The sequence below is a fragment of the Rana temporaria genome, chromosome 5 (genome assembly GCF_905171775.1).
Source record: "Rana temporaria chromosome 5, aRanTem1.1, whole genome shotgun sequence".
Lineage (NCBI taxonomy): Eukaryota > Metazoa > Chordata > Amphibia > Anura > Ranidae > Rana > Rana temporaria.
Genome location: NC_053493.1, coordinates 43,349,742 through 43,638,099, shown reverse-complemented (window position 1 = coordinate 43,638,099; position 288,358 = coordinate 43,349,742). Strand labels below are relative to the sequence as shown.

Genomic DNA, 288,358 nt, shown 5'->3' with positions numbered 1-288,358 from the left:
TACAATCCATCAGCCACTCAGCTATCAGGACCGTTCCTGATGACGTCTGGAGAGACAAAACATGTTGGGCTGTGCAAAGTACTGTGACTAATTTCACTTCACCAACTTAGACTATTGTGTTCTGTTCCATCACATATAATTCAGATTAAAAAAACATTGAAACAAAGGCTGTAATGTAACAAAATAGGTAACAAGCCAAGGGGGGTGAATACTATTGCAAGGCACTGTATACTCAACTGTAATAACAGGTGCAAACGTTTGCCTTGCAGCACTGGGGCTCTGCGTGCGATTAGGGCGAGTGACCATTTCTGCACAATCTCCTTGTGTTTTTGTTTCTTACTGGTGCCCATGTTCCTCGTAATAAAAAAGAGGTAGCATCTGCTTAAAGCTACCTTGTCGGTAAGTTAAGCTCCGGTTATACTCACCTGCCTGTCCTCGCTCAGAACAGGTGAGTATGACATTGTCTTTTGCAGGTCCTGGCTTTTATCTAGTGCAGGGTGGGCTGAATAAATCATTCCCTTGTTCACATCAGAAGTCCCCCCTTTCACATGAGAAGCCCTCCCACATCAAAAGTCCCCCCTTCACATCAGAGTCGCTGTTGCATATCATAAGTTTCCCCATCACATTAGACCCTCGCATTAGAGCCCCTTTCAGATCAGAATACCCCCTATCATACCAGAGTCAGAAATCTGTTATTTTACACCAAAAGCCCCCCATCACACCCCCCACCCGTTACATCAGAGTTCCTCCCTTTTACAAGAGAACCCCCCTCCCATCACATCAGGGTCGCTCTTTGACATCAGAAGCGCCTCATCACATTGGAGCCCCTCTTCTTCCATCAGAGCCCCCCTTTCAAATCAGAATCCACCTAATCATATCAGAGTCCTTCCCTTCACATTAGAAGCTCCCCCATCACAAATAGAGCCACTCCTCTTCCATCCGAGACCCCCTTTTAAATCAGGAGCTCCTCATCACATTAGAGACCCTCCTTTTCCATTAGAGCCCCCCTTTCACATCAGAGCTCCCTTTCAAATCAGAACCCCCCCCCCCCCCAGAGCATATCAGGGTCCCTCCTTTCACATCATAAGTCTGTTCTTTTACATCAAAAGCCCCATGACATCAGAAGCCCCACATCACAACGGAGTCCACCTTTCACTTCAGAGTTTCACCTATCACATCAGTGGTCCCGCCATCCCATCAGAGTTCTCCCTGTTACATCAGAAGCCCCACATCACAACGGAGTCCACCTTTCACTTCAGAGTTTCACCTATCACATCAGTGGTCCCGCCATCCCATCAGAGTTCTCCCTGTTACATCAGAAGCCCCACATCACAACAGAGTCCACCTTTCACTTCAGAGTTTCACCTATCACATCAGAGGTCCCACCATTTCATCAGAGTTCTCCCTGTTACATCAGAAGCCCCACATCACAACGGAGTCCACCTTTCACTTCAGAGTTTCACCTATCACATCAGAGGTCCCACCATCCCATCAGAGTTCTCCCTGTTACATCAGAAGCCCCACATCACAACGGAGTCCACCTTTCACTTCAGAGTTTCACCTATCACATCTGAGGTCCCACCATCCCATCGGAGTTCTCCCTGTTACATCAGAAGCCCCACATCACAACAGAGTCCACCTTTCACTTCAGAGTTTCACCTATCACATCAGAGGTCCCACCATCCCATCGGAGTTCTCCCTGTTACATCAGAAGCCCCACATCACAACAGAGTCCACCTTTTACGTCAGAGTTTCACCTATCACATCAGAGGTCCCGCCATCCCATCAGAGTTCTCCCCGTTACATCAGAAGCCCCACATCACAACGGAGTCCACCTTTCACTTCAGAGTTTCACCTATCACATCAGAGGTCCCACCATCCCATCAGAGTTCTCCCTGTTACATCAGAAGCCCCACATCACAACAGAGTCCACCTTTTACGTCAGAGTTTCACCTATCACATCAGAGGTCCCGCCATCCCATCAGAGTTCTCCCTGTCACATCAGAAGCCCCACATCACAACAGAGTCCACCTTTTACGTCAGAGTTTCACCTATCACATCAGAGGTCCCGCCATCCCATCAGAGTTCTCCCCGTTACATCAGAAGCCCCACATCACAACAAAGTCCACCTTTCACTTCAAAGTTTCACCTATCACATCAGAGGTCCCGCCATCCCATCAGAGTTCTCCCTGTTACATCAGAAGCCCCACATCACAACAGAGTCCACCTTTCACTTCAGAGTTTCACCTATCACATCAGAGGTCCCGCCATCCCATCAGAGTTCTCCCTGTTACATCAGAAGCCCCACATCACAACGGAGTCCACCTTTCACTTCAAAGTTTCACCTATCACATCAGAGGTCCCGCCATCCCATCAGAGTTCTCCCTGTTACATCAGAAGCCCCACATCACAACAGAGTCCACCTTTCACTTCAGAGTTTCACCTATCACATCAAAAGTCCCACCATTCCATCAGAGTTCTCCCTGTTACATCAGAAGCCCCACATCACAACGGAGTCTACCTTTCACTTCAGAGTTTCATCTATCACATCAAAGGTCCCACCATCCCATCGGAGTTCTCCCTGTCACATCAGAAGTCCCCATTACATCAAGCCCCACATCACACCAGAACCCCCCCCCCCTTCTTTCACATCATAGTCCCCCTTAAACATTAGAAGACATTATCACACAAGAGCCTCCCCCTTTCACAGCAGAGCCCCCCTTCCATCAGTGTCCCCCTTTCACATTTGACCCCCCCTTCACTTCAGAGTCCCCCTTTTATATTAGAGACCCTTCATCACATCAGAGTTGTTGTGGACCAGGAAAAACTTTTTAGCTGACCTTGGGTCATAATTTGGAGACCTCTGATCTAGTGTAATAAATTCTGGCATATAACTACTATTTTTTATGCCTAAACATTTATTTGATATTTTAATAAGATCCTTCCTTAACTGTTACCGTATTTATCTGCCTATAGCGCGCACCCCTAATCTAGACGTGAAATTCCTGGATTTTTTTTTTTTTTTATTACTTACAGTTTTTTTTTTTTTTTTTAAGGCCATATGACTCAAACTAACCATTTTGTGGCACTTTTGAAGCGCTTTTCTGGCGCTTCCCATTCATTTCAATGGAGAGGGGCATTTTGAGGCACTTTTTACATGCTTCAAAGGTGTTGCTTGCAAGACTTTTTTCACCGCACCACCAGCGCATCGCACCACCAGCGCATCGCCCCAGTGTGAAAGCATTCATTGATATTAATGGGAAGCCGTTTTCAGGAGCTTTTCAGGCACTTTTTTTTAGCGATAAAGCGCCTGAAAAGCACCTCAGTGTGAAAGGGGTCTTAGAAATTGAGTTGCAGTTCAGTGAGTAAAGTAACATTTGTATTTGGATTTTTGGTTGATTTTCTGTCTCTATCATTTAAATTACACCTATGATAAATATTATAGACCCTTCATTTCTTTGTAAATGTGCAAACTTACAAAATCTGCAGGGGATCAAATAATTATTTTCCCCACTGTATTCTCCAATCAGAATTATGTAACTTGTGACTTTCTGGCTGGTCGGGAACTAAAAGTCCCAGCTTATCTTTCAATTTACTAAGTCAGGGGGGGGGGGGGGGGCTCCGATGTTTTCAGTATGAAGGTCACATTGTATGTTTTACAAATATTCATGGGCTGAAAAAAATCAGCAGCCCCCCCCCCCTTCACACCAGAAGTCCTCCGACCCACATCAGAGTCTCTTCCCTTTTCACATCAGGGTCCCCCTTCCCTTCAATCAGAGTACCCCATCCACATTAGATCTCCCTTTCAAATCAGAATCCCCCCTTCACATCAGAGTCCTCCTTTTACATCACAGCCCCCTTCACATCAGAGTCCCCCGCCCCTTCACATCAGAGCCGCCTTTCACATAAGAGTAACCCTTTCACATTAGAGCCCCCTCCCCCTTCACATCAGAGTTCCTTTTTTTCCCTCAGAGTCCTCCTCCCTTCACATCAGAGTCCCCCTTTGACATCATAGCCTACCTTCACATCAGTATCGCCCTTTCACTTCAGAGCTCCACTTTCACATTAGAGCCCCCCTTTCACATTAGAGCCCCCCTCCCCCAGGAAGGCCGTTCCCTTTGATCAGAGTACCCCTTCCACAATAGATCTCCCTTTCAAATCAAAAGCCCCCCCTTCACGTCAGAGTCCTCCTTTGACATCACAGCTGCCCTTCACATCAGAGCCCCCGTCCCTTTCACATCAGAGCCCCTCTTTCACATCAGAGCCCACTTTTCACAACAGAGTCCCCCTTTACATCAGAGTCCATCTTTCACATCAGTGTCACCCTTTTACATCACAACCCCCTCCTTCGCATCAGAGTCCTCCTTTGACATCACAGCCGCCCTTCACATCAGAGCCCCCCGTCCCTTTCACATCAGAGCCCACCTTGCACATCAGAGTTCCCCTTTCACATTAGGGCCCCCTCCCCCTTTACATCAGAGTCCATCTTTCACATTAGTGTCTCCCTTTTACATCACAACCCCCTCCTTCGCATCAGAGTCCTCCTTTCACATCAGAGTTCCTTTTTCACCTCAGAGCCCTCCTCCCTTCACATCATAGCCCCCCTTAACATCACAGCCTCCCTTCACATCAAATTCCCCCTTTCACATTACAGCCTCCCTTCACATCAGTATTGCCCTTTCACATCAAAGCTCCCTTCACATCAGAGTCCTCCTTTTACATCAGAGTTCCTCTTTCACATTAAAGCCCCCCTCCACATCAGAGCCCCCCCTCCACATCAGAGCCCCCCCTCCACATCAGAGCCCCCCCTTTACATCAGAGCCCCCCCCCCTTCACATCAGAGCCCCCAGTACTAAGCTATAACAGAACACCTACAAATGAAGAACGTCAAATGGGAAAGCCAACCTATGGCTGAAGAACTACAAGTTCTATACATCCGTGGTCTGGTTGCCAGGGGCAACAACTGTAATACTGGAAGCTCAAAGCATTTTTGTGTCACATAGTTAGAAAACGATGAAATAGGATAAATATGCGGCGCAAATGACAAACCACAGTAACCCAATTCAGCCAATCAATATTCACCTTTCAATGTTCTCAGACTGCGCTGTACTGTCCTGGGTAACGATGAGGACAAGCTAAACAGACCAGCCGCAGTGCCAGTGCATGGCTGCCAGCATTATAATATGTCGGAACGCCGGTGCTCAGCTGTTGTGTCTCAGCTCATCACGCTCAGTGCCGTGTGGCAGGTCCCAGAGTTGCTATATATATTATAATATATATATATTTTTTTTTATAGTGCCAACAAATTCTACTGTGCTTTATAGACGACACCGACCATCTGCATCGCTCCCTGCCCCAAAGGAGCTTACAATCTAACAGTCCGCCAAAGTCACACACACACACGTGCCAATTGGGGGGTGGAAGTCAATTAACCCACCAGTGCGTTTTTGGAGCGTGGGATAAAACTCACTGCCAATAGAGGGAGAGCATAAAACTCCGATGATGTCAGTGCTGGGAAGTGAACCCAGGACCCCGGCGCTGCAAGACAAGAGTGCTGACTGCGCAGCCCAGGATACTTACCGACGCCGGAGAATTAAAATATAAAATCGATGGCAAGATTTTAGCCCAAACCTGGTTATGGATCCGTTTTTTAACTAGGGACCGTCCCAGAAAACGGGGGCAACCTGCCAACGACCTGACCAGTTCATAATCCTTAGTCTTCACGCCATCCTAATAAATAATCGATGCGCCGTAAAAAACGCAGCAACCTAAAAAAACAAAAACATAACAAATGCAAGCGATGAAAATGTGCGGCGGTCGGGGCGTACCTACCTGCACTACGATGGGGTTCTCCAGAACATCCATGTGGATCTCCTGTGAGGTTGAAGGAGTCTTGGACATGTTGTTTTGGACCATTGGTGATGGAAAGTGTCCCTCAGCTTTGGAGGCGAGTGGTTGGAAATAGAGGCAGCGGTGGGGGAACGGCAAGCTTTGCGGAGAGCCCGGGGTCTGGTCAGATTGCCTGATATGGTATCATGGTCCTAGGATGGCTGCTGGCTTTCCTCTGCGATCTCCACTCATCCACTTCACTCTGCTGTGACTTGCGCTGAGAGCAGCTGCAGCTGAGCCACCTCCCTCCACAGAGAAGGCTGAGGAGAAAGAGGAGGAGGAGAGGCCAGCCTCACATACACATAATACACATTATACACTGAGCTGAGGGGAGAGGGGGGGCGCTGAGCCCAGGTGTCACACAGCCCCTGGCACCTGCCGCTAGCGCCCCCCCCAAATCTACCCTCTCCTCTCCGTCACTCCTTTCTCTATGACTGTCCTCCTATTTAGCTCTTTACAAATGTACCGTGCTCCAGCAATGCTGCTTTTAGAGCCACTTCACACCACATGCAGTCCAGTGCGTTCTTGTTCTACATCTAAAAAGCAAGGAAAGTAGGTTATATGGTTTCCAATGGCATCGTTCACACCGGTGCCATCAGTTCCAGGGAAAAAAATGAGAATATGCTGCATTTTTCCTGCACTGGAACGCAGTAAAACACACAAGAAATGCACTGGAACGCATCAAAAAGCACTGGACCCTAGTATAGTAAGGGCAGGTTCACACCACAAAAACACACTTCAGATCCGTTCCAGATGCATCTCTGCATGCGTGTTTTTAATGTGTTTTTGATGCGTTTCTGGATGCATTCCAGGTGGATTTTAAAAAATATACTGGAAAGGCATCAGAACGCACTCTCCATGCGTGTTTTTAATGCGTTTTTTAGATGTGTTCCGATGTGTTTTTGATGCGTTTCCGAATGCATTCCAGGTGGATTTTTTCTTCTTTTTTTTTACTATATTAGGGTCCAGTGCATTTTTGATGCGTTCCAGTGCATTTCTTATACTGGAACGCAGTAAAATGCATAAACATACACTGGAACGCATCAGAAACGCATCAAAAACACACTGGACCCTAGTATAGTAAGGACCAGTTCACACCACAAAAACACACTCCAGATCCGTTCCAAATGCATGTGTGTTTTTAATGCGTTTTTAATGTGTTCTGTTGTGTTTTTGATGCGTTTCCGGATGCATTCCAGGTGGATTTTTTCTTCAGATTTTTACTATACTAGGGTCCAGTGCATTTCTTTTACCGGAACGCAGTAAAACGCATAAAAAATACACTGGAACGCATCAGAACGCACTCTCCATGCGTGTTTTTAATGTGTTTTTTTTTATGTGTTGCTATGTGTTTTTGATGTGTTTCCGGATGCATTCCAGGTGAATTTTTTCTTCTTTTTTTTTTACTATACTAGGGTCCAGTGCATTTTTGATGCGTTCCAGTGCATTTCTTATACTGGAACGCAGTAAAACGCTTAAAAAATACACTGGAACGCATCAAAACGCACTGGACCCTAGTATAGTAAGGGCAGGTTCACACCACAAAAACACACTCCAGATCTGTTCCAAATGCATTTCTGCCTGTGTGTTTTTAATGCGTTTTTGATTTGTTCTGTTGTGTTTTTGATGCGTTTCCGGATGCATTTCAGATGGGGTTTTTTCTTCTTTTTACTACACTAGGGTCCAGTGCACTTTTGATGCATTTCTGATGCGTTCCAGTGCATTTCTTATACTGGAACGGAGTAAAACGCATAAAAAATACACAAACGCATCAGAAACACATCAAAAACGCACTGGACCCTAGTATAGTACGGACCAGTTCACACCACAAAAACTCACTCCAGATCCGTTACAGATGCATTTCTGCATGCATGTTTTTAATGCGTTTTTGATGTGTTCTGGTGTGTTTTTGATGCGTTTCCGGATGCATTCCAGGTGGATTTTTTCTTCTTTTTTTTACTACACTAGGGTCCAGTGCATTTCTGATGCTATTCCGGGTGCATTCCAGGTGGATTTTTCTTCAGATTTTTACTATACTAGGGTCCAGTGCATTTCTTATACCGGAACGCAGTAAAACGCATAAAAAATACACTGGAACGCATCAGAACGCACTCTCCATGCATGTTTTTAATGCGGTTTTTAGATGTGTTCCGATGTGTTTTTGATGCGTTTCCGGATGCATTCCAGGTGGATTTTTTCTTCAGATTTTTACTATACTAGGGTCCAGTGCATTTCTTATACTGGAACGCAGTAAAACGCATAAAAAATACACTGGAACGCATCAGAAACGCATCAAAAACACACTGGACCCTAGTATAGTAAGGACCAGTTCACACCACAAAAACACACTCCAGATCCGTTCCAGATGCATTTCTGTATGTGTGTTTTTAATGCGTTTTTGATGTGTTCTGTTGTGTTTTTGATGCGTTTCCGGATGCATTCCAGGTGGATTTTTTTCTTCAGATTTTTACTATACTAGGGTCCAGTGCATTTCTTATACCGGAACGCACTAAAACGCATAAAAAATACACTGGAACGCATCAGAACGCACTCTCCATGAGTGTTTTTAATGCGTTTTTTAGATGTGTCTTTGATGCGTTTCCAGATGCATTCCAGGTGGATTTTTTCTTCAGATTTTTACTATACTAGGGTCCAGTGCATTTTTGATGCATTCCAGTGCATTTCTTATACTGGAACGCAGTAAAACGCATAAAAAATACACTGGAACGCATCAGAAACGCATCAAAAATGCACTGGACCCTAGAAAAGTAAGGACCAGTTCACACCACAAAAACACACTCCAGATCTGTTCCAGATGCATTTCTGCATGCGTGTTTTTAATGCGTTTTTGATGTGTTCTGGTGTGTTTTTGATGCGTTTCCGGATGCATTTCAGATGGGGTGTTTTCTTCTTTTTACATTTTTTTTTTACTACACTAGGGTCCAGTGCGTTTTTGATGCATTTCTGATGCGTTCCAGTGCATTTATTATACTGGAACGCAGTAAAACGCATAAAAAATACACTGAAATGCATCAGAAACACATCAAAAACGCACTGGACCCTAGTATAGTACGGACCAGTTCACACCACAAAAACACACTCCAGATCCGTTCCAGATGCATTTCTGCATGCATGTTTTTAATGCGTTTTTGATGCGTTGCTATGTGTTTTTGATGCGTTTCCGGATGCATTCCAAGTGTTTTTTTTTTTTACTATACTAGGGTCCAGTGCATTTTTGATGCGTTCCAGTGCACTTCTTATAATGGAACGCAGTAAAACGCATAAAAAATCCACTGGAATGCATCAGAAATGCATCAAAAACGCACTGGACCCTAGTATAGTAAGGACCAGTTCACACCACAAAAACACACTCCAGATCCGTTCCAGATGCATCTCTGTATGCGTGTTTTTAATGTGTATTTTAGATGTGTTCCGATGTGTTTTTGATGCGTTTCTGGATGCATTCCAGGTGGATTTTTTCTTCAGATTTTTACTATACTAGGGTCCAGTGCATTTTTGATGCGTTCCAGTGCATTTCTTATACTGGAACGCAGTAAAACGCATAAAAAATACACTGGAGCGCATCAGAAACGCACTCCCCAATGCGTGTTTTTAATGTGTTTTTTAGATGTGTTCCGATGTGTTTTTGATGCGTTTCCGGATGCATTCCAGGTGGATTTTTTCTTCAGATTTTTACTATACTAGGGTCCAGTGCATTTTTGATGCATTCCAGTGCATTTCTTATACTGGAACGCAGTAAAACGCATAAAAAATACATTGGAACGCATCAGAAACACATCAAAAACGCACTGGACCCTAGTATAGTAAGGACCAGTTCACACCACAAAAACACACTTTAGATCCATTCCAGATGCATCTCTGCATGCGTGTTTTTAATGCATTTTTTAGATGTGTTTTTGATGCGTTTCCAAATGCATTTCAGATGGGTTTTTTTCTTCTTTTTTATTTTTTTTTACTACACTAGAGTCCAGTGCATTTTTGATGCGTTCCAGTGCATTTCTTATATTGGAACACACTGGACCCTAGTCAAGTAAGGACCAGTTCACACCACAAAACACACTCCAGATCCGTTCCAGATGCATTTCTGCATGCGTGTTTTTAATGCGTTTTTGATGTGTTCTGGTGTGTTTTTGATGCGTTTCCGGATGCATTTCAGATGGGGTTTTTTCTTCTTTTTATTTTGTTTGACCACACTAGGGTCCAGTGCATTTTTTATGCATTTCTTATACTAGAACGCAGTAAAACGCATAAAAAATACACTGGAAAGCATCAGAAACACACATGCAGAAAAATGAAAAAAAAAAAACCCCTGGAATGCATCCAGAAACGCATCAAAAAACACACCGGAATGCATCAAAATACATTAGAAACACGCATGCAGAAACGCATCCGGCACAGATCTGGAGTGTGTTTTTGTGGTGTGAACTGGTCCTTAAAGTGTATCTCTAGACAAAATCTATATTTTTTTTAGCTTTGAACGCATAAGAAGGGAGGGGTTAGATTCTCTGTCGTGTTTTCCCCCTATAAATACATAGAGAAGCGCTCAATCTCCTATTATGGGTCATACACGCTTTGATAAATGATCGATTTATGTTCCGATAGGAATAATCAATCTATAGTCGATCCATATGCCACACACAGGGAATTGGATTTTGATTGATAAGTAACCACTTTAATACCGGGCAAATTTAACCCCCTCCTGCCCAGGCCGATTTTTAGCTTTCAGCGCTGTCACACTTTGAATGACAATTGCTCGGTCATGCTACACTGTACCCAAATGACATTTTTAGCTTTTTTTTCCCCTCACAAATAGAGCTTTCTTTTGGTGGTAAACACCTCTGGGTTTTTTATTTTTTGCTAAAGAAATGAAAAACGACTGAAACTTTTAAAGAATACATTTTTTTTCATTGTTTGTTATAAAATTTTGCAAATAATTAAGTAATTGTTCTTCACTGATGTGCACTGATGAGAACTGGTGAGGCTGCACTGATGGGTACTTATAGGGCTGCACTGATGAGAACTGATGAGGCTGCACTGATGGGCACTTATAGGGTTGCACTGATGAAAACTGATGAGGCTGCACTGATGGGTGCTTATAGGGCTGCACTGATGGGCACTTATAGGGCTGCAGTGATGAGAACTGATGAGGCTGCACTGATGGGCACTTATAGGGCTGCAGTGATGAGAACTGATGAGGCTGCACTGATTGGCACTTATAGGGCTGCACTGATGAGAACTGATGAGGCTGCACTGGTGGGCACTTATAGGGCTGCACTGATGAGAACTGATGAGGCTGCACTGATGGGCACTTATAAGGCTGCACTGATGAGTCGGCACTGATAAGCTACAATGATGGGCACTGATGAAGAAGCACTGATGAGGTTGCACTGATATGCTGCACTAATGGGCACTGATATGCTGCACTGATTGGCACTGATGGACACTGACTGGCACTGATGGGGCTGCACTGATGATCAGTGTAAATGTCCCCTGTCACAGGAAAGCCAGTTAGCGGCTTTTCTTTCCTCAGACGCTGACAGCGTTGAGGAAAGAAATTGCCGATAACCGGCATTTGTTTACATGTGATGAGCTGTGATTGGACACAGCTGATCACATGGTAAAGAGCCCCTGCCATTGACTCGTTACCCTGATCGATGATGCGCTGTGTCCGAGGCAAGAATGGGAGGAGGTCGTATGACGTCCTCCCAAAGCGAGAGCGCTCCCAGCTGGTCATCATTTTACTATATGGCGGGTGGGAATGGGTTAAAGGGTAACTCCACATTCATGGAGAAAAAATAATAACAATCTAGCATATAAGACACAAGTCATATTGTAATAGAATCTTATTAAACATTTCCTTTGCTTTTCAATCTGCAGCTCTGCGATTTTCTGTAAAATACAACATGGCGACCTGGAGGTGTTTACAGCACGTCCCCAGGTAATGTGAGTTTCTGCTTGTGTGATTGGCTCACCGATTTTCCCAGAAGTCTACACTAAGAGCAATTCCTACAACAATAATGTCATTTTTGGTGAGATACTCCCACAGGGAAATGACATCTAAAGGGATGCAGACCCTGCCACTTTCCTCATCATAACCCTTTAGAGAGGAACTGCAGTCTGCTCACATCATTTGTATTAAAAACATCTTTGCCATTCTGGAGCTTCCCTCTAACCACTTTGCATATTATATTATATATACTGTAATTCTGTACTTGCCAAATATGCTGCAGAAATCTCCCTCCACTGAGTCTGGCTGCAGATTTGCGTTTTTTTTCTGCTTTTAACATTGGTGACCCTATAGACCTGTCCAAAATCGCGGTAAAAAAACGCCGCAAAAATCGTGGCAAACCGCGAAAAAAAACGCCGCAAAAATCGCGCCAAAACGTGGTAAAAACCGACGCAAAAATCGCGGCAAAACGCAGAAAAAAACGCCGCAAAAATTACGGCAAAACGTGGTAAAAACGGCCATCGGGGGCCTGGAGAGACGATCCGCCGGCGTTAGATGGAAAGCATAGAGATGACTGGGGACCAGATGGTCCCCAGTCATCTGTATGGCCGTCGGAGGCCCAGGCGCGATGTTATGATGTCACGCCCGGGTACCCGGAAGTAAACAAAGCCGCAATCGCGGCTGTCGGCATGAGATCGGTGAATTTTTTTCCACAATCTCATGCTTTCCAGCCTGAATGAGAGATGTGGGGTCTTATTGACCTCGCATCTCTCCATAAAGAGTAACTTCACGATATATATTCCTATTACAAGGGATGTTTACATTCCTTGTAATAGGAAAAAAGTGATCATAAAAATATAAAAAAAAAGTGCAAAAAAAAAAAAAAATAAGTAAAATAAAAATAAAAAAAGTATTTAAAACGCCCCTGTCCCCAGAAGCGAACACACACGTAAGTCCCGCCCACATATGTAAACACCGTTCAAAACATACATGTGACATGTGTACCTTATGCACACGATCGCAAAACCTTGTTTTTTTTTCGAATTTTGGCTCAACCTTGTGTTGCATACACACGATTACACAAAATTCAGACCGCGGAGAACGGGGTGACGTACAACACTACAATGAGCCGAGAAAAATGAAGTTCAATGATTCCGAGCATGCATCAAATTGATTCCGAACATGCGTGTTTTTTTTTGCGCGTCGGAATTGCATACAGAAGATCGGAATTTCTGACAAGAACTTTTCCCGCCGGATAATTTGAGAACCAATTCCGACAGAAAAAGTCCGATGGAGCCTACACACGGTCCAAATTTTCGACCAAAAGCTCACATCGAACGTTTCTTGCCGGAAATTCCGACCGTGTGTGCGCGGCATTAGGCATGGAGGCATTTCCACACGTTTTTCATGCATTCATTCATTAAAGTGGTTGTTAACCCTTTATAACCACTTTTACCTACAGGTAAGCTTATAATAAGGGCTTACCTGTAGGCAGGGTGGATAAAAAGCAATGATTTTTTTTTTTAACTCCTATTTTTTCATTTCAATCCTTTTTTTTTTTTTTTTTTAATCAAATTTTTTTTTTATTAAATACTTTTCGAAAATAATTTTGTTTATTCAGCATGAAATGGAGCTTAGTTATGTAGTTATATAGCAGATATAGCAGCGGGTTTCTTCACAGATGTCAATAGAAACTACTTTTTGAAATCAGTGCAGCGCTGCAGATGCGGCTTCGCACCGATTAGGATGGTGCCATTGCCGGCAAATGCCGACGATTTGACATGCGATTTGACATGTCAAATCGCATGTCAGAACACACCAGTGTGAATCGGTGCTGAATCATGATTGGAATCAAATCCACCCTGCCTGTAGGTACTGTGAATATCTCCTACTGTGTATAATGATGCAGCTATGTATGATCATGTAACATGTATGATGATGTAGCTATGTATGACCATGTAACATGTATGATGATATAGCTATGTATGATCATGTAACATGTATGATGATGTAGCTATGTATGATCATGTAACATGTATGATGATGTAGCTATGTATGATGATGTATCTATGTATGATCATGTAACATGTATGATGATGTAGCTATGTATGATCATGTAACATGTATGATGATGTAGCTATGTATGATGATGTATCTATGTATGATCATGTAACATGTCTGATGATGTATCTATGTATGATCATGTAACATGTCTGATGATGTAGCTATGTATGATCATGTAACATGTATGATGATGTATCTATGTATGATCATGTAACATGTCTGATGATGTATCTATGTATGATCATGTAACATGTCTGATGATGTAGCTATGTATGATCATGTAACATGTATGATGATGTATCTATGTATGATCATGTAACATGTATGATGATGTAGCTATGTATGATCATGTAACATGTCTGATGATGTAGCTATGTATGATCATGTAACGTGTATGATGATGTATATCTTTGTATGATCATATATGATTATGTATTTATTGTCACAGCATACACTTTTATCTTATAACATCAGAATTGTAGTAACAATACAAACAATAGATATTATTCACAATTCGATATAAGCTTACTTGAAAAATCTCCTCTCATGCTGTGAGTCTTGTCTGCCTGCTGGTTATTTCTTTCTACAACTTCCTGGATTCCCAGCATGCTTTGCAGATTCTCCTCTGCTGTTTACTTTTCGATTTCCAAGAACTACATATCCCATGGTACCTTGCTGCCTGCAAGCAGTGATTTATGTACTGACTCCGCCCCTTGAAACTCCTCCTCTTAGCACCTCTGTAGTCCAGAAGGCAGTCTCTGTGAAATGTGTGACACAGCAGTGCCTACTCACAGAGCATAGTAACTATGTGTCACAAGATTCAAGGAAGTAGATGTGTGGGGATGTGAACATAAAAAAATAAAAAAATTGTCCAAGGGACCCTGACCTATCACAGAGGGGACGGATATCAGACCCCCTCACTCAGTGTCATCATCTGTCGGATTTTTTCACAATACAACAAAACAAAGAGCCAAGTGTTTAAAGTGCGGCTCGCGCTGAGCCAAAGGTCATGTTCGCAGCATAAATCACTTGGAGTGGAACCACTGAGAGATGTTGCAACATCCGTGTGTTATTAAATAAACAGAAAGGCGCAGGCCACTTGCAGGATGGGGACATGATTGATGGCGCTCAGAGAAGTTTTCAAAACGAAAGGAGCTGCATTTATCCAGTTTCAGCAGAAACTTCCAGAAACAAACTTTTCATACAATCACAAGGAACCGCAGAACCGGCCTAAGCCAATGGCCACTGCAAGCGGTGAGAGATAACAGGCCCCCCAGGAAACACACAGACATAGGGGGAGAGTTCAATAAACAGACGCTGGCGGCAACTGAACTCAGGACTCAAGTGCTGCAATGCAGGAGCACTAGCTGCTATAAAGCCTCGGGATGGGAATTGTGTGATGACAGGCTGTTGTCGGAAAATCCGACTGTTTGTATGCTCCATCGGACAATTGTCAGATTTTCCGCCAACAACTATTGGATAGCATGCTTTAACCACTTCCGGACCGCTGCATGTACATTTACGTCGGCAGAATGGCACGGACAGGCACATTGGCGTACCTGTACGTCCCTGCCTAGACGTGGGTCGGGGGTTCGATCGGGACCCCCCTCGTACATGCGGCGGTTCCAGGAGCGATCCAGGACGAGGGCACGGCTATTCGTTTCTAGCCGCCCGCTCGCGATCGCTCCCCGGAGCTGAAGAACGGGGAGAGCTGTATGTAAACACACTGTGGCGCTGCATCGATCGAGTGATCCCTTTTATAGGGAGACTCGATCGATGACGTCAGACCTACAGCCACACCCCCCTACAGTTGTAAACACACACTAGGCGAACCCTAACTCCTTCAGCGCCCCCTGTGGTTAACTCCCAAACTGCAACTGTCATTTTCACAATAAACAATGCAATTTAAATGCATTTTTTGCTGTGAAAATGACAATGGTCCCAAAAATGTGTCAAAATTGTCCGAAGTGTCCGCCATAATGTCGCAGTCACGAAAAAAATCGCTGATCGCCGCCATTAGTAGTAAAAAAAAAAAAATAATAAAACTATCCCCTATTTAGTAAACGCTATAAATTTTGCGCAAACCAATCGATAAACGCTTATTGCGATATTTTTTTACCAAAAATCGGTAGAAGAATGCGTATCGGCCTAAACTGAGGAAAAACATTTTTTTTATATATATTTTTGGGGATATTTATTATAGCAAAAAGTAAAAAATATTGCATTTTTTTCAAAATTGTCGCTCTATTTTTGTTTATAGCGCAAAAAATAAAAACAGCAGAGGTGATCAAATACCACCAAAAGAAAGCTGTATTTGTGGGGAAAAAAGGACACCAATTTTGTTTGGGAGCCACGTCGCACGACCACGCAATTGTCTGTTAAAGCGACGCAGTGCCAAATTGTAAAAACCCCTTGGGTCATTTAGCAGCATATTGGTCCGGTCCTTAAGTGGTTAAAATTTTCCGAAAACAAATGTATGATGTCGAATTATCCAATCGTGTGTACAGAAGACCGTCGGACAAAAATCCAAAGTATGATCAAAACCTTTTTATTGTTTCGATAATTAGCATAGATAGGGGGTGTACCATCGTCCTAGTTCAATAGAGAAATAGAGGGGTCTCAAGGATTCCCCAACAAACCCCGAGACTCCAGTGAAGCAATGTGGGCAGGGAGGACTATACCGGTACTTAATAATTAGGTTTAGAAACCTGGATAATTCATATTTATGAAAGTATTTATTAACAAATAAACATTCAAGACAAGAATAAAATTACACAAAATATACAGACATTACAAAAAATACAAACTTGACCACAATCAGGTCACCGGTTGTGCAATCCCCATTTAGCAGACGGGGTAAGTATCGGTGAAGCAATTGAAATCATGAGACCATAAGTCTCGAGTCTCGACTAGTTTCGCTTTCGCTTCGTCAGGAGACGGTCTAAAAACACAACATAAAACAAACATCAGGTATATTAAAAACAACACAATTTGTTATTAGTAGCGGGGTTCTTTTGTGTAAAAAGACTACCCGGTACATACTGTAATATCCAAGGGGATTTTTATATCCAAATATGTCTCATACCTAGAGGCACAAAGTCTCTTGTTCCCAGAGAGCGGGTCCCAGTTGAACGATAAGTGCATAAGAATTATGACCAGGTCTAATAGAACAGACCTGGATAAAAATCCAAAGTACAAATACGCATGCTCAGAAGCAATGCTAACCATAACACAACATTTGCAGAAGTTGCCCAAAGGGCGGCGCTAAAGAGCTGAAAAAACACAAGTTCACACCCATCGCCCTTCAGACAAAAATCCTACGCTTTGTTCGCGGAAAATCCGATCGTGTGTACCAGGCTTAAGTCCTCATGCACACAGAGCTGTAAAGCCACTACCGTTTGTAAAAACGCGCTTTTAGTAGCTTTTTGCATTGGCATTAATGTGCATCTAGCCAACCGCGTTAATGTTTCGCAGTGTTAGCGTTTAGCAGCGATTCTCTTCTCTTTATTCAGCCCATTGATTTGAATTAAAGTCGCATCCAAGTCGGATCATCATGATCTGACTTGTAGCATGCGACTCGTGCTCTGAGGGTTTTGAAGGGGAACCCCACGCCAATTTTTTTTTTAAAAGACGATGTGGGGTGCCCTTCCTCCCCAGATCCATACCAGGCCATTTGAGTAAGGCATAGATCTGAAAAGGGAACCCCACGCCAAAATGAAAAAAAATATGTCATGGGGTCCCCCCTCCCCTTTAACCACTTGTCAACTGCCCGCCGTCAAAAGACGGCGGGAGGAAGACTCTGTTATTCTGGGCGGACGTCATATGACGTTGCGCCTTTAACCACTTCAGCCCCGGACCATTTTGCTGGTCAATGACCAGGCCACTTTTTGCGATTCAGCACTGCGTCGCTTTAACTGACAATTGTGCGGACGTGCGACGTGGCTCCCAAACAAAATTAATGTCCTTTTTTTTCCCACCAATATAACTTTCTTTGGTGGTATTTGATCACCTCTGCGGTTTTTATTTTTTGCGCCAAAAAAAAAAACACCAGCCGCCACTTTTACAAAACCTTTATTTGTTAAATGCTCTGTTTTTCATTCTCTTCTCAATGTGGGATTCCATAACTAGCATTTTTATGTAAATGAGCACAAGACTCAGCGTCACTTATTACAGCCGTACACGTCCCCGTAGCATTGTGCCTGCTGAAGTTTATGATCAGTATCTATGCTCTTGAAGCTTGCTTGTGATATATCGCTGCAGCCTAAGGAAAGGAGAGAAGAGCCTAATAATGAGAGCTGAAGAATCCCAGCACATCATACCGATCAGCAATGGTCTGAGAAGAAGTAATATTTTATTTTTGTTTTGTAGCATTTATTTTATGAAATTGATTTTTTATATCTCTGTTTTATATGTATACAACCTTTGCTTTGCAAATACTGTATATAACATGCTAAGGGCTAAAGCAGAGTTACACCCATTTAAAAGTCAGCGGGCTAGATTCAGATACCTGAGCGCATCTTTGTTCCGGCGTAACGCATCTCCGATACGTTACGCCGCTCTAACTTTGGGCGCAAGTTCTGTATTCAGAAAGAACTTGCGCCCTTAGTTACGGCAGCGTAACGTATGTGTTGTGGCGTAAGGCCGCCTAATTCAAATGGGGATGTTGTATTAAAATTTTACTTGACCCCGCGTTTTTTATGTTTTTTTGAACGGCGCATGCGCCGTCTGTAAAATATCCCAGTGTGCATTGCGCCAAAGTACGCCGCAAGGACGTATTGGATTCCACGTGAACGTAAATGACGTCCAGCCCTATTCGCGAAATTTTCAAAAATCGACGCGGGAACAACGGCCATACTTAACATTGGATACGCCGCACATATCCCTCATATAGCAGGGGTAACTTTACGCCGGAAAAAGCCTAACGCAAACGACGTAAAAAAAAAATGCGCCGGGCGGTCGTTCGTTTCTGAATCGGCCTAAATACTAATTCGCATATTCCTTGCGTAACTATACGGAAGCGCCACCTAGCGGCCAGCGAGAATATGCAGCCTAAGATACGACGGTGTAAGACACTTACACCAGTCGGATCTTAGGGATATCTATGCATAACTGAGTCTCTGAATCAGGCGCATAGATACGACCGGCCGGACTCAGAGATACGACGGCGTATCAGGAGATACGCCGTTGTATCTTGTTTCTGAATCCGGCCCACTATCTACAAAAAGTGTAGCTGCTGACTTTTAAAAATCGGACCCTCACTTGTCCCACGGTCCAGCGTTTCGGGTCGCCGGCATTGTAACTGCATGCGTGGCGTGAACGGCTGGCAATCTTCTGGGACCTGTGACGTTTCCCAGAAGATTGTAGGGAGGGAGGGGGGAGAGGTGAACTTCCTTCTGGCAACGCGAACCCCCTGAAGGAAGTGGGAGCTGGATGACTCTAAAAAGAAGGTATCCCCTCCCCCCCCCCCAAAAAAAATTCCATGCCAAATGTGACATGTCAGGGGGTCACCGTCACTTAAAGCGGAAGTTACATTTTTGGGTGGAACTCTGCTTTAAAGAGGAGTTCCAGTTTGTAAAATCAAAAATTAAGTCAGCAGCTACAAATACTGTAGCTGCTGACTTTTACCATAAGGACACTTACCTGTCCAGGGATCCCGCGATGTCAGCACCCCCTAGCTGATTCGTCATTCGGGTGCTTCGGGTGCAGGCGTCGGCATCTGTAGCAGGGGAAACAGGAAGTCTTACAGCTTCACAGCCTGTTTCCTGCTGCGCATGCGTGAGTCACGCTGCGCTTTCTGAATCGACCTCTATGTGTCCCAGAAGGAGGAGGGGCCGTAAATGTCGTTAATCAATGCACGGCGATCTTACCAGGAAGTGGGAGCGGATACCTGTCAAAACCAGGTACTCGCCCCCCCCCCCCAAAAAGTGCCAAATGTGGCAACAGATAGGGGGAGAAGGGGAACAATCAGAGCTTCCCCTTCCCCATGCCTTTCCTCCTTTGTATGCCCTCTTAGCTGCTTTGGTGGGTTATATAAAAAATCCACACTTACCTGCCCAGCATTGTTCAGCAGCGATCCACCGTTTGGGTGTCAGAGCCCCCATCCTGCACTGTCATTTTGGTCCTGTTCAGTCGGCTGCCGCTTTTGGCTTCGGGCTGCCTGGCCCCTGATGAAGCAGCAACTCCACCCCCCGAACTACTCTATAAATGGGCTTCTGCAGAATGACATGTCATTGTGGCTTAGGCCAGAATGGGGCGACAGGGCTACTAGGAAAAAACAAGTGACCCCCCCCCCCTCCCCCAACCTAAACAAAAAAGTTATTATTACTGCTGGAATATAGAGCCAGATTCACAAATGAGATACGACGGCGTTTCTCCTGATACGCCGTCGTATCTCTGTTTCTATCTATGCGACCGATTCATAGAATCAGTTACGCATAGATATCCCTAAGATCCGACAGGTGTAATTGTTTTACACTGTCGGATCTTAGGATGCAGTACCGTGGCCGCCGCTGGGGGGAGTTTGCGTCGTAAACCAGCGTCGGGTATTCAAATTAGGAGTTACGGCGGATCCACAACGGTTTTTCGCGTTCGCTACGTCACCGCTAGTCTAGTTTCCCGTCGCAAAGTTACACTTTTTTTTTGGTGCCTTAACTTTAGTCAGCAAGTGTATTGCTGTCTAAAGTATGGCCGTTGTTCCCGCGTCGAAATTTAAAAATCAACGTCGTTTGTGTAAGCCGTCCGTGAATACGGAAGTACGCTACGCGCGTCGCCGTTCAAAAAAATGACGTCACGGCGCGCAAAGCACGGCGGGAGTTAGGAAATGGAGCATGCGCAGTAGGTTAGGCGCGGGAGCACGCCTAATTTAAATGGCACACGCCCTTTTGAATTGGCCCGCCTTGCGCCGGAGGCCGCGGGCGTAGTTTTCATCGCAAGTGCTTGGTAAATCAGGCACTTGCGATGAAAAATTGCGGCGGTGTAACGTATCTACGATACGTTACGCCGCCGCGATTCTACGTGAATCTGGCCCTTAGAGCAGAGTCAGAGGGCCAGATTCAGGTAGGAGATACGACGGCGTATGTCCAGATACGCCATTGTATCTCTGAGTGTGAGGCGTCGTATCTTGGCGCCTGATTCAAAGAATCAGATACGCCAGAATTTGTCTAAGATACGACCAGCGTAAGTCTCCTACGCTGTCAAATTTTAACTGCATATTTACACTGGCCGCTAGGGGCGTGTACGCTGATTTACGCCTAGAATATGTAAATCAGCTAGATACGCCTATTCACGAACATATGCCCGGCCGTCGCAGTACAGATACGCCATTTACGTAAGGCTTTTTCTGGCGTAAAGTTACCCCTGCTATATGAGGCGCAGCCAATGTTAAGTCTGGATGTTGGGCCAGAGTCGAATTTTCCGTCGATTACGTCGTTTGCGTAATTCGTTCGCGAATAGGGCTGGGCGTAATTTACATTGACGTCAAAAGCATTGGCTTTTTGCGGGTTAGTTTGGAGCATGCACACTGGGATACTTTCACGGACGGCGCATGCGCCGTTCGTAAAAAGCGTAATTTACGTGGGGGTCACAATAAATTTACATAAAACACGCCCACATCTTCCACATTTGAATTAGGCGGGCTTACGCCGGCCTATTTACGCTACGCCGCCGCAACTTTGCTTTGTGAATACTGCACTTGCCTGTCAAAGTTGCAGAGGCGTAGCGTAAATAGGATACGTTACGCCCGCACCCAAATACGCGCTCCCTACCTGAATCTACCCCAGAGACTCCAAGTCATTTCACAGAGTAATGTTTCACTACTGAACAACCTGAACCTAGAAGTTGATTGGTTACTATGAACAGCTTCTCCAGATTCTGGGGTAGATTCAGTAAGATTTGCGCAGTTTTTACGTAGGCGCAGGGCACCGTTTTTGCCCTGCGCCCCCGCAAATTATCTGCACTACCCTCGATTCACGGAGCAGTAGCTCCGTAAATTGCGTGGACGCTCCGGCAAAATGCCCGGCGTAAGTGCGCGCAATTTAAATGATCCCGTAGGGGGCGTGGATCATTTAAATTAGGCACGTTCCCGCGCCGAGCGTAGTGCGTATGCTCCGTCGGGAAACTTTACCGACTTGTAATGCGGTAAATGACGTCGCAAGGACGTCATTTGCTTCAAAGTGAACGTGAATGGCGTCCAGCGCCATTCACGATTCACTTACGCAAACGACATAAAATTTAAACTTCGCGACGCGGGAACGACGGGTATACGTAACATTGGCTGCCCCTGCTATTAGCAGGAGCAGCCTTACGCGAAACCCGACGTACGCAAACTACGTAAACTGCGTAAGCAGGGCTCGCGTAGGGTTGTGAATCGGCGTTAGTATGCAATTTGCATACTATACGCTGACCACAACGGAAACGCCACCTAGCGGCCAATGTAAGAATGCAGCCTACGATATGACTGCATAAGGAGCCTTATGCCAGTCATTTCTTAGGCTGCAATCGGCGTAACGAGGTTCCTGAATCAGGAGCATTCGTAACGCCGGCGCAGGTAAGCAATTGCGCTGTGTAACTATGGTTACGCAGGCGCAATTGCTCTTTGAATCTACCCCAATGTCTGCTCCAGTTTGTAGTAAATTACCCCCAGGTTTTTCATTGGGGGAAGGCATATATACGGCATGTAAAAAAGCTCCACCTGCTGGCTTAAAGGGAAAATACAAAATAGAACCATGGAATATTTAATATTTTTTTGTTTAATATGTTTTTATTGAAAGAGAAAGAAAGGTACATTCAAATACCACAACAAAGTAAAATACAAGAGAAATAAAGCATACAAAAAGTATACTGATAAATGCAATCAACATAATATTACAAAGAACCATAGCGGCTCATATCTATATAAAATCAGTTTTTATCAGGAAAATAAAAATAAAATAAAAATAAAAATAAATAATTAAAATTAAATTCAGAGTAAGAGAGGGAAAGAAGGAGAGAGATAAAGGAGAGAGGTATCAGGGGGAGTGGGAGTGGGAGGGGGGGGGGGGGGTGAAGCCGGCACACATGGCAATAGTAATGGACAACTGGCAGAATCATTATATTCAGTAAAACCTCAGTGAAAGGGCAGGGCCATTACATTTAGTACAAGCAGGGACCCAAGTCAGTGGTATGAGGTTTTATGAAGTTTGAGAATCATGAGGGGGTAGGGAAATTATATCTTTATAGCGTTGAGTAGAAATAAATAAGGACCAGGGGATCCAGGTTTTGGAGTATTGCTCACTAGTGTCTCTGGCAATATGGGTGAGTTCTTCCATGAGTCTAATCTCGGAGATTCTTTGTAACCATGATTTGATGGTGGGGATTGTGGGTTGGCCCCAGAGACGGGGGATGACAGCTTTAGCTGCATTAAGGAGGTGTGGGACAAGTGAACGTTTATATTTACCTATGGGTCTTGAAGTGGCATGAAAAAGAACTATCCACGGATCAAGGGGCAATTTCACTTCGGTGATCTGGTGTATCATATCTAATATTTCCACCCAGTAAGGCCGAATGGAAGGGCAGAGCCACCAGATGTGGGCATGGGTAGCATTCTGACCGCAGTTCCTCCAACAAAGTGGAGAGTTATTAGGGAACATGTGATGGAGTTTAACAGGCGTGTAGTGCCATCTAGTTAGGAGCTTGAAGTTAGATTCAGCCATGGAAGAAGCCAAAGAGGAGACATGTGTAAGTTTAAGCACTTTGTCTTTTGCTCTATCCGAGATACTAGCTCCCAAGTCTCCCTCCCATTTGGACAAGTATCCCGGGTATACAGGGTATTGCAAATCAATAAGGGCCCTGTAAAATTGGGAAATACAATGTATAGGGGGGTCTTTGTGGAGAAAGACCTGTTCTATACCATTGAGATCCTGAATACCCCGTAGTGGATGTGGAAGGGATCGGATGAAACAACTCAATTGATTGTATCTCCATCTGTCCAAGAATGAGGGTAAACCATGACCTAAAATCTCGGACAGAGGTCTAAGGCAATTGGCAGAGACAACATGATGTAGAAGGAGAGGTCCACCTGGTGACCATGCTTGAAAACCTGGGTCAATGGAACCTGGTGCAAAGTATTTATGGAATACTAATGGGGTTAATGGAGAATCGTATGACCATGTGAATTTCTTATGAAGACCGTCCCATACTTCTAAGGAGATTAGAGTAAGAGGCGAGGTATTAGGGGAAAAAGTTCTAAAAGAGCGTGGAATCCAAGGGGTCGCAGAGAGATCAGAATCGCTCAGGGAGTGCTCCAGTTGAACCCATAGTTTGGAGGAAGAAGCATACTTCCAGTCTGCCAAACGTGAAAGTATGACTGCTTGATAGTACATTTTAAAATTGGGTAGAGATAGTCCCCCGGAGCATTTGGCCCTAAAAAGAGTCTCTCTGGACACCCTAGGACGCCCATCTCTCCAAATGAAGCGGGTGATCATGGTCTGTAAAAGAGTAAAGAAATCCATAGGAACTTTTATGGGGATCATTTGCAATATAAAGAGAACGCGGGGAAGTATGTTCATCTTGATTATGTTAACTTTACCTAACCATGAATGTGAAAGAGAGGACCATTTTCGGAGATCGTCTTTAATGGCGTTAAGGAGAGGGATATAGTTATGTCTAAAGAGGGAGTGAAGGTGAGGGGTCAGGTAGATGCCAAGGTATTTCATGCGTGCTGGTTCCCAACGAAAAGGAAATAGGGGTTTCAGCTGATCAGCTATAGGTTGGGGAACTGTTATATTTAGAATCTCAGATTTAGAAAGATTAATCTTGAAATTAGAAAGAGTCTGGAAGAAGGAGAATTCTGACATCAAACTTGGCAAAGAGATACGAGGCTGTTGAATAAAGAATAGAATGTCATCAGCGTAAGCTGCATATTTATGAACTCTAGTGCCAACCTTAATGCCATTAATGCTCCTATTATTTCTAATTGTGGCTAAGAAGGGTTCGAGCGAGATAGCAAATAAAAGAGGGGATAAAGGGCAGCCTTGTCTAGTTCCGTTATGTAATGTAAAGGAGTCGCTTAGGGAGCCATTGATACGTACTTGTGCAGTGGGGTTAGAATAAAGAGAAAAAATGCGATAAAACATCTTAGGGCCAAGACCAAAATGACGGAGAGTAGTTTTAAGGTAGTCCCAGTCCACCCTGTCAAATGCTTTTTCAGCATCAGTGGAAAGAAGGAGGGTGGGCTGGGAGCACCTCCGAACATAATGGATCAAGGACAGAGTGCGAAGAGAATTATCTCTGGCCTCTCTGTTAGGGATAAAACCAGTCTGATCAGCCGAAACCCATTTGGGTAAAAGGGGAAGTAACCTATTCGCTATAACCTTGGCAAAGAGTTTGGTATCGGTATTTAAAAGGGAAATGGGCCTATAACTACTGCATAGGGTAGGGTCTTTGTCTGGTTTAGGAATGACTGTGATGTGGGCAGATAAGGATTCAGGGCGAAGGGCAGACTTATGGGAAACGGAATTCGCGTAGGCCACAAGATGAGGAAGTAAAATATCACCAAACGTTTTATAATATAGGAGTGTGAAACCATCAGGTCCAGGGGCTTTACCTGAAGAAGAGGATTTCAGTGCACATTGAAATTCTTCTATGGAGAAGTTGGCTTCAAGGTCATTAAGGGCTGACCTAGACAGTTTAGGAAGGTTGGCCTCTCTAAGATAAGTAAGGATCCGTTTACGTTTTTCCGAGAGTGGTAAAGAGGCCAAACCACCTTCAACATTATATAAGGTTGCGTAAAATTCCTTGAAAGCCTTCGAGATTTGGGGAGTGGTGTGTACTAAATCTCCCGATGGTAGTTTTATTTTGGGTATGAAAGAAAGGGTCTTTCTGGCCGTGAGGGATCTAGCTAACATTTTACCTGGTTTATTACCCCATTCATATATCTTCTGGGATACGTAGTGAAATTTTCGCTTAGTTTCGAGGGCAAGGAGGTTTTTAAGTTCTTCTCTCTTAAGAGTGAGAGCTTCCAAATGAGAAGTGTGTAAGGAAAGTTTATGTTGTTTATCTAACTCAGAAATCTGATGCAAGACCTGTTTAAGCTGCTGACCATGCTCCCTTTTTTTCCTCGCACCCAATTCTATAAGATTACCTCTTATTAGCGCCTTATGCGCTTCCCACAATAGAGAAGGGGAGGTGTCTGAACCAGAGTTTTCTTCAAAGTATTGAGAGAGAGATTTAGTTAGAATGGAGACCTCTGTCGGATTTGTAATGAGTGAATCATTGAGTTTCCAATTATTAGGGCGATGAGGCAAATCGGGTATTGTCAAGCAGATAGAAACAGGAGCGTGATCAGAGAGAGTGGCAGTCCCTATGCAGGCTGAACGTAAAAGGGGGAGGTGGAAGTGATCCAGAAAAATATTATCTATTCTGGAGTAAGAGTTGTGGGATTTAGAGAAATGGGAATAGTCTCTGCCTTTAGGGTGCAGTAGACGCCAAGCGTCCATGAGTTGGAGATCTAAAAGTTTTTTCTTTACTTGTGTTAGTCTTTTGAATGGGATATTCGAACGGCCTAGTGAGGTGTCTATCGTAGGATCTAAGGGCATATTTATATCTCCCGCAAGGACAACCATTCCCTCAGCAAAACGAGAAAGCTTTGTAAGGGTTTGGGTAAAAAAAGCAGGTTGATTATGATTGGGACAGTAAATATTGGCCAGAGTACAGCTAGTGTTGCCTATAAAGCCTTTGACAAAAAGAAAACGACCATGATCATCCGCTAACATATCAATAAATCGAAATGATGTACTTCTGTTGAATCCTATGGCCACTCCCTTGGCCTTGTTAGTATCTGACAAACTATAGTACCATTGCGGGAATTGTGGCGAGTATAGTTTAACAGATGTAGTGTGGGTCAAGTAAGTTTCCTGAAGGAAAGCAATAGAGCAGGCAGAATTCTTTAGTTCCCGCAACAATTGATGCCTCTTAGCAGCCACACTAAGTCCCCTTACATTATATGAGGAGATGTTCAGGGTAGCCATGACCTCAGTAGGAAGCAACTCAACGAACCAAATAGCCATGCGTGCCGGCAAATTGGGGTAGGGAGGGAAATAGGAAGGAAGGGGAGGGGGTGAAGAAAGAGAAGATAAGAAGGGGAAATGAAGAGAAGAAAAGAAAAACACAAAAACATAGGAGCAATATCACAACAGTTCGTGGAACGATTGGGATTGAGGTGACAAACACGCAGAAATCTGCGGAAGTCCCAGTGGGGATGAGGGGAACCGGCAGTCAAAGCGAAATTTACGAAAAAAATAACAAAAAGAAAAACTAGACCGCTAATTCCCAGCAACCCCAAAAGGAGAGGGGCGGGGAACAATGTCCCCATCAAAGATATCAAAGTGGAGCTAAAAGCTCCGTCAGCTATCGACCTGTAAAAAAACAGAGAATTATCATATAAAGAAACCAGCAATGTATAAAACATAAAAGTAGCATTCTCCAAATACTAGGTCAACCTGTTAATTAAGGTGACATGCATTAAACATGGCGCAAAAATAAAAATAAAAAATAAAATAAAAAAAGGGGGAGGAGGCGCCAGAGAGCAAAAAACAGGAAACGGTTCAGTTTAAGTGCAAGATATCAACATCAGAAACATGCCAAGAAATGTTCAATGTGGCAAACAAAACTTCTAATAGTAAAAATGGAGATATTAAACTGAATCAAATGCTTTTTTTTTTTTTTTCCTGTGAGGAGAAATGCTAGAAGGGTAAGTGATTGGGTTCACTGGAGTGCCTCACCCATTTTTCTGAGACGAGCTTGGAGCAGAGATCCGCCCCTGTTTGGCAGGGGTCTTCTTCCACTGGGAGGAGCGAAGCGTGGTGAAAGTGGGAATAGGGTTCTGCCAACCCGGGAGCTCCATGCGCGGCAGGTGAAGATCCTGTAGAAAGGTAGGAAGGTCCTCAGGGAACCGCAGCGTAGAAGAGCGGCCATTCTTGGTCGCAATTAAGCATGCTGGAAACCCCCATCTGTAGGTAGTCCCATCACTTCTAAGTTGCTCCAAAAGTGGTTTTAGAGCCCTGCGGCGGTCGAGGGTTTCCTTTGATATATCCGGAAATATGTTAAGAGAGGCTCCATCAAAGTCAATGTTAGGGGTGTTCCGAGTTTTGACCATGATAGCATTTTTATCTTCGAAATAATGAAGGCGGCATATCACATCTCTAGGTAATTCAGAAGAAAGATTACGAGGTCGAAGAGCGCGGTGGACTCTATCAAACCGTAGAGGGTCCATGACTGGCCTGCCTAAAATGGTGTTGAAGATGCCACGGAGTGAGGGTTCCAAATCGCTATCACCAGTCGCCTCCGGTAGGCCGCGGATGCGCAGATTATTTCTGCGGTTACGGTTTTCAAGGTCTTCAAGTTTGTATAGCGAGGCCCTGTGAGCGTATGCTAATTGAGTGACAGTGTCCTGCAATTCTTTAATGGCAACTTCATGTGAGTCCTGGCGTTGCTCTGTTTCCTCAACTCTTCCGAGAAGGTGGGCCATGTCTGAGCGAACCGCAGAGATGTCTTTTTTGATCGATTTCTCCATATCATGGAACATGCCTGCCATTTCCTTTTTAAGTTCATTCAACAAAGAGGACATATCGGAACCGGTAGGGGAACCGGGGTCATCCATTACGTCCGAGCCACAGGATGAAGCCGGCGAACTTTCACGGATAGAAGCAGCGTGGGAGGCTGGAGAGATAAGAGATCTTGAAGCTCTGGTTTTATTGATCATAGAGCTGGGACTTTCCCTCTCCGCTGCCAGAAACCGTTTAATGGAACCTACAGCGGCCTGATGTAAAGTTGAAGCCTTGGCGGAGCGTTTGTTTATTGTTGAGCGGGAGGCAGAGCCTTTAGAAGGCATTGCTAGTTATATTCAGGTCGGTAGCTAGACGGAGTGCCGTTTAAGCGCTATCTCTTAGCGACATGTGAAGAGTAACCGTGCACCAGGTTTTAGTGCATGCAAAGTAACTTTAAATAGAGGAAGCTGTTCAGTACGGTAAAGGAACGGCAGGATAGTATAAAAAAGGGGGAAAAATTCCAATATAATATAAGAATACAGGCTGTGGGTATGTTTCAGGGAATGTCCAGAGTAATGTTTCGTTTAGTTACTTGCAGGGATCATCAGAGATGTGAAAGTCTCAGTGAAAAACAGGATGGGGTGCACCAAGATGGCCGCTGTGCCACTGCTGGGCCTGCTTAAATACAATTGGATAGTACTCAAATATACCCCCAGATAAATATAGAGCGCTGCTTACATCTTGTGGGGTGACAGGTGGGTGATGAGGAGTAGCTAAGTGTGCGAGAAGGAGAGGGCCTGTGATTTGGGTGAACCAAGATGGCCGCCGGACCTCCAAGATTAGGCCGGAGCCACGGGGCTCGAGTATCCAGGAAGGGGAGCACCGCGAACCGTCATCCGGCGGTATTATTAAAAGAAAAAATAATGGGGGACCAAGCTGCCGCTGGGCAAGGCTGATGGCAGATGGATACTGGTGCCGCGGGTCGCGGGCGGGCGGGGAGCCGTACCTGAGGCCGGAGGCTGCCGCAAGGTGGAAGGCCGCGGAGGGACGGGCGTCGATGGCAGGCTCTCCAGGCGTCGCAGCTCGGATGGATCCGTGGGTCACCTCCACAGGAGATGGATAGCTGTCCGAGCTACATCCGGGTGCAGACAGCAGTGGAGGATCGGAAGGCCCCAAGATGGCGGAGGGCTCCGACAGAGCAAGGCCCAACTTCGTCCAGGAGCAGGATCCGGGGCCAAAATCAACAGCGAGACCCCAGGTTGGTGGCTGATGCTGTTCAGGGGTGTCTATTGAGGGGTTGGAGCCTTGTTAGGGCAGCAGGGAGCGGCGGATGGGAACGGATGAGCGATTGGTGAGAGGAGCTCTGCAATACACGTCCGTCCTGGTGCACGGTCAGACACGCCCCCATCCATGGAATATTTAATATAAACTTGACAAGAAAACTCTTACAAAAATCATATTTTTTTTATTTTTCCTTCCAGCAGTCTGCTTTATTATTGTTTATTGTTATGTTTTGTGCCTTGGTACCTTACGCTGTTTCCGCCTCCTGTTGTGCACTCGTTAGACCAGCCCTTAGTGGACATTCCTTTCCTCCCCGTGCTCTCTAATTGCTTTTATTTTCTACTTTTTATTTTTATTTTAAAGCAGTAAAGAGCTCCCTGCAATAGGGGATTAATGATTGGTAAGCTGCAATATACCGTATTTATCGGCATATACCGCGCACTTTTTTGCCCTGAAATCAGGGCAAAATTGTGGGTGCGCAGTATACGCCGATACCCGCTTTCCCGCGCCGAGTTTGAATACTGCGCCGACATATACCGAGTGCAGTACACTCGTGTATTGTCGGGCAGTCTCCGGTCCTCTCGCGCTGACGTCCTGGACGTACAGGACGTCAGCGCGAGAGTAGCCGAGCCTGCCCGACAATACACGAGTGTACTGCGCTCTGTATATGTCCGCGCAGTATTCAAACTCGGCATGGGAAACGAGCAGGGAGGACGCGAGGACGCCGCAGAAGGACGCCGGACCCGACGAAGAGGACACCCGAAGCCGCAGACGAACGCCGGACCCGACGAGGCCGCCGATGGACGCCGCACACGACACCAAAACTGTAAGTACAAAAAAACTTTTTTTTCCACAGGAATTCGGGGCAACTTTAGGGGTGCGCGGTATACGGAGGAGCGCGCTATACCCCAATAAATACGGTATTACAACTTTTTAAAGTGGATTTTTTTTTTTGCTGTCACAATGTAGATTATAATATTTCCTATCATCTGTGCCCAGTCTTGCCACACAGAGTCAATCCAGCTCTGAGCAATCCTCTTTTATTGTTCAGTGAAATAAAACAAATTTACAGAGAAAAACCTTAGTCCGTTCTTCCCCCTTGCTGTGAGTGACAGGTTATTTACATATCTCATGCACTAGCCTGGAGACAGGCATTATTTTTTAATTCCCACCCCCACTCCTTTTCTCAAGTCATGTGGTTACTTTTCTGGATTTTGACTGGATGTTAGTGATCATAGCAGAATTTAGGGGAGTGTAAAGGTGGGCAGGGAGTCTACTGACATCATGACTCCACCCACAGAGCTCGAGACAATAGATCCACCCACAGAATCTATGGTAAACACACCTTCCCCGTTCTTCACAGTGGCAGTGTCATTGATCGTCTGTTCCCTGATATAGGGAAAGGCGATCAATGATGTCACACGTCCAGCCACGCCCCCTACAGTTAGAAACACATATGAGGTCACACTTAACCCTTTGAGCGCCCCCTAGTGGTTAACTCCCAAACTGCAATTGTCATTTTCACAGTAAACAATGCATTTTTATAGCACTTTTTTCTGTGAAAAAGATAATGGTCCCAAAAATGTGTCAAAATTGTCCGATGTGTCCGCCATAATGTCGCAGTCACGAAAAAAATCGCTGATCGCCGCCATTAGTAGTAAAAAAAAAAATATTAATAAAAATGCAATAAAACTATCCCCTATTTTGTAAATGCATTGGGCCAGATTCAGGTAGGACTTACGCCGACGTATCTTCTTTTACGCCGCGTAAGTCCACGGATGCGCCGTCGTATCTATGCGCCGTATTCTTGAAACCAGATACGCCTGAATTCTGGCTCCATCCGACCGACGTAAGTCTCCTACGCCGTCGTATCTTGGGTGCATATTTATGCTGGCCGCTAGGGGCGCTTCCATTGATTTACGTGTCGAATATGTAAATGACCTAGATACGCCGTACTTGCGCCCGTCGAAGTAAGTTACGCCGTTTACGTAAGGCGTACGTCCGGCGTACGTCCGGCGTAAAGCAGGGGTAAGTCATGTTAGGGTATGGACGTCGTGAATGGGGCTGGGCGTAGGTTACGTTCACGTCGTACGCATTGAGCCGTCGTATCTTAGGGAGTATATGCAACGGGATTCTGAGCATGTGAGCGCATGCGCCGTTCGTTCGGCCATTCATTTACATGGGGTCACGGTTAATTTTAATACAACACGCCCACTACCTTCCTAATTTGAATTAGGCGGGCTTAGGCCAGCCCATTTACGGTACGCCGCCGTAACTTAGGGAGCAAGTGCTTTGTGAATACTGGTCTTGCCTCTCTATGTTACTTTGGCGTAGCGCATATGAGATGCGCTACGCCCACTCAAACATACGCCGCTGTCTGTGAATCTGGCCCTATAAATTTTGTGCAAACCAATCGATAAACGCAATCTTTTTTACAAAAAATAGGTAGAAGAATACGTATCGGCCTAAACTGAGGGAAAAAAAAATGTTTTTTTTTTATACAGTATATTTTTGGGGGATACTTATTATAGCAAAAAGTAAAAAATATTGCATTTTTTTCCAAATTGTCGCTCTATTTTTGTTTATAGCGCAAAAAAAAAAAAACGCAGAGGTGATCAAATGCCACCAAAAGAAAGCTCTATTTGTGGGAAAAAAAGGACGCCAATTTTGTTTGGGAGCCACGTCGCACGACCGCGCAATTGTCTGTTAAAGCGACGCAGTCCCGAATCGCAAAAAGGGGCCTGGTCCTTTACCTGCATATTGGTCCGGGTCTTAAGTGGTTAATGCCACTTTAAAGATTATATGATATTTTAGTGTGTCTACTTTAATTCAACTTTTTCTGTATCCGGTTTTCGATGTGCACATTTGTCTGGTTTGGAAACAGGGAGAGGACTAGGGCAGATTTTCATGTATTGTTCATGACTGTCCCTTGGATCTTCTGAGAATGTCCCAGAAAGGATTTCCCCCGAGTGCAGCTGAACTATTGCCACATGAACTATTCATATTTTAATAGCCGCCTGAGAATATCACTCTTGTTTTCTTTTTCTTTTTTTTTGTTATTTTTTGCTATTATTTATTTTTCATTGTTTATATTACTATATTTCCAGCATTGTTCACTTTTAAGCCCCCGTTCACACCGGTGCGACTTGTGATTTGGCAGTTCCAAATCGCATGACATGTCGCAACCCATTGTCGGCAATGGAACCGTTCATATTGCTGCGACTTGTGTCACAGTTAGGAAAACTGTTAGGAAAAAGACAGTGGCCCAGATTCAGTAAGAATCTGTGCCTTTCTTACGCAGGCACAGGGCAGCGTTTTTGCCCTGCGCCCGCGCAAATTTTCTGCGCTGCCCGCGATTCACGGAGCAGAAGCTCCGTAAATTGCGGGGGCGCTGTGTTAACTTGCCCGGCGTACGGGCGCCTAATGTAAATGATCCCGCCGGGGGCGGGAATCATTTAAATTAGGTGCGCTCCCGCGCCGAGCGTAGAGCACATGCTCCGTCGGGAAACTTTCCCGACGTGCATTGCGGCAAATGACGTCGCAAGGACGTCATTTGCTTCAAAGTGAACGTGAATGGCGTCCAGCGGCATTCACGATCCACTTACGCAAACGACGTAAAATTTGAACGTCGCGACGCGGGGACGTGGCCATCCTATAGCATTGGCTGCGCCTGCTATTAGGATGTGTAACGTTGCGCGAAACCCGACGTACGCAAATTACGTAATTTGCGTACGCAGGGCCAGCGTAAGTTTGTGAATCGGTGTTAGTATGCAATTTGCATACTATACACAGATCACAATGGGAGCGCCCCCTAGCGGTTTTCGCTAGAATGTAGCCTAAAATCTGCGTGGCATAAGAGCCTTATGCCGCGCAGATTTTAGGCTGCAGTCGGCGTAGCGATGTTCCTGAATCAGGAGCATTCGCTACGCCGGAGCAAGTAAGCAATTGCGCCGTGTTACCTATGGTTACACGGGCGCAATTGCTTCTTGAATCTGGCCCACTGTTTTTTACCTATTTCATTGCGACTTGCATAGACTTCTGTTGTATGGAGTTGCAAGCCGCAATGAATTAACGAGATAAAGTGGCACGATTTCAAAGCTGCGCCGGTGTGAATGGTGGCAAAATTGTGTTAAAATCTTCTCCTGGATCTGCATTTGCGAAATTTGGTACAGTGAAAATCACATCTAGGATGCTGTGTGATGATGTCATCACACGGGTTGTATGGGTCATCCAAAGTTTTAGTAAGCAGAGCAGCACTAATGCCCGGAACACACAATCAGAAGATCGTACGAAAAATACAGTTTTCGAAGCGATCGTACGATAATTGGACCGTTAGTACAGAGCTTTCGAGAGCCGACCAGGACAGTTCATCTGATATTATTTGATCGGACATGCACGAAAATATTTTTCGTACAATGCCAGATCCTACGATTTTCATTTAACCACTTCCCTACCCGCCCATAGCCATATGACGTCCACAGATGGGATCTACGGTGCGCGTGCCCGGCGGCCGCGCTGTCCGCCAGAGCACACGCGATTGCCCACAATCACAGCAGGACCATGGATCTGTGTGTGTAAACACACAGATCCACATCCTGTCAGAGGTGAGGAGACTGATGTGTGTTCCCAGTACAGAGGAACACGGATCGGTCTCCTCCCCTTGTGAGTCCCCTCCCCCTACAGTTAGAATCACTGACTAGGGAACATATTTAACCCCTTCAGTGCCCCCTACTGTTAACCCCTTCCCTGCCAGTCACACTTACACAGTAATCAGTGCAGTTTTATAGCACTAATCGCTGTATAAATGTGAATGGTCCCAAAAATGTGTCAAAAGTGTCCGATGCGTCCATTGCAATGTCACGGTCCCAATAAAAATCGCAGATCGTCGCCATTACTAGTAAAAAAAAAAAAATGCAATAAATCTATCCCCTTATTTGTAGACACTATGGGCCAGATTCAGGTACAAATACGTTACGCTGCGGCGGCTTAACGTATCCCATTTACGTTACACCGCCACACGCCACAGGTTTACAGCGTAAGTGCCTGATTCACAAAGCTCTTACCTGTAAACTTGCGGCGGTGTAACGTAAATCCGCTCGGCGCAAGCCCGCCTAATTCAAATGGGGCAGGCACTGTAGCAAGGACGTCATTGGTTTCGACATTAACGTAAATGGCGTCCAGCGCCATTCACGGGCAACTTACGCAAACAACGTGAATTTAAAAATTTCGACGCGGGAACGACGGCCATACTTAAAGCGGTGGTTCACCCTAATTGGCAACTTTTTCTGTTTCAAACCAGCTTCCACAGTACGCTCTGCATCCGTTTTTTTTTTTTTAATCGGCCTCCTTACCTTTGAACGAGGGCCTTTAGTGAGCTGTCACTCACTTTTCCCCGCGGGAGTGGGCGTGGCTTTCAATCCCCCACCAGCGCTATGTCTCCTGGGAGTTAGTCCTGAGAATCCCAGGAGACGCGCCGTGTTAGAAAATCCCGCGATATCTCGCGGGTCACGTGACTAGTAACTTGTCTGCTAGTCACAGCGGGGAGTGTCCTTTTCAGGACGCTGCCGGCCGTTGTCCTAGCAACGGCGCAGTGTTGACGGCGCTGCTCGCCGTCACACTGTGCGTGCGCCTGATACAATCACTGCATCCCGGAAGGGCTTCAGGAGGGCTTCAGAGTGCCCGCAGTCAAGATGGCAATGTCCATCATCGATTTTTATAAAATATTCTTTTGGGGGAAATCGTCTTGGTAGCGGCTGCAAGTAGGAGACTGGTGAGTACAATTTTCGTTGCACCATCAGTGTTACAAAAACTTCTTTAAAAAAAAAACGTTTTCCAGCAGAACTCCCGCTTTAACATGGGTTACACCACCTAGAGGGCAGCCTTAGTTTTATGCGGCGTATCACAAAGGAAACAACGTAAATTTAGAGCGACGGGTAAAGCGTACGTTCGTGAATCGCCGTAACTAGTCATTTGCATATTCTACGCCGACCGCAATGGAATTGCCACCTAGCGGCCGGCCTAGAATTGCATTCTAAGATCCGACAGTGTAAGTCAATTACACATGTCGGATCTTAGGGCTAGCAATGCGTAACTGATTCTATGAATCAGCCGCATAGTTACGACGGGCGGATCACAGAGATACGACGGCGTATCAGGAGATACGCCGTCGTATCTCTTTTGTGAATCTGGCCCTATAAATTTTGCGCAAACCAATCAATATACGCTTATTGCGATTTTTTTACCAAAAATATGTAGAAAAATGCGTATCGGCCTAAACTGGGGATATTTATTATAGCAAAAAATCTAAATTGTCGCTCTATTTTTGTTTATAGTGCAAAAAATAAAAACCGCAGAGATGATCAAATACCACCAAAAGAAAGCTCTATTTGTGGGAAACAAGGATGTCAATTTTGTTTGGGAGCCACGTCACACGACCGCGCAATTGTCAGTTAAAGCGACGCAGTGCCGAAACGCAAAAAGTGCTCTGGTAAGGAAGGGGGTAAAATATTCCGGGGCTGAAGTGGTTAATCAGTACAGCTGTCATTCCAAAATGCAATACAAATGCATTACAACACCTGACATCACTTCCGAATTTTTATTCTGTCGTACGAGAATTTTCGTGACTTCAGTAAACTCATTAAATTCGATCTGAGATTTGCATGCAAAAAAAACGGACGATCATTCGTCTGATAATTTCATTGTGTGTACCGGGCATAACCCCCATGCATAGACATCTGTGCGTTAACTGATACATTTGTAGCAGAGAGTGTTCTTTTGAAAAACAATAAACTTACTGGCCAGATCACCAAGTAAAAAAAAAAAAAAAACGAATGCAGCCATTACATCTAAGAATTAGTAAGCTGCAATATAATAAATATGTGCTTTGGGTTTAAGATTTTAAAGCATGAGGCTATAATTTATATTTGCAAAGCTGTTTAGTGCCCCTGGAAGGAAAGAGATAATATTCTTTAAAGTGACTGTGAATTAAAAAATAAAAAGACCGAGGCCCAGATTCACAGGGGAGATACGACAGCGTATCTCCAGATACGCCGTCGTATCTCTGAGTTGTGCCGTCGTATCTATGCGCCTGATTCATAGAATCAGTTACGCATAGATTTCTATTAGATCCGACCGGCGTAAGTCTCTTACGCCGTCGGATCGTAACTGCATATTTACGCTGGCCGCTAGGGGCGTGTACGCTGATTTACGCCTAGAAATATGTAAATCAGCTAGATACGCGAATTCACGAACGTACGCCCGGCCGACGCAGTACAGATACGCTGTTTACGTTAGGCTTTTTCCGGCGTAAAGTTACCCCTGCTTTATGGTGGCGTACATGCGGCGTACCAATGTTAAGTATGGACGTCGTTCCCCCGTCGAATTTTGAATATTTTACGTCGTTTGCGTAAGTCGCCCGTGAATGGGGCTGGACGTAATTTACGTTCACGTCAAAACCAATACGTCCTTGCGGCGTATTTGGAGCAATGCACACTGGGAAAAACGTCAATAACGTCGGGTCATGGATATTTTACATAAAACACGCCCCCCTGTTCCAAATTTGAATTAGGCAAGCTTACGCCGGCCGATTTACGCTACGCCGCCGCAACTTACGGAGCAAGTGCTTTGAGAATACAGCACTTGCCCGTCTTAGTTGCGGAGGCGTAACGTAAATCGGATACGTTACGCCCGCGCAAAGATACGCGGATGTACGAGAATCTGGCCCTGAAGGTTTTTTACCTTCACAGATTCTCCAGGCATTGCTGGAATGGCTGCTGGGCCAGGTGACTCTCTGGACGTGCAGGCAGGTCTGAGCAGCTGGGCTAGGCAGGAGATGTAGTCAGGAAAATGAGAGCCAAGGTCGGTCACGGTAAGCAGGCAGAAACAAGAGCAAGAAAGTAGTTTGGAGCAGGCTGGGGTCATAGACAGGAAGCAAGCCGAGGTCAGATCCAGGAGAGAAGCTGAAGACAGATCCGAAGCAAGCTGGATTGGCAACGGGGTGATCCAAGAGTAACGAAGCACACAGGAACACTGAAGCTGACAATCAACCAGCAACTTCTGAGCATATCATGAAGGCCACTGGGTGCCAGTAGCTATCGCTCACAACATGCACAGATGGACGGGGCTATGTTGGAAATTGGCAAATATGTCATCTTTGAGTATTCCTCTTCTGGTTAGGCCCCTGACAGATGGTTTCTATGTGTGGACTGTCACCTTGAGAAAGGAGGCCATAGTGTCTCTGAAACATTGGTGGCTTTGATGGTTTCTATGTGTGGTCTGTCACCTTGAGAAAGGAGGCCATAGTGTCTCTGAAACATTGGTGGCTTTGATGGTTTCTATGTGTGGTCTGTCACCTTGAGAAAGGAGGCCATAGTGTCTCTGAAACATTGGTGGTTTTGATGGTTTCTATGTGTGGTCTGTCACCTTGAGAAAGGTGGCCATATTTTCTTCGAAATGTCAGTGGTTTCTATGTGTGGTCTCTCAGCATGAGAAAGAATGTTATATTGTCTCTGAAACTTCAGTAGTTTAAATCATTTTTATGTCTGCCCTGTCACTTTGAGAAAGTAGACCACAGTGTCTCCAAAATGTACAGTGGAACCTTGGATTATGAGCATAATCCGTTCCAGGAGAGTTCTCGTAATCCAAAGCACTCGCATATCAAAGCGAGTTTCCCCATAAAAGTCAATGGAAGCGAAAATAATTTGTTCAGCATTGACTTAATGGCATGCAATATCGCATGTGGCCAGAGGTGGGTGGGCACCAGAGAGCTTCAGAAACACTCGGAAAGGCCCGAGGACAGCTTTTTCTTGGATTTATTTGGGAGAACTTTAGAAGAAAAGAAGGATGAGGGGTGGAAGGGTAGGTAGGTTCAGGTGCATAATCAAAGTAAGGAAACACTCCTGTTTCCAGCATACAGCTCTCATCGCCACTCTAGCCAGAGTGGGCATTGCTCACCCGGATAGGTCCCTCTCACTGGCCTAGCAGCCGGGATGGCACATAAAGTACAGTCTCTGCCACAGACCTTTCTTTCTTGATGAGACACTTTGGTCCGGAATCCCCTGCCACAGGATTCAGCCCCCGGATCTCTTTAGCTTTGATTCTTTAGAACTTTAGATCCGATAGGCGACAATTTCAAACCTCTCGGTACACGGTGCATCCTTCGATGAAGTTTCCAGGCCTTCTCCCAAGGTACCAGCCTCTTGCATGGCCCTCTCCAGGATAGGTCCTCCCCTGGCTTCCTTCACCAGATGGCTTCCTCCCGCAGGACGGACAGCACAGGATCACCTTTGCAGTACAGGCCCCAGGCAGACTACTCGGCCCACAGGTAAAGTCACAGCCCTGGGCCAATGTGGTCCCAGAACTAGGATTCAGAACCCGCACCAATGGCGTCTGCCCCTCCCCTCCCCAGCATTCACAGCGGGCAACCACTTCCACTGATTCGCTGCCAAGGTGGACACTCAATTCACCTTGACCTTGCTGCTGCCACCCTTGGCCTGGGGTGGTAATGACACCCCCCTGCGAGCAATGGTGGACACTCTTAGCACAGCCATGGCTGGAACAGAGGCTAAATTGCCCTTAATCATTCTGGTCTAAACCAATAACAGCTCAGACTCCCACTAAATTTAAAGCAGCGCCTGTTCAACAGGAGCAGGGCGCTACATTAGGGACAGAGGCAATAGTGTCTCTGAAACGTCAGTGTTTATGATGGTTCCTATGTGTCTGTCACCTTGAAAAAGGAGGCCATAGGCTGCGTACACACGATCGTTCCATCCAATGAGAATGGTCTGATGGACCGTTTTCATCGGTCCAAACCGATCGTGTGTAGGCCCCATCGGTTAGTTAACCTTCGGTCAAAAAAATAGGAACTTGCTTTAAAATTGAACCGATGGACGCCTAACCGATAGGTCAAAACCGATCGTTAGTATGCAAAAGCATTGGTTAAAAACCTGTGCATGCTCAGAATCAAGTCGACGCAGCTTTGGAAGCATTGAACTTCGTTTTTTACAGCACGTCATTGTGTTTTACGTCACCTTGTTCTGACATGATCGGTTAATTAACCGATGGTGTGCAGGCGCGACGGACCATCAGTCAGCTTCATCGGATGGACTGATCGTGTGTACGCGGCCTTAGTGTTTCTTAAACGGTAGGTTTGATGTTTTCGATGTGTGGTCTGTCACATTTAAAAAGGAGGCCATAGTCTCTCCGTAATGTCAGTGGATGTGATGACTTCCATGTGAGGTCTGTCACCTTGAGAAAGGAGGCCATAGTGTCTCCGAAAAGTTGGTGGTTTGGATGTTAAATGGGTGCTAAATATTCTGTTATTGCAACTATGACCTCAGTAAAGACATTTCAAAGTATGGTGCAGGATACATTTTTGTTTAGCCTAATCAAGTAAAGATCCAGTGCATTCTAGTGTTAGCAGCACATGGCCTCCCACGAATTCCTTTTGGCCAGTGAGACAGTCCGTTTTAGGAATAGGCCTATAGAAATGTGTCAGGTTAGGAGAGAGTGGGCACTACCCATCAACATTATTTAGAACAGCCCTACATTCAGGAATGGAGAGGTACTGCACTATATACCTGCTTTCAGTTTTATTTTTAAGTATTGTACATTTATCTTTTAACATGAACCCAATTAGGGGGACAAATTCTACTCCCTCTCCCATCTCCTTCAAAAGTAAAATGGTACGTGTCTCTAACAGCTTTTTAGACTAGTTGCAGTAATGCATAAAAAATGTTCCTTGTTCTGTGTGTTGACAGGACTGCATTGACCACAACAATTAACAGATAGGAGAGGGCAACAGTTGACAGTGATAACAGCTCGATATTTTCCCAGACCTTAAGTAGCTCATGTCTGTCATAAGCTCTAGAGAATTTATTTTATGTCAGATGCAGGCTATTTTAATCTGACATAATGAAGATGCTGTAGTCTGACCTCCACTGACCTCTGTGTAAGTGCTTGTTTCAGAAGTCATATATAGGGAGTACGTTAAACCTAATGCGGTCTACAGTGAAGAGCACTATTCTAGGGGTCTACATTGAACAGCACTATCCTAGGGGTCTACATTGAAGAGAACTATTCTAGGGGTCTACATTGAAGAGAACTATTCTAGGGGTCTACATTGAAGAGCACTATTCTAGGGGTCTACATTGAAGAGCACTATTCTAGGGGTCTACATTGAAGAGCACTATTCTAGGGGTCTACATTGAAGAGCACTATTCTAGGGGTCTATAGTGAAGAACACTATTCTAGGGGTCTTCATTGAAGAGCACTATTCTAGGGGGTCTACATTGGAGAGCACTATTCTAGAGGTCTACATTGAAGAGCAGTATTCTAGAGGTCTACATTGAAGAGCAGTATTCTAGAGGTCTACATTGAAGAGCAATATTCTAGGGGTCTACATTGAAGAGCACTATTCTAGAGGTCTACATTGAAGAGCACTATTCTAGGGGTCTACATTGAAGAGCACTATTCTAGGAGTCTTCATTGAAGAGCACTTTTTTAAGGGTCTACATTGAAGAGCAATATTCTAGGGGTCTACATTGAAGAGCATTATTCTAGGGGTCTACATTGAAGAGCATTATTCTAGGGGTCTTCATTGAAGAGCACTATTTTAAGGGTCTACATTGAAGAGCAATATTCTAGGGGTCTACATTGAAGAGCACTATTCTAGGGATCTACAGTGAAGAACACTCACCTAGGAGTAGAAGAAGATATACTGTGTAGTCATTCTATCTTTAGGAACAAGGGTCATTTCAGAGTAGTACAGGGAATATTACGTGGGTGGTCAAAACGAAAAAAAAGACTTGGTAGAGGGAATATATCTGAATAAGATGCTCATGTGGCCTGTTTATAAAAACTGAAGACATGAAAAATGAAAAAAAAAAATGGAATTGTTGCCCTGACCAATTAGATTTCATTGTTTTCCCATCTTGGAACATTAAAGAAGGAATCGGATTCGATCCTTTGGGCAATTACACTAATGTTCCTATTTTCAAGTACTTGTACATCCTGTGATAAGGCAAGCATCTTAGCTATTGTTTATTCCTTGCTTTTCTCTTAAAATGCCCAAGGGTACACTTGGCATTCAAATTGTGGCTTTCCAGGTCTAGAAGGGTCTCCTGTTAGGAGATAATGAAGGCCTCTTGAACCCTTTAGGGAAAAAGAGCCTTGAATGATGGGGGCATGGCCAGGTGCTGGAGAAGTTAGGTGTATGGTCCGGATGGGTCAAAATATGGGGGATGAGCTGGGCCAGAGCTCAGTAAAGTTTTGCCCCAGGGAATTAGGGGCCTTTTGGAAGAAGAAAGTGTCTGGAAGAGCTGCCCACCCTCCTGCCCCTTTTTTCTTTTTGGTATATATCACTAGTGATGTCGCGAACCTAAAATTTTGCGTTCGCGAACGCCTATTGCGAACTTGCGCATATGTTCACGCATGCGCGAACCGCGCGAACCGCCATAGACTTCAATGGGCAGGCGAATTTTAAAACGCACAGGGACTCTTTCCGGCCACAATAATGATGGAAAAGTTGTTTCAAGGGGACTAACACCTGGACTGTGGCATGCCGGAGGGGGATCCATGGCAAAACTCCAATGGAAAATTACGTAGTTGTCGCAGAGTCCGTTTTTAATCCATAAGGGGTATAAATCACCTAACATTCATAAATTGTTTGGAATAACGTGCTCTAAAACATCAAGTATGATGTTATATCGATCAGGTAGTGTAAGGGTTAGGGTTAAGGTTAGGGTTAGGATAACAGATAGCGTTAGGGTTACAGATAGGGTTAGGATTAGGGTAACAGATAGGGTTACAGTTAGGGTTAGAGATAGGGTTAGGGTTAGGGTAACAGATAGCGTTAGGGTTAGGGTTAGGGTAGGGTTAGAGTTACAGATAGGGTTAGGGTTACAGTCTGTAACCCTAACCCTATCTGTAACCCTAACCCTATCTGTAACCCTAACCCTAACCCTTTCTTTAACCATAACCCTTTCTTTAACCCTAACCCTATCTGTAACCCTAACCCTATCTGTAACCCTAACCCTAATCCTATCTGTAACCCTAACCCTAACCCTATCTGTAACCCTAACCCTAACCCTATCTGTAACCCTAACCCTATCTGTAACCCTAACCCTATCTGTAACCCTAACCCAAACCCTATCTGTAACCCTAACCCTATCTGTAACCCTAACCCTGTCTGTAATAGGGTTAGGGTTCACAGTGACAGACCAAACTCTGACAGATCAAACTCCCCGTTTAACGCACCGCAAACACCTGCAAACAGTCCATTTGCACAACCGCAAACTCCCCATTTACACAAGGTTGGATACCAAGCTAGCCATGTCCCGTTCCTTGTCCTCACTGACGTCAATGAACGTTTTTGAGATTGCAGGCGATGGGGGTTTTTCAAAGCCTATGGTCGTGCTGAGGTAGTTCAGTGACAGTTAAGTGACCCAGAAAACAATGATTCTGCAGTGTGGGCCCATTGTTGGCCTAGTAGGCTTTAATGATCACCTTAGATGATCACAAAGAAATTTAATGGTTTTTCTATGCAAAATTATCCAGCTGATCGCTTTTGGTCTGATCACAATGAAGCAACGACCTTATCATCTGGGGTGTGCCAGCATTGTCATTGCCAACACACTCATAGAGGTGGTCGCTTCATCGTGATACGCAAGCCCCTTCACCACAACAAGGTAGCGATCACGAAGGGGAATTGACACATGTTTGTGCCTTTTTTTTTGTTTTGTTTTTGCAGCCACAGTGCAGCACCAGAGACCAGAAAAATTAGGCATGTACACATGTCTAAAAAATTAAGTATTGTTGCAGCTGCTGCTGTAGCAGCGGCCAGAAAAATTTACGTTTTCCAGGCAGAAAGTGCACTAAAAGATTGAGGCATGAACCCTAGTTGGTGGCGGATAAGCCACGCAAGTCATCCGGCAGAGATAAAATACAGCAGTGTGTGGACCATTTGTAGCCCAAGGAAGCTCATCTCATCAGGCCTTTAGTCAAATGTATCGCCCACTGTCAGTCCCTTCGGATCCATGCCTCATTCATCTTAATAAAGGTGAGGTAATCTAGACTTTTTTGACCTAGGCGACTTCTCTTCTCAGTGACAATACCTCCTGCTGCACTGAAGGTCCTTTCTGAAAGGACACTTGAAGCGGGGCAGGACAGAAGTTCTATCGCAAATTGGGATAGCTCAGGCCACAGGTCAAGCCTGCACACCCAGTAGTCAAGGGGTTCATCGCTCCTCAGAGTGTCGATATCTGCAGTTAAGGCGAGGTAGTCTGCTACCTGTCGGTCGATTCGTTCTCTGAGGGTGGACCCCGAAGGGCTGTGGCGACGCGTAGGGCAGAAAAAGCTCCGCATGTCCTCCATCAACAACACGTCTGTAAAGCGTCCTGTCCTTGCCGGCGTGGTCATGGTAGGAGGAGGATTACTTTCACCTCTTCCCCTGTTAGATTCCCGTTGTGCTGCGACATCACCCTTGTATGCTTTGTAAAGCATACTTTTTAATTTATTTTGGAACTGCTGCATCCTTTCCGACTTCCGGTAATTCGGTAACATTTCAGGCACTTTCTGCTTATACCGGGGGTCTAGTAGTGTGGCCACCCAGTACAGGTCGTTCTCCTTCAGCCTTTTTATACGAGGGTCCCTCAACAGGCACGACAGCATGAAAGACCCCATTTGCACAAGGTTGCATGCCGAGCTACTCATGTCCCGTTCCTCGTCCTCACTGATCTCACTGAAGGTCTGTTCTTCCTCCCAGCCACGTACAACACCACGGGTACCAGATAGGTGACAACGAGCACCCTGGGATGCCTGCTGTGGTTGGTCTTCCTCCTCCTCAAAGCCACATTCCTCCTCTGACTCCTCTTCCTCACACTCCTCTTCCAGCGTTTCTGCAGGTCCAGCAAGCGATGCTGATAAGGCTGTTTCTGGTGGTGGTGATGGTGACCACAACTCTTCCTCTTCCTCTCGCTCATCTACGGCCTGATCCAGCACTCTTCGCAGCGCACGTTCCAGGAAGAAAACAAATGGGATGATGTCGCTGATGCTGCCTTCAGTGCGACTGACTAGGTTTGTCACCTCCTCAAAAGGACGCATGAGCCTACAGGCATTGCGCATGAGCGTCCAGTAACGTGGCAAAAAAATTCCCAGCTGCGCAGAGGCTGTCCTAGCACCCCGGTCATACAAATACTCATTGACGGCTTTTTCTTGTTGGAGCAGGCGGTCGAACATTAGGAGTGTTGAATTCCAACGTGTCGGGCTGTCGCAAATCAGTCGCCTCACTGGTATGTTGTTTCGCCGCTGGATATCTGAAAAGTGCGCCATGGCCGTGTAGGAACGCCTGAAATGGCCACACACCTTCCTGGCCTGCTTGAGCACATCCTGTAAGTCTGGGTACTTATGCACAAAGCGTTGTACAATCAGATTCATCACATGTGCCATGCACGGAACATGTGTCAACTTGCCCAAATTCAATGCTGCCAACAAATTGCTTCCGTTGTCACACACCACTTTGCCGATCTCCAGTTGGTGCGGAGTCAGCCACTGATCCACCTGTGTGTTCAGGGCGGACAGGAGTGCTGGTCCGGTGTGACTCTCTGCTTTCAGGCAAGTCAACCCCAAGACGGCGTGACACTGTCGTATGCGTGATGTGGAATAGCCCCTGGGGAGCTGGGGGGGTGAAGTTGATGTGGAGCAAGACGCAGCAGCAGAAGACGACTCAGCCGAGGAGGTTATCAAAGAGGATGGAGTAGGAGGAGTAGAGGAGGTGGCAGCAGACCTGCCTGCAAGTCGTGGCGGTGTCACCAACTCCTCTGCAGAGCCACGCATTACATGCTTGTCAGCCGTCAGCAGGTTTACCCAATGCGCAGTGTAGGTGATATACCTGCCCTGACCGTGCTTTGCAGACCAGGTGTCAGTGGTCAGATGGACCCTTGCCCCAACACTGTGTGCCAAGGATGCCATGACTTCCTTTTGCACAATAGAGTACAGGTTGGGGATTGCCTTTTGTGAAAAGAAATTTCGGCCGGGTACCTTCCACTGCGGTGTCCCAATGGCTACAAATTTTTTGAAGGCCTCAGACTCCACCAGCTTGTATGGTAAAAGCTGGCGGGCTAAGAGTTCCGACAAGCCAGCTGTCAGACGCCGGGCAAGGGGGTGACTCTGTGACATTGGCTTCTTACGCTCAAACATGTCCTTGACAGACACCAAACTGTGGGCAGATGAGCAGGAACTGCTCAAGGTGAGAGATGGAGTGGCGGATGGTTGAGAGGGGGCAAGGAAGACAGCAGTGGTTGATGTGACTGAAGATGCTGCAGCAGGAGGAGGATGGTGGCTTTGAGCTTGTGTGCTGCTTGTGCTCTTCTTCAGCATGTGTTGATCCCATAGGCGTTTGTGATGTGTGATCATGTGCCTTCGCAAAGCAGTTGTACCTAGGTGGGTGTTGGATTTCCCACGACTCAGTTTCTTTTGGCACAGGTTGCAAATGGCATCACTGTTATCAGAGGCAGACACACAAAAAAAATGCCACACTGCTGAGCTTTGCAATGCCGGCATTCTGGTGGTGGCAACAGCATGTGTTGATTGGCATGCTGTCTGGCTGACCCTGGGTGCCGATACATGCTGTCTGACTGTGCCACTTGCTCCCTGCGACGACCTCCCCCTGCTTCCAACTCGTCTCCTCCTCCTCTCTGTCTCCCCATCTGAGCTTTCCCCCTCTTCTTCCTCTCTTCGAGCGGGCACCCACGTGACATCCCCGGACACATCGTCATCATCAACCGCTTCACTTGTATCTGACAACTCAGCAAATGAAGCAGCAGCGGGTACATCATCATCACACCATACGTCCATGTGTGTAATGCTGCCTGACTGAGTCATATCCCTTTTATCTACAACCTCGGGCAATAATGGTTGCGCATCACTCATTTCTTCCAACTGATGTGTAAATAACTCCTCTGACGGATCAAGTGAAGCAGCTGTGATGCTAGTGTTGGTGGTGGCGGCATGCGGACGAGTGGTAACTTGAGAGGTGCCCGAAGCTGAGCTGGAGGAGGATGGTGTGTCAAGGTTATGAGCAGAAGCTGTAGAACATTGGGTGTCCTGTGTTAGCCAGTCAACTATGTCCTCAGAACTTTTCGAGTTCAGGGTACGTGGCCTCTGAACACTCGGCATTATTCTAGGGCCAAAGGGAATCACAGCACCACGACCACGATAGCCCCTGCGGGGTGGCCTGCCTCTGCCAGTCATTTTTTATTATTTGTTTAGTTGTACTATGCGTGCAAGCTACTGTGACACCAGATATGAGTGGCACTGTGCACTGGCGGAAGTAGGCAGAGTAGACGCTGTAGGCCTGACACACGCCGGCAGACAATTAACTGCTATTCTATTGCAGTCAAAATTGTGTTTTTTCTTTTTAAATTTAATATACTATGCCACCAGATATATGAGTGGTGGCACTGGGCAAGTGAGCACAGTTTACACTATGAGCCTGACACACGCTGGCAACTGACTACAATTCTATTGCAGTAAATTTTTAGGGGTTTTTAAATGTTATGTACTGTGCCACCAAGACAGATGGGTGGTGGGTGGCACTGGGCACAGTGTACGCTTTACCCTGACACACGCTGGCAGACAGGCAACTGACTACAATTATATTGCAGTAATAAAAATATATTTTTTAAATGTTATCGACTGTGCCACCAAGACAGATGGGTGGTGGGTGGCACTGGGCACAGTGTATGCTGTACCCTGACACACGCTGGCAGACAGGCAACTGACTGCAATTAAATTGCAGTAATAATTTTTTATTTTTTTTAAATGTTATCTACTGTGCCACCAAGACAGATGGGTGGTGGGTGGCACTGGGCACAGTGTACGCTGTACCCTGACACACGCTGGCAGACAGGCAACTGACTGCAATTATATTGCAATAATAATTTTTTTTTTTTTAAATGTTATCTACTGTGCCAAGAAAGATAGATGAGTGGTGTATGGCACTGGGCACAGTTTACGCTGTGATCCTGACACACACAGGCTGCCTTCCTAGCAGGCAACTGCAATGAGATTACAGAGAAAAAAAAGCCACCAAGATAGATGAGTGGTGGATGGCACTGGGCAGTGTACGCTGTGATCCTGACACACACACAGGCTGCCTTCCTAGCAGGCAACTGCAATGAGATTACAGAGAAAAAAAGCCACCAAGATAGATGAGTGGTGGATGGCACTGGGCAGTGTACGCTGTGATCCTGACACACACACAGGCTGCCTTCCTAGCAGGCAACTGCAATGAGATAAGATTACAGAGAAAAAAAAGCAGACTGATATACCAGCCCTAAAAAGGGCTTTTTGGGGTGCTGTCCTTACAGCAGAGATCAGATGAGTCGTTCAGGACACTGAAAACACTACTCTAGCTATTCTTTCCCTATCAATTCAGCAGCAGCAGCACTATCCCTCCTCTCACTAAGAATGCAGGTTCGGAATGAATCTAAAATGGATGCTGCCCTAGAGGTGGGAGGGTCAGGGAGGGAGGGTATGCTGCTGATTGGCTGGAATGTGTCTGCTGACTGTGACATTGAGGGTCAAAGTTTGCTCAATGAAAAATAATAGGAGGCGGATCGAACATCGCATATGTTCGCGCGCATCGGCGAACGCGAACGCGCAAAAATCGCCGCGATTTATTCGCCGGCGAACAGTTCTGTACATCTCTATATATCACAGCTTGCTGTGGTGTCTTGACCTTGCCAGCAGTAAAGTTGCTGTAATGGGCTAAGCCCTTGATGGGAAAATTGGAGGTAGGCTGTCTGTCCAGCACATATGATAAGGACAGACCTCCCCTTTTGGAATTGCGTGCTCACAGGGCAACTGTGACTGGCACTGGTTTAAAGTGTTAATATGGTTACGTGTTGGAATTTTAAATAAAACTGTGGCCTTGCCCTTTCCAACCTAATGGTTGTAAGTGTGTTTTATTAAATGGGGTGAGGGGGGAAGGATGTGGGGGGATTTTATCCCATTATGTACAGTTGATTCGTACCTAGGCTAATTGCGCCTCAGCAGTCAAGCTTTCAAGGCTACAGGACATAGTTTGGGTACAGCAGGGAAAGACCATTGCTTTCTTCCTGCACCTCCCTACTCCTTCTCCCCATCTGCAAAATTCCGATTGCCCAAAAAATGTCTATTGCATGTAGCAGTCACCTCCCAGATAAATCTGCCAATCACCAAGTAGAGGGCTCCAGAATCTGTGGCTTGTGAGAGTGTAATTGCCTTCTTAGTGAGTTGTCTTTTAGAATAGAGAATGCACTTCAAAGTTCAGAACTACCTGGGGCACTCCTGTCTGGGGCACCGGTTCTAGCAAGTCCTCTAACAAAGTAGCACCGGGCAGTGTGATATCCAGCATGATACTGCCAGCATAGGTCAGGTGTGATGTCAGAGCAGAAACTATTTATCTATGTTCCATGTGCCGAAAAGCATGTGTGGGGTGGGGTAAGGGTTTCATTAAAAAACTGAGTTCTGAGGTTTATGTGTGTCTGGTAGACTGTCTCACTCAGCACAGTAAGAAGTATTCTGTGGGTACAAGGACTGCAACATATGTACACAGTATATACAGCAGGTAGGTTTGGTTTATGTTTAAGGTAGCCCATGGATGATTTAATTTGCTTTGCTTCCACCCTCCCCCAGCGCTATTGTGCGTTCTCATTTTGTTCGTTTTTTAGTTTTTCGTGTAATTCGTTATGATCGCGATTCATAAATCCGTAAATTCAAAAATTCGAAAAATGCAAAAATTCAAACAAATTTAAAAAAATTGCAAATAAAAAAAAACGTAAATTCCAAAACATTCATAAATTCCCCCAAAAAATCGTAAATTAAAAAAAAAATCGTAAATTCTGAGGGCCAGATTCACAGAAAACTCCGGCGGCGTAACGCATCGTGTTTACGTTACACCACCGCAAGTTTTCAGCGCAAGTGCCTGATTCACCAAGCACTTGCGTGTAAACTTACGGCGGTGTATCGTAAAGACGTCCGGCGCAAGCCCGCCTAATTCAAATGGGGCGCGTACCATTTAAATTAGGCGCGCTCCCACGCCGGACGTACTGCGCATGCTCCGTTTTGAAATTCCCGCCGTGCTTTGCGCGAAGTGACGTCATTTTTTTGAACGGCGACGTGCGTAACGTACTTTCGTATTCCCGGACGTCTTACGCCCAAAAAAAAAAAAATTGAAATTCGACCCGGGAACGACGGCCATACTTTAACATGGCTCATCTAAAGTTAAGCCATGTTAAAGCAGGCTTAACTTTGCGATGGGAAAAAATTACTAGCGACAACGTAACGAACGTGAAAACCACCGTGGATCGCCGTAAAAGCTCATTTGCATACCCGACGCAGGAAAACGACGCGAACTCCACCCAGCGGCGGCCGAAGTATTGCAGCCTAAGATCCGAAGGCGTACGAAGCCGTACGCCTGTCGGATCTTAGGGCTATCTATGCGTAACTGAATCTATGAATCAGTCGCATAGATACACTCAGAGATGCGACGGCGTATCAGGAGATACACCGTCGTATCTCTTCTGTGAATCTGGCCCTGAAATTCTAAATCTCAAAAAAATCTGAAAACCCCAAAAATGTGTTAATTCGTATATTAGAATATTTGAAAATCCTTAAATTCTAAAATAAAACATAAATTGGTAAATTCAAAAAAATTGGTCAATAATTCGGAAATTCCGAAAGTCGAAAATCCGAACATTCGAAAATCTGAAATAATAAATAACTAATAATAACAACTTAACTGTTACTAACTATTTAATTATCGGTATTAGAATTTCCTTTCAAATTTAGCTGTTAGTGAAGGTAACGAATAGAAATGTATCCACAAATTATCTGAAATAACAAATGCTGCATCTAAACAAATGGAATGGAACAAATTAATAATAATAAATAACAATAATAATAATAATAATAATAATAATAATAATAAAAATGCTTTATTATTTTTATTATTTATTATTCATTTGTTCTGTTCCAATTGTTTAGATGCAGCATTTGTTATTTCGGACAATTTGTAACTTTGGTTAAATTTGTATTTGTTACTTTTACTAACCGCCAAATTTGAAAGCAAATTCCAATACTTAAAATGTAATATTTAGTAATAGCTACGTTATTATTAGTTAGTTGTTTTTTCAGATTTTCGAATTACGAATTTCCGAATTATTTCCTAATATTTTTGAATTTCCGAATTTTTTTGAATTGACGTTTTTTGTATTTTCAGAAAAGTTTGTTTTCGTTAATTTGGATATTTTTAAGTAAACAAATTTGTCGAAATTCGTAAAAAAAAATATTTGTAACGAAACTAATTGCACACGTCTAGCCTGCCAGGCTGATACGTGGTGACATCACAGTATGCGGCTCCACCCGAGGCATCAACTGGGAGCGGAGATCCTGTCCATTAACAATACCCCTGGATCAAATCCGTACCTGTTCTATCCTAAGCTAACATTTTTTTTTTTGCTGGAGTTCTACTTTAGATTCTAGTTTGCATTTGACTGTGGACTTCAGGAAATGCTGTAAGCTACATTAAAGAAGTCAGCTTGAAGTCTGCTAAATGTAGCTCTTTAAAAACCCAATACAACCAGTCCATTTAACTAACCTTGGACAGAAATGGATACATGGATACCCTAATTTATCTGGCTATCTCCAACTCTGTCCACCTACAGAGAGACGATCCCTAAAATCTCACCTGGTAAGGGAAGCTTACCTGGACTCCACCTTACTGAAATGTTAATTCTCAAACAATTATATCCATTACCTTTGGATCACTTACCTTTCCCTTTTAGATTTTATGCTTCCACAAGTGGGAGCCTCCTATCCCTCTTGTCTTGAATTGCATTGTAATAAAGAAGAGCTGCGCAAATAAATGATTGACTATACAAGTGATGGTAAATCAATAAGTGAAAAAATCAAGATCGACCATATATAAATCAAAAAAGAAATTTGAATCAGTCAGTCTATACAGTATGTGACAATAAAGTGAACCAAAAAGAAAAGGGTAGTAAAAAGAGTCCAACAAAATCAATATGATGGATCAATCCAATGATGGAGTGCAGCATATATGTGAATGGAGCCCATTCACGGCTCCATTCACATATATGCTGCACTCCATCATTGAATTGATCCATCATATTGATTTTGTTGGACTCTTTTTACTACCCTTTTCTTTTTGGTTCACTTTATTGTCACATACTGTATAGACTGACTGATTCAAATTTCTTTTTTGATTTATATATGGTCGATCTTGATTTTTTCACTTATTGATTTACCATCACTTGTATAGTCAATCATTTATTTGCGCAGCTCTTCTTTATTATTTTGGTTTATTATATGTGTGGTCTCACATTTATAGCCGCTGCACTATTGTTGTTGTGTTAGCGTGGTGTATTTCTCCTTTTTTTGAATTGCATTGTAACTGTACTGTCTCTGCAAACTGTTGGTGCTATATAAACCTTATAAAATAATAATAATAATCCTGCATTTTAGATTTAGCATGTATAGCCACTTCTGGACCGCCGCACGCTGATATATGTCGGCTGTTTGAAGATGGATATCTCTGTTATGGCAGCAGCTAGCTTCCATAACCCAGGTATCCTCGTCTTCAGCCAGCGGTCCGGTTTCCGATAATGGTGGTCTCTGCGGCAGATTCACCATGAAATCACCGTTATCGGCGGCGGGAGAGGAGAGGGAAAGGGCCCCCCTCTCGCCATTCTCCCGCGGCTTACCGGAGTCGTCAGCAAGGGAGGAGGTGATCGGGTCCTTCCTGTGGCTGGGTATGGAGACAAGTGAAGGGAAGATGACCCCCACCCGTCTCCATGCCATAGCAGGGCGTAAGCAACGTCAAAATGTCACTACCGCCCATAGCTCTTAAAGACCCATTTGTTTTGTGCATTTTAGTGTAAATATGAGATCTGAGGTCTTTTTGACCCCAGATCTCATTTTTAAGAGGTCCTGTCATGCTTCTTTCTATTACAAGGGATGTTTACATTCCTTGTAATAGGAATAAAAGTGACACCATTTTTTAACCACTTCCAGACCTGCGCACGACGATGTACGTCCATTTTTTAAAGATTGATATCTCGGTAACGGCAGCAGCTGCTGCCACAACCGGGGTATCAATCTTTAGTGTGCGCGGTCTGGTAAACGATAGCGGCGGATTCGCCGCGAGATCGCCGTTATCGGTGGCGGGAGAGGGCCCCCCCCCCCTCCCGCCGCTCTCCCGCGCCCTCCGCCGCTTACCGGGGCCGTCGGTAGCGGCGGAGGCGATCGGGACCGTTCGGCAGCTGAGCGGGGACGAGACTGAAGGAAAAATCTCCTTCGCCCGTCCCCATAGCTCTGCTGGGAGGAAGTGACGTCAAAACGTCAGTCCCGCCCAGCCTCTTAAAGAGACAATTTTTTTTTTGTCATTTGAAAAAATGACATTTCCAAATTTTTTTTTTTTTTTTTTTTTGCATTTAAGCCCAAATATGAGATCTGAGATCTTTTTGACCCCAGATCTCATATTTAAGAGGACCTGTCATGCTTTTTTCTATTACAAGGGATGTTTACATTCCTTGTAATAGGAATAAAAGTGATCAATTTTTTTTTTTCAGTGTAAAACGTAATAAAATAAATAAAAATAAATAAGAAAACAAAAAAAAAAAATTTTTAAGTAGCGCCCGCATATGAAAACGGTGTTCAAATCACACAAGTGAGGTATCGCCGCGATCGTTAGAGCGAGAGCAATAATTCTAGCCCTAGAGCTACTCTGTAGCTCAAAAAATGCAACCTCTAGAATTTTTTAAACATCGCCTATCAAGATTTTTAAGGGTAAAAGTTTGACGCAATTTTTAAGCGTGAAATGTTGGGTATCATTTTACTCGGCGTAACATTATCTTTCACAATATATAAAAAAATTGGGCCAAATTTATTGTTGTCTTATTTTTTAATTCAAAAAAGTGAATTTTTTCCAAAAAAAGTGCGCTTGTAAGACCGCTGCGCAAATACGGTGTGACAAAAAGTATTGCAATGACCACTATTTTATTCTCTAGGGTGTTAGAAAAAAAAATATATAATGTTTGGGGGTTTTAAGTAATTTTCTAGCAGAAAAAACTGTTTTAGTCTTGCAAACACCAAATCTGAAAAACACCTAAGGTCTGGAAGTGGTTAAAAAAAGAACAGTGTAAAAAATAAAAATAAAAGGTAAAATAAAAAAATCCGCAATCGGTAGAGCGAGAGCAATAATTCTAGCCCTTCTCTGTAACTCAAAACATGCAACCTGTAGAATTTTTTAAAATGTCGCCTATGGAGATTTTTAAGGGTAAAGTTTTGTTGCCATTCCACGAGCGGGTGCAATTTTGAAGTGTGACATGTTGGGTATCAATTTACTCGGTGTAAAATTATCTTTCACAATATAAAAAAATAAATTGGGCTAACTTTACTGTTTTTTTTTTTTATTAAAAAATGTGTATTTTTTAATAAATACACAAGTGCACTTGTAAGACCGCATGCGCAAATACGGTGTGACATAAAGTATTGCAATGACCGCCATTTTATTCTCTAGGGTTTTAGAAAAAATGTTTTACAATGTTTGGGGGTTCTAAGTAATTTTCTAGCAAAAAAAATGTTTTTATCTTGTATACAATAAATCTCAGAAAGAAGCTTGGTCCTTAAAGCGGAGGTCTGGCTTTAAAAAAAATAATAATTAAAAGTCAGCAGCTACAAACACTGTAGCTGCTGACTTTTAATAAGGACACTTACCTGTCCAAGGTGCCCGCAATGTCGGCAGCCGAAGTCAAGCAATCGCTCGGGTCTCGGCTACCCCACCACCATCCTTGATGAGGGAATCAGGAAGTGAAGCATTGTGGCTTCACTACCCGATTCCCTACTGCGCATGCGTGAGCTGCGCGGCGCTATGTGAATGGGCGGATGTCTCCTGGGACACACACAAGGTCCTAGAAGACACCGCTCCACGTTTCCCAGAAGGCAGTGCGACAAGGAGAAGAAAGAAGGCCACCACGGACAAGGAAGTGGCAGATTAGGAGATCTGCCTAGCAGGGGCGGACTGACCATTCGGGTACTCGGGCACTGTCCAAGGGCCCCATGCCACTAAGGGGCCCCATCAGGGTTGCCATCCTCAGTAAAACCAGGGACAGTATGTAAAAATCTGTGTATTTTTACATCTGTCCCTGAAATGTCCCTTACCGACATCTTTTTGGTCTAAAAATCGCTGCCTTGCCTCTCCAGTACCCTTTCAGTGTGTGTGTGTGTGTATTCTGTGTGTATGTATACTGTGTGTGTATATTGTTTGTCTGTGTGTGAATTCTGTGTATGTATACAGCCTGTGTGTGTGTGTATTTTGTGTGTATGTATACTGTGTGTGTATATTGTTTGTCTGTGTGTGAATGCTGTGTATGTATACTGTCTGTGTGTGTATTCTGTGTGGCCCCATAATCTATTGTCTGGGGACCCCATAATCTCCTATTGCCTGGGGGCCCCATAATCTCCTATTGCCTGGGGGCCAAATAATCGCCTATTGCCCAGGGGCCCCATAATCTCCTATTGCCCGGGGGCCCCGTAATCTCCTATTGCCCGGGGGCCCCATAATCTCCTATTGCCCAGGGGCTCAATAATCTCCTATTGCCCAGGGGCCCCATAATCTCTTATTGCCGGGGGGCCCCATGAGTTGTCAGTCCGCCCCTGCTGCCTAGTAACAGCCACTTCTGGTAAGTATATAAAAAAATTTAAAAATTTGTAGCTTGTTTTGACTATTTTTTTTTTTTTTTTAGGGTGGACCTCCGCTTTAAGTGGATAGTAGCTAGTGGTACAACCAGATGCAGAAGAGGGACAAAAATACGATTTTATTATGAATAAAGTGGAGTTCCACCCTGAAAAAAATCTTTCCACCAAAAATCTAAAAAAAAAAAAAAAAAAAAAACGTTTTACTTACACTAAATAGCTGTTGCTATGCGGAAGTCCAGAATCTGCCTCTTCATCTTCCGCGGTGGATTCTCTTCCTCCTCCTACACTCGGTTTCTTCTTGTGAATGGGGCGCGCTGCATTCTGGGAACTGTGTGTATCCCAGAAAGCAGCCGGCCTATTCACAAAGCGCCGCGCTGCTCGCACATGCGCAGTAGGAAACGGGCAGTGAAGCCGCACGGGCTTTACTGCCTGTTTCCCTTAGAGCCTATTCACACCTAGGCGTATATACGCCTGAAGCACGACGCCGCAGCAGCCCCTAATACGCTGGAGGGGTGATTTTACATTGCCCTCTTTGGAGATGGTTCACATCTCCACACCGAACGCCGAAACGCCGTACACCTGAAACAAGTCCCGGACCCTTTTTTTCAGGCGGCTTCTGCGTTCGGCATAGGAGATGTGGACCTGGGGGTAAGGCTGCATTCTCAATCGCGGCGTTTTGTCGCCGCAAATCGCGGTACAAAACGCTGCAATTTGATGCCGCAATTCGCGGGACAAAACGCAGCGATTAGGTACGCCAAGGTGTGAATGCAGCCTAACTGTGGATGGCGACGCCTGGAGCTGCCAGGATCGAGGATCGGCCTCGGCGAGGGCTGACATCGCTGGCGACTAGGACAGGTAAGTGTCCTTATTAAAAGTCAGCAGCTACAGTGTTAGCAGCTGCTGACTTTTAATTTTTTTTTTTTTTTTTTTACCGGACCTCCGCTTTAAGTGGATTTTTAAGGTCACAGTGCTAGGATAAATTCTAAAAGTTCCATAATACTTTTGGTTGGTTCTGCTATGCAAAATTCTCATTTCAACTTGGTTAGTCATGTCCATTCAATGATATAAATCTAGTTTTATTTTATTTCTTTTTCTTTATTTTACAGACATTTGGTTTATTTTTAAGCACATAACACAGAGGAGCCCGCCAGATAAATATTTGCGGGAATGAAAAGACTTCAAGCCAACTAGAATACCCAAGATCAAAGAAGAGAACATTGCTTGTGCCAAGAGGACTACAGTGTCCTAGATACAACATGAGATATGGCCGTGTATCTCCGCTATTACTCATATCTACAGTATGACTTGTAGCTGGCTCTGCCACACTTACTGCCGCCCTGTGATTCATTTCATCCTAGACAGCTAAGTGCAAAAAGACATTTCATTTTACAGAAACACTGAGCTCGGGGGCCGAGGAAAATGTGCTGGTCTATTTCATCTGTCTTTACATTTCTCTTTTTTTAGTATGGAAATAAGGGAGCACAGAACACCTAAAACATGGCGGGTATGTGTGTAGTAGATGAGTGCGCCTTCCTTCTAGGAACTCTGATTGACAGCAGCCTGTTGCCGGCATTGTGAACCATTGCAAAGTGTGTTGTTAATGCAATTGTACAGCAAAGTGGTCTTCAGACTGTGGCCTGGGGGTTGAATGTGGCCCCATCATTGGGGTCAATGGGAGGAATTGTGCCCCGTTGTTGGTCTCAGTGGGAGGAACTATTTCTCATTGTTGCTGACAGTTGGGGGAATAATGCCCTTTGATTGTTTTTTATGACTCATGGGGCATTATTCCCCCAAATGTCAGCAACAGTGGGGCACTATTCCTCCACCTGACACCAAACATGGAGCACCATTCCTCTCATTCATACCAATGATGGGGCACTATTCCTCCCCCTGACACCAATGATAGGGAACTATTCCTCCTACTGACACCAATGATGGGGCACTATTCCTCCCACTGACACCAATGATGGGGCACTATTCCTCCCACTGATACCAATGATGGGGCACTATTCCTCCCACTGACACCAATGATGGGGCACTATTCCTCCCACTGATACCAATGATAGGGAACTATTCCTCCTACTGATACCAATGATGGGGCACTATTCCTCCCACTTACACCAATGATGTAGCAGTATTTCTACCTCTGATACCAATGATGGGGCACTATTCCTCCCACTAACACCAATGATGGGGCACGATTCCTCCCATTTATACCAATGATGGGGCACTATTCCTCCCGCTGATACCAATGATAGGGCACTATTCCTCCCACTGATACCAATGATGGGGCACTATTCCTCCCACTGACACCAATGATGGGGCACTATTCCTCCCATTTATACCAATGATGGGGTACTATTCCTCCCACTGATACCAATGATGGGGCACTATTCCTCCTATTTATACCAATGATGGGGTACTAATCCTCCCACTGATAGGTAAATATTCTGCCCACTAATACCAATGATGGGGCACTATTCCTCCCACTGACACCAAAGATAGAGCACTATTCCTCTCACTGACACCAATGATGGGGCACTATTTCTCCCACATACACCAAAGATGGGGCATTATTCCAACCATTGATATCAATGATGGGGCTCTGTTCCTCCCACTGACACCAAAGATGGATCACTATTTCTACCATTGATACCAATGTAGGGGCACTATTCCTCTCAATGATACCAATGATGGGGCACTAATACTCCCACTGATACCAATGATGGGGCACGATTCCTCTCACTGACACCAATGATGGGGCACTTATACTTCCACTGACACCAAAGATGGAGCATTATTCCCCCCACTGACACCAATGATGGGGCACTATTCCTCTCACTGACACCAATGATGGAGCATTATTCCCCCCACTGACACCAATGATGGAGCACTATTCCCCCCATTGATACATGGCCATAGCAAGAATTAGATCCTCTGTCATGTTCAGTGTAAAGAACCAAACTGAATGGCACCACACAGCAATGCATGTTGGTGCAGACTTTTAGGGGTTTAGACAGGCAGTGGGGAAGCTATATATTGCCATCTCACCACCTTTCAAATGCCTTCTGAAAAGCAATCCACTGAGGGTCGCTTTTCAGAGGGCTAATGCTATCCTTTAGTCTGTATTAAGAATGTCTCATTTTATCATGCCGTTGATACAAAAATACAAATATCACACCACCAACATAAGCATACAGCTTATGAAGAGAGAATAGCGGAGTCTATTTCACTAAATATTTTTCTTTATTCTCTAAACGGTTCTACTTACTTCTGAGCTTTAACAGCTTGTTCTCTACAGCTTTATCATCCCACAACTATAGCTGTCAGCTAATATAATAATGTTCTTTCAATTGTGTTCTTTTTTTTTTTTTGCGGGCTTACATAAACCACACATAAAACGCCCACGATACCCGACAGATGCTAACAAAGTGGATCAGTGTAAAAGCATCAGTTCCTACTGTGTGCAAGAACAGCACAGGTACAGGGCACGTGGGGGGAGGAGCCTGCATGGGTCTCAAACTGGCAGCCCCCCAGCTGTTGCGAAACTACAAATCCCATCATGCCTCTGACTGTGGGAGTCATGCTTGTAACTGTCAGCCTTGCAATGCCTCATGAGACTTGCCGCCAGCCGATCCCTGAGAGTGACAACAATTTTCAGTGGGGTGTAAGAAAGTGTTCACAAGCACAGCACAGAACACAGGCACCCCCAGGTCTCTGTAGTACAGAACACCCCATGGGACCTCCACTGGTCAGTATAAACAAAGTGTTATATCCTCACTCATCCAGAGGGACTCCGATTTGTCCTGTTAGATACAGTGCATCCGGAAAGTATTCACAGTGCTTCACTTTTCCACAGTTTGTTATGTTAAAATTGATTAAATTCATTATTTTACTTACAATTCTACAAACAATACCCCATAATGATAACGCGTAAGAAGTTTGTTTGAAATCTTTGCAAATGTATAAAAAAGAAATTAAAAAATCCTATGTACACGGCCTTTGCTCAGTACTTTGTTGAAACACCTTTGGCATCAATTACAGAGTATGATGTTACAAGCTTGGCACAACTATTTTTGGGCTGTATCTAAAAATTCTTCTTTTCAGGACCTCTCAAGCTCTATCAGGTTGGATGGGGAGTGTCGGTACACAGGCATTTTTAGATCTCTTCAATCGGGTTCAAGTCTGGGCTCTGGCTGGGCCACTCAAGGACATTCACAGAATTGTCCCATAGACACTCCCTTATCTTGGCTGTGTGCTTAGGGTCGTTGTCCTGTTGGAAGATGAACCTTCTCCCCAGTCTGAGGTCCAGAGTGCTCTGGAGCAGGTTTTCATCAAGGATGTTTCTGTACATTGCTCCATTCATCTTTTCCTCTTTTCCTCAATCCTGACTAGTCTCCCAGTTCCTGCCACTGAAAAACATCCCCATAGCATGACGCTACCACCACCATGCTTCACTGTAGGGATGGTATTGGCCAGATGATGAGCGGTGTCTGGTTTCCTCCAGACATGACTCTTGCCATTCAGGCCAAAGAGTTTAATCTTTGTTTCATCAGACCAGAGAATTTAGTTTCTCATGGTCTGAGAGTCCTTCAGGTGCCTTTTTGCAAACTCCAGGTGGTCTGTCATGTGCCTTTTACTAAGTGGCTTCCGTCTGGCCACTCTACAATACAGGCCTGATTGGTGGATTGCTGCAGAGATGGTTGTTCTTCTAAAAGGTTCTCCTCTCTCCACAGAGAAACGTTGGACCTCTGTCAGAGTGACCACCGGGTTCTTGGTCACCTCCCTGACTAAGGCCCTTCTCGCCCAATCGTTCAGTTTGGCCGGGCAGTCCGCTCTATGAAGAGTCCTGGTGGTTTCAAACTTCTACCATTTACAGATGATGGAGACCACTGTGCTCATTGGGGCCTTCAACGCTGCAGAAGATTTTCTGTACTCTGCGGTGGTGTCATATGTGGACAATGGGCCGGATTCAGAGAGAATTTACGCTGTAGATATCCATAGATACGCCGCGTAAATTCAAATCTGCGCCGGCGTATCTTCTTTCTGTATTCAGAAAGCTAGATACGCCGACATTAGCCTAAGATACGACTGGCATAAGTCTCTTAGGGTGCATTCTCACGCTGGCCGCTAGGTGGCGCTCCCGTCGTTTTCAGCGTAGAGTATGCAAATTACCTAGTTACGCCGATTCACAAACGTACGTGCGCCTGGCGGTAATTTTTTACGTCGTTTGTGTAAGTCGTTTTCGTCGTAACGTTGCTCCTCCTATTAGGTGGCGCAGCCAATGTTAAGTATGGACGTCGTTCCCGCTTCGAAATTTGAATTGTTTGCGTCGTTTGCGTAAGTCGTTCGCGAATAGGGCTGGACGTAATGCGCCGTTCGTAAAACACGTCAATCACGTCAGGTCATAACACATTAGCATAAAACACGCCCCCCTCCCACATTTGAATTACGTAGGCTTACGCCGGCCCCATTTCCGCTACGCCGCCGCAACTTACAGAGCAAGTGCTTTGTGAATACTGCACTTGCTCCTGTAAGTTGCGTCGGCGTAGCGTAAATACAATACGCTGCGCCGCCGTAACTTAAAGCGCAGCTACCTGAATCTACCCCAGTGAGTAGTTCTCTCTGCAGATTGCCTGTGCTGTCACACTGAACCTGTTTCTATACAGCATGGCTTACACCTATTGGCCCGGATTCAAAGAGAATTGCGCTTTTTTTGCGGAGGCGCAGGGCAACGATTTTGCCCTGCGCCCCCGCAAATTTGCTCCGCTGCCCTCGATTCACGGAGCAGTAGCTCCGTAAATTGCGAGGGCGCGCCGGCAAAATTGCCCAGCGCTAGAGCACGCAATTTAAATGATCCCGTAGGGGGCGGGAATCATTTAAATTAGGCGCGCTCCCGCACCGAGCGTAGAGCGCATGCTCCGTCGGGAAACTTTTCCGACGTGCATTGCGGCAAATGACGTCGCAAGGACGTCATTTGCTTCAGAGTGAACGTGAATGGCGTCCAGCGCCATTCACGAATCACTTACGCAAACGACGTAACATTCAAATATCGTGATGCGGGAACGACGGGTATCCTTTAGCATTGGCTGCCCCTACTATTAGAAGGGGCAGCCTTACGCTAAACACGCCATACGGAAACGACGTAACTTGCGTACGCAGGGCTTGCGCAACATTGTGAATCGGTGTTAGTATGCAATTTGCATACTATACACTGAGCACAATGGGAGCGCCCCCTAGCGGGCATCGCAAGAATGCAGCCTAAAATGTGCGTGGCATAAGAGCCTTATGCCACGCAGATTTTAGGCTGCGGTCGGCGTTACGATGTTCCTGAATCAGGAGCATTCGTAACGCCGGGGCAAGTAAGCAATTGCGCTGTGTAACCTATGGTTACACAGGCGCAATTGCTACTTGAATCTGGGCCATTGAACTTGCAGACACCTGACCAGCCTGCAGATTCCCAAAATCTACAAGACTGCAAAGAGCTTTGATTCTTTCTGCCTTCATGGGGAAAATCTTACCGATAGCTATACAAGCTCCTTAACCCAGTCACCACGGATCACTGATACCTCATTCAGCTTCAGGGATCCATCGGGGCTTCTATTCACTAAAACCCACATTCAATCACAGATGATCTTCTGTCAGACTGTGTTTCCTATGGAAAGATCTACTTTCAGGCAGTCATACACAGCCAGTGCTCGGATGGCTGAAATTCAGTGGGAATTCCACCTGCCCCTAAAACCACCTGATGTGTGACGTGTCTATCAGATTTAACTCGAATTTGGCAATGCTGCAGTGGCTACACATGCAGCAGAGGGTCATCAACCTGTGTGAGTATGGGACGACAGGCTCAGGCCAGCTAGGCTTTTTTTTCCCCTTGACAATGGCTGCTGATCAAGGATGCATGCACTGTACTGTCACCATTTGAGGAGGCAACAAGGATGGTGAGCCGTGACAATGAATGCATCAGTGACACAATCCCTGTTGTGTTCCTGCTGGAGCAGACTCTGGGTGGCATTATGGACAGGGCACTCGAAGCAGAGCAGCAGGAAGAAGAGGAGGACTTCCTTTCATCTCAAGGCTCGCTTTATGCATACAACATTCTTGCAACACCACAGAACACACAAGAGGAGAAGGAGGATTCTGGCAGTTTTGGGTGCATTGAAGCAAAGGAAAACATACATCAAACCTTACAAGATAGTTTTCCGTCCCCAGAACCCTTGAGAGTAGTTTGTGTCTGGTAGGAGGCAGTTCCAGATATTGTAATCCTCAGTGAACCCAAGGACTATACTTCTCATGCCTCCGCAAACTTGCAGTGCATGGGCTCCCTCATTCTTCAAAGCCTGTGAAAGGATCTGAGAACTTGTGGCATCAAGGAAAAGGATCACTATTGGTTGGCAACCCTCCTTGACCACCGTTACAAGGGGAAAGTCTCGGAACAAATCGCATCCCCACAGAGGGAGCAGAGGATAGAATATCTTGAGTACACCTTAAAGAGGAGTTTATGTAAGGCCTTTCCAGACTCTGCTAGTTTACAGTTTCATGGAAAAGCTAGTTTCCTAGCTTCTGTTGGTCCAAAGAGGAATGGTAGAGAAGGGGGGTGCCTCAGTGATGCATTGCAGTTTTTTTTTCGCCCAGGGCTGTCAGCTTCCACATCCCATGAGCAGCATCTGCATCAAATTGGAGATTATCTAGGGGCAAAAACAGACATGGAGAGCTTTCCAGTAATGATCCACTGGGTTACTGGGTCCTGAGAATAGACCACTGGCCAGAATTTACGCAGTAGGCAATTGAGCTGTTGGCCTGCCCTGCCCTGCATCCAGCGTGCTTCCCACATGGGCATTCAGCGCTGCCACAGGTTTTGTGACAGATAAAAGAGCGCGTATGTCCACAGACTCCATTGATCAGTTGACATTTATCAAAATTAATTAGTCCTAAATAAGCAGCAGCTATCAAGCCCCTGATGCCGATTTAGCTGATTAAGTATATTCTGGATCTGGATAATCTGAAAGGCTGCCTACGCTGCCTAATTTTGTGGGTGTTGATTTCATCTGGAAGAAATTTTTGGTGTAGGTTTCATGGGCACTAATGGTGTAGGTTTCATGTGCACTAAAATTGAAATGATATGCACCTGTCGAGCAGGTGCAGAAAAATATGTTCTTGGGTGTTAATACACCCAAGAACATATTTTTCTGCACCTGCTCGACAGGTGCATATCATTTCAATTTTTTACAGCAGGGCCAGTTCTTGCTTTCATTAAGAATACCTCTATAGGGATATGGTGTGAAGGCACCACCAACACGCAAAGATCAATTTTTCCACCACTGTTTGACCGGGGCATATAATTTACATTCTTGCTTTCATTAGGAGTATCTCTATAGGGATATGTTGTGAAGGCACCACCAACACCCAAAGCCCAATTTTTCCACACCTGTTACAAAATCTGCGAAAGAGACACCAGAATTTATCCATAATCTCTAATCTTGTTCCAAGCGCACTAAATTGTGGCCTCATCATACAGACTGTCTCTCCAAGCCCTTGTTTATAAAATGAATTTTTTTAGCTTTATGAATAACATTTTTTGCTGCAGCAGATTCTATAAACTGTACAGCAATGCCACTTTACAGGCAGACTAATGCCGCGCACAGACGGTCGTTTTTTGTGATGAAAAAAAAATGACGTTTTTGAAAATGACCGTGTGTGGGGAAAACGTTGTTTTATGTCTTCTGAAAAACGACAAAAAAAAATTCGAACATGCTCGAATTTTTTGTGTCGTTTTTCAAAACGTAGTTTTTTGTGTCAATTAAAATGATAGTGTGTGGGCAAAACGACGTTTTTAAACCCGCGCATGCTCAGAAGCAAGTTATGAAGCGAGCTTCAATGGAACAGAGTGCCGTCGTACGTGCTGAACGTAACCGCGCTTTGCTAGAGCATTTTGAAAAACAATGGTGTGTAGGCAACGTCGTTTTTGAAAATGAAGTTTCAAAAACGTTGGTTTTTTTTAACACATAAAACGTTGTTTTGTTTCATCACAAAAAACGACCATCTGTACGCGGCATAAGGGGACCACCCAGGCACTATATTTAAAGGAATTTTTCATTTTGAAGGTTTCACTTTAAGCATCAGTAAATCACTGCTCATTTAAAAATGATATTTTTTACAAACTTTTTTTTCTTTCATTGATACATGTCCCCCAGAGCAGAACCCAGACCCCCATATCCTTTGTATGCCCAATAACTTGCATCTAAGCTCTCAAAATGAACACTGGGGTAGATTCAGGTAGCTATTACGGAGGCGTATCTCCAGATACGCCGCCGTAATTTAAAATCTGCGCTGGCGTATCGTTACGCCGATTCTCAAAGGCAGATACGCTAAAAAAATAGGCTTCCTCCGCCGACGTAACTTGAATGCGGCGGCGTAGAATTGTGTGCAATATTATGTTGGCCGCTAGGGGCGCTTCCGTTGTTTTCGGCGTAGAATATGCAAATTACCTAGATACGCCGATTCACAAACGTACGTGCGCCTGGCGGTAGTTGTTTACGTCGTTTGCGTAAAGGCTTTTTCTGCGTAAGGTTGCTCCTGCTATTAGGAGGCGCAGCCAATGTTAAGGATGGACGTCGTTCCCGCTTTGAAATTTGAATTTTTTACGTCGTATGCGTAAGTCGTTCGCGAATAGGGCTGGACGTAATTTCCGTTCACGTCGAAACCAATACGTCATTGCACCGTACTTGGAAGCAATGCACACTGGGATATGTACACGGACGGCGCATGCGGCGTTCGTAAATCACGTCAATCACGTCAGGTCATCACATATTAGCATAAAACACGCCCCCCTTCCACATTTGAATTACGCGGGCTTACGCCGGCCCCATTTATGCTACGCCGCCGCAACTTACGGAGCAAGTGCTTTGTGAATACAGCACTTGCTCCTGTAAGTTGCGGAGGCGTAGCGTAAATACGATACGCTGCGCCGCCGTAACATAAAGCGCAGCTACCTGAATCTACCCCACTTTTCTAATTCGGATCCCATAGACTTCAATTGGGTTCGTTATTCGGCTTCCAACTTTTGGGATGTTCGAGAACTGAACCTTTTGTACCACTGTATAAATCATGTGTAATAACAATAAAACATAGTAATAATAAAATGACACAAATTAGATAAGCAAATCCGATTTATATTTATTATTTTTTTGCCAGATTTACAATTTTCCTGCAAAATATGACATACAAAATGTTTATGGATACGTAAAACATTATGCAATGTGGGGTATTGGAATGTGGCCCATTTTTTGGGTGGGCATTTGGTGGATGAGAAGCTGTTATTTATTGAAACCAATATTACAGGTTGTTTTTCTGTCCCTACATTCAGGATCAGGAAATAGCAGGTACAGCCATGAATCTAAAAATAAAAAAATAAGAATTATAATAATAAAAAAATAACAGCGGGTCCTCGGCTAAGGGGGCTGGTGTTATAGTTTAATTTTATGTTCATAAATTGCTAGCAGCAGCAGACAAAGCCATCCAATCAGCAAACCGAGATTCTGCAGGAAGAACATTAGCCAGGGTCGTTGTGTCTGTATATGAGTCATTTCAGGCAACTATAAAAAGACAGATATGAATCACACATTAGTGCAGAAATATAGATATGTTACTTCGGCATAAGCATACCTAAATCCCAACGGCTTAAAAATCAAGCATTAAGAGATCATTCACATTGGGGGGGGGGTCTAAAACCCTGTGGCTGAGCTGCACATTTACTGACCCCCCGTACCCCTTTTAGCTACAGAGGCAGTAGCCGGTGGTTGGACGTGCTCACATGCCACGGCATCAATGCTTTGCAGCCGTGGCAGGAGTGATAACCTCTGTTGCATAGCACCTGTTAAATACAGCCCATGCACACAGTTGTGGCACACCAGTGTGGGGTTCAAGGGGTTAAAGTGGATGTAAACCCTTACCCAGTAAAGTGACTATCCTTAGGTGATACACAGAGATGGAACAAATCCTCCTATATAAGTTGTACATGTTTATCTGCAGTCGTCTCTTCTCTACTCTACATCCGTTCAAAGTCCAGTATTTATACAGCTTGTCTTTGCTTTCAGAAAGCAGTGGGCAGAGCTGAAATTACACTCCACAGAGCTTGACGTGAGGAAAGCTCTAAAGCCCTGTACACACGATCGGCTTGTCCGATGAAAACGGACCGATGGACAGGTTTCATCAGACAAACCGTACGTGTGTGGGCCGCATCGGTTTGTTTTCCATCGGTGAAAAAAAAATAGAACATGTTTTAAAATTTTCCTATGGCTAAATAAACTATAGAAAATAACGATCGTCTGTGTGGAATTCCATCGGAGAAAAATCCACGCATGCTCAGAATCAAGTAGACACATGCTGGGAAGCATTGAACTTCATTTTTCTCAGCACGTCGTAGTATTTTACGTCACAGCGTTGGATTTTTGACCGATGGTGTGTAGGCAAGACTGATGAAAAAGTGAATATAGAGGGCGCTCAACTATAGGATGTTATCTCACAACTACCCCCTATAGTTAAACAAATTAATATATAATTGAAATAATCAACAATAATAAATAGACAAATATAAATGACAATAGTGCATTAACACAATACAGTGCTTGATTGATGTCTCTTATTAAATAGTCCCAATACGTGCATTACAGTGAATCTGATATTATAATCTTCTTATCAACTGCATTCTTGCTTAGGTGATATCTTTCCGCCACCAAACATTAAAATCTTCTTTCACCCAAAAAGTGTTTAAACATATGGATGCGCTTACCAGAAGTATCCGACTTCTTTAGTGAAAAAGAGAGTCAGATAAAGCTTTAGCAGGATTGTGCCTGCACACATGCTGACAGGAAAATTGCTTTTGTAAACCTCATGCTCAGCGTCCCAGCAGGATATATGAAAAGACCGGAGAAAAAGCCAATAGCGTAATACTGTTTATTTTAAAACCATAAAAAAACACGGGAGCCAAGTGGCCTCTTACTTTAAAAAGTGCCTCCCAGCACTGGGGCTGCAGGTATGTCACCACTTGTAGCGGTTTCACTTTGTGCGGCTTTGTCTGCTCCCACCTCTGTGGTTGACATACAGATCGCCAGGTGCTGCTGGCTCCTCAGCGTTGGAGAGGACTTCGGGCTGTCACGTGACCAGGTACCACCGCCGACGTACGTTTCGTTGGTTAACGTCTTCAGGGGGCGTGGCTGGTCACAAAGGATCACGGGATTTGTAGTCTGTTCAGACCTCTCATTGGATCCGAACGGGAAAACACTAATTAGATTGCAGCCACAGTGCCATTCGGCTTCACAAGTAACCTTTACATGCACAGGCTGCAAATTACTTGGATGCAATCTTATTTAGAATAATACATTTAAAGTCGGCTATATTTATATTTATCACGAGAAATTATTACACATTCTCGACAAGTTGCAGTGTTTGCTCCATACTTGCATAGTTGCACTTGTCAGTTCTCCACATATAGGAGCTCTGGGATATGATTATTACGGCAGTATACCGTTGCTAGAGTATAAAATGTATTGTGATATCCATCTCCCCCACTCCTGCACTGTATATAAACTATTGCCATTCTAAATCATTTCTCTCATGCTAATCCCCCCTTAGCAAGCTGAACTTTTAATGATATGAACTCCAGAGCAGCCTGAACAGATGATATATATTTAGGGCCAGATTCTCATACTTTTAGAAAGGCGCAGCGTATCAGAGATACGCTACGCCGCCGTATCTTACCTGGCTCTAAGTCGAATCCAAGAAGATTTCGCGCCGTAAGTTACGGCGGCGTAGTGTATCTCTCGGCGCATTCAAATCGGCGGGTAGGGGGCGTGATTCATTTAAATGAAGCGATTGAACTGCGCATGCTCCGTTTTGAAATTTCCCGCCGTGCTTTGCGCGAAATGACGTCGCAACAACGTCATTTTTTAAACTTAGACGTGACTTACGTCCATCCCTATTCACGGACGACTTACGCAAAAAATAAAAAAATTCAAAATTCGACGCGGGAACGACGGCCATACTTTAACATGGCAAGTCTATCTATACGCCACAAAATAGCAGCTTTAACTATACGCCGGAAAAAGCCGACTAGAGACGACGTAAGAGAATGCGACGACCGCGCGTACGTTCGTGGATCGTCGGAATAAGCTCATTTGCATACCCGACGCTGAAAACGACGCGAACTTCACCCAGCGGGCGCCGAAGTATTGCATCTAAGATCCGAAGGCGTACGAAGCCGTACGCCTGTTGGATCTTACCCAAATGCTGTTGAATCTTGGTTTGAGGATTCAAACTAAAGATACGACGCAGGAAATTTGAAAGTACGCCGGTGTATCAGTAGATACGCCGGCGTACTTGCTCTGTGAATTTGGCCCTATGTATTTAGAAAAATGAAAAAATATTAGAAGACATAAAAAGAATAAAGGACAAATAGCCCCCCCCAATTCAATTTGTAGTAACCCATTGAGTGCTGGAGTTAATTATTCATTACCCCATACCTCCTTCTTAGCTAGCAGGTATGTCATGGGAATAATTACAGGAATATAATTAGTCTCAAACTGGATCTGGGGTCTCCGGCCTCAGTCGTTGGCCAGGAAACAATTCAGATCCAATTCAATATTGAGGCCAAGTGGCTGCATCGTCCGCAATCTATGCAGCCACTTCGTCTCATTTTGGGAAACACTCCTGGTCATGTGTGTTCCCCGCCAATGTCTGGAGACTTTGTCAATCCCATAGAATGTGCATAGACTAGGATCACTATCATGATGACTCGCGAAATGTCTTGACACACTATGGTTTGAAAAACTTTTTTTGATATTTGCTAGATGCTCATCGATCCTAATTTTGAGTTGACAGGTAGTTCTGCCTACGTACTGAAGTGAACATGGGCAGCTTCATCGGATATCCGACAAAAAAATCCATCGGATTAGATTCCATCAGATATCCGATCGTGTGTACAGGGAATGAGAGTGGATTGGAGGGTATGGACACACCCCTCCTCACAGAAACAGTCACAGGCTGTGTGGTAGAGATCCCTCTCCTGTCACCATTTTTCTCTTGGTGTCAGGGAAACTTGTCAGAAGTGTCTCAAGCAAATAGCAGAGGAATGAAGCGGTAGACAGGGACAGAGGGATTTGATTTCAATATAGGGACAGTCCCTCCAGATTAGGGACAATTGGGAGGTATGTACCAGGGACATAACTTACCTCTAATGAAGTGTCGCCTATATTATGGTTGCTGCTTACAGTAAAAATCCTCCATTCAATTATCTTCATCACAGCTGTGAATTTCTGATGCAGCACGGGTTAAAGGCATCGGCTGTGACTGTGAAGGGCTCCCGACTCTTGCTCCCCCTTCCTCTTCCCTCATCATTTAAAGTGGTTGTAAACCATATGAACAAAGCATATCCTTCAATAGTGTGTACTTCAATCGAGAGCACTAAGGCCCGGATTCAGAAACGAGATACGACGGCGTATCTCCGGATACGCCGTCGTATCTCTGAGTGCGGGCCGTCGTATCTATGCGCCCGATTCATAGAATCAGTTACGCATAGATTTCCAAAGATCCGACCGGCGTAAGTGTCTTACACCGTCGTATCTTAGGCTGCATATTTACGCAGGCCGCTAGGTGGCGCTTCCGTATAGTTACGCGAGGAATATGCTAATTAGGTATTTACGCCGATTCAGAAACGTATGTCCGGCCGGCGAATTTTTTTACGTCGTTTACGTTAGACTTTTTCCGGCGTAAAGTTACCCCTGCTATATGAGGCGTAGCTAATGTTAAGTATGGATGTCGTTCCCGCGCCGAGTTTTGAAAATTGTACGTCGTTTGCGTAAGTCGTTCGCGAATAGTGCTGTACGTAAGTTACGTTCACGTCTAAAGCAATGACGACTTGCGGCGTAATTTCGAGCATGCGCACTGGGATTTTTTCACGAACGGCGCATGCCGAAAAATACATCAAATAAGTGGGGTCACGATTCATTTACATAAAACACGCCCACATCATCCCCATTTGAATTAGGCGGGCTTACGCCGGACAACATACGTTACGCCGCCGTAACTAAGGGCGCAAGTCCTTTCTGAATACGGAACTTGCGCCCAAAATTACGGCGGCATAACGCTGCACCTAAAGATACTCCAAAGTATCTGAATCCGGCCCTAAGTGTCATTTCTGTCTGCTGCCTCCTTCCTCTGCTATTAGCTTAAGTCAGTTCTGACAAGTTTTCTGACACCAAGAGAAACATGGTGACAGTGGAGGGAGATCTAGCATACAGCCTGTGATTGACAGCCTCAGCTCTGTTCCTGTGTGCTGCTCCAATGAGCTCTCAGAGCACTCCCCACTAAGCTCTGCAGAGTGTAACTTCACTCTTCACTCTCTGCCCCCATTTTTCTGAATGCTCTGACAAGCTTTATACATTCTGCATTTTGAACTACTGTAGAGAAGAGACAACTGCAGATAAACAGGTACAACTTATGTGTGAGGAATTGTTTCATCTCTGTGTATCTCCTGAGGTTTTAAGAGTTTACAACCACAAAAACCCTTGCATTTTTTTCACCCGATGCAACACATTCTGCAAGTGAAGGATGGGATCCTGTCATTCATCCGCCTCTCCTCCGTTGTGTGAAAACAATACAAGGAGTTTTCTCTAGCGGATGCTTCTTGCAGAAGTGTTGTTTTGTTCTATGACAGTACTTTTTGGTTTTGTTTTTTTTCAATAGTTTATGATTTCCTTGGATTGGTTGAGGATGTAGTGGCAAAGTAGTTGTAACTTCACAGAAACGTTTGGATGTTCACTCACCATTTCTACGAGGGACAAATAGAGGAACATTCCCGCAGTGACTGCAAAGATCCAGATCTGCACATCGGGATTGGAGGACACAGAAAGGCCGATGTAGAGGCCAGCAAAGGCTGTTAAAGCGCTGATGAAGTTCATTAGAAAGGCAATCTTGGCTGTAAGTCCCGTGTTCAGTAATACCGCAAAATCACCTGTAAGATAAAATGAGGAACCGCAACTTAACCACTTGCCTACCGGGCACTTTTACCTCCTTCCTGCCCAGGACAATTTTCAGCCTTCAGAACTGTCACACTTTGAATGACAATTACGCGGTCATGCAACACTGTACACATGTGACATTTTTATAGAATTTTTTTTCACACAAATAGAGCTTTCTTATGGTGATATTTACCGTATTTATCGGTGTATGCCACGCACAGGCGTATAATACGCATCCTAACTTTAACCACTTAAGGACCCCTTCATGCCGATATACAACGGCAGAATGGCACATCCACGTACCTGTACGTGGCCCTTTAAGCCCAGCCATGGGGTCGCGTGCGCCGCCGGTCCGAAGCTCCGTGACCGCGGGACCCGATCGCCGCCGGAGTCCCGCGATCGATCCCCGGAGCTGAAGAACGGGGAGAGCTGTGTGTAAACACAGCTTCCCCGTTCTTCACAGTGGCAGCTTCATTGATCGTGTGTTCCCTAATACGATCAATGACGTCACACGCCCAGCCCCGCCCCCCTACAGTTAGAAAAACACATGAGGTCACACATAACCCCTACAGCGCCCCCTAGGGGTTAACTCCTAAACTGCCATTGTCATTTTCACAGTAAACAATGCATTTTTATAGCATTTTTTGCTGTGAAAATGACAATGGTCCCAAAAATGTGTCAAAATTGTCCGATGTGTCCACCATAATGTCGCAGTCATGAAAAAAATCGCAGATCGCCGCCATTAGTAGTAAAAAAAAAATGTATAAAAATGCAATAAAACTATCTCCTATTTTGTAAACGCTATAAATTTTGCACAAACCAATCGATAAACGCTAATTGCAATTTTTTTTACCAAAAATGGGTAGAAGAATACGTATCGGCCTAAACTGAGGAAAAAAAACTTTTTTTTATATCTTTTGGGGGGATATTTATTATAGCAAAAAGTAAAAAAAATATATATATTTTTTTATTGTCGCTCTATTTTTGTTTATAGCGCAAAAAATAAATACCGCAGAGGTGATCAAATACCACCAAAAGAAAGCTCTATTTGTGGGAAAAACAGGACGCCAATTTTGTTTGGGAGCCACGTCGCATGACCGCGCAATTGTCAGTTAAAGCGACGCAGTGCCGAATCGCAAAAACTGGCCAGGTCCTTTACCTGCATAAAGGTCCGGGGCTTAAGTGGTTAAGAGGGAAGTTTCAGGAAAAAAAACTTTCCACAGCCCCCTGCGTATAACACGCAGGCACAGTTTGCCCTCTATTTTCAGTGTAAAAAAGTAAGTGTTATACGCCAATAAATACAGTAATCATCACTGGGTTTTTTGCTAAATAAATGAAAAAGGACCAGAAAAAAAATCATAGTTTGTTTTAAAATTTTGCACACAGGTAATTTTTCCCCTTTACTGATGTGCGCTGATGAGGTGGCACTGGGAGGCTGCACTGATGGGCAAAGAAAAGCCCACACTGTAGCCATGTTTTACGGCTATAGTGCGGGTGGAATCTGAATAAAGCTCCAGGAAACTTGCAAATGATCTCTTGCAGTTGCACTGCAGAGTATAGTAACTTGTATTCATCTAGGAGACTTGTTAAAGGGAGATTTACTTACCCCATCCTCCATGCAGCTAAATCTGATCCCTGCAGCATCTTCTCCTCTATGTTCCAGCAGTCTAAGGTCTTGATGTTATCAAGACTAGAGGGGCACTGATACCATTTTCTTTTAAAGGTGAGTACAAGTACCAATACTTTTGGTCAAGTAGTCGCCGATACCGATATGTTGCACTGGTCCAAATCATTTGGTGGAGGTGTGATTATGGTGTGGGGTTGTTTTTCATGGGTTGGGCTTGGCCCCTTAGTTCCAGTGAAGGGAACTCTTATGCCGCGTACACACGATCTGTCAAACCGATGAGAACGGTCTGATGGACCGCTTTCATCGTACCAAACCGATCGTGTGTGGGCGTCATCGATTATTTATCCATAGGTTAAAAAAAAGCAATCTTGTTTTAAATTTCACCGATGGATACCTAACCGATAGAAAAAAAACAATCGCTTGTAGGCACGTCCATCGGTTAAAAATCCACGCATGCTCAGAATCAAGTCGACGCATGCTTGGAAGCATTGAACTTCGTTTTTTTCAGCACGTCGTTGTGTTTTACGTCACCGCAATCTGACACGATCGGTTTTTTAACCTATGGTGTGTAGGCACGACTGACCATCAGTCAGCTTCATTGGTTTACCGATTAAAACGGTCCATCAGACCGTTCTCATCGGATGGACTGATCGTGTGTACGGGGCTTTAAGGTGTCAGCATATCAAGACATTTTGGACAATTTCATGCTCCCAACTTTGTGAGAACAGTTTCCGGATGGCCCCTTCCTGTTCCAACATGACTGCACAAAGCAAGGTCCATTAAGACATGAATGAGCGAGTTTGGGGTGAAGGAACTTGACTGGCCTGCACAGAGTCCTGACCTCAATCCAATAGAACACCTTCAGGATGAATTAGAGTGAAGACTGGCTTTGGAGAACCTGACCCCGAGATAGCCAAGCAGAATCCAAGGAGACCCAATTCATAGGAGAACAACAAAAAGGGTGCTTGGCATATGCACTACGCAATTACATTTAAAAAAAATATTATTTATTATTAAAAAAATGTTTTAAAAAAACATTGGTTCAGGTATGTATAGCCTCTAAAATAATTAAATGTATTTAAATCACTGCTATAAGAATTGGGGCCAGATTCACGAATAATTGCGGCGGCGTAACATATCGTAGATACGTTACACCGCCGCAAGTTTTCATCGCAAGTGCCTGATTCACAAAGCACTTGCGATGAAAACCTACGCCGGCGGCCTCCGGCCTAAGGCGGGCCAATTTAAATGGGCGTGTGCCATTTAATTTAGGCGCGCTCCCGCGCCGGACCTACCGCGCATGCTCCGTTTCCGAACTCCCGCCGTGCTTTGCGCGCCGTGACGTTATTTTTTTGAACGGCGACGCGCGTAGCGTAATTCCGTATTCCCGGACGGCTTACGCAAACGACGCTGATTTTTTAATTTCAACGCGGGAACGGCGGCCATACTTTAGACAGCAATACACTTGCTGACTAAAGTTAAGGCACCAAAAAAAAAAGTGTAACTTTGCGACGGGAAACTAGACTAAACTCCTAATTTGCATACCCGACGCTGGTTTACGACGCAAACTCCCCCCAGCGGCGGCCGCGGTATTGCATCTTAAGATCCGACAGTGTAACAATTACACCTGTCGGATCTTATGGCTAGCTATGCGTAACTGATTCTATGAATCAGTCGCATAGATAGAACCGCCAATCAACTGAAAATTGGGAGTATTTAACTCCGAGACAGTAAAGGCATCTGCTGGTCTCATGTGGCTGCTGATGCTTGTTGGTAGCTATGGAATTTTAATGGGTTCATCAACACAAAAGTGCTTTTTAAAGTGATGCATACACTTTCCATGCTGGAGAGATAAGTGCCGGTGTTTACTGGAAAAGAGTTTATGATGCAGAGAGACTTACCCCAAGGACACATCACATTTACCCTCTATGTAGCACTATCACTAATCTTCACTGTAATCCTAATCCTGTACAATTTTCCTTTAAATATAACAAAACCATATAATATGAGGTCAAACCCTAAACACTTCTATCAGACAGGCTCTTCCACTACACAGCTGAAGGTAAATCAAGAAAATTGTGCAATGTATGGCCAGTTTGACCCTTCCAGTAATCTTAACCCTCTACATAACTCTAACCCTCGGACATTAGCCCTATATGTGAAGATTAAATCTAAAACTACCCCTCCCTCTAATTCTTTCTTTAACACTACTCCTCCATGTAAACCTAATGCCGTGTACAGACGATCGGAAATTCTGACATCAAAAGGGTGGATTTTTTTTCCGACGGATGTTGGCTCAAACTTGTCTTGCATACACACGGTCGCACAAATGTTGTCGGAAATTCCGAACGATAAGGACGCGGTCACGTACAAGACGTATGACGGCACTATTAAAGGGAAGTTCAATACCAGTCGTGTAAGTAGAAGTTTGGTGAGAGACGATTCGCACTGTCAGCCTAGTGCTTTTGAGTCCGTTACAGCGTGACGAATGTGCCATCTCCATTACGAACGCTAGTTTTACCAAACCGAGTGCTTCCGTCTCGTACTTGATTCAGAGCATGCATGGAATTTTGTGCACACACGATCGGACATTACGAGAACGGATTTTGTTGTCAGAAAATTTGAGAACAAGCGCTCACATTTTTGTTGTCGGAAATTCCGACAGCAAATGTCCGATGAAGCCTATACACAGTCGGAATTTCCGACAACAAACTCCCATCGAACATTTGTTGTCGGAAATTCTGACCGTGTGTACGCGGCATTACGGTAACCCTCTGTAAAATAACATCAATTCTCCTCCTAAACCTAACACTAATGTTTCTTGCTATCCTAACAGTTATTCTCCTGGTTATCCTAACCCTAAAACTAGCTTTACCTGTAATATCAACACTAACCCTCCATGTAACACTAACCCTCACTTTAAATTAAAACATTAATCCCTCCCTTTAAACCAAACATTAATCCCTCCCTGTAACCCTAACATCAATCCCTCCCTGTAACCCTAACATCAATCCCTCCCTGTAACCCTAACATCAATCCCTCTCTGTAATCCTCACATCAATCCCTCCCTGTAACCCTAACATCAATCCCTCCCTGTAACCCTAACATCAATCCCTCTCTGTAACCCTAACATCAATCCCTCCCTGTAACCCTAACATCACTCCCTCCCTGTAACCCTAACATCAATCCCTCCCTGTAACCCTAACATCAATCCCTCCCTGTAACCCTAACATCAATCCCTCCCTGTAACCCTAACATCAATCCCTCCCTGTAACCCAAACATCAATCCCGCCCTGTAACCCTAACACTAATCCCTCCCTGTAACCCTAACATCAATCCCTCCCTGTAACCCTAACATCAATCCCTCCCTGTAACCCAAACATCAATCCTGCCCTGTAACCCTAACACTAATCCCTCCCTGTAACCCTAACATCAATCCCTCCCTGTAACCCAAACATCCATCCCTCCCTGTAACCCTAACATCAATCCCTCCCTTTAACCCTAACATCCACCCCTCCCTGTAACCCTAACATCAATCCCTCCCTGTAACCCTAACACTAATCACTCCCTGTAACCCAAACATCACTCCCTCCCTGTAACCCAAACATCAATCCCTCCCTGTAACCCTAACATCAATCCCTCCCTGTAACCCAAACATCAATCCCTCCCTGTAACCCTAACACTAATCCCTCCCTGTAACCCAAACATCAATCCCTCCCTGTAACCCTAACACTAATCCCTTCCTGTAACCCAAACATCAATCCCTCCCTGTAACCCTAACACAAATCCCTCCCTGTAACTCTAACATCAATCCCTCCCTGTAACCCTAACATTAAACCCTCCCTGTAACCCTAACATTAATCCCTCCCTGTAAACCCTAACATCAATCCCTCCCTGTAACCCTAACATCAATCCCTCCCTGTAACCCTAACATAAATCCCTCCCTGTAACCCTAACACTAATCCCTCCCTGTAACCCTAACATCAATCCCTCCCTGTAACCCTAACATCAATGCCTCCCTGTAACCCTAACATCAATCCCTCCCTGTAACCCTAACATCAATCCCTCCCTGTAACCCAAACATCAATCCCTCCCTGTAACCCTAACACAAATCCCTCCCTGTAACCCTAACATCAATCCCTCCCTGTAACCCTAACATCACTCCCTCCCTGTAACCCTTACACTAATCCCTTCCTGTAACCCAAACATCAATCCCTCCCTGTAACCCTAACATCAATCCCTCCCTGTAACCCTAACATCAATCCCTCCCTGTAACCCTAACATCACTCCCTCCCTGTAACCCTAACATTAAACCCTCCCTGTAACCCTAACATTAATCCCTCCCTGTAACCCTAACATCAATCCCTCCCTGTAACCCTAACATCAATCCCTCCCTGTAACCCTAACATAAATCCCTCCCTGTAACCCTAACACTAATCCATCCCTGTAGCCCTAACACTAATCCCTCCCTGTAACCCTAACATCAATCCCTCCCTGTAGCCCTAACACTAATCCCTCCCTGTAACCCTAACATCAATCCCTCCCTGTAGCCCTAACACTAATCCCTCCCTGTAACCCTGCCTGCAACTCTAACCCTCCCATGTGTAAACTTAACTCTTAGTTTGCCTGCCCCATTCTCCTGTACTATAATCCTCTGTGCACTCAACAGTATTGGCTCTGGAATTGCCTGCATGGTGGTGTAGCAATGGTGGCTCACCTATAAATATATTTACTAAATAACAAACGTTCAGCAGAGTTGTGATTCTGGAGCGGTGAAGAAAATAAGTCATAGTGGTACAACGCAGACATTACAGACCGGTCATACATACCCATTTCATGGGGGATCTCATGACAAAGAATGGCAATGGTTGTGGCTACACCAGTCTCGGTGGAAGAGGAAAATGCCGAACCAATCACCATCCCATCTGCAAAGTTATGTAAACTGTCTCCCACCAAGATCATAATTGCTAATAGTGTGATTCCTTTATCTAGGAGAAAAATAAAAACAAACAATATACATAAATACTGTATATACACACACAACAACAGGTATAAGAACACAGTTATATAAAGCTGTATACAAACACCGGAAGAACCCCTTTACAGCATAGTTGCCTCTAGGCTTCAGTTCGGCGTTGACCACTCTGCCTTCTTTTAGGTGTTTGTTGTGCACACATTGGCACATTACATGACCACAGGACACAAACCTTTCTGGTCGGGTGCAACTGGAAGGTGAACTGGAGCCACTTATCTAAGGGAGAATCAATAGTGTCCGGGTTGAGTGCCTACGCGTTTCACCTCCAGGCAGTGTGTCATGTATGATCTCATGTCATTGAGTACCTAGCTTTATCTTTCAAACAATAATTTTTGAGTGGAAAGTTTTGTTTCTTCTTATCTACCTGTTCACAACAATCTTCAAGATGTACACTGAGCTGTGTATGTGGGGGGGATGGGGGAACAGGATGAATTAACTGTCTTGCACATGGGTGGGAGTTATTTCAATCAGGATGGCTGAATGTGCTGAACCTTGAAAAATGCCAAAGATGCCAAGGGCCATGACGGAGCTAGAGTGGAGATAAAGCTACAGTGTAGGGTGCCTACACTCTAGATCAGTGGTCTCTAAACAGTGGCCCAGGGGGTCGGATGTGGCCCTTTGATTGCTTTTATCTGGCGCTTGGGGCACTATTCCCCTTACTGTCAGCAACAGTGGGGCATGGTTGCTGCCACTGACCCCAACGTAATGGCACTATTCCCTCGCTGACACCAACTATGGGGCACTATTCCTCCCATTGAAACTAATGATGGCACACTCTTTCTCCCACTGACCAGTGATGGCTGGTGTTTTTTGTTTGGAGGGGGGGGGGTGGCAAACAACCCTCCCTCCGTGGCACCTCACTCCCCCCCCCCACTGTTTGGCAGTCCACCGGAACTTACCCGACTGGCGGGGGATCATCAGGGAGGGGGAGGCAGGCTGCAGCAGGATGGCGTCTTCCTCTGAGGTCTCCCCTTCCGCAAGGCATCCAATAGGACCGCCTAAGCTTTCAGCCAATCAGGAACCACGTAACATACCATGTGCTTCCTGATTGGTAGAGAGGCGATTCAGTGTTAGAAAAGAAAATAGTAATTTGCTTTTCTAACACATTTGGGTGGACTGCGAGCGCAATGCTCCAAGTCCATCTTTTTTCAAGCCTATTTCACCTATACAAATAAAGCAGTGCAAAAAATAGTTCCTAAATAACCTAGGGGCAGATTCTTAAAGGACTTACGAAGGCGCAGCGCCATGTACGCCGTCGTAAGTCCTAATCCGACCCGTCGGATCTATGCGCCTGATTCTTAGAATCAGTTACGCATAGATATCCATTAGATCCGACAGACGCATTTTTTTTGACCGCTAGGTGGCGCTTCCGTCGAATTCCGCGTCGAGTATGCAAATTAGCTAGATATACGCGAATTCCAGAACGTACGCGCGGCCGACGCAGTAAAGTTCCGACGTTTACGTTAGGCTTTTCCCGGCGTATACTTGCCCCTGCTATATGAGGCGCAGCCAATGTTAAGTATGGTCGTAGTTCCCGCGACAAAATTTAAAATTTTTATGTAGTTTGCGTAAGTCGTCCGTGAATGGGGCTGGACGTCATTTACGTTCACGTCGAAACCAATGACGTCCTTGCGGCGTACTTTGGAACAATGCACACTGGGAAATTCCACGGACGGCGCATGCGCTGTTCCGCAAAAATGTCAATAACGTCGGATGACAGTAGTTTTACATAAAACACGCCCCCCTGATCCAAATTTGAATTAGGCGGGCTTACGCCAGCCGATTTACGCTGCGCCGCCGCAACTTACGGAGCAAGTGTTTTGAGAATACAGCACTTGCCCGTGTAAGTTGCGGAGGCGTAATGTAAATCAGATACGTTACGCCCGCACAATTTTACGCGGCTGTACGTGAATCTGCCCCCTAAAATCTAATGCAGCTAGCACAAAAAGATCATCACATAATCCAAGTAAAATGCATAAGGTAAGGTGCAGCGCAAGAACAGGTAAACTAAAAAATGCAATGATAAATGCAGTATTAAAAGAGCAATGTGCTTAATGCACGGCGCTCCATTGCCACTGACATCAATAATGGCGCATTATTCCTCCCACTGACACCAATGATGGTGTCAGTGGGAGTAGCCAGGATTATTCAGTATATGTCAGTAGAAGCTGTTATATAGAGAAAAAGGAAAATAAAATGATGTGATTGGATACTAACGTTTCTCTCTCACTCTCAAACTTATTGGTGGAATTTCTGCTACAGGGCCCTCTGTAGGTTCACAGTCTTCTGGAATTCTCTATAAAAAAAGTAAAACAAGTCCCTATTGTAAAATACTACAGTATATTTTGGGTCAAAATGATAAAAATGTATACAAACTTTATATACTGACCATAAAAATGACAATCTACATATACAGTATCCACATAAAAGAATACTGTACTTACTATTACGTTGTGCGGGAAACCTGCATTCCGTGCGCATTTCCTGCACCACATTCAAAAAGCACTGCACCTGTGATCTGCAACGGGTGTCAGTGTTAAATTAATGACACCCCATCATGTAGTACACTAGTACCATGCGATCCAGTTGCTGTGCGTTTTGTAAAGTAGTGCATGTCTGGCGCATTTTCAGCCCATTCAAATGATGATCTGAAACCGCACTGCACCCAGATCGCATAGAAATGGCACCGGAACGCACAACGTGTTCCTGATCGATTCATAATGTGGACCAGTCCTAATAGTTTAGCCCAGATTCTGATAAGCCCCCCGCCCGCAGACCCCCACAACCACCACCCAGGGTTGTGGGGAAGTTCCGAAAAGATGGGGAAAAAGGTGCTTTGTGTCTGGTATCGATTTTAAGGGGAACTCCACACCAAAATTAAAAAAGAAATTGGCGTGGGCTCCCCCGAAATCCATACCAGACCCTTATCTGAGCAAGCAGAGTGGCAGGCCAGGAAAGAGGGTGGACGAGCGAGCTCCCGAACCATACCAGGCCGCTTGCACCAAAAAGTAAAAACCATAATAGACAGTTTTTGACAATTCAATTCCTTCATTAAAAAAAGAAAACAAAATTGTGTCCCGCGATGTCCATCCATCTTCAATCCATGCTGATTTATTATCCTTGATTTCCCATCTACATTGCCAGGAGACGGCAATACATTACAGCTGCGAGCAAGTTTAAATGACACTGTTTTACACATCACACAGATGCACCACTTTACAGGCAGACTAAGGGGACCCCCCCAGGCACAATATTTAAAGGAACATTTCATTTTTATTGTTTCAATTTAAGCATTATTAAAATCACTGCTCCTGAAAAAATGGTTGGAAAGTTTATTAGCATTTACATACACTTTAAACTAGGGTTGTCCCGATACCACTTTTTTAGGACCGAGTACAAGTACCAATACTTTTTTTCATGTACTCGCCGATACCGAATACCAATACTTTTTTTTTAAATGTGTCCCCAAATGCAGCCGTGTCCCCAAATGCAACAATGTCCCCCACAAATGCAGCCATGTCCCCCACAAATGCAGCCATGTCCCCCACAAATGTAGCCATGTCCCCAAAGAGAAAGCCAAGCCCTCCCCTCCCCCCCGCCGCCTAGTTAATAAGCGCGGGGAACAATACAGCTTTCATTTGAACAGCTGTGTGTTCCCCGCCACGCCTCGTCATATATAGCCCCTCCCCCTTGTCCGGGCACTTTGATAGACAGATCACCCATCCAATCCTGGGACGGGTGATCTGTCTATCAAAGTGCCCGGACAAGGGGGAGGGGCTATATATGTCGAGGTGCGGCAGGGGAACGCACAGCTATTCAAATGAAAGCTGTAATGTTCAAATAGACGGCGGCGGCGGTCTTGGCTTTCTCTTTGAGGACTGCACTGCTCCGCTCTCTGCCCCCTCGCCGCCCCCTCTCCGCCCGCTCTCTCTGAAAAAAAGTATCGGGCGAAGCATCGGGAGCATTTGCGCGAGTATCGGTATCGGGACAACCCTACTTTAAACCTAATATTGTGAGTCACAGTAGCCACAATGGCTATACTGGAAGATTTAGAACTGTATAGTGAGTCCTCCCTTTTACTATAGTCTGTACTAAAGCAAATTGTAATAGGGCATTGCTTAAAGAGGAACTTCACCCGGGCATGTGAAAATTTTAAGTACTACAAAATGCTGTAGCTACTGACCACTGGCAGAGCTTCAGGGGTCACATTGGCGACCCCGCCCAAGCAGCCTCCCTTTCAATTTGGCTTTCTCACCCCTCCACTATCCCCTCCACTACTATCCCCTCCACTACTCTTCAGGATGGAGAGTGGGGAAGGGGCTGGTAACTATGCAATTTACTGGTCGCTTCCTATTCTGAATGAACACAGTGAGTGATTGGTACCAAATTCTCACTGTGTTCATTCATAACTGAAGCATAGTAAACTGTGTTTGCTATGCTTCAGTTTATGAATGAACAGGAAAGCTGTGCAGAGCTCTTCCTGTTCATTCATTTTGTGCAGCTGAGGCTGCCAAAAGGAGCTGGGGAATGTGTTTCCTCAGACCCTTTCTCTGTCTCAAAAGTGACAGAGAAAAAGCCCCCCTCCATAAAAAAAAAGCTTTAAAAAAATGTAAAATGTTAAAATACACACACATATATATATACACAACAAATAATTGTAAAAAGTATAAATAATTAAAAATGTAAAAGATAATAGAAAAAAAATGAAGGGCTCATTCACACAGGTTCTTTTGCACATACAGTGTGAATGAGCGTTTCGTTTGTGTGATTGGAGCCACCTGTTACTCCACGGGGATGCAGCTGTATTTCCTAATCTGATGTGCAGATTGAGTGAGTGGCACCAAATACACTGGGCCAGATTCACAAAGAGATACGACGGTGTATCTCCTGATACGCCGTCGTATCTCTGAGTTCTGCCGGTCGTATCTATGTGACTGATTCAGAGAATCAGTTACGCATAGATATTCCTAAGATCCGACAGGTATAAGTGTCTTACACCGTCGGATCTTAGGCTGCAATTTCAGGCCGGCCGCTAGGTGGCGTTTCGTTTTTTTTTACGCGACAAATATGCAAATGAGGATTTCCGCCGATTCAGAAACGAACGACCGCCCGGCGCATTTTTTTTACGTTGTTAGCGTTCAGCTTTTTCCGGCGTATAGTTACCCCTGGGTCTATGAGGCGCAGCCAATGTTAAGTATGGCCGTCGTTCCCGCGTCAAATTTTAAAATTTTACATTGTTTGCGTACGTCGATTCAGAAAACAGCTGGACGTAAGTTACGCTCACGACGAAACCAATGACGTCCTTGCGACGTCATTTGGAGCAATGCACGCCGGGATTTTTTAGGGACAGCGCATGCACAGTTCGTTCGGCGCGGGGACGCGCTTCATTTAAATGAAACACGCCCCCTACCCGCCAAATTTGAATTCTGCCGGGTGATTTACGCTACGCCGCCGCAACTTTACAGGCAAGTGCTTTGTGAATAAAGCACTTGCCTGAAAAACTTGCAGCGGTGTAACGTAAATCAAATACGTTATGCCCGCCCTAAAATACGCCCATCTACGTGAATCTGGCCCTCTGTCTGTGTTTGGGGTAGTACACTTGCATTCACACGCCTGTCAAATTATGACCTGTAGCTGTGTTCATACAGTTGCTGTATCCCTATAGGCTGCCTGCACACAGCCCCAGCCACATCGATTTTTTTTATCTGGTTCGCACTGTACATACCACAGACAGCACCCATGTGAATGAGCCCCAACACCCAAGCAACTTTCATTTTCAGGTGAAGGTAAAGTTTTATATCTCAAACTTGGACTGTCCCATTAGAGGAATAGGTGGGAATTCAGATAAATGACCCCTATAATGAAGAAGGGGGAAGGGTTATAGACCCTTCCAATAAACAAAAACTTAAGGTGATTTGTAACATCTTTAATAGAGTTGCACCGATACCGTTTTACTATCGGCGAGTACAAGTACTGATACTTTCAGTCAAGTACTCGGCGATACAGAATTCCGATACTTTGCGTTGCGATTTGCGTCAATACAAAATAAATTGGAACAAATCGCACTGCAAAAAATCGCAGGCATTTTGAACAAGAATGTGGCGCGATTCCTGATCCAAATCACATGCCATTTCCCCCACTGCTCCTGTGTAGGGATGAGCTCCGGGGTGTTCGCACAGTCCATGTGCAGAGCCCGCCAGGAAGTCTGCATGGCGCTGCGCTAACCACAGGCAGGGAGATATTTCCCGATGTCTGCAGCCAAGCATCGGGAATATGTCTCCCTGCCTGTGATTTGTCGCCATGCAGACTTCCTGGCGGGCTCTGCACATGGACAGTGTGAACACGCCGGAGCTCATCCCTACTCCTGTGTGTGTGTGTGTATAGAAAGGGAAAAGCGCCATCTAGTGGGCAGTTTAAAAAATGATAGAACTCACAGGCGCGGGTTCAGAAAGGAGATACGACGGCGTATCTCCGGATACGTCGTCGTATTTCTGAGTGTGCGTGGTCGTAACTATGCGACTGATTCAGAGAATCACTTACGCATAGATTTTCCTAAGATCTGACCGGCGTAAGTGTCTTACACCGTCGTATCTTAGGCTGCATATTTACGCTGGCCGCTAGGTGGCTCTTCCGTATATTTACGCGAGGAATATGCAAATTAGCTAGATACGCCGATTTAGAAACGTACGTCCAGCCAGCGCATTTTTTTACGTCGTTTACGTTAGGCTTTTTCCGGCGTAAAGTTACGCCTGCTATATGAGGCGTAGCTAATGTTAAGTATGGACGTCATTCCCGCGTCGAGTTTTTAAAATTTTACGTTGTTTGCATAAGTCGTTTGCGAATAGGGCTTTGCGGTATAATTTCGAGCATGCGCACTGTGATTTTTTCACAAATGGCGCATGCGCCGTTCGTAAAAAACGTCAAATACGTGGGGTCACAGTTAATATACATAAAACATGCCCACATCATCCACATTTGAATTAGGCGGGCTTACGCCGACACACATACGTTACACCGCCGTAACTAAGGGCGCAAGTTGTTTCTGAATACGGAACTTGCGCCCAAATTTACAGCGGCGTACCGTATCTGCGATACGTTACGCCCGACCATAGATAGACAATTCTATCTGAATCCGGGCCACAGTATATATCTGGCCACATGCAAAATAATCTACATAGGTGTCCCTGTCCGCTGATGATAGCAAATCAGGGCCGCTAGAGGAGAAGTTCCGGGACCCAATGGGGTAGATTCAATAAGCAATTGCGTCTGCGTAACCATAGTTACGCAGCGCAATTGCTTACTTGCGCCGGCGTATCGAATGCTCCTGATTCAGGAACCTCGATACGCCGACTGCAGCCTAAGATATGCCTGGCATAAGGCTCTTATGCCGTCATATCTTAGGCTGCATTCTTACCCAGGCCGCTAGGTGGCGTTCCCGTAGTGGTCAGCGGCGTAGAGTATGCAAATTGCATACTAACGCCGATTCACAACCGTACGCGCACCCTGCGTACGCAGTTTACGTCGTTTGCGTACGTCGGTTTTTGCGTAAGGGGCAGGGGCAGCCAATGCTACGTATACCCGTCATTCCCGTGTCGCGTTTTCGAAAAATTACGTTGTTTGCGTAAGTGAATCGTGAATGGCGCTGGATGCCATTCACTTTGAAGCAAATGACGTCCTTGCGACGTCATATACCGCAATGCACGCCGGGAAAGTTTCCCAACGGAGCATGCGCACTACGTTCGGCGCTGGAACGTGCCTAATTTAAATGATCCACGCCCCCTATGGGATCATTTAAATTGCGCGCTCTTCTGCCGGGCATTTTTCAGGAGCGCCCACGCAATTTACGGAGCTACTGCTCCGTGAATCAAGCGTAGCGCAGGAAATTTACGGAGGTGCAACGGCAAAACGGTGCGCTGCGCCTCCGTATGAAATGGGCAAATGTACCTGAATCTACCCCAATGTGTATAGGGCGGAAGTGATGTCAGCTTGGGCGCAGATCGCCTCTACATCTCCTCCGGCCCTGTAAGCGCCTCCAGCGGCCGTGATTTGCTATCATCTGTGGACCGGTATAACACCTATAGAATTTTTTTTGCATGTGGACAGAAATGTACCGTGAGTTCTAATGTTTTTTTAAACTGCCCATTAGATGGTGCTTTTCCCTTTCTATACACACAGACACAAACACAGGAGCGGTGGGGGAAACTGAATGCGATTTAGACAGGAATCGCACCGCATTCCTGTTCAAATCGCATACGATTCTTTGCCGTGCGAAATGCGCCCATTCGTTTTGTATTGACGCACAGCAAAGTATTGGTTTTGGCATTGGGAACATTTGGGTGATTACTGATACTCACGCAAATGCTTGGTATCAGTGGCAGTGCTTCCCTAATGTATATTGCTTTCCAAGAAAGCTGCAGAAATAAATAAAAAAGTTAATAAATAAGCAATTAATTAATTAGCAGCTAATACATAATAAAGAAAACCATCTTACCAGCTGAATTGTAGAGGTAGATTTGGCTTTTCTTGACTGATCGTTCAAATGGGATTCCAATTGCAGATCATGAGAATGTGTCAGGTGCAAACTGACCAATGACAGCCCCTGGACAAAGACAGTATAATTGAAACTCAGAAGAATGCTAAATATGATAATAAACTCTTACATAAGCCCACTGAGGAGACTGCTATCAAGTGATGAAGTAAATTCTCCTACATAAGCTGTACCTGTTTATCTGCAGTCTTTTCTTCTCCAGAGCACTTCAACATGCGCAGGCCAAAGGGCATTTTCCCACTTTGCAAGAGGCGGGGGTGGGGGATCTGGTGTCACATGTTGCACAGCACTAAGGCCCATTTCACACTGGGTGCAGGTGGTGCGCTGGCGGTATAGCGGCGCTATACCGTCGTTTTTGCCGTGATATTTGGCCGCTAGCGGTGCCGTTTTAAACCACACTAGGGGCCGAGAAAGGGTTAAAACCACCCGCAAAACGCTGCTACAGCAGCGGTTTGCGGGCGGTGTAGCCGTGATTCAAAAGATTCAAAAGATTTCAAATAAACTTTTTTCTCATTGTCATTATGGGTTATAGTTTGTACAATTTTGAGGACAATAACGAATTTAATCCACAAGGCTGTAACATAACAAAATGTGTAAAAAGTGAAGCAACGTGAATACTTTCCGGATGCACTGTACAAGGGGCATACCGGGCATATGCCGCATGTCACATCTCCCCTTAGTGCACTCTCAGCTGCGAGTCGGAGCCACACTCGAGTGACAGTGACACCCGTCGGCACATCAGTGGGCCGGGACCCGCAACAATCCCCTTCACTCTGGCACGGTGGCCGCGGCTCTGATGATCTGATCAGTCTCGGCAATCTCACACAGCCGAGCAGAGTGAAGCCGCCTCCCCCTCCTCCTTTATGTCTACACAGGGGGAGGGGACCCGACATGCAGTCCCGCGCTGATCTAAGGTACATTCTGAGTCTGAAGAGGGGGTCTGTATTGTAGGGGGTTTCTGTATTGTAGGGGTAGTCTGAAATGTAGGGGGGGTCTGTAATGTAGGGGGGTCTGTAATGTAGGGGAGTTTTGTATTGTAGGGGGGGTCTGAAATGTAGGGGGGTTCTGTATTGTAGGGGGGTCTGTAATGTAGGGGAGTTTTGTATTGTAGGGGGGGTCTGAAATGTAGGGGGGTTCTGTATTGTAGGGAGGGGGTCTGAAATGTAGGGGGTTCTGTATTGTAGGGGCATATTGTCCGCATATTCATCCGTCCGTTGTGGATGAAAAAGGGACATACATGGGTCCCTATGTGATTACGGGTGTCAGCGGATGACCATCCGCTGACACCCGTAATTGTCCGCCTCCGCAAAGATCCGCATTTGCGGACAGAAGAAAATCCTATTTTTCTTCCGTCTGCCGGATCGGATGAACACGGACATACGGTCCGTGTTCATCTGATCCCCCATAGGGGAGAGCGGAGGAAAGACAGGGCGGTCCCTGCACAGTGTGCGGGGACCGCCCTGTCAGCTGACGGCTCAGCGGGGATTTTACGGAGGATCCCCGCTGAGCTTTTGCGGACACACGGAGCGGATCATTACTGATCCGCCCGTGTGAAAGGGCCCTAATGTGCTTTTTTACTGAAATGATGCACTTCATAGACTACTGCGTTAATATTGTGGGAAATTAAAACTTTAGTTCGAATCCATAAAGATTTTGCGCCGTAAGTTACGGTGGCGTAACGGCACGTAATTCAAATCGCCGATTAGGGGGCGTGTTTCATTTAAATGAAGCGTGACCCTGCGCCGAATGAACTGCGCATGCGGCGTTCCTAAATTTCCCGCCGTGCATTGCGCTAAATGACGTCCCAAGGACGTCATTTTTTTTAACATAGACGTGAATTACGTTCATCCCGATTCACGGACGAGTTACGCAAAAGAAAAAAATTCAAAATAAACGCGGGAACGACGGCCATAGTTAACATGGCAGGTCTAACTATACGCAACGAAATACCAGCTTTAACTATACGCCGGAAAAAGCAGACTAGAGACGCCGTAAAAAAATGCGACGGCCGCTCGTATGTTCGTGGATCGTCGGAAATAGCTATATATAAATTTGCATACCTGACGCGGAAAACGACGTGAACGCCACCCAGCGGACGCCGAAGAATTGCATCTTAGATCCGAAGGCGTACGAAGACGTACGCCTGTCGGATCTAACCCAGATGCCGTCGTATCTTGTTTTGAGGATTCAAAACAACGATACGACGCGGGTAATTTGAAAGTACGCCGGCGTATCAGTAGATACGCCGGCGTACTCGCTCTGTGGATCTTCCCCATAGTGTCTCTCTACATTTTAGGAACTTCCATAATAGAGATCCCACAATTCTACAATCTTGTGGAAAAGATAGTGTACCCCACTTGGAGAGGTTCTAATAGAGAGAGAGATTTATAACAGAGAGAAAGTAAATGGATATTTGTATTAAATATTTTTACACCTATATATAAATATTGAATTGGATTTAAATTACTTTATTAGTGATTATTAATTATTTTTAATATTTTGTTGATTACATTACATTCTTCCATCACATTAGTCATCAGCATCTCCATTATAGCATATTGGTTTACATTTTTTACATTTTCTTATTAACCACTTCCTTACTGGGCACATATACCCCTTCCTGACCAGGTGAAATTTCAGCTTGTGGCACTGCGTCACTTTAACTGACAATTGCGCGGTCGTGCCACGTGGTTCCCAAACAAAATTGACGTCTTTTTTTCTTTTGGTGGTATTTGATTGCCTCTGCGGTTTTTATTTTTTGCGCTATAAAGAAAAATAGAGCGACAATTTTGAAAAAAAAACACAATATTTTTTACTTGTTGCTGTAATAAATAGCCCAATTTTTTTAAAAAACATTTTTTTCTCAGTCTAGGCGATACATATTCTTCTACATATTTTTGGTAAAATAAAAAAAAAAATCGCAAGAAGTCTGGTTTGCGCAAAAGTTATTGCGCTTACAAAATAGGGGACAGAATTATTATTATTTTTTATTACTACTAATGGCGGTGATCAGCATTTTTTTCATGACTGCGACATTATGGCGGAGACATCGGACACTTTTGACACATTTTTGGCGCCATTCACATTTATACAGCGATCAGTGCTATAAATATGCAATACTTACTGTATAAATGTGACTGGCATTGAAGGGGTTAACACTAGGGGGTGAGGAAGGGGTTAAATGTGTACCCTGAATTGTGTTCTAACTGTGGGGGGAGGGGGGTGACTGGGGGAGGTGACCGATCTATGTCCCTATGTACAAGAGACACAGATCGGTCTCCTCTCTCCCCTGACAGGACATGGATCTCTGTGTTTACACACAGAGCTCCACGTCTTGTCCCTGTAGCCGCCGATCCCAAATGGCTGGCGGACATCACGGCAGCCAGACACGCGCATCAGCATCTCAGTGATGCGGCGGGCACGCGCGCAAGGCCGACTGCGCACGCAGGCCGTAAAAACACGGCCAGTTAGAGAAGTAGAACCTCCCTGCGGCCGTATAAAGTCATACGGCCTTCGGGTAGTGGTTAATATAGTAAGAAAATATCAGTATTTCTTACAAATACTGATATTTGCAATTAAACCAGAATTTAGAAAATTTTGGAAATGCCAGTAAAAACTTGGCTGTGCCAGTAAATGTTGGGCGTGGTGTCAGTAAATTTCAATCTGGTAGGTTGGCCACACTGTCAGAGGAGCCTGCTAGAATGGGCAAATCCAACAAGGAGGTCTCGGCCCACCCTCATAAATGTTACATCTGACGTTATGGGTGGACTGACCCTTTAAGCAGAAGCTGCACATCAAGAGCACAAATTCTTCAGCTTGATACAATTTCAGCTATTCCTGATGTTGGGCAGACCGAGTGCTCTTGTTTATGCTGAAAGCAGTTCTGTGGATTGAGTCAGAACAGACATACCATAATACAGAGTTCTACGGGCCGGGAGAACAGAAGACCAAAACATTTCACTTCCCTGGTATTTCACCATGCTGTGTGGATAATGTCAAGTGCCTGTGTCGTTTAATTGCAACATTGACATTAGACTCAATTCACTAAGTTATAACACATGCATTATTTACCATTAAATGTATTTTTTATTTTCTGCTACCATTGCATATTTTGCATGTCCATGTATAGAACATGGTGATCCATCATTTAACCACTTCTCCCCCGGACCATATTGCTGGTCAATGACCGGACCCCTTTTTGCGATTCGGCACTGCGTTGCTTTAACTGACAATTGCGCGGTCGTGCGACGTGGCTCCCAAACAAAATTGGCATCCTTTTTCCTCAGTTTAGGCCGATACGTATTCTTCTACATATTTTTTGTAAAAAAAAAATCGCAATAATTGTTTATTGATTGGTTTGCACAAAAGTTATAGCCTCTACAAAATAGGGGATAGTTTTATGACATTTTTATTAATAATTTTTTTTTTACTAGTAATGGTGGTGATCTGCAATTATTATCGGTACTGCGACTTTATGGCGGACACTTTTGACACATTTTTGGGACCATTGGCATTTTTATAGCGATCAGTACTATAAAAATGCATTGATTACTATAAAAATGCCACTGGCAGGGAAGGGGTTAACACTAGGGGGCGATGAAGGGGTTAAGTATGTTTCCTGGGTGTGTTCTAACTGAAGGGGGGGTGGGACTGACTAGGGGAAATGACTGATCGCTGTTCATACATTGTATGAACAGACGATCCGTCATTTCTCCCCCTGACAGGACCGGGAGCTGTGTGTTTACACACACAGCTCCCGGGTTCTCGCTCTGTAACGAGCTATCGCGGGTGCCCGACGGTGATCGTGCCCGCCGGGCACGCGCTTTGGCAGCAGGGGCGTGCGCTGACGCATAGCTACATGATCTCGCGCAGCCGAGTCGACCTGCCGCTGTATAACTGCAGCAGCTGGTTGGCTAGTGGTTAATATGGAGATTGTTATTTATATGCTTCTTACTTGCACACAGGTTCAGCAATGCTAAAATTGGAGTTCTACCCAAAAGTGGAAGTTCTACTTTAAGGCCTCCTCTCCGGTTCCTGTTTGTGAAGTGTAGCTTTTGGTGAGGAGGGGGAGCGGGTAGATGTAACCAAACAGAACCCCGTTCTGACAGAAGAGTACAGTGTGATCGTCTCTTCCTAATGATCAGGAACATTGATCTCTCTCTACTCCCAGTCAGTCCCCTCCCCCCACAGTTAGAAACACCTCCCAATACTTAACCCCTTGATCGCCCCCTGGTGTTTACCCCTTCCCTGCCAGTGACATTTATACAGTGATCAGTGGCTATTTTTAGCTCTGATTCCTGTATAAATGTCACTGGTCCCAAAAAAGTGTCAAAAGTGTCCAATCTGTCCACCGCAATTTTGCAGTCCCGCTAAAAATCTCTGATCACTGCCATTACTAGTAAAAAAAAAAATGGTCGCCGTGCGGGCGCGCGCGCCCCTGCCGCAAGCTCTGTGACCGTGATCACAGGACCCGCGGACTCAAAGTCTGCCGGTGTCCAGCGATCGTGTCACGGAGCTGCAGAACAGGGGAATGCCTGTGTAAACAAGGCATTTTCCTGTTCTGCCTTGTGACAGGACACTGATCTACTTCTCCCTGTCATCGGGATCAGTGATCAATGTTGCGTCACAGGTAGCCCAGCCCCCACACAGTTAGAATCCCTCCCTAAGACACACTTAACCGCTTCCTCGCCCCCTACTGGTTAACCCCTTCCTTGCCAGTGTAATTTACACAGTAATCAGTGCATTTTTATAGCACTGATCGCTGTATAAATGTGAATGGTTCCAAAATAGCATCAAATGATGTGTCTGCCAAAATGTCGCAGTCGCAATAAAAATCGCAGATCGCCACCATTACTAGTAAAAAAATAATAATAATAAAATTGCCATAAATCTATCCCCTATTTTGTAGACGATATATCTTTTGCCCAAACCAATCAATATACTCTTATTGCGATTTTATTTTTCAAAAATATGTAGAAGAATACATATCGGCCCAAACTGAGAAAGAAATAAATTTTTGGGGGATATTTATTATAGCAAAAAGTTAAAAATATTGTTTTTTTCCCAAAATTTACAGACTTTTTTGTTTAAAATAAACAATAAAAACTGCAGAGGTGATCAAATAACACCAAAAGAAAGCTCTATTTGTAGGGAAAAAAGAGACATCAGTTTTGTGTGGGTAAAGCGTTGCACGACCGGCGCAATTGTCAGTTAAAACGACACAGTGCCGTATCACAAAAATGGCCTGGTCATTAAGGCTGAAGTGGTTAAACAAAGACAAACATGACAACCAGGCAAACGGCATTCTCAAAGAATCACGCACGCAACATCGTCACTTCCTGTACCGCTGGTTCTCAACACTGCTGAGGTGGAACGCACGCCCGGTTAACGAGCGCGGCATACAGCGTCCAGGATTCTAACTGCTCCAACGCGAGATAGCCCCAGTGCGGGGTTCAAGGCACCTTAAACGGTAGGCGGCCACTTGGCTCCCTCTGCATACATTTTTACTTTAATAAAAAACAGATTACACTATGTTTGGCATCGTTCTGTTTTCCATGCAAATATCGGGCACTTAATGAACATCGCAAGCATTACTGCCAGGACGGCATTGACCTTACAGGTGATCCTGTCACAAGCCCTAATGTTCCCTTTTTTGGTATCAAAGTAAGGGACATTATCATCTGGTAAGAAGCCATCTAATTCATTCACTTTTGGTGACAGTTTAAAGGTGAAGGTGGAAACATCACTCTATCTGATCAAACAGCACGCAGCACTTTATTTGATTAAACAGCACGCACATTTTCTTCACAACTTAAGAAATAAATTTGGAAAAAAGACTTTCACTTGTATGCTAATATACATTAATAGGACTTGGTTTCACTATCACAGTTTATTTAATTTGTTTGGCACAGGAATCTGAGTAATCAACTACTGCAACATAGCTCAGAATTATAGGACTTTTTTACTAGATCTTCTAGTAATATAAGGCAGGGGTCTCCAAAAAAAGCCTTTATCTGGCCCTCAGTGCTTTATTCCTCCCACTGATATGAGGCACTATTCTTCCCACTGACTCCAACAAGGGGGCACTTTTTCTTCCACTGATACCAATGATAAGATACAATTACTTCTACTAATAGGGGCCCTACTCCTTATCCTACTGATCACAAACTATGAGGCCGTATTTATTCTCACTAATGCTGGGCCCGGGGCTTTTGCTGCCCCTGCTGGCCACAATCCGGCCCTCCTAAAGGCTGAAGAACAATAAACTGGCCCTTTGTTTGAAAAGTTTGGAGACCCCTGATATAAGGTGTTGTAGTAATATATATTTGTTTATTGATTGTTTTCAAGTATGTATCACTTTTATTAATTAGCGCACCCATCTCCTTATATTCTTTCACTGTATAATCATTTGATTATTATTGGGTAGCAGCTTAACACTATATATAAATTAAATTTAATTTATTGGCGCGAGATACCACACACACAAACGGCATTCTCAAGAGAGATCAGTTATATATCACTTATATCAGTAATATTTGTTCCCGTCTATGTAACAAAACCTTTCACGCTCCCGGTATGAGAATATTTACCAAAATCCAAAAGGCAACTCGTATTAAGCTAATTCACATTTGTTTATTGCATTGTAAGTTCCGGGAAGTGAAGAACAAAGCATTCTGGAACTCCGCTCTAAATCATGTCTTGTTTGAAAGCATTAAAAGGCTGCATACCGAGTGAGATAATATAGAATACAGCTGAGAACAGTCTTACGTTGGCTTGTTAGGAGATTGCAGCTCTGGGAAGCCGTATGAAATGAACAAAGAAAACAGCAAAATTATAGCTCGGTAATCCTTAAATGAGCTCAAGTGTATTACTGTAACTTACGTAATTGAAAATACATATAAAACCCGGCACAATATTGTACAGGTAAAGAGCGGAGTCAAAACAAAGTCACGCTTTTCCTCTTATTTTCACATTGGTCTGACTGCGGCTTCATAGGCCACGGTATAAAATGGAGGCTAAAAAATGGAAAGAATAATGATTTCAAAAGATTAAGGGGCAGATCCACGTAGCGTGGCACATTGTTGCGTCCGGCGTAGCGTATCTCTGATACACTACGCCGTAAGTTGCAGCGGCGTAGTGTAACTTTGGCGGCATAAGGGCGCGCAATTCAGATGGATGTGATGGGGGCGTGTTTTATGTTAATACGTCTTGACCCGACGTAAATTACGTTTTTTTTTAACGGCGCATGCGCCGTCCGTGGGGGTATCCCAGTGCGCATGCTCGAAATTAACCCGCAACAAGCCAAAGCTTACGACGTGAACGTCATTCTACGCAAAGCCCTATTCGCATACGACTTACGCAAACGACGTAAAATTTTCAAAATTAGACGCGGGAACGACGTCCATACTTAACATAGGATACGCCTCATATAGCAGGGGTAACTATACGCTGAAAAAAGTCTTACGGATGTACGTTCGTGGATCACCGTATATAGCTAATTTGCATACTCAACGCGGAAATCGACGGAAACACCACCTAGCGGCCAGCGTAAATATGCACCTTAGATCCGACGGCGTACTAAGACCTACGCCAGTCGGATCTAGCACAGCTTCAGGCGTATCTTGTTTTGTGAATACAAAACAAAGATACTCTGGAGCAAACTAGAAGTTATGCGGCATATAAATAGATACGCCAGCGTAACTTCTTTGAGGATCTGGCCCTAAGTGTTGTGTTGTTAATGCTAATTTCACACCATACAGGTGCAATGGAGCGTATACGCATTTCCGTGCTTGCGATATAGGGCAGCCCATTCATTTCAATATGTACAAAGAACAACACTTCCAAGTGCAGTAGGCCAGCGATTTTAATAGAACACCCCGGTTAAAAACATTTACAGAATGTAGAACAAAAATAGGTTCATCAAGCAGTTAGGTGCTCCTGAGATGGTATTTACTGTCTCTATGCCGACCAGCAGCTGCAGGAACAAAGGGTCCGTAGAAGCAGGATCGCCTCCGCACTTTTGGAAACCACCGTGGAAGGCAGGAAGTGACATCAGAATGGGTCGGTGACACGTTTTGGAGCATGCTCAGAAACTGCTTCTTAAGAAGCACCTAACTGATTTATGAGCCTATTATATTTCTGCATTCTGTAAGTGTTTTTAATTGTTGTGTTCTATTAAAATCATTGACCTACTGCACTTAGAAACACCTTTCTTTGTACATGTTTGGTCATCCAGAGCCTGCTTCTTTCCTAAAAGTGCTGCTTGAGTGCCCTACCAGCTTTCACTTCAGATGATCCCAATAGATTACAAGCATCCTGAGGACCATTCTAGCAGCAGTGCTCCTATACTGTACATTATCCTTGCCTTCACTCATTTCAATAAGCTACCCTACATGCAAAGAAACACACAAAAGAAGTCCCTAACCCTTCTTTAAAATTACACCGCACCAAACTGCATGGTGCTGTGGCAGAAGCCTTCCTTCTGCCAGGCCTCCAGCCCAGGGTTTCTTAACCACGGTTCCATGGAACCCTCGGGATCCTCCAGAGTTTGTTAGGGGTTCCTCCAGAGTTTACTCAGTGCTCCTCCAGCAATGAGCAATTTCTGCCCCTCAGATAAGTTCCCACTGACACCATTGATCTTTTTTGCTACCTGTAAGGGGGTAATTCTTCCCAATGACCACAAGTGTAAGGAACATTCTTTCCCCTGATCATTACACTAAAGTATCATGATCCTGTCTCAGAAAGAGTATCTATAAGGAGAAGTGAGCTGGACACAGGCAGCCTAAGACAAATCAGGACCCTCTGAGTGAGTACAGATGACTCCAGTAGGAGAGAGACTGAGTACAGAAGATGGCTTACTGTGTGCTGCTTTCACTCAATTGACTGCTGCGGTTCGTCCACTATATGTAATTGACAGAATGCTCTTGGGTGACTCTGGGTAGTGTGTCTATATGTTATTTGACTGCTTTGCCATCGTAAAGAACCACCAGTAAAGTGCAGCGATCTTAACCTCTTTTTGTGTGGACATTCCTTCCTTGGGATACAAAGTTCAATGGTCAGGAATGTCATGAGGAGGCTTCTGGCATTGAGCTGGGCAGGGCCATCTTTAATGTTGATTGGACCCTGGGCAAAAAAAATCTTGCTCTCCACCTGCTCTGAGACATACAATAAATACCAGCTAGACTTAAAATCAGTTTACTGTATCAGATCAGGCAGTGATTGGGATTGGTTGCCAGAGGTTACAGCATATCATTACCACTTACTGACTGGTTGCTAAAGGTTACAGCACACATTACTGCTCACTGATTAGCCTCCCTGGCGGTGTGATTATTTCCGATTTTAGGTGCTGAAAGCGGTACCATTATTTGCAAGGAAATTTGGCGTTTTATACTGTAGGCCTGTTATTTTTAGGAATAACTCACTTAAATCTGACCAAACAAGAGACTAGTAGGCATCTCGGGTATGAATTTTTTTTTAAAACAAAATTATACATTATAATATAATAAATAATCATAATTCTAACAAATAATAATAAAAATAAAAATTATTCAATAATGTAATCAACTCAAAATCACTGAAATTTGCTCAGTTGCAGAATTGTCGCTGTCAGACGAATTTTCCCACAAATCGCTATCGCACAATTCTGCAAGTGATTATAATTTATTATCACTGTTTTCTAGCTGCTCTAAAACCACTTTTGACATAAAGGGCCACTTTTGGTTGCTATGGACAATCTACAGTTTGCAGGCAGAAAGAACAGTTTTTATTATATAAAAGAACATGTAGGGCACTGGACAGACCACTAGGGACAAGGGGGGTGTGTATGTTTTACATACAGTACTGTAATCTATAAGATTACACGATACTGTATGTAAGGTGTTTGTTTACCTTTTTGAATTTGGGGCCGTTCTCCGCTCCCGTGCGTCGTAACGTCGCAGGGAACGGAGATCGGCGGCACACAGAGGCACTGTGTGAATCGAGCGAGCACCCTGCTCGCTCACACAGCGCAGTGGCATCGCTGGATCCAGGGACAAGGTAAGTAAACCCTGCCTATGGATGCTGCGAGGCGAGCCCGAGTCTGACTCTGGGTTACCGATCGCAGCACAAAAGTGTAACCCCGAGTCAGACTCGGGAATACCGCCAGGGGGGTTAGTTGCTAGAAGTTACATGATTTCTTCTTGTTGATTGGTTGCTAGAGATTACTGTACAGTAATACTGCTCACTGATTGGTTGCTAGAGGTTACAACACATCATCTCTTCACTGCAGAGGGGCATGATATACATATGAATGCCGCCTTTATTTACATATAAATGCTGCCAGCCTCAGCTATTTACATATGAATGATCCCATTATTTAAATATTAACCACTTGCTTACTGGGCACATATACCCCCCTCCTGCCCAGGTGAAATTTCAGCTTTCGGCACTGCATCGCTTTAACTAACAATTGCGCGGTCGTGCGACGTGGCTCCCAAACAAAATTGACGTCCTTTTTTCCCCACAAGTAGAGCTTTATTTTGGTGGTATTTGATCGCCTGTGCGGTTTTTATTTTTTGCGCTATAAACAAAGAAGCGAGACAATTTTGAAAAAAATACAATATTTTTTACTTCTTGCTATAATAAATATCCCAATTTAAAAAAAAAACAACATTTTTTTTTCTCAGTTTAGGCCGATACGTATTCTTCTACATATTTTTGGTAAAAAAAAATAAAAAATCGCAATAAGCGACTGGTTTGCGCAAAAGTTATAGCGCTTACAAAATAGGGGACAGAATTATTTTTTTTTAATTATTTTTTTTTACTAGAAATGGCGGCGATCTGCGATTTTTAATGGGACTGCGACGTTATGGCGGACACATCGGACACATCGGACACATTTTTGGCGCCATTCACATTTATACTGCGATCAGTGCTATAAATATGCACTAATTACAGTATAAATGTGACTGGCATTGAAGGGGTTAACATTAGGGGGTGAGGAAGGGGTTAAATGTATCCCTGCTTAGTGTTCTAACTGTAGGTGGAGGGGGGGGTGACTGGGGGGTGACTGGGGGGGTGACCGATCTATGTCTCTATGTACAAGAGACACAGATCGGTCTCCTCTCCAGAGACAGCACCGCTGTCTCTGTGTAAAACGGCAATGAGAGATGATCTCATATGTTTACATATGAGATCCTCTCTCATTGGCCGCACAGATCGCCTCGCGAACGGCCACTCTGATTGGCCGTTCGCGGCGATCTGTAATTGGCTGTGTCCGAGGGACACGGCCAACACAGATTTTCCCCGCAGCGCGCTCTGGAGCGCGCGCGGGGAACGCCCAAAGGGGCGGCCGTCAATTGACGGCAGTTTGGAAATTGGGATCCGCACTGCAGCCGTCAATTGACGGCAGGCGGATCCCAAGTGGTTAATGGCGGTTATTTACATGTAAACACAGGGTCTGCAGGTGGGTCATTTGTACACAACAATAGGGCAGATCTGGGCAGCCCTCAGCTTCCACAGTGTCCACCAGCCTGCTGAAGAGCCTCCAGTCCTCCATAGTGCCCCCAACAGTGCACCCCATGTTCCTCCAGAAACCTCATCCTATGCTGCAGGGTCCCTTAACCCACTCCAGAACCCCCCATCTTCAACCACAGATCCACCCATTTGTGATCATGTGCACTTTTCTATGCACATTACAAGTCCCATAGTCCATAGTTCACATCAGGAGCAAGTAAGAGAGGATACTGAGTATTATTCTGCCTTTGTTTAAAAATAAAAGCTGCCTTGACATTGTTATGGACGTGTGCTATGGGGCTACATGGTCTAAAGCCTCATACACACGATCGGACTTCCATCAGACTTTTCCGTGGATTTTGGTCCAAAGGGCGTTGCCATGAACTTGTTCTGCATACACACGGCAGAACATTTTTAGCCAACATTCACCAAATCTAGTGGTTTTTCAGCTCTTTACCGCCACCCTTTGGGCAACTTCTGCTATTGTTGTCTGATGTTTAGCATTGGTTCTGAGCATGCGTGTTTGTACTTTGGATTTTAGTCCGATGGACTTGTGTACACATGATCGGATGATCCTCCATCGGACATTTGTTGTGAGCATGCACAGCGAACATTTGTCCATGGAAATTCCGACAACAATTTTCAGATGGAGCCTACAGACGGTCGGATTGTCCGATAAAACACGTCCGTCGGACCGTTGTTGTTGAAAAGTCTGATCGTGTGTATGGGCCTTTATAGAGATCCTGGAAACTGTTTAGTAAAATAAATTGGTTATCCTCCACCATAGGTTCTGGGGTTTTCTTGAGATAAAGATCTCATCTGTAATTTAATACTTAAAGGATTAGCTCACCTTTACCAAAAAACTACCAATGCAAGTATGGGGCACCTGTAGATAAAGTCAAACTGTGCAGCTTTGACTAAATGTGGACAAAATCCTTTCTATAGGTTGTAAGCCATCCGTGTATCTCCTGAAGCCTAAGATGGCGTCCCCTGTCCTGCCTTGTTGTGAGTACATTGCTAAGACACCCCCAGCTGTCATTGTTTGCCCCCGCCATCACAGGGGTGAGCTTTCAAACCACCGAACATGCCCAGTTCGCTACCTCCTCCAATGCAGCATCGTTGCGCTCAGAGTTACTATAGAGAGATAGAATGCATGCGAGGGGGTTTGAATTCGAGAAAAAGCCTGCTCCTGTGATAGTGGAGGTGAGCAGCAATTGCTGTCTTAGCAACATCCTAGCAACAAGGCAGGACAGAATGGTGGTGAATGTTTTACATCTATAGCAAGAGCATTATCCATCTCTAGTCATAGCTGCAAAGTTTGCTTTTAGCTACAGGTGCCCCTTTCCTACATAGGAAGTTGTTTGTTTTTTTGTTTTGTTTTATTTTAGTGAAGGCGAACTATCCATTTAATTTAAAGCACCATTAGTTTATGAAGTTTGCCATTGAGTCTGAATATTCACAATAGGCTGCTGTAGAGATGAGGACTTACATGTTATTACCAAAGTGGGTCCATTGTTTTTAGAGGAAAATTTGGGAAAAAATTAAAAGACTCAGTGGCCCAGATTCTCAGAAAAACGCCTATCTTTAGGCGGGCGTAGCGTATCTCAGATACACTACGCCGCCGTTACTTAGAGCGGAAGGTCCCGTATTGAGAAACATCTTCCGCTCTAAGTTACGGCGGCGTAGTGTATCTGATACGGCGTAAGCCCGCCTAATTCAAACTAGGCTGGTAGGGGGCGTGTTGTATGTAAACGTTATGTGACCCCACATAAATGACGCTTTTATCGAACGGCGCATGCGTGCGCCTGCTCAGTATCACGTCGAATTTTCAAATTAAATTGCGCCCGCTCAATGCCTAGTCGACGTGAACGTAACTTACGTCCAGCCCCATTCACGGACGACTTACGCAAACGACGTAAAAAAAGGGGTAACTTTACGCCCAAAAAAGCCTTACGGAAACGACGTAAAAAAATTCGCCGGGCGCATGTACGTTTGAGAATCAGCGTAACTAGCTCATTACCATATTCGACGCGTAAATTGACGAAAGCGCCACCTAGCGGCCAGCGTAAATATGCAACTTAGATACGACGGCGTAAGAGACTTACGCCGGTCGGATCTAAGACAAATCTATGCGTAACTGATTCTAAGAATCAGGCGCATAGATACGACACCTCACACTCAGAGTTACGACGGCGTATCTGGAGATACGCCGGCGTAACTCCTACGAGAATCTGGGCCAGTGACTGTATAGGCAGCACCACCTACAATCCTTTATTTTGAAATAGAACCTACTATGTATACAACTGTGCATTACGGAATCTGTTGAAAAAGAAACCCCTTACCTGTCTGGTAGAAGAAACAAAGAGAAAGCAGAGCTTATTAATGAGGAAGAATCCATAAATGCCTGCAATCATTCCCATTATCTTCCACAGGTACTGCTTCTCCTCTAAGTAAGGTTCTTCATTGTTTCCATGGTGATCATGGGAAATGTTCTCATGGATACCCAAAACCTAGAAAGTCATACAAGTCAGATTGCATTAAAGTGGATCTCAAGCCAGGCTTGGTCATTAGCAGCTTCAAGACATGGATAAGCGGGAGCGCAGTTTCAAGGTCTTGGTAATCTTCTTTTAGCCTAGCCCATCTTTATGTAGAGCAACAATTATTTTTTGCCATGAGGTGCCATGTTGAACTTCCAGTGAGTGAGAGCGATAACACCAAATTTAACACACCTGATCTTGTAACACTTACGAGTTACATGACACTGGGGAGGGAAAATGGCTAATTGGGCCCAATTTGGACAATTTCATTTAGGGGTGTAATCACGTTTGTTGCCAGCGGTTTAAAGCAGAGGTTCACCCTAAAAGAAAAATAGAACGTTACATCCAGCATACTGCTGACATCTACAGTATGCTGGATTTTTTTTTTGTGTCGCTGTACTTACGGTCTTATGGTATATTCACGGGGCTTTCACGGGGCTTCCGGGTTCTAGCTCCCCCGGGGAGTAGGCGTTCCTTAGGTGATTGACGTTCGGGTAAAGCGCATCATCGCCTTCCGAAAATATCCGAGGGGGACTCGGCACTTTACAGCGCCTGCGCAGTCAGCTCTACACGGCAGGCGCAGGGGCCGTATAGCGCCGTAAAGAGCCGAGTCCCCGTCGGATATTTTCGAAAAAGCGATGGCGCGCTTGACCCGCACGTCAATCATCTCCTGGGAGGATCTACACTCACTCCCAGGAGACATTGCGCAGAGCTCCCCTCCGGGGAAAAGGACGACACGCCCACTCCCCGCAAGGAAGAAGACCCGGAAGTGCGGCTGAAGACAGGTAAGTGTACACCTTATAAAAAAAAAAATTACAACGCTACAAGCCTTTATTAAGGTTAGAGATAGGTTAGGGAAAAAGTTAATTTTAGGGTGAACCCCCGCTTTAAGTATTAATGGCTGTGTGTTGAATTATTTTGAGGGTACAGCAAATCTACACTGTTATACAAGCCGTACATTCACTACTTTACATTGTAGCAAAGTGACAAAGTCACATGAAACAATATAATAAAATATTTACAAGGGGTGTACTCACTTTTGTGAGATACTGTAGATATATATACACACACACGAACTGTATAAATTAAATATAATTTATATATACATATTAAAAAGAAAAAGTAAAACAAAACACATTCCTTGTAAGAAAAAAAAAGTTACCTGGGGAATGAGATGCAGCAGAGCATCACCAGACAACGTTCCGACCGCCAATCCCACAAACAACTGTAGGACGAGTTTGTAGCTCTCTTCACAAGAACTGAAGATGATGAGGGTGGCGCCAAACATGGACCCAACTGTCAGGAGCAACACGGCAATTGTGCTATAGCCATATCCTAAGAGACAAAGTGCTTGTGTTATGATAAAAAAAAAAAATGCCCTAATGTATTTTCTGTAATGTTTAATTTTATATGATCACAGTGGTTCCAATTTATTATTTATGCAGTTATCTTTTGCATGGTGCTTGTAATATGATAAGATCCCCTAGTAGTGTATCACATCTCACATTATTATAGTGAATTTTTTTTTATAGCTAAAGGTTAATCTTTCTGTATTTTACATTTCCTATTCCTTCCTTTTTTCTCATCAGCATGCTAATATATTTTTAAATACAACTTTTCTTTTTTCATTAAAGTGGAATTCCAGGCTAGATCTAGCTAAGCTTAAAAATGCTCCTACTCCGGTTCTAACTCTTAGGCCCCGTACACACGTCCGAGGAACTCGACGGGCAAAACTCATCGTTTTGCTTGTCGAGTTCTGTGTGAAGCCGCCAAGGATCTCGGCGAGCCAACTTTCCTCATTGAACAACGAGGAAATAGAGAACATGTTCTCTATTTGGCTCGACGAGGAGCTCGTCGGCTTCCTCAGGCCGAAAGTGTACACACGCCGGGTTTCTCGGCAGAGTTCAGCTCCGATCGAGTTTCTGGCTGAATTCTGCCGAGAAACTCGGTCGTGTGTACGGGGCCTAACATTAACTACCCCGAAGAAGGAAGATAATTATACTTATCTATTTCCTGAGTGCTATGGTCTGGTCACATGATCTTCCCAGCAGCCAGTGTTCTGCCAAGCTGGTTCCTCCTATCGATATGGTTCCCTCCGGAGTGCGCAGGCGCAATCCAAGATGACGGGAAAACTCAGAGCGGGAACAGCTGTTTGTCAGCTGTAGACGCGCTCGCTCCCGATGCCTGATTATACACTCTATAGTACACGCCGCTCTACACAGCGAGGGCCAGCAAGGGGCGGATGTGATATTGAGCAATGTTTTTTTGATTGGTTTTCCACACCGCTCTTTACAGCAAGGGGCGGATGTGATATTGAGCAGTCCTTTTTTGGGGGATGGTTTTCTCAATAAAATAGACATCTCACATCCTCCTCTTGCTGTATAGAGCAGCGTGGATAACCAATCAAAAAAGCACTGCTCAATATCACACTCGTCCCTTGCTGTGTACTATAGAGCGCCGTGTATAAGCAGGCATCAGGCATCGGGAGCGAGCTCATCTAAGCTGACAATCAGCTGTTGAGGCTCGGAGATTTCCGTGGCCTCCTACTGCGCATGCGCCGTGACTGGCTGCGCCTGCGCAGTCGAGGCAGGAACCTATCCGACAAGACACTGGCTTCAGGGTAGAGGAGAGATTGCCAACAATGGTTGGAATGCCTGAGCAGTGACATCACCCATAGGCTTATTAATGGGGCATCATTGTCCGCTATCCCTCCTCTCCTTTGAAGCTGGCCGCTGAAGCTCCTTGAGAATAGGTAAGTATAAGCATCATTCTTCAACAGTGTAGTTAGAATAGGTGTTAGAAGAGGGTGGAAGCTGTTTTAAGCTAAATTAGATCAAGCTTATATGCTTTGCTGAAGGATATAATAAAACTTATGAATTAAAAAAAATTAAAAAATCTGATGGCACCTGTATAATTCTGGGTCCAATGTCATTTGGCAGAACTAGTGGCATGGCACCTATGTTTTTTTTAGTTGATGTTAAGGGTAGCATTCTGAAGGGTACACTGACTAGTGTAAATGTTTTTTTCCCAGTGACTATTAATTAATTCATTTTAGCAGGATGTTCCCTGAAATATGAAAAGTATTTCAAGGGCGCCTCTGTGGTTAGAAGGTTAAGAAAAGATGCTTTAAATGTGGGGAAAACATATTGGCAGGATGAATGGGGTGGAGTGTCTGTTTTTGCATATACTGAACTATTAGTTGATAATACCCTTTGTATAATGTGTAGCTCCAGGACTTTGCTACATCGTTATACGGTTGTATCATCGTTGGAAGGCAACATGTTTTTTTCCCTAATATGAGATGTTTCTGAACTATGAAATCTGGGTACACCAAGCCTCGACACTCTTGGGGGCAGCCTGGAATGCCAGTATCCATAAGGGCTATGTGACTAAAGAATGCATATCAGAACTTTCATCTGGAAGAAAGGGTCACGCATACCCCCTGAGGTGGGAGTATGGGATATGGCTTCAAACCACCTGGTGTAATGAAGATTGAAGTGCCTGATTACCATGGCTGCAAAAAAAGCTTCAAGGGTCAGCTGCTGTTAAAAGGACTGATTTCCTGAGATACACCAACATCAGAGGCCAGCCAAAAGATGACCCAGGCAAATAGTGGTGATTCATGGACTAATGCTACCCCTAGTGGACACCACAGCATGCTTCCTGGAGGATGGGCAGAAAAAGAAGGACATCCTCTTATCCATTTTCATTTATTAGAATGCTGAGATAGGCTCGCAGTGGGTGTTGTGTGGGTGGTGCCTGAGTGCAGTTTAAAATTAATGGTCGACTGGAATAACTTCCTCTTGCCATTGAGCCTAGCTGAAGATTCTGAATACAGAGGATGCCCTTACATAAAGTATCATCTATATTCTTGTGTTTTATACTACTGTGTTGTGTTATCTACTTTTAGTGTTTTTATGTTAGGCTAGGTTCACACCACGATTTTACCATCCGATAAACGGACCGTTAAATCGGATGGAATCGTATGTGACAAAATCGGATGTAATCGTATGTCAAAATTTTCACTAAAAAATCGGATCCTGATTTTAAATAATGTCTGGGAAAAAGAAGATTTTTGAAGTTATGGATATTCAGGGGAACCCCGCCGGCAATTTAAAACAAAAATGACGTGCGGTTCCCGGTAAATATCCATAACCAGACCCTTCAGGTCTGGTATGGATATTCAGGGGAACCCCGCCGTCAATTTAAAACAAAAATGACGTGCGGTTCCCCCTAAATATCCATAACCAGACCCATTATCCGAGCACGTTGACCTGGCCGGCCGCAGAAAAGAGGGGGGGACAGAGTGCGGCCCCCCCTCTCTCCTGAACCGCACCAGGCCACATGCCCTCAACATGGGGAGGATGTCCCCATGTTGATGGGGACAAGGGTCTCATCCCCACAACCCTTGCCCGGTGGTTGTGGGGGTATGCGGGCGGGAGGTTTATCAGAATCTGGAAGACCCCTTTAACAAAGGGGACCCCCAGATCCTGACCCCCCCCCCTGTGTGAAATGGTAATGGGGTACACTGTACCTCTACCATTTCACGAAGGAAGTAAAAAGTATTGTAAAAAAACACACTGACACAAAAGAATAAAGTCCTTTATTAAAAAAAAAAAAAAAAAAAAAACTCCAGCGCTGAAAAATCCACTCGTTCCCGGCTTCCAGCGTTGTCCTGATCCTGCGACGGGTGCGGGTGATCTCCCGCGATGAGAAGATCCAGCGTCAGGTGATCTCCGCTCCGGCGATGTGAAGATCCATCCATCCGGCGCAGCAGCATCCCGGACCTCCTCTCACCGCTGGGCACAGCCCAGCGAATGAGCGGCTGAAGCGGTGACATTTCTTATATAGAGGAGGCAGAGCCACCCGTCACGTGACCCTGCCCCCTCTGACGTACCTCTGCTACATCACTGGGGAAGACCAAGCAGAGGAAAGGTCTTCCCTCTGCTTGGTCTTCCCCAGTGACGTAGCAGAGGTACGTCAGAGGGGGCAGGGTCACGTGACGGGTGGCTCTGCCTCCTCTATATAAGAAATGTCACTGCTTCAGCCGCTCATTCGCTGGGCTGTGCCCAGCGGTGAGAGGAGGTCCGGGATGCTGCTGCGCCGGATGGATGGATCTTCACATCGCCGGAGCGGAGATCACCCGACGCTGGATCTTCTCATCGCGGGAGATCACCCGCACCCGTCGCAGGATCAGGACAACGCTGGAAGCCGGGAACGAGTGGATTTTTCAGCGCTGGATTTTTTTTTTTTTTTTTTTTAATAAAGGACTTTATTCTTTTGTGTCAGTGTGTTTTTTTACAATACTTTTTACTTCCTTCGTGAAATGGTAGAGGTACAGTGTACCCCATTACCATTTCACACAGGGGGGGGGTCAGGATCTGGGGGTCCCCTTTGTTAAAGGGGTCTTCCAGATTCTGATAAACCTCCCGCCGCATACCCCCACAACCACCGGGCAAGGGTTGTGGGGATGAGACCCTTGTCCCCATCAACATGGGGACATCCTCCCCATGTTGAGGGCATGTGGCCTGGTGCGGTTCAGGAGAGAGGGGGGGCCGCACTCTGTCCCCCCCTCTTTTCTGCGGCCGGCCAGGTCAACGTGCTCGGATAATGGGTCTGGTTATGGATATTTAGGGGGAACCGCACGTCATTTTTGTTTTAAATTGACGGCGGGGTTCCCCTGAATATCCATACCAGACCTGAAGGGTCTGGTTATGGATATTTACCGGGAACCGCACGTAATTTTTGTTTTAAATTGACGGCGGGGTTCCCCTGAATATCCATACCAGACCTAAAGGGTCTGGTTATTGAATTTGCGGGGACCTCCGTTCGGGTTCCCTCAACCCTAGTAATAAAAAATCGGGTACATTTATCGCACAGTCATCCGATTTAGTACGATTTACATTGACCACAATATAAAAAAAAAACGGACACGATTGTAATACGATTTCAAATCAGGACCAAAAATCGTGGGCAGACACGTTTTTTGATACGATTTTAAATCGTATTAAATCGTATGCGGATCAAATCGGATGCACTTGGGGACCTAAATTAATGAATGGCAGTGAATGGATCCGTTTTGCCATACAGATTTGTACGATTTTAAAGCTAAAATCGTGAGTAAAAAACGGATGACAAAATCGTGGTGTGAATGCACCCTTAGCATTTCTACTTTCTTGTTTATTTAGGCAGTGTATTTATTTTTACAGCTGATATTGTTGTTATATCATCACTGTTAACTTTATCAGAGCTTTGATAGACTAGATAATTATAGGAAAATACAATTTAATATATATTTATAGTAAAAAGGGGAATTCAGAAACCACCCAACATTTATTTCCAGCAATATGGCATTTTTTTTACTCTACACTTTTGTATTTCCTTTTTTGTCAATGGGTATTGCTTTTTACCCATCTCTAGATCTGCTTTACTTGTTTCCTCTACCCCTGTGAGCCCATGATTGACCCATTTTTTCTTTATTTTATTCCTTAATAAGTTCTCCTGTTCTCCTATTGCCATGTAAACAACACATGTTGTTTGCTATTGGCTTGGCTGGCAATTAAGAGTAAGAATGTCTGTGCATGCATGTGACATCACTTCTGGCTTCTGGGACACACACAGGTCCTCCACTGTGAGTATAGGTTTTGCTGCCAGTAATGGCTTTTTTCTACAAGTTCGGATTTCCTCTCATTTTCTGTCTCAGTGACAAAAGTCATCAGAACAAAACAGAGGTGTGAATCTCCCAAAGGATGGGCATAGACAGCAATACAAATTTGACATGGAATCCAACCTTTCTCCACCCAATCAAAAAAAAAAAAAAGACTAATGATATATTTTAATTCATTAATTTCATTTAAATGTATTATATTTTTAAATATTATAACTGTATCAATAAATTACAGTATTAAACAGAGATACAGTACAGTTTGAATCATGTTTATCCAATGAAGCCTTAAAGCGGGGGTTCACCCTATTAAAAATATTCTAGCATAAAATTCGGCATCGTAGCGCGAGCTACAGTATGCCGGTCTTACATTTTTTATCCCCGTACTCACTGTTTAATCCTACCTAGACGATTCCGTCTGCCCACGGGGAATGGGCGTTCCAATCCAGACGGAAAGTGATTGACGGCCGGCTCTGGCGCGCCACGCTTCTCCGGAAATAGCCGAAATAGGCTTGGCTCTTCACGGCGCCTGCGCATAGCCTGTGCGCAGGCGCCGTGAAGAGCCGAGACCTACTCCGGCTGTCTTCGGGGAGCGTGACGTGCCAGAGTCGGCCGTCAATCACCCTCCCTCTTGCTAGGAACGCCCATTCCCCGCGGCAGACGGAATCGTCTATGTACGATTAAACAGTGAGTACGGGGATAAAAAATGTAAGACCGGCATACTGTAGCTCGCGCTACGATGCCGAATTTTATGCTGAAATGTTGTTCAGCAGGGTGAACCACCGCTTTAAGCTTGTGTTTGATCACTCGTGGCTGACATAGTGATTACATGATCAGGAGCCACTATGAATAAAATTAAATAAAAAATTCAGATTTCCATTTTAGAGAGAGTATAACTCCTGAAAAATCATTGAAATAAATCATTAATATAATTCTATTAACTGATTTTATTCATAATAATAATAATAATTATAATAATAATAATAATAACAAATATTATTATTACAATACAATTATAATAAAATAATATATAATTATATATAATACATTATTTATATATTTTTTATATTATATATCACTAATACCATTGTAATAATTAACTATAGTAATAATAATTAATAATTAGTATACAGTGTATATATATATATATATATATATATATATATACACACACACACACACACACACACACACTAAATTACCAAAAGTCGACGCGGCGACACCGCGGACACGCCCCGCGTATTGTTTACGCGCGGACTTCTGTACGATGGTGTGTACAACCATCGTACAGAAGCCCTCTGGCAGACATGTATGGTGAAAACGGTCCGACGGACCGCTTTCACCATACATGTTTGTCCGTGTGTACCCGGCCTTAGTCTGTAGGGTTTAATATTCAGTTGGCCCACCCTTTTCGGCTATAACAGCTTCAACTGTTCTGGGAAGGCTGACCACAAGGTTTAGGAGTGTGTTTTTGAGAATGTTTGAGCATTCTTCCAGAAGCACATTTGTGAGGTTAGGCACTGATGTTGGACGAGAAGGCCTGGCTTGCAGTCTCTGCATCCCAAAGGTGCCATTTAAAGGCAGGTGTACCAATACTTTTGGTAATATATAGTGTGTGTACATATATATATATATATATATATATATATATATATATATATATAATGTTATTAATAATAATAATTAATATTCAACAACTTAACATTTTAAATAAATCTTTGTAAAATCATGAATCTTAGTATAAGACTCACTTTCTAGAGTGGTTGGAGGGGGGAGCTGGGTGCTCGTGTAGTCTTCCACTGGGCAAGTGCAAGTAAGAAGTTGATGGATAATTGCTGGGCTGATCAGTTTGAAGTAATCCCTGGATATTGGCGACTGGCTGTTTTGTAGGGTGATCTTCACAAGCTCAAAGGAAGAAAAGCAAAGCTGACCCTGAAAACATAAAAGAAATCCTTATACAAAGGCTCAAAATGAAACTTGCAGTGCTGCTAAGCTAAAACAGAGATCTCCCCGCCGGTATGCAGGTATGCATTGCATACTAGCATATTACGAAAGCATGCACGTGGGAATCTCAGCCATGGCATACACGTCTGAAGAAAGGGCACGTGAACCTCTCCTTTTCCCTCACACCTCTGTTTGTTTGGAATGAGGCGTGTACTTTAGCTGCAGTCCTGTACACTGCTCTATACACAGCCAGGGGCGGACTGACCATTGAGTCACTCGGGCACTGCTCAGTAAAACCAGGGACAGTATGTAAAAATCTATGTTTGTTTTACATCTGTCCCTGTTATGTCCGAAACCGACATGCTTTTGATGTGAAAATCCCGCGATTTTAGCTGCCCCGCCTCTGCACTGCCTCCTGGCGTGGTGGCCATCTGTAAGCCCAGGGGCCCCATAATCTTCTATTGCCCCGGGGGCCCCATGAGTTGTCAGTCCGCCCCTGTACACAGCACAAATCCCATAGTCCATACGTCATCTCAGAAGTGAGCAAGAGAGGATGGCTACGTTACTACATACAGTGGTACCATGGAGAATGTACGTAGTCATCAAGGAATTGTCAAAAACCGCCTCTTGTCTTTTCTTTACATTTCACTGCCTTTTTGGTGAATGGGTAGGAATAGTATGTACCCGATACCCATTCACATGGGGGTTTGCCCCCCCCCTGTTTTAAAGGAACCTTAAGGTTCCATAGAACTCTGGTTGAGAACCTAAAGTTCCATAGAACCCTGGTCGAGAAAGGCTGCACTAGTAAGTGCAGGGAGAGGAAAACACTTTATTACAGGGGTGTCCAACCTTTTGACCTTCCTGGGCCACATTGGAAGAAGAGGAATTGTCTTGGGCCGCACATAAAATAAACTTATAATAAGGATAACTGATGAGCAGAAAGAGTTGGGCAGATCACAATTAACGAACACTGATTTAATAATGTACCTAAGTACTAAAACTTAATTTTTAAAAATTTTTTTATTATAAAAGTAAAAGTAGGCAACATAAAACTAGTACGATATTTAACACTGTTTGTGATAAACGAACACATTAATATCTGGTTGGATGTACAGTAGTAGCAATCCTCAATAAATTCTCAAGGTGCTCATCAGAAAATGTGGGTATAATTTTTCCCTTTGTGTGCTTCATCCTTGAAAATAGTTGCTCGCAAATATAGGTGCTGCCGAAAACTGATAACATGATTGTGAAGAGTAGGAGACATTTCTCTGGGAAGATAAAACATATAAAGGTCAAGTATAGAGACACGGTCGAATGTGTTCCCTAAGTGTAAAAGCATTTTTACTAAAAAAAATAATCAATACTTTTGAATAAGTTTACGATTTTGTGTTGGGCCGCATTCAAAGTCGTATTGGGCCGCATGCGTCCCCTGGGCCGTAGGTTGACCACCCCTGCGCTATCATCTGTTCTCTGTAGGAAGCACAGTCGCTAAGTGGGTAGAATCCTAGGGCCAGATTCACAAATGAGATACGACGGCGGTTTTTCCTGATACGCCGTCGTATCTCTGTTTCTATCTATGCGACTGATTCAGTTACGCATAGATATCCCTAAGATCCGACAGGTGTAATTGTTTTACACTGTCGGATCTTAGGATGCAGTACCGCGGCCGCCGCTGGGGGGAGTTTGCGTCGTAAACCAGCGTTGGTATGCAAATTAGGAGTTACGGCGGATCCACGATGGATTTTCGCGTTCCCTACGTCGCCGCTAGTCTAGTTTCCCGTCGCAAAGTTAGTCGTTTTTTTTGGTGCCCTAACTTTAGTCAGCAAGCGTATTGCTGTCTAAAGTATGGCCGTCGTTCCCGCGTCGAAATTCAAAATTTAACGTTGTTTGCTTTAGCCGTCCGGGAATTCGGAAGTACGCTACGCGCGTCGCAGTTCAAAAAAATGACGTCATGGCGCGCAAAGCACGGCGGGAGTTAAGAAACGGAGCATGCGCAGTAGGTCCGGCGCGGGAGCGCGCCTAATTTAAATGGCACACGCCCATTTAAATTGGCCCGCCTTGCGCCGAAGGCCGCCGGCGTAGTTTTCATCGCAAGTGCTTGGTGAATCAGGCACTTGCGATGAAAAATTGCGGCGGTGTAACGTATCTAGGATACGTTACGCCGCCGCGATTCTACGTGAATCTGGCCCAGTATGTGCATCTTCGGGACTGGAGTTTGCATCTCACTTGAAACATGGTCTGCAATCCCTAACCTAATCCATCCAACATTGAAGAGTAGATGGGTGCAGTGTGCCATAGAGCTGCACAATTAATCGTTAAAAAATCGTGATCTCGATTCAACCCCCCTGATGATCTCCAATGCAGAGTTTGCCGATTCTTTCATATAACAAGTGGAGAGACTTTGGCCCCTTTCACATGTGCGGACTGTATGTCCGCATTTTCATCCATCCATTGTGGATGAAAACGGGACATACATTGGTCCCTATGTGATTGCGGGTGTCAGCGGATGACCATCTGCTGACACCCGTAATCACCCGCCTCCGCAATGATCCGATATTTCGGACGGAAGAAAATCCTATTTTTCTTCCGTCTGGCGGATCGGATCGGGTGAACATGGACACACGGTCCGTGTTCATCCGATCCCCCATAGGGGAGAGAGGAGGAAAGACAGGGCGGTCCCTGCACAGTGTGCAGGGACCGCCCTGTCAGCCGACGGCTCAGCTGGGATTTTGCAGAGGATCCCCACTGAGCAAAGCGGACACACGGAGGCGTATCATTACTGATCCGCCCATGTGAAAGGGCTATTTATCTGCTCACTCAGCTGTCAAAAGAAAATATCCGTCTGCCAAGTTTTTAACAGGAAACATTGTAACTAATGCTTCCTTCTTAGATCAAAGGGATACACTTCTGTAACACCATGAAACATTGTAACTAACTTCCTTCTTAGATCAAACTTCTGTGTGTAAATGCAGGAAGTTTAACCACTTAAAATCCAAATCTTTTTCTAACACTTGTTTCTTAAAGGGGTTGTAAAGGTAAAAAAATTTTTCCTAAATAGCTTCCTTTACCTTAGTGCAGTCCTCCTTCACTTACCTCATCCTTCCATTTTGCTTTTAAATGTCCTTCTTTCTTCTGAGAAATCCTCACTTCCTGTTCCTCTGTCTGTAACTCCACACAGTAATGCAAGGCTTTCTCCCTGGTGTGGAGTGTCGTGCTTGCCTCCTCCCTTGGACTACAGGAGAGTCAGGACGCTCTCTACGTTGCAGATAGAGAAAGGAGCTGTGTGTTAGTGGGTGTCCTGACTCTCCCGTAGTCCAAGGGAGGGGACGAGCACGACACTCCACACCAGGAAGAAAGCCTTGCATTACTGTGTGGAGTTACAGACAGAAGAACAGGAAGTGAGGATTTCTCAGAAGAAATAAGGACATTTAAAAGCAAAATGGAAGGATGAGGTAAGTGAAGGAGGACTGCACTAAGGTAAAGGAAGCTATTTAGGAAAAAAATATTTGTACCTTTACAACCCCTTTAAATTAAAATCAATATTTTTTGCTAGAAAATTTCTTGGAACCCACAAACATTATATATATTTTAGCAGAGACCCTAGAGAACAAAATGGCAATTGCTGCAATATTTCACACTGTATTTGCCCAGCGGTCTTTTAAGTGCAATTTTTTGGGGGAAAAATACACTTCAATGAATGAAAAAAAAAAAATTAAACCGTAAAGTTAGCCCAATTTTTTATTTATTTTTTGTTTTAGTGTGAAAGATGATTTTACGTCAAGAGAATCGTGATCTATCTTCTAAGCAAAAAAATTGTGATTCTCATTCTAGCCAGAATTGTGCAGCTCTAGTGTCCCAGCACTGTTCCTAAAAATTGTTATGTGATATAGAACACCTTACCTGATTCCACCCTGCAGAGTGACCCTGAGACTCAGGTATTTTATGATGACCATCCTTTGGTTCTTCACTTCTTTCCATTGATGGAACAGGTAAGGGTTCATGATTTGTCCCAGGTATTACAAGACTTCTCAACTTCCGTCTGTGGTTGTGATCTGTGTTTTTGATGCATGACGTCGCTCTTTTAAGCCTCCCAATTAGTTCATCAATGTCTAAGGAACGAACAGTTATCAGTTATTTGCATTGATTACAGAGGATCTATTACAATTAGAATTAATATCCTATTCATTAGCCGACATTACGCAGTTGATGACCGTGAAACATGTGAAACATTTTAATCTATCTTCTTCCACAAGTTCCAGCAATTACGTAATTTCACCATAAAACTAAAAATGTTTAATTATTTGTACAAATCAGCAGTTATTACAGACTACATTGTGTCAGAGAGGTTTACCAGGGAGATTAGGAGGAGAGGAAATGTCGTTTCCCTTCTTGATACTGAAAATCCAAACAGTGCCTTGTGCGAGCAAATGTTAGCTTTAGCTATTTAGCTCTGTCAGCAATAAGCTGTTTTAGGCAAAGCAGTTAAAGTGACAAAGGGCCCATTCACACCTGAGCGTTTTGTAGCCTAAAGCCTGAAGCTACAAAACGCTAGAGGGGAAAAAATCCATTATTCTCAATGGAGATGGTTCACATCTCCACTCCAAAACGTCTGAAGCCGAACGCCTGAAGCTCAAACAAGTTCTGGACCCTTTTTTGTAGTTCAAATTGCGCTGACTTGGGCGTATTTGAACATCTGTATTCCCATAGAAACTAATGGAAACGCTCGATTGAAGCGTCTAGTGTATGCCCAATGGTTAACTATAAAATGGGTAACTATATATTTTGTTCTCTAACCATTGGGCATACATCTAGGTATAGAATTGAAACTCAATACTTATCCCTTTACAGTAAACTATAAATCCTCTGAAGAAGTTACTGTACTAGGGATCGAAACGCGTCAGTATTCAACATATACAGATGTCCTTGTTATGTACAACTGTATTTGCAATGTTGTGTTTGTAACTGTGTTTATGTATTTTATTCTTGTGACTGGAGATTCAAATTGTTATTGTCATGACTGTGTCAAAATGTACATATTTAATAAATTCTTTTAACATATATCTTTGTAATTGTTGGAATTATCGCTGCTTAAAAACCCCACTGGGGCTCTAGATATATAGAAATACCGTATATAGATCTATAGATATCTATCTATAGATCTACAGATATATAGGTCTATATCTATAAATCTATATACGATATATCTATATATCTATATATATATGTATATAGTTTTTTATTTATTTTTGTCCTGATCATAATTAATAAATTAATACCTGTAAATACTATTAGCCGGATTCAGAGAGACTTACGCTGGCGTATCTAATGAAACGCCGCGTAAGTCCATGAATGCGCCGTTGTAACTATGCGCCGTATTCTTGTACTAAGATACGCCTGAATTTTGGCTTCCTACGACCGACATAAGTCTCCTATGCCGTCGTATCTTGGGCGCATATTTACGCTGGCCGCAAGGGGCGCTTCCATTGATTTACGCGTCGAATATGCAAATGACCAAGATACGCCGATTCACGAACGTACTTGTGCCCGTCGCATGAGTATACACCGTTTACGTAAGGCGTATATCCGGCGTAAAGATAAACCACCAAATAGCTGGTCTAAGTCTGTTAGGGTATGGACGACGGAACTGCCGTCGGATTTTACGTTGTTTACGTAAGTCATATGTGAATGGACCTGGACGTAGGTTAGGTTTACGTTGAACCCATTGAGCCGTCGTATCTTAGGGAGTATATGCAACGTGATTCTGAGCATGCGCCGTTCGTACGGCCATGCATTTACATGGGGTCACGATTCATTATAATACAACACGCCCACTACCTGCCTACTTTGAATTAGGCGGGCTTACGCCGGCCCATTTACGCTTCGCTGCCGTAACTTAGGGAGCAAGTGCTTTGTGAATACTGGCCTTGCCTCTCTATTTTACGTTGGCGTATCGCATATGAGCTGCGCTACGCCCGCTTAAACATACGCCGCTCTACCTGAATCTGGCTATATATAAATAAATATAGACATATACCAGGGCTCAAAATGTCAAGTCCTGAGCTACTAGCCAGGCCTCAAGAGTTAGTCGCCACCAGTTGCCCCACCTAATTCATACACTGCCCCCGTAATTGCACCCGTAAACACACCCTCGTAGATTATCTCATGGAATGACAATGTTTTATGCAGAATCAAGTTACAAAATTAAATATTACCAACAACAACTTTAACAAAATGGGACAGGGCACTGGGGGCAGACCAGAGGGACAGGGCACTGGGGGCAGACCAGAGGGACAGGGCACTGGGGGCAGACCAGAGGGACAGGGCACTAGAACTGGGTCTCTTCCCCATTCTCTTGCTGTCTCCTCTGCAACTCCCATCCATCCTCTCTCTCTCTCCCATGCATCTCATCATCAGGAGCCTGTCATCGGGACTCTAAGTGTAGGCACAGATTGGAGGGAGATTGGTCATGCAGCCCTGTCATCACTCACCCCCAGCTTAAATCCACTTGCCAAATGCTAGTAGGCGAGTGGAAATTTTGAGGGCTGCATATACTACAGGTACTTTTCATTCATACAAATAAAATAAGGATGCATATTTTCTTCTCAGAAGGTTTCTTAGAAAGTTCACTTGCCTGGAGCAAACAGCTCATTAGTCCTGTTTAAAGTCCTGAAGATGGCCTCGGTGAAGATATCTGGAGCGGGCAGGGAGTATTTTCTGATACAGATACGTTGGATGGAAGCTGCCACAATAACTTCAGCCAACCTGGGGAGTGTCAGTTCATCAATACTGTGTAATGATCCAAAATCTTTCTCCAGGGAGTCCACATCTGTACACTAGGGGGTAAAAAAAATACTTAGATTGTAATAAAAGTGTGGAGGAACTCTGTGCAGTAATGGTGGCTTCTCTACTCCTGGCCGAGCTGAACTGGAGATACCGCTCATGCAGTTCCGTCTTTCATTGAGTCTGATTTACAAAACCATGAGAAAGGAAACGTTGGAAAATGTTCTGTCCTTTAGTCTTAGGCCTCATACACGCGGCCGAGTTTCTCGGCAAAAACCAGCAAGAAGCTTGCTGGGTTTTTTTTTGCAGAGGAAACCGGTCGTGTGTACATTTTTCGAAGAGGAAACCGACGAGGATCTCGTCTGGCCAAAAAGAAAGCATGTCTTCTTTTTCCTCGACGGGAATGGGAAAATTTGGCTCGCCGAGATCCTCGGCGGCTTCACAAGGAACTCGACGAGCAAAACGATGTTTCTCGGCCGTGTGTACGAGGCCTTACATACAAAAGGGAAAAGTTGAAACCCCTGTCAGTGTATTTTCTGCTAACGCTGTGGAACTTTTGGTTCCAGAGACACAACAGGATGTGAGAGAAAATCTCTACAAAAGGAGGGAAATGCTGTACAATCTCTTTTAAGTTTACCATAAAATATTACAATCTTTGTGCAATCGATTTTTAGATAAGCCGAAACGGATGTAATATGAAGACCTACCAAAATTATACAATTAATTTGTATCAAATCAGGTGGATCTTTGCACTTCTTGTTAGTAGATTTAAAGGGTATCATACAGTCATATAATGGTGAGCTTGAAGGGGCTGTAAAGGATTTTTTTCCCCCTAAATAGCTTCCTTTACCTTAGTGCAGTCCTCCTTCACTTACCTCATCCTTCCATTTTGCTTTTAAATGTCCTTATTTCTTCTGAGAAATCCTCACTTCCTGTTCTTCTGTCTGTAACTACACACCGTAATAAGAAGGCTTTCTCCCTGGTGTGGAGAAAGACTCTTGTGGGGGGAGGGGCGAGCAGCCAAATCAGGACGCTCTCTACTTTGCAGATAGAGAAAGGAGCTGTGTGTTAGTGGGCGTCCTGATACTCCCCCCTCCCTCCTCAAGAGGCTTTCTCCACACCAGGGAGAAAGCCTTGCATTACAGACAGAAGAGCAGGAAGTGAGGATTTCTCAGAAGAAATAAGGACATTTAAAAGCAAAATGGAAGGGTGAGGTAAGTGAAGGAGGACTGCACTAAGGTAAAGGAAGCTATTTAGGGAAAAAAATGTTTTCCTTTACAACCCCTTTAAGGTTCCTTTCACATGGGCAGGTGCCCACTGACTGACTGCCCACCTACAAGCAGACATGGCTGGGTAAACATTTTAACAGTATGTGACAGTTATGACCAGGGGCATCGTCTGTCAAACTCCCTCACTTAAGTGAATAGGTTAATTTGGCTTGCAGTTATGGCGCGGTCCCTCAATGCAAAATTGCCATTCAGCAATAAAGAAAAGAACAGGCATTAGGAGGTGGCAACTATGCAATCACAAACCTACTCTCATTGTCCTCTGAACTGCGGTTCACCGTGGATAACTTTTAGGGGGGTGGTAGATACCGCCGCAAGTGTGAAAAGAGCCTTAGGTCTACATGGGTGGTTTGGCCCATCACCCTTTAAATCCTGAATATTTCAGGTTGGCATTGTCCACACTCCTGATGATTACCTGTCACCATTCCCTCAGCTCTACTACTTTCCTTCACAGATTGTGGAGGCGGGGGTAATGGAGGAGTAAGGTTTCTACTAAACCAGATGCCAGCAGCAAAAGGGACACATCATACTTGAGTTTAATGCTGCCCCAGCTGGGAAGGATAGTGTTAATATTCTTCCTGGGTCTTTCTTGGCAGGCTTTCTTGGGTCCAACCCACTGGTCCTGTACTGTATAATAAGGGACAGGGGCCCAGTCCAGAGAGAGAGAGAGTGAGAGATGCCATTGATGATGGGGTGCACATAACACAGGACATTTTACTGTTACCGGAGTCTGTCCATACAGCTTATTGCTAAAGCCAGTGCCCCTTTGGATAAAGAACCTTCTACAGGGTATGTGATCACTGAAATCTACAAATTGCTCGAAGACACCAGATATGGAGCTCTGCCATAATGGATTTTATCCTATGCAGGTATGCTGGGGCAGCAATCAAGTCCGAGTTAGGGATTATGGATGTTGAGGAGACTGGGCACTTTGTTAGTAACCGGCACACATAGTTGACAGTCGGGCCAGTTGAGACACATTGGGGTATGAAGAGCCATACAAGAAGAAAATACAGTGTGAATACGCAAGTGGTTACCAAGGGCAGGGGCGTCCCTAGGGGGGGGCCAGAGGGGGCCCTGACCCCCCCAACATCATGCTGTGCCCCACCATGTGCCCCCCCAAAAAAAAAAAAAAAAAAAAAATTTTTTTTTTTTTTGCAATTTTTGTATTTTGCTCCCCGAGAGGGAGAGCGTCCCCAGTAAGCTCTGCGGGGAATTCCCCCCCCCTCCCTGTGCTCGTCGACACTGCATAATGCGAGCGCTCACACAACCAGATATTCTAGCCTGGACCGTGTTTAAGTGTGTGCACCGCAGACTGCAGTACACTGTAATCACTGAACTACATTATCTCCATCCCTTCTGTCCCCCCGATCTGTCTCCCTCCCCTCTCCTGTTCTTTCAAAACATTCACAATTTACTTTCACTTTCAGTTAGGCAGATAATATACGGTGCAAATTTATTTCCTGCATCCACAGATTGCAGGAAAGAAACTTGCATGATTCCCCCATCAACACAGACACTGCTGACGGGAATATCCCTCCTGCCCAGCAATTATATTCTCCCGACAAACAGTGATTATCACTAGTGACTATACAGCAACCACTAGTGATAATTATAAGAGAATCTGCTCATTAATGGTTCAAATCTCAGCCAGTTTCTGCTGAACCAGCTGAGATTTAAACTGTCTATGGCTGGTCTTAGCTCTTAGGCAGCCCATACATTGATTAGCACTGTGGAGTGTCGGCTTCCTGGCGGGATTGGGCATGTAGGATTTCAAACACACCCGAGCCCATCTCGATTGGTTGTAGACAGTTGAGCTCCCTGCAGGTTGCTTAGCAGCAGTGGAGCCTTCTCTGACATGCTGATCGGGATGCAATCCAGGTGATGCTCTTAGTCAAATCCTAGTCATAAATATCAGTGATTTTATTGATCAAAGCCCACACTTTACAGGTATAGAGCCCACATGGCTGCTGATCATACGGTTGATTATATTTATGTGGTTGTACTCTTGATGCTAATAAATACTGTGTTTATTAGATCTGACTGGGAGCATCACCTGGATCACATGCCGATCAGCATGTCATCAGAGAAGGTTATACAGCATTACTGCTGCTAGGTGACCAGCTGGGGGCTCGGCTCTCTATAACCAATAGTGCCAGCCTTCCCCTGCATGCACCCATAATGTCACCAGCACTAGGTCCTAATAGACTGCCGCTGCTGCCAAGGAGACAGACGCCAGACCAGCTCTGTAAATAGCAGGGACAGGACAGCTGGGGAACCCTAGAGTGGCAGAACACCAGGGCCCGGTGGCAAGACAACCTTTGCAATATGTTCTGTATTTTTATATGTTGGTTCTATGAGCGCATCGAGGCCTGCTGGTAATGACTGCGCTCCCAATAAGCATTTTAAATAAATAAATAAATAAACCCTGATAGTTCTCCCACTGCTTTGGACCCTTATATTTTCTTGGTGTGCTGGTGACATATATCTCTTGTTTTCTGCCACCCTGGGGGGCCCCAGTATAGTAGGAAGGGAGCTCACTGCAGAACATGTGAAAGGGCCCATAGTGGGATCGTAGTAAAGGGCCCCAGGATATATATATATATATATATATATATATATATATATATATATATATATATATAATTGCATTTTATAGTTGGCCCCCTACTTTTGTCCCTGTCCCCCCATGTGCCCCCCCTAAATATGAAAGCTGGAGACGCCACTGACCAAGGGTAATGAAGGTTTCACATGCAGCCAGTTGTAAGTGTGTACATGTTACAGGTGGGATAGCCTCATGCAGGAGGAGTTGTTATCGGCACTCTCTCTGTGAGTGGTCCCATCTCCCATAGCAACAGGAGCACACAGCAAAGAATATCCCCCTATGTAGGACTTTTAAGGCAATATACAGTATAACACAAATTGTTAAAAGACATATGGTCAATTTTTATTGTGGTACAAAACTAAATATCATAAAAACATTGATACAGCTTTGTTTAAAGAAATATTACAATATTCAAGAACAATATCATAATTAATGCAAACTTATGTGATGTATTCCAACTCCATACTATGCGTTTCAGAGACATAGAAGCTCCTTTTTCATTAGTATTAGGGATTACAGTTCACATCTCTACAATACAATCATGTTCAAGTCATGTTACATATCATATACATAGATATATTCCTGTCTATGTGCATATTTACATAGGTTTATCAATGTTCATTACTCTAAACTGCATAAATAGCAAGATTCATACAGGAAAACAGCCATAATATTTAAAAGCATGTGCGGTTGTCATCCTCTACCCCATCAACCACATCAAAGAGAACTGCTGGAACACAGAAATTAACGTTTGTCATAAGCCCCGAAGTGGAGAAAGGCACAAGAGATAAAGTCAATATAAAAAGCATAACAGTAATTACAATCACTGATTACTGCTGTGATTACTGTTATGCTTTTTCCATTATTGACTTTATCTCTTATGCCTTTCTCCACTGCAGTGCTTACGACAAACGTTCATTTCTGTCGCCAGTGGTTCTCTTTGATGTCCACTATGGACAACATACGAGTTATCACTATAAATATGTTTTTATGCTCTTTTAATCATGATGTAAAGATGTCACTTCATATACATTTACTATATATTTTTTATAGACATCATTCTATGATCCCCTTTAATTGGACCTCCAGTTAAGACTAAAGCCCCTGTTCTTTACAAGTCGTCTAAGACTCCTTCAGATCGTATGTAGGAACTTTATACATTTTCCGCTCTAATTAGCCATATGTTCTATGTTTTTGAAACGTGTAGGGTGGAATTGGAATACATCACATAAGTTGGGATCATTTATGATATTGTCCTTGGATATTGTAACATTTCTTAGAAAAGATTTGTATCAATGTTGTTATGACATTTTGTTTTGTACTACCAGCCATGATTAAGCACTAGCAAGAGTGCAAAACTAGTCGGCTGTCCTGGTTTATGGTTGTGGTGATTATGCATGTTCCTGCTTGAAAAATAAAAGACAACTTTTTTGAAAAGTTATTTCGGAGTGCGGCTGTCCATCTCCTTCCTCCTATTGCTACAATACAAAATGACTCTATGGCTTTTATACTGTGTGCTACATATTGATTTAAAGTCCAACTTAATGGAAATCTTTTACTTAAATTTACTTACCAGGGATGTGGCATGCACAAGAGTAGACCCACTACTTGCAATAGCAACAGGAGCAGATTAGCACCGCAGAGGTCCTCAGCCTGTGCACAGGTACAGAAGAAGAACCCTTAAGGATGTGTGCGCATGCAGTCCGCATTAGGCATGCTGTGGGACCCTAATCCATTACAGGGGGTGAGGTAGCAGAGATATGCGGGACAGGTGAAGAGGGCATTGGCTTAGTGTTTTCTCCAAATTGCAACAATGGCCTTGGTGGTATACATTAACATTGAGGCACTCAATTAGAGTCAAGTCATTTGTTCAAGTAAAAGAATCCCATGTGTAATGTAGTGACCCTGCTCAAGGTGCCTAACGTATCCCAGAAGAACTAACCCCGGGGTAGTCCTCCTATGTGACTCTAACTTGGCACACAATGAGGAAGGGAACATGGAGGAGGTAACATCCCCCCCATCTACTGATTGTAAGTAATGTCCCTTGTGCTATTTTTTTTTTCACTAATTAAGGCTTTAAGGTCTAGCAGAACCTAGTGGTGGAGGCTTCCCAATAAAAACAGTAATAGAAGAGTTTAGAAAACCGCATCCGAATTTCTTCTCGCTGATAGCTGGAATAGGAAGTGTGTACAGTGCACCTCCCCTACAGACTGGTGACTTTTTCTATATAGGATAAGGTGACCAGATTTTTTTTTCACTAGTAATGGCGGCAATCAGCAACTCTCTGACCGTCGCCAACGCCCGCCTCACAGCCTGTCAAGTCTTACTCTCCGGGCCCCAGCTACTACTGAGTGGGGAGCGGAGGAAGATCACTCCGCCAGGGAAGGAAAGGAGATAAGCAGGCAGGCAGCTGGCCGGGACTTGAGCCAAGGCAGAAGAACATGCAAGCGGTACGGAATGGGCATGCACCCGAAACTGAAGAAATATTCCCTCCACTCCGACCAGCGCAGGATCATCAGAAAGGGGGACAGATAAGGGAAAAAAATCCACCCTCCTATGCTAGTAGGAGCACTGACTGTCTATGAAATTGCCCCAGTCCCTGTTCAAATCCAATCCGGGGACAAAACCGGGGACAGACTTGTTCCGGGGACAGTGTCCTCAATCGGGGGACTGTCCCCTGAAACCGGGGATGTCTGGTCACCCTAATATAGGAACCAATTCACAACATAAGTGAGGGCAGTTGGATCAAGCTTGTGTAATTGACTTCTCTCAAACCTCTATAGCCAACTATAAAAGTGAAATTTAGGTATGGCAATTTTTACACAGTTGCATGATCTGGCCTGGTCCAATGTAGGTGTGCATGTGTCAGTAGTGGTGTCTACTACAGGGATTTCCAGCAAAATTGCCATACCTAAACTTTAGCTTCATTTTATTGAATTATATGGGATAAAGAACATCCTGTACCAAATAAAGCAATATTTGGATTTACATTGTAGTTCTTTAGCCTTTATTAATACATTTGGCCTACACTCTTTAATATTTATATGGCCATGTTTATTTGGCCACTGAAATCCTCAGTAAATCCCAACATCCTTGTTTTTTATGGCAAGGAGTTCACTGTCCCATATATACAACAACTAGAGTAAATCTAGGGTGATTCCAGGAATTACCTTGTTCTGGATACAGAGAGGCCCGTTGTTTATACACATCCTTCATTGGCTATCAGTAAAATCTTAAAACATGGGAGGGAGGGAGAATCATGAAAGGGTGTATGCTAAAATAATGAACACAATTTAGATAAATCATACAGCTTAGAGAATGGTTCCCTAAATTGAAAGTTTTCAAAGACAAAACTTTTTTGGTAAGGAAAGGGTATAACCCATGCCATTTTGTTTGTCATCTGTATTTCATTGGGGAGGTTTCTCCTTACTTCCTGTCCCATAGCCAAAACAGGAAGTGAGAAGCGATACCTCCAAAAGGAATCCCATGCTGTCACGAGAACTAGTGTCCCCATTGGAAGATTTCCCCTCTATTCCTATTCTAGCGACCACAATTTGGGATTTTCCTTCCCTTTCAGTGATAACAGTAAACAGGACAAATAGAGAGGGTGAATGTTCTTAATGGGGGCACAGGCAGCAATAAAAACCTGGCAGGTGTTCTAGGTGTTTTGCCTTTAGTTATACTTTTAAGGTAAAATATCTGTCTAAGAAAGGGTCTACCATTATCCAGAAAAGCATGATCTATGCTTCCCTCTCATCTAGATTCAGTTTGCGACTGGGGCCTGACTCCACGGCTGAGCTTCAACTCACATTTCCCTGTCCAGTAAGTGCTGCTATTGGCTACTGAGGACTGGAGGCCATATTGGACAGTGGATTCAGGGTTTAGCCATGAATTTGAGTGGCAGTGACAAATTTAAATTAAATCAGGAAGGGTGCACAGAGGATGATTTCCTAGCTAATTAATGTAATTGATGGGTGTCTTGTGGTCTCTTCTCATAGAACAGCCACCTGTATAAGATTGTGGTTTATGGTATGGCGGGTGGTGTGTTAAAGAGCTCAAGATGTCACTACTATCTGACACTTCTAGGAGTGTTGGATAGCATGCCCCTGCTGGGTGCTGAGGTTCCTTCTGCCAACCCCTATGACACTACTGTGTTCTGTAGTAAGGAAGGAGTCAAAGGGAAAAACCATTGGGCCTGATCCACAGCCGCCGAGCGCAACTTAACTTTCAGAGTTAAGTTACATTGCCGCAAATCTCCCAAGTTAGGTGCCGATCCACAAAGCACTTACCTGGAAATTTGCGGCGCTGTAACTTAACTCCGTCCGGCGCAAGGCGTTCCTAATACAAATGTGCGATTCCCATTTAAATTAGGCGCGCTCCCGCATGCTCCGTCGGGTAACTTACCCGACGTGCATTGCGCTAACTGACGTTGCTCCGACGTCATTTGCTTAGACGTTAACGTAAACGGCGTCCAGCGCCATTCACGAACGTCTTACGCAAACGACGTAGAATTTCAATTTCGACGCGGGAACGACGGCCATACTTAACATGGCTTAAGAGAGCTAGGGCTGAGCCCTAGTTTTTCGCGGCGTAACTCGACGTAAACAACGTAGAATTAGCGCGACGGGCCCGTCGGAACGTTCGTGGATCGCCGTAAGTGTTCATTTGCATATTCTAGGCCGGCCGCAATGGCCTCGCCACCTAGCGGCCGGCCTAGAATTGCATACTTAAGATCCGACAGTGTAATTCAATTACACATGCCGGATCTTCTCCCTAACTATGGAAAACTGATTCTGTGGATCAGTTCCATAGTTAGGACCAGGGATACGACGGAGTAACAGCAGTTACTCCGTCGTATCTCTTTTGAGGATTTGGCCCATTGTGTTTAGCAGAGAAAACAAAGTCCAACACACACCTGTAGGTGTTTGATAACGTCACACCTAGACATCTTTGAAAGAGCACAGTTTTAACAAACTCCTTGCTGGAGAAGTTAGTATAAATCACTTTTTACAAGAGCCTGCTTTGTTTGTATCTTTTCACCCAAGGGACAGGGTTGCTTCCGTGCGGCTCGTTGTTTTACTACTTTATTTAACAAAGAATTCTACAGTGGAATTTCTAGGTAGTAATCACCTTACCCCTTGCCCATCAGATATCTGGAAATGTTGCTTTGTTGCCAGCAGGATGTCCTCCAATTCATTAGCAGACAGGTAATGGCAGTCTTCATCTTTGTGTAGGTTAAGTAGATTGTTGCGGTAAAATAGGTAGTCTATGTTGATGACACCAGCTCGAGATGAGCAGAAGTCTCCTTTATTCAATATATAATACAGGAGAATCACTGATATTTTCTGCATGGTGTCCTCATTTAGCTTATCCCCGGGTTCCTTTCCAACCATTGAAAGAATTGTTTCTGCTTGAAGGCACTAAAATCAAGGCAAAGCACAGTCATTGAAAATTATTGGCCAACTCCTTAGAAAACTAATATTATTGGTTTTAAAGCAGGAGGTCCACGCTATTTATAGGCAATTCATGTCACTATGCCTGCCAAGAAAGCTGGGCACTGTAACTGTAAGGCTTCATGCACACACTGCCTACTTTGACTGCCAACAAAGGCGCAATTTTGCTGCGGTTTGCGTTTTTCCGGGGGGAGGTAGTTGAAGCTACCCTAACTGCGGCAGCTCCTAAACACTGTTAAAAGCCTATGTGTACATTGACCTACCTCCCAACATTTTGAGATGGGAGCGAGGGACACCTACTAACAAATATGTAGGCATAGGACATGCCCCCCTGCCACACCCCCTTAAAGGAGAATTAACAAAAAAAGGTTCATTAAAGTAATGCTAAAGGTTCACGTTTAAAAAAATAAAAATAACAAACATGTCATACTTACCTCCACTGTGCCCCCGATCATCCTCTTCTGGGGTCCCACAGTGGGTATCGCGGCTCATCCCCAAATTAGATAACCCCCTCTGGGAAGCTCTCTCCCAAAGGGGGTTACTTTACGGGAGCGCTCCCGTGTCATACACTCGGCGTACGTAGCCGCCGAGTGTATGACTCGCCCCCGCCCCCCGGCGGTCGCGTCATTGGATTTGATTGACAGCAGCGGGACGGCGCTGCTATCAATCTATCCAATGAGAAGCCGAGAAGCCGTGGGGAGAACGACGCGGGATCGTGCCCACGGAAGTTCGGGGCTCAGGTAAGTAAAACGGGGGCTCGGGGGGGCCGGACAGTGCAAGGTGTTTTTTCACCTTAAAGCATAGGATGCAGTAAGGTGAAAAAACACAAAGCCTTACAATCCCTTTAAATCCACAAGGACTTTTTTTTAACCGCTACTATTCCTTTATATTAGCTTTCAAAATGTACAAATGCAGCAATTTAGAAATTGGATGAAAGGTTTAGTACTGGGAAACACTTTTTGAAAGATAAAAAGTGCATTTTATAAACAACTACATAGATCAGACCAAAATGAGGGACAAATGAGGAGGAATGAGGGACAGAGGAACATTGCTCCAAATCAGGGACAGTTGGAAGCTATTTATTGACACATAGGGGTTTATTTACGAAAGGCAAATCCACTTTGCACTACAAGTGCAAAGTGCACTTGAAATTGCACTGAAAGTGCACTTGGAAGTGCAGTCGCTGTAGATCCGAGGGAGACATGCAAAGAAAATAAACACAGCATTTTAGCTTGCACATGATTGGATGATAAAATCTGCAGAGCTTCCCCTCATTTCAGATCTACCCCTCAGATTTAAAGCGACTGCACATCCAAGTGTACTTTCAGTGCAATTTCAAGTGCACTTTGGCAAAATGGTTTTGCCTTTAGTAAATAACCCCCATAAGCTTTTATGGAGTTAGGAGCTTTGGTAAAAAAACAGCAAAAGCTCCTAAACTCAAGTTTAAAAGCCGCAGTGTACATGAACCCTTAATCACATAAGAGTGCACTCTTGTAATCAGCTAAACCACATTCTTGCAGGATTTTGAGCATCCAGCTCTTCTGGAGGACAGCAGTGAGGCCTGAAGATGTTACCCATTCTAATAGAGAATGAGAGTGAAATCCTACAGTGCATGGGAAGCAGTGCTGCCAACCGTCAGTATTTTTACTGGCAGACAGTAAAAAATGGGCACTTTTCTCCTACCAGTAAATGCCAGTAAGAGGAAAAGGTTTCCAGTAACAAATATGGCTGTGACTCTCGGAACTGCGCAGCTCGGGCCTGGAGCCGGCCGAGACCATCCAAGTGCCTGCTACAGTGTGTTTGGGTGGTGCCGGCGGGGGGCGGGACTAGTGGAGGCGGAGTAGCCAGAGCCTTGTTTGCAGGACGGGATTAAGGCAAGCCGGGAGCAGGACTGACAGTGCTGTTTGGACTGGAGGGGGACTGAATGGACCACCTGGCATGAAGAGAGACTGTCACTGGAGGGGGGGCGTGTCATGTCGGTGATCTGTCCTGCTGCACACTTCTGTCAGTATCACTGTGAAGCCTCGTACAGACGACCGATTTTCCCATTGAGAAAACTGCCATGAGAGCTTTTGGCCGGGAAAACCGGCCGTGTCTATGCTCCATCGCAGTTTTCCTGTCAGGAGAACTGCCGGAAAAAAAAAGAGAACCAGCTCTCGGTGGTCTTTTTCCCGGCAGTTTTCCTATGTGAAAAACTGCGATGGAGCATGCACACGGCTGGGATTCCCGACCAAAGCTCCATTACAGTTTTCCTGACGGGAAAACCTCTTGTGTGTAGGGGAAAAACTTACCGAGCAGGTTCTCGGTTTTCCCCTCGGGATTCCCGACGGAATCCAGTACGTGTGTACGAGGCTTTAGAGTCAATTGTTATGTGTGCATCACCCATTCTAATGTATTGCCCTTTAGAGTCCTGTCCCTGAGCTATTTACATACTATATCGAAAATAAAATAAGAAATATGCTTTTTGCCTTAATATCTACCTTAAATTACCGTATTTATCGGGGTATTGCGCACTCCGGCGTATAGCGCGCACCCCTAATGTAGACCCGAAATCCTGTAAAAAAAAACATTTAACTACTTACTGTTTTGGTGTCTTGCCCGGCGTCCATCGGCGGCCTCATCCGGTCCGGCGTCCGTCTGCGGCCTCGGTGGTGTCCTCCCAGCTTCTCCCGCGCTGTCTCCGTGTCGAATCCCCGCTTCCCGTGCTCAGTTTGAACACCTCCGCCGACATATACGGAGCGCAGTACACTCGGCACGCTCGGCTTCTCACGCATAAACGTCACAGAGCGTGACCACGAGCGAAGCCGAGCCTGGCCGAACGTACCCGAGTGTACTGCGCTCGGTATATGTCGGCGGAGGCATTCAAACTATCGGCATATATCGCGCACCCACGATTTTCCCCTTATTTTAAGGGGAAAAAAGTGCGCGGTATACGCCGATAAATACGGTACATTGCTAATTGCATAGTGTGCTTGTTTGTAGCCTAAATACTGGAATTTGCACTTAGAATTTTCATTTTGTAACTTTTGGAACCGCCAGTAAAAACTTGGCTGTGTCAGTAAATTTTTTGTGTCGTGTCAGTAAATTTTAATCTGGTAGGTTGGAAACACTGATGGGAACGAGGAGACAGGTGTAAACCTATATGTTAACCTTCTGGGTGTTAAAATAAGAGATATAGGAAAGGAGGAGAAGCCAGCTTGGGAACAGAGGCGCTGGTGACTGGTGGCGGAGGATCTGTTGCAGGGGTGGATTGATGGCTGTATAGTCAGTCTACTCTTCTAAGGAGCAGGGGCCATAAGTTAGGGCCCACTGCATAGCAGAACCTTCCTGTGGACTGGGTACACAAGGACCATGAGTCTGCTTGGTCTCATGAAGTATACAGCAGCTTCCCTCCATGCCTTGGGGTTGAAGAGTAAAGTGTATCATGTGTAAGAACTGGTGGGGGAAAATCTGTGTTCTACGCTATTTCCCTCAAAATGACTCTGTAGTCAGTGTGGGAAAAAGTGTCACTGGCAGGTGAAAATATGTTATCCTTCTGGTGTGGGGCCTAGTGTAGTACTTTGGCCTCCAGCCAGGAAGGTGCTAATTCACACAAGAGAGTAATTCCATCATGCTAACACTTAGGAAATCATTACTTAAAGCCAGCAGCATGAGGTTCTCCATGCATGCCAGCGTGTTCTCCTTCATTGACACAGACTCTTTCACTGACTTCACTGCATGTAGCATGATCTGTGAATGGGGGAGACAAACGTGTGACTGATCAGATATCCCATATTCATAGAAAGTGTTACAGGCAGTGTAATCAATAAAATAACTTTCACAACCCCTGTCAGTTTTTCTTTGCCATCTCTGTCCCATTGGAGATTGTTCTTAACTTCCTGTCTCATAGTCAAAACAGGAAGTCACCTCACCAGGGTCACCAAAACTAGTGTCCCCAATAAATATAGTTTCCCTCTATTCCAGTTTTGATTACAACCCAAAATTGAAGTGAATGGGTCACAGAGAGCAATAAAAACCTGACATTTTTTTTTTTAATCGAAAGCCCAATGGCGTGTGAAACACAGTTAAAACCTTCACCCAATTCCAAAAAATGTGCACAACATAAAGAGGTGACACAAAAACATGCAATGGGTGTACACAAGCCCTCTAAAAACACAGGGCCTTGCCCTGAATCCCCCGGGGCATTGGGCTCCAGACGGGGACAAGGGTACTTTACACTTGGTCCATCTAGCTGAAACCAGACGGACCCCCCTATCTGGAGGGTCTGCCGAAACAGACCCACCCAAGTACTCGTGGGGTTTCCCCCTGAAGGGAAACCCCATGAGAGAGGGCAAACTAAGTCAGAAGGCCATGTCCCCCTCAAGACTTTCAGGGCAGGCCCGAGGACCTACACCCTACCACACAGTGCAACAAACCATGTACAGACACAAAAATACAAAAACGTGACAAACAAAGGGGTATACATAAAAGAAAGTGGGGGAGAAGGAAGTAGAGGAGAGTGAAAAGGTGGCTATTGTGCAATATAGAGGCTAGGCCTCCTCCGGTCCCAGCCAAAAGGTCCGGCCCAGGAGGGAGGTGAAAAAAAAAAGTGTGTAATATGGTGCAGTGACCGTGGTGCCATAAATCAAAGTGACCCTTACTCACAGTGATTGTATGGCACCCCTGGACTGCCACTCCAGGGGCAAATACACCATGGGCTTTCTGTTTCCTATCCGACCCCCCCGACCGGATCAGTGCAGCCCTCCTTCCCTACCAGATAGAGAGCCCTTCTAGGTTTTATCAGGGAGAGCCGCCGGACGCATAACAGCCTCCACTGGTACAAGCCCTTCCAGGCCCCCAACAATCCATTCTTCCAGAAGAGCATTTGTGAGGTCAGGCACTGATGTTGGATGAGAAGGCCTGGCTCGCAGTTTTCGCTCTAATTTATCCCAAAGGTGTTCTATCAGGTTGAAGTCAGGACTCTGTGCAGACCAGTCAAGTTCCTCCACCCCAAACTCACTCATCCATGTCTTTATGGACCTCACAAATGTACTTCTGGAAGAATGGTCAAACATTCCCATAGACACACTCTTAAACCTTGTGGACAGCCTTCCCAGAAGAGTTGAAGCTGTTATATAATGGTGGGCCAACTTAATGTCGAACCCTACGGACTAAGACTGGGATGCCATTAAAGTTCATGGGCTAGATTCAGATAGGTTAGCGGATCTTTAGATCTGATTTACGATCCGCCGGTGCAAGTTTTTGAGGCAAGTGCTTTATTCAGAAAGCACTTGCCTCTAAAGTTGCGGCGGCGTATCGTAAATTCCCCGGCGGAATTCAAATTCCGCGGCTAGGGGGTGTGTAACATTTAAATCCGGCGCGTCCCCGCGCCGAACGAACTGCGCATGCGCCGTCTGCTAAATTTGCCAGCGTGCATTGCTCCAAATGACGTCGCTAGGACGTCATTGGTTTCGACGTGAACGTAAATTACATCCATCCGTATTCGCAAACGACGTAAACAATTCAAAATTCAACCCAGGAACGACGGCCATACTTAACATAGGATACGCCGCATATAGAAGGGGTAACTATACACCGGAAAAAGCCGAAGGCAAACGACGTAAAAAAAAATGCGCCGGGCGGTCGTTCGTTTCTGAATCGGCGGAAATCCTCATTTGCATATTCGTCACGTAAAAAAACGAAACGCCACCTAGCGGCCGGCCTGGAATTGCAGCCTAAGATCCGACGGTGTAAGTCACTTACACCTGTCGGATCTTAGGGAGATCTATGCAGAACCTGATTCTATGAATCAGGCGCATAGATACGACGGACGGAACTCAGAGATACAACGGCGCATCAGGAGATACGCCGTATCTCTATCTGAATCTGGCCCCATGTGTGTGTAAAGGCAGGTCATGTTTGGGGAATTTCTCTTAGATAAAATAGTTGTCCAAAATAATAAATAAGAAACTATTTACTAAACCACTGTAAGTATTACTATTCCAATTGAACACATCATTTATTTCTATAATTTGAAATTCTTTTGCTTCAAAAGCACTAGCTGTATTTTTTTCAGATTGTCTAGAAATATTTTAACCTCCTTTTCAACTTGGTGCCTATTTCGTTTTTCAAAAACCAGGCCAACTCTAAGCTTTCCTGCTGATAAAACATTCAAAGCACGTACCCTGACACAATTAGTTGTGGTGCAGCATGGAGAATCTCATCGGAATACCAATCCTGTGTGCTGCCAAATGCACTTACCCAATCTAAAGTTTGAACACTTTTCTTTGTTAGGGTGTATTTTTGCACATTAGGCAACATTTATTTAACACATTTATCAATTTAAGCCTATGAAAGATGCATAGTATCAAAACGTTATAAGCCATTTAATTTTTTTTTTTTTTTTTATAAATTATGCTCATTAAATGTTTAATATGTCTTCTACATTTTGCAGCTAAGGCATTTTTTTTAATTATGTAAATGTTTATGATAAATATAAATAAATAAATATAATAATATAGTAATAAATAAATATATAATATAAGAGAGCAAGAAAAAAAAAAACATGATAATTTGATCAAAATGTAAAAAAATGCAAAAAAAATTTAAAAAATAACACCAGAATTAAACTATTACAAAAACTGAAAGGCCCAGAATAAAAATTAATCCCTAGACAAAAAATATTCTATGCAAACATTGAAACCAAAATAGTAATTCTCGAAAAAAAAATATTTAAAATAAACATTAACGATAAAAATCACAAATAAATTACACTATAAATATATTCTCAATACAAATAAAAATAACATAAATGTAAAATGTTATAAAAAAAAAATATTATAATGATAATTTAATTGCTAAATCCACTTACTGACCCGATTACAAGTTTGTTGTCTGCCATTTAAAATTCCGGGGCATTCAACCTTTTCCAACAACAACGTTAAAGCCTCTTTGGAGCTGTTCCTGCGGAGTTCAGTTTCATTCCCAGGCAGAAAACGATGAAGAGTTTGTAGCAGTCTATGGCTTTGGGTCTGGTTGGTGTCCTCATGGCGGGATTCAGCATGCTCTTTCATGAAGATTACACCAAAGGCTGAGAAAAAAGCTATTATCCAAAAAGGATGCTTCTTCCAATTCCACATCACGCTTTCTCTTTTGCAGGACCAAAAATAAACATCCGCAAAGTGTATATGATCCCAGGCTGGCTAGAGCAGTACGAGGAGTTTACAGGTTAACACAAAACAGAAAAAGCCTGCTAAGTAGAATGACTGCAACGTGTTTTGAAGGAATTTATTAATTGGTTCACTAAGCTGATTTGCAGTGACAAGCTGCTTCTACACAACAGGGGTCTGTGCACAGTTTTCATGAAGCAACCAGGCTCAACACCATCCGGGCCAAATGAAATGCTGCTGGTGTTTTTTTTTTTTTTTTCTTGGTTAAAAAAAAAAACTTTACTGCTACAACGGACAACCTAATTGTATCTATCATAGAAGAGATGTCCCTTAAAGCGGGAGTTCACCCGAATTTTTTTTTTTAACCTTAGATTAATGCTCATTTTGTCAAGGGGAATCGGGTGTTTTTTTTAAAATCGAAGCAGTACTTACCGTTTTAGAGATAGATCTTCTCCGCCGCTTCCGGGTATGGGCTGCGGGACTGGGCGTTCCTATTTGATTGACAGGCTTCCGACAGGCTTTCCGACGGTCGCATACATCGCGTCACAAATAGCCGAAAGAAGCCGAACGTCGGTGCGGTTCTATACGGCGCCTGCGTACCGACGTTCGGCTACTTTCGGAAAATCGTGACGCGATGTATACGACCGTCCGAAGCCTGTCGAAAGCCTGTAAATCAAATAGGAACGCCCAGTCCCGCAGCCCATACCCGGAAGCGGCGGAGAAGAACGCTCTATAAAACGGTAAGTACTGCTTCGATTTTAAAAAAACTACCCGATTCCCCTTGACAAAATAAGCATCAATCGATTATTAAAAATTAAGTTTTCGGGTGAACCTCCACTTTAACCACTTCAGCCCTGGAAGGATTTACCCCCTTAATGACCAGACCATTTTTTGCGATACGGCACTGCGCCTATTTAACTGACAATTGCGTGGTCATGCAACGTTGTAAATTAGCAAATAAACAAAAAAAAGTGCGTAAATTTTGAAAAATAAATACATTTTTTTTTATACTTTCTACTATTTTACATGCCCAAAAAAAAATATATATATATATATAAAAAAACAAATGTATTCATCAGTTTAGGCCAATAGGTATTCTTCTACATATTTTTGGTCCAAAAAATTGCAATAAGCGTATATTGATTGTTTTGCGGTAAAAAAAAAGATAGATTTATGGGGCCAGATTCTCATAGAATCGGCGTTTGCGTAGTGTAAGCCATTTACACTACGCCGCCGCAAATTACTGGAGCAAGTGCCGTATTCTCCAAGCACTTGCTCCGTAATTTGCGGCGGCGTAGTGTAAATGGCCCGGGGTAAGGACGCGCAATTTAAAGGGGCGGCTTGTATTTAAATTAAGCGCGCCCCCGCGACGATCGAACTGCGCATGTGCCGGGCATAAAAATAGCCCAGTGCGCATGCTCCAGCTCACGACGGAAAACGTCAATGACGCCGACGTGAGCGTCATTGACGTAAAGTCGTATTCGCGAATGACTTACGAAAACAACGTAAACAATGGAAAAAGACGACGCTGACCCGACGCCATACTTAACATGCATACGACGGACCTTCGTAAACTTGCCCCTTCACATAGCAGGGGCAAGTTTACGCTTCAGGAAACGTCGTAAATTCACTGCGTCGTCCGCGCGTACATTCGGGAATCGGCGTAAATAGCTAATTTGCATAGACGACAGGGGAAAACTACGAGGCGACACCTAGCGGCGGGAAAAAAAATTGCATTTAAGATCTGACAGCGTAAGAGCCTTACGCCTGTCAGATCTAAGGGATATCTATGCGTAACTGATTCTAAGAATCAGTCGCATAGATACGCTCGGGTCAGATTAGGACTTACGACGGCGCAAATGGCATTGCGCCGTCGTAAGCCTTTTAAGAATCTGGCCCATGGACTTTTATTTTTTTTATTGTTTTTACTGGCAATGGCGGCGATCTGAATTTTTTTGCGGGACTGCGACATTGCGGTGCACAATCCTGACACTTTTTATGGACTAGAGACATTATGACAGTGATCAGCGCTACAAAAATGCACTGATCAATGTATAAATGACACTGGCAGGGAAGGGGTTAACACTAGGGGGCGATCAAGGGGTTAACTGTGTTCCCTGGGTGTGTTCTAACTGTGTGGAATATGGGCTTACTGGCACAACACAGAGATCGCTGTTCCTGATCACTAGGTACAGCAAATCTCAGTATTGTCCCCATTCTGCCTCTCTGTAATGCGATCGCAGGTGGCCCGCGGACACCAAGTCCACCGGACCCGTGGGCGTGCGAGTGTCCACTGTATCTAATGCATGGTCCCTGTCTGCAAAGGGTAATTCCTAAGGCCTGGCTGAGCCAGTGTCAGGTCTAACTATGTGCTAAATGCTCCTAGAGAGAGGGCAATAGTCTGCAAGCAAGAGTTTTGCAGGAGGAGTCTGAAGAATTGTACAAAAGAGTGCACATAGCTGTCCTAGAAATGTTGCTATTTTTCTACTGGGCATCCCATATTTCCCATAACCCATCCAAGGTAAATTTCCTCAATAAAACAACAAATCAAAGCCAATGGACTGTTCCTTGTCTTGGAGTGTCTGGGAAGTGAATGCCGAACTGGGCAGGGTGACAGATGGGCCACATCACTTAGCAGCCCCTACGGTGGTACTGCTACATTTGGGGGCTCGTCCAGGATCACCCGTTTACGGGTAACCTGTCCGTCATTGCTCCTAGCAACCGAAGTTGAGCGAGCCAGGGAACTGCTTTGTTCCACCATTATTGATGAATTTAACCCGGAGGAAGGACTTATGTGTTCTGCCTATTATTCAGTACTGCAAAAATAAGTGCTGTTGCCCATAGCAACAAACTAGATAACTGCTGCTGCATGCTTGCCCAGTTATCCTAACCAGTGCTGGGGTGAACACTTATACTAATCCTGCAATTGAGTGATTTTTCACTATGTGCTGTCACTCGTGGCAATCACGGCGGGCGATCGCACCCATGGATTTCAATAACATATAATACACATTTGGGCCAGAGCATCTCTCCCTTGAGAGAGATACTCTGCCCACAAATGTCCAGCAATCTGCTAATGCTGTACATATCTCACCGGATTACAAATATGCCCAGCAATCTGCTAATGCTGGGCATCTTGAACCTTTGCTACAAACTCCTGCATTGTTCAGTAAAGTGTGCCCAGAACTGTCTACTGTTACCTGGGGTGATCAGGGTAATCCTGCAGGTGCCTGCAGGCGGGACTGTACTGAGATTTTTCCCTTCAGTGAGACATTGGCTACAAACGTTATTGTTGCTACCGAAAACGAGGCAGAAAAACGAGGCGGAGGAAGATGGCAGAGGGTGGTCGGCTGCTACCCAGTCTAACGTGGCTGCCTGAACAGCAGCAGCGGGCCCTGGTTGGACACCGGTATCCGGCTGGAGCCTCGTGGGCGATTCGCCCACGGGGTGAACGAGGGGATGGAGTGGTTGTGCCTGCTATGCTCAGAATGCCAGATGCTGACCGCGGTGGTCACTGCCTGGGCCCGGTGCGTCTATTGTGATGAACAGTTGACCCAGCTAGGGTCCACCCAGCAGGGGCCACAATATTATACCATGTACCTGCAATCAGGATTCTGGCGTCTGCAACTATAGAAGTCCCAGAAGGCCGGAGCGGGCCTGGAATCACTACCCAAAGGCAGAGTGGACTTTAGAAGAGAAGACTGTCGTGACCTACGCCCTGACCAAGGACCTGGCAACTGGGAGTACTGCCCAGAAGGGAGTAGACAAAGTCCCTGAGGTGGCGGCCAACTCTCAGCCCCTTGCCATCTTAGTCGAGAGGGAGCCAGTGTCAGAGGAAGGTGTGCCTTTCGGTGAGCTAGATGGGGAGAGCGACGGCTAGGACATTGATTGGGGTTCCCCCAGACTACAAGCTGAATTTGGATCCCTGGAGAGACTGATGGAGTGGTCATCCCCTAGTGAGAGCTCAGAGGTCCTGGAAGTCCAGCATGAGAGTGAAGATGTACCAGAGCCAGTAGAGAGACCCCCAGAAGCAGAAGCCCTGATCAGCAGGAGGAAGCTCTTGTTAGACAGGCAATGGGTTGTGAGGTCCCAGGATGCTTGTGTCCTTCCTGGAAAAGGAAATCCCAAGGAATTGCCCAGGTTTTCCAGATACCAACAGGAGATGCAGAAGAAAGTTGGTTTGAAGTGGGGTCTGGATTAGCTGTATGTCTCTTCCTTCCCAGATCATGGACGTTGTAGAGAACTTCCGGGCAGGGTCAGAGGAAGACATTATTTGGAACTTTTTGCACATCCCCAAGCCCTTGCAGTTGCCAGAGAGAGAGAGACTTGGGCCTGTTTTAAGGACATTCAAGACAAATGGCGGCTGGGAAGAGCTATATACAAGGCCTGGGTGCTCATTGCAAAGGCAGGACAGCGTACAAAGAGCCATTCGGTTGCTATACAGGAAGAAGTAGGAGGCCGGAAGTGGTTGCCCAATCCCATTTTTATGCCTGAGGAGACTGTAGGGAGTTACAGTAGGCATAGAGATCACACATATAAACTGCTGGGTAGTAGCAAAATGTGTTATTTTCTTCTTCCTTCTGATTTTCTGCAGGATCAGACTGGCCTGCCACCCTGGATGTACCCAACTCATGGACGGTTTCCCTTATTGCAAGGACACTGAGGGGTGAGGTCTGATCTTTATCTGAACTCTTTTGAGAAGCCTGTTTGCCCCTCCCATCAGGAACTCAGAAGAGGAACTATTTACCTTATTTTTCTCCCCATTGTTTCAGTCAGTAGGTTATGACCCCCTCCTGACAGAACAAACAAAAACAAATTGTGTGTGTGTTAAATTGAGTTTGATATTTGTTGGCAGGATGCTAACTCCCTCCCGACAAACTGTGTACAGTGTATAGTATACAGTAAACTGATTTTAAGTCTAGCTGATATTTATTGTATGTCTCAGAGCAGGTGGAGAGAAAAATTGCATGGGGGGGGGGGGGTATTGGCAAGAATTGTTTTGCCCAGGGGCAATCAACATTAAAGATGGCCCTGTATAAATGTGCTATTGGTTTGCATTTACTGGCTCTTTGCAGAATCCATTGAAAGTGACAACAAACATCATGTGGATACAGGAACAGGCAAGTTCTAGTCAATTGGTATTATTAGTAAACTGCCAGGAGGTGAGAACTTATTGATGCTTCTAGAGGGCACCACCTCAGTCAAGCCTTTCCAGAGGAAGAGTCCTGCTCCACTCTGAAAACGGAATAAGTACACTTACACCATTGTTTAGCATTAACATTTTAATTATTTACTTGTAAACAAGATACATTTCTCATGTACAAAGGACTTTTTCTCATGTACAAAACATTATTTGCAAGCAAGAGCATGTCATTAGACAATGTGGATACACACCAACTGCTCTTTAGTAGATCTTTTATCCATACACAGCAGAGGAAGCCATTTTGTGGTCTCGGTCAGAGAATGTGACCTATCATTTCATTAGGAACCAGAATCTAAGGTTGCATTGAAATCACTAATTACTAAAAGGCTTAACTTGATACTAGTTAACACCACAAAATGTCTGCCCTATTGTGTATATGTAACTTATAGACAGATTTCAATTCTATCTTTCTGACAAACTTGGTATTTAAAGCTGAGATAATCAACTGTTGTAGATAGTGTTGCCTTTTTTATTCCATTATGCTCATATAGACCTTTGAAGTATCTGCTTTGTCCAATGACGAGCCAGCCAAGATTGAACTGCTCTCTTGCCAGTCTTTCGACAATCTACTTTGAGTTTCCTAGAAGATTTTTGTGTAGGCACTGCATTTTGTGTTACATTTAATTTATGATGATGAGCAAAACCAGAATGTTTCCTAATGTTACAAATGCATGCTTGTGCAATAGAGATAATAAAAAAACATCTACAATATTTATTATGTCTTGTGTAAGAACCTATTTACACCATCTTGTTTTTAAAAAACATTTTATGTGCTTTTCAGCATATGTACTCTAATAAGATTCTATCCGTAATGCTCAAAACTGTGTTTTTCTGTGTCAGGATTCTTGTTTTAGTGCATTTTACCACTTAACTGAAGTCATACTGTGGATGTCCAGGACTGAACACATGAAGGTTGAGCAGGCATGTTAAAACACAGCAACTGGTGATAATGAGTAATAATAGGTTTGAATTGCATTTAAAGACAAATATTTTTGGATAGTGTAGGGTAAAATTAGGACCTCTAACATTTTTGTTTTTTTGCTGTTACCCCTTTGGGGAAATTCACTCTCGCTTTGTCCTGGTGGCCATGGTCTTCAATACAGAAAGTGATGGACAAGCTACATTTTAAGTGTTGTGACCAAAATAAGACATATATCCAAAGGGGATGTTTCCCTTCACTTTGTAATGATTTGATCATCTAAATCCCTTTTTATATCTATGGAACACTAGTGAGACTAAAACAGCAAAAAAAATAAAAAAAAACAAGAGTTTTAACTATTTCCTGCACTATGTAAACTAAACATAGACTCTATATTAACATAGGGTCCAGCTTATATTAAAAGTAATATTTCAGAATTTAATGATTACTGGCAAATAGAATGGTTTGATAAACTACTCTGACAAGATCAACATATTCCAGGTTCAGCTCACCTGCAAAGTAAACTGTTATGCCGCGTACACAGGATAAGGCTTTTGCCCGGCCAAATCACATCGTAATTCCATTAAAAAAATATAGAACATGTTCTATATCTAAAGTCCGATGGAATTCATCGTAATTTCCAATGAAAAAACTCAGATGGGGCTACACACGATTGGAAAATCCGATAGAAAAAGTCCATCAGACTTTTTCCATCGGAAATTCCGATCGTGTGTACGGGGCATAAGTAATCAAAATTGGGGAATTCACCTTTGATAGTGCACCTTTGTTATGGCTTTGTGGAGGGAAGAGAAGACCCAACTTAATGTAAGAAAGTCCTACCAATGGGACATACATTAGGACAGACAGCCAACAACTCCAAACACTGGCATCCACCACATTTGTGACATACATTTTAGAATTGACCTTTACTGCAGTTAGAATGTAGTGGAAGTAAGACTGCACTGGTACAGTTGGGTCCTTTCATATCCAAGGGCTTGGAGGGAGCCAAAAGGTAATGTTACACTTTAGTATTAGCAAAGGAGCTGCAGATGGAACTGATTTTTTTCACACCTAAGAATGACTTTTTACATTCATAGCACTAAGAAATTGAACGTTCATTTTGTTCAATGTTATCCACAAGAATGTTGGTGTCATTTGTTGGGGGAGCACGGTTGCCGTTGAAGTATAGGGTGTTATCGAAGTTTTCTTCTGGGGGAGGGACCTTATTCTGCTTCTTTCTGTACAGGTAATAGACTGCAATAGTGGTTCCAGCAATGATAACTATGACAAGTATGACCACGCCCCCGGTGATACCATGCGATGACTTGAGATCTGCCTTGGACTCTTCTGCAAGGGAAAGAAAAATAAGGGAATTAAGTTATAATGTATTATAGTGACATTCCACTTAATGCCATAAAGAAATTAGAATCCCATGAGCTGTCATGTACATTGCCACCATCCCCAATGAATCAAAAAGAAGATTACCTCGAAAGAGAGTGGGATTTTAAGGGCAATGAAAAATATATAGAAAAATATTTAATTTAGGTTAAATTATATATTTTTCTATATTTTTTCTATTTATTTTTCATTGCCCTTAAAATCCCACTCTCTTTCGAGGTAATCTTCCACTTAATGCCATGCCATGTTGTTTTCAAACAACCATGTTGTGATGTGTATATTCTTAAAGGAAAACTTCACTTTCAATAAATAAAAGTATAGTATAACATGCAATTGTAACACTGGCCATTTTGTTATTTTAGGTGGAATCGAACTCCAAAAAATAAAATAAAAAAGCACTGACAGGATGTGACGTGATGTTATGACTCCAATGCAGGGGTGGACTGACAACTCATGGGGCCCCCGGGCAATAGAAGATTATGGGGCCCCTGGGCTTACAAATGGCCACCACACCAGGAGGCAGTGCAGAGGCAGGGCAGCTAAAATCGCAGGATTTTCACATCAAAAGCATGTCGGTTTCGGACATATCAAGGACAGATGTAAAAAAAAAAAACACAGATTTTTGCATACTGTCCCTGGTTTTATTGAGTCTGACAACCTTAATGGGGCCCCCTAGTGGCATGGGGCCCTCGGGCAGTGCCCGAGAGTGCCAATGGTCAGTCCGCCCCTGCTCCAATGTACATGTCTGCGAGTGATGTCATGGTGGCCTGGCCACTCAAGTGATCGAACAGACCAAACCCAGAAGGAAGACTGGGAGAATATGAAATAAATATGAAATGAAGGCATCGTTTGACAGGTTAGCTGCCATAATGTGCTAATATGCATTGCATACTAGAATATTATGACATAAACCTTCAGAGGGCTCATTTAATAAAACAAAAAATGCTGGGTTTAATGCCACATTAATGTTATTAAAACATACATTTCATTTTAATTTTGAGTTTTGGAACCAGTGTAATTTACTAAAACTGTTCAAAAATAGGAATGCAATATGGCAACATGGAGGCATTCTGTGCACCATTGGTTTATGAAAAGCCCCCCAGAAATTCAATTTTCTGCTTGTGTGATTGGGTCATTGATTTTTCCCAAAAGTCTGCACTAAGATACAAGTCAGATTTTGGCCATAATTTTTAGCCAGATACTCCCTAAAGGATAACAATACTTCTAAAGTGATTCTAACACTACAACCTTCCTCATTAGAACACAGAAATTTGACCAGGTGGTTATAAAGAACACAAACCCTCCCATTCAGGAATCAGTTTGGCAAATTATATAGTGAAACAAACAACTTTTTCTTCACAGCAGAAAAGGGTGGGGATTTAATATAAAGTTTGTTAAAATCCCTATGCATAGATCACCCAGAGGGTTGTAGCGCCCTGCTCCCAATGACTGGGGCGCTATTATAGATTTAGGGGGCGTCTGAGCCAATAATGGGCTCAGACTTTGTTGAATTTCTGTGAAATTGGCCTCTGTTCTGGCTAATGGTTACGCTTGGTAGGATTTTCCCCTGTTGCCTGTAGGTGGCGTTACCACCTCAGGCCCATGTTGGAACTCAAGTGAACCATAGTGTGTTAAGTGACCCTTCTCGGCAGCAGCCCAGTGGGAGTGGTGCCCTGCTGTGCCTGCTGGGAAGGAATACTTAAGAGGCAGACGCAGTTTTTCGGGGTGCTTCGCTTCGTGGCCCTCCTGGCGCGAGGCACAAGTGGACCACGTTGGTCTGAGGTCGCATCTCTACTGAGTATGCCCAGCTATGTTGGCTGGGGCCTATGATTCAAGAGGGGATTCCAAGCTGTCCATCCAAGTGGGAGAAGCTGCTTAACGAAGGAAACCGGGGGAGGACCTGCCCTGGAGGACACCAAGCAAGGCAAGCTGATGTCTCGGGGTAGGCCTGGTGACCTCGTTATAAAGGGATCCACTACTCAATTTGTCTTACAAATACTACAGCTGCTGACTTTTAAAGTAAGGACACTTACCTGTCCAGCTTGCCCGCGATGTCGGCACTTGAAGCCGATCTCTGTTACGGCTCTTGGGTGCTGCCGCCGCCATCTTCAGGAAGGGAATCAGGAAGTGAAGCCTTGAGGCTTCACCTCCCACTTCCTGGTTCCCTACTGTGCATGCGCGACTCGCGCTGCGCAATGCCACTGGTCCCTGATGTTTTCTGGGATCTGTGTGTCTCCCAGAAGACAGTGGGGGTGGGAGGGCGCCAGACGTGACATAGACCCCCGCAGATACTGCGGGGGTCTATGCCCGGAAGTGGGTGCAAATACCTGTCTTAGACAGGTATCTGATCCCCCCTGAAAGGTGCCAAATGTGACACCGGAGGGGGGGGGGAGGAATCCGGACAGCAGAGGTTCCATTTTTGTGTGGACCTCCGCTTTAAGTGCTACCTGTGACCCAATTGGAGAGATTTTCCCTCACTTCCAGTACCGAAACCTAAAAACAATTTAATTTACAGTGGCTGCTCTCATTTACAATCCTCATAGGCTAATAATAAAACCTCTGATGTATCTAGTAGCAGTTAGTTACATTCAACTGGACTTGTTATAGGCCAATCGAGGCGAAATTTCAGCAAAAGTCAGATTTTGAAATACATTAGGTTCACCAAAATGTGACGTTCGTTCCCAATTACAATGTTTTATTTTGGACGTTTAGATTTGTGTAGGCACAATAGCTCAAATCCAATAACACCTTAGTAAGTAAAAAAATAATTAGGATAACATTAGGTAGATTCAATGTAATATTAATGTTGATTATACTGTACCTGGTTTTACTGGCTTTTCTGTAGGCACTGGAACTGTAAATATAAAATGCAAAATAATATTTTTTAGAGATCAGTGTAAATGAAATGCATAGAAGAGAAATATTAAATCAGAACACTGGCTTCTTAGTAAAACACACTCCCCTGGGCCCCCATGCAAATGTGTGTGTGTATATATATATATATATATATATATATATATATATATATATATATATATATATGTGTGTGTATATATACATACATACACTTTTTCTTCTTTTCTTCTTTGACATTCTTGATGTGTGAATGCTGTAGTACTCTGAGCCCAGACTGGCATGGTGATGCACTTACAGGGGTTGTGTTCATGACAGCCTGGGCTCCCAGGAAGGGGACTGAATGAGGCTGGCCTTAATTAAACCTAAAAAGAAACTAATGTGGCGGACAGCTAACAGCAAAAGCATTTTTATTTATTTATTACTCATAGTTTAAAGTTGACATAATACCAAGAGCAAAGATTTTGCTATTTTTTTTTTTGCCCAGCACATCTATAGAAAAACATGTTTTCTTTTTGCTGAATTCTTCTTTATTCTACTGCAATTAATAATAAAAAAAAGTCTGCATTGGGCAGGTGGGGTGAGTAAGAGTGGGTCTGTCAGTGAGCGATGTACCACAGTCTGACTTTGTGAGTTTGCACTATACACAATATACACTATATTGTCAAAAGTATTGGGACACCTGTATTGAGTTGACCCACCCTCTGCAGCTACAGTGGGGATCGAAAGTTTGGGCACCCCAGGTAAAATTTTGTATTAATGTGCATAACGAAGCCAAGGAAAGATGGAAAAATCTCCAAAAGGCATCAAATTACAGATTAGACATTCTTATAATATGTCAAAAAAAGTTAGATTTTATTTCCATCATTTACACTTTCAAAATTACAGAAAACAAAAAAATGGTGTCTGCCAAAGTTTGGGCACCCTGCAGAGTTAATATCTTGTACTGCCCTCTTTGGCAAGTATCACAGCTTGTAAACGCTTTTTGTAGCCAGCCAAGAGTCTTTCAATTCTTGTTTGAGGTATCTTTGCCCATTCTTCCTTACAAAAGTCTTCCAGTTCTTTGAGATTTCTGGGCTGTCTGTCACGCACTGCTCTTTTAAGGTCTATCCATAGATTTTCAATTATGTTGAGGTCAGGAGATTGTGAAGGCCATGGCAAAACCTTCTCTTGATGTAATCCCCCCGTGGAGTTTGAGGTGTGTTTAGGATCATTATCCATTTGTAGAAGCCATCCTCTCTTTAACTTCAGCTTTTTCACAGATGGCATCAAGTTACCATCCAAATTTTGCTGACATTTTATTGAAGCCATTTTTCCTTCTACTCGTGAAATGTTCCCTGTGCCACTGGCTGCAATACAACCCCAAAACATGATTGATCCACCTCCATGCTTAACAGTTGGACAGAGGTTCTTTTCATTAAATTCTGTGCCCTTTCTTCTCCAAACGTACCTTTGCTCATTCCGGCCAAAAAGTTCTATTTTAACCTCATCGGTCCACAGAACTTGTTTCCAAAATGCATCAGGCTTGTCTATATGTTGATTTGCAAAGTTCAAACGCTGATTTTTGTGGTGAAGACGTAGAAGAGGTTTTCTTCTGATGACTCTTCCATGAAAACCATATTTGTACAAGTATCTCTTTATAGTGGAATAGTGTACCACAACTCCAGTGTCTGCCAGATCTTTCTGGAGGGATCGTGCAGTCAAACGTGGGTTTTGAATTGCTTTTCTCACAATCCTGCGAGCGGTTCTGTCTGATATTTTTCTTGGTCTTCCAGATCTTGCTTTAACTTCCACTGTTCCTGATGACTGCCATTTCTTAATTACATTCCGAACAGAGGATATTGACATCTGAAAACGCTTTGCTATATTCTTATAGCCTTCTCCAGCTTTGTGAGCGTCAACTATTTTCAGTGTCAGTTTTCTAGACAACTGCTTAGAAGAACCCATGGTGCTGATTGTTGGGGCAAGGTCAGACGAGTCTGGGCATTTAAAACCTTTGAGATTGACATCACCTGGTCTTCCTAGACGATGATTGAGAACAATCCATGACACTGGCAGGTCTCAGCTTTGCAAAGGGGGCAGTGCATGCTATAAATTCTGCAGGGTGCCCAAACTTTTGCAGACACCATTTTTTTGTTTTCTGTAACTTTGAAAGTGTAAATGATGGAAATAAAATCTATTTTTTTTTTACATATTATAAGAATGTCTAATCTGTAATTTAATGCCTTTTGGAGATTTTTCCATCTTTCCTTGGCTTCGTTATGCACATTAATACAAATTTTTACCTGGAGTGCCCAAACTTCCGATACCCACTGTATAACAGCTTCAACTCTTCTGGGAAGGCTGTCCACAAGGTTTAGGAGTGTGTCTAATGCCGCGTACACACAATCAGTTTGTCTGATGAGAACGGTCTGATGGACAGTTTTCATCAGACCAAACCGATCGTGTGTGGGCCCCATCGGTTATTTATCCATCGGTTAAAAAAAATGGAACTTGTTTTAAAATTATCTGATGGATACCTAACCAATAGAAAAAAAACAAACGTCTGTAGGCACGTCCATCGGTTAAAAATCCACGCATGCTCAGACTAAATTAGGGGATGGGAGCGCTCGTTCTGGTAAAACTAGCGTTCGTTATGGAGCTAGCACGTTCATCATGCTGTAACAGACAGAAAAGCGTGAATCGTCTTTTACTAACACGAAATCAGCTAAAGCAGCCCCAAGGGTGGCACCATTGGATTTGAACTTCCCACTTATAGTGTCATCGTACGTGGTTTACGTGACCGCGTTCTGACACAATCGTTTTTTTAACCGATGGTGTGTAGGCACGACTGACCATCAGTCAGCTTCATTGGGTAACTGATGGAAAAATCCATCAGACCATTTTCATCGGATTGACCGATCGTGTGTATAGGGCATATGGGAATGTTTGACCATTCTTCCAGAAGCGCATTTGTGAGGTTAGGCACTGATGTTGGACGAGAAGGCCTGGCTCACAGTCTCTCCTAATTTATCCCAAAGGTGTTCTATTGGGTTAAGATCAGAACTCTGTGCAGGCCAGTCAAGTTCCTCTACCCCAAACTCGCTCATCCATGTCTTCCCCCATCATGCACCAGTGGCCTGAACCTACTACTGGGTTGGCTGAAGGAAGTAAAAAGTCTTGTTATGAAATCTCATATTATTGCCAAGGGTACTAGTGACACCTACTGGCAGAAGTGAGAGTTCAGAACCAGACTGAGTTTAGGGAAAGACCAAGTGAAAAACTATACAAATCAGTCTGGGCTAAATACCACCCAGCCAAAAATGAAATTTGGGTTATTATAGCTCATTTAAGACAAGGTCGCTATATTAGATACATTTTTCTGGTTTTGTTCCCCCTTAAAGAGTCATTCTTTACGCTTCACATATGTCATCTGCAAATACATGCCAAGAGGGAATAATGACTTACTTTTTGGTCTTTTACATATGTATCCTCTGTAAGAGGAGCAGTAGATGTTGTTCCAGGTCCCTTTTGTAGCGTACATCTCTACACAGTCCTCGTCTTCTTGGTCAGATGGTTCTCCAGTGTTCCAGTTTACAAAGTCCAAGGGAGTGCTGTCCAGCCACAGCCATTTTTCTATAGACAAAGAGGAAAATGTATGATTATTTATGATTATAAATTTCCTTCAGTGAAAACATCATAAATGCATACCTCCCAATTTTCTGAGATGAGAAAGCGGAACAGCATTTAGCACAAAGTATGTGGGCAAAGGCACGAGACAGGATCACTCTTAGATGCAATGGAGTCCACACACCCACAGTTTGATTATCCCCCCCCCCCAATCTCCTCCAAGGGCTGCTCATCTTCCCGCAGCAGGAAATGTGGATAGGGGGGCGGTAATTATACCATGTGTGTGTGTACAGTCTGATACGATCTGAGAGCGATCCTGTCTAATGTGCTGTATGGACAACATAGCACACCTCCTCCTCACTCTTTCCTCTCTGCCTCTTTGTCTCTCACTGCTCCAGTCTCCAGGCTGCCGTCTCCTTGTCCTGGTCCTGAGTGAGGATGGGGGTAGGGGGAAGGAGCTCTGCAGCTGACAGTCAGGCACAGCATTCACAGGGAGGGCTGGCCTAGGGACCAGAACTGAAATCTGGGTGGTTTAGGGTCCTTGACGGGAATATAAACCTGGTGTTATTGGTAAAACGGTGGGGACCCATCTTAGGTATGGCGTCCTCTGGTTGGTACGTTTAATTCATAGTGACCGGGTAATGGTAAGACCGGTGGGTGTTTGAGGTTAGCTAGGTTAGTCCCCGAGGCGGTGTTTGGCCACTGGGGTCAGACGCGTCAGAAAGGTCTGCTAATACCACTGTCGCTGTTCTTTTACAAGTGCTTTTTTACTACAGTAATGCCTAGTACACGCGACCAGTTTTCCCATTGGTAAAACTGCCATGACAGCTTTTGGCGGGGGGGAAACTGGCCGTGTGTATGCTCCAAGGCAGTTTTCCCGACAGGAAAACCGCCGTGAACGCCGGCGGGAAAAATTAGAACATCATTTTTTTTTCTGCCGGGATTCCCGGCGGTCTTTTTCCCAGCAGTTTTCCTATGGGAAAAAGCGCTGAAAAAGTTCAATGTCCACACTTTGCACTTCTTTTTTCTAAGATTTATTTGCTGAACTTGGTAAAGGAATAAAATAAGGAATAAAATAAGTGATTGAAGAGGTAGAAGGGTAACAGGTAGATAGGTTCAGGTGCAAAAGTTCAATCAGGAAGCACTCCTGCTTCCAGCAACACAGTTCTGACGCCACTCTAACCAGAGTGGGTTTTGCGCACCGGATAGGTCTCTCACTAGCCTAGCAGCCGGAACGGCGCACGGAATATGGCACAGTCTCTGCCACAGACCCTCCCACAGATAGAGACACTTTTGGTCCAAAATCCCCGTAGCACAGGATTCAGCACCTGGATCTCTCCAGGCGATCATCATCAAGCCTTTCAGTAACAATGCATCCCTCGATGAAGTTCAAGGCCTCTCCCGAGATACCAGCCTCCTGCCTGGTCCTCTCCAAGACAGGTTCTTCATCAAGCGGCTTCCTCCCTCCAGGACGGACAGCACAGGATCACCCTGCAAGCGCAGACCCAGTCTGACTACTGGGCCTACTTGAACATTTCACAACCCTGGACCAACGCGGTCCCGGAGCCAGGACCACAGGAACACGTACCCCCGGCCAGGAGGGCCACACACGGGGTGGTGGGACGACAGACCAGCGACCGGCGACCTCGGTCCAATGACGTCTGTCCCCTAAGCACCCCTCCCCACCCCCCCACCCCAGCATGCACAGCGGGACGGTCAACCCCCACCGATTGGCCGCCGTGGGGGAACACCCAAGTCACCTTGACCTAGCTGCTGCCACCCTTGGCCTGGGGTGGTAACGACACCCCAGGCAAACAATGGTTATAACTAACAGCACACAGAGGCCAAATTTGCCCAAAATTATACATGTCTGAGTCAACTAACTCTCAGACTTTCCCCTAAATTTAAAGCAGCGCCAGCCCAACAGGAGCAGTCCGCTACACTTCTTCTTCTTTTTTTTTTTAATAAACTGAATGTTTGGGCTAATTGCCCACATAAATAACCAATTGAGGTCCACTGTCCTGAATCTATTACTTATCTGGAGGTCATGTCTGCTGAGGGAGCCATCCCAAGGTTTAATATAACACAAGCTTGCTTGACTCACTAGGTGTATACTTACTTGAGTTCAATCCCTCTGGTAAGTGTTTCTGGTGGTGGATCTTCTATCAACTTTTTGGCACCATGCTTTATTCACATTTATAACCAGTTTTGTCACAAATTCTTTTGAACCACTTCCACTCTTTCATTCCCAAGGACATTTTTCTTTGGACTGAATTATCACTACTTGATATTTTTGTACTAAGTAGACTTCAATAGTTCACCTATTATGCACATGTAAATTTAGTCCTAGTTTGTTCTAAGACTATCTATTCTAGCGCTGCACTTATTTACATTTTTTACATTTTTGTAATAACTTAGCTAACTGGTGCCACAGACACAATGTTATATGGTAACGTCAAGGACCTGCAACCATTATTACCAGGATTGATATGTTTATTGTTTTTGTTATTTATAAGCTTATGTTTATTTAAAAGGCTGATTAGGCCATTTTACTAGTAGTGTGGTTTTTCCTAGGGGTTATAGGAAGTTGTAGTTGTGTGCAGTTTTGGGTAAGAGGTCAAGCATGGAGGTGAGCTCTGATCTACCCTGGTCAAGCTGAATTCCACTTTCCTCAAGATCTCAATTCATTCATTCATTCATTCATTCAATGTCTCATTCTAACACATAACCAACATAAAAGTGAGGGAAAATACCAAGTATGAGTTATGACCTGAACAGGAATAGAGGGAAATCTTCCAATGGTCATACTTGTTCTGAAAACAAATATCAGAAACATGGGCGTCCGCTCCATAGGGCAAGGGAGGGCGCTGCCCCCCCCTAGAAATCAGTGCCATGATCCTCGGTGAGAAAAATAGCAGACAGGAAGCAAGGCGGCGGCACGGCGAATCCAATTAGAGCCTCTTTCTCTCTTCTAGCTCCAGCTGACAGAGAGGGGGAGGGGGTTGTTATTTCCTTGGGGGGGGGGCTCCATTTTTTATGATATTGTTATTCAAACTTGCTAGTTGCTTGATAGTTTCATCAGGTTTCTCAAACCTTTGCATGCCTGCGCTTTATGTGATAATGACTAAGCCCCTCCCCTTCATGACATTGTCAAAAAGGGACCGAGCATGGATGACCTTAAAATGATGCCCCCCCCTGAAAAAAGTTCAGAGGACGCCCATGATCAGAAAGAGAATTTCCCTCAAACTTTCTGTTGTGTCTTTAGTGCAGTAATGATGCGGGATATCACTCCAATGTGACACCCTTCCATACTCTATCAAAATAAAATAACTTTGATCATACATTAACTGTGATCAAAAGAAAGATTGCAACTCCATATATTCCAGTCTAGAGTAGACATGTGCACACTGAAATATTTTGTTTCGGAATTTCGTTTTCGTCCGGAAATACATTTATTTAGTTACTACCGAAATTTGTTTTTATTTATTTTGTTTCCTTAAAAAATACATTCGTCCGAAAATCCCAATTACGGTTGAATCTGTCATTGAAGGCTTTTGGTGTCTGTTGAATGTTCTAAGAAGATTCCACGGAGCAGCTAAACTGTACGACGCCGCAATCGAACATTTCCAGTCGAATACTCCGCCCACAAGCTATAGTAGAATTCTAATGTTGTATGACTAGTAATAATTATATTTATTCATTATTATTACTAGTCAACCAAGATTAGAATTCTTCTATATCCTATGGGCGGAGCATTTGACCATAAATGTCCACTCGCACGATCGTATGTTTTTAGCTGCTTCGTCGAATCTTCATGTCTCTATAATGTCGAATCTTTTCTCTCTTTTCTCGAATAATCTTGGACTAATAGAGTTAGGTTAGGCACATTCAACCGCAGGTTCGATAGACACAGATCGCTATTGTCACCATCACGTCGAATCTTCTATCTATATCAAACTGTTGTCGCAACAAAATAAAAATAAAGCATTTTTTATGTCGGATCTTTCGTATTCTGTGCGTTCGTTATCGCTTGTTTAAACAAACGTGAAAATCACAGAAATTCAGACGAAAATGCATTCGGACAAAAACTAATGCACATGTCTAGTCTAGAGAATACAGTAGGAAGATATAGAAATAAAGTATACTTATAGTCGAGACATTGAAATAAACATTTGTTAAGCAAAACAGCAACTACTGTACCTTCTACATTCCTGTATAAACCAACCCAGAAGGTGTTTGTCCGATCACTGAGTAACTCGACATGGTGATATAAAAAGTCTGCTTCCACCTGATCTTCAACTGAAGCTAAATTGGCTCCTGAAAACAATCACATGATAAATCAGACAACTGATCACTGGTATATATATATATATATAAAATAAAATATATATATATATAGTAAGTGTGTGTGTCTAGAAGTGACACTGTCAAGGTACCAAAAACGACTTTATTTACCTGCGACCCCTACCCTCATTCTTTTCCAGTGTTGCAGCCTCTGTCATTCTCGTTGGCATTCAGTGCCTCCGGGAGTGCCAGAGGCTTCTGATTGAACCATGTTCCTTGATTCCATCCTCTGACTCCTACATCACTGTTGAGTCCTGTTATGATGTAGGGGTTGGCAGATGAAACCACGTCATAGGAATGTTATCATCTTGATGTTTGTCCCTGCCATTTGAGAGATTTTCAGTTCATATTCACTTATTTTTGCATTACAACTTTATAACTACATGAACAGTACATGATTCGTCACATGGACATCTCCACTCAGGGCCGTTTGAAGGAATTTGGGGGCCCCAAGCAAAATGGGGGCCCCCAAGCACCCCCCCCCCCGCACGCAAAGCCTTTGTTAGCGATACACTCATTTTTACACCCATGTTCTTACTCCTCCCCCCTCCCTAGTCCCTATGTTTATCTATTCTCACCTCCCCTTCTTCCCTGTAGGCTGTCGCTGTAGCGTGGCCGAGCTCCTCTTCCTCCTGTTAGTCAGGTGTTCTATCATTATGGGTCCCCAGTTCCCAATCAGATAGTGCCCGGGCTGGGCCGGGTTTCCCGTGTGGTACAGGAGATTCAGTTTCCTTTGTTCCTGGCTGGACTGAAAGGAAGTGAGCACTCAGTGTGCACTTCCTGTCAGTCCGGCTGGGAACAGGAAACTGAATCTCCTGTACCACGTGCGGTTCCTGGCCGGACTGACAGGACTCCAGGAGGAAGGAAGAAGAGCTTGGCCATGCTACAGCCTGGGAAGGAGAAGTTGGGGGCCCCAGGCCAGCTCGGGGCCCCAAGCAATTGTTTGTTTTGCCTGTCCTGTAGCGACAGGCCTGTCTCCACTTAAATGGGTTGTAAAGGTACATGTTTTTTCACCTAAATGCATTTAGGTGAAAAAACATCTGACGATAGCGCCCCCCCCCGTTTACTTACCTAAGCCCTGGAAAGTCCCGCGTGGCGAATGCACTCGATCGTTGATCGGGCATTTCGGCTCTTCATTGGATAGATTGATAGCAGCTCAGCCATTGGCTCGCGCTGCTGTCAATCAAATCCAATGACGTGGCTCGTCTGTGGTAGAGCCGAGTGATACACTCGGCGGCTAAGGCCTAACCCCCTCGGGAAAGAGCTTCCCAGAGGGGGTTAGCTCTTGCAAGGAGGAGCTGCAAGAGCCACCGTGGGACCCCAGAAAAGGATGTTCGGGGGCCACGTTGTGCAAAACGAACTGCACAGTAAACATAATGACATAAAAAAAAAAACAATAGTATCCCTTTAAATGTCTCTTAGCTTCCCTTCATTATTTATTTTCCATACACATGCTTTCTAACAGTGAACTGGAGGCCTGTGTGGTACAGAAATCATCATTTTATAGCTCCATGCATTCTAGACAGTGAGTAGACCATGCAATCAACATGTAGGCAGGTGCAGTCTGCTTTCTCCACTGCAGGTGCACTTAAAATCTCTGAGGAATGTTTCCAACACCTTGTTGAATCTATGCCATGAAGAACGAAGGCAGTTCTGAAGGCAAAAGGGGGTCCAACCCGATACTAGCAAGGTGTAAATAATAAAGTGGCCAGTGAGTGTATATTACAACAGAAATTAGTGCTACTCATTAGGATGACTTTGTCAATTTAAAGCGGGGGTTCACCCTAAAAAAAAATTCTAACATTACATCCAGCATACTAACGACATTTACAGTATGCAGGTCTTTTTTTTTTTTTTCGCTGTACATACCGTTATATTGTGATTTTCTCCCCCGGCTTCCGGGTTCTGATTCCCGCGGGACTGTACGTTCCTATCCCTGTGTTAGATGATTGACGTCTGGTGAAACAGTTCCCATGTCGCACAAGGCGCGTCACCAGATTTCCGTAAATAGCCGAGCTGCCAGTCGGCGCTATACCGCACCTGAGCAGTCAGCTCTACACGGCGGGCGCAGGCGCCGTATTGCGCCGACTCGCAGCTCAGCTATTTACGGAAATCTGGTAACGCGCCTTGTGCGACATGGGAACTGTTTCACCAGATGTCAATCATCTAACCCAGGGATAGGAACGCCCAGTCCCGCGGGAATCAGAACCCGGAAGCCGGGGAGAAAATCACAATATAACAGTATGTATGGCGAAAAAAAAAAAAGACCTGCATACTGTAAATGTCGTTAGTATGCTGGATGTAATGTTAGAATTTTTTTTTAGGGTGAACCCCCGCTTTAAATTCAATATATTTTGTTAGACTGAAGTGCACCATTTATAGTAAATATAGGTGGTGCTCTGAAACTGGGAAGATTGTGCTGGTTCTACACAACTGCTTACAATTCTGGGGGCAACGTACAGTTTTTGAACTGTCTCTGTAGAGACAGCATTTATTCTGTGTTAAGACGGCTGTTCTGTTATGCCGAATTATGTCACACCCACCTTGCCGAAGACATTCCATGGATGCCTGAGCCCAGTTTCTGGTGTATGAAGATTCCACAAGATAGCAATGGCCGCTGAAGGGTATCCAGGTTTTTGATGGAGAATCTGGGCATTTTCCAGGTTTTTGAGGTGGTTCAGTGGGAGCCATAACTAAAAACAATAAAAAAGGAGTCAGCACCCTCATGAAAAATAAAAAAAATGTAACGTCATGTAACACACAGCTAGAAAATAAATAAAAGTAATACTGTTTAATGGAAAACATTTTAAGTTAAAAAATACTAAAAATAAAATAAATTCTAATGCCCTGTACACACGATCAGTTCGTCTGATGAAAATGCACCGTTTTCATCTGACGAACCGATCGTGTGTGGGCCCCATCAGTTTTTAAAAATAGAACCTGTTTTAAATTTTTCGTATGGTTAAAAAACCGATAGAAAAAAACGATCGTCTGTGGAGAAATCCATCGGTCAAAAATCCACGCATGCTCAGAATCAAGTTGACGCATGGTCGGAAGCATTGAACTTTTTTCATTTCATTTTTCTCTGCACGTCGTTGTGTTTTACGTCGCTGCGTTGGACACAATCAGATTTTTAACTGATGGTGTGTAGGCAAGACTGATGAAAGTCAGCTTCATCGGATATCTGATGAAAAAATAAATCGGTTTGTTTTCATCAGACGAACCGATCATGTGTACAGGGCATTACTCTGCTGTGACTTTCATTTTCTGCACACAGTACTTGTTCCAAGTCAATGATGTATTAAATTCAGACACAGTCAAGCCACTATGGTTCTCCAGAGGCCGGAAATGGAACCCCAGTATTCAGGGGCGGATTGACCATTCGGGCACTGGGGCACTACCCGAGGGCCCCATGCCACTGGGTGGCCCCATGCCACTAGGTGGCCCCATTTAATCTGTGTTTTTTTACATCTATCCCTGAAATGTCCGTTACCGACATCCTTTTGGTTTAAAAATCCCAAGATTATAGTTGCCCTCTCCAGTACCTTCTCAGTATGTGTGCGTATACTGTGTGTGTGTATACAGTACTGTGTGGCCCCATAATCTATTGCCTGAGGGCCCAATAATCTCCTATTGCCCGGGGGCCCAATAATCTCCTATTGTCCGGGGGCCCCATAATCTCCTATTGCCCAGGGGCCCCATAATTTCCTATTGCCCGAGGGCCCCAATGAGTTGTCAGTCCGCCCCTGCCTGTATTTCTCCTATAGCAGGTGCACTTTAAATGCTTGGCAATGGCAGTCTGTAAATAAACGTTGCCCCATTGCCCTGTACTGAGACAACATGAATCTACCATGGAACTAAAAGCCCACAACAGTGTTCCAAAATCCCATTCTTACTGACTGGTCTCACACTAATTACTGGGAACCTACAGGCTTCTTCTTACAGACAGTAAAAAATAAATAAAATAAAAATGAAAATATTTGTAAGCATTTTTTTCCATTTGTCAAAAGATCATAGAGAATTGATAAATACACTGTACATAATAAAAGCCATATACAGTATGTCCTTAAAACAATATAACATTTAATTAGGTAGGCAAATTAGTTATAGCATTATTGCCAAGTTGACTGATGCATGCTAATATTGCTAAATGTAATCTATGCACCGAGCCTTCAATGACCACTGGTCATAAAAAGAGTATGTACCCTCTTGCCTACATGAGTTATTTCTCCAATATGCCACAGCTGGTATTACACATGTGCAATTCATTTCGGCCTGAATGTAAACTCATTTTTGAATGTAAACACATTTTTGATTATTTGGAGATGCGAATGCATCTCCAAATATATCCGAATGTATTTGGAGATACATTTCAGATGTATCCGAATCTCCAAATGAAATAGTAACTAATTTCATTGAAATATGTTTAAGTTTGTTTTGTATATTTGTTTTCTAACAAATTCCAATTTTTTCAGAACGATTCAAATTCAGATCGGTCGAAAAATGATTGATCGATTCAAATTTTGTGTGAATAATAGCTGGTTGTTAAGGAGTGGGCCAAGAAGCTGGCCGCCACATCCTTAACAATCGATGATTCATCAGCTGCCAGTGGGCATCCCCACTAAACAAAAGAATGTTGGCAATGAAAAATTCTGAAAAAAAACACAGCATGATGGGCCAGCCATTTAAAAAAAAAAATGCCGTTGGGTTCCCCCCAAAATCCATACCAGACCATTATCTGAGCATGCAGCCCGGGAGGCCTGAACCATACCAGGCCTAAAGAACCTTGTCCCCATGTTGATGGGGACAAGGGCCTTTTCCCTACATCCCTGGGCAGTGGATGCGGAGGTCTGCGGGTGGGGGGGCTTATCGGAATCTGGAAGCCCCCTTTAACAAGGGGGCCCCCAAATCCCACTCCCCCATGTGAAGGTGTATGGGTACCTCTACCCATTGATCAAAAAAAAAATTAAAAGTGAATAAAGACACAACACAAGTTTTTAAAAATTCCTTTATCAAAAAAATAAAATAGTCCCCAGTGTAGATCCATCCTCAATCATGCCGCCACCGCTGGACCCAAATAAACAAAAAACCTCTTATATGGCTAAGTGATAGAGCCACCCGATGACATCAGTGAGTGACCCTGCGCCTTGTCACGTCATCGACCGGGGCATGTACCTCCCCATGTTGAGGGCATGTGGCCTGATTTGGTTCAGGAGGGGGGAGCATGCTCGGGTCTGGTATGGATTTTGGGGGGGACTCCCCACCATTTTTTTTGCCATGGGGGTTCCCGTTAAAATCCATAACACCCCACGCTGTTTTTTCCCCCTGAATTTTCCATTGCCGGTGTCCTGACGAGAAGGGTCCCCCATCGGATAATGCCCAGCAGCGCAGCGCTTGTGCAGTATGGAGTACAAATGAGCTGCTGAAAATAGCCGAAGATGAACAGCTGTGAATCACCTGTACACGGCACCTGTGCAATGACAAGGGGCGGGTGTATTAGAATTATATTGTGTAAGGTGCAGATGGCTAAAGAAGAGCAAACCCGCCCATCAACATTGCAAAACCCGCCCTTCAGTTGTTTAAACACGCCCCGCAAAGACGTGTAGTTTATTGATAAAACCACCTCCAACTTATCAGCTCAGGCCATCAATTTTAAATTCAGCCTCTTCTTTAGTCATCCGGCCCTTACACAATATAATACTAATACACCCACCCCTTGCCGAGTTGCACGAGCATCAGGAGCGTGCAGCACAATGTCCTTCTCATTGCGCAGGTGCCGTGTACAGCTTATTCACAGCTGTTCATCCTCGGGTATTTTCGGCGGCTCCGTTGTGCTGCGCCTGCGCAATACAGGGCGGGTATTCTCCGACGGGGGACCCATCTCGTCAGGACACCGGCATTCTTTAGTTTAGATTTCAGCTCTCAGCAGGAGAAGCCCTCTGACAGCTGATGGGTTGTTAAGGACGCATGCGGCGTATTCTTCACACAGAAATCAAATTGATCACTAATTTGTTGATCAATCCAAATTCGAATAGTTCCGAAAATCTGGAATTTGTTAATTTGTTAGAAAATGAATAAACAAAATTAAATTAAACAAAATGAAACTAAACTAGACGAATTCTGAATCTAATCAACGAAAGAAAATTAGTAAGATATCAAATCTATCCGAAACAAAACTAATAGCCAGATTCAGGTAGGGTTACGCCAGCGTATCAGTAGATACGCCGGCGTAACTCTGAATCGAAGCCGTCGTAAGTTTAAGTGTATGCTCAAACTGAGATACACTTAAACCTAGCTAAGATATGACGGCCTGCGCCGTCGTATCTTAGGGTGCAATATTTATGCTGGCCGCTAGGTGGCGCTTCTATTGAGTTTGGCGTAGAATATGTAAATGACTAGATACGCCGATTCACGAACGTACGTGCACCCGTCGCAGAAAAGATACGCCGTTTACGTAAGGCGTTTTCCGGCGTAAAGTTATTCCAACAAATAGCTGGCCTAGTCAATGTTAAGTATGGCCGTCGTTCCCTCATCGAAATTTGAAAATTTTACGTTGTTTGCGTAAGTCGTCCGTGAATTGGGGTTGGACGTAATTTACGTTCACATCGAAACCAATACGTCCTTGCGGCGTACTTTGGAGCAATGCACACTGGGATATGTACACGGAAACGCCGCATGCGCCGTTTGTAAAAAACGTCAATCACGTCGGGTCACCAATCATTTCCATAAAACACGCCCCCTCATCCTCATTTGAATTAGGCGCGCTTACGCCGGCCACATTTACGCTACGCCGCCGTAAGTTAGGAGGCAAGTGCTTTGTGAATACAGTACTTGCCTCTCTGACTTAAGGCGGCGTAGCGTAAATACGATACGCTACGCCGCCTTAAAGATGCGGCGTCCTACCTGAATCTGGCTATAAATTATTTTTTCCATTCTGCACACGTCTAGCTGTTATGCCCACTGACAACAATGTACAGCTTCTATAGGAAAAATTAGAAGGGTCGTTGCAGGTTTATGGAAGCAGGAAAGCAAACACTTTGCTACAATCTTACCGCTGGTCTGCTTGCACACAGAAGCATAATTTTCATCACAGGACGAGGTCTTCCACTGACCGTCTACATCGATGTAAACACAAGCTTTCTTCTTTTTTGGTTCTCCGGAAGCCCATTTGGTGTAACGGAGTTTCCAGCCATCAATCCATTTGAACTGATTTTCTGTCTGAAACCATTTAAAAATAAAAATGTTATCCTGGATTCTGTAGCAAACCTTGTACACCTGTACCCACCAAGCTTGGGAGGGAAAGTTTTTTCCTTTGATAATATATTTGTATTTCGCTAAAAGTTTGTGCAATCAACACCACAATAGTAGGTAACTAATAAAGTTTTAAATTGGCGAGAGCATATAGAGGAGGCCAAGCATACATCATGTAAGTAACATGGGTACACCCAGGAAAACAAGAAAGAACAGTAAGGCCCCGTACACACGACCGGATCTGTCCATTGAGATTTATCCGCGGATCAGTTCCAGCAGACAAATCCGCTCGTGTGTACAGGGCCTAAGAGGTAGAGAAATTATTCTTATATACCTTTAAAAAAAAATAAGAAAGAAAGAAAAGAAGGAAGACAAAAAAGAACGACAGGGGCAGAACCTGCATTCTGTATAAGGCTGTCCATTACACATTAGCAGGTGGTAGGATCTAGACATGTGCAATTCAGTTCATTACGAATTGAAATTCGGGCAAAGTTTTTGGCCTAGATTCACGTAGGGCGGCGTATGTTTGAGCCGGCGTAGCATATCGTATTTACGCTACGCCGCCGCAAGTTAGAGAGGCAAGTGCTGTATTCACAAAGCACTTGCCTCCTAAGTTACGGCGGCGCAGCGTAAATGTGCTGGCGTAAGCGCGCGTAATTCAAATTGTGAAGAGGTGGGCGTGTTTTATGCTAATGAATCGTGACCCAAAGTGATTGACGTTTTGAACGAACGGCGCATGTGCCGTCCGTGGACGTATCCCAGTGCGTCGGATAGAATGCCTAAGATACGTTGAACACTGCCTACAACGTGAACGTAACTTACGCACAGCCCTATTCGCGTACGACTTACGTAAACGACGTAAAAAAATACGCCTTTTCACGACGTCCATACCTTGCATGGGCTGCGCCACCTAGAGACCAGCTTTATCTTTAGACCGACGTATGTCTTACGTAAACGGCGTAACTAATTGCGACGGGCGTACGTACGTTCGTGAATCGGCATATCTTTCTCATTTACATATTCGACGCGGAAATCAACGGAAGCGCCACCTAGCGGCCAGCGTAAATATGCACCCCAAGATACGACGGCCTAGGAGACTTGCGCCGCTCGTATCTTGGCCAAATCTATGGGTAATTGATTCTATGAATCAGGTGCATAGATACGACGGCGGCCATTTGGACTTACGAAGGCGTATCTGGAGATACGCCGTCGTAAGTCTTTGTGAATCTGGGCCTTTGTTATTTGAAGGTTCAGATGTATCCTAATTTCTGAATTACAACAGTAACGAATTTCAAGGGGTTGTAAAGGTATTTTTTTTTCCCCATAAATAGCTTCCTTTACCTTAGTGCAGTCCTCCTTCACTTATCTCATCCTTCCATTTTGCTTTTAAATGTCCTTCTTTCTTCTGAGAAATCCTCACTTCCTGTTCTTCTGTCTGTAACTCCACACAGTAATGCGAGGCTTTCTCCCTGGTGTGGTGTGTTGTGCTCACCCCCTCCCTTGGACTACAGGAGGGTCAGGACGCTCTCTACGTTGCAGATAGAGAAAGGATCTGTGTGTTAGTGGACATCCTGACTCTCCGGTAGTCCAAGGGAGCACGACACTCCACACCAGGGAGAAAGCCTCGCATTACAGGAAGTGAGGATTTCTCAGAAGAAATAAGGACATTTAAAAGCAAAATGGAAGGATGAGGTAAGTGAAGGAGGACTGCACTAAGGTAAAGGAAGCTATTTAGGAAAAAAATGTTTTACCTTTACAACCCCTTTGAACTAATTTAGAATAAATTATTTTAGAATAAATTATACGAAACAAATTAACCAAATTTAAATTAGAAAATAAATGCAATAAGGTATAACAGTGAAATAAGAGAATTCCCACTTGGGCTGCTTTATAGAATGGAACAGGAAAGAATAGAATAGAATGAACAAATAATAAAATAGAATAGAATAAAGTATAAAAGAATAGATTAGAACAGAATGGTATAAAATAGAAAATAAAAGCATAGAATATGATTGAATAAAATAGAAAAGAAAAGAATAGAATAAAAAAAAAAAAGAGAATATAAAATAAAACAATGGAACAGAATAGAAAAATAAAAGAATAGGATAAAATATAAAGGAATAGAATAGAAAAGAATAGAATAAAACAGAATAGAAAATAATAAAATAGATTAACAATTAAAAGAATAAAATAGAATGAATATAGCCAAATACAATGAAACCTCGGATTGCGAGTAGCGCGGTTAACGAGCGTTTCGCAATACGAGCACTGTATTTTTAAAAATCGTAACTCGGTTTGCAAGTGGTATCTCGCAAAACAAGCAGGATTCAGGCCAAATCAGTGTGCAGTACTGCGTTTGGCCTGAGGTGGGGGGGCTCCGGAGCCGAGCAGAGCCGAACGTCGCCAATCGCAGCTGATCTGCGTAGTTCGGAAATACACGGAAAGGCCCGAGGACAGCACGGCTGACCTCGGAAAATTTTGGGAACAAAATGGGATCAGGAAGTCTAGTGAGAGACTGGGAGCTCAGTGAATTAAGATCTACAGTGGGAATCTTGTGAAATAAATAAAGGACTGTTCTATATTACCAAGAGTTATGTACAACTACCGTTAGTGACTGTTGCAAGATTAGTTGCCATAGGAGACAGCGGTCCTACCTATACAGAAATGTTATCCGGCTGGAGGCCTTCCACTGTATAGCTGTCTACCCAGGGCTGCTGATAGGGGGGGACCACCAGCCCTCCTGTAGGGGGCCCGAGCAAACAGGGGGCCCAGACAGCAGAGGGAATCATTGTGATCGGATGAAGGGGCAATTACAGAATGACTTCCCCCGCAACGATCCCCCTCCCTGTTCTGCCTTCTTCTGATCCCCCCTCTGTGCCCCCCTGTCACTGTGCTGTCCCCCCATGGCACTGCTAGCTTACCTGCCTATCAGAGCCACTGGCTCATAAAAAAAAATAACAAATTATAAAATAAAATACATTTTAATACATTTTAACATTCTTTAAAACATTATATAAAAAAAAAAGTTTAAAGATTTTTAAAAACTATTTTAAAAAGGGCCAATTCACACAGGTTCTCTGTTATGTTTGGGTCTGCTAATAATGATTTTAATGTATTTTGTTTGTGAAAATATTGTTTTGATATATTTTGGGGGGCCCTGACAGGGCCCCCCATGATTTCTAACAGCATCCCTGTGTCTACCTATAGAGTCTGCCAATTATCATTGCATCTACTCAAGGGTATCCTGGCCCTAACCCTCTCTCCCACACTTCTGTTAAGAGATAATAAATCTCTTGTTCGCAGTTCAAAAGTGACTGGCGCCCATCATTTCTTCTTGCATTACACCCACCATGTCTGGTAACCCACTCTACAAGGAAGGATGTCAACTCTCCTTAACCCTTAAGGTCACCATTAGGCCTCTTGTTACATCAGGTCACCCTGCTACATCTGTTTTTTTTTTTTATTCTGTATATATACACACACACACATTTTTTTTTTTTACCAACCTTATTACTGTTAAGCCCAATCCAGAAGGGTTCCTTAAATTTATTCAGCTGCACTCTTAGAAAGGAAGCCGTGTACTCGTCTAAAATGCTGACGAGCTCGGAGTCTGAGGTTTTACACACTCGCCGTGCCTCATCCCACTTCATCTTCATTTTTTGTAATGTGTAGATGGCATCACCAAACTTGTGTTGGTCATGGGCTGGAGCCACAGTTGGCACAAAAGGCAGTTTGGGATCTGAGGAGAAAACGATAATTACAGCAATCAAATAAAGAGAAATTAGAAAAAAAAACACTAATAAAAGACCAGCACCCAGGTAGCAATTTAAGAAGGGGGGAGAAGGCACATCAAAATGTATTTCTAAATCTAATATTTGTTCCCCTATGCCTGCACTGCTGAGCAGAATCATAAGACTCTGCCGTTTTAGCTCAAGATCCCAACAAAGCACTTACTGCCTGTGCAGACAAAGGTGCCCAGTGGGTGCAGGCTGACATAGCAGCAGAGGGTAGAGAAGGAGCCATATGGGGTTTCAGGTGGTCATGGTAAAATGGGGCTCTACCTTTACTGATCATTTGGACCTCTCAATAGAGGGTAACAAAGCTTAACAAAGACTCTGCCCAGGTGAATGAATGAATGACTTGTATAGCGCTACACATGCAAACTAAATTGCCTCTAGGCGCTTTTTGCAGCCAGTGTCTTTCCGGCTGGTGCGGTCATTTACCCTGGAGGATCTCGACACGCTTGGGTGGCATCAGGGAACATCTTTCATGATTTTTAAAGAGCCCTGCAAAAATTAAAAGCCAGCAGCTACAAATACTGCAGCTGCTGACTTTAAATAATAGGACACTTACCTGTTGTTTCCATCAGCTGTCGGGTGCTGCTGCCGCTATTGCGGGTAAGGGAACCCAGGAGTGCAGCATTACGGCTTCACGCTTGGTCTCTACTGCACATGCGCGAAGCACCGCTGTGCTCTCCTACTGGCTCAGTGGAGGAGGGAGGAGGAGGGAGCTAAGCTGCTGACGTAATACGCCGTGGCCCGGTCTCGCAGAAGTAGGGATAGGGTACCTGTCAGAGCCAGATATCCGCTCCCCCTGAAAGGTGCCAAATATGGCACTGGATGAGGGCGGATGGAGAGAAATGAGAGGAAATTCCACTTTTGTACGGAACTCCGTTTTAAAGGGTGACTCCACTTTTGTGGGGGGAAAAATTTGCAAATAAAGAAAAAAATTATATAGCGTGTACAATTGCGTCACAAGTCATATACAGCAGCTGCTGTAATTTTCTATAAATGCAATGAACTATGGAGTTGTTCTGTACACAGAGTGTGTACTGACCACTCCCCAGAAACATAATTTCCTGTTTGTGTGATTGGCTCACCAATTTTCCCAGAAGTCTGCCTAAGATACAAGTCAGATTTCAGGCATCCACTGCAACAAAAATTTCATTTTTGGTGAGATATTTCCAATAGGAACCTGTCTAAGGGGATGCAGGCCCAGCAGCTTTTTACTCATTAGTGATCCGCAGCTGCCACAGAGGCACAGACAAACACACAGGGATTTCTTCAGAATAACAAAAGGTAGGAATCTGCAACAAAGGTTGTTATAATCCTTACAGTGTACATAGGTCACCCAGAGGGGAATGTTTTATTCTCAACAAAAGTGGAGTTACGCTTTAAGTGGATTGTCCAAACTTTTTTTCTCTACAGGCGCATTCTTCTCTCAGTTTCCATTTTCAGATGATGGATTGAACAGTGATTCGGGAGATGTTCAAAATTTGGATTATTTTTTTCTAACCCAACCCTGCTTTAAACATCTCCACAACTTTATCCCTGACCTGTCTGGTGTGTTCCTTGGCCTTCATGATGCTGTTTGTTCACAAAGGTTCTCTAACAAACCTCTGAGGGCTTCACAGAACAGTTGTATTTATACTGAGACTAAATTACACACAGGTGGACTCTATTTACTAATTAGGTGACTTCTGAAGGCAATTGGTTCCACTATATTTTAGTTAGGGGTATTAGAGTAAAGGGGGCTGAATACAAATGCACGCCACACTTTTCAGATATTTATTTGTAAAAAATGTGGAAAACCATTTATCATTTTCCTTCCACTTCACAATTATGTGCCACTTTGTGTTGGTCCATCACATAAAATATATTTACGTTCTTGGTTGGAATATGACAAAATGTGTAAAATTTCAAGGGGTATGAATACTTTTTCAAGGCACTGTATGTAAACAAGGCAGAGCCCTATCCTGTCAGCGGGGAAGTAATAGATTTTCTTTCCCTGCAAAGAAGGGAATAAAATCGATTTTACCTAGTAAAAGCACCTCCCACAGTACAAACACTGGCTAGGCAAACATTTAACCCTTTGATTGCCCTAGATGTTTAACCTCTTCCCAGCCAGTGTCCTTAGTACAGTGGCAGTGCATATTTTTAGCACTGATCACTGTATTAGTGTCACTGGTTCCCAAAAAGTGTCAAAAGTGCCAGTTAGTGTACAAATGTCCGCTGCAATATCGCAGTCTCACTACCTGTGTGATCGTCGTTATTACTAGTAAAAATAAATAAATGAAAACGAATTAAAAAATTCCATAGCTTTTAAACCAATCAATATACACTTATTGGGATCTTTTTTACCAAAAATATGTAGCAGAATACACATCTGTCTTAAAAAAAACAAAAATCACAGTTCTGACATTTCTACCTTTAGATTTTTGGCATATGTATCCTTTATCCAGGTCACAGTCCTCTTCCATCCAGGTCCCAGAATCCAACGTTGATCCTGCTTTCATAGCCACACAATCAGTCTACAATAGAATGGTATTCTGAGTGTCATTAAATCCACATCATTAAAAACGATCAATAAATTGTGTATTACATATTCTTTTCCTACTCACTCAGTCACTATGATGCTTTGTACACACGATCAGTATTCCCGGCGGTAAAAAGTCCACCTGGAAAACCAAGGGGAACCGAGAACCTGCTCGGCAGCTCTTTCCCCCTACACACGGCCGGTTTTCCTGGCAGAAAAACTGCCATGAGAGCTTAGGCCGGCCGTGTTTATTCTCCATCGCAGTGTTTCCCATAGGAAAACTGCTGGGAAAAAGACCACTAGAATCCCGGCAGGAAAAAATAAAACATTTTTCCCGCCGGGATTCCCGACGGTTTTCCTGTCGGGAAAACTGCCATGGAGCATGCACATGCCTGATGGGAAAACTGGTCGTGTGTACGATAGGGTGACCAGACATCTCCGGTTTCAGGGGACAGTCCCCGAAGTGAGGACACTGTCCCCGGACCAAGTCTGTCCCCAGTTTTGTCCCCAGATTGGATTTGAACAGGGGCTGGGGCAATTTCAATTTCTAAAAAAAAGCTCGGGAAAAGTGGCTGTAAAAACGTCCAAAAACGTCCATGGAAATTAAGCCTTATAGTTATTTCAAACAAGCCTGGTTTATCCACCAACTGCTAGAACTCACATCATCATCATGGGCATAAACATGGCTGCCAGATGGATGACCTTTGGCCCAATTGGTATATTGCACTCCACTCTGGTCTGTCCATACAAACTTGTGCTCTGCATTAACATCGTTCATCCCAATCCAGACATCAATCTTCAAATGTTTCATGTTGTAAGTCAAGAAGGCTGGAGGAAAACACAGATAAAATATTAGGATAGAAAAACATTTTGAAAGGAAGCTATGCCCAAGTTGGGAAGATGCATAGACTAAGCCAAAGCAGGGGACCAGCCACTTCTCATGGCCATAGACCTAATATGAACCAAAGGCCTCTATAGATATAAACCAACACCAGCTGGGCTAAAGCAGGTGTAGATTAATTAGATTAATGAATATATAGAAAAAAATATCACTTAGAGCCTCCATCAATCTTTGAATTTGTGTTTATAGAGGGTACATTCCGCTTAAATTTGAGATTATTTGGAATGCTTCTGAAAGCATTCAGAGTTGTTTGATAAGTTCATATGACCTTTTAAATTATAACTAAAAGTTTTTTAGCTTTTGGTAGAATGGAGAGGATTTAGAACCCTGGTCTGGTTTTATTGCGGACTGTGCCCCCATTAGGGAGATTCAACTTCTCTAGTTGTCCTGTTTACCCTTATCATCGAAATTAAAAGAAAAAGAAAATCCCAAATGTTGGGTTGTCACCAAAACAGTAATAGAATGGAAATCCTCCAATAGGAACACAGGTTCTGGTGATCCTGTTGACACCCAGGGATTCCCTCACTTTGGAGGGTATTCCTTTAACTTCTGGTATTGGCTATGGAACGGGAAGTGAAGGGAAATCTCCCCAATGGGACACAGATGGTAAAGAAACAGACAGGGGTTATAAAACTCCCTCACTCTATCCAAAAGAAGGAGTTCCTGCCCTGATTATTTACCTGCCTAAATTTTAGCTTGAGCTATTAAACTCTGTAAACAGCAGGTATTGTTTGAGCATGGCACATAAGAATAGTCTGGACAATATGAGAAAATTAGCCTACAGCTTGACCTGCTGGCTTCAAAGTTTTGCAAAATATGGTAATCATATGTAATATTTTACTCTGTAAATACCTAATTAACCACCTCAATACCAGGCACTTTCACCCCCTTCATGCCCAAGCCATTTTTCAGCTTTTAGCGCTGTCACAATTTGAATGACACTTGCGCGGTCATGCTACACTTTACCCAAATGAAATTTTAATATTTTTTTTCCCCTCAAATAGAGCTTTATATTGGTGGTATTTGATCACCTCTGCAGTTTTTATTTTTTTCGCTATAAACAAAAGAAGAGTGACAATTAAAAATAAAAACAATATTTTTTACTTTTTGCTATAATAAAAATCCTCAAAAATATATAAAAAAAATATTTTTTTCCTCAGTTTTGGCCGATACGTATTTAATAAGTGTATATTGATTGGTTTGCACAAAAGTTATAGCGGCTACAAAATAGGGGATAGATTTAAACCTTTTTTTTTTATTTTTTTTTGTACTAGTAATGGCAGCGATCAGTGAATTTTATCGTGACTGTGATATTGCGGCGGACACACCGGACACTTTTGACACTATTTTGTGACCATTCACATTTAAACAGTGAACAGTGCTATAAATATGCACTGAATACTGTGTAAATGTGACTGGCAAAGAAGGGGTTAACACAGTAATTCTAACTGTAGGGGGAGGGGGGTGACTGGGGAAGGTGACCGATCTGTGTCCCTATGTACAAGGGACACAGCATCGGTCTCCTCTCCCTGACAGGACGTGGATCTCTGTGTTTACACACAGAGATCCACGGTTCTGCTCGGTTACTGGGCAATCGCGGGTGCCCGGCGGCCACACGCATCAGGTTCCCAGTAACGCCCCCCAGTGGCTCTGCAAGACGAGGACGTCATATGACGTCCTCTCAGAACAACCAAGCTATCGTGCCGCCATCAATTGACGGCGGCCGGTAGTAAAGTGGTTAAGAAACAAAACAAAACAAATAGTTTAATTTATTCTTTAGTCCTGATAATAAATAAATACATATTAGAACTACTAAGTAATAATTGAATGCCTATAGGCAAGCTGTCATATGTATTGTTAAATATTTTAATATACATTTTTTAAAGCACTATACAATTATGTTAATGATTAATACCGAATATGTCTGAAGCACTACCCCCGTAGGAGCTGCTGGTTACTTTTCTGTCTGCCATTACCCCACTGTTCACCGTGTTGGCTCAAAGTCTAGGGTTAAGAAGTTACATAGAACACGGTGGCCAGTTACTGAGTCTTTTCCAATGCTTTTTATTAAAGACAACGTTAGCAGAAGAGGGATGGAGGATTAGGGGAAGTTCAGGTACCTTGTGCAGAGGAACTTGAGATCCTGGAGACAGGTGCACTTGCTGTCGCTGGATCTTGCTCACCCGGATAGGCCTCTCTTACTGGCCTAGCAGCCGGGATGATGCACGGACAAAAGGGAAAAAAAAATTCTCTGCCACAAACATGGTAATGATAGTCACTGTTGAACGATCCTCTGCCACAGGATTCAGAAATCATAATTTCCCAAAGCGAACACAACTGCACAGTATAAGAAAGTCCTTTAAGCCAACCCAGCAATACTGTGAGGTAAACTGGTTAGGATGCATCCTTCAACTGAGGCACCAGGCTCTTCTCGAGATACCAGCCTTCCACTGTGTCCTCTCCAAGATGAGTCCTCCCCTGGTTCCTTCAATTGCTCGGCTTCTTCCCACAGGACAGACAGCACAGGACCACCCTCGAACCAGTAGGCCCCAAATAGCTTCTTGGGCCTACCTTCAGTAACGAAGCCTCCGGCCAGCAGGCCCCCGTGGCAGAAGAGGAGCTGTCACATACCTTAGGCCAAGGTGGCCATGAGGTGAGAGACTGAAAAAATGGCGCCTGCTCCTTAAGTACCCTCTCCCAAAATGCCTAGCGGCGAAGAAGTCCCACTGGGCTGTCTCTGGAAAAGAGCACCCAATACACCTTGGCCTGTTGTACTTTTCCATCACGGACCAGAGGTGACAGCGACACCTGCTAGTAGCCGTGGGAAATACACCCAACTCAGCCAAAGCTGGAACAGAGGCCGATTTAGCCATAAACATCAAATCTGAACTAACTACAGTTCAGACAAACCACTATATCCTCAAAACAGGCCTGTTCCCCTGAAATCCGAATACAAATTCCAACTGTTTAAAGATTGCAGTAGCATAGAACATTCCTTGCACTTAATGACGGAGTGGAGCGCTCACTTTTTCTTTGTTTCATCTCAAGCATTACATCTCCGACATCCTCTGGGCTAAACACTCTCAATAATATTACATATTATGCTTAGAGTTAAACAAAGTGGCACCTGCAGGAAAATAGCCCATCTTTTGCATTTGGATCACTTACGTATAGTGGTATACAGTATGCACTGCCGTTTCTGTAACCATGAGGCAAACATGAACGAGCTCTCATCAGCTAAATGTATTTGCTTCTTACCTTGTTCCACTTCATCAGATACGCTGGCCAAATTTCCTCCCACCTGCTGACATGCTGACCTCGCGGCGTGCCATTCCACCACTTCATCATCTTCCTCTCCATATATTCTAAAACACTTAAAATAGACAATGTGCCTGTTAATCAACTGTATTAAATGTACCTGAGGCAGGGTTGAGGAGAATTGGGACACTCCAAGCTTGAAGGTGTGTTGGTGAACAAGAAGATAAAAATGTAGACAAGCATGTGATTTTTCTTGAAACAACAGTCAAAATACTCAGTCCTGGCAAAACTCTTGCTGGTATTGCCCCTAGACAGCAAACTTATGCCGCGTACACACGATCATTTTTCGGGTTGTAAAAAATTACGTTTTTAAGGGTCTAGAAAAAACTAAGTTTTTTTCAACCCGATCATTAAAACGGCCTTGCCTACACACGATCGTGAAAAAAAATACTCTAGCAAAGCGCCGTGACGTACAACACGTATGACGGCACTATAAAGGGGAAGTTATATTCGGATGACACCACCCTTTGGGCTGATTTAGCTGATTCTGTGTTAGTAAAAGACAATTTGCGCTTTTCTGTCTGTTACAGCGTGATGAATGTGCTTACTCCATTACGAACGGTAGTTTTACCAGAACGAGCGCTCCCGATTCATAACTTGCTTCTGAGTATGCGCAGATTTTTCACGTCGTTAAAGCCCACACACGACCATTTTTTACAACCCAAAAAACGACAACGTTAAAAACGTAGTTAAAAAATAGAGCATGTTCGAATTTTTTTTTGTCCGTTTTTCAGAACCCGAAAAATGCTCTGAAGCCCACACACGATCGTTTTTAATGACATTAAAAAAAACTTCATTTTTTACAACCCAAAAAATGATCGTGTGTACGCAGCATTAGACTGTACTCTGAACGATCTCTGGTGAACAGAATCGTACAACAAATTCTGCTCATTGGCCTTGTCAAATGCCCTTGCCACTTCACTTGTACATCCTAAAACTTACAGATTTCTGGAAGATCCCAGGCTCAGCTTTGGAAGAAAAGGTCCCCTTCAAGAAACACAGTCCAACTCCATACACCGCTGTTAAGCACTGTCTACTATTGCACCTTAGCATGATCTGGTGGATCAATAGGAGGCAAGCTCACAAGCTTATTTTCTAGCACTAACAGCTTCACCACCCTCTTCTACTATGCAGCTCCTGTTTCTTTTGGAAGTGTGGTTTACCATGACATCCTGATGTTACACTCCGTCTAGCTTCTTGTAATCATTTTACTTCAAATTCTATGTTTACTGTGAGGTAGACATGTGCACACTGAAATATTTTGTTTCGGAATTTTGGTTTCGTCCAAAAAATGTAATTTATTTAGATACTCCCGAAATTCATTTTTATTTATTTTGTTTAGTTAAAGATGCATTCGTCCAAAAATCCGAATTGAGGTCAACTCTGTCAATTGAAGGCTTATGGTGCCTGTCAAATGTTCTAAGAAGATTTGACTAAGCAGCTAAACTGTACGACGCCGCAATCGTACATTTTCGGTCGAATGCTCCGCCCCCCAAGAGGTAGTAGAATTCTAATGTTGTATGATTAGTAATAATTATATTTATTAATTATTATTACTAGTCAACCAACATTAGAATTCTTCTATATCCTATGGGCGGAGCATTTGACCATAAATGTTCGCTCGCGGCGATCGTATGTTTTTAGCTGCTTCGTCGAATCTTCGTGTCTCTATAATGTTGAATCTTTTCTCTCTATGTAGAATAATCTTGGACTAATAGAGTTAAGGTTAGGCACATTCAACCGCAGGTTCGATAGCCACAGATCGCTATTGTCACCGTCATGTCGAATCTTCTATCTATATCGAACTGTTGATGCGACTACATTTTTTATGTCTGATCTTTCGGATTTCGGACTCTGCTCGTTCGTTATCGTTCGTTATCGTTTGTTAAAACGAACGTAAAAAACTCCAAAATTCGGACGAAAATGCATTCGGACGAAAACAAATGCACATGTCTACTGTGAGGTGCTTTTACTAAGGGATGTGCTGGTTTTTATTCCCTGCTTTACCTGACAGGGCAGAGATCTGTATTGTTTACACTGACAGAGCTCTGTCTTCCTCCTCGCCGACTGTCGGCAGTCATCCATTGGCATTGCACCCGCTGATCGGCTTGTGCTGTGTCTAATACTAGGTCCTGGATCGACACATGAGAGACACTCTGCCGCCGTACTCATACGTGAGGCAGTCTGCAAATGGTTAGAGGAGACTGCTCAGACAGAACACCATGGAAAAACCATGTTCTCTGAGCAATCTCCAATAAAGTTTCTTGTGAATGAAAGCAATGGTTTGCTACACTCTTTTTCAGACTTGCCTCATCTGCTACAGTAGTGTGAGTGGGCTCCATACTGGTCACATGCCCATCACAGCTTAATGTTTACATTATTACTACAACCAGTAATAATCGAATGCAGAGTCAATTATTTCATAAAATACAGAGTAGATACAATTATGACGTCTTACAGATACAACCGGCCTTTTGAGGGCAACCATAATGCTGATGTGGCCCATGATGAAATTGAGTTTGACACCCCTGCTTTAAAGGTTTCTAGGGATTCCTTGTTGTGATTGACCTCTCATCTGATGTGCCTGTTTAGTTCTGAGTACAATGTCACTTGGCAGAGCCAGCAGCATGACACCAACAATGTTTTTAACTGTCAGGCCTCGTACACACGAACGAGTTTCTCAGCAAAAACCAGCAAGAAACTTGCTGGGAGATATTTTATGCAGAGGAAACTGGTCGTGTTTACATTTTCGTTGAGGAAACTGTCGAGAAACTCGACGAGCCAAAAAGACAGAAAGTTCTCTATTTCCTCGACGGGAATGGAGAAACTTGCCTTGTTGAGTTCCTCGACAGCCTGACAAGGAACTCGACGAGGAAAAGTCGAGTTCCTCGGTCGTGTGTACGAGGCTTCAGAAAGGGTGACATTCTGGACAGCACAATAAAGGGGGCATTCTTCACTGACCACCCATGTAAGGGGGATTTTTCTCACTAAACTCCTAATGACTTTGAATTTTAGCAGGGGTTCCCTGAGACCTGAAAATTATTTCAAGTGTTCTGTGGTAAAAAGAGTGTGAAAGACTGAACTAGAGAATTAGTGATATTAATGTACCATGGGCCAAAGTCATGGGAACTGATTAACACAAGAAGGTTTATTTTTACAGTCCTCATCAGCCTTGAGTGTAGGCAAGCATCAAGGCAGATCAAGCCTCCACAACATGGACATACAAAGATCAGACATCACAATTTGATTACTTTACAGTTTTAATCATTTTATTGTTCCATGTAATGATTACACCTCATTAGAGTCCCTTTTTACGATATAAGGAGCAATAAATTGCATTTTTCAAGCTTCAATGGGTTTTTGTGCCAAAAACATCAGCAGCCAAAACTATCTGAACAAACGCTTCTGCTTCAGAAACAGTTGAAGCCAAAAATATTGTATTCTGATTACCTTTTTTCCATATGCCAGCCATTCTGATGGACACCCTCCTTCGGGTGGCGGGACTGTTGGCGCAAAGGTTGTATTGATGTTACTGATTTTCCTTTCACAAATGAATGGATAGTTTTGGCCACAGTTCATGTCATTCCAATAACCTATCGTAAAAAATGTTAAAAGAAATCAATTAAACATAAACATTAAACTGAAATTCCATTGTAAATAAATAGGGCTGTGGAAATGAACTATTAATTCCTCGATTAATTTGAAAAAATGTTGTTCGATCCAAATTTTTTTGATTGGTACTCACCTCTCTGCCGGCTTCCGGGCCTTCAGGGAGTTCTGTCGGAGATCCGGTGATGTCACGGACACCAGCAGGGCTTGTCGTGTCCATCTGAAGGGCTCCTTTGCTGTGCCTTCATATCTGCATGCCGGTGGGACCTTACTATCTGCCACACACAAGGGCTGTTACACTTCCCTCTATCACTCCCCTCTATCAACCTGGGATTCTACGGCCATCCACTGGGAGTTGTGATAGTTCCCTTCACTGGACATCTACATGCCGACGGACTGATGTTAATCTCTCCTCATCTGGATTCAGCAGTGGTATCGTTTTACACATTTTTATACCAGTATCATACTTAGCTACATGTTTTTATGGCTGCTTTTGCTACCGTTTGGTATTATGCACACCATTTTTACAGTTTATGTAGCTACATCGATTTTATCTCCAGTGCAATATTTTTATTTTGTTACCTACTTAAAGACTATAAAGGTTTTAATGCTAGTCCCATCGAGCGCTGCCTTTGTGTGTTTTTTGTATCCTGCTATCCATTTTTCCAGTGGTTGCTAGCTGCACTGGGAATCAGCCTGCAAGGAGATCAGCTAAAAGTAGTTGGATCTGTATGTGCGTTATAATTAATCTAAATTAGTTGATTAATCGATAAAAATAAAAATAAATCGATTAATTGAACACAAAAATTTTAATCAGTAACAGCCCTATAAATAAAACTAGTCACAGTTGGGCTCATGAAAGAATCTAAATATTTAGTCTCACATTGTTTTTAAATCCTAACAATACATTTCTTTTTTTTTGTTCCAGTTTGATATACACAAGCAACTGGCACATATTTGTAGCGTACTCATGAAGAGATGCTGATTAATTGTGTCCAGTTAGAGCACTCACATACAGGCACACAGCATTTTCTTTACTCCTCCACTGGTTCAAAGGAACAGTCTAGGGGTCTTTTCAGGTTTTATTGGAACATAGAACTTGGATGGGGGATGAGGGGAGCATGGGATACCCCGATAACTAAGGAACTAGATGATTTGAGGACTTCTTAGCGTCATTTACTAAACTACACACAAAAAAATGTCCCACAGAATCTCTTCACTTACAGTTATACCTCCCAACTTTTTGAGATGGGAATGAGGGACACCTATCAGCAAAAGTATGCAGGCATAGGACACACCCCTTGCCACACCCTCTTAAAAGGAGAGTTGTATAAAAATAAACAAGATTGGTTAAACCCACAATTCTTTTTTTTTACCACTACTATTCTTTTATTTTGGCTTTTGGAAATGACAAATGCAGCAATTTAGAAAAATCATCAAATGAAAGTTTTAGTGCTGGAAAACATGTTTTGATAGATAAAAAGTGTATTTTATATACGTCTATATAGATCAGTTCAAAATGAGGGACAAATGTGGAGGAATGAGGGACATTGCTCCAAATCAGGGACAGTCCCTTGAAATCAGGTACAGTTCGGAGCTATGCCTACATTAACTATGATTTCTAGCACTATCTACTTATCTACTCACACAGCTACAGGATCATAGGTTGCCTTCTTTCTGAGATCCACCAGGCTCTTCTCAGTGAGGGAGATGCAGGGTCACACCACCATAAGAAAGCGTGACTCTTTGCCTACTAACTTCCTCCTGGCTCTCTCCATTGAGCTTCTCCAGACCCAACTTGATTCCAGGACTTAAGCATGCAAAAAGCCCCCACCTGTTAAGCCTAGCTGGGACCTCAATGTCTTCCCAAAGGCTTCTCTAGCACTCCTTCCCTAGAGGCAGAGCTCCTGCACAGGAGTCTCCTGCCAGGTTAACTACAATGCAGCCTTAGGCCTTAAATTATTTATAGGCTTTCCCACCACCTACTGGGCACACCCCCCCAGGGATTGTTTGGAGTTCAGTCAATGTTCATGCTGCCCACTCTGTTCCTCCTCCCACTATAATTCTAAAATCCTCTGGAATACGAGGGGAACTAATTGGTGCAGCAGCCTGTAAGACACTGAGCAGCCCTAACCATTTAATCCCTGCTCCACTAATTCCAGAGGAGCAAAATAAATTATTTTAGATACGAACGATAGATAGATAGATAGATAGATAGATAGATAGATAGATAGAAAGATAGATAGAAAGATAGATAGATAGATAGACAGATAGATAGATAGATAGATAGGATAGATATTACATTTCTGAAACTAGAGAGTTCAAACTCTCGTGCAGCTCTGCATAAAAACCAATCAGCTTCCAGGTCTTTTGTCAAAGCTTAACTAAACATGCTGAAGTTAGAAGCTGATTGGCTACCATGCACAGATTTTGCACTCTCCAATTTTAGTACAAGAAAAACAGAAATGGAAGGCACGCACACCTAGTGCATTACCAGAGATAATTTATTAATAAAATATTTTTGTATAAAAGTGGGTACTCACAAAATGCAACTGACAAAAGGCCATACACACAGTGCATGGACATGCACAGAACACGTGGTGCAGCTAACACGTTTCAGGGGCACACCACCTTCCTCAGAGCTAGGCTAGTAAATCAACTCCATATATATTTTTATAGTCTTGACAATAATGTTTAAGAAAAATATATGGAAGGGCCAGTTCACACCACATGCATTTCAGAGTGTTTTAATTTCTGCATCAAAAATGCATGAAAGGTAGGTTATATGGTTTTCAATGGCATAGTTCACATCAGTGCTTGCAGTTCCAAAAAAGTAGAAAATGCTGCATTTTTCCTGCACTGGAACACCGTAAAACGCATTAAAAACTCACTGGAAAGCACCTAAAAGCACCAAAAATGCACTGGAACACACATGTCCTTATTTAAGGTTAAGAAAAATGCACTGGACTGCATCAAAAATGCACTGCAATGTATCAAATATGGGCATGCAGAAAAGCATCTGGAACGCATCCGGACCGCGTTTCTATGGTGTGAACTGGCCCTAAAACCAATATATATCCTTTAACAAATAATTGTCTGCACATAAGGTGTATTGGTGATAGTGTACCAATTTGCATACTCTACAGGTCTGAATTAGGAGTTATTATTGGCTATTATTAGGGTCAATAAATGACTAACAAATATTAGAATTTTCAGAAATTTGTACAAAAACTTTACAACATTATACTGGGAGGTATATCGGTGACTGTCTCATTGAGGCAAAGAAGGCAAAATTGTTAACTGATATTATTACATGATATGTGCCTCAGCTATAAGGCTAAATTTGATAATACCTGTCCTGCTACTAAAACAACCTGTGAATAATTAATGAAGAGTACCATAAAGTGTTTTCTTACACTAGCGATAGGCATCTGAAGAGCGATCTGCAGTGGGCATGCGGTTGTGGGGCCACTGCAGCTCGGCACCACCAAATGTCACTCTGACCACAAGTGCAAACTAGGGGGTAGATTCACGTAGATCCGCGTATCTTTGCGGCGGCGTAACGTATCCGATTTACGTTACACCTCCGCAACTTAGACGGGCAAGTGCTGTATTCTCAAAGCACTTGCTCCGTAAGTTGCTGCGGCGTAGCGTAAATCGCCCGGCGTAATCCCGCCTAATTCAAATGTGGGACAGGGGGGCGTGTTTTATGTTAATATTGTGTGACCCGACGTGATTGACGTTTTTCCCGAACGGCGCATGCGCCGTCAGTGGAATTTCCCAGTGTGCATTGCTCCTAATACGCCGCAAGGACGTCATTGGTTTCGACGTGAACGTAAATGACGTCCAGCCCCATTCACGGACGACTTTTGCAAACGACGTAACTTTTTCAAATTTCGACGTGGGAACGACGGCCATACTTAACATTGGTACGCCGCACTTACGCCACCATATAGCAGGGGTAACTATACGCCGGGAAAAGTCTAAAAAGGAAACGGCGTAAATGTACTGCGTCGGCCGGGCGTACGTTCGTGAATTTGCGTATCTAGCTGATTTACATATTTAAATCAGCGTACACGCCCCTAGCGGTCAGCGTAAAAATGCAGTTACGATCGACGGCATAAGAGACTTACGCCTGTCGGATCTAAGGGAAATCTATGTGTAACTGATTCTAAGAATCAGGCGCATAGATACGACGGCGCGACTTAGAGATACGACGGCGTATCTGGAGATACGCCGTCGTATTTCTTTTGTGGATCTGCCCCTAGGCCTTTATTGCTGACCAATGGAACACATGGATCCCTATGGCATATACAAACTAGCTTGTAGCAGCAATTAAACACACATGTTCTCCCAATTCTTTAGCTGTGTACATTTATTGTGAGTTTGAGAAATTACTCCCTGAAATCTGTGCAGAAACTGACATCTCAAGTGCTGAATTGATATTCTGCTTAACTTTTACTACATCCATTGTGAGCTTTTTGTTCCATTTTTTTTCCAGCATTTTTAGCAGAAGAACTACTAAAATGACCCATATTTTAGGCTTTTTCTTGTCTTTAAACAATACCATCACAATTACCATCAGAAGAATCAAGATATACTGTACCTAGGTTTCTATAGATCAATACACAATTCTCATCATTGTTAGCAAAGTTGGGTTCATAACTCGCCCACGCCACATAATCCATAGGAGATCCATCCATCCATCTAAAGAACACAAAAACATTTTCTTGTGAAAAAAAAAAGAACACAAAAACACATATTACACATTCTACACATAATTGTTCTACATGGGTGTTTGAGATCTTCAGTTCAGATGTTTTCAAAAGAAGTATTGAAAGGATACACATACGCAAGAATAGCACATTCATTCTCAACGTGCTTGGCATGCATTTATTATCCTTCTAGTACAATGGCTTAGTAAAAAAAAAATATATATATTTTTATATAACAACTGCTGATAAAACATTTCAACAATACAGTAAGTAGGTTAGAGCAGGGTTTCTCAATCTATTTTCAATCAATACACCCTTTAAAAATATGAGCAATTCGAGGCACCCCATTCTGAAATGTTAAAAGACTGCTGTACACTGGATTTTATTTTATTTTCTACAATAAAGATGCCCTTTTCACGGTGTGTGGCCGTCCAGGATATTTTTCCTTATTAAATGATCGGTATTGGAATTCCCTGAACTTAACGAATACCAATTTATTCGAAGTTACGAATTATCCGAAATAAAGAATGCCGTGTCTAAACAAATGGAACGTAACAATTTAATAATAATAAATAACAATAATAATAATAACTTTGTATTATTATTATTAATTTGTTCTGTTCCATTTGTTTAGATGCAGCATTCGTCATTTCGGATAATTTGTAACTTCGGATAAATTTGTATTCTTTATGTTCTCTAACAGTCAAATTTTAATGGAAATTCAAATACCTATAATTTAATAGTTAGTAATAGTTATTATTATTATCTAGTTAGTTATTATATAGAATTTTCTGAATTTTGAATTTTTGAATTTACGAATTGCAATCATAACAAATGACCCCAAAAAAAAAATACAAATGAAACGAAAATGAAAATTTGTTTTGGTAGTGCAGAAAGTCCATATACAAGTTTTTTTCTATGTAAAATCAAATAAATTCAACCCATTTCGGGGGGCTAAGCCATGTGCCCTTCATCAGGGCTAAACAAATAATGTTTATGAACATATCACAATTCTATTCCATATATGAAAATATAAAGCAATAGTAATAAACCATTGAAGTAGTCTACTTTGTTCCCCTATTTCAAATAGAATTGTGTGTCATATTCATGGACATATTTAGTATAATTTCTTTGGCCCTGAAAAAGGGGGTAAATCCCCTTCTGAAGAGCCCAATTTACTTTCAATAGATTATTTTAATCACTGAGAATGATGGGCAGTGATAAATCCACCCATCCTCCAACCCTTTAGGACCTGCTCTGCAGATTCCAACTTGGTTAACAAGTAAGTATTGAGCATTTGAGGTTTAATAATTCTTCCCAATTCTTCCCATTATCTTACAAGGAAAAGCATGAGGTGCATTGCACATGCTGAGAAATCTCAATGTGCAAAATAAAGAGCTCCCATCTATCAAAAAAGCTTTACAACACTGATATATCACACACATTGCCACCATTAGACATCAGACAACCAATAAAAATGAGCATAGCATGACACAGAAAAATAAAGACTAGATTAGGTTCTAAGCACCTACTTAAATTCTTTATCCAGGTTTAAACGTAAACCAATGAAGTATCCATCAGCCTTCCCATTCTTTAAAATCTAAAGAGGAAAGAACAGTGGAGAAGGGAACCATGCATTAAGATGGAATCCAGTTGTGTACAACTATGGCAGTAACTGGTCACCCAATGTAACAATTATTGAATACAGAAGGACACCAAGAAAAGAAAATGAATCATATAATGATAACAGTGTTCTGTCATAATAGCGAACCCGTCAGATAATGTAACAGAAGTGATGTCCCGTCAGTTACGCATGCGTTCCACCGCTACCAGGTTTTCTCATCTGCAGTCAGAAGAAGGTGGCAGCGGACATCTTACTACACCCACCTACGTCTTAAATTTCAGATTTTAGCAAGTGAGCGTATATAAATAAATATAGTATGTTGACATCTGTGATGCTGTTTACATTTTGAAAGGAGCTGGATGCCAGCAGTAGGAAGGTGACGGAGGCCATGTTGGTACACCCCGCATTACTCAGCGTTAAACCTTTAGGCTTTAAAAATGAAACATCCAAACAGCATTACAGATGTCAACATACAATATTTATTTATATACACTCACTTTATTGCTAAAATTATTGCATGCTCTAGCTGCACCCATGCAGCGTCTCTAACTCCTCTAAGAGGGATTGGGAATCCACCTGATTCCCAGGAACAGACTTCCTGTCTGTTGGGTGGGGCTCTGAGCCATGTCAGGTCAGAATTAAAAAGCCCAAGACACAGCTGTGCAATTAATGTGTCTTTCTCTCCAAAATCTGGCGTAAACCAGCAATCTTTCACATAGCACAGAGTCCCACCATCACAATTGACTGACACATTTGTGCTACAATAGGTGTCTAGATCTGATATACATATCATATCCAGGTCGGATCATGCCCCAATTTCTATAACAGTTGTTGGGACCCTTATCAGAGGTACTCACCATATGTGACGCAATAACACTCACCTAATGTCGCAACCGACATTTAAGCAAAGCCTAACTTTCAATGAATATGTTTCTATGAATAAGCCCTCTGTGGAGGATCCCTTCACTCTATGGAATGCACACAAGGCTTACATAAGGGGGCATCTTATCAAAGTTAAGTGCTAGTAATAGGAAGCAGAGGCCGCAGCCTCTCAAAAATAGCTTGTCAACAAAAAAGCACCTTCACCAAATGTTAGCCCTCAACTAGCTCAAGCCCAACATAATCTCTGCATTTGTATTGATGTATTATCACCAAAACCTTAAATACTATTTCTTACCAACATGGCAACTAAGCTGGCAAATTATTAGCAGCCCTGGTTAAAGATAAGACCTCTAAATAGTACAGTACATACAGCACCCTTCCTACAGAAAAATAAGGTCATCTTTTAAAAGACCAGACAAACAAGTGCATTGTCATAGTTCACACTTTCTATGCCAAAAAGTGAACCTGTTCCATGCTAAAATTATGTAAGAGCCCTGTGGCCATGATTATGGAAGAGCCCTGGGGCCATGATTATGGAATAGCCCTGGGGCTATGATTATGGAATAGCCCTGGGCCATTATTATGGAAGAGCCCTGGGGCCATGATTATGGAATAGCCCTGGGGCTATGATTATGGAATAGCCCTGGGGCTATGATTATGGAATAGCCCTGGGCCATGATTATGGAAGAGCCATGGGGCTATGATTATGGAATAGCCCTGGGCCATGATTATGGAAGAGCCCTGGGGCCATGATTATGGAAGAGACCTTTTTTTTACAGAATTCTGAGTTTGAAAGTCAGAATTCTGAGATTTAAAGTCAGAAGAATTTAGTAAAATAAAATATTTTTTTAAACGCAGAAAAAAAATCCATCTCAGAACTTTTTTTATCATGTAAAAATGAATGTGTTTACAGAAAAAAAAATAGATCATCACCTGGAAAAGCTAGTTGACTGGCTATTATACTGTCTGTCATCTGGCTTCAATTCAGGACCTCTGACATTACTTTAATTTTAATAAATACTATATTACACACACACAAAAAAAATCCTCTGTTTATAATAGAATAGTGCAACAAATATTATATTACATATACAGTACAGTGAGGAAAATAATTATTTGAGCCCCTGCAGATTTTGTAAGTTTGCCCACTTACAAAGAAATGAAAGGTCTATGGGCCAAATCCTCAGCCAGGCGGCGTAACTTAACTTTTACCATTTAAGTTACACTGGTGGAAAATTTCTACCTAAGTGCCCGATCCACAAAGCACTTATCTAGAAATTTTCGTCCGTGTAACTTAAATGTCTCCGGCGCAATGTGGTCCTCTTCTGCAGGGGGCGATGACAATTTAAATGAGGCGCGCTCCCGCGCCGGCCGTACTGCGCATGCTCGTGACGTCATTTTCCCGACGGGCAGCGCGCAAAATTACGTTACGCCGGGCTTTGTGGATTGCGATGGGACAATAAAGTTGCGTCGGGTAAAAAAAAAGTTACGCACCGGAAAAAAAAATTCAAAATTAAAAAAAAATCGCGGCGATCGAAAAAAAGGTCTGTTTTTACAAGGTGTAAACAGTTTACACCTTGTAAAAGCAGCCCTAATTTTACGTATGCAAACGTAAACTTACGCAGAAAAAACAAAGCTGAAAAGCTTTGTGGATCTCCGTAAGTCCTCATTTGCATACGCAAAGCGGCATTTCAATGCGAAATGCCCCCAGCGGCGGATGCGGTACTGCATCTTAAGATCTGACAGTGTAAGTGTCTTACAGATGTCAGATCTTCTGCCTATCTTTGGAAAAATCCTTCTGAGGATCAGTTCCAAAGATAGGCACAGGGATACGCAGGCTGAACAGCAGTTCCGCCTGCGTAACCCTTTTGAGGATTTGGCCCATAATTTTTATCATATGTGTATTTTTAATGATAAAGACAGAATATCAACCAAAAATCCAGAAAAAACACGTGACACAAATGTTATAAATTGAGTTGCAGTTTAGTGAGTAAAATAAATATTTGATCCCCAAGCAGAACATGACTTAGTACTTGGTGGAGAAACCCTTGTTGGCGAGCACAGAGGTAAGACATTTCGTTTAGTTGGTTAACAGGTTTGCACGAATCTCAGGAGGGATTTTGGTCCACTCTTCTTTACAGATTTTTTCTAAATCCTTAAGGTTTCTTGGCTGTCACTTTGCAATTCGAAGTTTCAGCTCCCACCATAAATTTTCAATAGGATTAAGGTCTGGAGACTGGCTAGGCCACTCCAAAAAATGTGCTTCTTGAGACACTCCTTTATTGCCTTGTCAGTATGTTTTGGGTCATTGTCATGCTGGAAGACCCACCCTGACCCATCTTCAGTTTTCTGGCCGAGGGAAGAAGGTTCTTATCCAAAATTTTACAATACATGGCCCTGCCCATTGGCCCCTTAATGCGGTAAAGTCGGCCTGTACCTTTAGCAGAGAAACAGCCCCAAAGCATAATATTTCCACCCCTGTCCTTGGCTGTAGGGATGGTGTTCTTAGGGTCATAGTCCGAATTTTTCTTCCTTCAAACACAGCAAATAGAGTTAATCCTAAAGAGCTTAATTTTGGTCTCATCTGACACACAGCACTTTCTCCCAATCCTTCTCTGAATCATTTAGCTGTTCATTGTCAAACTTCTGACGGCCTGCACATGTGTCTTCTTGAGGAGGGGGACCGTGCGGGTGCTGCAGGATTTCAATCTATTGCAGCGTTTTGTGTTACCAATGGTTTGGTTGGTGACTGTGGTCCCAACTGCCTTGAGATCATTTACAAGCTCCTCCCGAGTAGTTCTGGGCTGATCCCTCACTTTTCTCATGGTCATCCTTACCCCATGAGGCAAGAAGTTGCATGGAACGCCAGACCGAGGGCAATTGATGGTTATTTTGTATTTTCTTCCATTTGCGAATAATCACTCCAACAGTTGTCTTCTTCTCACCAAGCTTCTTGCTGATGGTCTTGTAGCCCATTCCAGCCGTGTGTAGGTCTACAATTGTGTCCTTAATGTCCTTTGACAGCTCTTTGGTCTTGCCCATGATGGTACGGTTTGAATGGAAAAAAGAGATTCTGGGGACCGGTGTCTTTTTTACACAAAATGAGTTGTCGTTAAGAGCACCTTCTTAAATTGACAGGACTAATCTGTGTAAAACATGAGCATATACTGTAGCCAGTCTGTGGGAACCAGAATTATTGTTGGTTGGTAGGGGATCAAATACTTATTTCACTCACTGAACTACAACTCAATTTATATAATTTGTATAGTGTTTTTCTCTGGATTTCTGGTTGATATTCTGTCACTATCATTTAAAATATACCTATGATAAAATTTAAAGACCCTTAATTTCCTTGTAAATGGGCACAATTTCAAAATCTGCAGGGGATCAAATAATAATTTTTGGTACTTCATACAGTGTATATACCGGTATATATATATTTTAAAATAAAGTTTCTATATATTTTAATCCTTTAATTGTATCAGACAATTGTAGTATTAAACAGAGACACACTACAATTTACAGGCTGCAGTGGCCTCTGTAGGCTGAAACCAATATTTTGAAATGAAGGCTTCCGCTTGAATGTGGTCATGTATTTTGGTAAAAATGTTGATACATAAGAGACAGACATTTAAAACTTACATATTTCCACAAAAATTTCCTTTCTTCTTCTCCATTGATCGTAACCAGGTCACCAAAATTCTTCTTACAAAACTCTCGTGACTTTTCCATGGTCATCTCGTCTTTACTCACATAATAATGCCGGTCACCTCGGACCAGCCAGCCGTCACTGCTTATTTCATAATCTGACAGACAGGGAGAAAAACTATTCAGAATAACAAATTTATACAAAATAATCATAAGAACAAATACACATCTCTCTCAAATTCTTTAGCTTGACCTCTGAACAATATTTCTTTTATTTTTGAGGAATGAGGTACTGTATATAAAAGGCAGTGAAACAACAAACCCTGTAAGGGCTCCTTCACACCAAATAAGCACAGAAGCATGCGGCCATCTGCTGACATGCGCGGGGGCCATTCATTTTAATGGCACCTGTCTATACTTTTTGTGTGTTCCTACACATACAGGAGCCCATTTAAATAAATGGCAGTGAATGGAAAAAAAAAAACAGACACACCAATATGGTGTGATTAAGCCTTAAAGCATAATTCAGGTCACAGGTCCCAGAAGATTGCCCAGGCACTGAGAAGGCGCATTGCATAGTGCGCACCCGGCTGTGAGGCCGCGAGCTGTCACAACTGGGTGCCCATACTTGCAATGCCCGCACCGCAGAGAAGAGAAGGACAGGAGAGAGTGTTCGGACGGATGCATCGCTGGACCGTGGGACAAGTGAGTGTCCGCTTATTACAAGTCAGCAGCTACGCTTTTTGTAGCTGCTGACTTTTAATAAACTTAAAGTAGATGTAAACCCACTCTCATCCTTTCTAAACTACTGCCATAGTGCTGATCTATAGATGCCTCCTGCATGTATCCTTACCTGTCAAATGTCTCCCCTCTGTCTGTTATAAGAACTGAAAAACTGCAGATTCTGTGGGTAGATCTGTTGTCTGGAGCTCTGTGGGTGGAGTCGTAATGTCAGTAGACACCCCGCCCTCCTCTACACTCCTCTTACACTAAATTTTGCTATGATCACTAACATCCAGTCAAAATCCAGAAAAGTAACCACATGACTTCAGAAAAGGAGTGGGGGTGGGAATTAAATAAATAAATAATGGCTGTCTCCAGGCTTGTGCATGAGATATGTAAATAACCTGTCACTCACAGCAAGGGGGCGGAACGGACTAAGGTTTTTCTCTGCAAGTCTGTTTTATTTCACTGAACAAAAAAAGAGGATTGCTCAGAGCTGGATCAACTCTGTGTGGCAAGACTGGGCACAGATGATAGGAAATCTTATACTCTGCATTGTGACATAAAAAAACCAAAAAAAAAACATTTCGGGTTTACATAAATAAACTTAAAAATGACTAGAACACCGGCCTTGCTCTGTTACTCCTGTACAGGCTTTTGAAGTATCCACTGACCTAAATATGAAATATTACCAAGCTGCTGGTAGACATTCTGCCTGTTTTTTCTAACAATGGGTGCAGTTTCATTTTAACCTCTTTCCACCCACATAACACATATGTGCAGTAGGGATGAGCTTTGAGTTTGAGTCGAACTCATGTTCGACTCGAACATTGCCTGTTCGCCGAACAACGAACAATTTGGGGTGTTTGCAGCAAATTCGAAAAGCCACGGAACACCCTGTTAAAGTGTATGGGAGAAATCTAAAGTGCTAATTTTAAAGGCTAATATGTAAGTTATTGTCCTAAAAAGTGTTTGGGGACCCGAGTCCTGCACCAAGGGACATGTATCAATGCAAAAAAAAAGTTTTTAAAATGGCAGTTTTTTCGGGAGCAGTGAATTTAATAATGCTTAAAGTGAAACAATAAAGGTGAAATATTCCTTCAAATTTCGTACCTAGGGGGAGGGGTGTAAAGTAAGCATGTGAAATAGCGCATGTTTCCCGTACTTAGAACTGTCTCTGCACAAAGTGTCATTTCTGAAGGAAAAAAAGTCATTTAAAACTGGACTCGCAGCTATAATAAATTGTCGGCACCCGGCAATTCAGAGAGAATTCATTCATAAAAAAAAAAAAAAAGCGTGGGGTCCCCCCAAATTCAATTACCAGGCCCTTCAGGTCTGGTATGGATATTAAGGGGAACCCCTCCGTCAATTTAAAAAAAAAATTACGTGGGGTTCCCCCAAAATATCCATTCCTGACCCTTCAGGTCTGGTGTGGATTTTAAGGGGAACTCCACCCCAAATTAAAAAAAAAATGGTGTGGAGTTCCCCCAAAAATCCACACCAGACCCCTTATCCGAGCACGTAACCTGGCCGGCCGCAGAAAAGAGGGGGGGCAGAGAGCGCCCCCCCTCCTGAACCGTACCAGGCCACATGCCCTCAAAATGGGGAGGATGTCCCCATGTTGATGGGGACAAGGGCCTCATCCCCACAACCCTGGCCGGTGGTTGTGGGGGTCTGCGGGCAGGGGGATTATCAGAATCTGGAAGACCTCTTTAACAAAGGGGACCCCCAGATCCTGGCCCCCCCCCTATGTGAATTGGTAATGGGGTACATTGTACCCCTACCATTTCACAAAGGAAGTGTAAATAGTTGTAAAAAAACACACACACACACACCATGGAAAAAAGTCCTTTAATAAAAATAAAAAATAAATAAAAAATCCAGCGGTGGTAATCCACTACTCGGTCCAGACTCCCCGCTCCAACGTTGTCGGTATCCAGCGACGGGTGATCTCCTCTCCGGTCCAGCGATGGGAAGATCGTTCCGGGATCCAGAGCGCAGCATCGCCGGCCGCCTGCCTCCACCGGGCTTCCTGGGCTTCCCCAGTGAAGTAGCAGAGGGTGCGTCAGAGGGAGCAGGGTCATGTGACGGGTGGCCCCGCCTCACCAATATAAGAAATGTCACAGCTTCAGCAGCGTCATTCACCGGGCTGTGTGTGGTGGAGACAGGCGGCCGGCGATGCTGTGCTCTGGATCCTGGACGATCTTCTTATCGCTGGACAGGAGAGGAGATCACCTGTCGCTGGATACCGACAAACGTTGGAGCGGGGAGGCGGGAACGAGAGTGGATTACCACCGCTGGATTTTTTTTTTCTTTTTATTAAAGGACTTTTTTCCACGGTGTGTGTGTGTGTTTTTTTTAAAACTATTTACGGGAGCCGATAATTCATTATAGCCGCTAATCCGGTTTAAATTACTTTTTTTCTTTCAGAAATGACACTTTGTGCAGGGACAGTTCTAAGTACGGGAAACATGCGCTATTTCACATGCTTACTTTACACCCCCCCCTAGGTACAACATTTCAAGGAATATTTCACTTTTATTGTTTCACTTTAAGCATTATTAAAATCACCGCTCCCGTAAAAACTGTAGTTTTTAAAACGTTTTTTTGCATTGATACATGTCCCCTGGGGCAGGACCCGGGTCCCCAAACACTTTTTTAGGACAATAACTTGCATATTAGCCTTTAAAATTAGCACTTTAGATTTCAAACGTTTGAGTCCCATAGACTTTAACGGGGTTCTAAAGTTCACACGAACGTTTGGTCTGTTCGCAGGTTCTGGTGCGAACCAAACAGGGGGGTGTTCGGCTCATCCCTAATGTGCAGTGCCAAAAGAGCATTGGCTTTAAAGCCCACATGCTGCACATATGAATCGATGTATGGAAAAGGTGCCTATTCTGAACGTGTGCACGCTGCGCACTCACAGCACAGTGACTGAGCTGTCCAGTGTCTAGTCATGATCAGGAGCTGGCGGGACAGGCTACCGATCATGTGACCACTGTGACAGCCAATCACAGTGGTCACATTATCAGGAGGCTCATCCCACACCCCAGGTGTAAAGACCCACGTAAATGGATGAAGAATTGCTCTTACCAGGAACTGGCGAGTTTGTAGGTTCTGGTTTCGCTGCTACACCTGATGATGAGATAAAGCAGGATCAAATTAGTGTACATAGTGAATATTAATTATTGCTACATTCAGTAAGAAAGTGCAAAGTGTTCAGATTGTTTCTTCAGCCCAAGGATTACATCACCACATTCATGGCTAGATTTCTCTCATTCAGCCCATGGGTTTGACAGCAGAAAATTAATCGATTTTTCCATCCATATTAAACAGCATGGGTGAAGAACTCTGCACTGCCTGCTAAATAGCTAGATTCAGGTAGAGTTAGGTCGGCGTATCAGTAGATACGCCGACCTAACTCAGAATCTGCGCCGACCTATGTTTAAGTGTATTCTCAAACAGAGATACGCTTAAACATATCTAAGATACGACGGCTTGCGCCGTCCTATCTTAGGTTGCAATATTGAGGCTGGCCGCTAGGTGGCGCTTCCATTGCGGTTGGCGTAGAATATGTAAATCAGTAGATACGCCTATTCATGAACGTACGCCTGGCCGCCGCCGTACATTTACGCAGTTTACGTAACGCATTACAGGCCTAAAGTTATTCCATCAAATAGATGGAATAGTAATGTTAAGTATGGCCGCCGTTCCCGCTTCGAAATTCAAAATTTTTACGTTGTTTGCGTAAGTCGTCCGTGAATAGGGATTTACGTTGTTTACGTTCACGTCGAAATCAACAGGCCCGTGCGGCAGACGTAGCCGCAATGCATACTGGGAAATGTAGGCGCACGGCGCATGCGCAGTTGTAAAAAAAAGTCAATCACGTTGGGTCAAGCCTCATTATCATAAAACACACCCCCTTTGATAAATTTGAATTAGGCGCCCTTACGCCGCCCGCTTTAGGCTATGCCGATGTAACTAAGCAGGCAAGTACATTGTGAATCATGTACTTGCCTCACTAACTTACGGCGGCGTAGCTTAAATGCCTTAAGCTACGCCGCCTTAAAGTTGCGGCCATCTATGTGAATCTAGCTAATAGTCTTCAAGCAGCCAAATCTGCATTTAACTAGCGGTAGACATGTGCGGTTTGTTTCGTTCGGACTAATTTTTCGTTATTTGGAAATTCGGATGTACCAAAATATTACAATAGTAATTACAATACGGTAGTTACAATAGTAAGGAACTTAAACAAAATCGAAAAAGTTACAATAGCAAGGAACTTAAACAAAATCGAAAAAGTTACAATAGCAAGGAACTTAAACAAAATCGAAAAAGTTACAATAGCAAGGAACTTAAACAAAATCGAAAAAGTTACAATAGCAAGGAACTTAAACAAAATCGAAAAAAAAAAAAAAAAAAACTGGCCAGAATTTGTATCAAATTTAAAAACTAAATTTTAATTCTAAATAAAATTAGAAAATAATAGAATAAAATAAAATTGAAAATAAAAGAATAGTGTTCAATATAATCGAAAATAAAGAAATAGAATAGAAAATAATGGAATAAAATAGAATAGATAATACGTGAATAGAAAAGAATAAAATAGAAAATAATAGAACAGAAAGTAAACAAGTAAATACAAAATAGAATAGATCAGAATAGAACAGCACAGAAAAGAATAGAAAATAAAAAAATAGAGTAAAACAGAACAAAATAGAATAGAAAATAAGGGAATAGAAAAGAATAGAAAAAGAATAGAAAAGAATAGAAAAAGAATAGAGTAGAATAGAATAGAAAGGAAAAGAGTAAAACAGAACAGATTAGAATAGCAAATACAATAATAGAACACAATAGAAAAGAACAGAACAAAACAGAATAGAGTAAAATAGAACAAAATAGACTAGTATGAAATATAATAGAATAAAATAGATTAGAAATTAAATGAATATATTAGAATAGATTTGAAAATTATTTAATAGTTAAAACAATAGAATCAAGTAAAATAGAAAGAATATAACCATATTCTGAAATTCTACTTTTGAATAGAATAGAATGGAAAAGAATAGAATACAATTAAATATAAAGAATAAAACCGTCTTCCGAAATTCGAGTTCCAAAAAAACAATAGGCTAGAATAGAATAAAATAGAAAGGGTATACCTGTCTTCTAAAATTCAAATAGAATAAATTCAAATTTGAATGCCGATTCGAATGCTGAATTTGAATCGAATTCGAACATGAATAAAACAAAACAAATTCCAAAAACAAATGAAACGAATCCAACAAATGTAATTATTTAAAAACCGAATCAAAGCAAAACTTTTTTCCTTCTGCACATGACTAATTAGCGGCAGTCACTATTCAGCTAACAATGTTTTGTCATTTTTGTGGGATTTTTTACAGGGTTTTTTTTCTAGTTTGTGTCCATTTCAGACTTGAGTGTTTTTTTTTTTGCTATTGTTTTTTAACCTATAGAAAGCAAGTTACTAGGCAAGAAAACATGCAACAAAAAAAGTGTCTTTTGTGCATTTTACAGACATTCACATTAAAGTCTGTTGAGGCCAAAACCCGTGACTTTTCCCCAAAAGAAGCTCACATACTTTTTAAAGCAACAAGCCTCAAGCAACATTACAATCAGGTGCAGTGGCGGTGCGTACATAAAGGGCACACGGGCACTGCCCCCTTTCTCCTGCCACCTGTCTATCACCATAGGTAGATTTATGCATTGCATGAATCTATCTATGGTCCTTGTTGCCACCCCCTATTCAGGTGCCCGGACCCTTTTCGGGGGCCGGGCACCTGAATTACAGCGGCGGGGTATTTTTTGAAAGCACCTATTAAGAGCCATAGGCTCTAATAGGTGTCCAAAAAGGTGAACAGCGGGCATCATGCTGGGCGCTCGCAGTTCACTCTGTGTTGTGTTAGGAAAGCGAATGAATCTTCACTTTCCTAACACTGAACCGCCTCTTAGCCAATCAGGTGCTGGGGTCTGTTACCTGTCACCTGATTTGCTGAAATGACAGGCGTTGTGATTGGACGTTTATCAGGCATCCAATCATAGCAGAGGATGGGAAGAGAGGACGGGAGAAGACATCGAGGAGCGTGGAGGAGATTGTCGCCGTGACCGGCTGCCCCACTGAGACAGGTAAGTGCTGGGTGGGCGGGGGATGCACACTGACAGCATTTGATGGGCACAGTAGCGGAAATTGATGGGCACAGTAGCGGCAACTGATGAGCACACTGGCAGCAATTGATGGGCACAGTAGCAGCAATTAATGGGCACAGTGGCTGCAATTGATGGGCACAGTGGCTGCAATTGATGGGCCCAGTGGCGGTGATTGATAGGCACAGTGGCGGTAATTGATAGGCACACTGGCAGCAATTGATGGACACGCTGGCAGCAATTGATGGACACGCTGGCAGCAATTGATGGACACGCTGGCAGCAATTGATGGGCATATTGGCGGTAATTGATAGGCGCAGTGGCTGTAATTGATAGGCACACTGGCAGCAATTGATGGGCACACTGGCAGCAATTGATGGGTACAGTAGCTGCATTTGATGGCACAGTGGCGGCAATTTATGGGCACAGTGGCTGCGTTTGATGTGCACAGTGCCTGCAATTGATGGCACAGTGGCTGCGTTTGATGGGCATGGCTGCGTTTGATGGGCACAGTGGCTGTGATTGATGGGCACAGTGACTGCAATTGATAGCACAGTGACTGTGTTTGATGGCATGGGTGCGTTTGATGGGCACAGTGGCTGCGTTTGATGTGCACAGTGGGCCAAATCCTCAGAAACGGAGCGTAACTTAACTTTTCAGAGTTAAGTTACACTGCCGCAATTCTCCGAAGTTAGGTGCCGATCCTCAAAGCACTTACCTGGAAAATTGCGGCAGTGCAACTTAACTCCGTCCGTCGCAAGGCGTTCCTAATTCAAATGGGCGATTCCCATTTAAATTAGGCGCGCTCCCGCGCCGGACGTACTGCGCATGTGTGTGACGTCATTTTTCCCGATGGGCAGCGCGCGAAATTACGTTACATCGGGCTTTGTGGATAAAGTTGCGTCGGGTAAAAAAAAAGTTACGCGCCGGGAAAAAAAATTCTAAATTTTAAAAAAATCGCGGCGATCAAAAAAAAGGTCTGTTTTTACAAGGTGTTACTAGTTTACACTTTGTAAAAGCAGAACTAATTTTACGTATGCAAAACGTAACTTACGCAGAAAACACAAAGCTAAAAAGCTTTGTGGATCTGCCTAAGTACTCATTTGCATACGCAAAACGGCATTTCGACTCGAAATGCCCCCAGCGGCGGATGCGGTACTGCATCTAAAGATCTGACAGTGTAAGTCTATTACAGATGTCGGATCTTCTGCCGATCTTTGGAAAAATCCTTTTGAGGATCAGATCCAAAGATAGGCACAGAGATACGCAGGCTGAACAGCAGTTCCGCCTGCGTATCTCCTTTGAGGATTTGGCCCAATGAGTCTGAAATTGATGGGGTTTTTTTTCAGTTTGTTTGCGCCCCCCAAAAAAATTTGAGCACCAGCCGCCACTGCTCAGGTGTGAATGGGCACCAGGGAATATAACGGAAATTCTGGGGGTCGATTTATAAAACATTTGTTGCGTGGATGTCAGACATTTATGTAAGCTGAACAAACTTTTCTAATAGAATACTTCCTATATCATCCGCTCCTTCTAGTGGCCAAAATTGGGTTTTCTGAAATACCTCAATGAGAAAATACATTGCATGTTGGCCACTATATAGCGCTGATGATACAGGAATTATTATTATTATTATTATTATTATTATTACACAGGACTTATATATCGTCAACAGTTTATGCAGCGCAAGAATCAATCTATTAGAAAAATAAATAGAAATAAGGAAAAGTTTGGTTCAGCTTGCATGAATGGTTCTGACATTTGACTTACAAATGTTTCATTAATAGACCCTTTAGTGTTGAGCATTGACGTTCTTCTGCTAAAGCTTCAAACCGCTGTGAATGAGCCTAAGTCCTCATTTACATGAGGCGGGCTCCATCGCTACGGAGTCCGCCAGCTCAGTGGGAGATCTCTCCGCTGATCTCCGCTGAGCCGGCGGATGACAGGTCCCTCTCTGCTCACTAAGCGGGGAGGGGCTTGTCCAGCGCCGCTGTCTCCTATGGAGAGATCTGATGAAAACGGACAGCATGTCCGTTTTCATCAGATCTCACCCGATCTGATCCGAAATACATCTGATTTTGGCGGATCGGATCGGGTTGGATGTCAGCGGACATGTCATCGCTGACATCCGACGATCCTCAGGCTTGCATGGAGCGGCCGTTCAGGTCCGCCGACAAAACTGACAGGCGAACCTGAACGGTCCGACTGTGTGAAAGGGGCCTTACAGTCTATAGAATAAAGAACGGTTTAGCAGTGCACCAACATCCCCCAAGTTAGGGCTAATCATAGATGCAATGCTTTCCAGGGAAAAAAATAATAAATGCACATTTTCCTTTTCTGCAGAAATATGGTATTTATTATTTTTTCCAGGTGCCAGGATGGCGCCTGGGACCTGGTATTTGTTGAATCCTGCTCTAATAGTTAATTTCTTAAAAGCGTCAAATATTGATCTCTATTATAATATGGATAACATATAATATGTACAGTGGGGATCGGAAGTTTGGGCACCCCAGGAAAAAATGTTTATTAATGTGCATAACGAAGCCAAGGAAAGATGGAAAAATCTCCAAAAGGCATCAAATTACAGATTAGACATTCTTATAATATGTCAAAAAAAGTTAGATTTTATTTTCATCATTTACATTTTCAATATTACAGAAAACAAAAAAATGGCGTCTGCAAAAAAATTGCCCCCTTTGCAAAGCTGAGACCTGCCAGTGTCATGGGTTGTTCTCAATCATCGTCTGGGAAGACCAGGTGATGTCAATCTCAAAGGTTTTAAATGCCCAGACTCATCTGACCTTGCCCCAACAATCAGCACCATGGGTTCTTCTAAGCAGTTGTCTAGAAAACTGAAACTGAAAATAGTTGACGCTCACAAAGCTGGAGAAGGCTATAAGAAGATAGCAAAGATGTTAATATCCTCTGTTCGGAATGTAATTAAGAAATGGCAGTCATCAGGAACAGTGGAAGATAAAGCAAGATCTGGAAGACCAAGAAAAATATCAGACAGAACAGCTCGCAGGATTGTGAGAAAAGCAATTCAAAACCCACGTTTGACTGCACGATCCCTCCAGAAAGATCTGGCAGACACTGGAGTTGTGGTACATTATTCCACTATAAAGAGATACTTGTACAAATATGGTCTTCATGGAAGAGTCATCAGAAGAAAACCTCTTCTACGTCCTCACCACAAAAATCAGCGTTTGAACTTTGCAAATGAACATATAGACAAGCCTGATGCATTTTGGAAACAAGTTCTGTGGACCGATGAGGTTAAAATAGAACTTTTTGGCCAGAATGAGCAAAGGTACGTTTGAGAAGAAAGGGCACAGAATTTAATGAAAAGAACCTCTGTCCAACTGTGAAGCATGGGGGTGGATCAATCATGCTTTGGGGTTGTATTGCAGTCAGTGGCACAGGGAACATTTCACGAGTAGAAGGAAAAATGAATTCAATAAAATTTCAGCAAATTTTGGATGGTAACTTAATGCCATCTGTGAAAAAGCTGAAGTTAAAGAGAGGATGGCTTCTACAAAAGGATAATGATCCTAAACACACCTCAAAATCCACGGGGGATTACATCAAGAGGCGTAAACTGAAGGTTTTGCCATGGCCTTCACAATCTCCTGACCTCAACATAATTGAAAATCTATGGATAGACCTTAAAAGAGCAGTGCGTGACAGACAGCCCAGAAAAAAACTCAAAGAACTGGAAGACTTTTGTAAGGAAGAATGGGCAAAGATACCTCAAACAAGAATTGAAAGACTCTTGGCTGCCTACAAAAAGTGTTTACAAACTGTGATACTTGCCAAAGGGGGCAGTACAAGATATTAACTCTGCAGGGTGCCCAAACTTTTGCAGACGCCATTTTTTTGTTTTCTGTAATTTTGAAAGTGTAAATGATGGAAATAAAATCTAACTTTTTTTTTGACATATTATAAGAATGTCTAATCTGTAATTTGATGCCTTTTGGTGATTTTTCCATCTTTCCTTGGCTTCGTTATGCACATTAATACAAATTTTTACCTGGGGTGCCCAAACTTTCGATCCCCACTGTACATAGTCTAAATTCAGTATATGCTATATAATCAATTTTTGGAAAGTTCTAATATTTTGGTAATCACCTGCAATAAGGTGTGTCATTCAGGCGGACTTTAATCTGTTATTAGTAGAGCTTCAATGGTTAGCGCTGGTATATCTGCACATAAATCCACACACAGTTTTTTGTCTTCTATATACTTTGCTCAGTCATCCTTGTATTATTGGAATTAAACCCTGTAGTTTTGTTCGCTCCATCTTTCAGTATTATTGTTATTAGTTTAATGCCCTTTTCAACCTTTGTTACATTGGCTGTAATTTTGGAGATAGGCATCTTGCTCCTTGTGCTTTTTCATAATGAAAATGTTCTGTTTTTCTGGCATTCTTTTCCCAGGGGTGACCACGTGCTCCTCATGAAATCCGCACAGAAGGGCAAGGAATTCTAACCTACAGTTTCAAAGACCAAACGAATAAAGTGCGTCCAGCGGTTTCAACAGATTTTCCATTTGGCCGGTTCTAATTTTCTTTCTATGACAGTATTGTGGTGTCTGGTAAGAAAGAGGAGCAGAATTCAATTAGAATTTATCGTCTGCCCACTTAATGTAGAGTGAACCGATCTTACAGGAAACTGCATTTTGTTTGTTTTTTGCTGTGCACCAGGGGTATCCAAACTACGGCCCGTCTGCCAAATCTAACCCCCCTAAAAGATTTCATCTGACCCACAGCTGGGGACCCTGAGATGTAAGGTGGGTCTCGGATGGGGACTCTGATGTAAGGGATACCCTAAAGAGGTCTCTGTCGTAAGGAGAACTCTGATGGGGACCATGATGTAAGGGGGCACTTATATGGGGACCATGATGTAAGGGGGCTCTCCGATGGGGACCATGATGTAAGGGGGCACTCTGATGGGTGCACCATGATGTAAGGGGGCACTCTGATGGGTGCACCATGATGTAAGGGGGCACTCTGATGGGCGCACCATGATGTTATGGGGTGCCCTGATGAGGACTATGATGTAAGGAGTGCTCTGATGGGGACTGTGATGTAAGGGGGCGCTCTGATGGGGACCATGATGCAAGGGGGCGCTCTGATGGAGACCATGATGTAAGGAGTGCTCTGATGGGGACCATGATGTAAGGGGGCGCTCTGATGGGGACCATGATGCAAGGGGGTGCTCTGATGGAGACCATGATGTAAGGAGTGCTCTGATGGGGACCATGATGTAAGGGGGCGCTCTGATGGGGACCATGATGCAAGGGGGCGCTCTGATGGAGACCATGATGTAAGGAGTGCTCTGATGGGGACCATGATGTAAGGGGGCGCTCTGATGGGGACCATGATGTAAGGGGGCTCTCCGATGGGGACCATGATGTAAGGGGGCACTCTGATGGGTGCACCATGATGTAAGGGGGCACTCTGATGGGTGCACCATGATGTAAGGGGGCACTCTCATGGGCGCACCATGATGTTATGGGGTGCCCTGATGAGGACTATGATGTAAGGAGTGCTCTGATGGGGACTGTGATGTAAGGGGGCGCTCTGATGGGGACCATGATGCAAGGGGGCGCTCTGATGGAGACCATGATGTAAGGAGTACTCTGATGGGGACCATGATGTAAGGGGGCGCTCTGATGGGGACCATGATGTAAGGGGGCTCTCCGATGGGGACCATGATGTAAGGGGGCACTCTGATGGGTGCACCATGATGTAAGGGGGCACTCTGATGGGTGCACCATGATGTAAGGGGGCACTCTCATGGGCGCACCATGATGTTATGGGGTGCCCTGATGAGGACTATGATGTAAGGAGTGCTCTGATGGGGACTGTGATGTAAGGGGGCGCTCTGATGGGGACCATGATGCAAGGGGGCGCTCTGATGGAGACCATGATGTAAGGAGTGCTCTGATGGGGACCATGATGTAAGGGGGCACTCTGATGGGGACCATGATGTAAGGGGGTGCTCTGATGGGGACCATGATGTAAGGGGGCGCTCTGATGGGGACCATGATGTAAGGGGGCACTCTGATGGGCTCACCATGATTTAAGGGGGCACTCTGATGGGCGCACTATGATGTAAGGGGGGCGCACCATGATGTTTTGGGGTGCCCTAATGAGGACCATGATGTAAGGGGTGCCCTGATGAGGACCATGATGTAAGGGGGCACTCTGATGGGGAACGTGATGTAAGGGGGCACTCTGATGGGCGCACCATGTTGTAAGAGGGGTCCAAACTGGTAGTTTTATTTCATAATCACAACACAAGTAAGGTGCAACGTTTCGGAGTCACGCAGGACCCCTTTGTCACATGCCTGACGAAGGGATCCTGCGTGACTCCGAAACGTTGTACCTTACTTATGTTGTGATCATGCAATAAAACTACCCGTTTGGACAACACTTTGTGCTGATCCTAGGTGTGCTGGCAAATATCTACTTTGTGACTTGAACCAGTATCCAGCTGATTGTTGCTGTAGCACCCAAATTGTGAGAGCTTTTACCAGGAACGTGTGCGATGGGAATATGCAGTATTATTATGATGTAAAGCGGCACTCTGATGGGCGCACCATGATGTTATGGGGGAGCATTTTGATGAGGACCATGATGTAAGGGGTTATCTGATGGGGACAATGATGTAATGGGGCGCTTTGATGGGGACCATGATATAAGGGGTTGCTCTGATAGGGACCATGATATAAGGGGGCGCTCTAATGGGGACCATGATGTAAAGGAGCATTTTGATGGGGACCATGATATAAGGGGGCTCTTTGATGGGGACCATGATATAAGGGGACGCTCTGATGGGGACCATGATGTAAGGGGGCATTTTGATGGGGACCATGATGTAAGGGGGTGCTCTGGTGGGGACCATGATGTAAGGGGGTGCTCTGGTGGGGACCATGATGTAAGGGGGTGCTCTGGTGGGGACCATGATGTAAGGGGGTGCTCTGGTGGGGACCATGATGTAAGGGGGCGCTCTGGTGGGGACCATGATGTAAGGGGGTGCTCTGGTGGGGACTATGATGTAAGGGGGCATTTTGATGGGGACCATGATGTAAGGGGGTGCTCTGGTGGGGACCATGATGTAAGGGGGCGCTCTGATGGGGACCATGATGTAAGGGGGCATTTTGATGGGGACCATGATGTAAGGGGGTGCTCTGGTGGGGACCATGATGTAAGGGGGTGCTCTGCTGGGGACCATGATGTAAGGGGGCGCTCTGATGGGGACCATGATGTAAGGGGGCATTTTGATGGGGACAATGATGTAAGGGGATGCTCTGGTGGGGACCATGATGTAAGGGGGTGCTCTGGTGGGGACCATGATGTAAGGGGGCGCTCTGGTGGGGACCATGATGTAAGGGGGTGCTCTGGTGGGGACCATGATGTAAGGGGGTGCTCTGGTGGGGACCATGATGTAAGGGGGCGCTCTGGTGGGGACCATGATGTAGGGGGGTGCTCTGGTGGGGACCATGATGTAAGGGGGTGCTCTTGTGGGGACCATGATGTAAGGGGGTGCTCTTGTGGGGACCATGATGTAGGGGGGTGCTCTGGTGGGGACCATGATGTAAGGGGGTGCTCTGATGGGGACCACAATGTAAGGGGACACTCTTGTGGGGATGATTGGTGTAAAGTGGCACTCTGATGCAGACAGTTGATGTAAGGGGACATTTTGATGTGAACAGCTGAAGTGAAATGTCACTCTGATAAGGACTCTGATGGGGACTCTAATGTAAGGAGTAATCTGAATACTCTGATATAAGGTGTCTTCCCCGTAGATCTGCATTAGCCACATTTGGCGGAAGCAACACTCGTTGAAAGTGACATGCTGTATAATTTTTCCTGCAGCCACAAAGCACAGGACTGCGGTCACAGTATGTGTACAGCCATGAGCAGCTGCATGTCACTGTTTAGGCAAGTGGTCGGGGCAGTAAAACTGTGGCTCAACCACCTGGTTTTACTGACTGGCCACATGTGTGAATGAAGCTTTATTATCACGAAGGAGAAGCTGCAGCTGCTCCTGGAATACAGAGCACGTCAAACACCTTCTGAAAAGCGATCCGCTGCAGACCTTTGTAAAGTTTTTAGCCATTGTTACATTATAACTGGTTTACTTTATTGAAAAACGGAAGGCAAATAGTAATGGTGGGTTTAACCCCTGTCAGTTTTTCTTTTGTCATGTGTGTTCCATTGAAGAGGCGTTCCCGTTTTATAACCACAGCAGGAAGTGCAATGAAATCCCTCCAAAGTGAAGGAAAACCCCTGGTAGCCACCCTGGTCACTAACATCCCCATTGAAAGGTTTCCCCTCTATTACTGTTCTGGTGACCACACAAAATGTGGGAATTTCTTTCCCTTTCAGTGATGATGGTCAGGAGGACAAGTAGAAAGTGTGAATCTCCCTAATGGGGCACACACAGCAATAAAAATCTGACTGATGTTCTAATCCAGCATAATGCTTGTAATCCAAAGTACTCGCATATCAAAGCGAGTTTCCCCATTGAAGTCAATGGGAACGAAAATAATTTGTTCCGCATGTGGCCAGAGGTGGGGGGCGCTAAAGAGCCTCAGAAACAGCCGGAAAGGCCAGAGGATAGCTCAGCTGACCTTGGCAAACCTCAGACAGGCTCGGGAACTGAGTATTTCCGAGTGGCACTGATTGGTTTTGAACGGCACCGTTCAGCTCTGCTCGGCTCCGGCACCCCCCCACCTCAGGCCAAACGCGGTACTGCACACCGCATTGGCTCAAGGCTTTTCGAGACAACACTCGCAAACCGAGTTAGAATTTTTCAAAATACAGTGCTCGTATTGCGAAACACTTGTTAACCACTTGCCGACCGCCACACGCCGATGTATGTCGGCAGAATGGCACGGGCAGGCACATTGGCCTACCTGTACGTCCCTTTAAATTTGCCGCCCAGCAGGCGCACGCACCGCCGGGGGCATGCGCACCTCGTGAGTGCGGTCTCGGGAACTCGATGTTGCCGGGCGGCCCGCAATTGCGGTCAGCAAAGGCAGAACAAGAGGATGCCTTTGTAAACAAGGCATTCCCCTATTCTGCCTAGGGACATTGTCACTGATGACTGTTCCCCGTTTTCGGGAACAGTCATCAGTGACATGTCACTCGTAGCCAGGCCCCGAACAGTAAGAATCACTCCCTAGTACTGACGTAACCCCTTCAGCGCCGCTAAGTGGTTAACCCCTTCACTGCCCGTCTCATTTTCACAGTAATCAGTGCATTTTTATAGCACCGATCGCTGTAAAAATGACAATGGTCCCAAAAATTGGTCAAAAGTGTCCGATGTGGCCGCCATAAAGTCGCAGTCACGATAAAAATCGCTGATCGCCGCCATTACTAGTAAAAAAAATTATATTAATAAAAATGCCACAAAACTACCCCCTATTTTGTAGATGCTATAACTTTTGCGCAAACCATATATGTAAAAGAGTACGTATCGGCCTAAACTGAGGAAAAATGTTATATATATATATATATATATATATATATATATATATATATATATATATATATATATATATATATATATATATATATATATATATATATATAGGGGGGATATTTATTATAGCAGAGTAAAAAATATAGATTTTTTTCAAAATTGTCGCTCTATTTTTGTTTATAAAACTGCAGAGGTGATCAAATACCACCAAAAGAAAGCTCTATTTGTGGGGAAAAAGGACGTCAATTTGGTTTGGGAGCCACGTCGCACGACCGCGCAATTGTCAGTTAAAGCGACACAGTGCCGAATCACAAAAAGTGGCCTGGTCTTTGGCCAGCTAAATGTTCCGGGGCTGAAGTAGTTAACCGCGTTACTCGCAATCCAAGGTTCCACTGTACTTAAATTTAGAAAATATGAGATTCCCTTCTTTTATTGGAAAAACAATTTTCTTTTAAACAGTGATCTAGACTTCGACCACTAGATGTCAGCAATGGACTAGAAATCTCACACTTCTTATCCGTTCACCAAAAAAAGAATATAGGTGAGGGGCGTTGTTCTAACTTCACTAGCTGTCCATTTCGACTGGGATGGAGCTCAACCAACACTGGAAGAGGATGTTCTTCTGAATCCAAGACAGTGACAAAAAGACATGTACCGTATTTATTCGAGTATAACGCGCAAAATTTTCTACCAAAAAAATAAATCAAAGTTTACTCGTTATAAACGAGGGCTGGGGTGGGGTGGCAGTGGCGGCCGGTCCATTGAGGGCGCAGGCGAATTGTGAGTTCGCACTGAGCCTTTTCCGGGCTGCAGCCGCTTACTGTACGCGAGGGCGAAGAAAAAAATAACGTCCCCACGTCGCGTACAGTGGGCGGCACGAACTGGGGGTGAGAATTCTTATTATCCGCTGTATGGTCGCCGCTTCATTTCCTCGCCTCGCCCACACGTTACGGTAAGCATTGCTTTTGTACAATTCAGTGTTTTGCGTACCGTAATTCAGTGTTCTTCATATTTTAATTGATATACTGGTACCCGTTAGATGGCAACTCAGGGTATCAAGAGAAAACGTTCTGCATATGATGCTTCATTCAAGCTCAAAGTTGTTGATCATGCTGAAATTCACGGAAATCGAGCAGCTAGCAGCTAGTGTATCTGATGATGAATCTGACTTTGAAGCATTTTAAATAAATATTGTTACCGGTAATTCAAAGTTTTTTTGTCAATTACAATGCTTGGTGTGAAACATAATTTAATACCGATTTTTAATCGAAAATTAGGGGTGCGCGTTATACTCGAATAAATATGGTACATAAAAGTAGCAACTGATCCATTATCTGGCCATTTGTTGCCTTTTGCCCATCAAATAATTTGCTAACATGAAATAAATTATTTTCAACATACAAATAGACAGTGGCAGATCGGGCAAACCCCCTACAGTGACAGAATGGGCAGGCCCCCCCACAGTGACAGAACGGGCAGGCCCCCCCACAGTGACAGAACGGGCAGGCCCCCCCACAGTGACAGAACGGGCAGGCCCCCCCACAGTGACAGAACGGGCAGGCCCCCCCACAGTGACAGAACGGGCAGGCCCCCCCACAGTGACAGAACGGGCAGGCCCCCCCACAGTGACAGAACGGGCAGGCCCCCCCACAGTGACAGAACGGGCAGGCCCCCCCCACAGTGACAGAATGGGCAGGCCCCCCCACAGTGACAGAACGGGCAGGCCCCCCCACAGTGACAGAATGGGCAGGCCCGAACAGACTCCCCCACAGTGACAGAACGAGCGGTTCTTCCAGTCCCGCCATTGCAAATAGGCGTTCTTTAATGGAAAATTCTGACCTTGGGATTTTCCCTTTTCAAACAGCAGTTCATTTTATTCAATAGTTCACAAATGATTTCTGCTTTCTACACCCAGCACAGCAAAATACATGTTTTTCAGAGGGCTACTGGTTGGCCACCCCTGCCCTAGGGTGTCTGCTTAAAAAGATATATATATAATATTTGGGGGTTCTGAGTAATTTTCTAGCAAAAAAATTATGATTTTTACATGAAGGAGAGAAGTGCCAGAATAGACGCGGTATGGAAGTGGTTAAGGGGGCGTGTCTTAAGCCTACATATGTTTGCAAGTAGTTGTCCCTCATTCCCATCTCAAAATGTTGGGAGGTATGCATACCCAGTGGTAGGCTGACACGGAGCTCGCAGGAAAGGAAAATTGCGGCATTTGATATTTAATTCTCCATTTTACGAACATTGGAGAATTAAACCACTGGAGCATGCACAATCCAGTTGGCAGATCATTAATGTCCATATGCACTTTGATTTTGAAGACACTACTAAGAAAAAATAAAAAGAGTATTAGAACTTGACTAAGGGCTCTCGTACACATGGTTTTAGCACCCCCAGCCACTCACCAGAAATTCTAACATTACAGCCTGACACATGCTTTGCGAGCACCCCTGAAACTCACTGATTGGGCCGCACCAAAACTGCAAGCCGATCGCTTCGCTCACATTTGCGGTGAGGTCTCGCAATGTAAAATTGCCATTCGACAATTAAAAAAATGATAGTAATTACCCTTTCTTAGCTCACAGATCCAGTCTGCTGGGTGTTCGCAGTGCCTGTCGTTCCAGGACATCCTGTAATCAGAGGTTAGCTCTCCGCACAGTTCCAGGCCCTGGAAGTTGTTGGGTTCTCCATAACCCCAGTTTTCATAAATTACCTAAAAAGAACAAAAAGCAGAGATTCTAATAATGATCTTGCTAATATATGGCCGCCAGTGTTGACAGGTTTTTGTTTGCCTAATTAAATCTCAAGGCTTTTTTCTTTTAAAGAACAAACATGCTATACTTACCGTACTTGCTCTGTGTAATGGTTTTGCACAGAGCATCCCCGATCCCCCTCTCCTTAGGATGCACTGGGCTCCTTCCCCGCTGTTGTGTGCCCCCATAGCAAGCCCTTTGTTATAGGGGCACTCGTGCTTGCTCACTCCCAAGCCCCACTATGTGGTCCGGATTCAGATAGGAGATACGACGGCGTATCTCCTGATACGCCGTCGTATCTCTGAGTGCGGCCCGTCGTATCTATGCGCCTGATTCAGAGAATCAGTTACGCATAGATTTCCCTAAGATCCGACTGGCGTAAGTGTCTTACACCGTCGTATCTTAGGCTGCATATTTACACTGGCCGCTAGGTGGCGCTTCCGTATAGTTATGCAAGGAATATGCTAATTAGGTATTTACGCCGATTCTGAAACGTATGTCCCACCGGCGCATTTTTTTACGTCGTTTACGTTAGGCTTTTTTCAGCGTATAGTTACCCCTGCTATATGAGGCGTAGCTAATGTTAAGTATGGACGTCGTTCCCGCGCCGAGTTTTGAAAATGTTACGTCATTTGCGTAAGTCGTTCGCGAATAGGGCTGGACGTCATTTACGTTCACGTCCAATCCGATACGTCCTTGCGGCGTACTTTGGAGCAATGCACACTGGGATATTTAAAAAACGTCAAAAACGCGGGGTCATCTTAAATTTAAATAAAACACGCCCACAACATCCCCATTTGAATTAGGCGGGCTTACGCCGCCACACATACGTTACGACGCCGTAACTAAGGGCGCAAGTTCTGCATATGGAACTTGCGCCCAAAGTTACAGCGGCGTAACATATCTAAGATACGTTACGTCCGCAGATAGATAGAGCATTCTATCTGAATCCGGGCCTGTGTGTCCATAAGACACACAGAACGTGGGTCAGCCCCACCCCTGCTCCCTCCTCACTGGCCTCTGAGCCAGTGAGGAGGAAGAGAGCCAGGACAGCAACCGCTCTTGTGCACATCGCTGGATCAGGCTCAATTAAGTATTAGGGGGAAGGCTGCGGTGGAATCTGCATACTAAATAATTTTTACCTTGCATAGAATACATGAAGTTATAATAATCTTCAGGGTTTACAGCTACTGTAAGGCTTGGTTCACACTGCTGCTACCCCAAAGTCGTGCAACGTTGCATTACGACTTACTTGCCACATTAGTGCGACTTGCATGCGATCTTAATATTTTGCAACTTTGGCTTTGGCCAATCAAAACAATACAGTGTGGAGTTAAGTTAATAAAACTGGAAAGTGCGAAATCAGGTGCAGCTCTGCAGATAAACAAATCAGCTTCCTGTTTTTTTGTCAAAGCTTAATTGAAGAAACCGAAGTTAGGCTGGCCATACATTATACAATTTTCTTGTACCATTTTTCTTTAGATTTACCAAAACCATATAATATGAGGTCACACCTAAACATATTCAATTTGTATTCAATCAGGCAGGCCCTTGCCAGGGGCGGATCCAGGGGGGGCAACTGGGAAATTGCCCCCCCCCCCCGAAAATATTACTTAATTACAGAGTCTCTCAATCTAACATCAGCAGCAGGCCCAAAAAACAGACCCTGTTGTCTTCATGCCACACTGGAGCCTGGAGAAGATGGAGGGAGGAGGTGGGTAGCGCCATGCTGCTGACCTGGCCTCTCTAATGCCCTCTGCACTGGTTGCTAGCTCCTGTGCCACCTGGCGTCTAGCAACCAGTGACGTCAGTCACGTCTGAGCCACTGCTGAGGAGAAAGAGAGCTAAGGTGGGAGCATTTAGAGCCTTCTATCTCCTCTGCGCCTTGTCTGAGAGTGTTGGCTCCACCCACCTCCACCATCCATGATCTTTTCCAGGTCTCCAGCGCAGAATGAAGACAGGATGAAGGCATGAAGCAGTGGCTGTGTTTCATGTGATGGAGTTGCTGCCTGCAATCCCGGATCCTGATCATATCTATTGCTCCTTGGAAGCCCCTCCCCCCCACCAGAGCACCAAAGTATATGAATTAAAGTGAGTACAAAAATGAATGATTGCGCAAAATTGCAGAATACAGGTATGCCATTATGTATGAAGAAAGAAAAAGCAGCCATTTTAGTATTGACATTTTCATCTTGTTCGATCTTAATCTAATTTTAATGCAGGATATTGATTTTCTTATTTTGTCCCTCTCTCCTATACAAATGGTAAAAATATGTATTTTTATGTTTATCTTCTGGCTTATTTTTGTGTTGCAAGACAACACTTCCTAGATTTCAGTGAAGGCTGGGCACGCTGCCTTCTGGGATTGCCGCAAATTTGCAGCGCATATGCGCATTGCTGTAAACAACACCTTATTTTATGGCAGTGCCCCTCCCGAGACTAGACTCTGAATCCGCCCCTGGCCCTTGCACTGCATAGTTATAAATCCAAAGGAAATTGTATAATGTATGGCCAGCCTTAAAGGGGTTGTAAACGTTTTTTCACCTTAATGCATTCTATAGATGGCGGCGAAGATGGCGGCGTCTCCACCCAAGAGGAAAGATGGGATGGACAGCCGCACTCCAGAAAAACCATAAGGTTGTCTTTATTGTAAAAAAGGATACAAATGCACTACAAAACAAGCAGAACTCAGGGAAAACAGCCAGGCTGTTTTCCCTGAGTTTTGCTTGTTTTGTAGTGCATTTTTATCCTTTTTTACAATAAAGACAACCTTATGGTTTTTCTGGAGTGTGGCTGTCCATCCCGTCTTTCCTCATATCTATTGCTTCGTGCATTGCCAGCACCCTTGATTTCCTGAGCTGTTGCTGATCTTCTCAGCACACCCACCTGGAGCGGTTACTCCCTTTCCTTCGTCTCCACCCAAGAGCTGAGGGCCAAATCGGCTTTGGGTGCCGACATCGCGGCCGACCTGGACAGGTAAGTGTCCTTATATTAAAAGTCAGCAGCTGCCGTATTTGTAGCTGCTGACTTTAAAAAAAAAAAAATTGTTTGGAAGTTGAACTCCGCTTTAAGCAAATAAAAGCAGTGCTTTGTGTTTAAAAAAAAGTCCCTGAACCTTTCCATAAACGCAGAGGCACAAAAATGCATTGATGTGTGCCATAGGAAGCCATGTTAACCACTTCCGGACCGCCGCATGTACATATACGTCGGCAGAATGGCACGGACAGGCACATTGACGTACCCAGGGGCGGACTGACAACTCATGGGGCCCCCGGGCAATAGGAGATTATGGGGCCCCCCAGCAAGCTGCATGCTGTGGGGGCACTCGATAGGAGGGAGGGGCCAGGAGCAGCGAAGAGTGACCCGAGAAGAGGAGGATCCTGGCTGCTCTGTGCAAAACCAACTGCACAGATGAGGTAAGTATAACATGCTTGTTATTTAAAAATAAATAAAACAAGATTTTACAACCCCTTTAATTAAAACCAGCAACTGTTGAGACAACACCTTGGTCAGGTCTATGTACAGTGTAATGTACAGAGAATGTGGGTCAGGAGTAACAAACAAAACAACATATAGAGTATAGCAGTCAGGATGAGCGCCACGTTCACATCAGAGTCCTCCCTTACATCAAAGTCCCAACATTCTCCCTCTACATCACAGGCCGCAGGGTCAGTCCCCCCTTACATCAGAATCTCCCCTTACCACAGAGCCCCAACAGTGGCACCCTATGGCAGAGCCCCCCCCCCCCCTAGTGTGTCACCTTTTATCCGTGTCCCTTTACACACACCTTTGCACATTAGTGCTTGGTGTGGCAGGCAGCTTTAAAAATCCACTTGTTGCCACCTCTAAACTGCACAAGTGAGTCATGGAGCCAGCTGAATAGTGAACTGCTGTGGTTGGCCACAGATTGGGCATTGAGGCATGTGATTAAAGGCCATGCTTGATGGGTGCCATGATGTCACTGCCCAGGTGTGCACCCAGACCTGTTGCCGGATCCGAGGCCGAGCTCAGCAGTTCACCAATCAGATGGCTCCAAATGGCAACAAGTGCATTTTTCATGGGCATGGGATTGTTAGATCGACTTCTGTTGAGTGGCAGGGGGCACACATGGAACATACAGTATACAGACACAATATACAGACATGGACACACACAGTATACAGACATGGACACACACAGTATACAGACATGGACACACACAGTATACAGACATGGACAGACACACACACACACACACAGTATACAGACATGGGACACACACAGTATACAGACATGGACACACACACACACACACACACACACACACACACAATATACAAATACGGACACACAGTATACAGAGATAGTATACAGACACACACAGTATACAGACACAATATACAAACACGAACATACACACAGTATACAAACATGGACACAAACAGTATACAGACACAGATACACACGTATACAGAGATAGTATACGGACACACACACAGTATACAGACACAATATACAGACACACAGTATACAGACACAATATACAAACACGGACACACACACAGTATATAGAGACAGTATACAGATACAATATACAGACACGGACACAGTATGCAGACAGTATACACACAGACAAACACACAGTATACAAACCCAGTATACAGACACAATATACAAACACAGACACACACACAGTATACAGACACAATATACAAACACGGACACAGTATGCAGACACAGTATATACACAGACAAACACACAGTATACAAACCCAGTATACAGACACAATATACGAACACGGACACACACACACACAGTATACAGACACAATATACAAACACGGGGACACACAGTATACAGACACAATATACAAACACGGACAGACACAGTATACAGACACGGACACACACACACAGTATACAGACACAATATACAAACACGGACACACAGTATACAGACACGGAAACACACAAGATACAGACACAGTATACAAACCCAGTATACAGACAATATACAGACACAATATACAAACACGGACACACACACAGTATACGGACACACAGTATACAGATACGGGCACACGCAGTATACAGACACAATATACAAACATGGACACGCACACAGAGTATACAGACCGACACACACATACACAGTATACAGACACACACAGTATACAGACACACAGTATACAGACACAGTAAGCATATACATACACACACACAGTATACACACTTTTCATCTAGAAATCAGCCTAATTGAACACACTGCTGCTGCCCCCATCTCCTGGCATGCTGGGACTTGTAGTTCCCCAGCAGTATACAGACACATTCAGTGGTAATACATGAGAGGAGGCTTAGCCTGTGTTTTGGTGGGCAGGTAATCTGTAGGGACTGAGATGTAGCAGAGATTAGGGGAGAAGTTCAGAACATGCTTCCTCCAGGAGAAGTGCACTTCTCACACACAGAAAAACGATCTAACAGCCTCAGAGACAGCTCTGCTAGAGTAAACATAACCCCCCCTCCCCCTCACCAGAGAAAGCACTGATAAAACGACATTTAACTTGCCTTGCATCAGCCTGAAGTCCATTCCACACTCCATGCTGCGTCCCTGCCTCCCTCTCCTCCAGCTGTCGGCAATCTCCTGCTCTGTATTCAAAGAAGCCGCGCGGGGGAAGGGGGGCGTATACACCATGTTCCCATTGGCTGAGGAGGTAGTGGAGGGGTGGAGCAGCTATTACCTCCGAAATCTAACTTTAAAATCATGTCGGTGTCATACATTTCAGGCACAGATGTAAAAATACGCAGATTTTTACAATCTGTCCCTGATTTTTCTAAGGCTGGCAACCCTGATGGGGCCCCCTAGTGGCATGGGGCCCTCGGTCACTGCCCGAATGACCGAATGGTCAGTCCGCCCCTGGACGTACCTGTACGTCCCTGCCTAGACGTGGGTCAGGGGTCCGATCGGGACCAAGCGATCCGGGACGAGGGCGCGGCTATTCGTTTATAGCTGCCCCCTCGCGATCGCTCCCCGGAGCTGAAGAACGGGGAGAGCCGTATGTAAACACGGCTTCCCCGTGCTTCACTGTGGCGGCTGCATCGATTGAGTGATCCCTTTTATAGGTAGACTCGATCGATGATGTCAGACCTACAGTCACACCCCCCTACAGTTGTAAACACACACTAGGTGAAACATAACTCCTACAGCGCCCCCTGTGGTTAATTACCAAACTGCAACTGTCATTTTCACAATAAACTTAAATGCATTTTTTGCTGTGAAAATGACAATGGTCCCAAAAATGTGTCAAAATTGTCCGAAGTGTCCGCCATAATGTCGCAGTCACTAAAAAAATCGCTGATCGCCGCCATTAGTAGTAAAAAAAAATAAAAAAATAAAACTATCCCCTATTTTGTAAACGCTATAAATTTTGCGCAAACCAATCGATAAACGCTTATTGCGATTTTTTTTACCAAAAATAGGTAGAAGAATACGTATCGGCCTAAACTGAGGAAAACAAATTTTTATATATGTTTTTGGGGGATATTTATTATAGCAAAAAGTAAAAAATATTGAATTTTTTTCAAAATTGGCGCTCTATTTTTGTTTATAGCGCAAAAAATAAAAACCGCAGAGGTGATCAAATACCACCAAAAGAAAGCTCTATTTGTGGGGAAAAAAGGACGCCAATTTTGTTTGGGAGCCACGTCGCACGACCGCGCAATTGTCTGTTAAAGCGACGCAGTGCCGAATTGTAAAAACCCCTTGGGTCATTTAGCAGCATATTGGTCCGGTCCTTAAGTGGTTAAAAACATGTCCTGCATTTCTGCAAAAAGCAGGAAAAAACACATTGGTGCGAATGGAGCCTAAGACCGGGATGCCATTAAAGTTCATGTGTGTGTAAAGGCAGGCGTCCCAATACTTTAGGCACTGTGTACATTGACAGCGCTATAATAGAACCTGCAATAAATAAACAAATATATAAAGGGTTATGTCTATTGAAAAAGACGATCACTTTGCCGTGAATGACAGATCATGGTCTTTGAATTGCTTTTTTAAACTATAATTTTTATTTTCTTTCAATAATTAGCTTTCTGCATATGTGTGAAATGATAAAGTCAAACATGAGATCTAAGAAACATTCACAGCATTACTTACAGCTGAACCATCCGACCACTGATAGCCTTCAATGGGATCGCTGCTCATTAGACCCATCCAGAAGATGTTGCGGTAGATACTGGCAGTCCTGAAAGTCAATTACAAATGTTATTGGTCTATTTAGCCACTTCTTCTCCAGAAGATTTACCCCCCTTCATGACCAGGCCATTTTTTTTTTTGCTATAAGGCACTGCGTTACTTTAACTGGTCGAGGTCGTGCGATGCTGTACCCAAATAAAATGGATGTACTTTTTTCCCCCACAAATAGAGCTTTCTTTTGGTGGTATTTTATCACCCCTGCGCTTTTTATTTTTTGCGCTATAATCCCCCAAAAAAATTTGAAACAAAAAATATATATTTTTTTTACTTTCTGCTATAAAAACAAATCCAATAAAAAAATATGTAAAAAATTGAATTTCTTCATAAATTCAGATCAATATGTATTCTGCTACTGTACATAATTTTGATAAAAAAAATCCCAATAAGCGTGTGTTGATTGGTTTGCGCAAAAGTTATCGCGTCCACAAACTATGGGATATTTTTATGTCATTTTTTTTTTTTTTTACTATTATTGGCGGCAAATAGGCAACTTATAGTGGGACTGCGACATTGCGGCGGACAAATCAGATACTTTTTGGGGACCAGTGATACCAATACAGGGATCAGTGCTAAAAAATATGAACTGTCACTGTACTAATGACACTGGCTGGGAAGGGGTTAAAGCGGGGTTCCACCCGCGATTTTTTTTTAAAGTCAGCAGCTACAGTGTTTGTAGCTGCTGACTTTAAATAATGACACTTACCTGTCCTAGGCGCCCGCGATGTCGGCCCCCCCAAGGCCGATCACTCAATCCTGGCAGCTCCCGGAGCCTCCATCCTTACTGAGGGAAACAGGCAGTGGAGCCTTGCGGCTGCACTGCACGTTTCCTACTGTGCATGCGCGAGTCACGTGGCGCTTTTGTGAATGGGCCGCTGCTTTCTGGGATACACACAGTTCCCAGAAGGAAGCACGCTCCATTCCCCAGAAGATACCGTGGGATCGGACGAGGAAGAAGACCTGCTGTGGTATGGGAAGAGGCAGATTAGGAACTTCCGCATAGCAACCACCCTTTCTGGTAAGTACATTTTGTTTATTTTTTTTTCAATTTTTATTTTTTCATTTTTTTGCAGGATTTTTGTGGTTTTTTTTGGGTGGAACTCCACTTTAACATCAAGTGTGATCAAAGGGTTAAATGTGTCTCTAGGGAGTGCTTACTGTGAGGGGGGGGGGTGCTTTAGCTGTGGGAAGACAGAGATATGTGTTCTTTCTTGGCAGAAACACAGGTTCTCTGTCTTCCCTTGTCACAGATCGCTGTTCTGCCTCTGTCGGGAATGATCGGCGGGTACCAGCGACCTGCTAATTGGCTCCCACTGTGTCCAATCACAGCGGGAGCTGGTAACCGACAGCACGCGTGCTGCAAACCCAGAAGAGGCGAGTACCTACAAGTACAGTGAGGAAGCGATACAATGCCTCCTTACTGCCTGTCAAATGCTCTTTGAAGAGTGATCCAAATGCAGATTGCTGTTCAGAAACGAAAGCTTGTGTGAATGAGCCCTAAAAGATTTCCATGTATCAAATCTATCAAGTGACAAAATCATATAAAAAAATGACTACACAAAGCATATTACTACTTACGACAACATTGAGGACACCGCCTGTTCTTCATCTTTACTGTTCAAGCTGAGTAAATCTCCTCCTATTGCCCGACAAAAGTCCCGGGATTCCATCCATGTCTTCTTCTCGTCGTCCGTTGTGGTTTTATAATACTGCGATGAGAAAAACAGATAAATACTGTCAGTGGCGGCTGGTGCTCAAAATTTTGGGGGGAGGGGGGGACGCAAACAAACTGAAAAAAAAAAACCATCAAGCCACTGTGCCCATCAAGCGCAGCTACTGTGCCCATCAATTGCTACCACTGTGCCCATCAAGCGCAGCCACTGTGCCCATCAAAGGCAGCCACTGTGCCCATCAAACGCAGCCACTGTGCCATCAAACGCAGTCACTGTGCCATCAAACGCAGTCACTGTGCCATCAAACGTAGCCACTGTGCCCATCAAACGCAGCCACTGTGCCATCAAATGCTGCTACTGTGCCATCAAACGCAGCCACTGTACCCATAAATTTACGCCACTGTGCCATCAAAACGCAGCTACTGTACCCATCAATTGCTGCCAGTGTGCCCATCAATTGCTGCCAGTGTACCCATCAATTGCCACTACTGTGCCCATCAATTGCTGCCAGTGTGCCCATCAATTGCTGACACTGTGCCCATCAATTGCTGACACTGTGCCCATCAATTGCCGCTACTGTGCCCAATCAAATGCTGCCAGTGTGCCCATCAATTGCTGCTACTGTGTCCCATCACATGCTGCCAGTGTGCCTCGCCAGGCACTTACCTGTCTCGCAACGGGTCAGCGGCGGTGTCCTGCACGTCCTCGATATCTTCTTCCGTCCTCTCTATCAGGCTTCCAATTACAGCGCCTGACGTTTCAGCCAATCAAGTGACAGGTAACAGACCCGAGCACCTGATTGGCTAAGAGGTGGTTCAGGTAAGTCTCCTAATATGCACCGCATACTAGCTCATTATGAAATACTTACCTCGGAACGAGGAGAAGAGAACTTACCTGGTCCACGCCGAGCGAGATGTCATCTTGACTTGGCGTGTCTTCCGGGTATCGCCGCTCCAGCGCTGTGATTGGCTGGAGCGGCGATGTCGTCACTCCTACGCATGCGTGCGGGAGACTTAAATTCGGCAAGGTCCGGCGGCTGCCGGTCCTTTAGCCGAGGATCCCCCCTGCGCATGCACCGCTGCAATCAGCGGCGCATTGCGAGGAGAATATCTCCTAAACCGTACAGGTTTAGGAGATATTCTCTATACCTACAGGTAAGCCTTATTATAGGCTTACCTGTAGGTAAAAGTTTTAAAAAAAGGCTTTACAACCACTTTAAAGGAACCTATTTAGAAAATAAAAAACAAACGTTTACAACCCCTTTAACTGACAATTGCGCAGTCATGCACCGCTGTATACAAAGGAAATTGACATCATTTTTTTCACACAAATACATCTTTCTTTTGAAAAAGAAAATGCTATTTTCTGTTATAAAACATATCCAATAAAAAAAAAAAAAAAAAAATCAATTAAAGCCAAAATGTATTCTGCTGAATGTCTTTGGTAAACAAAAATCCCCAAAAGTGTATATTATTTAGTCTGTAAGAAAGTTATAGACCCAGATTCTCGTCCAGCGGCGTATCTATGCGGCGGCGTAACGTATCTGCTTTACATTACGCCTCCGCAACTTACACGGGCAAGTGCTGTATTCTCAAAGCACTTGCTCCGTAAGTTGCGGCGGCGTAGCGTAAATCGGCCGGCGTAAGCCCGCCTAATTCAAATTTGGATCAGGGGGGCGTGTTTTATGTAAAACTACTGTGACCCGACGTGATTGACGTTTTCGCTTAACGGCGCATTCGCCGTCCGTGGAATTTCCCAATGTGCATTGCTCCAAAGTACGCCGCAAGGACGTCATTGGTTTAGACGTGAACGTAAATGACGTCCAGCCCCATTCACGGACGACTTACGCAAACGACATAACTTTTTCAAATTTCGAGGGGGGAACGACGGCCATACTTAACATTGGCTGCGCCTCATATAGCAGGGGCAACTATACGCCGGGAAAAGCCTAACGTAAACGTCGTAACTTTACTGCGTCGGCCACGCGTACGTTCGGGAATTCGTGTATCTAGCTAATTTGCATACTCGACGCAGAATTCGACGGAAGCGCAACCTAGCGGTCAAAAAAAAATGCAGTTAAGATCCGACGGCGTAAGAGACTTACGCCTGTCGGATCTAATGGATATCTATGCGGAACTGATTCTAAGAATCAGACGCATAGATACGACGGGTCGGATTAGGACTTACGACGGCGTACATGGCGCTGCGCCGTCGTAAGTCCTTTCAGAATCTGGGCCATAGCGTCTACAAACTATGGTATATACAGTATATCTGAAAATTGATCAGTCCTAATGTACTAATGGCCAATCTAATTTCTTTAGGCCCTTAAAATGTCAGGACATTACAAATATCCCCCAATCTCTCCTTTTTGGAAAGCAGACAGTCTGAGGTATTTAGAAAGAGACATGTCAGGTTATTGGAAGTTGAAGTTGTGGCGGTGATCAGGGACACTGACTGGTGACAGCATGTAAAATAAAATAAAAATATATGTTTTAATATGTTTTATTCAATATTTTTAATATATGTAAATTTAACATATTTTTTACTTTTTTACAATTTTTTTTAAATACTTTCATCAGAGTAGTTCTAATGTTACCATAGTGACATTGTACTATTCTGTCATATGGTGCAGGGTGCTGTGATTGGGCCAGGTACCATGTGTTAGCTGTGGGCCAATCATAGCTCACTAGTAAAGGAAGCAAAGCTGTTTTGAATCATATTGATTATAACATCTTTGTTGACATTGTGATCATATGATCGCATAGCAGTCACATGGTTACCGATCCCGAGCACTGCCACCTACCCACAGTAATTGTATTGTGGGTGGTCTGGAAGTGGTTAAAAATGATAGATACTGTATATTACCAATTCTCCAAGTATATGCAAATTTTTGAGCACAACTGTAACAGACACCCAACCTATATTTCCTAAAAGCCTCAGGTTGGAAGTAACACAGGTTGGAGAATGAAATGTATCATCTGATTGGCTTTTAGCATTCACAAAAAAAATGCATCCCACTAATGTAAAATTGAAAGTACCCGCCCTACTTACTTTGTAACAAGAGCTTAAAAGGGTGCTTGTCTTCCATCCCTCTGGGCACTTTGGCTCTGCTGTTGTTGTCGGGATTGGCGGTGGTGTCACTCCTTCTGCCCACTTCTTACAGACAAACTTAGCCTTCTCGTCACATTTGATGACATCCCACAATCCACCTTTGTTTCCTGTTCTCATCACCACACAACCTTGTTTTCTTCCTTCAAAGTTTTATTAAAAACGAATGTCAAAACTTTTTATTTCGGCACCTTAAAGCAATCATGTGCTTTGTCCATGTAGTACAAAGTGAATGTTTTCTTTAATAATGCATAGCTCCCAAGTGTCTCTGATTTCGAGGGACTGTCCCTGATTTGGAGCAATGTCCATCTGTCCCTCTTTCCCCCTCATTTGTCCCTTATTTTGGTCTGATCTATATAGTTATATATAAAATGCACTTTTTATCTATCAAAAAGTGTTTCCCAGTGCAAAACCTTTCCTCCAAATTCCAAATTGCTGCATTTGTAAATTTTTAAAGGCAATATAAAGGAAGAGTAGTGGTAAAAAAAAGCTCTTGTGGATTTAAAGGAGTTGTAAAGGAGAATTTTTTTTTGCTGAAATAACTGTTTACAGGGTATAGAGACATAATAGTTAACTGATTCCTTTTAAAAATGATTAAAAATAGATAAAAATCAATCATATAATGTACCTACAGTTTTAGTTTCGTTTTTGCATGCTGTATGTACAGAGACACAGAGCCAATACAGTGATGGTTTGTAAAACGAAACTGATTGGTGCTGAGGGGTTTTAGACACACATAGGTAGATTCAGGTAGAGTTAGGCCGACTTATCAGTAGATAAGTCGACCTAACTCAGAATCTACGCCGACCTATGTTTAAGCGTATGCTCAAACAGAGATACGCTTAAACATATCTAAGATAGGACGGCTTGCGCCGTCCTATCTTAGATTGCAATATTTTGGATGGCCGCTAGATGCGTTAAATATAGGCACTAGTAGTGATGCAGGCGAGAATGGATGAGGTTTAATGAACAAAAAGTGCACAGTGCTTCTTTCACCCAAAGATGTTCACCGCGTGGGGGGAAAACCTTCCCCTTTCAGGGATGCACTTACCAGAGGTAAGGATCAAAGTGAGCATAAATCATTGTTGTCCATCCGTCATTGATATTGCACTCTCCACCACATCTTAGCATCATCTACAGGAGGTTTAGAATCTTCTCAGTCTTTTTGAATCTTTGAATGGATTTTCAGATTCCATCACTTCCTGTAGCTTCAGGAACTAAACTATTACACCCTTTAAGGGCAACAGACTTTAAAAAAAAAAAAAGTAACCAAAACAACCAAACTTGATGTTTTGAATGCTTTTAAGTGCAACGGAGAGAATTTTTTTTTTTTATGAAACTGACCGATGGGGCCCACACACGATCGGTTTGGACCGATGAAACGGTCCTTCAGTCCGTTTTCATCGGTTTTGACTGATCGTTTGTACGCGGCCTTAGACGTCAAGAGGTTAATGAAGGCAAATCAAAAATAATTTTTGAAATTACATTAATATGTTAAATCTAAAAAAAAAAATTTGATTGGGTTCTACTTTAACAGCCCCCGATGCAGTTCATTTGGGCTCCACCCTCATGTTGATCATCCATGTTATAAAGTTACTATTATTGACCCAGATAACAACAGAGCCGAGTGACTTACCAGGCATGTCTGCATTCCAGTGAGTGTACATAACCCTCTCCTTGTTGGTCCATTTAAAAGTCTCCCTTTCTTCCATGTCGGTGAGTCCCGTCCAGAAATATTTCTCTGGTCTAAGCCCAATCAGGCTTGTTAGATAAGCCTGTTCAAATCTGCAAATGCCAAAAAGACCAAATCACGTCATATGATTACCAACATTCCTTTCCTAAAAAGCCCAATTGAACCTTTAGGTTTTATTAGTGGGATGCAGTCAGGCTGCCTAAAAATGAACCACTTGCTTACTGGGCACCTAAACCCCCCTCCTGCCCAGACCAATTTTTCATCTTTCAGTGCTGTCACACTTTGAATGACAATTGCGCAGTCATGCAACACTGTACCCAAATGAAAATGTTATCATTTTTTTCCCACAAATACAGTTTTGGTGGTATTTGATCACCTCTGCGGTTTTTCTTTTTTGTTTAAAAAAAAATAAAAGACCGATTTATTTATTTTTTATTATATTTTTCTAGATTTTTGTTATAAAATTTAGCAAACGGGTAATTTTTCTCCTTCATTGATGTAAGCTGATGAGGCTGTACTGATGGGCACGGATGGGCTGCACTGATGGGCACCGATGGGCTGCATTGATGGGCACCGATAAGGCGGCACTGGTAGGCGGCAGTGCGAGGAGAAGAAAAAAACGATTACCGATCCTTTGGTTACAACGATCCTTCCGGCCGGCCCCTCCTTTCCACCTGTCCACCCCAGGCGCTCCAATATGACATCACCTGGGATGGACGGGAGGAAAGGAGGGGCAGGCCGGAAGGATCGTGCTATGAGAGAGCTCTTATTACAGCGCTACTCTGCATGCTGGCTGAGACTCAATCTATCCGTCAGCTGTCTGATTGATAGGTAGATTGCGGCGGAAACCCCTGGGGACTTTTTGTGGAACCCCGGTTGAGAAACACTGCGCTAGTGCATTACTGTACACGTGGTGCGCTGCAACTAGAGATGGAAAGGCCTGGAAAAAATAAATAAAAATCAAACAGGTTTTTTTCCTTTTTTTTCAAAGCCGTTTTTTGTTTTGAAAAAAAAACAAAAGACAAAAAATAAAACAAAGAAGGAATATGTTCTTTTTCAATGACAAATAATATACACTATCTTGTCAAAAGTATTGAGACGCCTATGTTCTTTTTCAATGATAAATAATAAAAAACTATCTTGTCAAAGGTATTGGGACGCCTGCCTTTACAGGCACATGAACTTTATTGGCATCCCAGTCTTAGTCCATAGGGTTCAATATTGAGTTGGCCAACCCTTCGCAGCTATAACAGCTTAAACTCTTCTGACAAGACTCTCCACAAGGTTTAGGAGTGTGTCTATGGGAATGTTTGACCACTTTCCTCCATAGAGCACTTTCAGTCGCCTCGTTGAGGAGGGAGGGGAGGAGAGGACTGCACTGGGGCTGGACAGGGACCCTCTATAATGACACTCGCGTACTGGACGGCACCAGGGACGGGGCCTCGTCCCATTTTCGGGGGCCGTTATCGGTGAGATTTCTCTTTCTGTAAATTTCCGAAAATGCCGGATTACTCCACAGCTTCCGCCTTGTGGAGTATTCGGAGACAGGAAAGAATGTGTGAGGAGAGCTTCTTTTTTTGTTCCTTTCCATGATTTTTATCTGAAATCTGAATACCACACAGCCTGGCCTGTTGAGATGAAGGTTGCCATAGCCTGTATTTTACATCTGCAAGTGGCGGTGTCTGACTGAGACCGTGTTCGCAGGGATATCCAGCGTTCCCTCCACAAGATCATTCCTCAGAGGTGGAACCAAGGAGATTTTGTTTATGCCTGAATGACACACGGTGTGTGTCCACTACTCATGGTAAGAGTATTCATTTCTTACCCCCTTTATAGACGTTGTATTCACATCAGTGAAAGTTCCATGGGCTATGCATTCTGTGTAGCTGTCTAACAGAGACTGAAATATTTCATTACTTCACTCAGGAGATCCCATCATTTGACCATTTTGTGAACTTATGACATTGATGGCAATTTTTTTCTTTTTTCTGATCACTCATCACTTGTTCACCAAGTCTTACCATTTATAGTCATTTTAATGTATGATCAACACATGCGCAATTAGCACACCACTGTCTCCTTTGGATATATTTATATGCACATTTTATCTCCCATACTTGAGATTGGAGACATTCTATTTTCACTAGCACTGCATTTTTTGTTTTCTATTTAATCTTTTTATATGGACTATAAACTAAAGAATCTATGAATAAATGGTTGTGGAACAAATCATCTGAGTTTCCATTATTTCTTATGGGGAAATTTGCTTTGATATACAAGTGCTTTGGATTACAAGCCTGTAATCCCAGTCTTACGAATTATGCTTGCAATCCAAGGTTTTGCTGTAACTTTTTCCTCCAGAATTCTCATTCCAGAAACACTTTTTTCTGCTGCTTTTGGATCATCACAAAGTGTTTCTTCACCAGCAGCATCTTCAAGCAAAGGAAATGTTACAAACCATGGCCTCCCAAAAAATACACAATGTGTTAATTTATAACAGAAATGACACCTAAAAAACAGGAGAACATTCATCAAGATCTTAATAGAGCAATATATGCTTCTGGATCAGCATTGTCAATAACTGAAAATGCATAATGGCAGAAATATTTTACATTATTATAAGGGAACGTTGGGTGGTCTTAAAATGATCTTTAAAAAGCAAGGTTAGTTAATTTACTGAATAAGCTGTACTTTTATTTCAAGCATAATACTTTTATTTACACTGCATTTCACCTTTCCAGTGTAACAAAATGACTTTCAATTTGTAAAACTACGCCACACTGATTTTTTTTTTCCAAAATCTCAGTTTTTTCCCATGGCTTGCAAAATTTCCAGAAATGTTACATCTCTAGCTGCAACACATGTGTTCCAGAGCTGTGTTGCCTTGTGCATTGGGGCACCATTCAAATTGCATGGTATAACAACGTGCTAACATACTGTACATAGCAAGTGTTAATAAGTATGGTAGTACTGTGCATGTTAACGTGTGAGTTACCTCACCCTACCCCAAAGAAAAAGTGTGATATGGCCCTTAAGCCTCGTACACACGACCGTTTTCCTCTGCAAAATCCATCAAGAAAAATGCTGGCAGAGCATTTTTGCAGAGGAAAACGGTCGTGTGTATGTTTTTCGTCGAGATAACTGCCGTGGATCTTGACGAGAAAAAAAGAGAACATGCTCTCTTTTTTCTTGTCTGGAGTCTCAATTTCCTCGTTGTGTTTCTCGTTGGGCTGGTTTACGACGAGAAACACGTTTGTGTGTATGCTTAGAAACCCGGGCATGCTCAGAATAAAGTATGAGATGGGAGCGCACCTTCGGTAAAAGTAGCGTTCGTAATGGAGATAGCACATTCGTCATGCTGTAACAGACTGAAAAGCGCGAATCGTCTCTCACCAAACTTTTACTAAAACGCAGTAACACGAGATTAGCAAAAGCAGCCCCAAGGGTGACGCTAGTGGAATGGAACTTTCTCTAAATAGTGCCGTCGTACGTGTTGTACGTCACCGCGTTTGAGGATGACGAGATTTTGTCTTTGCAGTGTGTATGAAAGGAAAGCTTGACAAGATTCTCGTCGAGGAAAACGACGTTTCTTTTGCGACGAGATTCTCAGTCGTGTGTACGAGGCCTAAGCTATTTCTACAACAATTTTATATCTACTCTTTATGAAACTCAAGGCTGAAGCCGTACAGATATCTATTATCTTCATGCTTCCTTTCTATCCATTTCCTACTGAGTCAATGACTCCAAGGTTTCCCTGAAATTTCCTGATAACCTGTTATTCTTCTTATCGGCTTGTCTTTCGTTAGGGCAGTTGTCTCCAGGAAGCTTGGACAAGGCAGATGCAATTCAGCAGTTCTGACATAACTGATAAGACTTTGTTGTAAATCTGTACTAGCTGAGGTTTGCAGAATGTAACGGAGGCTCTAAGGTCAAGAATTTGAACACGTCCTGGAAAATGGTTCATCTTATGGCATTCGGAAATGTATGACCTGTAGCAGGACATGCTTCCCAAACATAAAGTCAGGTTTATAGAGTGTCTACTGGAAGACATCTGTTCAACTGCAGATCTCCACCACCATATCCACATGTGAGATGTACCATGAAGCAGAAGATAATGGCTCTCATCCAAGAAATGCAGCACTGCTTGAAGCTTGCTGATAGCCTGCAATACTTTCTTTATAGTTATCCTTTTACAAAGTCTAAACTGCTCAAAAAGAATTGCCTGCAATAAAGAAGAGTAAATACCTCTCCTCCTGCTCAAGCTGCTGAACACCCCTCCAGTGTAGAGGAATTGCCCCCACCCCCAAAGTGTCAATCTCCTGGGTTCCCCACAGTGCTCTTGGGTTTATTCTGTAGACCTCCACATCACTACAGGGCACAGAAGTGATGTAGAGGTTGGCGGGAGTGATGTTCGATGGCATGGGCAGCAGGAGATGTAAGTATTTACACTCTTCTTCTGCAGGTAGCCCTTACTGAGCAGTTCAGTTTTTGTGACAGGGTCTCTTTAAAGCCACAGTCAGCACTTTCATTAAGATCTGTATCAGCACTTCCTGAATGAACCTGAAATGTGTTAAAGTGGTTGTGGCAGAATTTTTATTTTATTTTACTTAATGCATTCTATGCATTAACCCTCCTCTTGTGTTAGGGTCAGAACCGACCCGTTTTCAGGTTTTGAATGTCTATAAGTATCACATAAATTTGTTAATTGCATCAAGATTTTTGTACTTTGTCAGGAACCTCTATTTAAACAATGTAATAGAAAAAGAATCCTCTTTACTAAATTATAAAATACTGTGATGAAAATTAAGACGTTATGGGCCAGATCCACATATAATTGGATAGGCGCAGCGTATCAGAGATACGCTACGCCGCCGTATCTTACCTGGCTTTAAGTCAAATATTTTGCGCCGTAAGTTACGGCGGTGTAGTGTATTTCTGGCGGCGGAATTCAAATCGGCGGGTAGGGGGCGTGATTCATTTAAATGAAGCGCGTCCCCGCGCCGATTGAACTGCGCATGCTTTGTTTCCAAATTTCCCGCCGTGCTTTGCGCGAAATGACGTCGCAACAACGTCATTTTTTGAACTTAGACGTGACTTACGTCCATTCCTATTCCGGACGACTTACGCAAAAAAGCTGTATAAGGGGCCCCAAAATTCCTGATGGCGGCCCTGGCTCAAGCAGATAGATTACACAGCCATGCAGTGTTGAATGAACTTTTACTTATATGAATGAACAAGTAGGAATGATTGTCCATTCAATCAAAGGAGTAAAGGAACAGTCAGCTTAAAAAAGGAGCAGGGGGGGGGGGGCTCGGTATTGGCTGTATCTTCCCCCCATAGGAACACCCATTACTTGGGCTTTAGGATGGGGTGGAGCTTTATTAGGCAAAATAGGTGCTTTTATTTAGCAATGGGGCCACCAATCAGAACAGGATTAAGTGCTATTTGCACTTTTTCTTTTTAAATACCTGTCTTCAACAGTCATCAAATAAGCTGCATTGGTATTGCAAGTGGAGTTGGCTTCTGTAAATGTGGATGCTGTTTCCCCTATGAAGTAGCAGTAATAGCCATGTCTTTTCCACCCCTGCAAACATGAGAAAACAATTACGAAACAATTCAGTATTTATCTGCTCATACAATTATGCAGAGGATATTTATATATTTGTACAATAGAGAAACATTGAATGGGCTCAAAATATTCCACGAAAGTAAAATTAACAATTTAACTGTTTACCCTTTAAATTAGGCTTCTCCACTTTTCATTCAGGACAAATTAAAGTCAGAAGACTTGGACTTAATGGGTCATCTTGTTCCTGTAGCACAATATAGCTTTTATTATGCCCTATGAAAACATTACCAAGCTTGTAAAAAGTCTTGCAGGGGCAGTTGTCAGCAGATCAGTTCCTATTGATGTAGGCAGATCCCCCAGAACTACATCTCACAAGAGTCTTTCTCCTACAAACAAAATGTGGAGAGGCTCTGGGAGTCAAGGCAGCAGAATTGTTTTGCTTGAAAATGAAGCAGAGCATGCATGTGGAGATGGATGGGGGCGGGGGGTTTCTAGTTAAGCAGGCCTGATAACGAGGTTTGATGCCGCGTACACACGATAAATTTTCAGCATGAAAAAAACGTTGTTTTTAAAAAACGTCATTTAAAATGATCGTGTGTGGGCTCCACATCGTTTTTCAGGTTCTGAACAACGCCAATTTTTTTTTTGGACATGCTGCATTTTTTAACGTCGTTTTAAAAAATGACGTTTTTCGGGTTGTAAAAAATGATCGTGTGTGGGCTAAAACAACGGAATAAAAACGCGCATGCTCAGAAGCAAGTTATGAGACGGGAGCGCTCATTCTGGTAAAACTACCGTTCACAATGGAGTAAGCACATTCATCACGCTGTAACAGACAAAAAAGCGCAAATCGTCTTTTACTAACACGGAATCAGCTAAAGCAGCCCAAAGGCGAATGGAACTTCCCCTTTAAAGTACCGTTGTACGTGTTGTACGTCACCGCGCTTTACTAGATCATTTTTTAAAAACGATGGTGTGTGGGCAACGTCGTTTTAATGATTAAGTTGGAAAAACATAGGCCCAGATTCTCGTATCTGGCCGTAAAACGGCGGCGGCGTAACGTATGTCATTTACGTTACGCCGCCACAAATTTTACAGGCAAGTGCTTTATTCACAAAGAACTTGCCTGTAAAGTTGCGGCAGCGTAGCGTAAATCCCCCTGCGCAAGCCCACCTAATTCAAATGAGCCGGGTAGGGGGCGTGGAGCATTTAAATTAGGCGTGTTTCCACGCCGAACGTAATGCGCATGCGCCGTCCCTAAAATTTCCCGACGTGTATTGCGCTAAATGACGTGGCAAGGACGTCATTGGTTTCGACGTGAACGTAAATGGCGTCCATCTCCATTCACGGACGACTTACGCAAACAACGTAAATTTTTAAATTTCGACGCGGGAACGACGGCCATACTTAACATTGGTTGCCCCTCATATAGCAGGGGCAACTTTACGCCGCGCAAATCTAACATAAACGTTGTAACTTCACTGCGTGGACCGCGCGTACGTTCGGGAATTCGCGTATTTTGCTAATTTGCATAAACGACAGGGAAAACGACGGAGGCGACACCTAGCGGGAAAAAAAATGAATTTAAGATCCGACAGCGTAAGAGCCTTACGCCTGTCGGATCTAATGGATATCGATGCGTAACTGATTCTGAGAATCAGTCGCATAGATACTATGGCCCAGGTTAGGACTTACGACGCGTACATTCCGTTGCGCCGTCGTAAGCCCTTTGAGAATCTGGGCCAAAGTTTTCAAACATGCTGAAAAACAACGTTTTTTTTTCATGCTGAAAAATGATCGTGTGTACGCGGCATAGGAGTTGACTTCACAGCAGAAAAGGCACCCTGTTGTCATTTTTAAATAGGGAGCACATTGGATTTCAAGGAGATCAACTGTTATTTTTTCAGCATTTTAAAATAAAACATGGGAAATTGTGCATGTATTGCAGAGACGTACTGAATATGTTTTCCTTTAGAAATTTTGCCCTAACATACATTTCAATTATATAATATCTTGAAGCGAAAATGTGAAGACCCAAATATAGGAAATGCTAAATGGTAGAGGCTACATAAGCCTCACTACATACTCTGTTTCCCCCAAAATTAGGCCCTACCTCAAAATAAGACCTAGCCTGATTTTTTAATTATGGCTGCAATATAAGCCCTACCCCTAAAATAAGACCTAGTAAAGTTCATGTAAAAATATATAATCATTTTGTAAAAAGATTATATAATGACCACTGTGTCTCCTTTCGTAACTTTATTGTCGAAATTGCCTCATTTACAGCGCCGCTTGGCACTCACGTGACCCAATGCAGATCTTCTTCTCTCCTCCCAGCTAACGCCAGCCTCGGCAGTGCTCGGAGTGGGGCTGACATCAACAGGCATCTCGGCCCCTGCCTCAGCAGTGCTCTGAGCGTGGCTGACATCAGAAGGCATCTTCGGCCCTTCCCTCGGCAGTGCTCAGAGCAGGGAAGAAGGGCTACAGCGGATCACGTGAGTGCCCAGCAAAACTGTAAATAAGGTATTTTTAACAATAAAATTACAAAAGTAGACTCACTGGACATTATATAATATTTTTTATAAAGTTACAAAAGGAAACACACTGGACATTATATAATCTTTTTACAAAATGCATTGCATTTTTTTGTTTGTTTTTGGGATTAAAGGTTTCATAATGACTCCTGAGCGGACGGGGGAGAGAAGACAGGGGGCATAGTTAAGACATTTGCTGAAAATAAGCCCTCGTATTTATTTTGTAGCAGAAAATAAATTAAGACTGGATCTTACTTTCGGGGAAACATGGTAGTAAATTACTGACTTGGAACAGGCATGTAGCCAATGAAGTTTAAAAACACAGAGCTTCTGTGTTACATGCATGATTCAGATCCATCACCATTTATTGATGGTAAAATTAAGATGACAGAAAGACAAAGGGTAGCCAATGCGTTTCAGGTGCAAAACAGTCCCCCTTCATCAGGGTTTGGATGAAAAATGGAAACGTTTTCTACATGACTTTGCTCCACTGTGGTAAAATTAGTTTTGAATGTCTAAGGCTTGTTTCACACTATTGCGATTTCAGATGCGTTTTTAATCGCAAAGAATCTTATGACAAGGCAAATCACATTGTTATCAAATGTATCTGTTTACAGTGTAACACCAATGCAACTCAGCACTGAGCGATTTTGGAAAAGGTTCCTGTACTACTTTGTTGTGAATCCGACATGGTTTTGGCCCTATAGAACAGTGGTCTCCAAACTGCGGCCCGGGGGCCAAATGCGTCCCTTTGCCTGCTTTTATCCGGCCCTTGGGGCACAATTTCATCCACTGATACCAACAATGTGGCATAATTTCTCCTACTGACACTAAAAATGGGGCACAGTTTCTCTCAATTACACCAACAATGGGGCATAATGTGTCCTACTGACACCAACAATGGGGCCCAATAACACCAACGATGAGACACAAATCCTCATATTGACACTAAAAACGGGGCACAACTCCTTAAAATGACAACAATGATAGGGGACAATTTCTCTCAATGATGCCAACAATGGGGCACAGTTTCTCTCAATGACACCAACAATGGGGGAAAATGACATCAGTGATGACACCAACAATGGGACCCAATGACGTGGCACAATTACTCCCACTGAAACAAACAATGTTAATTTTTCCCACTGACATCTGGACCTTTTAGACTTCCACTGACCACAGTCCGGCCCTCGTAAACTATGGAGGACAGTAAACTGGCCCTTTGCTTAGAAAGTTTGGAGACCTGCTATAGAATATACAAACCTTATTAAAGTTGCATCCAAGTAGCATTACATAATTGCACTGAGCCTCGTTTACACTGTTGCACTGTTCCCCATTCGGTGCGACTTGTTATCCTCTGCCCTTTGCAATTCCTATATATGCCACCAGGTCTACCTTCCGATCCGGTCATCACTCATGCCATTGGCTGCAGGATCTATAACCCCCCTCCAATTTGTACATTCATCATTGCTGACCAGCTTTCTAATAGTACCAATATCTTAAAGTAAAATGCACTGTACCTTACTGCAGCCTGGCTCAATAAGCGGCCTTAGCTCATGATCGTTTGGCAAAGGTTTCCTCTTGCAAAGATAAGGGAATTTCTTCTCACACATCTTATCTGCCCAATTACCTTCCTAAATGGAAAGGAAAAAAATTATTTAAAAAAGAAAGGGTGTGTGTTCCTAATGACAGAAATGTACCCTAAATATGAGAGTAACATGGTCAGAAAGATGGAAAACCAGCATAAGTAGGTTGATTTCTCTGAAAGGAGAAGGTACAGCAAAGCTCATTCTGCAATCCTGTGACCTGTTTTCAGCAGACTGCAGACTGAAGCCTGCTGTCGGCAGACGTCACAGAGCCGGTTTAGGCTCAGGAAAGATCGTGACTATACTGTATAGTCAGGATCAGCCCACATGCCTGGACTGGCACCTGGCTCAGCCTATCAGCAAGCCGCTGAGAGCTCGATCCTGCCACTCCCACCCCCTTCACAGCCCAGCGCTCCAGTGAGTTTGGGGGGAGGTGGGACAGAGTGAAGAGCCAGCCAGCTCTCTGCCCATGGAGCTCTGAAAGCTGAGTGATCGGCAGTGTTTGATCGCGCGGTTCCCAGTTTTAGAGCCAGCGGGGGACAGATTCAGCATCGGCACATAGTGATTAGGGATTGGCCAGGCACGCCTATGTCAGCGGTCAACCCATTAGACATGCAGAACGAAAAAATTTGTTTTGTTTTTTGTATTTTTTGATTTGTTATTTACATAAATTCCATTAGTTAAATTTGTTTCATTCGTTTAATTTGTTTTTGGAATCTGTTTAGTTTATTCATTTTCGAATCGATTAAAATTGTTGCGAATTCAGATTGATTTGGATCGATTCGAAAATTGTTAGTACAGCATCTCCGACCTGAGCTGTTAGCGGTGTGTACTAGGTTTTAGAGTGAAAGCTTTTGGCATGAAGAATCTCCTCCCATAGAAAAACAATGTTTAATTAGATACAATTTGATTTAGATTTGCATGGACACATGGGAAAGAGCTGGAACTGAGAAAGAGCATGGGCATATATGTGTGTGTTGGTTGGACAGTTTCCAGAAACAGACAGGTATCTCCAAGTCCCTCCAGTCTCCAGTCCCTGGTGATTGATAAAAAGAGAAATATGAGGGGGGCTATGCTGTCTCGAGAATGATGGGACTTTAATTGGAGCTAAGATAATGTGAGCACACAAACTTATTTAAGAAAATATAAATGTATTAAACAGTATCAGATAAAAATAACACAGTCATAATACATATTTAGACCATGAGTTGATGATCTATTCTATTTTATTTTCTATTCTATTCTTTTACATTCAAATTTTCGAGAGATGGTTATATTCTTTCTATTATATTCTAGTCTATTCTGCTCTTTTATTTTCTATTCTATTTTGTTCTGTTTTACTCTATTATACTCTATTCTTTTATTTTCTGTTATATTCTTTTCTATTGCCTATTATTTTTTTTCCTATTTTTCTATTCTATTCCTTTATTTTCTCATCTATTTTATTCTCTTTGGAAATTGGAAAACTATTCGAATTTGAAAACTATTTCTGAATTCAAAAAGTATTCAAAAAAAATCTGAAAAATTCGAAATTCGTACCAATTTTTTTTGTTATATTGGATTTGTTTAAATTCAGTACTATTGTAATTTGGAAGTTCTAGATACATCCGAATTTCTGAAAAAAACTAAAATCTGTCCGAATTTTCATTTGGAGTGAAACGAACTGCGAACATGTTTACAATCCATGGCAGGGACTTGGTGATCAGCATGTGCTGTGATGAATGAAGATTGCACGCACCCCCTACCTGGAAATGCAGAATCACATGTATATCTGTGATTCTGCACAGAGGGGCATCCTGTAGCAGTAAAGCTACATGAGTCGGTCATTAGGTAGTTAAGAGATTATAACAGCACAGTGGTATAGTGGTTGGCACTGCTGCCTGGCAGCGCTGGGGTCACTGGTTCAAATTGCAGATTCAACACAACCAGCACAGAGTTTGCATTTTGTCTCTGTACCTGCGTGGGTTTCCTCTGGGTACTCCGGTTTTCTCCAAAGACATACTGCTGGGTTAATTGTCTCATGTCTAAATGGGCCCTAACATGTATGAATGTGAGTTAGGGATCTTAGATTGCAGGGATTGATGTATATATATATATATATATATATATATATATATATATATATATATATATATATATATATATATATATATATATATATTAGATGTATATATATATATATATATGTTTACGTATATGGTTGGTGCTATAAAAAATGCAATACAGTATATATTCATAATGGCCGGGGTATGACACACCTTGGTGTTTAAAGCCACACAGTCCTCTTGTTTGTTAGTGAGGTGAGAAGGTTCTCCTCTCTGCCACACTGTATGATGCACGGGGGTGCCATCACTCCACTCAAAAAACAGCTGCGTCTTCAAGTCGTTCAGTCCGATCCAAACAAATTCTGCGCCTTCTGCAAGAGAGAATTTAAGGAGTTTATGAGAAATATGACCAGAACTGCTTGCTGGTCCAGAGAAACGGCCACCATTTGTTAAAGGGACTTATCTAAAGCCTCGTACACAGGGCCGCTGATAGAAATCACGGGGCCCCGTACAGCCTACCTGGCGGGGCCCCCTTTAGCTCCACCCCTGGTCCCTCCTTCAGCTCCACCCCTGGCCCTTCTCCAGATGCCATATTGTGCTGCAGACAGTGCCACCCATGCCATCAATGGCATAATGCCATTGGCAGCATGGGTAGCACTGTCTGCAGCACATTATGGCATGGGTGGCATTGTCTCTGCAGGCAGAACATGCGTTATGGCATTAGTGTCATGGGTGGCACTGTCTGCAGCACAATATGGCATTGGCGGCATGGGTAGCACTGTCTGCAGGTAGCACATGCGTTATGGGCCATAACGCATGTGCTACCTGCAGACAGTACCACCCATGCGGCCAATGCCATATTGTGCTGCAGACAGTGCCACCCATCACGCTAATGCCAGAACGCAATATGGCATTGGCCGCATGGGTGGCACTGTCAGCAGGTAGTACATGCGTTATGGCATTAGCGTCATGGGTGGCACTGTCACAGATAGCACATGGCATTAGCGTCATGGGTGGCACTATCTGCAGCACAATATGGCATTGGCCGCATGTGATTGCAGGAAACGGGGGTGGACGGAAGATTAACGATGTTTGGTCAGGGCTGAGTTTTTTTTACCTACATTAATTATGTCTCTGTGGAGGTTGCCCGGGCCCCCCTGCTGTCAGGGCCCGGTACAACAGGGCCAGTTGTACTGGCCTATCAGCGGCCCTGCTCGTACACATAATCGGATTATCCGACAATAATTGTGTGATGGCAGGCTGTTGTCGGAAAATCCGGCTGTTTGTATGCTCCATTGGACAATTGTTGTCGGATTTTCCGCCAACAAATGTTGGATGCCATGTTTTAAAATCCCCAGTCCTAAGGGAGGGGGCGAGCACGCTGACTAACCCCCAGCCAGAAAGGCTCGGATGATGGGGGCAAGCTTACTGAGGAGGAACAGGAAGTAAGAAATTCAGACAAAAAAAACATTTAGAAGGGAAATGGAAGGAAAAGGTAAGTGAACCAACAATGCACTAGCTTATAGGAACCTATTTAGAAAATAAAAAAACAACCTTTACAACCCCTTTAAATAGACTCTGCCTGATCAAAGATGGTCGCCAAAGCCACATGAGCTGCCTCTCTTTGACTGAGGAAACCATAGAGGAAATAGGGTTGTCTCGACTACCTCCTCCACCAGCATTGACGCTGCAGAAGGGCGCCATCTGCAGTGGAGAAAATAGACTGCACCTGCCTACACATGTACAGTATGTATGTCCACCTAAAACCTTTTTTTTCTAGTTGTGGATAGAGTGAGAAAGGATATTAGAACTCTCATTGGGGTTTTTACTACTTTCCTCTCTTAGGGCCAGTTCACATGTTAGTGCGATGACTGGTGTTTTTCCGCAACTGAAGCTCGCCAGTCACTGCTAGGACACACAGAAAACAATTGTTTTCTGTGTGTCCTATTCACACTGCAACACAACCCAGAGCCTCCTACAGTCGGAATGAAGAGCTGCAGCACACTAAACATCTGCAGTTGGGGCTGTGTGAACGGTAAATCTGGTTTCTCCAGATAGGAAGTAAGGATAATGTCCAACACAGGAATAAAAAATTGATGGAGGTTCTAGCCTTCTCTTATTCTTGAATATCTTGAATTATTCTTGAATTATTGAATTTCAAGCCAACTTTCAGCCCTGCTCACTTGTACTGGCTCCTCTCCTGTACTGATGTCTTACTCTGATTTTTCATAGTGTGCATTAGAAGCTACAGCAAGTCAGATACACCCCACCTCATTTGTTAGCTGGAGGATATCCAGGATCCAATCCTTTCCTCCCTAGCCTGACTCTCCCTAGCATGCTTTTTAATTCATTTTCATTGGATTTCAGTTTGTTTTAATCATGGAGGTTTGGCATCACATGTGGACATTACCTAGCATCCACCTATCAAAGCATTTATATATTTGCATAACTCCTCCCAGGACTCATCCCTCTGCTTGCATCATAGTAACATAGTTAGTCTGGTTAAAAAAAAAGACATAAAGACACACACAAGTCCATCTAGTTCAATCAATAAAAGGTCAGGGCTGCATCCGGCCTCCGCCGGCTCTAAGTCTAAGAACCGAGTGATTAAACACTGCTGATCACTCGGTTCTCAGTGCTCCGTGAGCAGAGAGCTGGAGAGCTGGTGACTGTCATTTAGCAGCTCTCTGCTCTACCAACCCCCCCCCCCCCCCCGCATTCACTGGAGTGCTGGGCTGTGGTGGGGATGGGAATAGCTGGATCAGGCTCTCAGCAGCTCACTGAGAGGCTAAGCTGGTTGCCGGTCTGAGGATCTGGGTGGATCACGACCACATATGGTTGCGATCTTTCCCCAGTCTGGACTGGCTCTGACGTCAGCAGACAGCAGGCTTCAGACTTTGGACTGCACTCCTGTGATTCACATGAGAAGTAGAGCCAAACAAGCTTTGGCCCTACTTCTCCTTTAATCACTTGCCAACCAGCCACTGCAGTTTTACTGCGGCAGAATGGTACGGCTGGGCGAAGCAATTTTACCTTTCATCGCTTCACCTTTTGGCCACTAGGGTCGCACGTGTCCCGCCGATGTGAGTGCCTGGCGGGCGCGATGACCGCCGGGCACCCGTGATCACTCGTGACAGAGCGAGAACCGGTATCTGTGTATGTAAACACACAGATCTCAGGTCTTTCAGGGGAGTGGAGACTGATCGTGTGTTCATACAATGTATGAACACCGATCTGTCTCTCTTCCCCTAGTTAGTCGCATCCCCCCTACAGTTAGAACACAGTGACTGAACACAGTTGACCCCTTGATCGCCCCCCTAGTGTTAACACCATTCACTGCCAGTGACGTTTATACAGTAATCAGTGCATTTTAATAGCACTAATCGCTGTATAATTGTCAATGGTCCCAAAAATCTGCCAGATGTGTCCGATGTGTCCATCGCAATATCGCAGTCCCGATAAAAATCGCAGATCGCCGCCATTACTAGTAAAAAAATAAAAAATAATGTCATAAATCTATCCCCTATTTTGTAGAAGATATAACTTTTGCGCAAACCAATCAATATACACTTATTGCGAATTTTTTTTTTTTTTTTTTTAACAAAAATATGTAGAAAAATACATATCGGCCTAAACTGAGGAAAAAATGAGTTTTCTTGAAAAAAAATGTAGGATATTTATTATAGCAAAAAGTAAAAGATTCTTAGCCAGATTCACGTCGGAGAGCCTAACGTTAGGCAGGCGTAGCGTATCGCATATACGCTACGCCGCCGTAAGTTAGAGAGGCAAGTGCTGTATTCACAAAGCACTTGCGTCCTAAGTTACGGCGGCGTAGCGTAAATGTGCCGGCCTAATCGCGCCTAACTCAAATGAGGAACAGGGGGGCGTGTTTTATGTTAATGAATCGTGACCCGACGTGATTGACGTTTTTAACGAACGGCGCATGCGTCGTCCGTGGACATATCCCAGTGTGCATTGCTCCAAAGTACGCCGCAAGGACTTATTGGTTTCGACGTGAACGTAAATTACGTCCACCCCCATTCACGGACGACTTACGCAAACGACGTTAAATTTTCAAAATTCGACACGGGAACGACGTCCATACTTAACATTGGCTAGGCTAGCTTTTTGGTGGAATAATTTTACACCTGAAAACGCCTTATACGCGTATATTTACTGCGACGGGCAAGCGTACGTTTGAGAATAGGCGTATCTCGTTGATTTACGCATTCTCGGTGTAAATCAGCGTTCACGCCCCTAGCGGCTGTCGTTTCTTAGCTACATTTAAGTGTATCTCAATTTGAGAATACAGTTAAATGTACGACGGCTTAGATTCAGTGATACGTCGGCGTAAACCTCTCTGAATCTGGCTAATTGTGTTTTTTTCTAAATTGTCGGTCTTCGTTTGTTTATAGAGCAAAAATTAAAAACCGCAGAGGTGATCAAATACCAGCAAAAGAAAGCTCTATTTGTGGGAAAAAAATTTGTTTGGGTATAGCGTCACATGACCGCGCAATTGTCAGTTAAAGCGACGCAGTGCCGTATCACAAAAAATGGCCTGGTCATTGAGCAGCCAAATCTTCCGTGGCTGAAGTGGTTAATGGAACTGTAACAGTAAAATCATGGCAGAGGGTAGAAATCCTTCCTCATGCATTACTTATGGGTCAGTATTTTTTTTGGGATGTGCCAGAAATCCCACATTATGAACAAGCACCCAATTTTTAGAATCATAAATGCTAACATATACAAAGACATGGAAGAATAATAGCGTGCAGTTCAGTGTTACTCACCAAACTCGAACTGAGAGGTAACAAAGCCGAAATCTCCAATATTGTGCAAGCTCGCGAGGTCCCCTTCTTCTTTCCTACAAGACACCATAGCGTCCTTCCACATCTTTGATTCTTTATGCAGTGAATAACAATAGCCAGCATAGGGGATCCAGGTCGGAGGGCAATTAAAGGGCTCGACATCTGTGACACAATATCAAAATAGTTAATTTTCATAAATAATTGGGTTCTGTGCAATTTTATTACACATCAGTTAAAAGTTTTGTTTTGGTTTTGGATAGAAAAGTTGCGGCTGTGCGCTTGTAATAATCGCTGTCAGTAAGTTTATATATGTATGCTTGTCAGCAAGTAGCTGAGAAAATAGTTTTGACTTTACATACATAAGAATGAATCTTCAACCTAGATAGAGAAAAAAAAAGTCAGCAGCTACAAATACTGTAGCTGCCATCTTTGAATAAAAAGACAGGGAAGGGAAGGCCCTCCCGCGGTGCTATTGTGTTCTGCCGGTGACCAGCCTTCCCTGCCAACAGAACACAATGATCACCGCTGGATTATAGCCACCAGCAGTGATTGCATGAAATATATCCAACAGGCTGGTTTATCGATTGATCAACTTTGGTATAACCAGACTGCCCATCTATGCCCAGCTTTACTTATCATTTATTATATAATTGAGACTAAAGGAGTTTAAAATCTTAATGATTATGGGTGAATCAAAGATAATACTGTACATAAGCAGAAGCAATATACAGAAATTAAGATATAGAGAAATGAGAACAGACATAGGTTAAGAAAAAAAAAAAAAAAAAAAACTATAAATATTCTTAAAAATGTTCCCTCCCCTTTCCTCCTACCTATCCTGCCGAACCTGAATAAAACTGATATTTACCAAAGTGAGCAAAGTCCTTTCTTGTATTAAGAGAGGTATGGACTCCAGAGAGTGAGATATAATTTTGCCCCTGTACAAATCTCATCTGGAATATGCAGTTCAGTTTTGGGCCCCAGTTCCAAAAAGGATATCGGGGAACTGGAGAAAGTGCAGAGAAGGGCAACCAAACTGATAAGAGGCATGGAGGAGCTCAGCTATGAGGAAAGATTAGAGGAACTGAATTTATTCACTCTTGGGAAGAGGAGATTAGGAGGAATATGGTCTACATGTAAAAATACATACAGGGTCCATATAGTGAAGTTAGTGTTGAGTTATTCACTTTATGGTCATCACAGAGGGGGCACTCTTTATTTCCAGAGGAAAAGAGATTTCATCTCCAAATACGGAAAGGCTTCTTAACAGAAAGAGCTGTGAAAATGTGGAACAGACTCCCTCCAGAGGTGGTTCTGGCTGATTCAGTAGATTGCTTTAAAAAAGGCCTGGATACTTTCCTAAATGTATATAACTGGGTACTAACATGTATAGGTGAGTGAGTGAGTGAGTGAGTGAGAAACCTATATAGCGCAACACATGCGAACTGAATCGCCTCTGGGGGTAAAGTTGATCCTGGGGAAAATCCTATTGCCTCTCGGGGGATCAGGAAGGATTTTTTTTCCCCTGCCGTAGCAAATTGGACCATGCTTTTCTGGGGTTTTTCGCCTTCCTCTGGATCAACTGTGAGTATAGGATTGTGTATATGGGATTGTATGATTTTTTTAATTTTTTTTTTTTAGTTGGTTAAACTAGATGGACTTGTGTCTTTTTTCAACCTGATTTTCTATGTAATTAGGATCTGTGTACTTACATTTTTCAATCTGGTGAGGGGAGAGAGGGGACATTTTTAAAAATAGTTAGCATTTTCCTTCACTAGTAAACTCCCCCCCGCAAAAAAAAAAACTGCATTCAGTGTGCCCTGAAAGCAGAGGGGCCATAGATGTGCGCAGCTTATTGCATTAGGGTGTGCACCCCAAAGCTCAAACACACATGCCTTTCTCTGCAGCTTCAGCTGCACTGGACAGTGAATGAATGGGAAGTGCTCTGTGCTGAGCGGCCTCCTGTTCATTCACATACTGAAGCATAGTAAACACAGCTTACTATTCGTCAGTTATGAATGAACACAGTGAGTGAGTGTGTTCACTGTGTTCATTTAGAAAAGGACTGGTAAATTACATATTTACTAGCCCCTTCCCCCACTCTCCATTCTGAGACATCCCCTGCAGCAGCTGGGGGGGGGGGGAGGAGGAAAGCCAGCAGCACTGTGTGGCAGGTGAAGCCGGGCAGTAGGGGGAAACGGCACTGCATGTAGGGATTAGGGACACACCTGACAAACCCCCTGCCCACACCTATGAGAGGGGCAGTGACATCATCAGCTAGAGACTATGGGGTAGATCCACAAAGAAATTACACCGGCGTATCTACTGATACACCGGCGTAATTTCAAAATTCCCGCGTCGTATCTTTGTTTTGAATCCTCAAAACAAGATACGACGGCATCTCGGCTAGATCCGACAGGCGTACATCTTCGTACGCCGTCGGATCTAAGATGCAATTTTTCGGCGTCTGCTAGGTGGCGTTCCCGTCGTAATCCGCGCCGAGTATGCAAATTAGCTATTTCCCATGATCCACGAACGTACGACCGGCCGTCGCATTTTTTTTTTACGTCGTTTCCGTTCGGCTTTTTCCGGCGTATAGTTAAAGCTGCTATATGGTGGCGTACTCAATGTTAAGTATGGCCGTCGTTCCCGCGTATAATTTAGAAAAATGTTTTCGTTGTTTGCGTAAGTCGTCCGTGAATGGGGCTGGACGCCATTTACGTTCACTTCGAAACCAATGACGTCCTTGCGACGTCATTTGGAGCAATGCACCCTGTGAGTTTTTACGGACGGCGCCTGCGCAGTTCGTTCGGCGCGGGGACGCGCTTCATTTAAATGAAACACGCCCCCTACCCGCCAAATTTGAATTCCGCGCCCTTACGCCGCGAGAGATACGCTACGCCATCGTAACTTATGGAGCGAATTATTTGAGGATTCAAACCAACTAAAAGTAAGTTACAGCGGCATAGCGTATCTTAGATGCGCTGCGCCCAGCACAGATGTATGTGGATCTGCCCCTATGTGGATATCTCCTAATTGGATCAGGTTTAAAAGATATTCACTGTACCCAATGGTAAGTCTTACTCTAGGCTTACCTGTAGGTACAAATAGTAACTCTAAGTTCACCACCACTTTAAGCAAAAGAGTAAAAGAGAAAACGATAACGAGGAAAAAACAAAGACTGAGAAAGAGAGATGGAGCTAGAGAAAGACGGGAAGATGGAGAGGGAGAGTGCACCACTAGCTATTACCTAATATGTAAAGCAGTAGTCTACTAATTGCAAATAAACCTATAAACATTAGCAATTCTTTTGTTTCCTACCAGACGGAGGGATGTAGGAGGAGGTGATGTTGCCCTTTTTACACACGTATCCTAACTTTTGCGAGCACTCTTTGTTTTCCCACTTAGCGTTTTTTCCAGGATTCAGCGCCACACAATTCTTCCCTGGTTCTGTTGAAGGGTTTCCTAAAGGAAGTAATAAAAGTGCTGTATTTAGAAACAATTGAAGGACATTTTACTGCAAAATAAACATGTTCTACATAGGTTAAAAGCGTTCTGAAAAATTGCAGGAAAGAAACTGCAAAAAAAAACAGGCATCTCTAGCTCCTTATAGCTGTAAGCATCCCATGAAACGTCCTCCAACCAAATAGGCATTGACTCATATTTCCATATTTCCTGAGGTGGGGAGGGTAATACACATTAGAATCTGATTGTACAGTTTCATTTAGATTTACCAAAATCTATGTTGTTTAATATAGGAACTTTTCTAAACTATTCAATGAATTTGTATCCAATCAGGCAGGCCCTTTCACCACTAAGGCCGCGTACACACGATCGTTTAAACCGATGAGAACGGTCTGATGGACCGTTTTCATCGGTCCAAACCGATCGTGTGTGGGCATCATCGGTTATTTATCCATAGGTTAAAAAAAAGCAATTTTGTTTTAAATTTAACCGATGGATACCTAACTGATAGAAAAAAAACTATCATTTGTAGGCACGTCCATCGGTTAAAAATCCACGCATGCTCAGAATCAAGTTGATGTATGTTTGGAAGCATTGAACTTTCAGCACGTCGTTGTGTTTTACGTCACCGCGTTTTTTTTCACAAGTCGTGTTCTGTTCTTTAACTGATGGTGTGTAGGCATGACTGACCATCAGTCAGCTTCATCGGTTAACTGATGAAAACGGTCCATCAGACCGTTCTCATCGGATGGACCGATCGTGTGTACAGGGCTTAAGTGGTGGGTAAATCTAAAGGAGATTGTACAGTTGAATTATAGTGTGGTGAGCTTTATCCCTAAGAGCACCTATTCCTTAAAGCAGCTGTCTCCAAATTCTCGAAACAAAGGGCCAGTTCACTGTCTTTCAATCTTTTAGGGGGTTCAGACTGTGGCCAGTGGGAGTAGAAAATGCGCCAGCATCAGTAGGATTAAACAATGCCTTATACTTGATGGTGAGTGGAAGTAAAAAATGACATAGCAGCTGTAGTCAGTAGAAGGAGGAATCATGCCCCATCATTGGTATTAATGGAAGGAATCATTCCCCATCATTGGTGTCAGAGGGAGGAAGAGCGCACCATCGTTGTGTCAGTGGAAAACAATTTTCGCCATTGTTGGTGTCAGTAGACGGAACAGCTCGTCATTGGTATATATGGAAGGATAGCTTCTCATATCAGTGGGAGAAGTAGTGTTCCACAGGCCCAACAAGGGCAAGCAAAGGGCGGCATCTGGCCCGCAAGTTGAAATTTGGAGATCGTTGCTTTAGAGCATGGGTCTTCAAACTATGGCCCTCCAGTTGTTCAGGAACTACAATTCCCATCATGCCTAGTCATGTCAGTGAATGTCAGAGTTTTACAATGCCTCATGGGATGTGTAGTTCTACAACAGCTGGAGGGCCGTAGTTTGAGGATCCCTGCTTTAAACTAAACCTAATCAGTCATAAACTGGCTGGACTCTTGATGCCAAATTTCACAGTACAGCAATACGATTGCCTCTTCTGTGTTTTTTTACATAGTCCAGAAGATAAAGCAATGTGGAATTGCATTTCCAGCCTCAAAGAATAGTAAAAAATTTACAAGCAATGTACGTTTATCTGAAATTCTATTCTCCCCCAACCTTTCACTGTGATTCAAGAAAGAGAATGCAATGCAGCATTTATCATGAAAAAAAACTGACTGGAGTTGTCCCTTAAAGTGCGTATATAACCCAAGTGGGTAGGCTTGCTTTAGTAAAATCTGCTAAATGATTTAAAGTGGAGTTCCACCCATAAATATAACATTACATCAGTAGTTTTAAAAAAATGTCATTAGTCCTTTAAGAAAAAAATATTTTTTTTAGATACCTTCAAAGTGTTGTTGCTAGGCAGAATAGTTAATCTTCCCACTTCCTGCACCTAGGTGCTTAATGCTTCCTAACCTACACCGCACAGACTCCTGGGAATGTAGTGGGTGTAACTTTCCAGGAGTCTGTGCACTCCCCAGTCTCGAAGAATCATGTGACTTGGACAGTACAGGTGCTGAAACCTGATCTGAAACTGCTTGTGCAGCACTGAGCATGTGCGAGATCTGCAAGGCTGAAATCCAGGAAGTCATACAGTCTGGCTTCATGATGCCCACACTTAAGATGGCCCCAGTCAATTTCTATTTTATAAAGTGTCTAAATGCTGTAACAACCTAACAAAACGGACCTTAGTTTACAGACTAACTTTACTAGAATACATTAAGCTTGTGTATTACAGGGGTATTTATATTTAAAAAGTGAAATTGTGGCCGGAACTCCGCTTTAAGGATTACGTGATTGGCTGGGTTTTAAAGAAAATTTGAAAAGTCAATGATTTACCTGGAAGCCAATTGAGGTATCGGAATGGATTTCCATTGTCCCACTTCCAGCCAGCGTTAAAGTCCAGACTATTAAGCCCCAACCATAAGGGTGTTGTAATAGTATTGGTTAACCCTATAAAAGAAACGGAGATAATATAGAATGAAAATATTCAGAAGCATAAACAATACTAAACTGTGATAATCAATGAGAAACTTGTTATTATGCTCATAGACAAACAACAACTTAAAGTGTAAGTAAACTCCCCTATTGTTTTCAGCCAAGGAAGCTGCCATCTTTGCCTATGTTTAATCTACAACTGCCACAATGCTGCACATGTGATGAGTTATGACACCAGCCATTGGATGATTTGACAGTTTGGTTGAGAGCACAACCAATGGGAGTGTTACATTTCCGGCACGTGCCGTAAATGAAACCGTTTTATGGGTGGGTTTACTTCCGCTTTAAAAAGCAATGACGGCCTGGATACACATACCAATAACCCTATTCATCAGGACGAATTAAACTATACATTATACTTATAACTAATTCCTCAAGCTATCCTGCTCACCTACTTTGTATATTTTTTCTTTCATCTCTACATATATTACCATTTTCAGCTGTGAAAGAGCAGGAGCTCTCCAGATGTTGTACCAAAAAGAAAACTAGATATCAGATTACACAGACTGCTAAATGGCTTAGAACAAGGACAAACCCCAACCTTTCTGCTTCCAGAATGGGAATTGCGTCAATTAGTCAATTTATCAAGGCTGACAACAAACGTGGAGTTATTGGTTGGCTTTCTTATTAAGCTTGGTATACACTAGTAGAATTTTGTTTGACATTTTTCATTGAAGGAATGTTCATTCATTTTTCTAATCATTGGTGGGGTCAAGTCAACATTTGTTTTTTTAATGTAATCAGAAAATTAGAATTTGAAAATTTGAATGAGCAGGATGGAAAATATACAAATTTCAAACAATGTACCATATGTCGTTTTCGTTCAGTAAAGTCCATTTATTCCAAAATTGAATGTTAAAAGCAAATTAAATCTTGAATTACTTTTAAACATTTAAATGTACTGCGATTTATTGTATAAACTTTTTTAGGAATTATTGTACACATTTTTGTTCAAAAGTCTACTGGTGTATACCCAAATTTTAAATGCCCAGAATGTTTTATAAAATTATTGTTTTGGCCGAAGCTTGTAATCAAAGTTTATTTTTAAAAAATAAAAATGTATACAAACCATCAAAGATATGAGATGTATAAATCACATGTATAAAATGTGTAAACTTTAAAAACATTAAAATAAAACTGATCAAAAAATAAAATTTTTACTCCTGCGTTTAGTTATCCTTTTACTGATAGGTTAAGCTTATCTCAAACGGCGCTTTGTGAATGGGCGGCTGCCTCCTGGGATACACACAGTTCCCAGAAGGCAGCGCCCCCCATTCACCAGAAGACACCGCGACAGAGGCAAAGAAGAAGAGGACCGCTGTGGAGGAAGAGGCAGAAGAGCTACTTCCGCATAGCAACAGCCCTTTCTGATGAGTATATAAAAGAAAAACAATTTTTTATTTATTTATTTTTTGGTAAAAAAAAATAATCTGGGTGGAACTCCACTTTAAAGTCTTTTTTTTTGTGTTTAAAAATAACAAACATGTTATACTTACATGCTCTGTGGAGTGGTTTTGCATAGAGCAGCCCAGATCCTCCTCTTCTGGGGTCCTAGTCCCTCCCTCCTCACCCTATATCAAGCAGCTTGCTATTGAGGCACCCGAGCTGCTGCTCTGTCTATCTATTCAGGACACAGAGCCAAGGCTTGGCCCTGCTACCTCACTCTCTCTCCTCATTGGCTCACTGGCTTTGATTGACAGCAACATGAACCAATGGTGCACCACTGCTGTCTCAGCCAATGAGGGGAGCGAATACCCAACAGCCGAGACTCTCGTGCATCATCACTGGATCCAGATGGGACTCAGATAACCATTATGGGGGGGGAATGCTTCTGCACACAGAAGGTGTTTTATCTTAATGACTTTACAACCACTTTAAAGCGGAAGTAAACCCTTTGATTTACCAGTTTCAAAAAAGCATGTGCCGGAAATGTAACTGTCACATTGGTTGTGCTCTCAACCAAACTGTCATACCATCCAATGGTTGGTGTCATAACTGATCACACGTGCAACATCATGGCAGTTGAAGATCAAATAGAGGCCAAGATGGCAGCTTCCTTGTCTGAAAATTATAGTAGGGTTCACTTCCACTTTAATATTGGCTTCCCCGGCCTGGGCGGCTGCAGGGTAATCAATCTTAGCAACATTTCTGTGATTGACCTGCAGCAGGTCGAAGGAGGGGTGCATCTTCTCTGGGCCGTGTGTCTGGGGTTATTGATGAAGTCATATGCCGATATTACGTGGTCTTCCCAGTCCTTCCCCTCTCAGCTTGTGCAGACTTCGTTACAAGCAGTAAGGATGTCAATCATTTGCCACCTTGCCCTTGCTTGTGATAGTGACCTGCAGTGCACACCTCGACCTGTACTCTTGACACAGAGCACAAAAGGCTCAGGTGTTATTAAACCATACCCCATTCAAGCCCCTCCCACTGTTAGCACGATTTGGCCACAGTGATTCCTTCCATAACTCACCTGAAATGTACGTTTGCTCATGTAGTTCTGTTATGCTCAGTAACTCGGCCTCCAGTTGCTGACAGCTCCTCCGCGCTTGGTACCAAGTCAAAGCAGAACCGGAAATGATTTGATATTTGACGCCAGTGATGGAATCCATTGTCCACCAACTTTCTACTGTGGCTGAAAAGGCAAAACAGATTTAAAAGAATACCATCCTCAAAGGTTGTCAAATGAATGAGTTTTTACATTATGTGTGGACAATAGTGTCAAAAGTGGTGAACAGCTCAATGCATCATAAGCACACATTACTTTGACGACAACAATAGGCCAGTAAGGATCATATTAGGAAATTTGCGACAATTACTTTTTAGCAATGCTTAACTAAGGGCAGCACTTTTTTTTTTTTATGTTTTGGATAGCATGAAGAGGGATTAGAACACCCTCTATATTTGTCCTGCTTACAGTTATCACTAAAAGTGAAAGAAAATCCGAAATTTTGGGATGTCTCCAGAACAGTAAGTGGGGGCTCCACACTGCCCCGCTGCTCTCTCACTTCCAGACTTTCTGTTAAACTCAAATCCCTCCTTCATCTTTTCTAAACTATGAAGAGTCTTATGACTACTTTCAACATTACATCCCCCCCCCCCATAGTAGCCACAAATGGCTAGAAGTGACCAAAAGAAGAAGGCAACAAGCTATCTAAGTAAAAAGTTACCCAGCTCAACATACTTGTGTTGTAGAAGAGCACAGTGCACATGCACTGAGCATACATGATTTGCCCCCATAGCAAGCATCTTACTATGGGGGCACTCAAGGTAGAGAAGGGGCCAGAAGCACCGGTGGGGACCCGAGAAGAAGAGGATCTGGACTGCTCTGTGCAAAACTCTTGCACAGAGCAGGTAAGCATAACATGTTTGCTATTTAAAAAAAATACCTTGAATATCACTTTATGGTGGCATAACCAATGCTGTATCCTGGCCTAGGCCAACAAGGCCCAGGCCTAGGGCAGCACTTTGCAGAGGGGCAGCACGGACAGTGTTCCCGCCGGCTTGCGCTACACTGTTAGGTAAATTAGTTTAGCGCCCCCATAAATCAGCCGCACTGCTTCCAGTATGTGGGCGTTCTGCAACTGTGGGGGGGGGGGGGGGAGGACGTTGCTTCAAATTTTTTACCATCCCTATCCCATTGCATAGATTTCCCTTCACTTCCTGTCCCATAGCCAAACAGCAAGTGAGAGGAAATCTATGCAAATTAAGGGAATCCATTGCCCCCGAGGCCATCAGAACTAGTGTCCCTACTTGAAAATTTCAGGGTGGGTCTTAAACCGCAAGGGGTGTGGCCTTGACAGGAAGGGGTGGGTCATATTTAAATTTGGGGGTGCACGAGTTTAGTCAGGCCTAGGGCAGCACAAAACCTAAATACATCCCTGGGCATGACAACACCAAACCAAGTTGTCCCCGGAGGGAGAAACGTGTCCAATGCTGGCAATGCTCTGACTCATCCATCTGTGGGGGGGGGGGGGTGCAGCATGGCGTGGTGGCAGTAATTACACAACGTCCAGTTGTAAAGAACAGAACTTGTATTAATGCAGAATCCAGTAATTCACAACAAACCCAATGGGAAGGCATCCGACTGGGAATGCTCACAGCATGTAACAGCAGTATGTAGCAGAGGAGGTCTCAGATGTGCCATCCTCTTTCCCTATCTCCTTGGATGTGTTACTCCACAAATGCAGTTCAATGATATGCAGAAGCACTTTTTTTTTTTTTTACTTCTTTTACTTTCTTGGGTTTCGATTTATATCCATTTGTGGTGTTTCATGGTTTTCTAGAAAGAAGCTGGTGCCGAAAATAAGGTGGGAAATAGCAGATCCTGGTCAGGGAGGGGGGGGGGGGGGTTGGCTGAGAGGAAACTCAATATGACTATCTGACATGTGGAATGATCTCTCTTGTTGCTGCCCATTGTTTGCTGTGACCCCTTTCCTCCGATGCAATCTGGACAGTGAAGTGTGTTATCAGGAGAAGAGGAAATAGGAAGCAACTCACTTTCTAAAAGGTTTGTATAGTGCTGGGCTCAGGCCTGCAGGTCATTTCCTTCTCCGGCAGAAAAACCAAAGTTCTTAAATTTGGTTTCAAATTCACCAATGTTGCACACAGTTTAGGTAACGGGCCGTATTCTTGTGTTTAACCACTTCAGTCCCCACAGCTTTATACTTCTCATGGATCACAGCGATGTTCCCATTTCAGATTTGGCCCGTGTAGACAGAGGCGGCTCTAGGCTTTGTGAGGCCTTAGGCAAAACTTGACATGGGGCCCCACTCACACCCAGATGGGTGAAATAATTCAAGAACAAGAGCCTCTTCTGCACAACCCTGGCCGGTGTTTGTGGGGGTCTGCAGGCAGGGTGCTTTTCGGAATCTGGAAGCCCCCTTTAACAAGGCGTCCACCAGATCCTGCTTTTTAATAAATAAGGGGTGGGGTGACGTCACCTGGTGAACCCGCCCCCTTGTGACCTGGGCATGCTGGGTCATTGACATCACAAGGGGTGGTGTCACGATATTCACTAGTTGTTGGGGGCGCTGACGGCCCCTCTCCTGAGTCAGGGCTCTTAACGCTGCCTGAGCACAGCAGCGTTAAGGTCCCCTGTCCCTCAAAACTGGGGTAATGCATTGGACAAGTTAGGCGGCCGTGAGGCCCCTGTGAGTGTGAGGCCTTAGGCGACTGCCTAATTTGTCTAATTAAAGAGCCGCCTCTGCATGTAGAAAACCATTGTTGAGTTGTAGGTTCCCCTTTATATTCGTATCACACCCTAATCCTAGAGAAAAGTATCCCAGATAGCAAGTATTTAAGCTGCCAGTTTGAAAATGACTTGCTAACCTATTGCTAGACTTGCCAGACTTCACAAGTTTGCATTGTATGACTCCAAATTATTATTATTATTATTATTATACAGGATTTTTATAGCGCCAACAGTTTACGCAGCGCTTTACAATATAAAAGGGAGACAATACAGTTACAATACAATACAAGAGGATTAAGAGGGCCCTGCTCAGAAGAGCTTACAATTTAATAGGGTGGGGCAGGTGGTACAAAAGGTTGTAACTGTTGGGAATGAGCCGATGGAAGTGGTAAAAGATTAGATGGAGACGTGATAGGCTTCCCTGAAGAGGTGAGTTTTCAGGGATCACCTGAAGGTAGCAAGAGTAGGGGATAACCGGACAGGTTGAGGTAGTGAGTTCCAGAGGATGGGAGAGGCTCTGGAGAAATCCTGGAGACGAGCATGGGAGGAGGAGACGAGAGAGCTTGATAGTAGGAGGTCTTGAGAAGAGCGGAGAGGACGATTTGGGATATGTTTGGAGACAAGACTGGTGATGTAGCTCGGAGCAGAGTTGTGGATGGCTTTTTGTGTAGTTGGGGTTAGTATTTTGAATTTAATTCGCTGGGTGATTAGGAGCCAGTGCAGGGATTGGAGGAGAGGTTTGGCAGACACTGAGCGGTTGGTAAGGTGGTTAAGTCTGGCAGCAGCATTCATGATAGACTGAAGAGGGGATAGCCTATAGAAAGGCAGACCAATAAGAAGGGAGTTGCAATAGTCAAGGCGAGAGATAACAAGGGAGTGAATGAGGAGTTTGGTGGTTTCATTTGTTAAAAAGGGGCAAATTTTAGAGATGTTACAGAGGTGAATTCTACAAATTTTTGACAACGATTGGACTTGAGGCTGAAATGAGAAGTCAGAGTCTAGGATTACACTTAGTACCCTGGCGTGAGGGGAGGGACTGAAGGTTGCATTGTTGATTTTGATGGAAAGATCAACTTCTTTGCAAACATTCTGCAAGTCTGCTGCAAGTTCTGGTTCAGTTATGTTGTAAAATAGTCATCCCACCACAGGGGTCACTGTAGCTGAATTTTCATGCTGTAGACTTGCAGAACTCTTGCAGAAGACCAGCCTTTTTCAACCAGGGTGCCTTGAGGTTTCTTCAGGGGTGCCTTGGCAAAATGCCTAAAAATTCCCCAAAAATTGTATACAAGGCGACGGGTGGATAAAGCCTGCCTTTTAGTTACACAAAGCCACAGGTTTTCATTGTGCACCCTTACGACTTTCTAGCTGCCAAACTCCTAATGATCAATGACATCATCAGTTGATCTGAGGATGCATAGCATTCTTGTTTGACCCTTCTCTGCCTCTCTCCATCAGCATTGGGGTCTGATTATCTGAAAAATTGAGGAAGAAGAGAAACACTGGAATAATAGTCAGTACCAGTTTGCACCTCTAACGTTGGGTGTCCTACGTGTGGATGTTGCTGCATTATGTAAAACTATTAGAATATTTTTTACAGTTTAGGATGAGGTGTCTCGAGACATGTTAAAAATTTTAAAGGGTGCCTTGACTGAAAAAAAAGGTTGAGAAACACTGTTGTAGACTCACAAATTTGCTACAAATTGAAAAGGGTCAACAAGAACTTGAAATGTGCAGTAAATTATCTTTAAAATTAAGACTTACAATTCAACACTGCCACAAATCTGTGGCAAGTTATCCATGCTATCTAGGCTGATATGGGTTTTAAGGTGGAACCACACAAAAGGGAGAAGAAATTGAGGTTTCTCACATTGTCACTGGGAGTGAGGTGACAATCATGGCTGTGTTGGTGGAGCAGGACACAGGCTCTGTGGTGTACTCAAAGTTTTGCATTCGCATGGAAGGAGATAGTGTGCGGTTACACGGGATGAGTGCTTTACAGTAAAGTTCACAGTGGATCAAGTGGAACTGTGCAAGGCAACGACTCACTTCTAAGTTGGGATGCCGCCTTAGGCCTCGTACACACGACGGGACATGTCCGATGAAAACGGTCCGCGGACCGTTTTCATCGGACATGTCCGCTGGCGGATTTTGGTCTGATGGCTGTACACACCATCAGACCAAATTTCCAGCAAAAAGCGAACGCGGTGACGTGGCCGCGACGATGACGCGGCGACGTGCGCGACCCTGGAAGGTCAATGCTTCCACGCATGCGTCGAATCACTTCGACGCATGCAAGGGCTTTCGGCCGAGCGGACATGTCCGGTGAGTCGTACAGACGACCGAACATGTCCGACGGACAGGCTTCCAGCGGACATGTTTCTTAGCATGCTAAGAAACATTTGTCCGCTGGAAACCTGTCCGATCCGCCGGAAAATTGTCCGGACGGCCGTACAGACGACCGAACATGTCCGCGGAAACTGGTCCGCGGACCAGTTTCAGCAGACATGTTCGGTCGTGTGTATGAGGCCTAAGGCTCAGTTCACACCGATGTGTCATACAATCTGACTTGTGAGACCCAAAGTTGGATGACATGTGAAATTCAATGTTCCCTATGATAGCAGTCTTAACTGATACTACACAAGTCTGCCCAACTTCAGAAAAGGTTCTTGCATACTTGGTCTGACTTTGATACAACTTCAATGCCACAGAATGTAAAAAAAACATCAAAGTCATGTCAGACTCCAAGTTGCACTTTTGAGTCAGGCTAGTGTGAACCAAACCTAAATGCTGGTTTTTGCATGACTGCAGCCCCAGTGCCTCTGTCCTTCACAAGTTTGTGAATGTGCCCTCTTTTGGGCGATAAGACCCGTCTACGAGACTATTGATATTATTATATAAATTGCTTTTAACTCACTGCTGTGATTTGCTGAGAGCTTACTCTTTGAAAGTCCCAATATATATTGTGCAGTGCTTGTTACATCAACATGCATAAAAACTCACTGAAACACACATGTATTGTCATGTCCCTGCAAGTCAAATATGTGTGTTATACCATCATTTCTAATGACCACGGTGTGAACAAGACCATATTTGTGTGGGGTCAAGCAAGGTATTTTATTGGCCTGCAAAGATAATATTGCTTTCTATCAGCGACGTGCAGTCAGCTAGGGAAGCAAATGAGGCAGCTCTCAAACCTGGGGTCTCAAATGGGGTAGGTAGCTGAAGTTCTACCCCACTGCTGGTCAAAATTTGGGGCTCCTATCATCTATGGTTCTGGACATACGGGGCTACTTGTACAGCCTGTGAGAAGCTACAAACAGAACAGCCAGTTTAAAGGGGCTGTAAAGGTTTGTTTTTTATTTTCTAAATAAGTTTATTTAAGCTAGTGCATTGTTGGTTCACTTACCTTTTCCTTCGATTTCCCTTCTAAATGTTCCCTTCCTGTTTATCCTCAGTAAGCTTTCCACCATCATCTGAGCTGTTCTGGCTGGGGGTTAGTCAGCCAGAACAGCTTACTGAGGAGGAACAGGAAGTGAGAAATTCAAAGAAAAAAAAGAAAAAAAACATTTAGAAGGGAAATCGAAGGAAAAGGTAAGTGAACCAACAATGCACTAGCTTCCAGACCGCCGCATGTATATGTACGTCGGCAGAATGGCACGTACAGGCACATTGGCGTACCTGTACGTCCCTGCCTAGAAGTGGGTCGGGGGTCTGATCGGGACCCCCCCCGCTACATGCGGCGGTCGGATTCCCGCGGGGAGCGATCCGGGATAACGGCGCGGCTATTCGTTTATAGCCACTCCGTCGCGATCGCTCCCTGGAGCTGAAGAACGGGGAGAGCCGTATGTAAACACGGCTTCCCCGTGCTTCACTGTGGCGGCTGCATCGATCGAGTGATCCCTTTTATAGGGAGACTCGATCGATGACGTCAGTCCTACAGCCACACCCCCCTACAGTTGTAAACACACACTAGGTGAACCCTAACTCCTACAGCGCCCCCTGTGGTTAACTCCCAAACTGCAACTGTCATTTTCACAATAAACAATGCAATTTAAATGCATTTTTTGCTGTGAAAATGACAATGGTCCCAAAAATATGTCAAAATTGTCCGAAGTATCCGCCATAATGTCGCAGTCACAAAAAAAAATCGCTGATCGCCGCCATTAGTAGTAAAAAAAATATAATTAATAAAAATGCAATAAAAATATCCCCTATTGTGTAAACGCTATAAATTTTGCGCAAACCAACCGATAAACGCTTATTGCGATTTTTTTTACCAAAAATATGTACAAGAATACGTATCGGCCTAAACTGAGGAAAAAAAATGTTTTATATATTTTTGGGTGATATTTATTATAGCAAAAAGTAAAAAATATTGCATTTTTTTCAAAATTGGCGCTCTATTTTTGTTTATAGAGCAAAAAATAAAAACCGCAGAGGTGATCAAATACCACCAAAAGAAAGCTCTATTTGTGGGGAAAAAAGGACGCAGTGCCAAATTGTAAAAACCCCTTGGGTCATTTAGCAGCATATTGGTCCGGTCCTTAAGTGGTTAAAGGAACTTATTTAGAAAATAAAAAACAAACCTTTACAACCCGTTAAAAAACAAGCTGGCACACTCTGTTTTGCAGCAGACTGAGAGGATGAGCTCACAGTGCCTCTCCTCACTTCTTGTCAGAGGCACTGAGCTCAATGGACAGTTTGGAGCCTTGGACCAATGGTAACGTACCATTGGCCCAAGCTGTCCAATAAAAATGCTACAGTGGAGGCAAAAAAGGCAAATGCTCCCTTCCAGCCCAGCCCTCTTAAAGTGTTACTAGACCCACAACAGAAATATCATTCTGTATATGCATCATGCATGCGTGTTATACTCACTGCAGAACCGGTCTGCTTTTTTTCTTGCACACTGTTCTATGTTGACATGTGTTACCCTGTGTTGCATTACACTGAAAAAATTTAAGGCACATGCACGGGAGTGACCTCATCGCGGCTCCAACCAGTCACGGAGCTGGAGTTTGTGGACCTAGAAGGAAGGTCAAGTGAAGATGGAAGCCTCTGCAGCGGTGACATTGCGTTACTGGAGGGCCTTGTTCTAAGCATATTATGGCTTTACGTTGCAGGTTGCAAAAAATAAAAACCACAGATGTTTACTACCGCTTTAAACATGTCCAACGTGGTGGGTGTATTATGGTCAGAGGACCAGATATAGGAAAGAGAGTCTCTACCAAGTAACCAACAAAGTATTAAGCCTCGTACACACGCTCGGTTATCTCGGCAAGAACTAGCAAGAAAACTGCTGGCAGAGCTTTCTTGCCGAGTAAACCGAGCGTGTGTACGAGGCATTCAGGTTTCTCGTCTGGAAATCTTCCCAGAATCTCAACGAGAAAAATAGAGATCCTGCTCTCTATTTTCTCGTCGAGATTCATGTCGGCCTGTTTCCCGACGAGAAACCCGAGCGTCTGTATACTTATCTGTCGCCATGGAAACCTGCGCATGCTCGAAATGACTTTGACGCATGCGTGGTAGCTTCCACGGCATAGGTAGGGTGAAGCAAGAGGGCGGCGACGTCATCGAATGTGACGAGTGCATGCTCGTCGTACGCGATGACATCACTGCGTTCTTGCCTTTTAAGAGAACCGCAGTTCTTTTGAAAGGACTGTGTACACTCAGGCGGCAAGAGATTCTTGCCAAGAATCTCGTCAGGAAAAACAACGTTTTTTTCCTGACAAGATTCTGGCCCGTGTGTACGAAGCCTAATAAAGTGATTTTAGAAAGTGTGGCAGGGGATTATGGAAAATTGCACTGTATAGGTTGGAGTGGAGTTTTTTGTTTTCATGAAACAATGCCAGCAGAAAAGTTTATATTATATAAAACACACATAAAAGGAAGGGAAGTACAACATAGAATGATCAGTGGAACATGGACAAAAGTTTAGGATCACAGCAGTCATTGTTACCTATCAGTTATCATGTAGCGGAGGTCTACCTGATATGATACACCAAACACAAATGTTGCTGACACAGAGGATATGTAGACAGAGAGTGATCAGGACCTCTCGATGACAGAAATATTGTCGGAGGTTAATGATCAGAGCAGATGTTTGGTGTTATGCCAATCAGATGCCTGTGTCTTGCCTAAAATAACAATTATATAACAAAACAAGCACCAGCACCCTGCACCACCTACAAAAAAACGAAATAAAAAAATATATATATATATTTTTTTTTGAAAGGGTGCTATAGTCTTTTGAATTTTTTACACATGTGAAAGAGAGCAATTTAAATTAAATCTATGGGCAGAATGTTTTTGCATGCTAGTTTAATATTGAAAATAGAGAGGTTACTGAAAATTCTCATACGACAGAATACAACGTCAGAAGTGATGTAATCTCTTGAATTGTTTTGAAATGTAGTCTTTCGTTTCTGAGCATGTGTAGTCTTGCTCTTATGATTTCTTTCAGAAGAAGACTGTAGTAATTAAATGAAAATCGGACATTGTTTTCATGTATGATAAAACATTTCTAGCCTGCACCTTCAGTAATTGTCAATACTTAATTAATAATCGGCTGTCAAAAGCATTATTCTAACAATCAGAAAATCGCTGTGAAAAATATTTCTTACGATATTCTCATTGTGTGTATGGGCCCTTAGTATTTTATGAGCCCCCCTTCCCAATTTTCCTGGTGGCCATAGACCATGTGATCCTTACCTAGGCTTTATAGGCTTAAGGTAGGGTGACCAGACATCCCCAGTTTCAGGGGACAGTCCCCTGATTGAGGACACTGTCCCCGGACCAAGTCTGTCCCTGGTTTTGTCCCCAGATTGGATTTAATAGGGCACAGGGGCAATTTCAAAGACAGTCAGTGCAGAATTAAAATTTAAAAAATTTAATTACACACCCCCCGCTCCGCCGTGCCTACTAGCATAGGGGGGTTGTATTTTTCCCATTATCTGTGCCCCTTTCTGATGATCATGTGCTGGTCGGAGCGGAGGGAATATTTCTTCAGTTTCGGGCTCATGCCCATTCAGCTTCACTCGCATGTTCTTCTGCCTTAGCTCAAATCCTGGCCAGCCACCTGCCTATCTCCTTGCCTTCCCTGGCGGAGTGATCTTCCTCCGCTTCCCATCCAGTAGTAGCCGGGGCCCGAAGAGTAAGACTTGAGAGGCTGTGAGGTGGGCGGCGACGGGCAGAGAGTCGCTGATTGTTGCCATTACTTGTAAAGGAAAAATATGTCCCCGGATTTCATTTTAAAAATCTGGTCAGCTTACTTTAAGGGCCTGTTCACACTAGACTAAATTTCTTTCTCATCTCCAAGGTATGTGACAACACCAACAATGGGGCACAATTTCTCCCACTGACACCAATAATGTGGCACAATTTCTCTTCAGTGGTGTATGTAGGTTTTGTGCTGCCCTAGGCCTGAATAAATTTGTGCATCCCCTAATTTAAATATGGCCCATCCTTTTCTGTAAAGGCCACATCCGCCCTGACATTTTTCAGTGGCAACACTAGTTCTGAGGGCCTGGGGGGGCGCGATGGATTCTTTTAATTTGCAGAGATTTCCTCTCACTTACTGTTTGGTTATAGGGCAGGAAATGAAGGTAAATCTCCAGACAGGGATAGTAAAAAATAATACTCTATCCAAAATGAAAAAGTGTTGCCTATAGTTATACTTTAAGCACAAATGTATGCAAAATTTAAGGCGAGGACTAAGAGGATATAACCATGCCAGTGGCATAGCAGAAAACATATGTCACAGTGAATAAGGTATGTGGTTCAGGCAGTGAGCAAAGGAAGGATTGGGGGCAGGATCAAATAAATCCATCTGTTTATTTTTTCCATCAGCAATGAACAGAAATAAAATTAAGATTCCTTAATATGCACAATTTACACAAGCAAAGGATTGCAAGAGAGTTCTACTACCTACCTGCCTGGTATAGGTGACCATGTCAGTGTCCCCTGTGTCTAGGTTTGCCAACTCATCCCTTTAAAACAGAACACATATTAATTACACAGGTTCTGAAGCTAATTTAATGCAAATAAGGCACCAAGTGAGTGTAATTAATATGTGTTCTGTTTTAAAGGGATGAGTTGGCAACCCTACCTGTGTCTGCACCATCCCTAGATTAAAAACCCTGGGCAGCTAGGTAAGTGCCATGCAATTTGCACCCAAATAGTATAGCTGTCCTTCTACTCTGGGTATACAGTGGAGAGCTCCCCCCCCCCTTCACTCTACTGGCCTGCCCCCGTCAGCTGACTTTCGCCTCCAGACAGTTACAGCCTCCCGACATGGCATCTGTCTCTCACTCAGGTGAGAGGTCCACTGTGATGATAGGACAGTCAAAACTAGAAGCGGCGGGCCCTCCCCACAGTTGCGGAACACCAGTCGCCCGCATACCCGCAGCAGTGCGGCCACTTTATGGGGGTGCCAGACCGATTTGTCTACAGGCACAGTCCACCACATAAGACTGGCACTACACTTAAAGTGTACCGCAAGCCAGCGGGATTATTTTTGTGCCGCCCCCCCTGCAAAGTGCCACCCTAGGCCTGGGCCTTGTTGGCCAAGGCCAAGATAGAGCATTGTTCCTTCTAATGACATGAACAATGGGGCCCAATGGCATCAATGATGAGGCACAATTCCTCTCAATGACACCAACAATGGAGCCCAAAGACATAAAAAATCAGGCACAATTGACGTAGGCTTCCCTATTGACGTAGCAGAGGGTGCGTCAGAGGGGGACGGGGGTCACGTGACGGGTGGCCCTGCCTTACCAATAAAAGAAATGTCACAGCTTCTGCCATTTCATTCGCCGGGCTGTGTTCGGCGGAGACAGGAGGCGGGCGATGCTACGCTCTGGATCCCAGATGATCTTCTCATCGCTGGACCGGAGAGGAGATCACCCGTCGCTGGATACCGACAACGTTGGAACGGGGAGTCGGGACCAAGTGGATTACCACCGCTGGATTTTTTTTTCTATTAATAAAATACTTTTTTTCCATAGTTTGTGTGTGTGTGTTTTTTACAACTATTTACACTTCCTTCGTGAAATGGTAGGGGTACAATGTACCCCATTACCAATTCACATAGGGGGGGGCCAGGATCTGGGGGTCCGCTTTGTTAAAGGGGTCTTCCAGATTCTGATAAGCCCCCTGCCCGCAGACCCCCACAACCACTGGGCAAGGGTTGTGGGGATGAGGCCCTTGTCCCCATCAACATGGGGACATCCTCCCCATGTTGAGGGAATGTGGCCTGGTACGGTTCAGGAGAGGGGGAGCCGCACTCTGTCCCCCCCTCTTTTCTGCGGCCGGCCAGGTTAACATGCTTGGATAAGGGGTCTGGTGTGGATTTTTGGGGGAACTCCATGCCATTTTTTTAAAAAATTTGGGGTGAAGTTCCCCTTAAAATCCACACCAAACCTGAAGGGTCTGGAATGGATATTTGGGGGGTACCCCACGTCATTGTTTTTTTAAATTGACGGCGGGGTTCCCCTTTATATCCATACCAGACCTAAAGGGCCTGGTAATTAAATTTGGGGGGACCCCTACGCTGTTTTTTTTTTTATGAATGAATTCTCTTTGAATTGCCGGGAGCCGACAATTCATAGCCGCGAGTCCGGTTTTAAATGACTTTTTTTCTTTCGGAGTTGACACTTTGTGCAGTGACAGTTCTAAGTACGGGAAACATGCGCTATTTCACATGCTAACTTTACACCCCCCTAGGTACGAAATTTAAAGGAATATTTCACTTTTATTGTTTCACTCTAAGTATTATTAAATTCACTGCTCCCGAAAAAACGGCCGTTTTTAAAACTTTTTTTGCATTGATACATGTCCCCTGGGGCAGGACCCAGGTCCCAAAACACTTTTTAGTAAAATAACTTGCATAATAGCCTTTATTTCTCTCATAGACTTAAACAGGGTGTTCCGCGGCTTTTCGAATTTGCCGCGAACATCCCTAATTGTTCGGCGAACAGGCAATGTTCGAGTCGAACATGAGTTCGACTCGAACTCAAAGCTCATCCCTACCCCCAAGATTGCCTGGCCATTGAGAAAGTGCAGCGCAACTCATGAATGTGCAGTGCGCACCCGGTTGTCAAGCTGTCAAGGTCGGGTGCCCACACTTGTGATGCCGGTGCCAGAGAGAACCGAGGGTTCGGATGGCCACATCGCTGGATCGTGGGACAGGTGAGTGTGTGTTTATTAAAAGTCAGCAGCTACACTTTTTGTAGCTGCTGACTTTTAATAACCACAAAACCGGGTGAAACTCCGCTTTAAGTCTGGAACTTTATTAAACCAACAGTATGTCATCAGGAAACCAAACACAACACTTACTTGTACGTGGACAAAATCCATACAGCTTATCTTTATCATAATCTGCTGTTGTAGAGCACCAGAGACCATTATCAGTTCTTCCATCCACAGTACAGTCCGCATACCACTTGGAGTTAAACTTGAACGGGAAGACGCAGGGCTGACCATCAGAGTTTCCATTTAAAGTAAAGATTTCTGTGGAAAAAAGGTATAACTGAGTTACCAAGTGAGAAAAAATATACAGAAATCTTTCGCTTTTACACAATGGATACAAATAGTTATCGATAGTAATGTCTGATGGATCGCATATCAATCAGATTTTGTTTACAGTATTGGAGCATCCTGACAGCTAAGAACCATTGGCCTAGTTGACTGTAACCCAATTATACAACAATTTAAGCATTACCGGAGTAATACCCAAGACAGCTTGAATTGAAAGGACAAGTACACAGCTTTATTGGATTAAAACAACATATTTATTAACTAATGTCTTTAATTAAGAATTCCAGATATGAATATTTTTACATAGTAACATTGGTCCAGGATACAAACTCAATTATTGACAGCTGTGTGAACTTGAAAGTGGTATTAAACCCCAAATCAAAAAGGTAATACTGTATTTTGCATCCTACCAATCATTAGTTGTGTTACATGCGGTAGTTTTCTTTTTTAGGCTTTTTTCCCTCTGGTTTCACCTGGGGATCTAATCAGTAACATATCTCCTGTTCCTGTATTAGAGTGCCCTCACACTGGATGAAGGAGCACAGGGGGCGCCTTTGGACAGCAGAATTGTCATTCTAGGGGGTGGGGAGTGTTAGATGTGCTAACAGATTTAAATACACTAACAAATTGAAGCTGATTTTATTTCGACCAATCCAAATTTGAATCGATCTGAAAATTTGGAATTCATTATTAAATTAATAAACGAAACGAACTTAAACAAAACAAAATTCATTCCGAAACAAATGAATGAAACAAAATTAGTAACATAACAAATCTATATGAAACATTTTCTGTTCTGCACATATCTAGTTAACAATGCGTGAATTTTTTGCATCTTGTCGCGCTCACCCCCGAAGGAGCCGCTGGTGATTGATTGATAGACTCTACTCTAACACCCCCAATAATTTGGTCTCACTCCCCTCGACACAGCTGTGGTACAGTGCTGGTGTGAAGCTCAATACTAAAAGACAGGTGAATAGACACAGATTATATTCACTTTACCTGTGTTGTTACCCGGGCATACACTGCTACACCTGTTTGGAGAATTAACAAGCCTCACAACAGATTGTGTTAAAACAAAAGGTAAATTTACTAGAACAGGTTTTATCGTTAACATGGAACCACAATTGGTATACAATAATGAGACAAGAGATTGTAGGTGGCAATCGCCTGAGAGCCACCTGTATTGCTTCAGCAGGAGTGTCTCCAAGTGGGACTAATGCTCAGGCAACAACCTCAGCACTGGGCACCTTCCCACTTCCAGCACACCATGTAGACACTATGAAACCCACTATGCGGCACACAGTATTCAGCAAGAATGATATATCACAGTATAATTAACTCAATATTCCCCCTACAGTCTCTAGTAAGTGGTAACAGCACCGCAAGGCCTTGCGGTAAGAATACAGTATAGTCTCTGGTCTTCTTTCTTCTGTCTTCTGCTAGCTATTGTGAGACAAAGATTGTAATCCAAAGGGTTCTCTGATCAATAAAGCAATGTAGAACAACATAGAACAGTAGCTTAAGTTGTGAAAAGTATCTGTGCACTCCTTCCTAGAAAAGCACCTCCAGCGGCAGTCACCAAATAGTCAAATCAGGCTTGAGGCCTATGCACAGGTGACTCTATTGAACTGAACTGTTCCGTGGAACTACCGGTCCCAGCAACACTATGCAATCAGTCTAGGTGTGTGTGAAAAGCAGTACAAAGTTCTGGGCATCAGCCCTCTCACCACACGAGGCTGAGACAGATGGATGCCTCCGCTCCACAGGATCTCAGTCTGTTTGCTGCGACCACACTGTCACGTTGTTCTGTTTCACAGACGACCGGGAGTAATCAGTTACCTCCTTCAAGGGTCTCTGGTTCGACCACACTGCTGATCCAGCACGCTGTGGTGTAAAGCAGAATCACAGGCTGCTGTTCTGCTCTGCACGATGTAGGCCCGAGCTCTATGAAACACACACACATACAGAGCTCTGCTGGCAGGCCATGCGTCCCAGGCACAAGAGACCCAAGATGGCCACCACAAGGCCTTTTATATCCTACCCAGCATGCACTTAAGCCCCGAGTGTTCATGGGTAGGTTATTTGCATAATATTTCACCGTGCTCTTGAAAAACAAAATAAATGAAGTCCATTTCACATTTTAGCCACTAGATGGTGCCAAATACCAATTTATAGCATTAGTCATGAAACAACACTGCACAACATTAACATAATATTAAAAAGCAAAAATGCCTGCGCTACACCTACACAACTCTTTTAACCGGTTGCCAACCGCCGCATGTATATGTACGTCCACAGAATGGCACATACAGGCATATGGGCGTACATGTACGTCCCCGCTTTTCCGCGGGTCGGGGGTCCGATCGGGACCCCCCCCCGTAACATGCGGCGGTCGGAAACCCGCGGGGAGCGATCCGGGACGAGGGCACGGAGCTGAAGAACGGGGAGAGCCGTATGTAAACACGGCTTCCCCGTGCTTCACTGTGGCGGCTGCATCGATCGAGTGATCCCTTTTATAGGGAGACTCGATCGATGACGTCAGACCTACAGCCACACCCCCCTACAGTTGTAAACACACACTAGGTGAACCCTAACTCCTACAGCGCCCCCTGTGGTTAATTCCCAAACTGCAAGTGTCATTTTCACAATAAAGAATGCAATGTAAATGCATTTTTTGCTGTGAAAATGACAATGGTCCCAAAAATGTGTCAAAATTGTCTGCAAGCTGGTCGGTAAGTAGGCTTGGTTTTTCCCTGGGCATTCCCCAGGTTTTTGTTGTTATCTGCTTTAGCCTTCCAATGCTACTTACTGTTATGGCCAGCTATAGATGGGGGCAGTGGACATGTTTATGCTTCACCTGTGGTGTTTATATTGGTCCATCAGTGCACCAACACCTTTGCAGCCATTGTGCTACATGCTGGGTGCTTGGTGTGCTCTTGTACCTTTAAAGGAGGGGTGGCTTCCCTTCAGTTCACCTGCCCCTGTCTATCCATTAAAATGCATGTGCCTCCACTGTGGGGACGCTCATTGTTTAGTGTTAGGACCACAGATATTGCAGGGTGCCTTGGCGCGGCTCTGTGGCTCACGCATGCGTTTGCAAATGCGTGCGGACCGAACCCCTGTTTTTAACGCATACTGTAGACAGGTTAATTGGTTCTCTGCAAGCTGGTCGGTAAGTAGGCTTGGTTTTTCCCTGGGCATTCCCCAGGTTTTTGTTGTTATCTGCTTTAGCCTTCCAATGCTACTTACTGTTATGGCCAGCTATAGATGGGGGCAGTGGACATGTTTATGCTTCACCTGTGGTGTTTATATTGGTCCATCAGTGCACCAACACCTTTGCAGCCATTGTGCTACATGCTGGGTGCTTGGTGTGCTCTTGTACCTTTAAAGGAGGGGTGGCTTCTCTTCAGTTCACCTGCCCCTGTCTATCCATTAAAATGCATGTGCCTCCACTGTGGGGACGCTCATTGTTTAGTGTTAGGACCACAGATATTGCAGGGTGCCTTGGCGCGGCTCTGTGGCTCACGCATGCGTTTGCAAATGCGTGCGGACCGAACCCCTGTTTTTAACGCATACTGTAGACAGGTTAATTGGTTCTCTGCAAGCTGGTCGGTAAGTAGGCTTGGTTTTTCCCTGGGCATTCCCCAGGTTTTTGTTGTTATCTGCTTTAGCCTTCCAATGCTACTTACTGTTATGGCCAGCTATAGATGGGGGCAGTGGACATGTTTATGCTTCACCTGTGGTGTTTATATTGGTCCATCAGTGCACCAACACCTTTGCAGCCATTGTGCTACATGCTGGGTGCTTGGTGTGCTCTTGTACCTTTAAAGGAGGGGTGGCTTCCCTTCAGTTCACCTGCCCCTGTCTATCCATTAAAATGCATGTGCCTCCACTGTGGGGACGCTCATTGTTTAGTGTTAGGACCACAGATATTGCAGGGTGCCTTGGCGCGGCACTGTGGCTCACGCATGCGTTTGCAAATGCGTGCGGACCGAACCCCTGTTTTTAACGCATACTGTAGACAGGTTAGATGGTTCTCTACAAGCTGGTCGGTAAGTAGGCTTGGTTTTTCCCTGGGCATTCCCCAGGTTTTTGTTGTTATCTGTACGATGTAGGCCCGAGCTCTATGAAACACACACACATACAGAGCTCTGCTGGCAGGCCATGCGTCCCAGGCACAAGAGACCCAAGATGGCCACCACAAGGCCTTTTATATCCTACCCAGCATGCACTTAAGCCCCGAGTGTTCATGGGTAGGTTATTTGCATAATATTTCACCGTGCTCTTGAAAAACAAAATAAATTAAGTCCATTTCACATTTTAGCCACTAGATGGTGCCAAATACCAATTTATAGCATTAGTCATGAAACAACACTGCACAACATTAACATAATATTAAAAAGCAAAAATGCCTGCGCTACACCTACACAACTCTTTTAACCGGTTGCCAACCGCCGCATGTATATGTACGTCCACAGAATGGCACATACAGGCATATGGGCGTACATGTACGTCCCCGCTTTTCCGCGGGTCGGGGGTCCGATCGGGACCCCCCCCGTAACATGCGGCGGTCGGAAACCCGCGGGGAGCGATCCGGGACGAGGGCACGGAGCTGAAGAACGGGGAGAGCCGTATGTAAACACGGCTTCCCCGTGCTTCACTGTGGCGGCTGCATCGATCGAGTGATCCCTTTTATAGGGAGACTCGATCGATGACGTCAGACCTACAGCCACACCCCCCTACAGTTGTAAACACACACTAGGTGAACCCTAACTCCTACAGCGCCCCCTGTGGTTAATTCCCAAACTGCAAGTGTCATTTTCACAATAAAGAATGCAATGTAAATGCATTTTTTGCTGTGAAAATGACAATGGTCCCAAAAATGTGTCAAAATTGTCCGAAGTGTCCGCCATAATGTCGCAGTCATGAAAAAAATCACTGATCGCCGCCATTAGTAGTAAAACATTTTTTTTTATAAAAATGCAATAAAAATATCCCCTATTTTGTAAACGCTATCAATTTTGCGCAAACCAATCGATAAACGCTTATTGCGATTTTTTTACCAAAAATATGTAGAAGAATACGTATCGGCCTAAACTGAGGGAAAACATTTTTTTTATATGTTTTTGGGGGATATTTATTACAGCAAAAAGTAAAAAATCTTGCATTTTTTTCAAAATTGTCGCTCTATTTTTGTTTATAGCGCAAAAAATAAAAACCGCAGAGGTAATCAAATACCACCAAAAGAAAGCTCTATTTGTGGGGAAAAAAGGACGCCAATTTTGTTTGGGAGCCACGTCGCACGACCGCGCAATTGTCTGTTAAAGCGACGCAGTGCCGAATCGCAAAACCTGGCTTGGGCATTTAGCTGCCTAAAGGTCCGGGGCTTAACCGGTTAAAGAAAAAGTTTAGCTATAAGCAATTTAAGCGCCATTTTATGCTGGTGTCTGGTTGCTGGAACCACTATAAAGTTTTTTAGGGGTAACTTTTTTACAGAATAACAAAGACACTGGAGCAAACTTCCTGGCTGAAATAAATCTGTCCAAATCGCCTTCAACTAAAATAGATTCAATAATGAATTTCAGGAAGCAATTGATGGATTTACTGTGGATTTACTTTCCTAAATGTAAAATGGAGCTAAAATTGCAGAACAGTTAACTTATGCGAAAAAAAAATTGTTGCTGAAAGTGTCATCATGATATACATACTGTATATGTAGCGGCCTGCTACTTTTTGGCTGGCGCTGCTTTAAATTTAGAGGGTAGTCTGAGAGTTAGTTGACTCAGACTTTATGATTTTTCACTAAATTTGGGCCTCTGTTCCAGCCATGGCTGTACTGTGATTGACCACTATTGTTGTCTGGGAATGTCGTTACCATCCCAGGCCAAGGGTGGCAGCAGTCAGGTCAAGGTGTTTTGGGTGTTCCCCTTCGGCAACCAATCAGAGGGAGTTGATCGTCCCGCTGTGCATGCTGGGGAGGAGTACTTAATGCCGCGTACACGTGATCGGTCAAACCGATGAGACCGGTCTGATGGACCGTTTTATTCTGACCAAACCGATCGTGTGTGGACCCCATCGGTTATTTATCCATAGGTTAAAAAAAAACAATCTTGTTTTAAATTTAACCGATGGATACCTAATCGATAGAAAAAAAATTATTGTTTGTAGGCATAACCATTGGTTAAAAATCCAGGCATTCTCAGAATCAAGTCGACGCATGCTTGGAAGCATTGAACTTCGTTTTTTTCAGCACGTCGTTGTGTTTTATGTCACCGCGTTCTGACACGATAGTTTTTTTAACCAATGGTGTGTAGGCACGACTGACCATCAGTCAGCTTCATCGGTTAACCGATAAAAACGGTCCATCGGTCCATTCTCATCGGATGGACTGATCGTGTGTATGTGGCATTAGAGACAAACGTCACTACTCCGGGGTCGTTGCCGATCCTGGGTCTGTCGTCCCACAACCCCCCTGTGTGTGGCCCTCATGGCCAGGGGTGCGTGTTCAAGTGTTCCTGGCTCTGTGACCATGTTGGTCCGGGGTTGTGATCTACTGAGTAGGCCCGGTAGTCAGACTGGAGTGGTCCTGCGCTGTCCGTCTTGAGGGAGGAAGCCACTCGATGAAAAACGTGTCTTGGAGGGCAGAGAAAGGGGAACTGCCGCTCTAGGTGAGTGCACTCAGCAATCAGTGTCCTCTCAGAAGCGTGGGTGCTGGCAATGCACAAAGCGAAGACCGGAGAAAAGACTGGACAGCCGCACTTCCACGAAATTCTTAAAAAGCTGCTTTTAATTGTAAAAAATGGAAACAGCACTACAAGTCACAGCAGACAGTGGGGTGGATAGCTGACGCGTTTCGCACTGGGGTATCAGCGCTTAGTCATAGCTAAAGAGGGCACCGAGCAAGAGGCTGGTATCTCAGGAGAGGCCTTGAACTTAATCAAAAGACGCACTATTACTGGAAGGCTGGATGATGATCGCCTGTCAGTTCTAATTTTACAATAAGTTCTTTGGGAGAGATCCGGGTGCTTAAGAAGATTTTGGACCGAAAATACCTCCATCTTTGGGAAGGTCTGTGGCAGAGACCTTTTTTTAACAGTAGAACTGTGGCAGAGACTTTACCAAGTTTCCGTGTGACACTCTGGCTGCTAGGCTAGTGAGAGAGGCCTATCCATGTGCACAAAACCCGCTCTGGCTAGAGTGGCAACGAAAGCTGCTTTGCTGGAAGCAGGAGTGTTACCTATTACCCTTCCATCTTGTCAACTACTTATTTTATTCTTTTACCAATTTCGACAAAGAAAGCAAAGAAAAGGAAGTCTAAAGTGTGGACATTGAACTTTTTTTCAACTCTTATCTGGTACACTAGACAGCAAGGAAATAGAGGTAACATGCCGCCCAAAACTAACCAGCAGCTCCTCCGGGGGTAGTGCTACATATATATTTATGTACAGTTGTCTATGGAATGTGTACCAAAAATCCCCTTAGGAGCTGCTGGATTTTTATCTACATCCTAATGACTTCAGATCCCCAATCCTTTTCTTGCACTTTATTGGCTTAGTTGTCATAGGGAGAGGGGGTTGAGGGTATGTGATATAACAGGATAGATCCATCTGAGTTTAGCTTAAAAAGCCAGGGCAGAAGAGTTGGCCCGCAGAGTGAGCAAATAAGGATTCTTGTTAAAATGGGTGTGCAAAAGAAACTGCCATGCTTTGTAAGAATCCGTTTGGGAAAATATCCTCCAATTGGAAGCTAGAGTTTTCAATATTAAGTTGCGCTAAACCTTCATATACAATAAATCTGTGTTGTAAACAAAATTATTACTAAACTTTTATAAGGTGACTTGTGGCACTTGTGGCTTAATACCCACAACACGTTGCTCCTCGGGAAGTCTCGGGATAGGCCTGGTGACCTTATTAAGGAGGAATCCACAACTCAAAATATCCTACAGTTCGCCGGGTCGGCTAAAAGGCTCTTTAACTGTATGGCTGGAAGTTCGGGGGTTAAAATCCTGTGGCGGAGGATTCCGGACTGTTCACTTTGCTCTCAATCGGTCTGTGGCAGAGACTGTTATTGAACTGGTTCGTGCATCATTCCAGCTGCTAGGCCAGGTGAGAGGGGTCTATCCGAGTGAGCAATACCCACTCAAGAGAGCGTGGTGAATGACATTTGAAGTATAGAAGTTTTCCCCAGTGATCTGTACTGCGTATCTGAACCTTCCCCTTCCCCCTTCATCCTTCTACCTTCTTCACAAGTTTTGAGCAGAAAAAAATAAAACCTAACAGCTAAAGGTTTTACATCTTGTGTGGACATTGAAGTTCTTACAGACTTTCTTCCCCTAGACAACGAATATTGAGGTAACGTGCAAATTCCAAATCTAAACCAGCAGCTTCTACGGGGGTAAAACGTGCAGTAACTATGCCCTTACTGGCAGGATGTGGCGAATACACTGACTGGTGTCTGGGGGATTGACATACCACTGGCCCCTCCGATCCTCCTATTGAGTTATCTGGAGGAAATAAAGGGAGATAGATACTCCAAATTGTGCATCACATTCACCCTATTTAATGCCAAGGTGGAGGAGGGGATCGAGTTCCCTACAAAAAGCTCTTGGGTAAGCAGATCAATAAAGTGTTACCGCTCTACAAGAGTATGTACGAGAGTAGGAATTGTCCTGTAAAGTTTGATAAGTTCTGGTAGAATTGGATTGATGCATGCGGCTGAGTCCAATCATGGATGTTGTCACTATACCATGCATGCATTTGGTTGCCATACGTGGCGCTGGGCCTCCCCCCCATACTCTTTTAATTTCTTCTCCCCCTTGACATCTAGCTCCTAGTTGATTCACCTCTTGGCATTGGGGGTGTACTAAAGATTTAGGCTTTCCTAGTGTTGATCCCTATTCAACCCTGCTACTGTATAGGTTTTTCACCCTTTACCCGATGCTCCATTGTTTGTTTATACAGATATTCTACCTGGTAAACTTGATCGTGTGATGGTATTTTGACATGTATTACTTTGTGATGCTTGTATTGTTTTTAATTTGTTTGTTTGTTCAATGAAATCTCTTCTGTTTAAAAAAAAATTGCAGTAACGCGGTGAACTATACTGCATTAAACGTTCAGTAACGCACTGAAATATACAGCGTTAAACGTGCAGTAACACACAGAAATATACTGCGTTAATTGTGCACTAATGCACTGAACTATACTGCGTTAAACGTGCATTAACGCACAGAAATATACTGCATTAAATGTGCACTAACGCACTGAACTATACTGCGTTAAACACGCAGGAACACACTGAACTATACTTTGTTAAACGTGCATGAACGCACTGAAATATACTGCGTTAAACACGCAGTAACACACTGAAATATACTGCGTTAAATGTGCAGTAGCACACTGAAATATACTGCACATAGGCGTGCACACAGGCACACCCTAATCACCCCATGCACATTAGTGTTATCGCTCTGTGTAGCAACAGGATCATGGCAAAGATCTCCCTCTTACCGGTTCTGCCATAAGAGAAGTGTTTATGCTCTTCTCTTTCACTGTGCCAGCAGGGAGATCAATGTGCCAGGGTCATATATCTGTAGATACATATACATGCATGTGTATTTGAGCTTTAGGGTGCACACCCTAATGCATTAGGCTGCGCACACCTATGATACTGCGTTAAACGTGCAGTATTGCACCAAAACATATTGCAATAAACATGCAGTAATGCACAGAAATATACTGCGTTAAACATGCACTAACGTACTGAACTATACTGCGTTAAACGCGCACTTATGCACTGTAATATGCTTTGTTAAACATGCACCAACGCACTGAAATATACTGCGTTAAACGCTCAGTAAAGCACTGAAATATACTGCGTTAAATGTGCAGTAACGCACTGAAATATACTGCATTAAACGTATAGCAACGCACAGAAATTAAACATGCACTAATGCACTGAACTATACTGTGTTAAATGTGCAGTAACGCAGTAACGCACTAAAATATACTGCAGTAAACCTGCCCTGACAAAGTAAACTGACACTAAAGTAAAAATGAATAATCAAACTACTTTCGCTGCACTATCACTAGATTCACACTAAAGTAAAAATGAATGGTCCCTTACTACACTATCTCTACATTCACACTAATGTAAAGATGAATGGTCACACTTCACTATCACACTACGCTATCACTACACTATCACACTACACTATCACTAGATTCACACTAAACTGATATTCTACACTGACAATATAATCACAATAGCCCACTATAGCACACTAACTTGCTAGTAGCACTGAACAGAGCCCTGTTCTATCTCTCTCCACGCCAATATCACACTGCAAATGGCCGCTTTGGGAAGAATATTTTTATAATGTGGAGCAGGACTAAGAGCAATGAGCCATGATTGGATAGTCATCAATACTTTCTCCCATCATGGCTCTGACAGTGCTCTGTGTCCTGATCCAGAGATAAGTGGATATTTCTCCTTCCAGTCTTTCAAATTGAGGGCATCAGTTAGAATTCTCCTGACAGTCACTGAAAATTGATAAGCAAGTTTTCCTTTTCAAAGGCTTAGTTTCCACCAAGTCATTTTTTTTCTGTCTGGGTAATGAAGGAACAAATTTTCAACAATCTTTGATGTACTAATGACATGACGCTCATAGCTTTAAATGTAAAAAAAAAAAATTAGAAAAGATGTAACTTCACCTAAATCTTTAGAAAACAAAGGTCATGCCAACAACGAAGACAACCCACTGCAGAGTTGTAAAGACTGATCAAGACCTAGAAGTAGTACTCCTGCTTCCTTGGATGTGTTATTAACCACAAACAATCCAGCAGTCAAGAAATATAACACAGACTGGAAGCAACTATCCCTCCCATTCACTAAATATCACAGATTTCTCACTAAAGTTGGTCTTAGGGCCACAATGGGAATCACACATTACACTCTTACAAGAGGCCTGTCTACAGTGGTTCTAGGCCTAGTTCACAGGGTGCCCCACTGAACACCAAAAGCCCATGGGACATGGGGGTTTAGATCACTGGTAGACCCTCCTAGTTTACCAATCATTTACAACCAAAACTAACTGACTGCCATTTAAATGTCCTCCAAGTATTGGTTGCATGGACATTTTCAGGGGAAGATTATCTCAACAGCACGACACTTGTTACTGCAGTTCAGTCCATTACCTTACCTCTGTATCCAAATTTCTACCAAGCAGAACTTTACTTACCCATGCTGCTAGTCTTCACATCACTAAGGCATATTCAACTTAAAACATTTACTGAATTATTTTGCATAAGCTAACACGTTGATGCAAATTTTAATCTCGTGCATAATTCAGCACATTGAACTTTGGTATCGGCAAAGAATTCAAGAATATTATGGGCAATACAAACACATGGATCCTTTAACAAATGAAGTCCAAACTTTCACTACAAGTCCAGATGAAGCTGGCTTATTTTGGATATATTAGACGAATCAACTCACTGGAAAACAAAATTACACTTGAAAAAGCTGAAGAGAAAAGAACTGGATGACCAGCAATAAGGTAGCGAGAAACACTGATGCCGCGTACACACGTTTTTCGGGTTCTAAAAAATGACATTGTTTTTAATGTCATTAAAAACGATTGTGTGTGGGCTCCAGAGCATTTTTCACAATCTAAAAAATGGGCATTAAAATTTCGAACATGCTCTATTTTTTCACAACGTTTTTAACGTTGTCGTTTTTAAGGTTGGAAAAAACAGTCGTGTGTGGGCTTTAACGACGTGAAAAAAACACGCATGCTCACAAGCAAGTTATGAGACAGGAGCGCTCGTTGTGGTAAAACTAGCGCTCGTAATGGAGTAAGCACACTCATCACGCTGTAACAGACTCAAAAGCGCAAATCGTCTTTTACTAACACAAAATCAGCTAAAGCAGCCTTATTCATTCCCAAAGAAGACATAGCAGTGGTGGTGGGAACAATTGTGAACTCCAGACTGCACTATGCAAATACCCTTTACCTCGGACTCCCAAAGTACCAAATCGCTCGTCTGAAAGTCGTTCAAAACACGGCCGCCAGACTGGTGACTGGGAAAAAACCCTGGGAATCAATCTCAACTTCGTTGAGAACCCTTTATTGGTTGCCAGTAAAAGACAGAATTGCTTTTAAAGCACTCTGTCTGACACATAAGTGCATCCATGGGAAGGCCCCCCAATATCTATGCGAAAAAATAAAAGCTCACAACCCCAATCGCGTTCTGCGATCCACCAAACAAAATCTGCTCCAGATACCCAAAGCCAAATACAAGTCCAAAGGAGAGCGAAGATTTGCGCTCCAAGGCCCCAGACTATGGAATGCTTTACCAACCAGCATTCGGTTGGTGGAGAATCACTTGACCTTTAGAAGAAACATCAAAACTCATCTCTTTTGATATCAAAGGAGACAGGAACAACGAGCGCCCAGAGGCGATTTAATTTGCATGTGCTGCGCTATATAAGTTCTTCACTCACTCATAGGAGTTTAGAGGCAGAAAAAAAAAAACACTGCCAGTGCATCCAGAACCAGCAGCATTTTTGCAAAAACATGTGTCTGAATGAAATAAATTATTATTATGGCCAGTGAAATGAACTGACAGCCAAACGCTTGATATTTCTAAACGTGCTACACATGCTTAGTATCAAGTATTTTTTCTTCTAAGGCTGCATTCACACCTGAGCGACAAAACGCCCGATGCCGGACGCTTCTGCCGCTAGAGGGGAGAATTCCCATTGCTGTCTATGGAGATGGTTCACATCTCATAGACGCCGAACGCCCGTCGCCTGAAAAAAAGTCCTGGACCCTTTTTTTCAGTCGACAGTGGCGTTTTCCCATTGACAGCAATGGGAAGACTTTTGAAAAAAAATAAATTGAAAGTTTCACACCCGCGGCAAAATACGCCGCTACCGCCGAACGCGGCTGTCGCTCAGGTGTGAATGGAGTCTAATGCCGCGTACACACCATCACTTTATGTGATGAAAAAAAATGACGTTTTTAAAAACGTCACTTTAATTGACTGTGTGTGGGGGAAAACGTCGTTTTATGTCTTGTAAAAAACGACCAAAAAAAATTGAAGCATGCTTCAATTTTATGTGTCGTTTTTCAAAAGTGCACTTTTTACTTCACAGAAATTGACCGTGTGTAGCAAAAAACGTCGTTTTCTAAGACGTTTTTTCATCCACGCATGCCCAGAAGCTACTTATGAAGCAAGCTTCAATGGTAAAACGTGGTGGAACGTAACCTCACTTTGCAAGAACATTGTGAGAAAAACGATGGTGTGTAGGCAACTTCGTCTTTGAAAATTGAAGTTTCAAAAACGTCATTTTTTACTTCACAGAAAATGTCGTTTTTTTTCATCACATAAAGTGATGGTGTGTACGGGGCATTAGAAAACACAGATTAGGATAAATTTCAATGTCAGGTGTGTAGCATTTAGAGCTCACTGACTGATTTAACTTTTTGATTAACCCCTTGACGCTGGACGTATGCAAATATGCGGCCTCTGGTCAGGTGGGTATTGGCGCAGAGCGGCCACATATTTGCGTTAATTAGTGTAACTACAGTTGTGCTGAAAGTGCGCTTCCAATACAGTTATCGGTGGCTAATGTAAAACTCCCGATCGCTTTCCAATCATGTGACAGCCGTGACAGCCAATCACGGCGTCAATCGATCATAAACCCCGCCTAGCCTCCCAGCATCCTAAACACCATTAAGGGAGTGGCTCCAAGGGGTTAATAATGTTGCTCTTTAACCACTTGCTGACCGCCAACAGTACATTTACTGTTGGTGGGCGGCTCCCAACGTGATTGACGTTTTTCCCGAACGGCGCATGCGCCGTCCGTGGAATTTCCCAGTGTGCATTGCTCCAAAGTACGCCGCAAAGGACGTCATTGGTTTCGACATGAACGTAAATTACGTCCAGCCCTATTCGCGAACGACTTACGCAAACGACGTAAAAAATTCAAAATTCGACGTGGCAACGACATCCATACTTAACATTGCGTACGCCTCATAATAGCAGGAGCAACCTTACGCCGAAAAAGCCTAACGTGAACGACGTAAAAAAATAGCGCCGGGCGTACGTAAATTTGTGAATCGGCGTATCTAGGTCATTTGCATATTCTACGCCAAAAACAACGCCGGCGTAAATCAATGCTGAATCTAGCCCACAGTGTGAATAAGACTTAACCATGCAGCATGTATCAGAAAGTACCTGACATGGTCACTGAGAATGTACTTCTTGAAGTTAGTGCTGTGTAACTTCAAAGATTTCTGTAGTATCATTAATCACATTCACACCTCCAAGTTAATCTAATGCCGCGTACACACGATCGGAATTTCCGACAACAAAACCGTGTTTTTTTTTTTTGGCTCAAACTTGTCATGTTGCTCGGAAATTCTGATGGTCAAGAACGCGGAGACGTACAACACTACGATGAGCCGAGAAAAATTAAGTACAATGGCCCAGATTCAGTAAGATTTGCGCTGAAATTACAGAGGCACAGGGCAACGATTTTGCCCTGCGCCCCCGCAAATTTGCGCCGCTGCCCTCGATTCACGGAGCAGTAGCTCTGTAAATTGCGAGGGCGTGCAGGCAAAATTGCCCGGCGTAAGCGCGCGCAATTTAAATGATCCGCAGGGGGCGGGAATCATTTAAATTAGGCGCGTTCCCGATCGTAAAGCGCATGCGCCACCGGGAAACTTTCCCGACGTGCATTGCGGCAAATGACGTCGCAAGGACGTCATTTGCTTCAAAGTGAACGTGAATGGCGTCCAGCGCCATTCACGTATTACTTACGCAAACGACGTGAGATTCTAATTTTGCGACGCGGGAACGGCGGGTATTCTTTAGCATTGGCTGCCCATACTATTAGAAGGGGCAGCCTTTACGCTAAAGACGCCGTACGGAAACTCTGTACCTTGCGTACGCAGGGCTCGCGCAACATTGTGAATCGGTGTTAGTATGCAATTTGCATACTATACACTGAGCACAATGGGAGCGCCCCCTAGCGGTCATCGCAAGAATGCAGCCTAAAATCTGCGTGGCATAAGAGCCTTATGCCACGCAGATTTTAGGCTGCAGTCGGCGTTACGATGTTCCTGAATCAGGAGCATTCGTAACGCCGGAGCAAGTCAGCAATTGCGCTGCATAACTATGGTTACGCAGGCGCAATTGCTCTCTGAATCCGGGCCACTCATTCCGAGCATGCGTCAATTTGGTTCCAAGCATGCGTAGAACTTGTGCATCGGAATTGGATACAAACGATTAGGATTTACGACAAGAACTTTTGTTGTCGGAAAAATTGAGAACCTGCATGGTCGGAATATCCGACCAATAGCCTACACACGGTCGCAATATCTGACCAAAAGCTCACATTGAACATTTGTTGTCGTAAATTCCGATCGTGTTTACGCGGCATAACTGTGGGAAGCCTATAGGAAGTACTAAAGCTACAGCCAGACAACTAGCATTTTTAGAATGAGGTCAGCAATGACAACCCCCATATATCTCTCAGGACAGGTACTTTAATGGAACACCTTACCTTCATAGGCCTTAATACACAAGTCATCGGGCGTTCCGTAGATCTTCCACCGGCTCCAGACTCCCATTCCTTTATAAATAATCACTTTTTCATTTGTATTGCCAAAGTTCAAATGAAGGTCGTCTCCTACAATCCCGAACAAAGTGTCATTTTTACACTCCCACTTCTGGAGCTCACTTACTCCATCACATGAAAACAAGTTAACCAAGCCTGTGTCTTTTTTAGCGGACACCCCCAAGCACTGCGACTCTTGCACGTTTATCAGCTGGTGTTTAGAGATCCAGCGGAATTTCTGTGCTTTATTGTCCACATTACAGGAAGTCGCAATAATGATGTTCTTCTGAGCTTGTAAACATTTCTTGTGGTCTTCATTGTAGATTAAAAATGTGTCCGATTCTGAAATGAAAAAAAGATTAATATGAGCTGCTAATCAAAACGATTTTGACTACAAGGTCCTTATTACCATCTTGTATGAGTCACAGAGTCCCACAGTATCAAATTTTGATAAAGTAAAATAAATTTAGAACCCAACTTTGGGCAATCAAAAAAATTATCCCTTGCAGTGCTCGTTTAGGTCTAGGGTAGGGTGACCAGGGCCGGCCTTTGGGGTGTGCGAGCTGTGCGGCCGCACAGGGCGCCATGGGCAACAGGGGCGCCGTGCGGCCATCACAGCTCGCAGAATGTGAGTCGCAGTCAGTTACTCACATGTTCATCACAGGAGTCCGACTCCTACGAGTCACAGCAGCAGGCGCTGCCAGGTCCCCCTGCCCTGACACTGGGTGAAGAGCAACGCATCGGCTGCGGCACCTGAAAAAAATGGCTGCTGCCGGCCCCGACAGGCACACTGCGCATGCACCGTCGCTGCTCGGGAAAGCCTGAAAACGCTTGGTTATTCTCGGGCAGACAGCGCATGCGCAGTGGCGTCTAAGCGCCGGGCAGTGACATTTTTAAGTGCAAAGTCGCACCGTCCCCTGAAAGGTAAGTCACACTAAGCCCCTGGCCATGCATGCATCTACTTTTTCAGATACAAAGAAAAAAGAAAAAGTATTTACTTTTTATAGCCAGCCTACACACAAAAAAGGAGGAGGATATAAGGGACCTCTTTGTGTATGTTTATGTGACCAGGGGGCGAGGGGTGAAGATGGGGGGGGCGCCACAGGATTAGCTTGCACAGGGCGCCTGAACACCTAAGGCCGCCCCTGAGGGTGACCAGACATCCCCGGTTTCCCAGGGACAGTCCCTGGATTGAGGACACAAAAAATCTGTCCCCGGTTTTGTCTCCGGACCAAGTCTGTCCCCGGATTGGATTTGAACAGGGGCTGGGGCAATTTCAAAGACAGTCAGTGCAGAATAAAAACAATTAATTCTGAATTACACCCCCCTCACTCCGCCGCTCCTTCTAGCTTAGGGGGGTGTATTTTTTCCATTATCTGTGCACTTTCTGATGATCATGTGCTGGTCGGAGCGGAGGGAATATTTCTTCAGTTTCGGGTGCATGCCTATTTAGCTCTGCTCACATGTTCTTCTGCCTTGGCTCAAGTCTCGGCCAGCTGCCTGCCTGCTTATCTCCTTGCCTTCCCTGGCAGAGTGATCTTCCTCCTTTACCCACCCAGTAGTAGCCGGGGCCCGGAGAGTGAGACTTGACAGGCTGTGAGGCAGGCAGCGACGGGCAGAGAGTCGCTAATTGCCGCCATTACTATTAAAAAAAAATCTGTCTCCGGATTTCATTTAAAAAATCTGTTCACCTTAGTCTAGGGCAGGGATCCTCAAACTACGGCCCTCCAGCTGTTGCAGAACTACACATCCCATGAGGCATTGTAAACCTCTGACATTTACAGACATGACTAGGCATGATGGGAATTGAAATTCCTGAACAACTGGAGGGCCACAGTTTGAGGACCCATGGTCTAGGGGAACAAAAAAAAGGGTTTACTTACCTGACCCTCTGCTCCTCTTCTCTTCTAAACCAGTCCCTGCAGTATCTTCTCCCCTATGACATAGCGATCTAGGATCCTGATGTCATCAAGATGAAATCAGGAGGCATTGGACATGTTGATATGCCAAGGAACAGTCCACAGCCAAAGCGTGGGGGGGATATCAGATAAGTAAAAGTGTTTCTCCTCTCCCCTGGACAAAAAAAGAGCCCTCAAACCCACCGCAAGGGCCAATTTGACATTTTCTTGGAGTTGGGCTTTAAACCACATTTGGGGACTACAATGGTCCTCTGTGAAGGTGTACCATTTGTGATGCAATCATAATCAACATATACATGACTAGGGCAGCCAGATAACTTACTGCACCAAACAACACACGTAGCAACCCCACTTAACTTACTATAAAATAACAACACTGCTGGATTAAAATGGCCTGTTAGGCCTTTATTTAACAATAACCAAATAAAATATATATATAAAAATATATATATATACCATTACCAAATATTTAAATACTTTAACATTTTAATAAAACATTTTACAACTCCTTGGTTGTCAGCCCCCTGACAACCCCCTCCTCACTTTTTTGGGCCTGTGGTACCATTGTAGCTAGAATATGTCCGCAGCCGCAACATCGCCTCGAGGACCCTAACTGACCACAGACCCACCCACTTATCACCCGGTGGTCCAGACTACCACCAGACCACCGAGGAGGACTCCACCCCTGAGACGTGCCCCACCGTTTTACCCAACCATCTGTCTCTTTACCAAAAATGTCAGGGCACCCATCCCAACCCTTCAGGCACACCAACCTACAGAGGAAAAAACAAACCTACCTCAAAAACATTGGGGCGGGACTTTCCCCTTAGGATTCTTCTCCCAGACTGCTGCCTAACTCCTCCTCTCTCCCGAAGTATGCCTAATACTCCTCCCTCCTCCGATGCTCCCCCAATCAGGTAAGACTCACACTATACGCTAAACCACCCCCATTTTCCTTAACCTCTTCCCAACTGTAAGCTACCTCCACCCTGTCATGTCTGTCCTACACCTACACTTCTCTACGGCTCTGTACGTGTCTTAACAGCAAGGATGCCTGCACATAAAAGTATACTGGTAGAACCACTCAATTGAAACCAAAAATCCATTGCAACTGTGTACAGGCATACCCCGGTTTTAAGTACACAATTGGGTTTATTTACTAAAGCTGGAAAGTGCAAAATCAGGCTCACTTCTGCATAGAAACCAATGAGCTTCTATCCCCAGCTTGTTCAATTAAGACTGGTAATAAAACCTGGAAGCTCATTGGTTTTTATGCAGAAGTGAGCCTGATTTTTTGCTTTTCAGCTTTAGTAAATAAACCCAATTGTGTACTTAAAACCGGGGTATGCCTGTATTACCTATATAACTATATATGATGGAGCTCTCTATTACCTGTATATAACTATATACAGTTGAGTTCTCTACTACCTATGGTATATAACTATATACAGTACTGTGGGGTTCATTTATTAAAACTGGAGAGTGCAAAATCTGGTGCAGCTCTGCATAGAAACCAATCAACTTCAATGTTTTATTGTGAAAACTTATTTGAACAAGCTGAAGTTAGAAGCTTATTGGCTATCATGCAGAGCTGGACCAGATTTTGCACTTTCCAGTTTTAGTAAATCACCCCCTTGTCACAAACATCCAAGGTAAGTATTAACCCCCTGAGCGGTATTCCAGAGTCTGGCTCGGGGTGGAATTTTTTGAGCACCAATAGTGGTAACCCCGAGCTAGACTCGGGATCGCATCGCAGTATCCACAGGCAGAGGTTACTTACCTTGTCCCTGGATCCTGCGATGCCTCCCCGCTGTGTGATCGAGCCGTGTCCTCCTCGCTCGATTCACACAGTGCCGAGTGCCGCCGAGCTCCGTTCCCTGCGATGTTATGACCAGGCCCGGATTTCCCACAAGACCACTGAGGCCAGGCATTGGGGCGGCAGGGCTCCAAGGGGTGGCAGTGGCATGGAGTCCCCCGATGCCCGGAACATATAGTTAAGGGCGGTAAGTTATGGGGGAATCCGCTCGCTCATTAACAAGTGATTGCGGCGATGTCGTCGAAATCACTTGTAAAATATGTGCTCCCGTCCGTCGTCCCCCCCCCCACCCCACCCCACATGCCTCTCTCTGCTGGCTCTGTCTTCGGGACTCTGTCCTCCCCCGGCCACCGAGTCTGTCTCCTGTCCCTGCTGCCGATGTACACAGTGAGAGGGGAGAGCTGTGCTCTTCCTATCTCAGCTGTGACAGGAGTTCTAGCACAGTGCTAGGACTCCTGTTTTGGAGGTGACAGGGTCAATAAAGAGAACATGTCACCTCCAATTCCTATCACACAGGAAGTTGTTTTCTCCTGTGTGATAGCAAAAAAGTTAAGTGAATTTTTTTTTATAAAAAATGAATAAATAATAGGAAATAATAATTAAATTAATAAAATAAAAAAGTAAAGAATAAGAAAAATAATAAGAAAATAATACTAAAATTAAAAAGTAAGCGTCAAGCTACAAATAAATAAAAATAAAAAAAGTGATAAAAAAGTAAAAAAAACAAGCAAAACATATTTGAACTAACCGTGCCGCACTTTCTCAGTTGATTGGAGGGGGGGATTCAGTTGGCGGGGAGGGGGTGCATTGTGGAACCTGGCCTTGGGGCGGCAGGGAGAGCAAATCCGACTCTGGTTATGACGCATGGGGGCGGAGATCGGCGCCAAATTCAAAAAACGAAATACACACAATACATACAATATACTGTAATCTTATAGATTACGGTATTGTATGAGATAAATAAACACCCCCTTTGTCCCTAGTGGTCTGTCCAGTGTCCTGCATGTACTTTTATATTATAAATGCTGTTCTTTCTGCCTGGAAACTGGAGATTGTCCATAGCATCCAAAAATTGTCCCTTTACATCAAAAGTGGTTTTGGACCAGCTAAAAAACAGCGATAATAAATTAGAATCACTTGCAGAATTGAGCGATAGCGATTTGTGGGGAAATTCTTCATCAAAAAATAAAAGTAATGACAGCGACAATTCTGCAACTGTGCATATTTTAGTGTTTTTGATTTGATTACATTGTTGAATAATTTTTATTATAATTATATTATTATTTGGTATAATTATTTATAGTTATTTATTATATTATAATTTATAATTTTGTGTTTCAAACTTTATCATACCCGGGATGTCTACTAGACTCTTTTTTGGACACATTTAAGTGAGTTATTCCTGATGAATCTATGTACTCAGTCACTTTCTCAGTCTCAAATGTGAGACATCAGGGGTCTGTTTAGAACCCTGATATTTCGCCAAAGCGCCCCAACAGGGCAGTTAAAATAAAAAAAAATATTTAAAAAAAAATTAGGGACATTTAGTTGTGTTTGTGTGTAGTAATAATAATTTTAGTGTATTTTAAGTGAAAATATAATTTGATGTTTTTGGGGTGCCCTGTCAGGTAGGCTGTACGGTGCCCTGTGATTTCTACCAGCAGCCCTGGTTAGATTGCTGCCTGGTTACATGTACTGTCTCACACAATAAAGCAGGATTGATATTCTGGAGATCTATATGTGCAGCTATGTTCTTTTTCTAACACTGGTATGAGCAAGGAAGGTGGGTGAGCTTCAGAACAGCCATTGCACCCATGTATTGGAGGTGGGCACCAGAATTATCTTTGAGCAGTCCCAAATTGCTGAAATCCTGTTTATACAGTAGTTAGAAAAGTGTCTGTTAAGATTATTAACTCATTATTTGTATGTTCCTTGGTGTACAGGAACAGAGTCAGAAATTATGTCAGGGAGATCTCTGCTGGAAGATCCAAGACATAAAAGGGCTCCTGGCTTAGCCTATCAGGCTTCACCTGTACCTAACGTGTAAACTGAGGAGAACTTTTAGTTTTAAATGGTTGTCAGCCAATGTTAAAAGATAAAGTGTAATTGTATATGTTTTAGAGCTGCACGATTCTGGCCAAAATGAGAATCACGATTTTATTGCTTAGAATGAAGATCACAATTCTCTCACGGTTCTCACGGCGTAAAATCGTTTACATTTATAAAAAAAAAAAAAAAAATGGGCTAACTTTACTGGCTATTTTTTTTTTTATTCATTAAAGTAATTTTTTTGCATTTAAAAAGACTGCTGCGCAAATACAGTGCAACATAAAATATTGCAACAACCGCCATTTTATTCTCTAGGGTCTCTACTAAACAAATATATAAAGTTTGGGGGTTCTAAGTCATTTTCTAGCAAGAATTTGATTTTAACTTCAAAAGGTTTGGTGTTTAAGTGGTTAAACGTTCCCTAATTTACATACAGAAGTGTATTCCTTTGATGTGATACAATGTTTAGACTTAACTTTCCACTGATAAAGAATGTTTTCAAAACTTGGCAGGCCGCCCAGACTTTGACTTTTGGCTGAGAGCAGAAGAAATTCTTTGCATACCAAAGTGCAGAGAGAAAATTATTTTCATGTCAAAGATCGTGAAACCCTGTGTCAAGAATCGCAACGAGAAAAAGATCGCGATAACGATTCTTGACGATTAATCGTGCAGCTCTAATATGTTTACAGTTTTTAAATATACCCCCTTCTCCTGAACAATGGAGCCATAGGGCAGCAGTGTTTGACCCAATGGGGGTTATTTACGAAAGGCAAATTCACTTTGCACTACAAATGCAAAGTGCACTTGAAATTGCACTGAAAGTGCACTTGGAAGTGCAGTCGCTGTAAATCTGAGGGGTAGATCTGCTGATTTTATTATCCAATCATGTGCAAGCTAAAATGCTGTTTTTTATTTTCCTTGCATCCCTCAGATCTACAGTGACTGCACATCCAAGTGCACTTTGTAGTGCAAATAGTAAATAACCCCCAATGTGTTCCGTTATGTCAATGCAAGATTGTTCTGGGACCACCACAGTTAGGCTTCATGTACTGTACACTAGTAGCTCCTGGCAGCTCCTAAACTTGAGTTTAGGAGTATTTGGCATTTTTTTGCCATAGCTCCTAGACTATGATGATTTTATCATGTGCAAGTTAAAATGCTGTTTTTAATTTTCCTAGCAAGTCCCCCTTGGATCTACAGCAACTGCACTCCCAAGTGCACTTTCAGTGCAATTTCGAATGCACTTTGCACTTGTAGTTTGCACTTGTAGTGCAAAGTGGATTTGCCCTTCGTAAATAACCCTCAATGTGTCCATGTACACAGTGGCCCAGATTCTCGTACGAGTTACGCCGGCGTATCTCCAGATACGCCGTCGTAACTCTGAGTCCGAGCCGTCGTATCTATGCGCCTGATTCTTAGAATCAGTTACACATAGGGGGTTATTTACGAAAGGCAACTCCGCTTTGCACTATAAGTGCACTTGGAAGTGCAGTCGCTGTAGATCTTAGGGGAAGATCTGAAATGAGGGGAAGCTCTGCTGATTTTATCATCCAATCATGTGCAAGCTAAAATGCTGTTTTTTATTTTCCTTGCATGTCCCCCTCAGATCTACAGCGACTGCACTTGAAAGTGCACTTGTAGTGCAAAGTGGATTTGCCTTTCGTAAATAACCCCCATAGATTTGTATTAGATCCGACCGGCGTAAGTCTCTTACGCCGTCGTATCTTAACTGCATATTTACGCTGGCCGCTAGGGGCGTGTACGCTGATTTACGCCTAGAAATATGTAAATTCGCTAGATACGCCAATTCACGAACGTACGGCCCGGCCGACGCAGTACAGATACGCCGTTTACGTTAGGCTTTTCCCAGCTTAAAGTTACCCCTGCTATATGAGGCGTACATTAGGCGTACCAATGTTAAGTATGAACGTCGTTCCCACGTCGAATTTTGAAAATTTTACGTCGTTTGCGTAAGTCGTTCCCGAATAGGGCTGGGCGTCATTTACGTTCACGTCTAAAGCATTGGCTTTAGACGCATGCGCCGTTCGTAAAAAGCGTCATTCACGTGGGGTCACATTAAATTGACATAACACACGCCCACATCTACCACATTTGAATTGGGCGGGCTTACGCCGGCCTATTTACGCTACTCCGCCGCAACTTTGGTTTGAGAATAGTTGCGGAGGCGTAACTTAAATAGGATACGTTACGCCCGCACAAAGATACGCGCTTCTACGTGAATCCGGGCCGTAGTCTTTTAGCATAGTTTAGGAGCTGCTGCACTTAGGTAAGGTTAAACCTTCCTCTCCTGAACACGTAAGAATAACATTCAGAATAGGAACAGTTTAACCGCTGGCCGTGGGCGAATGCAAATCGATGTAAAAATGCGGTTTTCATTTTTTCTGCGATTTGCATTTACCCATGGCCGCAGTCAGAGTAGGCTAGTGTACATGTAGCCTTAGTTGGGTTCATTTACTAAAGCAGTAAAACAAAAGCTTACGTAGCTTAATAAATATGGTGAAGTCAGGCTCCCTTCAATCATCTAATTATGTGCTAGCAAAAATATATATTTTTTTACTTTTTCCTTTGCACATGATTGGGTTTACCTTATTTACAACAATTTGCTTTTCTGAATAAACAGCGTCTACCCCTATAGCACTCTCTATAGTACATGAAATATTTTATGGAACTTCCTAAGATCTTGAAAACCCGTATTTTCAGAAGATTGGTAGCTTAGTAAATACAGCACATCAAGTAAAGGGAAAACCACTAAAGCGCCAATGTTTTAGGGAATATAATCTAGTGATTTTAAAACATTTGAGACATACAGTAATTTGAGTTCATGACCCAGTGGTTGCAAATCCTGACCATAAGGTCACACAAGGGTTCCTAAACAGTGTGAAAGTATAACACACATATATATATATATGTTAAAGGCAACATGTCAGGATAAATAAATGGAATATTCCATAGCCAACATGTTTTTTAAAGGTGAACAATCTTTAAAACATCAGTGCCTGACCTCAGAAATGTGCTTCTGGAAGAATGGTCAAACATTCCTGTAGACCAGTGGTCATCAACCCTGTCCTCAGGGCCCACTAACAGGCCAGATTTTATGTATTGCCTTGGGGAGATGCAGACTAGAATACTGATCAGCAAATGATATCACCTGTGATGTATTTCACTTATCTTACAAACCTGGCCTGTTAGTGGGCCCTGAGGACAGGGTTAATAAACACTGCCGTAGACACACTCCTAAACCTTGTGGACAGCCTTCCCAGAAGGGTTGAAGCTGTTATAGCTGCAAAGGGTGGGCCAACTCAATATTGAACCCCACGGACTAAGACTGGGATGCCATTAAAGGGGTTGTAAAGGTAATTTTGTTTTCCCTAAATAGCTTTATTTACCTCAGTGCATTCCTCCTTCACTTACCTCATCCTTCCATTTTGCTTTTAAATGTCCTTATTTCTTCTGAGAAATGCTCACTTGCTGTTCTTCTGTCTGTAACTACACACCGTAATGCAAAGCTTTCTTCCTGGTGTGGAGAAAGCCTCTTGGGGAGGTCGAGCAGGCGTGTCAGGACGCCCACTAACACACGGCTCCTTTCTCTATCTGCAAAGTAGAGAGTGTCCTGACACTCCTGCTCGCCTCCTCAAGAGGCTTTCTCCACACCAGGGAGAAAGCCTCACATTACGGTGTGTAGTTACAGACAGAAGAACAGAAAGTGAGGATTTCTCAGAAGAAATAAGGACATTTAAAAGCAAAATGGAAGGATGAGCTAAGTGAAGGAGGACTGCACTAAGGTAAAGGAAGCTATTTAGGGGGAAAAAATTACCTTTACAAACCCTTTAAAGTTCATGTAAAGGCAGGCGTCCCAATAACTTTTGACAATATAGTGTATTTTACAAACCTAAGAACTCCAAAAGCTTGCAACTTTAAAACTAGAAATGGAAGTTTAAGTACTTACATCCTCTATAGCAGTGGTTCTCAACCTGGGGGACAGGACCCCCTCGGGGGTCAAATGATGATTTGCCAGGGGTCACCAAATCCTGGGCTATTCCTGAAGCCCGCACCACTCTCCCAGCCTTCTTGCGGCTGCTCAGCAGGGCTGTCTCTGGAGCCGGTGGCCACCCAGCTGGGCTGTTCCCGGAACACACGATCGCCCTCTAGGCCTCTTCGCAGCCGCCCATTAAGTTCACGGCATGGCTGGGGGGCAGAGACTAGAGGTCCGCTGACTGGTGAGGATTGCGAGGTGGGCTGGAGGAGACCCTATCTCCTGATTTCAGCATAGGTGTCACTGCTACGAGACACCACAAAGTCGGAGACACATTGGGTAACACTACCTGTGATTATAGTTGCCATTAAAAGTCCCCACTGCAGTTCTCAGATCAGCAGATGACTTTGATCAAGAGCACCTAAGTTGGCTGATCAGAACTCCCCCCAGCATTGCCACTCATCCCATTCCCCCTCCACCAAGTAGGAGAAGGAATTAAAATAGAGAATACATGGAAGGGAGAGGAAAAAGTGAGAGAAAGAATAAGAGAAAAAACAAAGACGGCTAGAGAGAGGGATGGGGGAAAAATAAACAAGAAATGAGGATAGCGAGAGATAAAAAGAGGAGAACAAAGAGAAAGTGGTACATCCTAAAATGTACCATATGAGGTTTTAATACTGTACGAGTGGAGGAAACTCAGGGAGCACTCAATTTCCGTGGGTTAGGGGCGCAAATTACTTGTCTTGCCTTGGGTGCCGATAACCCACGCAACGAAAATAATGTTACTGTTAGGGGTCTTGGGAAATGTTATCAAGGGGTCACGGCACTAAAAGGTTGAGAACCACTGCTCTATAGGGTCTTGGCCAATGTTAGGAGACATTAGAGAAGACTATGGGCTAATGTAATAGGGTACCACATCCAATATATAGCCAAAAGTATACCCAACAGGTGAACTAGCAAACTTATTAGGTACACTAAAGTATGCAATTAAGGTGTTCATAAAAATCAACTTCTTATTAATATCATTTAACAAGTACTAATATCACCAAGATGGTATAATTTAAGCTGATGTTAGATTACATTGGACACATACAGTACATGGTGAACACAGCCCTGTCTTTATGCTCATTCTATTGCTTGTGCTGGTTGTCAATACAAAAAATAAAAATCATGGAAACGTACAAGCTCACTAATGACTTACCCAACTGAAGTGTCGGCTGGATCACCTGCAGAAGTATAAGTAGAATGGAAGCAATCATTGTAGATATTGCATTATCCCTCCCAGGGTTTAAGAAAACAGTGCTGATTTAAATACTGCGGCTATGGAATTCCTAGAGAAACTTGCTGGAGCCTCAGTCCAGTCCTTCACTTTGGAAAGACTGCAGGACACAGGGAACAATGTGGCTTCTAAATGATAAAGGAATATCCTGTCACATGGAACATTAAAGCAAACAGGAACTCCCATTCCTAATTTTGCTTCCATAAGCCAAATGCTATTATCCGCTGTTACTGGCTTTGTGGATGAGCTAGCAATTCTGATGACGCTGCACGCTGGTTCCTATTGGCTAACTGTGTAAATTTCTTGGAAAAATATGGGTCAGAATCAGGTTGTTGCCAAATTTTTCTTCAATAAAGGTCTCAAAATTGGCTGATTGGACAAAAAGTAGGTCCCTTTTTTTTTGGAAAAAACAAGATATCCTGGGAGGAAATAAAAATAAATAAATAATATATATATATATATATATATATATATATATATATATATATATAATATAATATAAATAATATATATATATAATAAAATATATATATTTTTAATTATGATGGAAACAGTAAACTTTAACTCTCATGCAAAAATGCATATATCATTAACATGGTGTACATTTAAAGTGATACTAAAGGAATTTTTTTTTTTATTAAAAATGTACATGCAGAAGGCATCCTGAACGTAAAAACTGTGGTGTGAGCTGGCCTTTAAAGTGATATTAAAGGGGTTGTAAAGGAAAAAAAAAATGTTTCCCATAATAGCTTCCTTTACCTTAGTGCAGTCCTCCTTCACTTACCTCATCCTTCCATTTTTCTTTTAAATGTCCTTATTTCTTCTGAGAAATGCTCACTTCCTGTTCTTCTGTCTGTAACTCACCACCGTAATGCGAGGCTTTCTTCCTGGTGTGGAGAAAGCCTCTTGAGTGGGGAGGGGGCGAGCAGGAGTGTCAGGATGCCCACTAACACACAGCTCCTTTATCTATCTGCAAAGTAGAGAGTGTCCTGACTTATCTGCTCTATGTCATGGTTTTGCAGAGAGCAGTTCTGACCCTCCTCTTCTCATGTCCCCTGTTGGGGCTCCTCCCCCTTCTAAATGCCCCCATAGCACGCTGCTTGCTATGGGGGCACTTGTGTATGCTCACTCCCAAGCCCCGCCCCCTTCTCACAGGCTGTGATTGACTGCAGGGGAGCCGACAGCTCCTGCTGCTGTGTCTGAGCCAATGAAGAGGGAGAGAGCTGGGAGAGCAGCTGCTCTCGTGCACATCACTGGATCACGATTGGGCTCAGGTGAGTATTAGGGGGAGTCGCACACCGCACACAGAAGGTTTTTAACCACTTGCCAACCGTGCTATAGCCGAATGACAGCTACAGCGCGGTCGGCTAGTTCTGGGAGGGTGTCTATTGGTGCACACATCCGGAAGTGGCCATGATCTCTGAGTCCGTGGGACCCAGCACATCATGCATCGGGGTAAAGGCCCAATCACAGCGGCCATTTACAACATGATCGCTCCGTTCAATGATGGAGTGTTCACTTTGTCAACAAACCGCCATCATGCTCTCTCCTCTCTCAACACCAATACAGCGTGTGAGGTGAGGAGAGAGACAGCCTGCAGCAGTGTGAGTGGGCTGGATTTGGGGTGCCTCACAGTGCTCATCCGTGCCGAAAACATCACCTCGCAACAACATGGACACCCCCGCCCATTCTGGGTAAAACTATCACCCCCTAGCACCAAAGTCAGAGTAATTTTCGACACCAACATGACAATGGATGCACAAATAGGGTCAGTAGGCAGCGGATCGCACCATCTGCTGCGCCTACTACGCAGACTGACCCCCTTTATCCCTAAAAAAGACATAGCAGTCGTGGTGGGAACAATCATTAATTCCAGACTTGACTATGCAAATGCCCTCTATCTCGGACTCCCCAAATACCAAATCACTTGTCTGCAAGTCGTTCAAAATACGGCCACTCGACTAGTGACCGGCAAAAAAACATGGGAATCAATCTCACCTTCACTGAGAGCCCTTCATTGGTTGCCAGTAAAAGACAGAATCACTTTCAAGGCACTCTGTCTAACGCATAAGTGTGTTCAAGGAAATGCCCCCCAATATCTATGCGAAAAAATAAAAGCCCACAACCCCAATCGCATTCTGCGATCCACCAATCAAGACCTACTCCAGATACCCAAAGCGAGATACAAGTCCAAAGGAGATCGAAGATTTGCAGTCCAGGGACCTCGGCTGTGGAACGCTCTGCTAACCACTATCCGATTGGAGTTGGACCACTTGGCCTTCAGGAGAAAGATTAAAACCCATCTCTTCTGAGGTCAAAGGTTTTTTTCCCAGGAAATGGATACAGCGCCCAGAGGCGATTCAGTTTGCATGTGCTGCGCTATATAAGTTTTTCACTCACATCAGTGCCAATAAGGTGCCACATCAGTGCCATCGCCGTGCCACATCAGTGCCATCACAGGGCTCATCAGTGCCATCACAAGGCTCATCAGTGCCATCACAGTGCTCATCAGTGCCACATCAGTGCAATCACAGTGCTCATCAGTGCCATCACAGTGTTCATCAGTGCCACATCGGTGCCATCACAGTGCTCATCGGTGCCATCACAGTGCTCATCAGTGCTACTATAGTGCCCTACAGTGTCATCAGTGCCCTACAGTGTCCTCAGTGCCACTCCAGTTCCACTATAGTGCTCATTAGTGCCCTAAGGTGCCGTCAGTGTTCTGCATTGCCCATCAGTGAGTGTTTATCAATGCCTTACAGTGCACATCAGTGCCATCAGTGAATGCTTATCAGTTATCATCAGTTCCCTACATTGCCATCAGTGAGTGCTCATCAGTGCCACTACAGTGCTCATCAGTGCCACTACAGTGCCCAATAGTGCACATCAGTACCCATCAGTGAGTGCTCATCAGTGCCACCCTATCAGTGGATCCTCATCAGCGCCCGTCAGTGCCCAAAAAATGCGTTTTAATTTTCTTTCCACATTTTCCAAAACAAATTACATGTTCAAAAGACTAATTATGCCATGTTGAATATACATTAGGGTGTTTGCTTTCCAAAATTCTGTGATTTTGTGGGCATTTCCATTGTCCTGGTGCTCCAGGGCCTTCAAAAGTGTGATAGGTAGTCAAGAAATTAGATGTATAATTTATGTCCCTAGAACACCCGATGGTGCTCCCTGCATTTTAGGCCTCTCTATGTGGCCAGGCTGTGTATAAGTCTCATACATGTGGTATCGCCATACAGGAGGAGGAGCAGAATGTATTTCTGGGTGTCATTTTTAGCTATGTACATGCTGTGTGTTAGAAATATCTTATACATGGACAGCTTTGTTTAAAAAACAATAAGTTTTCATTTTTTTATCCACATTTTTCAAAAACTTGTGGAAAAAATGACACGTTCAACTCATTATGCCTCCTAGAATATACGTTGAGGTGTTTGCTTTAAAAAATATGGTAATTTTGTGGGTGTTTCCATTGTCCTGTTGCTCCAAGGCCTTCACAAATGTGATAGGTAGTCAGGAAATTAGATGTGTAATTTATGTCCCAAGAACACCTGACGGTGCCCCCTGCATGTTGGGCCTCTTTATGGCCAGGCTGTGAAAAAGTCTCAGGCCTCGTACACACATTTTTTTGCCGAGGAAACCGGTCGTGTGTACATTTTCATTGAGGAAACTGTCGAGAAATTCGACGAGCTAAAAAGAGAGCATGTTCTCTATTTCCTTGACGGGAACGGAGAAAATTGGCTTGTCGAGTTCCTCGACAGCCTAACAAGGAACTCCACGAGGAAAACGATGTGTTTCCCCCATCGAATTTCTCGGTCGTGTGTACGAGGCTTTACATGTGGTATTGCCATACTCAAAAGGAGTAGCAGACCAAATAATATACACTGATTTGGGTTATTTTTACCTAAGCAATGTAGCAGTATACATTTTGGTCAATATAAAGAAAATGGCTAACTTGCAATGTTATAACAGAAACAAAGAAAAAAAAAAAGGAAAGCTATTTTTTTATGAAAAATTTACAAACATTTGATATGGTTACAGTGTTGCATGACTAAGTAATTGTCATTCAAAGTGTGAGAGCACTGAAAGCTGAAAATTGGCTTGGTTAAGAAGTGGGTATAAATGCCCAGTGGGCAAGTGGTTAACCTTCATGCATTCAGTACATAAAGTACATAAAAAGTCCCAATAAAGTGCTTGTTACAAGTCAAAACAGCCTGAAGCGAAAAGTATTGAAGGCTAATTTGGCCCATCTCTAATGCCAAACCAGAGGCATTGATTACTCCCACTGATGCTGGGGCATTTACTAACTGACTCCCACTGCTGTTAGTTAGTCTAGCCCCCCTAAAGTCTGAAGGACAGTAAACTATCCTTTTGTTTAGAAAATTTGGAGATCCCTGGTTTAAAGTGGAGTTTCCATCCCCAATTTTTTTTTTCATTATTGTGCTCATTAGACCTAAAAAAGAAAAAATTAATTTGTTTTTACTCATCTGGAAATGCCTGTTGCTATGCAGTCCCACAAAATCTGCCTTCGGAATCACCTAGGATCCTGACATCATCTCCCTCTAATGCTTCTGGGAAATGTGTGTCATCATTTCCCAGGATGCAGTGCGCTACCCAATTATCACTCCCCATCCAAGACTTCCAGGAAGTAAGTGCTTGTGGGCTTCACAATGCCCACAAACAAAATGACAATGGTGTGGACATAGTTTTATAAACTATCTTTTTTGTAAAATAGTAAGTGACCGGATTTATATTATAAAAACGCATGATGAAACGACATACATTTAAAAAATGCTAATTGTGGTTGGAACCTAGCTTTAAGACAAATTGGGTCACCTTTTTGATTTTAATATAATTGTCATATTTCCATTTTAATATCAGTTAATATAAGTTTTGGTGGGCTGACCCTTTAGACCCCTTGCATGTTCAATCACCAGAAACCATCATGTACCTTTGACAAATATAGTTTAAGCTGGACTTAACTAAGCACAGTTTTGCCAAGCCTCCGGGAGCTTGCTGTTCCCCAATGTATTGGAAAATATGCAGTGACAACATTTTCAGATGCATAACATCTTGTTCTTTCTAGAAAGAAAGCTGAGAAAGCACTTTTTTTGTGTGGTTTTTGGAATAGATTTGATAACCCATTTCGAAAGTTAGTTTTCTCTTTTGTTTTCTCTACTGATGGATGTTGACAGAGAATTCCCAAGTGACTAATGGAGTGTCATTAATTCACGTGGCAGTTGTTGATTTCTAGCATCCCTGTCTGAATTCTGTCTTTCTCTCTGTTTGCTGTAACTCACTACATGCTTGGTAGGATGTCGGGGGTATTGGGATTATGGTCACACAGGGCAAGAGAAGACACTGGAATTTAGATTTCAAGATCAATGTTCCAAAGGTTGGAAGCTAATACAGTAAAACCTTAGTTTGAGAGTAACTTGGTTTGAGAGTGTTTTGCAAGACAAGCAACATTTTTTAATACATGATTAATACATTGATGTACAAGCAATGTCTTGATATAAGAGTAGCGTCATATCACAACAGAGTATAAAAGAGAAGAGAGGCACCTCTAAGTGTAGCAATATGGTTACATTTAATGAAGGTACAACATTTAGCAAACCCACATGGTTGATGATTAAAAGAGGCACATCTAGATATGCAGGCAAAGATGTCCACATAAACCATCCTCCTCACTGCCATCGATGTCATCCCTTCCACTCTGCACTCTACGAGTGCTTCAAGCCTTCCTTTCAGATCGTTGTACTGCAGGGTAGTCTTTACGATCACGATGGCAGACTGACAGTGGTGAGAGCTGGCGGTGCAGAGGATGGTCTATGTGGACAGCTTTACTCTGGATGCCTGCATACTTAGATGTGCCATGTGAGTTGCTAAATGTTGTACTTTCATTAAATGTAACCATATTGCTACACTTAGAGGTGCCTCTCTTCTCTTTTAAGCCTCGTACACACGACCAAGGAACTCGACGGGCGAAACACATCGTTTTCCTCGTCGAGTTCCTTGTTAGGCTGTCGAGGAAGTCGACAAGGCAAGTTTCTCCATTCCCGTCAAGGAAAAAGATGACATGCTCTCTCTTTGGCTCGATGGGATCCTCGACAGTTTCCTCGTCGAAAAATGTACACACGACCAGTTTCCTCTGCAAAAAAAAAATCCCAGCAAGTTTCTTGCTGGTTTTTGCCGAGAAACTCGGTCGTGTCACCCAGGATGTCCGGGTGACATCCTGGCTGCCAGACTGGTGAGAGAGGCCTGTCCAGGTGCGCTATACCCATTCCGGCTGGGGTGGTGAGAAAGAAAGTGTCATTGGAAGCAGGACTGTTTCCCTATTACTTACAC

At 43.8% G+C, this 288,358-nt stretch overlaps 3 protein-coding genes across 6 annotated transcripts in view; all 3 read right to left on the bottom strand.

Moving 5' to 3' along the window:
- The window catches only part of CACNB2 (calcium voltage-gated channel auxiliary subunit beta 2), a 391,254-nt gene extending 385,164 nt beyond the window's left edge, over window positions 1–6,090 (bottom strand). For 3 of the 4 annotated variants that reach the window (XM_040352479.1, XM_040352483.1, XM_040352484.1), the window contains exon 1: window positions 5,833–6,090. In XM_040352479.1, the coding sequence (XP_040208413.1) occupies window positions 5,833–5,916 (84 nt within the window). In that variant the 5' untranslated portion in view covers window positions 5,917–6,090. The remainder of the gene's footprint in view (window positions 1–5,832) is intronic. The other variant, XM_040352478.1, reaches the window with a different exon arrangement.
- Window positions 6,091–65,641: 59,551 nt separating this feature from the next.
- SLC39A12 (solute carrier family 39 member 12) lies at window positions 65,642–133,833 on the bottom strand. Its single transcript, XM_040352477.1, has 12 exons — window positions 133,327–133,833; window positions 126,155–126,439; window positions 116,980–117,181; window positions 114,249–114,457; window positions 110,156–110,336; window positions 102,903–103,075; window positions 101,546–101,713; window positions 86,655–86,762; window positions 80,381–80,459; window positions 77,958–78,116; window positions 71,307–71,494; window positions 65,642–66,080 (listed from the first exon to the last, which is right to left on the bottom strand). Exons 1-12 carry the CDS (start codon window positions 133,588–133,590, stop codon window positions 65,952–65,954), a joined length of 2,145 nt encoding a protein of 714 aa, XP_040208411.1. The 5' UTR covers window positions 133,591–133,833; the 3' UTR covers window positions 65,642–65,951.
- Window positions 133,834–140,413: 6,580 nt separating this feature from the next.
- Window positions 140,414–282,124, bottom strand: LOC120939984 (macrophage mannose receptor 1-like). The gene is made up of 30 exons (XM_040352476.1): window positions 281,927–282,124; window positions 270,894–271,289; window positions 255,117–255,290; window positions 242,064–242,225; window positions 239,435–239,548; window positions 236,916–237,059; window positions 233,577–233,756; window positions 229,000–229,157; window positions 226,676–226,789; window positions 222,521–222,636; window positions 216,996–217,144; window positions 215,303–215,502; window positions 212,157–212,287; window positions 210,483–210,570; window positions 203,166–203,310; window positions 188,026–188,067; window positions 184,204–184,367; window positions 179,588–179,655; window positions 177,947–178,047; window positions 173,182–173,324; window positions 169,672–169,786; window positions 166,174–166,340; window positions 165,405–165,507; window positions 162,704–162,936; window positions 158,999–159,164; window positions 154,490–154,639; window positions 151,803–151,919; window positions 147,441–147,608; window positions 143,962–143,994; window positions 140,414–141,089 (listed from the first exon to the last, which is right to left on the bottom strand). Exons 1-30 carry the CDS (start codon window positions 281,982–281,984, stop codon window positions 140,842–140,844), a joined length of 4,347 nt encoding a protein of 1,448 aa, XP_040208410.1. The 5' UTR covers window positions 281,985–282,124; the 3' UTR covers window positions 140,414–140,841.
- Window positions 282,125–288,358: the final 6,234 nt, after the last annotated feature.

Bases quoted from the DNA above. Each gene is read 5' to 3' on its own strand.
- SLC39A12 (XM_040352477.1), bottom strand. From the start codon at position 133,590: ATGTGGAATTGGAAGAAGCATCCTTTTTGGATAATAGCTTTTTTCTCA. The intron at 110,337-114,248 runs GTAAGGTGTTCT...TTATGTTTTCAG, and splicing joins ACTCTGCAGGGTGGAATCAG to GGTCAGCTTTGCTTTTCTTC. The intron at 71,495-77,957 runs GTATGTATGACC...TTTATCTTACAG, and splicing joins TGAGATCCCCCATGAAATGG to GTGATTTTGCGGTATTACTG.
- LOC120939984 (XM_040352476.1), bottom strand. From the start codon at position 281,984: ATGATTGCTTCCATTCTACTTATACTTCTGCAGGTGATCCAGCCGACA. The intron at 222,637-226,675 runs GTACAGTGCATT...TCATGTTTGCAG, and splicing joins TTGAGCCAGGCTGCAGTAAG to GGGTGGAAAAGACATGGCTA. The intron at 165,508-166,173 runs GTGAGTTCTAGC...ATTCTATTGTAG, and splicing joins TTTATGCCCATGATGATGAT to ACTGATTGTGTGGCTATGAA.